Here is a 220,642-nt window from a genome sequence, read left to right as displayed (position 1 = left end):
GCAATGAAAAAGTTCCAGCAGTACGGAACACCCACCAACCACCTACCTAAGACAGCTTCTGAGCAAGATAGACTTTGCTGATATAGTGTGCGCTGTGTGTGTGTGTGTGTGTGTGTGTGTCCATGCCCAGCTGTGAGATGGACTTGGACAAGAACTCAGCGATCCACCTGTAAGCCTTGTCTCAGCATATTGTCTCCCAGTTTAAGTGGACGACCACACAATGATCAGCTATCCAGTCTTGGGTGTGGCCACAGGGACACTCTCCTAGGACCAGGCAGCTCCTGTCCTCCCAAGTACCCGGCTGCACTCCCTTCCCTTGTGTCTCTGCTTCTCACCTTACCTCTCAGGACTCTGTTCAAGCTGGGTCTAGGGTGGCCTCCAGTCTCCTCCTGTGCCCTTCCCTGGCAGCCTCATGCATAGTCCCAGGAGCCCGAGCCATTTGAGCAGAATGCTTGGCTAGTATGCACGAAGCCTGGGGTTTGATCCCCAGCACCATGTGAATTGGGCATGGGGGAGCATACCTATAGTCTCAGCACTCAGGAAGTGGGGGCAGGAGGACCAGAAGTTCAAGGTCATGGAGCTGGAAATGTGGCTGTGATTGAGCCATTGGACTGCAAAGCCAAAGGACCCAGGTTCACTTCCCCAGGACCCACATAAGCCAGATGTACAAGGTGGTGCATGCGTCTGCAGTTTGTTTACAGTGGCTAAGGACCTTGGCACACCCATCCTCTCCTTTCTCTCTTTGCCTCTTTCTATCTCTCTCCCAAATAAATTAAGTTTAAAAAAAAAAAGAAGTTCAAAGCCGGGTATGGTGGCACACACCTTTAATCCCAGCACTCGGGAGGCAGAGGTAGGAGGATCACCATGAGTTCGAGGCCACCCTGAGACTACAGAGTGAATTCCAGGTCAGTCTGGGCTAGAGTGAGACCTTACCTCAAAAAACAAGAATAGTTTATTTACTTGTAAACAGAGAGAGAGAAGAGGAGAGGGGAGGGAAGGGGAGGAAGAGAGAGAGGAAGAAAAGAGGGAAGAGAAGAGAAGGGAAGGGAAGGGAAGGGAAGGGAAGGAAGGGGAGGGGAGGGGAGGGGAAGGAAGGGGAGGGGAGGGGAAGGGAGGGAAGGGGAGGGGAGGGGAGGGAGGGGAAGGGGAGGGAAGGGAAGGGAAGGGAAAGGAAAAGAAGGGGAGACAGAGAGAATAGGCAGATCAGGGTTTCCAGCCCCTGTAACAAACTCCAATGCATGGGCAATATTGTACATCTGGCTTTACATGGATAATAAGAAACTGAACTCTGGCATTAGGCTTTTCAGGTAAGTGCTTTAATCACTGATCTATCTTTCCAGCCCTCTCCTTGTGCTATCTATGGCCTCAGGGACCTGAACTAAGTCATAGAGCTAACCTCCATTTCTCTCTGCCCTCCTGCCTTTCCTCTTATCCATTCTTCTTGCTGCAGCCATAAGTGCTTTTCTTTTTTTATTTGTGTGTGTGTGTGTGTGTGCACGCACACGCACGCGTGCACATGCACAGGTACACTTGGAGCAGGGGGTTGCACAAGCATTCATGTGCATGTGAAGGCCAGAAGACAATGTTGGATTTCCTTCTTCAGGGAGCTGTCCACCTTTTATTTATTTATTTATTTATTTATTTATTTATTTATTTATTTTCCCCTAAAGTAGGGGCTCACTCTAGCCCAGGCTGACCTGGAATTCACTATGTAGTCTCAGGGTGGCCTCCCAGTTCACAGTGATCCTCCTTCCTCCTGTGTTCTGGGATTAAAGGTGTGCGCCATCACACCTGGCTGTCCACCTTTCTTTGAGACAGGGTCTCTCACTGGCCTTGAATTGCGCAAGTGGGCTGCGCTGGTTGGCCAGCAAGCTCCAGGGATCCACCTGTCTCCACAGCTATCTGCCTCCCCCAGGCTGGGATTCCAGTGTGCATCTCTGTAGCAGACAGCTTCAGGTTTGTTGAGATGAAATTTCAGACCAGGCACAGTTATGGAGGAAGGGATATTTATTGAAGCTTACAGATCCAGGGGAAGTTCCATAGTAGCAGAAGAAGCTGGCCTCCCTTCACAGGACCAAGCAGAGAGAGAGAGAAGCACAAGCCAAAAAACCAAAAGCCACAGCACACTTCAGGAGCTCCAGCTAGGCACACTTTGCATATCTTTAGATTGAAATCTGAAACCCACCACCACACCTTAAGATCCACCCAGTGACACTGCCTCCAGCCAGGTGGCTGCAGATGCAAACTACAAACAAGTAAAAACTGAATATATTGGGGGCCATTTATTCAAACCACCACAATCACCATGCCTGACTTTAAAAAATAATAATTCAGGGCTGGAGAGATGGTTTAGCGGTTAAGCGCTTGCCTGTGAAGCCTAAGAACCCCGGTTTGAGGCTCGGTTCCCCAGGTCCTACGTTAGCCAGATGCACAAGGGGGCGCACGCGTCTGGAGTTCGTTTGCAGGGGCTGTAGGCCCTGGCACGCCCATTCTCTCTCTCTCCCTCTATCTGTCTTTCTCTCTGCGTCTGTCGCTCTCAAATACATGAAAAAAATAAAAAATAAAAAATTAATTAAAAAATAATAATTCAAAAAATAAAAAAGAGCCAGGTGTGGTGGCACATGCCTTTAATCCCAGCACTCGGGAGGCAGAGGTAGGAGGATCGGTGTGAGTTCAAGGCCACCCTGAGACACAGTGCATTCCAGATCAGCTTGGACTAGTGTGAGACCCTACCTCGAAAAACAAAAACAAACAAACAAACAAAAAAAGAACAAGAAGCCAGGTGTGGTGGCACACATCTTTAATCCCAGCACTCAGGAGGCAGAGGTAGGGGGATCACCGTGAGTTCAAGGTCACCCTGAGACGACATAGTGAATTCTAGGTCAGCATGAGCTAGAGTGAAACCCTACCTTGAAAAACAAACAAACAAAAAATTATTGACAACTTCCATAAGTATAGACAATAGACTATGATAATTCCCTCCTACCACCCCCAAATCCACCCTCTATCGAATCCCCTATTCTTTCCAATTACGTTCTTTCCATTTTAATGTCATCATCTTTTCCTCCTATTATGAAGGTCTAGTGTAGGTAGTGTCAGTCACTGGGAGGTCATGGATATCAAGTCCACTCTGTGTCTGGAAGACAGCATTGTAAACGGTCCTACTTTTCTCTGGCTCTTACATTTTTCAGCCACCTTTTTCTGCAATGGGCCCTGAGCTTCGGAGCGTGTGATGGGGTGTCTCACTCACTGCTGCACCCTCCACCGACACTTCTTCTCAGCACTCTGGTGAGTTTTGAGTCATCCCAGTGCTCATCACCATATGAAAAGAGAAGCTTCTCTGCCAAAAGTGAGAGTAGTTGGGCTGGAGAGATGGCCTAGTGGTTAAGGCACATGCCTGCGAAGCCTAGGACCCCTGGTCGATTCCCCAGGTCCCACGTAAGCCAGATGCACATGGTGGCGCATGCGTGTGGAGTTTGTTTGCAGTGGCTGGAGGCCCTGGAATGCCCTTTCTTACTCTCTCTCTCTCTCTCTCTGTCTCTAATAAATAATAAAAATTTTAAAATCTTAAATTTTATAAAAAAAGAAAGTGAGCCACCCTTAATCCCAGCACACTTGGGAGGCAGAGATAGGAAGATCGCTGTTAGTTCAAGGCCACCCTAAGACTACATAGTGAATTCCAGGTCAACCTGGGTTCGAGTGAAATCCTACCTCGAACCCCCCCCAAAAAAAAGGAAAGAAAAGAAAAGAAAGTGAGGGGCTGGAGGGATGGCTTAGTGGTTAAGGTGCTTGCCTGCAAAGCCAAAGGACCCAGGTTAGATTCCCCAGGACTCACATAAGCTAGATGTACAAGGTGGCACATGTGTTCGGAGTTTGTTTTCAGTGGCTGGAGGCCCTAGCATGCCCATTCTCATTCTCTCTCTCTCTCTCTCTCTCTCTCTCTCTCTCTCTCTCTCTCTGTGTGTGTGTGTGTCTGTCTGTCTGTCTCAAATAAATAAATAAATAAATAATTTTTTTAAAAAAATAAAGAAAAAAAAGTGAGCCATGTATGGTGGCACATACCTTTAACCCTAGCACTTGGGAGGCAGAGGTAAGAGGATCGCCATGAGTTCAAGGCTACCCTGAGACTACCAAGTGAATTTCAGGTCAGCCTGGGCTACAGCGAGACCCTCCCTTGAAAAAACAAAACAACAAAAAAAAAGTGACTTTGATGGGGGAAAGTAAAACACTAAGGGTCAGCAAGAAACTTGCTGTCCTCCTCTCATTGTCTGTACATGCACAGGCTGCTGTCACCCCCCGAACAAGAGTGGGGACAGGGAGCTACCCCCTGCTGTTGGCCCCTTTCTGATGCTGCTCTGGAACAACCTTGTTTTGGGGGTACTGAGAGCCATGCTCAGTCACCTGTCAGTCTTGGGTGTGCTTGTCAGATGAACTCGGAAGACGGTACCATCTTCATCACCTGGAGATCTTCCTAGAAGTGGACTCAGGCAATGGCGGGGGTGGCGGGTGGAAAACTTATCCTGTCCCCCACTCTGGTCTCAGCTCAGTCACACCTCAAGGTCATCGGGAAACTACCCTGAGGACTGGGACTGTCCACAGCTCCTGTGCCTCCTTGGAGGTACTCACCAGGGGTGACCTTTTACAGTGATGTCATCTGATTAGGCCTGTCTCCCTGAAGCATGGATGGGCCTGTTTCATCCACTTTGTGACCCTCTGCTCGGCAGTGTCTGGCACACTGGGGAAAATCAAAACCTTGTTCAAGGTTTGGTTCAAGGACCAGCCACTTGGACCTTGTAGGAAATACAGACTCCCCAGAAATCCCAACTCAGGAAATCCCCTCACACAATATATGGGGCAGACAAAGTGCTGGCCTGGGCTGTTTAGCGAATCCTATGGGGGGTGGTAATGTGAGGTGAAAGAGCTGATTTAAAGGGATACAGAGGGCCCCCGAAGATTAGTGATAGGACGTACCACCCTGCCTGAGACTGGAAGGACGGCAGGAGAAAGGGGGGTTCTCAGGGACTTCAGGGGTAGGCTGTTGAGCAGGGTGTCGTAGGCAGAGGGCACACAGCAGTGGCGCTGTGACTACTGAAGTGCAGCATGGGCTGCGACGTCTTCTTGGCTGTCTTCTCTGACGCTCTGTCTTCTGCATGTGCCAAACCTCCCTGGTGGCCTGCTGTGGGGGCTGCAGAGGTGGCTCCCTGTGCCAGCAGAGCTGGGGCACAGTAACGGCACAAACTGGCATCTGCAGGGCCCCCCCCCAATGTGTTGCTTCTTCCACCAACCCCCACTTGCCCCTGTAGTGTGTAGCCAGTGGGATCTCAGACCACAGTTGACCTGCAGACCCTTAAGTCTCCCGTCCCCAGCCCAGGGGCTCCTCTTAGACTGGTGGCCTGATCCCAGAGGGGGCAGTGGTGCCATCTCTTGGCCTGGCCGGCCTCGCTGTGGTCCCTGGAGCAGTCTAAAACCTCCTTCTTATGCTCATCGTGGCCTAATAATCCAGGGATGATCCCACTTAACAGCCGGCTCCCACACCTAGTCAGCGCAGCAGAAAGACTAGGGGCGAAGTGCCCGGGGTACCCACATCTCTGGCCCACAGCTCAGTGCTGAGGACAGTTGCTCTTCACACTTCTGCTACACGCCTGGCTGGAGGTGGGAAAAGCTTTCCAGGCCCCTTAACCTCAGGGGCGCAGCAGGGGCCAGGAAGCTGGGGGGGGGGGAATGAGGGGGCGGCCTGAGAGGGCTGAGGGCCTGGTGGAGGAGGGGGTGAGAGGCTAGCGTAGAGAGAGGGAGTGGGCTGTTCAGTCAACAGTGGGCCCGCAGCAGGCAGGGAACGTGCACTTTGGGGAAATGGAGTTAACCAGCCATCACAGACATTATCCACAAGGCCTCTATATTCTTTTTACTTAACAGACCTTCCAAGTCCCAGAATTCCTCTGTAAAAAAGTTCTGAAATCCTTGGCAAGAAAAACTGGTAGAGAAAACACAAGGGCAAGAGGCTCCTGGCCCCTGCTCATCTGCATTTCTGGCAACAGCACCCAGTATCTAGAGAAGGGGTCTCTGCCATCCAGCCTAGTCCAAGCAACAACACCCTAATGCTCTTCCAGTCCTCTTCTGGGGATCAACTTCCTTATCCTGGACATAGAATGGGATATCTGGTTACCTAGAGGCCCCTGGGAGTTTCCAGAGGAATATTAAATGTCTTCAAAGGCACCTGGCCAGCAGCTCACCTGGATTCTCCTTTACCTGGAATCTGGCAAACCCCAAAGGATGGGACCTCTCTCCCCATGGCCTTGGAGGAGGGGCTAGAAACAAAGAAACAGAGAAGTCGGGCTGGGGAGATGGCTTAGCGGTTAAGACCCTTGCCTGTGAAGCCCAAGGACCTATGTTTGATGTCTCTCCAGATTTCACATAAGCCAGACGCACAAAGGTGAGGCAAGCACAAGGTGGCACATGCCCACTAGGTGGCGCAAGCATCTGGAGTTCAGTTGCAATGTCTGAGGCCCTGGCACACCAACTCTCTCTCTTGCTCTCTGTAAAACAAGAAAAAAGAAAAGTCTATGGCTGTGGGCTGGAGAGATGGCTTAGTGGTTAAGGCATTTGTGTGCGAAGCCAAAGGGCCCAGGTTCAATTCCCCAGGACCCACATAAGCCAGATGCACAAGGGACACATGTGTCTGGAGTTAATTTGCAGTGGCTAGAGGCCCGGGCACACCCATTCTCTCTGTGTGTCTCTCTTCTCTCTATCTCGCTCCCTTCTTGCAAATAAATAAATAAGGGCTGGAGAGATGGCTTAGTGGTTAAGCACTTGCTTGTGAAGCCTAAGGACCCTGGTTCGAGGCTCAATTCCCCAGGTCCCATGTAAGCCAGACGCACAAGGTGTTGCATGTGTCTGGAGTTCGTTTGCAGTGGCTGGAGGCCCTGGTGCACCCATTCTCTCTCTCTTTCTTTCTCTCTCTCTCTCTCTGCCTCTTTCTCTCTTTGTGTGTTGCACTCAAATAAATAAATAAAAATAAACAAAATAAATAAATAAAATTTTAATTTTTTTAAAAAAAAAGTATATGGCTGCCTCATGCAATGGTACCTTTGCAGCTCTGTACCCTTCCCTGCCCCTGCCTAGAGATGCCACACCTTAGCCCAGTCTGCCCACAGAGCAAGCTGAATAATCCAAGTCCTGCCATTAGCCTGAGGCATTCAAAGTCTTTTTGCCCCCCCTGTAGCCTTCCCCTTCTCCCTGGGGCTCCCCGCAGCTTCATAGCCACCCTCCCTGTGTTTCCAGTGGGTCTGCTTGTAGAGCCCTGTGTTAGACTAAGGGGTTGGTTACACAGGGGAAAGCGGTGGCTCCTAGGAGAGGGAGAGAATGTGACATAGTGGGCAAAGCCTGTAAGCCTGTCCCCACGGAAGAAGGCCTCCGGCATTTCCTGACAGGGCTTTCTGGTCCAGGGCTCTGGCTCCCAGCACTCAGGACTGTCCCCATGGTGGCCCAGACCGGTTCATCTGTGTTGTCTCAGAGAGTCCAGTCTGGGTAAGGGAGCTCCAACATCACTCCCCAGACACAGAGTGAGATTAGTGTCTAATTTGGAAGGAGGGTGACAGTCATGTTCCAGAAAGGGAGTCTGTTCCTCCCTCAGCTGAGCATCCTATGGAGGGGGTCAAGTGAGAGAGGTGAGACAAAGAAATGAGAAAACAGCCCAGGTGTGGTAGCACACTCCTCTAATCCCAGCACTTGGGAGACAAGGGTAAGAGGATCCCTGTGAGTTCGTTCGAGACCACCCTGAGACTACATAGTGAATTCCAGATCATCCTGGGCTAGAACAAGACCCTACCTCAAAAAAAAAAAAAAAAAAAAAAACCTAGTAAAACAAAAGACAAAGTTTTATTTTTATTTTTTAGTTTATTTTTTTTAAGAGTCCGAGGTAATTGTCCTGGAAATGTCTCCCCTTTCTTTCTTTTACTTTTTGTTTCTTGTTTTTCTTTTTATTTATTTGAGAGTGACACACAGAAAGAAAGAGGCAGAGAGAGAGAGGGAGAGAGTGGGCGCACCAGGACTTCCAGCCACTGCAAATGAACTCCGGACGTGTGCGCCCCCTTGTGCATCTGGCTAACGTGGGTCCTGGGGAATCGAGCCTTGAGCCGGGGTCCTTAGGTTTCACAGGCAAGCGCTTAACTGCTAAGCCATCTCTCCAGCCCAAGACAAACTTTCAATTTGAAAATGACCATACATCCAAGAGAAGTGTGAGTGTGGCAAAACCTACCATGGAGGCTACCTATCAAAAGTGATTGTTTGCTGCTGAATTTAAAGAATGAAACTTACCTACTTCTTTGCTAACCAATCTATGTCATATGTTATTTAAAGATAGAGAGAGGCTGGGCATAGTGGCGCATGCCTTTAATCCCAGCCCTTGGGAGGCAGAGGTAGGAGGATCGCCATGAGTTTGAGGCCACCCTGAGACTCCATAGTGAATTCCAGGTCAGCCTGGGCTAGAGTGAAACCCTACCTCGAAAAACCAAAAAAAGAAAGAAAAAAAAAAGAGAGAGAGAGAGAGAGAGAGAGAGAGACAGAGAATGGGCAGAAATATCCTATGGATAATGGTGCACTGATAAACCATAGATTGCTATTAGAAAAATTTCAGTGCTAGGGATGGGATACCTTCCAGTGAGCTGTTGGCCAGGGAGGCCCTCAATACTCCCCAAACACTGCAGGCCATTGCTGAGGCTCTTGGTTGCCCAACAGAACTAGATGCAAGACCCTACTGCTGAAGATTCCACATGCTTGGGTTGCAGGTCACTGAGAAATCAAGCTGGAGCTGAGCTGGAAGCCTCTTCCCTGCTGACTGACTCACAGTCAGAATGCTTGAAAGAGCTATGCAGCCTGGAAGAGAACTCATCAATGGTATTGAACGGCAGTGGACCCTGCAAGTGTTAAGGCTGGCCAGCCAGGTCAAATGTGTCTACTGGTGCAATCGTGGCATGTCTGTTATGTTAACTGCTCTCTGATTGGAATGGAGGCCTGTTCCACAGGACGGAATACTTGCCTGGTACTGAAAACCTAGTCAAAAACCTATGACTCGGGCTGGAGAGATGGCTTAGCCGTTAAGGCGTTTGCCTGCAAAGCCAAAGGATCCTGGTTCTACTCTCCAGAACCCACATAAACCAGTAAGCCAGATGCACAAAGGTGTGCACGCATCTGGAGTTTATTTGCAGCGGCTGGAGGCCCTGGTGCACCCATTCTCTCTCTCTCTCTCCCGCTCTCCCTCTCTCTCTGTCAAATAATAAATAAATGAATATATATATATATATATTTAATTTTTTTAATTTATTTATTTATTTGAGAGCGACAGACACAGAGAGAAAGACAGATAGAGGGAGAGAGAGAGAATGGGCTCGCCAGGGCTTCCAGCCTCTGCAAACGAACTCCAGACGCGTGCGCCCCCTTGTGCACCTGGCTAACGTGGGACCTGGGAACCGAGCCTCGAACCGGGGTCCTTAGGCTTCACAGGCAAGCACTTAACCGCTAAGCCATCTCTCCAGCCCTAAATGAATATATATTTTAAAAACTATGACTGGACTCACTCTTTCCCTCTCTTCCTCTTTCTCCCTCCCTCAAATATATAAAAAAATGAATAAAATTTTTTTTTGAAAACAAAAAGAAGAGGGCTGGAGAGATGGGTTAGCGATTAAGGCATTTGCCTGCAAAGCCAAATAACCTCGGTTCCATTCCCCAGGACCCCCGTAAGCCAGATGCACAAGGTGGCACATGCGTCTGGAATTTGTTTATAGCAGCTGTAGGCCCTGGCGTGCCCATTCTCCCTCCCTCTCCTCTCTCTCTCTCTCTTTCATATATATATATATATATATATATATATATATATATATATATATATATATATGAAAATTTGAAAAAGAACTATGACTGGGAAGGTCATGAGCCCTAGGGGAGTAACAGCTGCTGTCATCTGGTTAAATGCATATATTGTGGCCCCAAACTGCCCTCTAAGCACGTTTTCTATGATTATGACCATATATCAATGTTACTCTCGCTTTTGGTTAGAGAACCTTCTCTTTCCAGATGGCAATGACCACTAGGGTGACTCAAAACTCACCAAAGTGCTGAGAAGTGATAGTGGAGTGTTCAGCACTAAGTGAGACATGTCTATCACACCTTCTAAGGCTCAGGGTCCATTGTGGAAGAGGTGACCAGAAGAACGTAAGAGCCAAAGGAAGGGTAGGATGGCATACGGTGTTGTCTTCCAGACACAAAAAGACCTTGACAGCCACGACCTCACAGTGCTTGACACAACCTGCACAAGACCTTCATAATAGCAGAAAACAAGGATGACCTCAGAATGGAAGAGAGGCTAATTGGAAACAAGAGATTCGACAGAGGGTGGATTCGGAAGGAGAAAATGGAGATGGTGGGTAGGAATTACAGTAGATTGTCTATACTTATGGAAGCTGTCAAAAATTTAAGAACATTTTTTTTTAATTTATTTGCAATTAGAGAGAGAAGAGAGACCAGCAGAGAGAATGGGCACATCAGGGCCTCTAGCCTTGCAAACAAACTCCAGATGCAAATACTCACTGTGCATGTGGCTTTATGTGGATGCTGGGGATAGAACCCTGGGTGTCATGCTTTGCAGGCAAGTGCCCCAATCACTGAGCTATCTCTCCGGCCCCAGTAAAAAGGTTTCTGCTTTTTAACAAAAGAATGAGAGGGCTGGAGAGATTGCCTAGTGGTTAAAGTGCTTGCCTACCAAGCCTAAGGACCTGGGTTCGATTCTCTAGTATTCATGCAGGCCAGATGCACAAGGTGGTGCATATGTCTAGAGTTTGTTTGCACTGGCTAGAGGCCCTGGTGGGCTATATTCTCTCTATTAATCTATCTACATTTCTCTCTCAAATAAATAAATAAATTTTAAAAAGAATAAACTTTGGGCTGGAGAGAAGACTTAGCAGTTAAGGTGCATGTCTATGCAGCCTAAGGACCCAGGTTCGATTCTCCAAGTCCCACGTAAGCCAGATGCACAAGGTAGCTCATGCGTCTGGAATTCATTTGCAGTGGCTAAAGGCTCTGGTGCAACTATTCCCCCCCACCACTTCTCTCTCTATCTCTAATAAACAAATAAAAACAAATCTTAAAAAATAAAATAAGAGGCTGGAGAGATGACTTAGTGGTTAAGCACTTGGCTGTGAAGCCTAAGGACCCCACCCAGTTCGAGGCTCAATTCCCCAGTACCCATGTAAGCCAGATGCACAAAGGGGTGCATGTATCTGGAGTTTGTTTGCAGTGGCTGGAGGCCCTGGCACGCCCATTCTCTATCTATCTGTCTTTCTCTCTGTGTCTGTCTCTCTTAAATAAATAAATAAAAATTAAAAAAAAATTTTAAAAATAAAATAAAATTCATTCAATGGAGCCTTTGTCAATGCCTTGTTGTACACAGAACAGTCTGGCAGATACAGAATGTCTTTACACCCCAGGATTGACTACTTTTGGTAACCCGCTGGAATAGTGAAAAAGCAATTTCCTTTCTCAGTATATTTCTGCTGGCCATTGCCAAGTATCCGAGTCATTCCCTACAATGTGGGGCATCTGCCTGAGGGGCAGAGGAAGAGAGGCCAACAACCACTTTGGTTTATGACAGCCCAGACCAATTTCTGATGGCTCAGTGAGCAATTATCAAAGACAAATGGAGCAGGATGCATGGAAATCTACAGGGAACCCCAGAGACTTCTCGGTGAGAATATTTTGGCATGTGCCCCTGATCGGTTTGACCTGTACCTCACCAGCTCTGGTCTATTTTAGCCTGGCATGAGTGGCATGGGAAGAGCTCTGAGTGGAAAATCTTCATTTACCTTTCCTTTGGATGTGACCATAGACATGTCAGCTTTGCAGCAAGATCCTGAAGCTTTAAGCAGTGCACCTACCCCACAGGGCCCAGCAACAGTCAGACTAACCCAGATTTGCCACCATCTGCAAGAAGGAACCTCACATCTCTGAGACTCCTTGCTCCTAGGTTCCTTGTCTCCCAGAATGAAGATACTGCCATGCACTGCACGATGTGACATTTTGGTCAACAAGCAATGGACCATCACAATAGTAGTCCCATAAGATTATACCACCAGAAGCCTGGCATGGTGGCGCACACCTTTAATCCCAAGACTAGGGAGGCAGAGGTAGGAGGATTGCTGTGGGTTTGAGGCCACCCTGAGACTCCACAGTGAATTCCAAGTCAGCCTGAGCTTGAGTGAGACCCTACCTTTGAAAAAAAAAAAAAGAAAAAAGATTACAGATTAACCACTGGGACCTCATGAAATTACAAACATTTTGTATGGCAAAGGACACCATGAATAAAGCAAAGAGGCAACCTACAGAATGGGAAAAAAAAATCTTTGCTAGCTATACATCTGATAGAGGATTAATATCTGGGATATACAAAGAACTCAAAAAATTAAATAATAAGAAATCAAACAAGCCAATTGAAAAATGGCCTATGGAACTAAATAGAGAGTTCTCAAAATAAGAAATACAAATGGCATATAAGCATCTAAAAAATCTTCTACATCCCTACTCATCAGGGAAATGCAGATTAAAATTACATTGAGATTCCATCTCACTCCTATCAGATTGGCCACCATCATGAAAACAAATGATCATATATGCTGGCAAGGATGCGGAAAAAGAGGAACTCTTCTACACTGTTGGTGGGAATGCAATCTGGTCTAGCCATTATGGAAATCAGTGTGGAGGTTCCTAAAACAGCTAAAGATTGATCTACCATATGACCCAGCTACAGCAGTCCTAGGCATATATCCTAAGGACTCATCTCATTTCCTTAGAGATACTTGCTCAACCATGTTTATTGCTGCTCAATTCACAATAGCTGGGAAATGGAACCAGCCTAGATGTCCCTCAACTGATGAGTGGATAATGAAGATTTGGCACATTTATACAATGGAGTTCTACTCAGCAATAAAGAAAAATGAAGTTATGAAATTTGTAGGAAAATGGGTGGATCTGGAAAGGATTATACTAAGTGAGGTAACCTAGGCCCTAAAGTCAAACGTTGCATGTTCTCTCTCATATGTGGATCCTAGCTACAGATGACTGGATTTCTGTGTGCATAGGAAGAAAACTCAATAGCAGAGGCCAGCAAACTAGAAAAGAGATATAAAGGGAAGAGAAAGGAAAGGGAAGAGGGTACTTAATAGGATTATATTGTATATATGTAAGTAGAAGAACAGATTAATGGAGGTGAAAAGGCCCAAGTAAGGTCAGGGAAAGAGATTAAGTAATGGAAAGGTGGAGGGAGAGCTAATCAATTTCTAAGAGGATATAAATAAATTATATGGAAACTTATTTTTTTGGACAATGGAACCCTCAGGAGCTGTAGATTGTTGCTAGAAATTTTTCAGTGCCAGGGATGGGATACCTCCCAGCGAGTTGTTGGCCAGGGAGGTCCCTGATGCCCCCAAAACATTATAGGCCACTGCTGAGGCCCTTGGTTTCCCACCAGGAATAATTGGTAAGACCCTATTGCTGAAGATTCCATATATTTGGGCTGCAAGGCCACTGAGAAATCCTGCTGGAACTGAGCTGATAACCTCTTCCATGTAGACCAGCTGACAGAAAGGTGAAAGAAGCAATTCTGCATGCAGTTCAATGGGAGAGAGAGAAATAACCAGTGAAGATACTCAACAGTGGACACTGCAAGCCTTATATTTGTCCAGCCAGGCCAAATGAGCCAATGGGTGCAGTAGTGGCATGTCTGTCATGGTGGAAACTAACTGCCCTCTAATTAGACTGGAGGCCTGCACCATGGGAGGGAATACATGCCTGGTACTGAAAACCTGTGACGGGGAGGTGTAACGCCTGCCGGTGTCTGGCTAAATACATATATTATGCTCACCAAACTGCTAGGTAAGGCATTCCTCTTAACATTCATTCTCATATTTTTTTTAATATTTTTTTAAATTTTTTATTTATTTATTTGAGAGCGTCAGACACAGAGAGAAAGACAGAGGGAGAGAGAGAGAATGGGCGCGCCAGGGCTTCCAGCCTCTGCAAACGAACTCCAGATGCGTGCGCCCCCTTGTGCATCTGGCTAACGTGGGACCTGGAGAACCGAGCCTCGAACCAGGGTCCTTAGGCTTCACAGGCAAGCGCTTAACCGCTAAGCCGTCTCTCCAGCCCCATTCTCATATTTTAATGCTAGTCTCCCTTTTGGGTTAGAGAAGCTTCTCTTTTCAGATGGCGATGACCTCTGGGATGACTCAAAAGGCACCATGGTGCTGAGAAGAAGTGACAGAGGAGTGCTCAGCACTAAGACATCTCTATCACACCCTCCAAGGCTCAGGGTCTGTTGCAGAAGAGGCGGCAGAAAGAAAAAGAGCCAGGGGCTGGCAAGATGGCTTAGCAGTTAAGGTGCTTGCTTAAAGCCTAAGGACCCAGGTTCGGTTCCCCAGGCCCCATGTAAGCCAGATGCACAAGGGGGCACATGTGTATGGAGTTCATTTGCAGTGGCTGGAGGCCCTGGCGTGCCCCTTCTGTTTTTCTCCCTCTGTCTCTCTCAAATAAATAAAAATAAAGTAAAAAATAAAATTAATTAATTAATTAAACACCGGGTATGGTAGCGCAAGCCTTGAATCCCAACACTCAGCAGAAGTAGGAGGATCACTATAAATTCGAGGCCACCCTGAGACTACATAGTTAATTCCAGGTCAGACTGGACCAGAGTGAGACCCTACCTCGAAAAAACAAAAAGAGAAGGGTGGAGTGAAAAGAGAAACCCCCTGAGGTTGTCTTCGGACCTCCACATGCGCATGTGCATGCAGACACACTTACACACATATGCGTGATGCATGCACATACAAGTAAATAATAATAGCCGGGCATGGTGGCGCACACCTTTAATCCCAGCACACAGGAGGCAGAGAGAGGAGGATCGTTGTTAGTTCGAGGCCAGCCTGAGACAACACAGTGAATTCCAGGTCAGCTTGTGCTAGAAAAAGACCCTACCTTAAAAAAAAAAAAAAAAATCCAATAATAATAATAATAATAGAAAAATAAAGTTAAAAATACTCCTGGGGGCTGGAGAGATGGCTTAGCCATTAAATGCTTGCCTGTAAAGCCTAAGGATCCCAGTTCAAGGCTCGATTCCCCAGGACCCATGTAAGCCAGATGCCCAAGGTGGCGCATGCGTCTGGAGTTTGTTTGCAGTGGTTGGAGGCCCTAATGCACCCATTCTCTCTCTCTCATTCTTTCTCTGTTGCTCTCAAAAAAAAAAAAAAAAAAATCCTGGGCTGGGTGTGGTGGTGCACACACCTAGAATTCCAAGGCTCAACAGCCTGTGGAGAAGGATGTCAAGTTAGAAGCCGGTCTGGGCTACACAGTGAGTCATGGTTTAAAAAAAACAAACAAACCAGAACCTGGCTGGGAGATGGCTCAGCAGTTCAAGCACCTTGCATATAAAGCCGCTGCGCAGATTCAATTCCCCAATACCCACGTGCACAAAGTGGCACATGCATCCGCAGTTTGCACACTCTGATTTTCCTCACAAGATCAGCCTGGTCCTGGGGGAGTCCTTCTGTCCCCACTCTGAGCCCTGGTGGCTGACTGAAAGCTTGCGTTTCCGCTGTTGGACATAATCCTTGCAGCCTGCGGAGCAGCCCTTGTCCTGATGTCCTGCAAGCAAGCGAGGGGCTGGGCAGCTAACGAGTGGGGGTGTGGGACAGGCATCAGAGAAAGACACTGAGCGACAACCGCGGGGTGTAGGGTGACTGCCCTTCTCCTTTGGACACGAAGGGGAAGAAGCCAAGAGCTGGGCGCCACTAATATCAGGCCGCAGACAGCGCAAGTCACAGCCCAGGCCTGTCCTCTGCTCTTCTCACGTTGAGAGGCCTGTGGTCCCCATTGGGAACCCTTGCTTTTACCTGGTCATCGGAAAGATTCCCAGAATCCCCCGTTCTGTAGGCAAAAAAACTTCTCAGCTTCTCCCCAAGGACCGGGAAGCCAAGATTTCACAGCAGAGTGAAGAGCAGCCCCTGGGCCACCCCTTTGTCAACAAGTGCTGCATGGGAAGGTGCATGCCCAGCAGGGGGCAGGGTCGAGTCACCTCAAAGGGACTAAAGCCTGACAGCTCAGGTCAGGGGAAGTGAATTCCTAGGCTGCTTTTGTAAATTTCACTTGTGTGAACTAATTGGCATAAACATATCCTTTAGAAATAAAAGTCTCCTGTGAAAGGGAGGTTCCTGACCCATCCCTCCAGTTTTAGAGCCTCACTTCCTGTGACTACTTTCAACTCTTCAGGTTCTCCGTGTTTATAAATAAAACTTTGGAGCCAGGCGTGGAGGCGCACGTCTTTAATCCCAGCACTCGGAAGGCAGAGGTAGAAGGATCGCCGTGAGTTCGAGGCCACCCTGAGACTCCATAGTGAATTCCAGGTCAGCCTGAGCTAGAGTGAAACCCTACCTCGATAAACCAAGATAAAAAATAAATAAATAGGGGCTGGAGAGATGGCTTAGTGGTTAAGCGCTTGCCTGTGAAGCCTAAGGACCCCGGTTCGAGGCTCAGTTCCCCAGGTCCCACGTTAGCCAGATGCACAAGGGGCGCACGCGTCTGGAGTTCGTTTGCAGTGGCTGGTAGCCCTGGCGCGCCCATTCTCTCTCTCTCTCTCTCTCTCTGCCTCGTTCTCTGTCTGTTGCTCTCAAATAAATAAATAAAAATAAACCAAAAAAAATTAAAAAAAAATAAATAAATAAATAAATAAATAAATAAATAAAACTTTGGGGCTGGAGAGCTGGCTTAGTGGTTAAGGCACTTGCCTGCAAAGCCAAAGGACCTCTGGATCTCAGTTCGATTCACCAGCACCTCTGTAAGCCAGATGCACAAGGTGACGCATGTATCTGGAGTTTGCAGTGGCATTTTCTTTCTCACACACTCTTCCTTTTTCCATCTATCAAATAAATAAATAAAAACAAAAAAAAAAGTTTTTTTTTTTGACCGGGCCTTTAATCCCAGCACTTGGGAGGCAAAGGTAGAAGGATCACTGTGAGTTTGAAGCCACCCTGAGGCTACATAGTGAATTCCAGGTCAGCCTGGGCTAGAGACCCTACCTCGAAAAAAAATTTTTTTAAGTTGTTGAAAAAAACAAAGAGTTGGGCATGGTAGCACAGGTCTCTAATCCCAGCACTCAGAGGCAGAGGAAGGAGGATCACAATGAGTTCAAGGCCACCCTGAGACTACATAGTGAAGGTCAGCCTGGGCTAGAGTGAGACCCTACCTCGTAAAAACCAAAAAATAAAAATAAAAAATAAATTAATAAAACCTTACTTGGAATTTATGGAGGGGGACTTTTCTTGTCAGCTAAATCCCCAAAGTAGTAACCAAGAAGGTTAGAGACCCCAATATTCTGCAAGGAATGTCACAAAGCTACTGCATAGCCAACCTTCTAGCGCCTCGGGGAAACCCAAATCTGCCTTTGGATCTTATCCTTCCAGCCCCACAATCCAAGGGGCCTTTGGGTGTTTCTCCTCCCATGGGTCTGGCGTCTGGCCTTGCATGTGAAATGAAGCCAATTCCTTGATACGTAGGCCCCCAGCTTGATCCACCAATTAGACTAGGTCAGTCAGTTCTGCATTACTATAATGCAATACCTGAGAAAGCTAAGTTTGTGAAAAGAAAATGTCCACTTGGTCTACAGTGCTGGAAGAGTTTGGTGCCTGCATCAACGTAGTTTTATCCAAGGGCCGCTGGCTGCAGACTCATGGGTGTGGGAGATCGTACATCAGCAAACAGGAAGTTAGAGAGACCAGGGTGCCACAGTCTCTACCAAGGGCATGCGGTCAATGCCCTAAGGACCTCACTTCCCAAAGGTTCTCTCACCAGACAGCCCTGCCACCCTGTGGGCTGTGCCCAGTCACAGTGGAACCCTTGGGGTTAAGCCACATCCAAACATGGTACATGCTGGAATGGCGTCAGATGGTAACTGAAGCTTTCCGCAGAAGCCACAACAGGCCCCACCGGGTAACGATTGTCTAGTCATCTCCTACTTCCTAAATGTATGGGCACAGTCGATGGCTTCGCTGAGGTGAGCTCTCCCTGACTTAAAGAACGAGTCCAGCCAGGCATGGTGGTGCACGCCTTTAGTCCCAGCACTTGGGAGACAGAGGTAGGAGGATCGCTGGGAGTTCAAGGCCACCCTGAGACTCCATAGTGAATTCCAGGTTAGCCTGGGATAGAGTGAGACCCTACCTTAAAAAACCAAAAAAAGAAAAGAAAAGAAAAGAAAAGAAAAGAAAAGAAAAGAAAAGAAAAGAAAAGAAAAGAAAAGAAAAGAAAAGAAAAGAACGAGTCCATCATAGAAAGAAAGCCCAAGCAGAGACCGCTGGGAGACCTTCCTGACTGAAGGAGGGGATAGAAGGAAGTCTATTCCTTGAGGTCTGAGTCCTTGCAGTTGCATCTGCTGTGTCTTCTGCCTTTGAATTTTCTTTTTTAAAAAAAGATTTTGGGGGCTGGAGAGATGGCTTAGCAGTTAAGGCACATGCCTGCAAAGCCCAAGGACCCAGGTTCGATTCTCCAGGTCCCACATAAGCCAGATGCACATGGTGGTGCATGCATCTGGAGTTCCTTTGCAGTGGCTAGAGGGCCTGGCACACCCATTCTCTCTCTCTCTCTCTCTCTCTCTCTCTTTTGCTTTCTCTCTGTGTCTAATAAATAAATAAGCAAATAAATAAATAAAATATTTTATTAGCCAGGTGTGGTGGTGTATGCCTTTAATCCCAGCACTTGGGAGAGAGAAATAGGAGGATGGCTATGAGTTCAAGTCCAGCCTGAGACTACAGAGTGAATTTCAGGTCAGCCTGGGATAGAGTAAGACCCTACCTCGAAAAAAAAAAATTGTTTTTTTTTCATTTATTTGAGAGCGAGAGAATGGGCACGCCAGGGCCTCTAGCCACTACAAACAAACGCCAGACGCATGCACCACCTTGTGCATCTGGTTTTATGTGGGTACTGGGGAAATGATTCATCACAAGCAAGCACCTTAATGGCTAAGCCAATTGTGCAGCCCTACCCTTGAGTTTTTATGCTAGCAGCTGCTCTCATGTAGCCTGAAGGGCAGATGAGGGCAAAGGAGGTGAGTCGGTGAGAATCCAGCAGAGACTAATGAAAAGGAACAGAACTGATGGTGCCCAGGGAGCCACATCGTCATTTTTTTTTTTTTTGGTCATTTTTATTTATTTATTTATTTGAGAGCGACAGACAGAGAGAGAAAGAGGGAGGGAGAGAGAGAGAGAATGGGTGCGCCAGGGCCTCCAGCCACTGCAAATGAATAACTCCAGATGTGTGCGCCCCCTGTGCATCTGGCTAACGTGGGTCCTGGGGAATCGAGCCTCAAACCGGGGTTCTTAGGCTTCACAGGCAAGCACTTAACCGCTAAGCCATCTCTCCAGCCCGTCCAGAGCATCTTTACAGCTCCGTGTGTGGAGCAGGAAGGAGAACTGGCCAGAGCAGAGATGGGGGAGACATTTCACAAGGAGAAAGACAGACAGCAGGAGGCAGGTCTTGCCAAGAAAGTAGCCTGTTCTGTGAATGGGAAAATGCCTTATACAACCCAAAACAAGAGAGCACATCATTCGACAGTCTGAATTGGGGTTGTAAAAATGGCCCAGTGGTGAAGGCGCCTGCACACAGAGCCTAATGACCAAGTTTGATTTCCCCAGTACACACAAACAGCCAGATGCACAAGGTGGCGCATGCATTTGGAGTTCATTTGCAACAACTAGAGTTCCTGACGCACCCGTTCTTTCTCTCTCCTTCCAAATAGATAATGAAAGGATGGAAAATTTTTTAAGTCTGAATTTTTCCAACTTTTGCTTATTGGGCAGAGGGCAGAGACATAAAAATTTCTGAAATGTAGAAAAGCTAGTTGTGTCTGGTTGTTTCTTATTTGTTTGCTTGTTTGTTTGGACATTTTTTTTTTTTTTTTTTGAAGTAGGGTCTCACTCTAGCTCAGGCTGACCTGGAATTCACTATGTAGTCTCAGGGTGGCCTTGAACTTATGGTGGTCCTCCTACCTTTGCCTCCCAAGTGCTGGGATTAAAGGCGTGCGCCACCACGACTGGCTTGTCTTTTTTTTTTTTTTTTTTTTTTTTTTGGAATTTTTGAGACAGAATCTAATGTGGTTCAGGCTGACATTGAATTTGATGCCTCTACCTGCCAAGAGTTGGGATTACAAACATGTACGACCACACCTTGTTTTACCCCATTTATTTAGTTACATATAAAACCACACAGTATTTCCATGAGTTTATGTTCTTTTCATTCCTCATTTTCTAGAATAATGTTATGTCTAAAATCTCTACATGGGGGCTGGAGAGATGGCTTAGCGGTTAAGCGCTTGCCTGTGAAGCCTAAGGACCTCGGTTCGAGGCTCGGTTCCCCAGGTCCCACTTTAGCCAGATGCACAAGGGGGCGCACGCGTCTGGAGTTCGTTTGCAGAAGCTGGAAGCCCTGGCGCGCCCATTCTCTCTCTCTCTCTCTGTCTTTCTCTCTGTGTCTGTAGCTCTCAAATAAATAAATAAATAATTTAAAAAAATGTTCTAACATCTGTAGTCAACTTCTATTAAAAAAAAAAATCTCTACATGGATCACAGACCTCAGTGTCCATTCCCCCAGTTCCCCACAGTGTCCTCTTGAGTCACTCAGTAGGTTTCTTAAACAATTTATTATTTAAAAAAAATATTGGGGAGCTGGGCGTGGTGGCACACACCTTTAATCCCAGCACTTGGGAGGCAGAGGTAGGAGGATTGCTGTGAGTTTGAGGTCACCCTGAGACTACATAGGGAATTCCAGGTCAGCTTGGACTAGAGTGAGACCCTACCTTGAAAAAAATAATAATAATAATGAGCTGGAGAGATAGCTTAGTGGTTAAGCTTTATTTATTAATTTATTTTATGAGAGAGAGAGAGAGAGAGAGAACAGGCATGCCCAAACCTCTAGCCACTGCAAATGAACTCCAGACACATGTGCCACCATGTGCATCTGGCTTATGTAGTTTTCGGGGAATCGAACCTGGGTCCTTAAGCTTCATAGGCATGCGCATTAACTGCTGGGCCATCTCACCAACCTCTGTCTCTCTCTGCCTCTTTCTCCCTTAAATAAATAAATAAAATGTTTATTTATTTATCTATTTGCATGCAACCCATTCAGCTTTATGCGGGTGGCTGGGGAATTGAATCCAAGCCAGCAGGCTTTACAAGAAAGCTCATTTAACTGTTGAGCCATAGATCCAGCCCCTTAAACAACTCATCCTGAAGGCTGGGGGTACAGCTCAGTGATAGCGCACTTGCCAAAATGTGTGAGGCCCTGGCTTTGATCCCCGACACATCAAACAACAACTATTTCTTGAGAGCCACGAGACCAACAGGCCCTGAGAAACCCAGTTCTCTACTTGCCACCCTAAAGGTCTCCAGGAACTAAGTTTCTAGATGATGCACTTCTTGGAGGTGGAAATGGGGACCCGCTGGAGCGCTCAGAGGAGGTGTGAGGCTGGTGCAGCACTGAGGGACTCCCAAAGCTCTGCTCACGGAAGGGTGGCAAAAGCAAACAGCCCTGACATTTGCCACACGGTCACAACAGATTAGGTTACAGACAAAGGATCTGGAAGGATTGCTTATGCTTATGTATTTTTAAAACCGGAGAGCAATCCTAGTCGATTAGAAGAAGAAAGAAAGAAAGGTGTGACTTGACTACTTGGGGACAATCATGGAAATTTGGCCACTGATTAAATATTCGATGTTAAAGGAACCGTTGCTTATTTTTCTTTTAATTTTTATTTATTTATTTATTTATTTATTTATTTGAGAGCGACAGACACAGAGAGAAAGACAGATAGAGGGAGAGAGAGAGAATGGGCGCGCCAGGGCTTCCAGCCTCTGCAAACGAACTCCAGATGCGTGCGCCCCCTTGTGCATCTGGCTAACGTGGGACCTGGGGAACCGAGCCTCGAACCGGGGTCCTTAGCCTTCACAGGCAAGCGCCCAACCGCTAAGCCATCTCTCCAGCCCCTTATTTTTTTTTTAAATGAGAAAACAGTATTGTGGTTATATTCAAAATTCTTCTCCAATAGATACATGAAAACTAGAGCTTTCTTTTTTTATTAATTTATTTTATTTGTTTGAGAGAGAGGGGCAGAAAGAGAGCAAGTGGGCGCACCAGGGCCTCCAGCCACTGCAAATGAACTCCAGACGCATGTGCCACCTTGTGCATTGGGCTTACGTGGGTCCTGGGGAGTCGAACCTGAGTCCTTTCCAGTGCAAGGGTGGGAAGGAGACCAAAAGTCACTTGTGTGTATGTGTGTGTGCATGCGTGTGTGCGTGTGCATGTGCATGTGTGTGTGATGAGAGAGCAAGTCGTGAGGAGCCATGATTGGCCACACTTGATAATTAAGTAGATGGTGAGTGCTTGGGGATTGTTAGATGATTAAATCACCTTACCTAATTGTAAATATGACATCCTCCACAGTAAAAAAATAAAATAAAACAATCAATTAAAATATTTGCCAATGTTTGCTGTTTAAACTGAGGTAAAATATCCTCCAAAGAGGCATTGTAAAAACTAGAGTATGGGGGATGGAGGGATAACTGAGTGGTTAAAGCGCTTGCCTGCAAAGCCAAAGGACCCAGGTTTGATTCCCCAAGATCCACGTTAGCCAGATGCACAAGGGGGCACATGTGTCTGGAGTTCATGTGCACTGGCTGGATGCCATGGTGTGCCCATTCTCTTTCTCTCCCCCTCTTTCTCTGCCAAATTAATAAATAAAATATTTTTTAAAAACCTAGAGTATGGGGTTGGAAAGATGGCTTAATGGTCAAGGCACTTGCCTGTGAAGCCTAAGGACCCAGGTTCGATTCCCCAGGTCCCATGTAAGCCACATGCACATGGTGACACACGCGTTTGGAGTTCATTTGCAGTGGCTGGAGGCCCTGGTGCACCCATTCTCACTCTGTCCTTCTCTTTGTCTCTAATAAATTAATAAAATAAATCTTTAAAAAACAAACACCTAGGGCTGGAGAGATGGCTTAGCGGTTAAGTGCTTGCTTCCGAAGCCTAAAGACCCTGGTTCGAGGCTCAATTCTCCAGGACCCACGTTAGCCAGATGCACAAGGGGGCGCATGCATCTGGAGTTCGTTTGCAGTGGCTGGAGGCCCTGGCGTGCCCATTCTCTCTCTCTCTCTCTTTATGTTTTCTCTCTCTGTTGCTCTCAAATAAGTAAATAAAAATAAAGAAAAAAAAACAAACAAACTAGAGTGTGAGTCCCTCTTGTCTGAAAATCAGTGACTCCCACTGCCGCCATCTGTGTTAACATGTAGCTACAGTCACACGGCAGGTGCGATTCACTCTACAGCGCTCCCCTCCTGAGCGGTCTCCCTTGACAGCCTATGCTATGCTGACCCATGGCTAGTCAGTTCGGAATGTCAAGCGACTTTCTACCAGGGCCCTCTGGTCTGTCTTGAGCTTTGGTCATTAATCAGGAAGCCATGAGTAAGCAATTTTGCTGGACAGTGGCCAACTTGCTGCTGCGACAGTTTGGCGTGCCATGGACATTGTCAGTGTAAGGAAGGAAAGGAAAACGTGTGTCAGTTGCCAGAGAGTCATTTATTGGGTACAAATATATTTGAGAAAACGGTGTCGGTCGTCTTTACTGGGGTAGCAAACAGCACCCCAGTCTCAGTGGCTTAGAACAAGACACATCCATGTTGGAGTCCACAGGTCAGTGTGGCGGCTGCCTAACTGTTGTCTTTTGTTTGTTTGTTTGTTTGTTTTTATGTATTTATTTGCGAGTGACAGAGAGAGAGAGAGAAAGAGTCAGAGAGAAAGAGAGAGAGAATGATGCGCAGGGCCTCCAGCCACTGCAAAACTCCACATGTGTGCGCCCCCTTGTGCATCTGGCTCACGTGGGTCCTGGATATAGAACTGGGGTCCTCAGGCTTCACAACCAATTGCCTTAACCACTAAGCCATTTCCCCCAGCCCCTGTGTCTTTTTGTTTTAATTTTTATTTTTCTTATTGACAACTTCTATACTTACAGACAATAAACCATGATAATTCCCTCCCCTCCCCCATTTTCCCCTTCACAACTCCGCTCTCCATCCTATCTCCTCCCTCTCTCCCTTAGTCTCTCTTTTATTTTGATGTCACCCTTTTTTTCTCCTATTAGGAGGGTCTTGTGAAGGTATTGCTAGGCACTGCGAGGTTATGGATATCGAGGCCAGTTTCTGTCTGGACAGTTGTATGTAAGGAGCGGCATCCTTCCTTGGGCTCTTACATTCTTCCTGCCACCTCTTCTGCAATGGACCCTGAGCCTTGGAGGGTGTGATAGAGATCTACGTCTTTTCATTGCAGAACTCCAGTGAAGGAGTAGCCCTCATCCAGGACTAGCCATATGGCAAAGGGAAACAAGCAAGGAAGAGTGGGGCCATTGGATCACTCTCAGTGCTTCTGGCCAGCTGAGGTAAACAGTGCTCCGCATTCCAGTAGCCAAAGCAGATTGAAGAACGAGACTCTCTGAGGGAGGACACTGCAGATTACACATGCAATCTCCTTACACAGAGACAGAGCAGATGGCTGCCATCAGTAATCCAATTACCCACACTTCCCAAGATGTTAACTACTGCTGCACTACACCATAAGCTTATTGCTGGTTTTCTTTTTCATTCCTGTAGTTCTCATTTTTATGGTGGTTTCTTTTGGTGGTTGTTGTTTTTGGTTTTGGTTTTGTTTTTTTGGTAACTCAATATCCATTCTACTGAGGTGAATCATAATACCTGGAGGCCTTTGCTTTGTCCATTACCTGGTCTGTAGTATGTTGGACAAATTTCCTGACATGGACATTGAGTCAATCTGTTCACTTGACTTATTTTTATTTTTTATTTTTTTGGTTTTTCGAGGTAGGGTCTCACTCTGGTCCAGGCTGACCTGGAATTAACTCTGTAGTCTCAGGGTGGCCTTGAACTCACAGCGATCCTCCTACCTCTGCCTCCCGAGTGCTGGGATTAAAGGCGTGCACCACCACACCCAGCTTTGACTTTTTTTTAAATGGGTTCAGATTACTTTAGTTCACTCTTATGTATTTGAGGCAGAACCTGAAGCACTTATAAGTGTTAATGAAACTATCTATATGACAGCTGAGCGTGGTGGCGCATGCCTTTAATCCCAGCACTCAGGAGGCAGAAGTAGGAGGATAGCCTTGAGTTCGAGGTCACCCTGAGACTCCATAGTGAATTCCAGGTCAGCCTGGGCTAGAGTGAGATCCTACCTCCGAGAAAAAGAAAAAAAGAAAAAGAAAGTATCTATATGAAAAGAGCTGACATGCACTGTCTATCCATAAAGACTTCTTCAATCCAAGTGATGTATTGTTAATATCACTAAAATCTTCAGTATAGGCGCCTGGAGAGATGGCTTAGCAGTTAAAGCTGCTTGCTTGCAAAGTCAGCCAGCCTGGATTCTATTCCCTAGTACCCACATAAAGCCAGGTGTAAAGAGTGATGCAAGCATCTGGAGTTTGTTTCCAGTGGCGAGAGACCCTGGCACGTGTGCAGGTGTGTGCACACAAGTACACAGGCATGCAAACAAAATGTTTAAACAATCCCAGTGTTGAGCTGGGAAGATGGCTCAGAGGTAAAGGTGCTTGCTTGCAAAGCTTGATGGCCTGGGTTCAAGTCCTCACTACCCACGTAAAGCCTGATGCACAAAGTGGCGTATGCATTCGGAGTTTGTTTGCAGTGGCAAAAGGCCTTGCCACGTGCTCCCTCTCTCTCTCTCTCTCTCTCTCTCTCTCTCTCTCTCTCTCTCTCTCTCTTCTCACAATAAATAACTAAAAGAAAAACATATTTTACAAGCTGGGCATGGTGGGACATGCCTTTAATCCCAGTACTCCAGGAGGCAGAGGTAGAAGGATCACTGTGAGTTCAAGGCCACCCTGAGAATACAGAGGAGTGAATTCCAGGTCAGCCTGGGCTAGAGTGAAACCCTACCTCGAAAAAAAAAAAAAGTTTTTTTACAGGGCTGTAGAGATGGCTTATCCGTTAAGGCACTTGCCTGCAAAACCAAAGAGCCCAGGTTTGATTCCCCAGGACCCACATAAAGCCAGATGCACCAGGTGGCAAATATGCCTGGAGTTCATTTGCAGTAGCTGGAGGCCCTGGTGTGCCCATTCTCTTTCTCTCTATTTGCCTCTTCCTCTCACTCTCCCTCATAAAGAAATAAAGAAATAAAATACTAAAAAAAAAAAAAAAAAAAAAAAAAAGCCAGGCATGGTGACACATGCCTTTAATCCTAGCACTTGGGAGGCAGAGGTAGGAGGATCACCATGAGTCTGAGGCCACCCTGAGACTACAGAGTGAATTGCAGGTTAGCCTAGGCTAGAGTGAGACCCCACCTTGGAAAAAAATAAAATTTCAGGGCTGGAAGGATAGCTTAGCAGTTAAGGCATTTGTCTGCAAAGCCAAAGGACCCAGGTTCAATCCCAGGACCCACGCAAGCCAGATGCACAAGGGGGCGTGTCTGGAGTTCATTTGCAGTGGCTGGAGCCCTGGCATGCCCATTCTCTCTCTCTCCCTCTCTTTCTCTCTGTTAAATAAAAAAAAAAAGAAAAAGAAAAAAACAATTTCAGTGTAACATAATGAAGATATCTTGTTTCATTTATATAGCATCTTGTTCTATAATTCACTTTTTTAAACAAAAGTAACAAATATTTGTTATAGAAGATTATAGAAATGCATGAAAAAGTCTGAAATAGACTTTTTAAAAATAGACTCATTTGACCCTACCACCCTGCTCCATAAAAATAATAATAATTTTTAGAGGCTGGAGAGATGGCTTAGTAGTTAAGGTTCACATGCCTGTGAAGCCTAAGGGTCCAGGTTCAATTCTCCAGGTCCCACATAAGCCAGGTGCACATGGGTAATACATCCATCTGGAGTTTATTTTCAGTGGCTGGAGGCCCTGGCGTGCCCATTTATTTATTTAAAGGCTGGAGAAATGGTTTAACGGCTAAGGTGTTTGCCTGCAAAGCCTAAGGAGTGGGTTTGATTTCCCCAGGACCCACATAAGCCAGGTGCACAAAGTGGCACATGCCTCTAGAGTTTGTTTGCAGTGGCTAGAGGCCCTGGGGCGTCCATTCTCTCTTTCTCTATATCTGCCTCTTCTTCTCTCTCTCTGTTAACTAAATAAATAAAATAAACAATTTTTTAAATTTATTTTTAAGTTATTTATTTAAAAGAGAGAGAGAAAAACGCATGTCCGCCAGGGTGCCAGGACCTCCAGCCCCTGCAAACGAACTCCAGATGCACGGGCCACCATGTGCATCTGGCTTATGTGGGCTATGGGGAATTAAAGCTTGGTCCTTAGACTTTGCAGGCAAACACCATAACATCTAAGCCATCTCTCCAGCCCTGATTTGTTTTGTTTTGTTTTGTTTGTTTTGTTTTTGTTTGTTTGAGGTAGGGTCTCACTCTAACCAAGTTGACCTGGAATTCACTATGGAGTCTCAGAGTGGCCTCCAACTCAGGGCGATTCTCCTACCTCTGCCTCCTGAGTGCTGGGATTAAAGATGTGCACCACCACAACTGGCTGTTTTTTTGATTGTTTGTTTGTTTTTGTATGTATTTTTGCTTATTTTTTTTGAGGCAAGGTCTCACTCTGTAGCCCAAGCTGGCCTTGAACTCATAGCAATCCTCCTACCCCAGCCTCCCAAAGGTTGGGATTAAAGAGTAAACCACCAGACCAGGGTTTTAAACTCTTCAGCAAGTGGCCCCCACTAGCAGGATGTGGGGTGTAGGGGCCTTTCAGGCAGCCTCAATACTGCTAGTCAGTGGCACTGAATAAATGTCCTTCTTTCTCTTAGGGCATATGTGAAACCTCTGGTCTGGTCCCTGCATGGTGACCAGCCTTGGACCAGCTCTGGGCTTCAATCACAGCCTGGGATTGCATCTGCTCATCTTGATCCGGGACTCAGCTCTCTTCATCTTAGGTACAGAACTGAACTGAACTGGCAGCAAAAATGTCTTTAGGAGACCAGATCGCCCCTGCGTCTCCATTGGATCCCTCTTTCATCAGCTACTCACTCCTGGTTTTTTGTTTTTTGTTTTTTTTTAGTTTTTCGAGGTCGGGTCTCACTCTGGCCCAGGCTGACCTGGAATTAACTATGCAGTCTCAGGGTGGCCTCGAACTCACGGCAATCCTCCTACCTCTGCCTCCCAAGTGCTGGGATTAAAGGCGTGCGCCACCACGCCCGGCTACTCCTGGTTTTTTCCACCCCACTGCTGCCCCCTACTTGGGCCCGAGAAATGACAGCATTTGGTGAGTTTGAAATATGCCCTGTAAGCACCTTTCCTCCATCCACAAGCCACTGAACACGGAAGTGGGGCCCTGTGGAATCTGTGGTCCAGCCCCAGTCACTTCCCCCTTCTGCTTGCTTCGTCTCCGGCTCTCTGCCTGCCAAGCTGCTCTCGCTTGCTGTGTTTATGTCATCCCTCCAACTTGGCACCGTTGCCCACTTGGGTTTATAGAAGTGTAGAGGGACTGAGTCCTGGGAAATGTTGATGGGATGGGATGGGCCGGGAGCCAATGCTCCCCGGGGAGGTGGTAGCTCAGTAACAAGGGTGAAATCGGGACGCGTTTCAAGTCACCGGCAGGAGGGGCCAGCTAGCAGGGAGAGAGGAGGCAGAGCAGCCAGGGGGAAGTTGTACTAATGGCTGTATCTCCTGCACCTTCACACAACCCCAGGGCCCTTGAAAAGAAACTGCTTTGAACAAGTGCCTTAGACAATCTGGGGCCCTGGGGTGGCCATCCTCCCCGTCACCAGAGCAGGCAGGTCAGTGGACTCCTGGGCAGGTTACAGAACCAGATGACTAGGCCACATCCCCAGAGACAGTGAGCCTGATGTGAGGGTCACCGTTGCCCCCTCTCCGGGAATCATACAAGTTCCAGCAAGAAGAGAACTTCAGGGCTGGAGAGATGGCTTAGCGGTTAAGGCGCTTGCCTGCAAAGCCAAAGGACCCAGGTTCGATTCCCCAGGACCCATGTAAGCCAGATGCACAAGGTGGAACATGCGTCTGGAGTTTGTTGACAAAGGCTAGTGGCCCTGGCACAGCCATTCTCTCTCTCCGTTTGCCTCTTTCCCTTTCTCTCTCTTTCTCAAATAAACTTTTTTAAAAAATAAAAAAGACGAAGACCTCAGGTAATAAAAAGTATTAACACTCTCTGTTCTGCTGCCTCCTGTTAAGGCCCTTCCAGGTGCCTCCAGGGTCCCTGTTGGAGGTCTTGCAAGTTTGGCCAGATTTGCCCTAAAATACCACTGAAATTAAGGCTTTTTTTAATTAAATATTTTAATTTTTTTGGTTTTTTGAGGTAGGGTCTCACTCTAGCCCAGGCTGACCTGGAATTCACTAAGGAGTCTCAAGGTGGCCTCGAACTCACAGCGATCCTCCTACCTCTGCCTTCCGAGTGCTGGGATTAAAGGCGTGCGCCACCACGCCCGGCTTAAATATTTTAATTTTTGAGAGAGAGAGAGAGAGAGGAAAAGGCAGAGAGACAGAATGGGCATGCCGGGACCTTCATCCTGCTGCAAACAAACTCCAGGTGCATGCGCCCCCTTGTGGCACATGTTCAACATTGCGTGCTTGCATCACTGCATCTGGCTATGTGGGACCTGGAGAGTTGAACATGAGTTACTAGGCTTCACAGGCAAGCGCCTTAACCGCTGAGCCATCTCTCAAGCCCAAAACCCTTTTTAAAATATTTGTATTTAGAGTCGAAGTGATAGCTCAGCAGTTAAAGTGTGGGGGTGAAAAAGCTAAGAACCTGAGTTCAGTTCCCTACTACCCACGTAAAGCTAGATCCACCAAGTGGCACATGTATCTGGGGTTCATTGGCAGGGGCTAGGGGTCCCCGCATGCCTATTCTCTCTCTGCATCTCTCTTTGTCTGTCTCTCTCTGCTTGCAAATAAATAAAATAAAATTTCAAAATACTTGTATTCCTATTATGCTGGGCATGGTAGCACATGCCTTTAATCCCAGCACTCGGAAGGCAGAGGTAGCAGGATTGCTCTGAGTTCAAGGCCAGCCTGAGACTACATAGTGAATTCCAGGACAGCCTGGGCTACAGCAAGACCCTATCTTGAAAAAAAAAAAAAAACAACCAACAAACAAAAAGGTACTTATACTTATTTATTTATTTGTGTGTGTGTGAGAGAGAGAATAAACGGGAGAGGGGCACCAGAACCTTCTACAACTGCAAATGAACTCCAGATGTATGTGCCACTTTGTGCGTCTGGCTTTGCTGGGGAATCAAACCCCAGGTCAGCAGGCTTTGCAAGCAAGCACCCTTAACATAACCCTGGACTAAAGGCTCCTAACATCCTTCAAAGCCAGGTCCCATGCCTTCTCTCTAGGGAGGCCTCCCAGACACCCTAGGTAATGCATTCCCAGGAGACCCTTCTGACTCCGTCCTCTGTTGTATCACGTGCACACAACACCCTCGTTTTTCATGAACCTTACCTCGTAAGATTATGTGTGTGTTTATGCTGCTGTCGTTCCAGCATGCACCAGGCCCTCTAAGGCTTCAGTCATGACTACAAACCTGGGGTTTGGTGGAAAGCAGAGCATTCGACAAAACCACCTGTATGGCTGCACAATATCACCCCTCTGCAGACCCCGGAATAGGAAGAAGGGGCTACTTCCAGGAAGAATTCTCTGAGCCGGGCATGGTGGCGCACAACTTTAATCCCAGCACTTGGAAGGCAGAGGTAGGAGGATCGCTGTGAGTTCAAGGCCACCCTGAGACTACAGAGTGAAATCCAGGTCAGTCTCAGGGTGGCTTAGAACTCACAACAATCCTCCTCCCTTTGCCCCCCAAGCGCTGGGATTAAAGGCGTGCACCACCGCGCCCGACTCCCGCGCATGTCCTTTAGCTGTAAGATCTCACTTATTCCTCACCATTTGCTGACACAGGTACTATTGTCACCCACATGTCATAGATAAAGATATTGAGGCACAATGCAGTTGGGCACCTCACGCACAGTTTCACAATCGATAATGGGCAGGCTGCATATGTAGGTATGTGCCATGGTGTGGATAGGAAGGCCGAGGGAAACAGGTGGTGGTGTCTGAGCTGAGTGCGCCCTGGAAGTGGGTTTTTGTCTTCTTCGGTTCAGTTTCTGAGACAGGGTCCTGCCATGGAGCCCATGCTTAGCCTCACGTTTGGACTTCAGTCCTTTTGCCTCGGCTTCCCAGCAGCTGGAATTACAGGCGTGCACCACCGCACTCAGCTGGCAAGCGCAGTGTGATAAACGGGAATGGGGACATGAGGGCAGGCCAGGGAGACAGCCTCCTGGACATCAGCAGCCAGCTTCCTGTGTCCCCCACATCGGCAAGGGAGCTGAGCCTACCTCTCGGCCACTTCATTCCCATGTTGGCCTTAGCTGAAGACGGTGGGAGGTGCGTAAGGGTGACCCATTAGTCGCCTCCAGCCCTTCCCATAGGTAAGTGTGATGAGGAAGGATCCTCCACAGGTAACCTTACTACAGCCATCCTGCCACTAGATGGCACTGCAGCACCTTAGGAAGGGGGCCAGGTCTCCGGGAAGCTACTGCATAAAGGGGCTCTGCCAAGAGGGGCTCCACTCCATTCTCTGGCTCTGCGCAAGCTTCCAGGCTCAAGTTACAAACAAGTACAAGAAGTAGTTTCTGTCCTCCAGGAGCCCACAGTGAACAAACGCTTGGATAACAAATTAATTGCTCCAATAATAGACATAATTAGTTGCTTCAATAGAAGGACAGGTTCCAACTGCAGGGCCCAAGGGAGGAGGCCAGCATTTGAGCCCTCCTCAGCCTGTTCTAGGACAGGATGTCTCTGATGGTGCCCACCTGGGCCCTGTGAGCTGGGCTGAGGTGGGGGTGAGGTGTGGGAGCGCTCCAGAGAGGTTGTGAGTGCAGAGTCCCTAAGAGGGTGGCCTCTGAGGACCTTCTGTCAACTTTCTACCTCAGCTGGCAGGAGGTTGGGCCTCTGTCCAGAGGCTTCCCCATGCCATCCCGGGGAAGTTCCTTGTCTCCATTAAAGTTCTTAGCTCAGGGGTGCAGCTCGGTGATAGAGTGCTTGCCTAACGGCATGAAGCCCTTGGACCCTTGGATTCAATTTCTAGCGCTGCTAGAAAAGTACTTAGCTGAGGGACAGAAAGAGGCTCCTGGTGTTAGCATAGTTCTTATTAAAAAATTAATTGCTTCAATTAATGTCAACTCCTAACACACACACACACACACACACACACACACACACACACACATACACAATGTCCTAATCCCCCAGAGAAAGAAGGAAAAATGGGGCCGGAGAGTTGATTTAGTGATTAAGGCGCATACCTGCAAAGCCTAAGGACCCAGGTTCAGTTCTCCAGGTCCCAAGTAAGCCAGATGCACATGGTGGCGCATGCATCTGGAGTTCATTTCCAGTGGCTAGAGGCCGTGGCGTGCCCATTTTCTCTTTCTCCCTCTCCCTCTCCCTCTCCCTCTCCCTCCCAATATCTCTCTCTCCCTCTCTAATAAATAAAAAAAGGTAAATCTTGCTGAGCATGGTGGCGCACGCCTTTAATCCCAGCACTCGGGAGGCAGAAGTAGGAGGATCGCCATGAGTTCAAGGCCACCCTGAGAATACAGAGTCAATTCCAGGTCAGCCTGGACTAGAGTGAAACCCTACCTCGAAAAAACTAAATAATAAGAATAAATAAATACATCTTTAAACTGGGCGTGGTGGTGCACACCTTTAATCCCAGGTAGAGGTAGGAGGATCAGACATACTCTGGTGGACTACGAGAGGTGGAGACCATGGGGGGACTGTCCTTTGATCACTCCAGGTTTGGACAAGGCACCACAGAAAGTTCACCAGCTTGGAACTTTCCACAGCTTTCATAATCTGTGATAGTTCTGGCTTTGCAGCAAACAGTTTAACACCTAAAAGATACATCTTCATGAAATACTGTAGATAGAACAAAGTCCAGGTCTTCATCAGGGCGTGGTGGCACACACTCAGAATTTGGAAGGCTAAGGCAGGAGGGTTACTTCAAATCTAAGGCACAAAATGGACTGAATGTCCTTGACCTAAAAAATTTGTTGTTTATTTATTTAGTTTTGAAGTAAGGTTTTACACTAGCTGAAGTGGACATTGCAAGCCTTATATTCGGCCAGCCAGGCCAAATGAGCCAATGGGTGCAATAGTGGCACGTCTAATTGGACTGGAGGCCCGCTCCATGGGAGGGAATACATCCCTGATACTGAAAACTTAAAACAGGGGTAGTCATGAGCCCTAGGAGTGTAACATCTGCTGATGTCTGGATAAGTGTATATACCATGCTTATCAAACTGCCCGTTAAGCATTTGTCTTAATGTTCATACCCTTATATTAATGCTACTCTCACTTTGGGTAGAGAATCTTCTCTTTTCAGATGGCAGTGACCTTGGGAGGACTCAGAAGGTATCATGGTGCTGGAAAGAAGTGACTGGAGTACTGAGTAATATCTCGATCACACCTTCCAAGGCTCAGGGTCTAATGCAGAAGAGGTGGCGGAAAGAATGTAAGAGCCAAAGGAAGGGTAGGACTCCTTACAACGTGCTCCCTCCAGAGATAAAATGGCCTGGATATCAATGACCTCACCGTGCCTGACACTACCTACACAAGACCACCATAAGAGGAGGAAAAGAGCATGACATCAAAATGAAAGAGACTGATTGAGATGAGGAGGGAACATGATGGAGAATGGAATTTCAAAGGGGAAAGTGGGGGGTGGAGGGTATTACCCTGGGATATTTTTTATAATCATGGAAAATTTTAATAAAATTTGAGAAAAAACTAACAAAAAAAATTTGTTGTTTAGTTATTTTTGAAGTAAGGTTTTTTTTTGTTGTTGTTGTTTCTCAAGGTAGGGTCTCACTCTGGTCCAGGCTGACCTGGAATTAACTATGCAGTCTCAGGGTGGCCTCGAACCTACAGTGATCTTCCTACCTCTGCCTCCTGAGTGTTGGGATTAAAGGCATGTGCCACCACGCCTGGCTCAGAAGTAAGGTTGAACTGGAATTGGCCATGTACTATCAGAGGGGCAGGAAATTCAAGACATTCCACTGTGCCTGGTAAATTTTTTTTCAGGGGGGTGGGTTTATGAGTAGGGTCCCACCCTAGCTCAGGCTGACCTGGAATTCACTATGTAGTGTCAGGGTAGCCTAGAACTCATGGTGATCCTCCTACATCTGCCTCCTGAGTTCTGGGATTAAAGGCACGTGCCACCACACCTGGCCTAAAGTTTTTTATTTTCTTATTTGCACATGTGTGTGTGTATGGGCACACACACCGGGGGTCTATTTCCTGCAAGTGGGTACCCATTTGGCTTTACATATTTGGCTGGGGAATTGCAACCCAGGAAGCAGATTCTGCAAGCAAATGTTGAGCTATCTCCCCAGCTTTATGTTTTTTGTTTGTTTGAAGTAGAATTTTACTCTAGCTCAGGCTGGCCCGGAACTCACAGCAATCCTCCTACCTAAACCTCCCAAGGGCTGGGGTTAAATAAAGGCGTGCACCAACACACCAGGTTCTGCTTTCATTTTGGGGGTTTTTGTTGTTGTTATTGTTGTATTTGCTGCTGCTGTTGTTCGAGGTAGGGTCTCACTCTAGCCCAGGCTGATCTGGAATTCACTATGGAGTCTCAAGGTGGACTCGAACTCATGGCAATCTTCCTACCTCTGCCTCCCATGTGCTGGGATTAAAGGTGTGCATCACATACCCAGCATTTTTGTCTTTCTTTTTCTTTTTTTTTTTTAATTTATTTATTTATTTGAGAGAGAGAGGCAGGTAGAGAGAAAGAATGAGTGTGCCAGGGCCTCTAGCCACAGCAAACGAACTCCAGATACATGTGCATCTGGCTTACGTGGGTCCTGAAGAACTGAATTTGGATCCTGAGGCTTCATAGGCAAGCACCATAATCGTTAAGCCATCTCTCCAGCCCATGTTTGTGGTTTTTGTTTTTAAGTCAAAATTGGCAAAAAAAAAAAAAATAGAGCAAAGAGACCTCATTGGAGATAAGTACTGGACCAGGAATTTTTTTTTTTTTTTTTCAAGGTAGGGTCTCACTCTAGCTCAGACTGACCTGAAATTCACTATGTGGTCTCAGGGTGGCCTCGAACTCACAGCGATCCTCCTAGCTCTACCTCCAGAGTGCTGGAATTACAGGTATGTGCCACCACACCCGGCCAGGAATTTTAGGAGAGATTAAATTTGCTAAAATTTAAAAATATTTTAGAGGCCAGGCATGGTGGTACACGCTTTTAATCCCAGCACTCAGGAAGCAGAGGTAGGAGGATAACCATGAGTTTGAGATCACCCTGAGACTACAATAGTAAAATCCAGGTCAGCTTGAAGTAGAGTGAGATCCTACCTCATACAAACAAACAAACAAAAAACATGGCCCAGTAGTTAAGGTCTTTGCCTACAAAGCCTAGGGACCTAGGTTCTGTTCCCCAGTACCCACGCAAATCGGATGCACAAGGAGGCACATGCATCTGGAGTTCATTTGCAGTGGCTGGAGGCCCTACCATGCCCATTCTCTATATCTGCCTCTCTCTCAACCTCTCTCTCTCAAATAAATAAATAACATACTTTAAATACCACTGTGCCACCTCTCCAGCCCCTAAAAATTATTTTTATTTTTATTTTTTTATTATTTTTTTATTTACTTATTTGAGAGTGACAGAGAGAAAGAGGCAAATAGAGAGAGAGAATGGGTGCGCCAGGGCCTCCAACCACTGCAGACGAACTCCAGATGTGTGCACCCCCTTGTGCATCTGGCTAACGTGGGTCCTGGGGAATTGAGCATCAAACCGGGGCCCTTCTCCAGGTCCCACATAAGCCAGATGCACGTGGTGGCACATGTGTCTGGAGTTTGTTTGCAGTGGCTGGAGGCCCAATCATGCCCATTCTCTCTTCTCCCTTCTCTCTGTCTCTAATAAATAAATAAGTAAATAAATAAATAAATAAATAAAAATCTTTAAGGAGCTAGGTGTGGTGGTACACATCTTTAATCTCAGCACTCTGGGAGGCAGAGGAGGTAGGAGGATCGCCATTAGTTCAAGGGCACCCTGAGACTACATACTGAATTCCAGGTCAGCCTGGGCTAGGGTGAGACCCTACTTTGAGAAAAACAAAAACAAAAATACAAAAAGAAAAAAATAAAATAAAAAATAAATCTTAAATAAAAAACTTTAAAATGGGGTTGGTTAGATGCTTAGCGGTTAAGATGCTTGCCTGTAAAGCCTAAGGATCCAGGCTCAATTCCCTAGTACCCACGTAAGCCAGGTACACATGGTAGAGAAAAATGTAGTATGAGATCCAAAGAAAGTAAATGTGAATCAACTGTGTGATATCTATAAGAGGGACTTTATAGATTCAAGTATTCAAAAAATTTAGATTGAAAATATGAAAATGGGAAAAGATATGCTCTATGAAAAGTTTTGATGGATCACTTTTTTTTTTTTTTGGTTTTTCAAGGTAAGGTCTCTCTCTAGCCCCGGCTGACCTAGAATTCACTCTGTAGTCTCAGGGTGGCCTCAAACTCATGGCGATCCTCCTACCTCTGCCTCTTGAGTGCTGGGATTAAAGGTGTGTGTCACCACGCCTGGTTTACTTTATATTTTGAGGTCAGTTTTCACGAAGTTCTCTTCTCTTTCCCCCTCCCTCCCCCTTCCTCTTCCTCAGTAAGATCACTTTATATAGCCCAGGCTAGCCTAGAGCTCACAGTTTTCCTGCCTCAGTGCTGAGGTTATGGGCATGCACCACCACGCCTGGCTTTCGCCAGAGATTCCAATGCTCCACCTACAATAATAGATACAACGGCTAGACAGACTCAACAGAGTAGTAGAGAATTAAAACTCTACGGGACAACAAAACCTAGATGGTATTTATAGAGCAGTCCATCTCAAATTAGAATGCGCAATCTCAAGTACACTTGGAATGCTTTTCAGCATAGACCATATGTTAGGCCTCAAAAAATTTAAATAATACAGATGCTTAAAATAATATAAAGCATGTTTTCTAACTACAATGGCATTAAATCAGAAGAAAATTCAAAATGTCACAAATACGTTGACATTCAACAATAGCCCAGTGAAACAAACAATTAATGACACTCTAAAAACACAGTAGGTCAAATCATGAGAGAAATTAGAAAATATTTTGAGGTAAATGAACCACAACACATCAAATCAATGAGTGCAGCTAGAGTAGAGAAATCCATGTTTTCTGTGTTTTTCCCCCACTTTGGTTTTTCTTCGTTTTGTTTTGTTTTGGTGGTGGTGGTGGTGTTTTTCAACATAGGTTTCACTCTAGCCTAGGCTCACCTGTATCTCACTCTTAGCCCCAGGCTGGCTTCAAACTCACAGTGATGCCCCTTCTTCTGCCTCTGAGCACTGGGATTAAAGGCATGCGCTACCACACTTTTGTTTTTCTGAGTCAGGGTCTCAGTATGTAGTCTATGCTAGCCTAGAATTTATGGTCCTTCTGCCTCCTCAAGATCACCATGCCAGCTTCTTAAAGTTTATCTTATTTTTTTTCAGCCTTTATGTTAATAACTGAGCAACCTACCTCAAGAACATGGAAAATGAAAAGCCAGGCATATTGTTTAACACGTTTAGTCCCAGCACTCAGGAGGCAGAGGTAGGAGGATTGCCAGGAGTTCAAGGCCACTCTGAGACTACGTAGTGAATTCCAGGTCTGCCTGGGCTCGAGTGAGCCCCTACCTCGAAAAAAAAGAAAACAAATTGAAAAACAAAACAAAGAATTCAACATCAATAGTCATTAGGAAATGCAAATCAAAATTAAAGTGAGAGCTGGAGATGGAGAAATGGCTCAATGATTACGGTGCTTGACTGCAGAGCCCAAGGACTCAATTTCCTAGTACCCATGTAAGCCAGATGCACAAGGCGGCACATGTGTCTGGAGTTCATCAGCAGTGGCTAGAGGCCCTGATGTACCCATTCTCTCTCTCTCTCAAATAAATAAATACATGAAATAAAAAACCAACAACAAAAACTAACCCACAAACAAAAAGACTGGCAAATGCTTGTGATCATGACCACATACCAAAGCATTCATTTATTTCTGGTAAGAAAGTAAAATGCTAAAACCGACTTCCGGTTAAGATGGCGGCGTAGGTACCACGCCAAAGCAGCCTGGGGGGGGGGGCAAGACCAAAAAAACTCAGCAAAATACACACTTTTAGTAAAAAGTGAGGTGTATAGGAAATTAAACCAGCAGCGGAGAAGTAGAAGAGATCCAGAGCATCCAGAGCCCGCACAGGCCGGCAAAAGCAGCCCCGGCAGCTCCTCCAACCGCAGCAAGTGCACCAGAAAGCCGCCAGACTCGGCTCCAGCCGCAGGACAAGCCAGGTGCGGGCGCTTCCCCTCACACCGCGCTCTCCGCAACTCAGGACACGTGAAGAGAGAGCGGCAGTGAGCAGCGGAGGAGCAGACCACGAGGTAGAAGAACACATGGAGCAGCGAGAGAACCAGAGCAGCCGCGGCTCCCTCCCCTCCCCCACCGCCTGAGCCCAGCTCCGGCGAACAGAGCAGCGGCCCAGGACCCGGCCACGCCAACTTGAGCCAACAGTGGGACCCAAGCAGGAGCAAAGTTCGACAGCAACATCAGTGGCTCCGGCACCGGTAACAGCAGCCCCAGCAGCAGCAGACCCAGCAGCAGCAGCTTCTGTGGGAGCAGCAGCAGTGGACACAGCAGTAGCAGCTTCAGCAGCAGTGGTGGCTCCAGCAGTGGCAGCTACAGCAGAAGCAGCAGCAGCGGTGGGTCCAGCAGCAGCAGCTTCAGCAGCAGTGGCTACAGACCCAGCAGCGGCAGCTTGAGCAGCAGTTCCAGCAGCAGGGGTGCTGATCTGCAGGGCCACACTTGCCAGGCCCGGTTTGCCCCACAAGAAAAGCCAGTGCCCAGCTCCAGAAATCAGAACAGCAGCCCAACGACCCAGGTAGCAACTTGACTGAGACCAAAATCATCCAAGGTAACTGGGATTGCACCAGGGAAGGGTCTCACTTGGTTGCAAGCTGACTTGGATCCCTCAACAGACCAGAAATCTTAACCACTTTGTTGATAGAGGATCTGGTCGTTATAATAACTACTCTTGCATACATACTCGGGGCTGTTTTTGATTGAATGTGTACAGTGTTTAGTTAAACTTTAGAATCTACCTGTATTTTATTCCACTCAGCCTGCTTGAATACTATAGCAGAAAGTAAAATGCTAAAACCAATTAGGTCAACAACCTAGCAGGTTACATATACATGTTGAATTAGATGTTTTCTTGGCAGTTGCATGCAAACCTTTGATGCTGAGCCTGCTGGCTGGCCTTTTCTCCCCTTTCTTTCTCTGCTTGGATGCTGGGCAGAATCCTAAGCATGTTTGACCTGGTACTTTGGGGCTGTTACACTTCTTTCTCAATAACTACCCTTTGCCTTATTTAAAAAACTAAAAATAAAAAGCTGGGCATGGTGGTGCACATCTTTAATCCCAGCACTCAGGAGGTAGAGGTAGAAGGATTGCCATGAGTTCAAGACCACCTGAGACTACGTAGTGAATTCCAGGTCAGCCTGGGCTGGAGTGATAGCCTATGTCAAAAAAAAAAAAAAAAGAAAGAAAGAAAGAAAGAAAGAAAGAAAGAAAGAAGAAAAAAGAAAAACTAGGGCTGGAGAGATAGCTCAGCAGCTAAGGCACTGGCTGCAAAGACTAACAATCCTGGTTTGATTCCCCAGTACCCACATGAAAGCCAGATGCACAAAGTGGCACATGCATCTGGAGTCCATTTGCAGCAGCTGGAGGCCCTAACACACCCATTCTCTCTGTCTTCTATCTTTCTCTGCTTATACGTAAATAAATAATGTTTTAAACAAGAAGCAGTACAACTTGTCTTTAAACATATAAAAATGTTCATTTTCACTCAAAAGACATGTAAATCTAAACCACACTGAGACCACCTATCAGGTGGGCAACGATTCGAAAAGCAACAACACACTGTGAGAGACGGGGAGAATGGCATGCTTAGGCATAGCTGGTTCTGGTGAAAAACGGTACCTTCTCATAGAAGAGAATTTGGCAATATCCAACAGAATGGCAAGTGCACATATGCTTTGGTCTAGTTATTCTACCTCTGAGATCATACGTGGCAGATATTCCTGCATATAGGCAAAATGAAGTCCTTTTAGTATAAAACTGCATTTTTTTCCCCCAGGTTGGGGAGATGGCTCTGTGATTAAAGGAATAAGTTTTGTGGTGGTTGGATTCAGGTGTCCCTCATAAACTGAGGTGTTCTGAATGCTAGGTTCCCAGCTAATGGGGATTTGGGAATTAACACCTCCTGGAGGGAGTGGATTGTTGGGGGAGGGCTTATGGGTGTTATAGCCAGTTTCCCTTTGCCAGTGTTTGGCACACTCTCCTGTTGCTATGGTCCACCTTATGTCTGCCAGGGGTGATGTCCACCCTCTACTCATGCCATTGTTTTCCTCTGCCATCATGGACCTTCCCCCTCAAACCTATCAGCCAAAATAAACCTCTTTTTCCCCACAAGATGCTCTTGGGTGGGTGATTTCTACCAGCAATGTGAACCTGACTGCAACAGTAAAGTGTTACCAAGGAGTGGGATTGCTGCTAGACACCTATCTGTGTGGCTTTGGCCTTTTGGAGCTGATTTTCAAGAGGAATGTGGAAGGATTTGAAACCTTGGCCTAAGAGATGCCTTGCAGTGCTGTAAGTACAGCTTGATGGACTATTCAGGTCAGAGTTGAAAGACCTGAATGCAGTAAGAACTATGGACTGTGAGTTTTGGCTTAGAAGGGTGAGAAAAAGCTTTGCCTAGAATGTGTGAGAGGCTTGCTGTTATGCCTGTGTCCTGAGAACTTGTGCAGGGTTACAGTGCATAGAAATGGACTGGTGTATGCAGAGGGACATGGCATAGAAATAAAATCTTTGTGCTGAAACTTCTGACTGTTCAGCTGCAGTTATATGAGATTACATCCTTTGAGATTGGGCCAGCTGACCTGCACTGGAGTAGTAGGAAGAATGTAAGCTCTTTTGAAGGGGTCTGAGTGCTCAAGAAGTGTCCTCTTTCTCAAAGTCTGCTTTTTCCCCTTGGATTAACCAATTGGTACACTACCTGGTATTGTGGAGTATAAGAAATGCAGGAAAGAGGGCTGGAGAGATGGCTTAGCGGTTAAGCGCTTACCTGTGAAGCCTAAGGACCCCAGTTCGAGGCTTGGTTCCCCAGGTCCCACGTTAGCCAGATGCACAAGGGGGCGCACGCATCTGGAGTTCGTTTGCAGAGGCTGGAAGCCCTGGCACGCCCATTCTCTCTCTCCCTCTATCTGTCTTTCTCTCTGTGTCTGTCGCTCTCAAATAAATAAATAAATAAAATTTAAAAAGAAAAAAAAAGAAATGCAGGAAAGAGAGGGTTTGTAACACAGTCTTGTGTTTTGGAAATGGCCATGGGCAGTGTGAACCAGGTTTGCTGGATGCCTACATGGAGACCCCATGGGGCCATGAGGATGAACTGTGGATTACAGTGGAGATGCCTGGACCATGAGATGGCTGCTAAGGATAGCTGCTGGCCCCGATGAAGTTTTCCAGGACTGTGAGTAGCCTAGCTGGAGGGGCGGAATTGGAATGCCAGAGACTTGTTACTGGTTCAAATTATTGGACTTGTAGACTTGTCACTGGCTAGAGTTGTTAGACTGGGAGCTAGAGAGTTTGATGTTTGCCCTGTTTAAATCTTGTATTGGTTGAATATGTCTTTGCTATGCCCAATGCCATCTATTGCAGTATGAATGTTTATTCTGTGCCATTATGGGTTTGGGGGGAGTTTTTTGTGTTTTGGTATTATGGCTCAGTTAAAAGACCTTGGATTATGGGAATATATGAACATCATCAGAACTGATAAAAACTATGGGGACTTTTAAAGTTGGATGAATGCATTGCATTTTATATCATGTATGATTATCAGTTTATAGGGGCCAGGGGCGGAATGTGGTGGTTTGATTCAGGTGTCCCCCATACACTTAGGTGTTCTAAATGCTAGGTTTCCTTTGGGAATTAACACCTCCTGGAGGGAGTGTATTCTTGGGGGCAGGCTTATGAGTGTTATAGCCAGCTTCCCCTTGCCACACTGTCCTGTTGCTATGGTCCACCTTATGTTGGCCATGGGGTAATGTCCACCCTCTGCTCATGCCATTATTTTCCCTGCCATCATGGAGCTTCCCCCTCAAGCTTGTAAGCCAAAATAAACCTCTTTTTTTTTTTTTCCTACAAACTGCTTTTGGTTGAGTGCTTTCTACCAGCAATGCAAATCCAAATGCAACACTCGCCTTCAAATGAATAATTAAAATAGTTTTAAAAAGCTACATTGAATTTGGGTATAGTGGATTACCCTTGTAATTTTAGCATTTGGGACGTGAAGGCAGGAGGATCAAGTGTTCAAGGCAGCCTCAGCAAACACAGTAAGTTGGAGACCAGCTTTGACATCTTGAGACCATCTCAAAAGCCATTAATTTGCTGGACATGGTGGTGTGCACACCCTTCATCCCCTCAGGAGGCTGAAGAAGGAGGGTCACTGTTAGTTCTAGGCCAGCCTGAGACTACACAATGGATTCCAGGTGAGCCTGGGCTAGAATGAGAGACTGCCTCAAAAACACAAAATAAATAAATAAGCAGTAACAATTTACATGGAGAGTCTATCTCAGCACAGTCATAATGGCTGTTGTGAAGAAAGCAAATGATAAGTTCTGGTGAGGATATGGAAGGAAAAGAACCTTTATGTACTGCTACTGGGATATAAACTAGTGCTGCTACTATGGAAATCAGTACGGAGAATCTTCAAACTAAAAATAGAACTACCATATGATCCAGTTATGCCATTCCTTGGAAAACACCCATAGAAGTATAAGTCAGCATGCTATAGAGACACTTGCATATACATGTTGATTTCTGCATTACTTACAATAGCCAAGATACCAAATCAGAGTAGATGCCCATAAACAGAAGAACGGATAAAGAAGAATGGCATTTTACTCAGCTGTAAAGAAGAAATTACGTCATTTGCAGGGAAATGGATGGGACTAGAAGTCATGTTACATGAAATAAACCAAACTCAGAAAGACAAATATTACATGGTCTCTCCTATGTGGAGATATACATGTAGAACTATGTACCAATCTTATTTAAAGGTAAGTCTAGCCGGGCATGGTGGTGCACACCTTTAATCCCAGCACCCAGGAGGTGGATCACTATGAGTTCAAGTCCACCCTGAGACTACATAGTGAATTCCAGGTCAGCCTGGGCTAGAGAACGAGATACCCTACCTTCAAAAAGAAAGAAAGAAAGAAAGAAAGAAAGAAAGAAAGAAAGAAAGAAAGAAAGAAAGAAAAGGAGGGAAGGAAGGAAGAGCTGGATTATGGTGGTACACACCTTTAAACCCAGCACTTGGGAGGAAGAAAAAGGAGGATCGCCATGAGTTCAAGGCCACCCTGTGACTACATAGTGAATTCCAGGTCAGCCTGGGCTAGAGTGAGACCCTACCTCCAAAAAAAAAAAAAAAAAAAAAAAGTAAATCTATATGAATATAAGATGTAAAAGTAGAATAAAAGACTGTGGAGGGAGGAAGGAATCTAAAGGGAGGTGGGAATGGGGAACAAGAAAGGTAGAAAAGGAAGGCAAATACTGTATGTTTTCTCTCATATGCAGAACTTAGATTCAAACGTGTGTGTATAAACTTATCTGTGGGGAGCTAGAGATGAGGGGGGAAGGTAGACAAGGAAAGGTAATGGGCTCTAAAATGAGCAAGACACACTGTTGTTCAGCTATCTTTAATCTCATCTTTAATCTCAGCACTTGGGAGGCTGGGATAAGAGGATCACTGTGAGTTCAAGGTCAGCCTGAGATTACATAGTAAATTCCAGGCCAGCCTGGGCTGGAGCGAGACCCTACCTTGAAACACAAACACACACACACACACACACACACCCCATAAAGAACCCCATAAATTTTGTATATTTAGTAAAATAATAATTTGGTATTTATTTATTTTGTTGTAAGGTCTCACTCTAGCCCAGGCTGCCCTGGTTCTCATCCTGTAGTCTCAGGCTGGCCTTGAATTTACAGTGATTGTCCTACCTTTGTCATCTGAGTGCTGGGATTAAAGGTGTGTGCCACCATGCCTGGTTAAAAAAATAATTTAAATAAAACAACAACATAAAATTAAAGGGGGCTGGAGAGATGGCTCAGCAGTTGGGGCACTTTCCTGCAATTCCTAATGACCTGGGTTCATTTTCCCAGTACCCATATAAAGCCAGATGTACAAGGAGGTACATGTATCCGGAGTGGCCCATATGTCCAGCAGGAGGCCCTAGAGAGCCCATTCTCCCTCTCTGTGTCTTTCAGCTTACAAATAAATAAATAGGTTTTTTTAAAAAAAAATTTTTTTTTGTTTATTTTATTTCTTTATTTGAAAGTGACAGAGAGAGAGAGAAGAAGAGGTAGATAGAGAGAATGGGCACACCAGGGCCTCCAGCCACTGCAAACGAACTCCAGACGTGAGAGCCCCTTTGTGTATCTGGTTAACATGGGTCCTGGATAATCGAGTCTCGAACCAGGGTCCTTAGGCTTCACAGGTTCACAGGCAAGTGCTTAACTTCTAAGCCATCTCTCCGGTCCTAAATAGCATTTTTTTAAATTCCATGTAGGGGTTGGAGAGATGGCTTAGTGGCTAAGGTGCTTGCCTACAAGGCCTAAGGACCCAGGTTCAGTTTTCCAGTAGCCACATCAGCCAAATGCACAAGGTGGCACCACATGTGTCTGGAGTTCGTTTGCAGTGGCTAGAGGCCATGGCGTGCCCATTCTCTCTCTGTCTCTGAAATAAATAAATAATTTAATTTTTTAAAAAACCTACATTATGAGCCGGGCGTGGTGGTGCACGCCTTTAATCCCAGCACTCAGGAGGCAGAGGTAGGAGGATCATCATGAGTTCGAGGCTATCCTGAGACTACATAGTTAATTCTAGGTCAGCCTGAACTAGAGTGAAACCCTACCTCAAAAAACAAAACAAAAAACAAACAAACACAAAAAACCCTACATTGTGATATAAATTTCAAAATGCCATATAGAACAGGATGAATATATGATAGGTGATATCCTGATAAATAACAGCATGTTCTCTCAATAGATATTAGTCAGTGTTCAAAGAGAAATCACTGGGCTGGAGAGATGGCTTAGCAGTTAAGGTGCTTGCCTGCAAAGCCAAAGGACCCAGGTTCAATTCCCTGGGACCAATGTAAAGCCAGACATACAAGGTGGCACAAGTGTCTGGAGCTCATTTGCAGTGGCTAGAGGCCCTGGCATACCCCCCCATCTCTGTCTCACTCTCACACAAATAAAATAAATAAATAAGATAAATCATTATGAAGTCTTTACTGAACTATTGGGGTTTAGAAAATGTTTCCCCGAAGTGAAACCCTCAGGAGGACCTTCAGGAACATGTCTTTCTCTGACCTTCTTCCACCCTCCTGTCTTTCATCCTCCATCCTCCCCAGGCCACCATGGGAACTAAAATACCTCTTCTTCAAGGCAGGTCATAGACACCAGAACTCTCCCACCCCATCTTTTTTCCCCAAAGCCAGCCATAAAACCTAAAAATAATGCTTTTAATTCCCCTCACTTTTCCATGTTAAAGCTTGTCATAAAGAAATTCTCTGGCCTACTTTGTTTGATAGTAGATCATAAAAGCTTTCCCCCTACTATTTCAGAGCAGATCCTGCCCCATGCCCAGAAGGAAGAAAGGGCAGCACAAAGAGACCACGATGAATCTGGAAAGATGGCCCTGGCTGGAGTCCCGCCCCTGCCCATGGTCTAATACAATTAGATTAATCATACTTCTACTCTGTTACCCCTACACCAGCAAACATGAGCATGAAAATGGTCCCTGACATGTCCAAAACATTACAGCCATTGTCAAGACCCTTGGTTTCCCACCAGGAATAGATGGTAAGACCCTATTGCTGAAGACTCCACAAACTTGGGCTGCAAGGCCGCTGAGAAATCCTGCTGGAACTGAGCTGATAACTTCCTCCATGTAGACCAGCTGACAGAAAGCTGGAAAGCCATTCTGCATGCAGTTCAATGGGAAACTGAGAAAACACCAGTGAAGATACTCAACAGTGGACACTGCAAGCCCTATATTTGGCCAGCCAGGCCAAATGAGCCAATGGGCGCAATAGTGGCATGTCTGTCATGGTGGAAACCAACTGCCCTCTAATTTGACTGGAGGCTTGCTCCATGGGAGGGAATACATCCCGATACTGCAAACTTGAAACAGGGATAGTCATGAGCCCTAGGGGTGTAACGTCTGCTGCTGTCTGGATAAGTGTATATACTGTGCTTATCAAACTGCCCAGTAAGCACTTCTCTTAATGTTCATACCCTTATGCTAATGCTACTTTCACTTTTGGTAGAGAATCTTCTCTTTTCAGATGGCAGTGACCTTGGGATGACTCAGAAGGCATCATGGTGCTGGGAAGAAGTGACCGGAGTGCTCAGTACTGTAATATCTCTATCACACCTTCCAAGGCTCAGGGTCTAATGCAGAAGAGGTGGCAGAAAGAATGTAAGAGCCAAAGGGAAGGGTAGGACTCCTTACACCGTGCTCCCTCCAGACATAAAATGGCCTGGATATCCATGACCTCACAATGCCTGACACTACCTACACAAGACCATCATAATGGGAGGAAAAGATCATGACATCAAAGTAAAAGAGGGACTGATTGAGATGGGGAGGGGATATGATGGAGAACAGAGTTTCAAAGGGGAAAGTGGGGGGATGGAGGGTATTACCATGGGATTTTTTTTATAATCATGGAAGTTGTTAATAAAAATTTGAAAATTAGCCGGGCATGGTGGCGCACGCCTTTAATCCCAGCATTTGGGAGGCCGAGGTAGGAAGATCTCCGTGAGTTCGAGGCCACCCTGAGACTCCATAGTGAATTCCAGGTCAGCCTGGGCTAGAGTGAAACCCTACCTCGAAAAACCACAAAAAAAAGAAAAAGAAAAGAAAATTGAAAATTAAATTAAATTTTAAAAAATGACCCCAGTCATAGAACTGTTCTGAGCACAGAGCTGGTTCAAGGTGGCAAGGCTGGGTGTGGACAACTGGAATTCTAGTGGACCACGTCAAGCAGGGGAGGATGCTGAGCTGAAGCTCAGGGGACAGAAGCAGAAGGTCATCTCCTGTGGCTCTCACGCTGCACATCCGAAGAGTGTAAAGATGGGTGGGTGGGCACTGCTCTGCCCCAGTGCGAGGTGTCCCTCCAGTAATATGATCCAGCGAAGGGGCGGTATCACTAATTGTTCGGGTATGTTAGATATGTTCATGGGCTGGGTTTTGAGATGGTTTTAACTTGCTCATAAATCTGTCTTTCACCGAATTAATTTGATAAGTTCATGGTAGTAACATTTTATTTGTGTAAAAAAAAAAAAACTTAGCTATCAGTCTGTCATGGTTTGTGCCTCGCAGTTGGTGGCTGATTAATTACACAAACAAGATGTAGATTCATTCTGCCTTATCATTTGCACTCAAAAGGGGGTAAACTACTGTTTCATGCAGTGGGATCATTCAGAGGAAGGAGCAGCCTGAAAGTCGTTGCTCTGATATAGAGTAATTTATAGCAGAACATAGCTTAATCATCACAGCGTTTGCATCTCCAATCTGAAAGGTCCCTGGTCATATAAAATCATAATACATTAAAACAAAAATTTGAGCCAGGCGTGGTGGCACATGCCTTTAATCCCTGCACTCAGGAGGCAGAAGTAGGGGGATCGCCACGAATCCAAGGCCACCCTGAGAATTCAGGGTGAATTCCAGGTCAGCCTAGACTAGAGTGAAACGGTACCTCGAAAGTGCTTGCCTGTGAAGCCTAAGGACCCATTTTTGACTCCTTCGACCCCATGAAAGCCAGACTCACAAGATGATGCATGCCCAAGGTCGCACATGTGCACAAGCTGGCACATGAGTCTGGGAGTTCGATTACAGTGGCTGGAGGCCCTGGCAAGCCAATTCTCACCCGCCGTCTCTCTGTCTTGCATAAAAATAGGTCAGTTTGGAAGAGGAATGGAATTGTTATGGTTTATTGTCTATAATTATGGACGTTGTCAACAATAACAAAATTAAATGGTTAAAAAAAGAAAAAGAAGGGCTGAAGAGATAGCTTAGCAGTTAAGGCATTTGCCTGCAAAGCCAAAGGACCTCAACTCGATTCCCCAGGACCCATGTAAGCCAGATGCACAAGGTGAATGTGTCTGGAGTTTGTTTGCAATGGCTGGTGGCCCTGATGTGCCCATTCTCTCTCTCTCTCTTGCTCTGTGTCTGCCTCTTTCTCTCTTGTACTCTCTCAAATGAATAAATAAAATTTAAAAAAAATTAAAAAGAAAGACCAGTTTGTTGGGCTTGCCTCAAAAAAAAAAAAAAAAGCAGAAAATACGGGCTGGAGATATGGCTCAGTGGTTAAGGCACTTGCCTGCAAAGCCTAATGACATGGGTTCAATTTCCCAGTACCCATGTAAAGTGCCGTGTGTGTCTAGAGTTCATTTGCAGCAACAGAGGCCCTGGTGTGCCCATTCTCCCTCCCTCTCTTTCTTTTTCTCCTTGCAAATAAATAAATAAAAATAAAAAACAAGAGCCGAGCATGGTGGCGCAAACCTTTGCTCCCAGCACTCGAGAGGCAGAGGTAGGAGGATTGCTGTGAGTTCAAGGTCACCCTGAGACCATATAGTGAATTCCAGGTCAGTCAGGGCTAGAGCAGACCCTACTTCAGAAAGACAAAAAAATTAAAAAATAAATAAAAATAGAAGGATCATCATGCGTTCAAGGCTAGTCTGGGACTACATAGTGAATTCCAGGTCAGCCTGAGCCAGTGTGAGACCCTCCCTTGAAAAACAAAATAATAATAGTAACAAATAAATAACAACCAGGATTGGAGAGATGGCTTAGTTGTTAAGGCTCTTGCCTGCAGAGCCTAAGGACTCAGGTTCGATTCCCCGGTACCCCTGTAAGCCAGATATACAAGGTGTAGCATGTGTTTGGAGTTTGTTTGCAGAGTCCCTGGCGTGCCCATTCTCTTTGTGTGTCTGTCTCTTTCTTTCTCCCTCTCCATGTCAAATAAATAAATAATATTAAAAAAAAAAAAAAGACAGGGAGCTGAATGTGTTGGAGGTCCCTTAAGGATGGCACACCTGGAGAGGATGTGGATGCTTCCCACCCCCCTTCTTTTTTTTTTTTTGTTTTTGTTTTTGTTTTTGTTGCTGTTGTTGTTTGAGGTAGGGTCTCACTCTAGCCCAGGCTGACCTAGAATTCACTATGTAGTCTCAGGGTGGCCTCGAACTCACAGCAGTCCTTCGACCTCTGCCTCCTGAGTGCTGGGATTAAAGGTGTGTGCCACCAGGCCCGGCTCCCACTTCTTATAACTGTCACTTAGTGTATCTTTTCACCTGTGTCTTCAATAATAGAGAGTAAATGTTTCCCTGTCTTCTGATAGGCAGAAGATGTGGAGGTCAGCCTTATGTCTGACATCTCAAGAGGGAGGGAAGGCTAGGGGATTCGACTCTCAACTTGCAGCTGAATTGAATTAAATTAGGGGATCCCAGTTTTAGAACCCCACTTTAGAACTTATTTCTTGCTTGGTATCTTATAGAAACCGTTCAGCCATTTGACACTATGTGTCGTAAGAGAAACAGATTGTAGTGTTTCCTGTATTTTCAGAGAAGAGGGTACGCTGAACTGAGGGTGTAGCTGAGTGACACAGCATTTGTTCAGTGTGTGTGTGCAAAGCCCTGGGGATGAACTTTATCAATAGAAAAGAAAACACAGCGTCCAATTTTCCAGGACTCTTGCACAAACCTATTTGAATAGAAATTACTACTTGTGGTGATAGTGGCTCAACAGGAATACCCTGAATCTTCCTGTTTCCTGGTGTCTTAATTAACCATTAGGGCTGGAGATGCGGCTCAGTGGTGGAGGGTTTGCCTAGCATGTGAGAGGCCCTGTCTTCAGTCCTCAGTACCACAGCATTGGTTAAGCTTGCCTTTCAGGCAAATGACAGAAATTCACTGAATAGTTTTTTTGTTTGCTTGATTTTGTTTTCGTTTTTGTTTGTTTTTTGAGGTAGGGTCTCACTCTAGCCCAGGCTGACCTGGAATTTACTGTGGAGTCTCATGGTGGCTTTGAACTCATTGCGATCCTCCTACCTCTGCCTCCTGGAGTGATGGGATTAAAAGTGTGTGCCACCATGCCCGGCTAGGTTTTATTTGTTTATTTATTTATTTGAGAGAGGGAAAGAGGCAGAGAGAGAGAGAGAGAGAGAGAGAGAATGGGCACACCAGGGCTTCCAGCTATTGCAAACAAACTCCAGATGCATGCGCCAACTTGTGCATCTGGCGTATGTGAGTCCTGGGGAATCGAACCAAGGTCCTTTGGCTTTGCAGGCAAGCGCCTTAACTGCTAGGCCATCTTTCTAACCCCAATGAATAGTTGTTAAATGATAGCATATGTAGATGCTTTTATTTCAATGCTAAGGATTAAACTTCAGGTTTAGTGTACATTTGGTAAGTGATCTATGTCGGATACATCTTTCCCCCTTTTCCTTGCTCTTTCTATTTCATAGATTTGAACAGGGTTAGAACCAAGGCCTACCAAGTGACTTCACTGGGCCAGGCAGTTTCCAAGCTTTTACCACTTTTTTTTTTTTTAATTATTGACAACTTCCATACTTACAGACAATCAACCATAACAACCTCCCCTCCTCTTTCCATTTTTTTTTGTGTGAACACTCTTGGCGCTGAGCACTTCTGTTCCCTTGGCATAGATTGGCTCTCTGCCCCTCTCCAGCCTTAGATCAGAGCTGCTGAGAAAGCCTGGGAAGGTTCTCTCCTCCTCTGGCTCCCCTTTGACCCAAGGGGAACCCCAGCATGAGGTGATGGGGAGGACGGGGCAGGTTAAGCAGCTCAGTTCCCTCTGCAGAGCCTCCTTCTCTGATCTCCGGTGAGCACCCCTAAAGGTCCCATTTCCTCACGCACGGTGAGTCCTCACACAGCCTCTCTGTCTCCGGGTTCTAAAAGCTGCTCCTCTCTCCAGCCCCCCACAGGCCCAGGGGAAGCGACAGTCCTACCTATTGTCCTTAGTTCTGAGTCCTACAGTGCCACACTGTCCCCGGTGGTTACTGTATACCGTCCCTCACCTTTGTTAATCGTCCCTTCATTACTCTCCTCAAATTACGCAATCGAGTGTGTCATCTGTTCTCTGCCAGAACCTGGCCGGTAGGATCCCTGGAGAGATAGGGAGTGACTCGTCCAGGCTTAAGCACTGGTAGGTGGCACAAGCAGGCTGGGGAAACAGGTCGGTCTACATTCAAAGCCTGCATTGCTACTGCTACTGCCAGGGCAGCCTGCAGGGGCTGAGATGGAGTCTCCTGGAGAAGCCAGTAAATTGGTTGGGACAACATCAGCCACTGAGTTCAGTTCTGACTGGGTGTGGTGAGCACACACGCCTTTAATCCCAGCACTCAGGAGGCAGATGTAGGAGGATCACTGTGAGTTCGAAGCCACCCTGAGGCTATATAGTGAATTCCAGGTCAACCTGAACTAGAGTAAGACCCGAACCTCAAAAAAAAAAAAAAAAAACGAAACAAGATGCCGGTTGTGGTGGCACACTCCTTTTAATCCCAGCACTAGGGGGGCAGAGGTGGGAGGATCACCATGAGTTCGAGACCACCCTGAGACTACATAGTGAATTCCAAGTCGGCCTGAGCTACAGTGAAGCTCTACCTCGAAAAAAAAAGAAAAAAAAAATAAGAAAAGAAAAGATGGCTTAGCAGTTAAGGCGCTTGCCTGTGTCTCCAGGTCCCACATAAGCCAGATATACAAGGTGTGGTACATGCATCTGGAGTTCATTTGCAGTGGCTAGAGGCCCTGGTGCTCCCATTCTCTCTCTCTCTCTCTAATAAATAAATGAATAAGAATAAATATTAAAAAGAAAACAAGCCATATGTGGTGGCACATGCCTTTAATATCCCAGCACTTGGGAGGCAGAGGTAGGAGGATCGCTGTGAGTTCAAGGCCCTGAGAATACATAGTGAATTCCAGGTCAGCCTGGGCTAGAGGAAGACCCTACCTTGAAAAAACAAACAAAAAATTCTTATGTTCCATGCCCTAGAACAAGCTGTGCCCAGGGGCCATTCTCACATCTGTGTTTCTTGAATTGGATGTGTACCTTACTATTATTACAGTCATGCTTCACAGATATTGCGAGCCTGCCCCCCCCCCCACAGCCCTGCTATCAAGTGAATGATAAACCAACTCATATGACTTTTTTTTTTTAAGTTTCCCAATGCACCAAGAAGTTGTTTACATTACACTGTCATTTATAAGTGTGCAAAAATGTAAAATACCTTAATCATCTGAGCTGCTGGAGAAAAATGACACCAACCGAATTGCTCAACAAAGGGTTGCCACAACCTTCGGTGTGTAAATAACACTATTTACAAAGTGCAATAAAACAAGGTATGCCTGTTTTCAGTTTGCTCTGAGCAAATAACTAGTGGTACGTACCATGCTGGTTTCTTGAAATGTGTCCACACATTCTTGAAGATTCTTCCTACCAGGAGTGAAACCCAGGCCTGATGTGGTAGTGCACGATCTATAATACCAGCCCTTGAGAGACTGAGGCAGGAGGATTGCTAGTTTGAGGCCAGCTTGGCCTACATAGTGAAATCGTGTCTCAAAAATTTAAAAAAAAAAAAGAGAGAGGGCTGGAGAGTTGGCTTAGCGGTTAAGGCGCTTGCCTACAAAGTCAAAGGACCTCTGTTCAATTCCCCAGGACCCACGTAATCCAGATGCCCAAGGTGGGGCATGCATCTGGAATTCATGTGCAGTGGATAGAAGCCCTGGCACACCCATTCTCTCTCTCTCCCTCTTTCTCTCTCTCAAATAAATAAATAAAGAGAGAGAGAGAGGGAGAGAGAATGGGTGCTCCAGGGCTTCCAGCCAATGCAAACAAAGTCCAGATGCATATGTAACCTTATGCATCTGGCTTACATGGTACTGTGGAATCGAGCCTGGGTCCTTTCGCTTTGCAGGTAAGCGCCTTAAGCACTAACCCATCTCTCCAGGCTTTAGGTGGGGATTTGGCAACTCAGTGGGAGTTCCCAACCAAGAACTGCCAAGCAGAACCCAAAGAATCCAATGATTGCTGCTGCTTTAAGTCACCAGGTTCTTCAGTACTATAATATGAGGTGGGGCATGGTATGCACACCTTTAATCCTAGCACCCATGAGGTAGAGGTAGGAGGATGGCTGTGAGTTCAAGGCCAGCCTGGAACTACAGATTAGCCTGGGCTAGAGTGAGATCTAAAAAGAAAGAATAGATGAGCTCTCATCTTTCTAGGAATGGTGGCCCCAATGATTCTTTTTGGTGTACCCACTTTTATTCCCTAATTTATTTAAGAATCTCCAAATAAGGGGGCTGGAGGGATGGCGGAACAGTTAAGGTACTTGCCTGCAAAGCCAAAGGACCCAGGTTCGACTCCCCAGGACCTATATAAGCCAGATGCACAAGGGGGCACACGCATCTGGAGGTTGTTTGCAGTGGCTGGAGGCTGTGGTGCACCCATTTTCTCTCTCTTTTTACCTGCCTATTCCTGTATCTCTCTCTCTCTCTCTTTCAAATAAATAAATAAAAATAAAAAATATTTAAAATATACAGATAGGACTGCAGAGATGGCTTAGCAGTTAAAGTACTTGCTGTCAAAGACAAAGGAACCCCGTTCAGTTCCCCAGGACACAACCAAATGCACAAGGGGATGCATGCATCTGGAGTTTTTTTGCAGTGGTTGGAGGCCCTGGTGTGCCCATTCTTTCTCTCTCTCCCTCCCTCCCTTTCTTTCTTTCATCCTCTCTCTCTCCCTGACTATTTTTCTTTCTTTCAAATAAATAAATAAAAATAAAAATAGCTGGGTGAGGTGGCACATACCTTTAATCCCAGCACTTGGGAGGCGGAGGTAGGAGGATTACAGTGAGTTCAAGGCCACCCTGAGACTACATAGTGAATTCCAGGTCAGCCTGGGCCAGAGTGAGGCTCTACCTCAAAAAACAAGAATAAATAAAATAATTAATTTAAAAAATTGGAATCTCCAATATTGGGCTGGAGAGATGGCTCAGTGATAAAGGTGCTTGCCTACAAAGCATAATGACCCTGATTCAATTCCCCATTATCCATGTTAAGCCAGATGCATAGTGACACATGCATCTGGAGTTCCTTTGTAGCTGCTGGAGGCCTTGGAATGCCTTTTCTTTCTTTCTGTCTATCTCTGCTTGTGAATAAATAAATAAAATCTGCAGCTACTGACTAGGGGGATAATTTAAGTCAATAAAGTGCTTGCTATGCAAGCATGAAGACCTAAGTTCATTCCCCTGGACTCATGTAAAAATTCCAGGCATGCTCCCTCGCTCTTTCTCTCTCTCTGTTTGTGTATGTGTGTGTGTCTGTCTGTCTGTCTGTATCTCTCTGCTTGCAAATAAATAAAATGTGTTTTAGAGACTGGGCACGCCAGGGCCACCAGCCACTGCAAATGAACTCCAGATGCATGTGCCCCCTTGTGCATCTGGCTGACGTGTGTCCTGGATAATCGAACTGGGATCCTTTGGCTTTGCAGGCAAGCGCCTAGCCACTGAGCCATCTCTTCAGCTCCTTTAAAATAAAAATTAAGGCTGAAGAGATGGCTCAGTGGTTAAGGCACTTGCCAATCCTGACGACCTGAGTTCAATTCCCCAGTACCCACATAAGCCGGATGCACAGAGCAGCACATGCATGTGAAGTTCATTTGCAGTGGCTGCAGGCCCTAGTGTGCCCATACTCTCTTGACACCCCACCAGAGTTTTCTTTTACACTTAGTAATATATTATTGACACCTCTCTAAGGGAGTAAACATGATCTGATAATCCGTTTTTTGGGCTATGGTGTGGGTGGGGCTGGATTTGAGACATTGTCTCTCACTGGCCTGGAACTTACCAATGAAGCTAGACTGGCTACTCAGCAAATCCTAGGGATCTGTCTGTCTTCACCCTCAAAACTGGGATTACAAACGCACACCACCAGGCCCAGCTTTATTTTCTTTAAAATGCAGATTCTGGGGATGAAACCCAGGTCATACTTACTGACAGAGATATGTCCCCAGCCCCAATAGCCTGTTGTTAAAAACAGCTTCATACTATTAATTTCCAGTGTTTCAGGGTTTCTCAAGTTAAGTATGTTACCAGAAAATATCCCCCAACCACTTCTCAATTCATTAATTTATACATTAATTTTCTCACTTGTTAAATTAAAAAAAATCTAGGGCTTGAGAGATGGTTTAGCTGTTAAGGTGCATGCCTGCAAAACCTAAGGACCCAGGCTCAATTCCCCAGTATGCACATAAGCCAGATGCATAGGGTGGTGCATGTGTCTGGAGTTCATTGACAGTGGCTAAAGGCCCTGACCTGCCCATTGTCTCTATCTCTCTGTCTCTGTCACGCTCTCTCTCATAAGTAAATAAAAATAAAAAATATTTAAAAAATTTTTGGCTGGGTGTGGTGGTGCATGCCTTTAATCCCAGCACTTGGGAGGCAGAGGTAGGAGGACTGCTGTGAGTTCGAGGCCATTCTGAGACTACAGAGTGAATTCCAGGTCAGCCTGGGCTAGAGTGAGACCCTACCTTGAACACCATAAAATACATATAAACAATAGACTCTCAGGGGAATGGAGAAAATCTGAACCTGATCATCTTTCCTTCTCGGGGAAGTTGAGGGTGATTTATTTTTTTTTTATTTTTTATTTTTTTAGCCTGGCTTTTTGAAGAGCACAGCCTGCGGACTTCCATGCTGTTCTGTTATCCAGGCTTCTGACTTGATTCTAACTAAATAAAATAGGGCAGGAATGATGAGATGTCATTTCCGGATCAGGTTGCAAAACACTGACCTTTACCTTCCTCTTTTACCTTCTGTGTTTGTTTACTTTTTCTTTTTCTTTGACCTTGAAATGGGGTCTCATGTAGCCCAGGCTGGCATCAAACTCACCCTGCGGCTGAGGCCAGTCTTGAACTCCTAATTCCCCTGCCTCCACCTTCCAAGTGCTAGAGTGACAGGCCTGAGCCACCATGCCTAGCTGTTTGTACACTTTGATGAAGCAAGCTGCTCTGTTGTAAAGTTCTAAATGGCAAGGAACTGAGTTATTTCTGTTTATTTATCTGTTTTTTTTTTTTTTTTTTTTGAGGTAGGATTTCACTCTAGCCCAGGCTGACCTGGAATTCACTCTGTAGTCTCAGGGTGGCTTTGAACGCATGGCAGTCCTCCAACCTCTGCCTCCCGAGTGCTGAGATTAATAAAAGCGTGTGCCACCATGCCTGGCTAAGAGTTATTTCTAAACAGTTCATAAGGAACCAAATTCTGGGTGGGGGCTGGAATATTGCTCAGTGGTTAAAAGTGCTTGCTTTAAAGCCGGGCATGGTAGTGCATGCCTTTAATCCCAGAACTCGGGAAGAGTTCGAGGCCACCCTGAGACTACAGAGTGAATTCCAGGTCAATCTGAGCTAAAGTGAGACCCTACCTCAAAAAAGAAAGAAAGAAAGAAAGAAAGAAAGAAAGAAAGAAAGAAAGAAAGAAAGAAAGAAAGAAGGAAAGAAAGAAAGAAAGAAAGAAAGAAAAAGGTGCTTGCTTAAAACCTGTCAGCCCCAGGCTCAATTCCCAAACTGCCCATGTAAGGCAGACAAAATAGTGGTGCAAACATCTGACGTTCCTTTGCAGAGGTTAGAGGCTGTGGCATGCATGCGCACGCGCGCACACACACACACACACACACACGCACACACACACACACGCACACACACACACGCACGCACGCACACAAAGGAAGAAAGAACCAGGTAAGCGAGCCTGAACATGGCTCCTTGCCCAAACCAAGCCTTGAGATGAGATCAGTCTGCCACCTTGTGAAAGACCCTGACACAAACTGGGCCCAGATTCCTAACCCATCCATGTGGTGAGATAGCAAGTACATGTTCTTCTAAACCCTTGGCATGGGGTAATCGGCCATGAATCCTGTGTAACCAATACAGCATCATTTTGGGATGGAATCTTGCAAGTTAATAGTTGGCGATGAAATAAGCAATTTTTAGGGTTACTTTTTTTTTTTTAACATTGTAACCTGGGACAGGTAAACTACTTTTTTAAATATATCTTATTTATTTATTTGACACAGAGAAAGAGGCGGAGAGAAAGAAAGAATGGGCATGCCAGGGCCTTCAGCCACTGTAAACGAACTCCAGATGCATGCGCCCCCTTGTGCATCTGGCTTACGTGGGTCCTGAAGAATCAAACCAGGATCCCGAAGAATCGAATCAGGATCTTTTGGCTTTGCAGACAAATACACTAAGCTATCTCTCCAGCCCCCTTCAGGGTCATTATTAATAAGGAATCACTGAGGGAAGGTCCTGGGGAAATAGTGGCTCCCATCAGGAAGTAGCATTGAGGGGCTGGAGAGATGGCTTAGAGGCTAAGGTGCTTGCCAGCAAGGCCAAAGGACTCAGATTCCATTCCTCAGGACCCACATAAAGCCAGATGCCCAAGGGGGCGCAAGCTCCCGGAGCTTGTTTGCAGTGGATGGAGGCCCTGGCGCACCCATTCTTTTTCTCCTCTCTATGCCTATTCCTTTCTCTCTCAAATAAATAACTAAAATATATTTTTGTAAAGTAGCATTGAGGAAATGAGCAATTCAAGTACAGTGGGCGACGTCATTGCTTTCATTGCTGCTGGACAATTTAAGGAAGGAGACAGATAAGCATGAGGTCACAGATTCTTTGTCCTCTTCCGTCCCCTGCCCCCGTTACCCATCGTTTCTCCGACCCTTGCATCTCTTCCTCACTTTCTGAAAAAGTATCCTATAGGCATTAGATGACACAGCAAACAAGGCCTGTGTCCATGCAGGGGAGGGAACAATGGAGGACAGGGTGGGATGTTGGAGCCCAAGTCGGTTCAGAGGGGCATTTAGGTTCGGAGGGCAACCTGGCTGGGAAAGTTGGGTGAAGAAGGGTCTAAACAGGACACTGACTCATAAGACAGTACCCTACCTTGAAAAACAAAAACAAAAAAGAAAAGAAATTACTTGAAAATGTAGTAGATCTAAACAACCTTTTACTATCATATATATATTTTTTTTTGGTGGGAAATATAGGTTTATTTTGGCTTACACGCTTGAGGGGAAGCTCCACAATGGCAGGGGGAAACAATGGCACAAGTAGAGGGTGGACATCAGCCCCTGGCTCTCATAAGGCAGACGACAGGAACAGGAGAGTGTGCCAAACACTGGCATGGGGAAACTGGCTATAACACCCATAAGCCCGCCCCAACATACACTGCCTCCAGGAGGCTTTAATTTCCAATTGCCATGATGTGTGGTTTTTTAAATTATTATTATTTTTATTAATAACTTTCATGATTACAAACAATATCCCATGGTAGTGCCTTTCCTCCCCCCCCACTCCACATTCCCCTTTGAAACTCCATTTTCCATCATATCCCCTCCCCCTCTCAATCAGTCGCTTTTATTTTGATGTCATGATCTTTTCCTCCTATTATGATGGTCTTGGGTAGGTAGTGTCAGGCACTGGATACATGATGTGTGTTTTTAAAATTAATAAACTTAGGCGGGCGTGGTGGTGCACGCCTTTAATCCCAGCACTCGGGAGGCAGAGGTAGGAGGATTGACATGAGTTCGAGGCCACCCTGAGACTCCATAGTGAATTCCAGGTCAGCCTGGTCTAGAGTGAGACCCTACCTCAAAAAACCAGAAAAACCAAAATAAAATTAAATTAAATTAATAAATTTATTTAATTTGTTTTTTTGAGGTAGGGTCTCACTCTGCTCCAGGCTGGCCTGGAATTAACTTAGTCTCAGGGTAGCCTTGAATGCAATCCTCCTACCTCTGCCTTCTGAGTGCTGGGATTAAAGGCGCACACCACCACGCCTGGCTCTATTTATTCATTTTATTTTGAGACAGAAAGAAAGGGAGAGAGAGGATGGGTGTGCCAGGGCCTCTAGCCACTACAAGCGAACTACAGATGCATGTGCCACCTTGTGCAACATGATGTGTTGTGAGACTAGAATTTAGAAAGAGCCCAGCAGGAATTGATTTTCTCTTCTGCAGTGCCTGGGTCTTAGCTGGCAGACTCAGTGGCCAACGGCTGAAGTCATCCACTGTAGTGGAGGCTATAGATCTTCCAGCATGACTTACTTCACTCTTCCCTGGAAAGTTGGCGTTGGAAAGTCACTCTCTTCCTGCACTGGTCTCTCCACCTGTGGCTCCCTCCATGGGACTGCTGAGTTTTCTCTCAGCACGGCAACTAGTGTCCCCTAGAATGGGTGATCCCAGGGGTAAGCGAGGAGGAGGTTATCCCCTCTGCAATCTAGCTACAAAGTCAGATAGCATCATTTCCATCATATTTTATTCATTTGAAGTGAGTCACTAAATCCAGCCCATGGTGAATAGGGGGAGTGGAATTAGATTGCACCCTTTTTGTAGATTGTTTCAGGACACTACAGCAAGCTGCCATGCAGAGGGTCAGCCTAGTATATGTTTTCAGAGCCCGCTCTACATGAAGAAAGTATCCATGTGGGAGAAACAGACTCACATAAGATTGTGAGCTCAACTGTGTGAAAATGGTGTCTGGGTCCCTAAGGGGGTGGCAGGAGATTGGAAGATGGGTTACCACGCAGTACTGAGCACATAAATAAATATATTAAGAATAATTGTTGGGCTGGAGAGAATGCTCAGCAGTTAAGGTGCTTGCCTGAAAAGCCTTACAACCTGAGTTAGACTCTCCAGTACCCACATAAGCCAGATGCACAAAGTGGCACGTGCGTCTGGACTTTGTTTGCAGTGGCTGGAGGCCCCAGCATGCCCATTCTCTCTCTCTCCCTCACTCTCTCACATAAATAAATAAATAAATATATATTTTTTAATTTTTATTCACTTATTTGAGAGTGACAGACACAGAAAGACAGATAGAGGGGGAGAGAGAGAATGGGCGCGCCAGGGCTTCCAGCCACTGCAAACGAACTCCAGACACGTGCGCCCCCTTGTGCATCTGGCTAACGTGGGACCTGGGGAACCGAGCCTCGAATCGGGGTCCTTAGGCTTCACAGGCAAGCGCTTAACCGCTGAGCCATCTCTCCAGCCCAATATATATATATTTTAAAGTTAAAAAATAGTAGCACAAGCATCTGGCATTCATTTGTAGTGGGAAGAGGCTCTGGTGTGCATATATACACATACACATACACACATGTGCGTATGTGTGCAAATGAATTCAAATTACAAAAAAAAAAAAGAGTCCAGGGTATCATATGCAATTAGTGCCAGCACTTGGGAGGCCAAGGTGGGAGGATTGCCAAGTGTTCAAGGCCAACCTAAGAATACATAGTGAATTCCAGGTCAGCCTGGGCTAGAGCGGAAACCCTACCTCAGGGGTAAAAAGAAAGAACCTTTAATCCCAGCACTCAGAAAGCACAGGTAGAAGGATCAATGTGAGTTTGGGACTACAGAGTGAGTCAGCCTGGACTAAAGAGAGACCCTAATTTGAAAAAAAAAAAATATTTGTTTAATATAGTAAAGCAAAATAACATAAATGAGTAGGGCTGGAGAAATGGCTTAGTGGTTAAGCGCTTGCCTGTGAAGCCTAAGGACCCTGGTTCGAGGCTCGATTCAATGCCAGGACCCACGTTAGCCAGATGCACAAAGTGGCACATGAGTCTGGAGTTCATTTTCAGTGGCAGGGGGCCCTGGCATGCCCATTCTCTCTCTCTCTATTTCTTTGCTTGCAGATAAATAAAAATATTTAAAGAAAAAAAGAAACCAAAACAAAGAATAAATTTGCAGAGCTGGGGTTATAGCTCAGTGTAGAGTACTTGCCTGTTAAGTGTATTGCAACTTAGATGGATAATGTTTGAATAGTGAGCCGTGTTTAAACCAAATTAGAATTAACTGGCAGCATTTGTAAATCAGGAGACTTCACAGGAAGATCTAGATGAATCGTTTCTTTGAAATATGAAAAGATCTGGCAGTCCTGGGTCCTCTCCCCCGTGGCTACAGTCAGCTGGGCAGAGCATCTGCTGTCTCTCTCAACAAGGAAGGCCTGAGCTTTCCCAGTTCCCCACAGGCCCCTCCACCCCTCCGCCACTGAGAAATAAAGCCCAGATTTGCTCATGACCGGCTCCTGCCTCTACAAGCCATATGGGCGATTTTGCCCTTATGTGGATGCTGGGAAGGCTGTATTCCTCTTTCCCAAAAGGAACTTTCTACATCAGGAGGATTAGATGTAGCAGCAGATAGGTGAGCTCTGAGACTCCAGTCTGCTGCACCCTTCCCTCAGTCCTCCTCCTTGCCATTTGCTAAATTATATGTCTTTTTGGGGGAGGATGGGGGTTCGAGGTAGGGTTTCACTCTACCCAGGCTGATCCGGAATTCACTACGTAGTCTCAGGGTGGCCTCAAACTCATAGCAATCCTCCTACCTCTGCCTCCCAAGTGCTGGGATTAAAGGCATGTGACATCATGCCCGGCTTATTTATTTTTGTTTAATTTTTTTATTATTGACAACTTCCATGATAATTCCCCACACACCCACTTTCCCCTTCACAACTCCACTCTGTCATATCCCCTCCCCCTCTCAATCAGTCTCTCTTTTATTTATTTATTTTATTATTTTATTTTTGTTGTTCAAGGTAGGGTCTTGCTATAGTTCAGGCTGACCTGGAATTCACTTTGTAGTCTCAGGGTGGCCTCGAACCCTTGGCAATCCTCCTACCTCTGCCTCCCAAATGCTGGGATTAAAGGCATGCACCACCATACCCAGTTTTTTCTTTTATTTTGAAGTCATCATCTTGTCCTATTATGATGATCTGGTATAGGTAGTGCCATGGATATCCAGGCCATTTTGTGTCTGGAAGAGTGCATTGTAAGGAGTCCTAGCTTTCCTTTGGCTCTTACATTCTTCCTGGCCCCTCTTCCACAAAAGACCCTGAGCCTTGGAAGGTGTGATAGAGATGTTTCAGTCCTGAGCACTCCTCTCTCACTTCTTAGTGCCATGGTGGCTTCTGAGACATCCCAGAGGTCACTGCCATCTGAAAGAGAACATTCTCTAACCAAAAGTGAGAGTAGCATTAATATATGGGTATGGACATTAAGAAAAGTGCTTACTAAGATGGACGTGGTGGTGCATGCCTTTAATCCCAGTACTTAGGAGGCAGAGGTAGGTGGATCACTGTGAGTTCAAGGCCACCCTGAGACTACGTAGTGAATTCCAGGTCAACCTGAGCTACAGTGAGACCCTATCTCAAAAAAATCAAAAACTAAAAAAAAAAAAGGAAAATAAAAATAAAAAGAAAGAAAGAAAGAGAGAAAGAAAAGTGCTTACTGAGCAGTTTGATGAGCATAATATATGCATTTAGCCAGATACCAGCAGGTCATATAACCCTAGGACTCAAGACTTCCCCAGACTTAGTTTTTCAGTATTAGGCATGTATTACCTCCCATGGAGTGGTCCCCCAGTCCAAGTAGAGAGCAGTTGGTTTCCCCCATAACAGACATGCCACTATTGCACCCACTGGCTCACTTGGCCTGGCTGGCCCTACTTAAGGCTTGCAGTGTCCTCTGTTGTTTATCTCCACAGATGACTTTTCTCTCTCCCATGGAACCGCATGCAGTGTGGCTTTTCCCAGCTTTCTGTCAGCTGGTCTACAAGGAGAAGGTTTTCAGCTTAGCTCCAACAAGATTTCTCAGTGACCTTGCAGCCCAAGCATGTGGTATCTTCAATAATTGGGTCATAGCATGCATTCCTGGTGGGAAACCAATGATGTTCATTGTTAATATGACTGGATTTAGAATCACGGAGGAGACACACCTCTGGGTATTTCTGTGAGGGTGTTTCCAGAGTCTTAACTGAGACACACTCTGAATGTGGGTGACACCATCTTGTGGGTTGAGGTCCTAGACTGAATACAAAGGGGAAAAGGAGAAAGTGGACTGCACACCACCATTCATCATTCTTTGCTCTCTGTGGGCAGACAGACACAGTGTAACCACCTAGATGCCCTTACAATGATAGATGCACACTCAAACTGTGAACCAAAATAAAACCTTCCTCCCTCAAGTTGCTTTTGTCAGGTATGCAGTCACAGTCATGACAAAAAGTAACTAATCCACCTCCTTCGGTTCCTCTTGGCTGTGATAGTGTCTCTTACCTTTTTAATTAATTAATTTTTTATTAACAATTTCCATAATTGTAAACAATATCCCATGGTAATTCCCTCACTCCCCTTCACTTTCCCCTTTGAAACCATATTCTCCATTATATCCCTTTCCCCTTTCAATCAGTCTCTCTTTTATGTTGATGTCATGATCTTTTCCTCCTCTTATGATGGTCTTGTGGAGGTAGTTCTGATCTTATTTTTTTAATATAATTTTTTTTTATGAGAGAGAGAGAGAGAGAATTGGTGTGCCAGGGCCTCCAGCCACTGCAATTGAACTCCAGACATGTGCACCACCTTGTGCACATGTGTGTCTGGTTTATGTGGGAACATGGTTCCTTAGGTAACTGTAGGCAACTGCCTTAACCACTAAGCCATCTCTCCAGTCCTTCTTTTTTTTTTTTTCAAATTTTATTTATTTATTAGAGAGAGAGAGAGAACGGGTATGCCAGAGCCTCTAGGCATAAATTCCAAATGAACTCCAGACATATGCATCACCTTATGCATCAGGCTTTATGTAGGTACTAGGGAATTGAACCTGGGTCCTTTTGGCTTTGCAGGCAAGCACCTTAACCACTAAACCATCTCTCCAGCCCTGCAGCCCTTCTTTTAAAATAAAAATTATTTATTTGCAAGCAGAGAGGGATAGAAAAGAGACAGAGCATGGGCGCCCCAGGGTCTCCAGCCACTGCAAATGAACTCCACATACATGAGCCATTTTGTGCATCTGGGTAGTAGAGAACTGAACTCAGGTCCTTAGGCTTTGCAGGCAAGTGCCTTAAATGCTGAGCCATCTCTCCAGCCCTATGTTTATTTTCTTACAAACAAGAGAGTGGCAGACAAAGAAAATGAGAGTTCCAGGGCCTCTAGCCACTGCAAGCAAACTTCAGATGCATGTGTCATTTTGTGTATCTGGCTTTACATATGTCCTGGGGAATCACACCCAGGTAAATAGGCAATTAAAAAATTAAGCAAGCACCTTAACCATTGAGCAATCTTTCCAGTCCTTCTTTGTTTTTTTAAAAACTATTTTTAATTTATTTGAGAGAGAGAGTATGATTGTTCTAAGGCGTTTTGCTGCTGAAAATGAACTCCAGACACATATGCCATGTTGTGAATCTGCCTTCACTTAGGCACTGGGGAGTTGAACCCCAGGCTAGTAGGCTTTTGTAGGCAAGCACCTTTGACCCATAGGGCCATCTCCCTATCTCTGACTTTCCTTGTTTTCATAACCATAAAAATTTTTTATTTCATTTTATTTTAATTTTTTCAAGGTAGGATCTTGCTCTAGTCCAGGCTGACCTGGAATTCACTATGTAGTCTCAGGGTGGACTTGAAGTAACAGCGATCCTCCTACCTCTGCCTCCCAAGTGCTAGGATTAAAGGCATATCCACTATTCCTGGCTCAGATTTTTTTTTTTTTCCCAGGGTAGATCTCACTCTAGCCCAGGATGACTTGAAACTCCCTCAGTAGTTCAGGCTGACCTTGAACTCATAACAATTCTCCTTTTTCTGCCTCCTGAGTGCTGGGATTAAAGGTGTGCCAGGCTCCTTTTTAAACTTTTTTTTCCTCTTAAATTTTTTTTTTTTTTTTTTTTTTTTTTTTAGCCAGGCATAGTGGCACATGCCTTTAATCCCAGCACTCGGGACACAGAGGTAAGAGGATCGCCGTGAGTTTGAGGCCACCCTCAGAGGACACAGTGAATTCCAGGTCAGCCTGAATTAGAGTGAGACCCTACTTAGAAAAACAAAAAACAAACAACCAAAAAAAAAAAATTTACTTATATATTTCAGAGAGAGAGAGAGAGAGAGAGAGAGAGAGAGAGAGAGAGAGAGAGAATTGGTGCATGAGGGCCTCTAGCCACTTTAAACAAACGAATTCCAGAAGCTTGCACCACCTTACCACCTTGTACATCTGGCTTTACATGGGCCACTAGGGAATCAAATCCCGGTCCTTAGGCTTTACAGGCAAGTGCCTTATAACCACTGAGCCACCCCTTCAGTCATATATATATATTTCACTGGAATTCACTATGTAGTCTCAGGATGGCCTTTAGCTCATGGGGATTCTCTTACTTCTGCTTCCCAAGTGCTGGGATTAAAAGCATGCGCCACCACGCCAGGCCAAAACATAGCAGATTAAAAAAAATGTTCTTTAAAGTAGGGCATGGTGGCACATGCCTTTAATCCCAGCACTAGGGAGGCAGAGGTAAGAGGATAACTGTGAGTTCAAGGCCACCCTGGAACTACACAGTGAATTTCAGGTCAGCCTGGGCTAGAGTGAGACCCTACCTCAAAAACTATAAAAAACAATCTGCTTAGATGTAAATTGAGTATATGCCTCCTTCTTTCTGCCTTTCCCCCACACATGAAAAGGCTCATATGTTGGAAGCTTGGTCCTACTGTGATAACATTGAGGTAGTGGAACGTTTAGGAAGTAGGGCCTACTGGGAGGTAGTTATTTCTTCAGGAATGCTTCCCTTGGAAGGATTTCATGTAATTATCTTTTTCTTGGTGGAGCTGTGAGTAGAACTCAGTTCCAGACCAGAAATGGACACAAGACCACCAGAATAAAATTTAAGAGTCTTTATTCAGGCCAGCAAGCATCTGTCTCCCCACAGCTAGATGCTGAGGAAAATATTAATAGCCTATCTCTACAGTGAATTTTTATTTTATTTTATTGTTTTGAGGTAGGGTCTTACTCTAGCTCCAGCTGACCTAGAGCTCACCATGTAGTCTCATGGTGGCCTTGAACTCATGGTGATCCTCCTACCTCTGCCTCCTGAGTGCAGGGATTAAAGGCATGCACCACCACACCCAGCTACAGTGAATCTTTAAAGGCAAAAACCACATTTCTGGGGCTGGAGAGATGGCTCAGTGGTTTAGGCATTTGCCTATAGAACCTGATGACCCAGGCTCAATTCTCCAGTACCCATATAAAGCCAGATGCAGAGGGTAGTACATGCATTTGGAGTTCATTTACAGTAGCTAGATGCCCTGGTGTGCACCTTCTCTCTATACCCCTTTCTTCTCTCTCTGCTTGCAAATAAATAAATAAATTTTTTTAAATATTAAAAAAAACCCACATTCCTGCCCTTCACTCTTCAGTTATCCCCTCCTCCCCCCTAATTAATTTTTGCAAGAGCAAGCACCAGATAAGGGTGAGACCAAACATCAGATGTTGGTATGCAGCATGTACTGGGGACCAGGTTGCCTTGACTTTAGGGAAAGACTGTATTATCAGATATCTTAGCTACTGTTCTGTGCTAATCTTTACTCTCCTATAGCTCTTGGAGAATGTCAAGACGGCAAGAATGTCAAGAGGTCTGTTGAGGTTGTTTTAGTGTGTAGTAAGGAAACACTCTATTCATCTGTCTACAGAATAATATAGGTCTTGCAGTTAATTTCCATGAAAACAGGTTGTTAAAAAAAGGGGAAGTGCTGGAGAGATGGGTTAGTGGCTTAGTGGTTGAGTCACTTGCCTGGGAAGCCTAAGGACCCAGGTTTGGTTCTCTAGTACCCACATAAGCCACATGCACAAAGTGATACGTGCATCTGGAGTTCATTTGCAGTAGCTAGAGGCCCTGGTGTGCCCATTCTTTATCTGCCTCTCTCTGATCAATTTTTTATTTATTTTGTTTTTTTGAGGTAGGGTTTCACTCTAGTCCCTTTCTAGTGTTGCAAAATGCTAGTTTCATCTTGTTTTTCCTGATGCAGTGTGGAATCACCTATTTCTCCTAGGCACCCTACCCCCCTTGACCAGCTCATGTGTTTGAACAGCTGGTCCCAGCCTGAAGGTACTGTTTTGGGAGATTGTGGACCCTTTATAGGAGGTGGGGCCTGGCTCGTAGGGGCAGACCAGCAGTGCTGGGCTGTAGCCTGGAGCGGCTATTGGTTTAGCTCTCTGCTTCATGGTCCTACCATAGCTCCTTATCTTTGGAGCCACTGTCATACTTTCCCTGCGTGATGCAGGGTACAACTGAAACTTTGAGGCAAAATAAATTACTTAAACTACTTTGAAGAAATTCGTGTGTGTGAGTATCGGGGCACATGTGCCATGACACGTTTGTGGAGGTCACATGACAACTTTCAGGCTCGCCTTTGCCATTCCACACTATTTGAAGCAGGGTTTCTCTTGATCTTGTTCTATTTGTTTATTTATCCATTTATTTATTTCTGCTGCGCTCACAGAGAGCTTCTGAGAAATTCTGTCTCTGCCTCCCATCTCACCGTCTGTGTGCTGAGATTGCTGAAGCAGGCCAGGGCTTCCCGCTTTTTTACTTGGGGTCTGAAGATCAGACTTGGGTACTGAAGCTTGAGCAGCATTTGGATAAAACCATCCCCCAGCCCCTTGAATGGCTTTTGTCAGGTAACCTGTCACAATCATGAAAAAAGTAACTAACACACTGAGGAATGGTATTAGAAACCAAGATCTGAGCACTAGATGTAAAATTCATTATTTTGCTAGGGTAAAAAGAAAGAAAAGCTGGGCATGGTCATGCACGTCTTTAATTGCAGCACTGAGGAGGCAGAGGTAGGAGGATTGCCATGACTTCGAGGCCTGCATGACACTCCATAGTGAATCCCAGGTCAGCCTGGGTTAGTGAGACCATACCTAGTAAAAAACAACAAAAGGCAGCTGGGCATGGTGGCACACACCTTTAATCCCAGCACTCGGGAGGCAGAGGTAGGAGGATCACTGTGAGTTCGAGGCCACCCTGAGACTACATAGTTAATTCCAGGTCAGCCTGGACCAGAGTGAGACCCTACCTTGAAAAAAAATAAGAAAGGCTCGAGATGAAGCTCAGTGTGTTTTGGATTTCATCACCAACACAAGACAAAGAAGGAAGAAAGAAGAAAGGTGGACTGGAGAAGCGGCACAGTGGTTAAGGTGCTTGTCTGCAAAGACCAGCAACCAGGGTTTGATTCCCCAGTACCCACATAAAGCCAGATGCCCAGTGGGGCATGCATCTGGAGTTCGTTTGCAGTGGCTGTAGACCCTGGAGCTCTGTCTCTCTCTGCTTGCAAATGAATAAAAACAAACATTAAAAAGAGGACAGATAAATAGAAAGAGGAAGAGAGAAAGAAACAGAGACTGGGTGTGTTGGTTCACACTGATAATCCCAGCAAATGGGAGGTGGAGGCAGGAAGATCAAAAGTTTGAGGTCTGGGCTGGGCAAATGGCTTAGCGGTTAAGATGTTTGCTTGTGAAGCTTAAGGACCCTGGTTCAATTCCCCAGGACCCATGGAAGCCAGATGCACAAGGGCAGGGCGTACACGTCTGGAGTTTGTTTGTAGTGGCTGGATGCCCTGGTGTGCCCATTCTCTCCCTCTGCCTCTTTCTTTCTCTCTCAAATAAATAACTAATTTTTTTAAAAAAAAAAAAAGTCTGGGCTGGAGAGACAGTTTAGAGGTTAAGGTATTTGCCTGCAAAGCCAAAAGACCCAGGTTCGACTCCCCAGGACCCATGTAAGCCAGATGCACAAGGAGGTATATGCATCTGGAGTTTGTTTGCAGCGGCTAGAGGCCCTGGTGCGCTCCCCCCTTCTCTCTCTCTCTACCTGCCTATTTCTGTATCTCTCTCTCAAGTAAATAAATAAATAAATAAAATATTTTAAAAATTTTTTGAGAATATCCAGGCATGGTGGTGCACGCCTTTAATCCCAGCTCTCGGGAGGCAGAATTAGGAGGATTGCCATGAGTTCGAGGCCACCCTGAGACTCTATAGTGATTTCCAGGTCAGCCTGGGCTAGAGTGAGACCCTACCTCAAAAAAACAAATAAATAAATAAATAAATAAAGTTTGTGGTCACTGGGCATGGTGGTACATGCCTTTGACCCCACCACTCTGGAGGCAGAGGTAGGAGGAGCGCTGTTGAGTTCAAGGCCACCCTGAAACTACAGAGTGAATTCTAGGTTGACCTGAGCTAGAGTGAGACCCTACCTTGAAAAACCAAAAAAAAAAAAAAAAAAAACATTTGAGGTCATCCTTGACTACATTGCAAATTTGACATTAGCCTAGGCTATAAAAAATAGTCTAAAAAAGAAAAAGAAAAAGCCAGGCATGATGGCACATACCTTTAATTCCAGCACTCAGGAGGCCAAGGTAAGAGGATTGCCATGAGTTTGAGGTCAGCCTGAGACTAGTGAATTCCAAGTCAGCCTGGGCTAAAGCAAGACTCTACCTTGAAATAAAACCAAACATGTGTGTGTGTGTGTGTATGCTTTTTTTTTTTTTTTTTTTTTTGAAGTAGGGTTTGACTCTACCCAGGCTGACCTGGAATTCACTATGTAGACTCAGGGTGGCCTCGAACTCATGGTGATCTTCCTACCTCTGCCTCCTGAGCACTGGGATTAAAGGTATGCATCAACATGACCAGTTCACCACTATTTTAACAGTGTCTTGATTTATGACTTCTTTTATTCTGTAACTATAAAAACTTCATGAAAGTGTTACCACACTGGAACATGTATTTGGGGCAAACTAAATCTGTGTTCCTGGGCTACAGTCACTATATTTGGCTCCAGTATAAACTCCTCTTTACTCACTTTGAGGTGAGAACTGCATTTGGCATCTACACTGCTCACCAGATATTAGCAGAGCCTTTAGTCCAAAGGTATTCTCCAGCCCTGTTGTTTGTCTTATGTAAGGCTTTTTTAAAAAACCGAATTGTCTTATTTATTTATTTAAGAAAGAAAGAGGGGCTGGAGAGATGGCTTAGCAGTTAAGCACTTGCCTGTGAAGCCTAAGGACCCCGGTTCAAGGCTCGATTCCCCAGGTCCCACGTTAGCCAGATGCACAAGGGGGAGCACGTGTCTGGAATTCATTTGCAGTGGCTAGAGGCCCTGATGCACACATTCTCTCTCTCTCTCTGACTCTTTCTCTCTCTCTCTGCCTCTTTCTCTCTCTCTGTCCATTGCTTTCAAATAAATAAATAAAAATAAACAAAAAAAATTAAGAAAAAAAAAAGGAATCCGGGCTTGGTGGCGCATGCCTTTAATCCCAGCACTTGGGAAGCGGAGGTAGGAGGATCATCCTGAGTTCAAGGCCACTCTGTGACTGCATAGTGAATTTCAGGTCCGCCTGAGCTAGAGTGAGACCCTACCTCAAAAAAAAAAAAAAAAAAAAAAAAGGAAAGAGAGAATGGGCACACCAGGGCTTCTGGCCACTGCAAACAAACTCCAGGCACATGTGCCATTTTGTGCATCTGGCTTTATATAGGTAGTGGGGAAGTGAACCAGGATCCCTTCAATTTGCTGGTGAGTGCCTTAACCACTAAGCCACCTCTCCAGGCCCCTTCTTTTTTCTTGCAGGTATGTGTAACATGATGTGGTATACGATGTGGTGGTGTGTGCCATGAAGTGACCTGTTCGCTCACCTGCAGCAGGGTGCACTCCCCTGGGTTCTCTGGCTTTGCAGGCAAATGCCTTATCAGCTAAGCCATCTCTCCAGTCCAACTTTCTTTTTTTCTGGAGCTATGACAATTCTCTTTTCTGCTCCTCACAGGAGGGTTACACATATGAGTGGCTACACTCAGCTGTTTATGTGGGTTCTGAGGTTCTCTCAGGTCTCTCCAGGCCCTCATGTTTGAACAGTGAGCACACTGAGCCGCTGAACCATCTCTCCTGCCCTATTAGGTTTTTGAGTCCTTTTATTATGTTTGGCTGGGCATGTTGACACACACCTTTAATCCCAGCATTTCAGAGGCAGAGGTAGGAGGAATTGCTGTGAGTTCGAGGCCAGGTTGGCTAGGTGGGGGAACAGTATACTGCTTCTTGGTCTGGCTAATTTTCTACTTGGGAGTAACTTCTCACCTTAATTACACGTATGATTTTCCTTTGGTCTCTGAATCCACCACGTGTGTATATCCCTAACACTCCAAATCTACCCCATGGGGCTTTCTCTAAAGCATCGGCCTGCTACCTGTGTAATCCCTCTTAACTCAGAGTAACCATGGTACTTCTCTTACTATTCATTTCTCATCTGAATTTCCTGGTGTCTGCGTTGATATTTTCCCTCTGCTATTCCTCCTTAAGACACCACCATTTGTCCCCTTAGCTTTCTTCTGTGGGCAAGCTCGAGGCAGAGGCGGTGTTTCCGCTGAATTCCCCTACATAAGCACCTAGGTTCTATCTCCCGTGTGCTTGTGGCTCTACCGGAGTCTTTCCGCATCATCCACACCCAGGAATTCTTTTTTAATTATTTTTATTTTTATTTATTTATTTGAGAGCAACAGACAGAGAAAGAGGCAGAGAGAGAGAGAGAGAATGGGCGCGCCAGGGCTTCCAGCCACTGCAAACGAACTCCAGATGCATGCACTCTCTTGTGCATCTGGCTAATGTGGGTCCTGGGGAACCGAGCTACGAACTGGGGTTCTTAGGCTTCACAGGCAAGCGCTTAACCGCTAAGCCATCTCTCCAGCCCCATACCCAGGAATTTTTGAATCCTAAAGTTGTTTTTTTTCTTTTTGGCTTTTCAAGGTAGGGTCTCACTCTAGCCCAGGCTAATCTGGAACTTACTATGTAGTCTCAGATGGGCCTCAAATTCAGTGATCCTCCTACCTCTGCTTCCTGAGCCTGCCCAGGCCTAGGCAAGGGAAAAATTCACCCACAGCTGGAAGTTCCCAAGTGATCAGAATGCCTGCCTTCCCCTTGCAAAAGTATTGATTTCTAGGGTGGTAAACTGTGTCCCGGCTGAGGTGAACCAGAGGGACAGCTGGTTGGTTAAGGCTAGGGGCTGTCTCAGGAAGAGGTTAGCCCTGTCACCAAGTTTGAAGGGCTGAACTTGATCAAGCAGTGTTTAAATCCTATGAAAAACTTTCCTCCCAAGAGGGGTCCTGATTGTGGAGAGTTCGAGGCTACCCTGAGACTACATAGTGAATTCCAGGTCAGCCTTAGCTTGGGCTAGAGCGAGACCCTACCTCAAACAATCATCAATAATAACACTTAAAAAACAAAACAAAACAAAAAACAGTGGGCATGATGGCCTTTAATCCCAGCACTTGAGAGGTAGAGGTAGGAGGACCCCTGTGAGTTTGGGGCCAGCCTGTGATACGGAGTGAGTTCCAGGTTAGATTGGGCTACAGTAAGACCCTACCATGAGATAAAGAAATAAAAAAGGAAAGAGAGACAAAGGAACAGACGGAGAGTGAGGAGCCGGACACCTGGTCAGCAATATCATGCAATCTATTCTGAGAATTTGCTGAGCTAAAGAATTGTGGAAAGGGTCAGAGAAGTGTGTCAGCAGTGGGGACAGGGAGACAAAACCAATGACAACAAAAGGCATTCCAAAGGACTTGAGAAGGCTCAAGGATTTGCTGGGGATGCTGGGAAGCCAATGACCTGTGACTGCAATAGATAGGAGGTGATGGAGAGCCCGGGAGTAAGGCGGCATTGCTATGTAGACACAAACACATTGCTAGCAAAAGTTCTGGGTAGCAAGCCGGGCGTAGTGGCGCACGCCTTTAATCCCATCACTCGGGAGGCAGAGATAGGAGGATTGCCAAAAGTTCAAGGTCACCCTGAGATGACAGAGTTAATTCCAGGTCAGCCTGGACCAGAGTGAGACCCTACCTCGAAAAACCAAAAAAAAAAAAAAATTCTGGGTAGCCACTGCTGGGAAAAACAGCAAAAAAGGAGCCAGCTGACAGGAGCAAGGAAGTGGGTTTGTCCAAGTGCGTTCAGTTGGAGTTTCTTCAAGCTGGGCCTAGATGGAGTTCATGACAGCCTGAAAGTGCAAAAACAAGCATTTGTGCATTTTTCTGCACACAGGGTTAACACAGCACATACATTTCTGGAAGGTCGTGACTATGATGCAGTCAAGGGACCCGCTGCGGTTTCTGGCCGCCGCAGATAACACTCAGGCTCCCTGGGATCACACCCTGCAGTTTATCAACTCTGGACTCAGGACTCAAGTGAGCTTCCTAGAACCCTTGTGGAAAGAGGAGCTGTTGTTATCTCACCTCACATTCCCTGTGCACCATACCCAGGGTGGCCTAGAACCGCAGGCAGTCTGAACCACAGAGATGGGTACATTAGCCTGGGTTTGAATGCAGACCTTGAATGGAGATGGTCATTCATTTATTCAACTAAGTAAAGGCCAAGGACAGTAGGGCCAAGTGGAACAGGGTGATTCCCGGACACTGCAAGAGAAGGCTAAAGCCAGGTGTGGTGGCGCACGCTTTTAATCCCAGCTGTCAGGAGGCAGAGGTAGGAAGATTGCTATGAGTTCAAGGCCACCCTGAGACTACATAGTGAATTCAAGGTCAGCCTGAGCTAGAGTGAGGTCCTACCTCTAACCCCCCCCCAAACAACAACAAAAAACAAACAAACAAAACAAAGCAAAAAGAAAGGAAACGGAAAGAAAGAGAACGATCTTTAAAAGACCACACTTTGTTCAGATTTTACAAAGGAGTGTGGCAAAGGGAAGGCTGGGAGGTCAGGGGAGATAAAGTGGGGAAAAAAAGAGGTAAATCAGGAGGAGCCCAAGAACCCACGCGTAGCTCAGGAGTCCATGTGACAAGACACGAATCTGAGGGGAAAAAAAAGCGTGGAAAGCAAAAAGGAAATAAAATTCAAGCTCTGGCCTTGTGGGGAGCTGGAGGAGATAAAGAACCCATGCAGAGAGTAAGTACTAGGGGGTCCCTCCCCTAGCCCAGGCCAAGCCCAGGGAAAAACTCACAAAACCCACCACAGCTGAAGTTCCCAAGTGCTTAGAGAGGGGGAGAGCCTGCCCCCCCAAAGGTATTTATAACCTTAGGGTGTTGTCTTTTGGCCCAGGTGAATCAGAGGGCCAGCTGGTGGGTCAAGACTACGGGCTGTCTCGGGAAGAGATTAGCTTAACTTGACAATGTTTAAATCCTATGAAAGACTTTTTTGCAATTAAGCAAGAGATAAAAACCTTCCAGGCCTTTTTAGCCTTCAGGGGTCCAGTCTCCCTAACTTTACCCGCCTCCAAGAGTCCAAGTGTTTTTCCCTCCACACCTGTAGGCAGGTACCGGGTGGCTGGGACTCTCCCAGGTGCCTTAGCGCACTGTCCTGCATCTCCGGTCAAGGCCAGGACTGTGCAGCCGAGCAGCCCGGTCCCTTAATCGGGTCAGGAAGTGGCCCGAGGTCACCGGCACTACAAAGGTGGCCCCAGGCTCCACCTTCTGTCTTGTAATGCAAGGTCTGGCCCCCGGTGCAAAGTAGAGCTCCCAGGGAGAAGCGACCTCTGGCACTGGATCCAGCCCATCTTAGGGCACTTTTATCTGAAATGTTAATGTTTTGAAGTTTTTTTCTCTTCTTTCCCCGCCTCCTCCTCCTCCAAGCCTCTTCTAGTAAACCGGCCCAAGCCTCCGTGAGATTAAAGGACAAACCGGTTTTGGCTCTGGCTGCAACTGGGTAAACATCTGTTGGGTCTAAGGGAGGCAGGTGTTCATGGGCCAACCTGAGTAAATTACTACACAATCCAAACCGCTTGCTTAAAAAAAAGTATTCATTTGTAGCCAGGCATGGTGGCGCTCGCCTTTAATCCCAGCACTCGGGAGGCAGAGGTAGGAGGATCACCATGAGTTCGAGACCACCCTGAGACTACGTAATGAATCCAAGGTCAGCCAGAGCTAGAGTGAGACCCTACCTTGAAAAACCAAAAAATAAAAAAAATTAAAAAAAATAAATTTATTCATTTGTGAGCAGAGAATGAGAGAAGGAATGGACACACCAGAGCATCTTGCCACTGCAAACGAACTCCAGATTCATGCACCACTTTGTGCACCTGGCTTTGTGTGGGTACTAGGGAATTGAACTCTGGCTGGCAGGTTTTGCAAGAAAATGCCTTTTAAGCACTGAGCCATCTCTCCAGCCTGACCTTCTCTTTTTCTTTCTTTTTTTTTTTTCCTTTCGGTTTTTGAGGTAGGGTTACACCTTGGTCCAGACTGACCTGGAATTCACTATGTAGTTTCAGGGTGGCCTCAAACTCACCTCTGCCTCTCCATTGGTGGCATTAGAGACGTCCACCACCACATCTACCTTGCGTTTTTAATGTCTTTCGTGCATGGATTCCATGAGCTGAAGTCTTCCCAGATCGCTGACCCTTATTTACACCCAGCCCCCCCCGCCCCACACACACACCCTTCAGGCTGAGTCCCTGCAGTTTGATGGGCTCCATGCAGCTCTGGAGGAATCCAGGTCGCAGGTGGAGGGAGGCAGTTAGTGGCTGCAGCGCTCAACAGAGCCAAACTCCAGCGCACCCAGGCCACAGGCGAGGGCCAGTCTGACCCCCGTGGGCTTGGATGGAAGCAACCACGCCCTGGAGAACAGAAGAGTGTCACAGCAAGTTAAAAAAAAAAAAGTGGTTTCTCTGTCCACATTCCATAGTTTGTCAAGTTACTGCCAAAATTATCAAGTGGGATTCCTTGCCTGGCTCAGCTGCTAGCGATAGCGATTGCACTCGAGGACACCTTGGGAGTGCTGACATTCGACGGGGAGCTGTTCCAGGCCTTTCGGTGGGACTGACCTGGGAGGAAAAGACGAAAGCCACTGGCTGAATGCTTTCTAGAAGGGTTCCAACACTTGCCCTATCCTGGGCTCTTGGAGCAAAAGTAAATCGGGGCATCATTCTTGGTTGGATACGGGGTCCATTTTCCAAGGGCCCTGGGGCTCCTTGGTGTTGAAGAGGGCTGGGTAAAGTCACTAGGCTTCATCCTGGTTCTGGAATGGTTCCAGGTTCCCTACAATTCTGCAGCTTCAGTGTCCTCTAATCCACCACATTTTCCAAGAAAGCACAGCCTCATGTCCCAAAAGCTTTTGCCTCAAGCTGAGAAAACCCAATAGAGGAATGATCATTTTTCAGCCTTCGGAGCCAACCATCATACATAATGAAGCAAGTCACACAAAGGACAGAATTCTTTCCCCCTCTCCCTGGAGAGGGTCCTCGGCTCTGAGACTCTGGAGGGCAGCTCAAACAACCCAAACTATGGGCCAGGCTGCAAGTGGATATACAGCCATGCAGGCGCATCGAGCGCTTCCACCATCCGAAGGCCGGAGCTGCCTGTGGGAAGAAACTCCAACCCAGTTATTCATAAACCTTCCTTGGACTCCCAGTTTCTCCCTTTTCTCTGCCCCAAGGACCAGTGGTGGGCCGCCTGGGTCCTCTAGGGGACACTGGGGAGTGAGAAAGGCCAGTGTCTGAGAAAGAAGATCCTTCCCTGTCACTATCACATCTAGGTGCTGTTGGAGGACTCAGTAGGCAAATGAGAAGGCTTTTAAATACAAGGTATTGTGGGCTCAAGTTCAAGGAGAGCCTGGCTGTGGACTGTCAGTTCCCCCGTCCTTGCTGCTCACTTATACATGATCTCCCAGCCAGGCATGCTGCCTACCATTCCTCACTCCTCTCTGAACTTGAACTTAAACTTTTCTTGGTGTGTGTGTGTTTGTTGTTTGGTTTTTTGAGGTAGGGCCTCGCTGTAGCCCAGGTTTATCTGGAATTCACTATGTACTCTTAGGGTGGCCTCAAACTCATGGTGATCCTCCTACTTCTGCCTCCCCAGTGCTGGGATTAAAGGTTTATGCCACCGCAACCCACAACCAGCCAGACATTTTCTTTCTTCCTTTCTTCCTTCTTCCCTCTGTCACTCCCTTCTTCCTTCCTTTCTTTCTTTCTTTTGGCAAACCCAACAGACTGCCACTTTTTTTTTAAAAATATTTTTTGTTCATTTTTTATTTAGTTATTTGAGAGCGACAGACACAGAGAGAAAGACAGATAGAGGGAGAGAGAGAATGGGCGCGCCAGGGCTTCCGGCCACTGCAAACGAACTCCAGATGTGTGCGCCCCCTTGTGCATCTGGCTAACGTGGGACCTGGGGAACCGAGCCTCGAACCGGGGTCCTTAGGCTTCACAGCGCTTAACCGCTAAGCCGTCTCTCCAGCCCCAGACTGCCACTTTTTAATGCAAGTGTGTGTGGCACACATCTTTAATCCCAACACTTGGGAGGCGGAGATAGGATGATCGCTGTGAGTTCAAGGCTACCCTGAGACTACATAGTGAATGCCAGCTCAGCCTGGTCTAGAGTGAGACCCTACCTTGAAAACTAAAACTAAAAATAAAATATTTTTTTTAAAAAGTGTGTGTGTGTGAGAGAGAGAGAGACAGAGAGAGAGAGAGAGAGAGAGAGAGAGAGAGGAAGAATTGGCACAAGAGAGAGAAAGAATTAGCACACCAGGGCCTCCAGCCACTGGAACCGAACTCCAGACATGTGTGCCCACTTGAGTGCATGCGTGACCTTGTGCACTTTGATACTGTGTGTCTGGCTTACATGGGACCTGGAAAGTTGAACATGAGTCTTAGGCTTTGCAGGCAAGCACTTTAACTGCTAAGCCATCTCTCAAGCCTTTTCTTTCAAATAGCACTGGGGCCTCAGTTCTAATCCTTATTACTCCTGCAGGTTTGAGCAAGCTTGAAAGGACCACAGAAGCACAGGATTTCTCCTATTGGCTTGAAATTCAGGGCCCAGGCCAACACAGGCTTCATGACTATGGCCTCTGGAGAAAGATCAACCTGATTTAAAACTTTGACTATTACTGGACATGGTGGTGCACGCCTTTAATCCCAGCCCTTAGGGGGCAGACATAGGAGGATCACCATGAGTTTGGGGCCACCCTGAGACTACATAGTGAATTAATTCCAGGCTAGCCTGAGCTAGAGTGAGACCCTTACTCAAAAAACCAAACAATAAATAATAATAATAATAGCCGGGTGTGGTGGCGCATGCCTTTAATCCCAGCACTCGGGAGGCAGAGGTAGGAGGATTGCCATGAGTTTGAGGCCACTTGAGACTACATAGTTAATTCCAGGTCAGCCTGGGCTAGAGTGAAACCCTACCTCGAAAAATCAAACAAACAAACAAAAATAATAATTAATAAATAAATAAAACAACTGGCTATCACCTGTTTGTTAACTTGCTGCGTGCCCTAGGTAAAGTATTCCTGAGGTTTCTGTCAGCGAAAGTGGTAGGAAAATATTCTAAGCTCTAAGATGACAAGACATGGTTGATGACAATGGAGGGAAATCCACATTGTGGTTAGCAAAGAGGTCTCAATAAACAGAGACCTTCTCCCGTGGTGAGAACAGAACAAGCGCACCTCGGAGCCCGCTGACCTCACGTGCTCTGCCGAAGTTCCACAACGTGAGGATAAAAGCTGTAATGCCGATTATTATTATTATTTTGTTGGTTTTTCGAGGTAGGGTTTCACTTGAGTCCAGGCTGACCTGGAATTCACTATGGAGTCTCAGGATAGTCTCAAAGTCATGGGGATCCCCCTACCTCTGCCTCCCGAGTGCTGGGATTAAAGATGTGCACCACCATGCCCAGCTCTTTATTTATTTTTATTTATTTATTTGAGAAAGTTAGAGAGATAGAGACAGAGAGAGAGAGAGAGAATGGGTGTGCCAGGGCCTCGAACCACTGCAAACAAATTCCAGACACATGTGCCACCTTGTGTATCTAGCTTACGTGGGTACTGGGGAATCAAACTGAGGTCCTTTGGTTTTGCAGGCAAGTGCCTTAACCACTAAGCCATCCTCCCAGCCCTTTAAAATTTTTTCCCAGTCTTTTATTTTTATTTATTTATTCATTTTTGTTTTTTGGAGATAGGGCCTCACTATAGCCCAGGCTGACCGGGAATTCACTATGTAGTCTCAGGGTGGCCTTGAACTCATGGCAATCCTCCTGCCTCTGCCTCCTGAGTGCTGGTCTTAAAGGTGTGTGCCACCACGCCCGGCTAGTCTCTCTTATTTTTTTTTTAAATATTTTTTAATTTTTTTTATTTATTTATTTGAGAGTGACAGACACAGAGAGAAAGACAGATAGAGGGAGAGAGACAGAATGGGTGCGCCAGGGCTTCCAGCCACTGCAAACGAACTCCAGACGCGTGCGCCCCCTTGTGCATCTGGCTAACGTGGGACCTGGGGAACCGAGCCTCGAACCGGGGTCCTTAGGCTTCACAGGCAAGTGCTTAACCACTAAGCCATCTCTCCAGCCCTACTCTCTCTTATTATTATTTTTTTTTTTTGATTTTTCGGGGTAGGGTCTCACTCTAGCCCAGGCTGACCTGGAATTCACTATGGAGTCTCAAGGTGGCCTAGAACTCACAGCAATCCTCCTACCTCTGCCTCCTGAGTGCTGGGATTAAAGGCATGCGCCACCACGCCCGGCTTAGTCTCTCTTATTTTGATGTCATCTTTTCCTCCTATTATGATGGTCTTGTGTAGGTAGTATCAGGCACTATAAGGTCATGAATATCTGGGCCCTTTTGTGTCTGGAAGAGTGCACTGAAAGGAGCCTTCTTTCTGCCAAGTCTTCCACAATGGACCCTGAGCCTTGGAAGTTGTGAGAGATGTTTCAGTGCTGAGCACTCTGTCACTTCTCGGCACTATGTTGCCTTTTGAATCATCCCAGAAGTCACTGCCATCTTAAAAGGGAATCTTCTTTAACCAAAAGTGAGCATACCATTAATATATGGGCCTGAACATTAAGGAAAGTTTTTATTGCTGGGTGTGGTGATGCATTCCTTTAATCTCAATGCTTGGAAGGCAGAGGTAGGAAGACCATCACAGTTCAGGTCAGCTCTGAGCTAGATCTGGACCCTACCTCAGAAAACAAAAACAAACTATATATATGTATGTATAGGACCAGGCATGGTGGCACACACTTTTAATCCCAGCACTTGGGAGGCGGAGGTAGGAGGACTGCTGTGAGTTCAAGGCCACCCTGAGACTACATAGCGAATTCCAGGTCAGCCTAGGCTACAGGAAAACCCTACTTCAAAAAAAAAAAAAAAAAAAAGTAATATGCTGTTCTTGTGATGCGTGCTTGAGACTGCCCAAGCACGTAGGAAAACCCTTTGGGGGCCGAGATCTTAAAAGTCAGCGTAGGGAAGTCATTGCTCTGTCATCATAATGCTGGATAACAAACCACTCCAAAATTCAGAGTCTTAACGTCATCGTTAGAGGTCATCATTTCTCAGGAGCCTACAAGGCTGTGTGCAGTTATGTGGGTCCCAAGTGGGCTCATGCACGCCCCAGAGTCACTGCAGGTCAGGTTCTGTGTAGATCATGGCTGGGCCCTGCTGCTGACTAGAATGGATGACTTCAGCTCTTTTCTATGTGGCTTTTTCATCCTCCAGCAAGCGAGCCCAGGCCTGTTCTCTTGGCACAGGCAGCAATCCAAAAGACAATGTGGAAGCTTTTAAGGTTTCTTAAGGCTCAAGCTTGAAATAAATCACTTTGCCATATTTCTTTTTTCTGACTAAGGCAACTTACAAGGTCAGCCCATATTATGAGTGGAGCTACAAAGTCACATTGCAAAATGTGTGACTACAAAGGGGAGGAAAAAAAAAAAAACAGACAATATTTGCTATTAATCTCCTATATTATGTGAAGAGTTTTCAGTTTCACCAGGAAGCCATGAGAAGTCTAAACTTAGGGTTGGGGATGACAACTCAGTGGTAGATTGCTTGCCTAACATACATAAGGTTCAGGGTTTCATTCACAGCACCGCAAATAATTTTTTTTTTATAAACTTTATATATGTTCAATGAAATACTCTTATATAAAAATGTTCCAGGTCAGCCTGGACCAGAGTGAGACCCTACCTCAAAAAATATATATATATATATTATATAATATATATGATATATATATTATATATATATATAAAATATATATATATATATATTTTATATATATATATAAAATATGTGTGTATAAATAAAAAAAAATTACAAAAATAGCTGGGCATGGTGGTACACACCTTTAATCCTCACTCTAACCCAGGCTGACTATGTAGTCTCAAGGTGGCTTTGAACTCATGGCAATCCTTCCACCTCTGCCTTCCGAGTGCTAGGATTAAATGCATGTGCCACCATGCCCAATGTGAAGAATATTTCTAAGTCAAAGGTTTTAGTGGATCTCTTGCAATTATTATTATTATTATTTTTCTTGCAATTATTTTAATTTTTATTTATTTAAAGATTTATTTATTTTTTTTTTAATTTTTTTGAGGTAGGGTCTCACTCTAGTCCCGGGTGACCTGGAATTCACCATGGAGTCTCAGGGTGGCCTCGAACTCACGGCAGTCCTCTTACCTCTGCCTCCTGAGTGCTGGGATTAAAGGCGTGCGCCACCATGCCCTGCTTAAAGATTTATTCTTCTTTATTTATTAGTGAAAGAGAGAGAGAGAGAGAGAGAGAGAGAATGGGCATGCCAGGGCTGCCAGCCACTGCAAACGAACTCCAGACATATGTGCTACCTTCTGCATCCAGCTCATGTGGGACCTGGAGAATTCAATCTGGGTCTTTTGGCTTTGCAGGAAAGCACCTTAACTGCTAAGCCACCTCTCCAGCTCTTCTTTTTTTTTTGGTTTTTGGTTTTTTATTTTGGGAGGTAGATTCTTGCTCTAGCCCAGGCTGACTTGGAATTCACTCAGGGTGACCTTGAACTCATGGTGATCCTCCTACCTTTGCCTTCCGAGTTCTAGGATTAAAGGTGTGTGCCACCATACCTGGCTACTTTTGCAGTTCTTTTTCTTTTTCTCTTTAAAATTTGTTTTGCAATTATTGATTAGTCAGACAAAAAAATTTAAAAGGCTACAGGAGCTGAATACAATTTGAAGTTCGATTTAATGCTGGTTCTGGGAATATAACAATGAACAAAGTCAATCACTTTGTCCCTCATAGGAGAAAACAGTTCACATGTGAGAGAAACATGACAAGTATTATGGAGAAAAACAACAGGGAAAGAAAATACAGGCTGCTAGGTGGAGGAGGGGGCGGGCTGGAAAGGCTGAGGGAACAAATCACATACACATCTGGAGAGGCTATAATGCAGAGAGCAGGCACAAAGGCCCTGAGGCAGAAACTGGTTGGACTCTTTCTTTTATGTGTATGTGTTTGAGGTGGGGCCTCGCTCTAGTCTAGGCTAACCTGAAACTCACTCTGTAGTCTTAGGGTGGTCCTGAACTCACAGCATTTCTCCTTTTGCTGCCTCCTGAGTGCTGGGATTAAAGGCCTGGGTGGCTAAATAAATGCCTGGGCTATTAGTGCCTAGGTTTTTGATCAGGTATCATACAACACTAGCAGTGTGGACTCCAGGAATAAACAGGGCTGTTTCTGGAGACAAGGGTAGGAAACAAGATCTCTTAAGAGGTTGCTGGATACCGATTCTTGTCAAATGACACACTCTAGGCAATTTCCTTTGCTTTGTCTTTTAACTATGTAGACAGCAGTTTATTCCCCATGAGATACTGCCATCTCCAGAGAGAACGTATTCCAATTATCCTGGAAAACAAGGTAATTGGGATTACAACAGTATTCATTTTCTCCATTCTCAGAAATGAAAACCTAGCCATCACAAGGTCAAAAGGTAACTCCAGAAAACATTCACCCTCCCCACTGGGGTAACCCTCACAATTCATGGAGCCACCAAGTTACCCGAAACTATTGTTAAAGTCATTTTCTATCAAGTTATAATTGTAGGGGCTGGGAGATGGCTCAGTGGTTATGGTAATTGCCTTCAAAACCTAACAACCCAAGTTCAGTTCCTCAATACCCACGTAAAGCCAGATGCACAAAGGGGTACATGCATCTCGAGTTTGTTTGCAGGAGCTAGAGGCTCTTCTGTGCCCATTCTCTATGTGTATCTATTTTTCTCTACTTGCAAATAAATAAATAAAGATTAAAAAAAAAGAGAGAGGGCTGGAGAGATGGCTTAGCGGTTAAGCGCTTGCCTGTGAAGCCTAAGGACCCCGGTTCGAGGCTCGGTTCCCCAGGTCCCACGTTAGCCAGATGCACAAGGGGGCGCACACGTCTGGAGTTCGTTTGCAGAGGCTGGAAGCCCTGGCGCGCCCATTCTCTCTCTCTCCCTCTACCTGTCTTTCTCTCTGTGTCTGTCTCTCTCAAAAAAAAAATATATATATATATATCAAAAAAAAAAAAAAAGAGAGCTGGGCGTGGTGGGAGGCAGAGGTAGGAGGATCGTCATGAGTTCAAGGCCACCCTGAGTCTATTGAGTGAATTCCAGGTCAGCTTGGGCTAGAGCAGAAAAAAACAAAACAAAAATAACAAAAAGGATATAATTGTACACACAAGATGGAAATAAATGGGTGCCTTCGGTCAATAGCCATTTCTTGAGAGTGTGTCAGGCACACTTTTTTTTTTAAATATTTTTTGTTCATTTTTTATTTATTTATTTGAGAGCAACAGACACAGAGAGAAAGACAGATAGAGGGAGAGAGAGAGAATGGGCGCGCCAGGGCTTCCAGCCTCTGCAAACGAACTCCAGATGCGTGCACCCCCTTGTGCATCTGGCTAACGTGGGACCTAGGGAACTGAGCCTCGAACCAGGGTCCATAGGCTTCACAGGCGAGCGCTTAACCGCTAAGCTATCTCTCCAGCCCTCAGGCACACTTTAAAAGGGATGTAGCAGAAGATTCCCCATGAGAGCAAAGATTCCTGTCCTCCAATCCTAGGGAAGACAAGCATGTAAGATAAGCATGCAAAGTTGGTTATGTTCTATGGAGAGACATGTGCCTTAGGAAAAAGAAAGCGGGGGCAGTGAATATCTGTAAGTTGGGTTGCTGAAACTAGGGTGTGATGCGGGTGGGGTGTGGCTCAGTGGTAGAACCTTTACCTGTCATTTGCTAGGCCCTGGATTCAAGCTCTAATACCACAAAAGAAAGAAGAAGGCTGACTGGGGAAGATTTATTAAAAATCTAGTGCCGGGCGTGGTGGTGCGCACCTTTAATCTTAGTACTTGGGAGGCAAAGGTAGGAGGACCACCTGAATTCGAGGCCACCCTGAGGTTAAATAGTGAATTCCAGGTCAGCCTGGACTAGAGTGAAACCCTACCTAGAAAAACAAAACAAAAAATAAAAATAAAAATAAAAATAAAAAAATAAAAATCTAAAGGAGGCAGAGATAGGATTGCTGTGAGACTACATAGTGAATTCCAGGTCAGCCTGGGCTAGGGTGAGACCCAGCCTGGAAAAAACCAACCAACCAACTAAACAAACAAACTTAAAGGAGGGCTGGAGAGATGGCAGGCACTTGCCTAAGAAGCCTAAGGACCCAGATTTGATTCCCCAACACCTACAAAGGCCAGATGCACAGGGTGGCACACAGGTGGAGACTGTTTGCAGTGGCTAGAGGCCCTAGTGTGCCCATTCTCTATCTTATTCAAATATATTATAATCTTTTAAATCTAGCGCTGGAGAGATAGCTTAGCAGACACTTGCCTGCAAAGACAAAGGACGCAGGTGTGATTCCCCAGGATCCAAGTAAGCCAGATGCACAGGGTGGCACATGCGTCTGGAGTTTGCAGTAGCATATCTGTTCTCTTTCTCTTTGCTTCTTTCTTTCCCCCTCAAATAAATAAACAGAAAATTAAAAAGAAAATTCTAAAGGAGCCAGGTGTGGTAGAACATGCCTTTAATTGTAGCACTCAAGAGATTGAGGTAGGAGGATCACCATGAGTTGGAGGCCACCCTGAGACAACATAGTGAATTCCAGGTTAGCATGGGCTAACACAAGACCCTACCTTGAAAAGCCAAACCAAACCAACCAACCAACTAACCAAACAAACAAAAAACTCAAAACCCTAAAGGAAGTGAAGGATGGGAGCAGGTTGGTCTGTGAGGAAAGCTGGGTCTAAGCAGAGGGGGCATTTATGCACATGCACCATAGGCCCGGCAATGTCAGGAGTGGACGCGGTGGGAAGGGAGGGGTGCTGTGAAGAGGGGGAAGGTCACACATCTTATAGGGCTTTATAACCCAACTGCTACAATGTTTCAAATACACAGTTTGTATTTTTCCCCACATCTCAAAACAAGGAAAACCGCTGCTTTGATAATCTCTGATTTTTTTGTTTTGAGGTAGGGTCTCACTCTAGCTCAGGCTAACCTGGAACTCACTATGTAGTCTCAGGGTGGCCTCCAACTCATTGTGATCCTCCTACCACTGCTTCCCGAGTGCTAGGATTAAAGACATGTACCACCAAGTTTGGCCCAATAATCTCTGATATGTAGCCACAATATATTTTACTATACATTTTCAGAAAAAAACCCACAAAAAAACAACCCAGTGGGGGTCTATTTTGCAACTCCAGTTCTGATACTTCTCATACAACTATAGACACAGCAGAAGAATGTCCTCTATTAGTTTTCTTTGCAGGAGACTATCAGCTATAAACCCAGTCAGGCGGAGCTCCCGGGGTCTTTCCTTAGGGAGCACACAGGAGGGCGGCTTGCATCATTGGAGGATACAAAGTTGCTCAGATCCAGGATTTCAGTTGATTTCACAAATGATACTTGGTGTGTGTGTGTTTTTTGCGGGGGTGCTAGACAACTGAGGGGAGATGGAGTTGATCATCTGAGGGAAGGGTCTAGGTGTTTGATGAGATTCATACAGCAAAAGGGACGGGACAAAGGCCAGCAGAGTGTGGCAGTTCACGCCTGCGATGCCAGTGCTTGGCAGGTAGAAGCAGGAGGATTAGGAGTTTAATGCTAGGCTTGGCGAGTGTGAGGCCAGCGTGGGCTATGTGAGACCCTGTCTCAAAAAGTACCAAATCAAGGGCTAGAAAGATGGCTCGCGGCGGGAGGTGCTTGCTTGCAACGTCTGCTGGCCTGGGTTCGAGTCCCCAGTATCCAAATAAAGCCGGACACACAAAGTGGCACATGCATCTGGTGTTTGTTTGCAGTGGCAGGAGGCCCTGGTGCACCCATTCTCTTTCTCATTGTCTCCTTCTTTGCTTGCAAGTTAAATAAATATAAATAAATCAAGCCAAAAGAAAACAAGGCACAGATATGGGTCAGGAATTAAGCAATACAACAGAAAGCTGCTGGCTTATGTGCCATCCATACCATTCTGCTGTAGCTCAGGACCATTGCAAGGAAATGGAAGCCCTTCACTGCACTTGCCACCTTCAGTAGAACAATAGTGGGAGAGTCCTCAGGGTCAAAGGAGGCTGCGCTCCATCTACAATAAGCGCTGGAGGTGGAAGCTCTCCGTCGCTCACTTCCTGTGGGGCACAGGAAGGCGAAGAGCCCTAGTCCAGCTCAATACCACTTCTCAAGTCATGTGCCATTTTATTCTCCTCCCTTCCAGGCCCAGGATGCTCCGATCCTGCTTCTTCAGTACCCTTAAGTGCAAGGACTACACTGGAGAGATTGCTTAGAGGTTAAGGTGCTTGCCTGAAAACCACAGGACCCCTGGTTCAATTCCCCAGTACCCACGCAAAGCCAGATCCACAAAGTGGCACATGCAGCTGGAGTCCGTTTACAGTGGCTAGAAGTCCTGGTGCACCTATTCTTATGTCTCTCGTCTTATCTCTCCCTGCTTGCAAATGTGTTATTTTAAAAAAAAAAAAAAGAATATCCGGGCTGGAGAGATGGCTTAGCGGTTAAGTGCTTGCCTGTGAAGCCTAAGGACCCCAGTTCGGGGCTCGGTTCCCCAGGTCCCACGTTAGCCAGATGCACAAGGGGGCGCACGCGTCTGGAGTTCGTTTGCAGAGGCTGGAAGCCCTGGAGCACCCATTCTCTCTCTCTCCCTCTATCTGTCTTTCTCTCTATGCCTGTCGCTCTCAAATAAATAAATAATGAACCAAAAAATTAAAAAAAAAGAATATCCAATAATTAATAATAAAGAAGTCAGATTCCCTCCTTAGTTACAATTATGTTTTTCAAAAACTACTTAAATTTGAGCCGGGCGTGGTGGCGCACACCTTTAATCCCAGCACTTGGGAGGCAGGGGTAGGAGGATCGCTGTGAGTTCGAGGTCACCCTGAGACTACATAGTAAAGTCCAGGTCAGCCTGGGCTAGAGCGAAACCCTACCTTGAAAAACAAACAAACAAAAAACAAAAAAATTACTTATTTGAGCTGGCCTTTAATCCCAGTACCTGGATGGCAGAGGTAGGAGGATCACCATAAATTCAAGGCCACCCTGAGACTACATAGTGAAGTCCAGGTCAGCCTGGGCTAGAGTGAGACCCTACCCTGAAAAAACAAAAATTATTTAACTGTAGATGTATGAACACCAGCTGTGTGCCACTTTCTGTGTCCGATTTATGTGGGTGGGTGGGGAATTGAACCGTCTGTGGCTTTGCAAGAATCAAGTGCCTTTAACCACTGAGCCATCTTTCCAGCTCCTAGTATCTCTTTTTTTTTTTTTTTTTTTTGGTTTTTTGAGGTAGGGTTTCACTCTGGCTCAGGCTGACCTGGAATTCACTATGTAGTCTCAGGGTGGCCTCAAACTCTCGGTGATCCTCCTACCTCTGCCTCCCAAGTGCTGGGATTAAAGGCGTGCGCCATCACGGCCGGCTTTTTTTTTTTTTTTTTTTTTAAAGTGGGGTCTTGCTCTAGACCAGGCTGACCTGGAACTCACTCTGTACTCTCAGGGTGGCCTTGAACTCATGTCAATCCTCCTACCTCTGCTTCCAAGTGCTGGGATTAAAGGTGTGCACCACCACGCCCCCAGCTCTGTATTTATTTATTTTGGTTTTACTCAACTGTATTTATTTTTATCTGAGAGATACAGAAATAAGCAAGTAGAGAGAGAATGGGCACACCAGGGCCTCCAGCCAAGATCTGCAAACGATCTCCAGATGCACGTGCCCTCTTGTGCATTTGGTTTACGTGGGTTCTGGGGAGTTAAGTTTGGGTGCTTTGGCTTTGCAAGCAAGTGCTTTAACAGCTAAGCCATCTCTCCAGGCCCCCCTTTTTTTATGTAGGGTCTCACTCTTGCCCATGCTGATCTGGTATTCACTATGCAGTCTCAGGGTGGCCTCAAACTCATGGTGACCCTCCTACCTCTGTGTGCTCTCTACCTGAGTACTGGGATTAAAAGCACGTGCCATCATGGCCCTTTTTTTTCTTTTTCTTTTTTTTTGAGGTAAGGTCTCACTCTAGCCCAGGATGACCTGGAATTCACTATGGAGTCTCAGGGTGGCCTTGAAAGCACCTACCTCTGCCTCCCAAGTGTTGGGAATAGAGGCGTGCGCCACTACGCCTGGCTTTTTTTTTTTGAGGTAGTATTTCACTGTGTAATCTAGGCTGGTTATAACTCCCTCAATCCTATTACCTCAACTAGAGTACTGGAATTACAGGTGTGTACCTCTTGCCTGGCTTTGTACTAGGCTCTTAAATTTCTTTCCCCTCCCCCACACAAACTATTAAAATTGTTGTCAAATGCTATGGGCATGCTATAAATCAGTGCTTGCTGAACTTTAATATGTGGACCAATTCCTGGGGGAATCCCACTGGAGCAGAGGTTCTTATTCCTGGAGCTCTAGGGTATGGATTATCTCTTCCAAACAGTCCCCAGGACTGGTTATGCTTCACTGCTGACTAGGGGTCATTCTTTTTTGTAGGAGGAAGTTAAAACAGCTGATTTCTATTACTTAACACAACTGTTACACAAAAGTTCTCAAAAGGGTTAAGGGTATGTCTTAGAACAATTAACCTTTCCCCTTTGGTTTCTTTAGCCTCCCAACCTGCCAAGTGCCCAGCACCCACAAGGCCAGGTCTGATCCCCTGGTCTTGGAAAGTTCACAACACCCTCCTCCTACAGGAAGAGCCTGCAACTGTTTCCCCATCTCTTTTGACTTTTTGATCTTACCTTTTCGTCTCTGATGATAATTACCCTTTAATTAGCACCCACCACTGTGTCATCTAAATAATTATACTAAGTGTAGCCAGCACCTCGGCCAGCCATCTTTTTTAAACAAGTATTTTATGTATTTATTTATTTATTTTTTGGTTTTTCAAGGTTGGGTCTCACTCTGGCTCACGCTGACCTGGAACTCACTATGGAGTCTCAGGGTGGCTTCGAACTCATTGCAGTCCTCTTACCTCTGTCTCCCGGGTGCTGGGATTAAAGGCGTGCACCACCATGTCTGGCTTGTATTTACTTATTTTTAATATATTTAATTTTTTATTTATTTGTGAGAGAAAGAGGCAGAGAGTGAGCATGGGCACGCCAGGGCCTCCAGCCACTGCAAAGGAACTCCAGACACACGCGTCACCTTGTACACCTGGCTTACATGGATCCTGAAGAGTAGAACAAGGATCCTTTGGCTTTGCAAGCAAACACCTTAACTGTTAAGCCACCTTTCCAGCCCATATTTATTTTGTTTTATTTGAGAGAAAGAGACAGAGAGAGACAGACAGAATGAGAATGAGCATGCCAGGGACTCTAGGCCCTGCAAATGAACTCCAGCTGTGCATTAGGATTTACGTAGGTCCTAGGGAACCAAACTCAGGTCATTAGGCTTTTCAGACAAGTGCCTTAACTGCTGAGCCATCATTCCACGTCCCCCCCCACTTTATTTTAAGCCAGGTGTGGTAGTGCATACTTTTAATCCCAGCACTTGGAGGCAGAGGTAGGAGGATCGAGGTGAGTTGGAGGCCACCCTGAGACTACAGAGTGAATTCCAAGTCAGCCTGGGCTAGAGCCAGAGTGAGACCCTACCTCAAAACAAAACACAATATATATATAATTTATTGAGGTCTTTTAGCTTCACAGGCAAATGCCTTAACAGCTAAGCCATCTCTCCAAACCCCTGGAATTCACAATGTAGTCTCACAGAGATCCTTCTATCTCTGCCTTCCAAGTGCTGGGATTAAAGGTGTGTGCCACCATGCCCTGGCTTTCACCAGCCATCTTTAAACAAAATGATTAAAAAAGGGGGGGGGGGCTGGAGAGATGGCTTAGCAGTTAATGCCGTTGCCTGCAAAGCTAATGGACCTTGGTTTGATTCCCCAGGACCAAAGTAAGCAGATGTACAAGGTGGCTCATGCATCTGGAGTTTCTTTGTAGTAGTTGGAGGCCCTGGCAAACCCATTCTCTCTGTTTGCCTCTTTCTCTCTCACGCACTCTCAAATAGTCATGTGCATGTTACCCACAGTGAAAGAACTGTTAACTTTCTTTTGTTTTTAAAAAAGAATATTTATTGATTTGTGTGTGTGTGTGAGAGAGAGAGAGGGAGGAAAAGAGGGAGGAGTAGGGATTGAATGGGCAGGCCAGGGCCTCCAGCCACCGCAAACAACTCCAGATTCATGCACCCCTTTGTGCATCTGTCTTATGTGGGTCCTGAAGAGTCTAACAGGCAAATGCCTTAACCACTAAGCCATCTGTCCAGCCCAGAATGGTTAACTTTTCTTCATATAAATTAAGGAAAAATTGAGAGAAAATACAATACTGGGAAAACTGTAAAAGTCAAATTTTGCAAGTTGTTATGCAAAAGAAAACAACCCAAGCATGCTAGAAATTTGAGTTGCTCTGCCATGCTAGGGATATGACCCAGAGAAGCAAGTTCTAGCACTTATTTCCTCCCGCCCACCAGCCTGGACTTTTTTTTTTTTTCTTTCTTCATTAGGAGTTATCCAAAGTATACTGGAGGGGAGCTTGAAACTTGTGGGGTATTCAAAGCAAATTATCCATGTGGAAGAAGAGGCGGTCTTTTCACCAAAAGCAATTAGTTTTCTAATTTCCCAGGTGGGTTTCTATTAACTTCCTACCAAACATCAGGGCTGTTGGAGTCTGATGAATATCGTGCACTTCTAGGAAAAACAGATCGCACTACTCTTCAGAAAGCTGTTTTCCCACTGAAATCTTAAAACATCATCATCAACAGAAAACTTTCCAATCCTGTCACTCAGATATTATACTGACACGGGGAAAAAAAAAATCTCTGTAGAGCGAAAAATTAAAAATACTTCCTTCCTGCCCTTGCTAGAGGTTACCACTAGTTCCTTTAGTTCATTTGAAAAAGAAAAACAAACAAACAAAAAAAAAGCAAAACAACAACAACAACAACAACAACAAAAATCCCCAAAAGACAGGAGCGGGTGGCACACGCCTTTACTCCCAGCACTTGGGAGGCAGAGGCAGGAGGATTGCAGAGAGTTCGAGGGCACCCTGAGACTACATAGTGAATTCCAGGTCAGCCTGAGCTAGAGTGAGACCCTACCTCGAAAACAAAATAAAACAAACAAACACACACACACACAAAAACCCCACAAAAGTTTTTGTTATGGGCAATTCCGGCATGATGAACGTATGTGTATGAATTCCGTAGCGTCAACAACGAAAAACACCCTGGCAGCTTACTTTATTTCCACTTTCTTCAGTTTTCACAGGAGTTTTCTAAAACGAAAAAAAAAAAAATCCAGACACCAGATCATTTTACATATCAACACTTTTGTATGTCTTTTTTAAAATTTCTTTAACGCCACATTACCGTTAGCATATCCAATCACTCCTTAATAACACGGAATAACCTGAGGGTCACTGGTGACCGGGGGGGGGGGGGTCCTAGAGTCCACAGTGGACCGATGAGCTGCAAGGTGCACAAGAAAACACGGGGCTGACGAGGGTCGGGGTCATGATCTTGGTGGAGGAGAGCCCGGCACACGATGCTTCCGGATCGGGTCGTAGTTACTAGTGCCGGGCTAGGCCCAGGTACCCGTCGGCGCGGATCGAGGGCGGCCTTACCCAAACTCCCATCCTCTCGGGTCTGGGCGGCGGCCCGGGCGGGCCTTGGCACAGCTGCACAACCACACCGTCCCCAGACACCGGCGTGTCCCTGGGGGGGAAACGATTGACACAGCTGCCTGCACTGCACACCCCCATTCCCTCCCTCCGGCTACCGCGCGCAGCAGCACCCGAGTCTTTTCGGCGAGGCTCCCCCGCACCCCTTCACCAATCCCCCCACCCCCACCCCGCCCTCGCAGCTAACCCAACTGGCTCACCTCCCGGCTGTTCGCCTCGCACGCGGGACTCTCCGCAGCCGGACGTCGCGCGCGACGGGAACTACAACTCCCGTCGTGCCTCGCGGCCGGGCCAATGACGGCCTCCGGCGCGTGCGGGGCGCGGCGCGGCGCCTGCGCGGCGGTTTGAGTAAGCAGTCTTGCGATTGGCTGCGGGGTTGGGCGGGCCGCGCGGGGCCTGTGGGAAAGCGGAGTGACGGAGCGAGCGGCTGTTGGAGGAAGGAGGAGGTTTTTTTTTTTTTTTTTTTTTTTTTTTTTAAAGGGGAGGGGTGGGGTGGGGGGGGTTGCCGGGAGCGCAAATGGCGTTGAGATGGTTCAGGGCCCTGTTCAAACTCCAGCGCTGACCATTCACCGGCGGAGACGACGGCGCAGGAGGCGGCGGCGGCGGCGACCCTAGCGGGGGCACGTAGTTAAGACTCGGGGGGTGGGGGGGGGAAAAACCCATCGGCAGCGACGGTCAGGGTTAAGGTTAGGCCCGCGCCCGGCCCGGCCGGCTGCGCTCGGAGGTTGGGGAAGGGAAGTTGCGGGGCCGCCTCTCCTCCTCCACTACCCCCCCTCGTTCTCTCTCTCTCTCTCTCTCTCCCTCCTCTCTCGCTCTCTACCGGGCTTCCTATTTACCGAAGCGGGAGTCGGCGGGTTGTGACGGTGACGGGAGCCTGTCGCCTCCGTGGGCGCACGGGTGGCTCGGCAGTGTTGTCCCGCGCGGGGCTCCCGCGCCAGCCCGCCCGCCCGCCCGTGTGGGCCGTTTGGGAAGCGGGAGAGGCGGAGGCGTCCCGAGGCCAGAGCACCCGCCCGGCGCCCAGGGTAAGTGAGGTCTCGGGGCGGCCGCCTAGGCCCGGGAGCGGGGCGAGCTCGGGCAAGGGTGGAGGACGACGGACGGACGGACGGACGAGGTGGCGGTGCGAGTCGGCTCGCTCACCTGGCCTCTCAGGAAGTTGGGCACAGAAGGACCCGAGGAACTCTTGTTTTATTTATTTATTTTTTTCCCCCTATCCCCTCCTTCCTCCTGTTTTTATTTTCCTTCTTTTGAGTTCTTTCTTTCCTTCTTCCCACCCCCCCCACCCCCCGCCCGGAGGCTCCTGGTTGAGACTTCTCCAAACCCCGGTGGCAGTTGGATTTTTTGACTCCGGAACCCTTGTCACCGCGGCCTGGCTCCGGGGAATTCGGTGGCACAGGCTTCCGGGGCCGGCGGTGGCGTGGGGGTGGCGGCGGCGGTGGTGGCGAGCGATAGATCCCTTTTCTCGGCCCAGTGGGGGTGGGGAGCAGGAAAGTTGCGTGAGTGTCCCAAGTCGCAGGGGGTTGTCTCCGAAACCACTGCCACCTGGCGCGCCCGCAGCCTGGCCCAGGGCTAGCATTTCGGCGTGGGTCTGTCTCCTGCCTCTCCCCCCCCCCCAAAATCGTCAGCCTTTCTTTCTCAATTTGAGACCCTGAAACACTTGGGGTGGGGGTGGGGTGTCCTGGAAGAGGCTATAGGTTTCTATGCCCTTCCCCACCTCCAACTTACCTAAACCACACTGTATTTTTCCTCCAAAGTCCACCAGGCTATAGGCCGAGGCTAAGACCCAAAGCCCGAATATACTTAGTCGTCAATCATTCTTACTTAAGGCCGTCTTTGGAGTTTGACGCCTGAGCAAGATATCCTACCTTTTTGAAATACACTCAAAATGTAGTGTCAAGTATGTATGCTCACTTTGAATTTGTATGTAATGCCAGCGCAGTAGCATGAGTATCTTTTTTTTTTTCCAAACGGTCGATATGGGAAAGGATGAAGACAAAAGTAAGGAATATTATGTAATGAATTCTCATGTACTCAGTTGAGTAGATTTAACAGTTAAATAGCTCGATCACATTTTTCTCATGGATACATTTCCTATTAATGTTAAGAAATCGTTCTGTCTTCAGTATTTTAGTATTTCATTTGTGAGACATGAACTTAAGCACAATTTTCTTATCACAACTCATTAGTATCAAACCTTCATCTGCAGACTTTTTCAACTTTCAACAGGGATTTTTCAACTGTGGTTTTAGGACCTTTTTTTATGGTGAGGTTTTCTGATGCTCGCCCAAAGGAGCTCAAGTTTAGGTTTTTGGTTTGGCCTTCAGTCAGCGTTTTTACATGATTACCCGCATGTGTATCCAAAACATTCCAGCTTTGATGGTATGTATGTAAATGTAGGCCTGCAGATTACAGCTTTATTTTCTTTAGTAGCTGCCCAGTATATTTAGTTTTGTTTATTAGTAGGCAGTACTTGACAAATAAAACAGTAAATCTTAGTGTTGAAATCTATGTCTCTTACCACCTATATGTATGATAACTAAATTATTACTATTTTCTTAAGTTTAATTTTTTTGTTTGTTTTTATTTATTCATTTGAGAGTAACAGGCAGAGATACAGAGAGCCAGAGAAAGAGAGAGAATGGGCATGCAAGGCCTCCAGCCACTGCAAATGAACTCCAGATGCATGCACCACCTTGTGCTTTCTGTGGGTCCTGGGCAGTTGAGCCTCGAACTGGGTTCCTTAGGTTTCACAAGCACACACTTAACTGCTAAGCCATTTCTCCAGCCCATATTTATTTATTTACTTATGCATTTTAGTTTTTTGAGGTAGGGTTTCACTCTAAAGCTATTTCAAGTTAGAATTGGCTTATCAGACACTGGGAGTGGGGGTAGTATGTGTTGAACTAAGTTGGACAGTGTTTAGTAAGAACTTAAGAATAAAGGAAAAATAGTAGATCAAGAACATTCAAAAGTATAGGTCAAATATTTCCATTGTTTCAAAGTGATGAAGATTTTTTTCATACTCATGAGTGATTACTCACCTTTTTCCTAGTTTACAAATTGATATTTCAGTTGTAATGGTCAAAGTACTATAACTTTTTTTTTTTTTTTTTTTTTTTTTTTGTTTTTCGAGGTAGGGTAGGCCGACCTGGGATTCACTATGTCTTCTCAGGGTGGCCTTGAACTCACAGCGATCCTCCTACCTCTGCCTCCCGAGTGCTGGGATTAAAGGCGTGTGTTAAAAAGTGTTTGACTGTGGATTTACTTGCATGGGAAATTTTTTTTTTACTTATTTATTTCATTAACAACTTCCATGATTATAGACAATAAACCATGGTAACCCCCAGCCCCATTTTCCCCTTTGAAACTCCACGCTCCATCATACTCCTTCTGTGTCTCAGTCTCTTATTTTGAGGTCATTATCTTTCCCCCCATTATGGTTTTGTGTAGGTAGTGTCAGGTGTTGTGAGGTCATGGATATCCAGGCCATTTGTGTGTGGAGAAGCACTTTGTAAGGAGTCCTACCCTTCCTTTGGCTCTTGCATTCTTTCCACCACCTCTTCCGCAGTGGACCCTGAGCCTTAGAAGGTGTGATAGAGATGTTGCAAGGAAGTTTTTTTTTTCTAGTATGTTATGTAGATAAATCTGGTGAATAGGTGTATCACTTAAAAATTGAAGATGCAAAAAGGCTGAATGATAATAAGTCAAGTGGTGTAACATGTGGGAGTTTTTCAACTCTTGAAAGTGTTACTCAGAATGTGAGCATGGCACTATAGGGGCAGGGAAGATAGAATAAGAATGGTTTCCTGTACTTGGGGAGATGACCACCTGAGGGGTATTTTTCAACTCACAGCTCAAATTACATTAGACCAAGAATCCAGAATCTTCAAGGTTTGGTTAAAGGCTGCAGGTTGTAATACATGAGAAAATAACACAGCTTTTCTGACATTTTTACCTTGTATAAGAGCTGTGAAATTTGAAGAACTAAATTGAAGTTAAGTGTTGAACATTTCTTTAGTTTTTCTTTTTTGGTTTTTTGAGGCAGGGTCTCATTCTGGTCCAGACTGACCTGGGATGCACTATGTAGTCTCAGGGTGGCCTTGAACTCTCAGCACTCCTACCTCTGCCTCCTGAGTGCTGGGATTAAAGGCGTGCGCCACCATTCCTGGCTAGTGTTGAACATTTCTGAGATCCTAAAAAATCTTAACATTTTGTGGTTAAAGATTTTTTATTTTGGTAATTACCCTATTTAGATTATTTTCTGGTAAAGTGTGTATGAGAATAGTAAATTTAATTCATTTGGAACCTAAAAGTTTTAAGTTGGTTTTGTAGATGGTAGTATGTTGGTTAGTTACTAAGCTTTTGTACTTTCTTAAGTTATATATGAATATTTAGTTGTAAAACATTGATGTAATGACACATATAGAATGGAAATGTGCCTCTGTATATCCCTCTTCATATGTACTTAATGTATTTATTTATTTATTTATTGGCTTTTCAAGGTAGGTTTTCACTGTAACTAAGGCTGACCTGGAATTCACTGTGTAGTCTCAGGGTGGCCTTGAACTCATGGCAGTCTTCCTACCTCTGCCTCCCAAGTGCTGGGATTAAAACTGTGCCACACTCCACTTTTATTACCTTTCTTAATTTTTTTTTTTTTTTTTTTTTTGTATTTCTAAGATAGGATCTCATTCTAGCCCAGGCTGACCTAAAACTCTAGTCTCAGGCTGGCCTCAAACAAAAAAAGTCATGCAAGGAAAAGTCCTAGGTTCTCTTTTTTTCTTCTTTAATGGAGATTGAATTTTTTTTTTAAATCTGAATTAGGCATGTCAGGGCCTCTTGCCACTGCCAACAAACTGTAGATGCATGTGCCATGTTTTATATATAGCTTTTACAACACACACGTACACACACACACACGTGTGTGTGTGTGTATATATATATATATATATATATATATATATATATGGCTTTATATGGTTACTGGAGAATTGAACCCAGGCCACCAGACTTTGCAAGCAAGTGTTTTTACCCCAAGTCCTAGGTTTTCATTCTTTTTGTTTGTTTTTTTGGTTCTTATATGTAGTTTTTAAAACTTGTTAAATGTTTATTATATATTTTCTTTATTTTTTTCCCCACAGGGAATATGAAACAGGTGTCAAAATGACATCCAGATTTGGCAAAACTTACAGTAGGAAAGGAGGCAATGGCAGTTCAAAATTTGATGAAGTTTTTTCCAACAAACGGACTACTCTTAGCACAAAATGGGGAGAAACCACATTTATGGCTAAATTGGGGCAGAAGAGGCCCAATTTCAAACCAGATATCCAAGAAATTCCGAAGAAAGCTAAAGTAGAAGAAGAAGATACTGGAGACCCTTTTGGTTTCGATAGTGATGATGAGTCTCTACCTGTTTCTTCAAAGAATTTAGGCCAGGGTAAGAGTTCCTCTTACTCAGAAGCAAGTGAAGCTGCTCAGCTGGAAGAAGTCACTTCTGTACTTGAAGCTAATAGCAAAATCAGTCCTGTGGTGGGAGAAGACAGCGTTGTTTCTGAGAGACACTTACTTTTGGAGGATACTTTGCTTGGAAAAGAAAAGAGCACAAACAGGATCCTAGAAGATGAGGCAAGCAAAAGTACCTGCACTAAATTAATGACTCTAGGTGAGTGTTCGTTTTATGATGAGCCAAGAGAGCTTTTTGCAAGTCTATTATATAAATGTTTGAATTCTGATACATATATGTATGTATGATACAACTTGAGTTGCCTTTCTGCATTTATTTAATTTTTGGTTTTTTTGAGGTAGGATCTCACTCTGGCTCGGGCTGACTGAGAACTTGCTGTGTAGACTTAGGCTGGCCTTGAACTCACAGGGATCCTTCTACCTCTTGCCTCTGCCTCCCAAGTGCTAGGATTAAAGGCATGCACCACCATGCCCAGCTCCTAGTACTGTATTATTATTATTTTTTAAGTTTTTCAAGGTAGGGTCTGGCTTTAGCCTAGACTGACTGGAATTCACTCTGTAATCTCAGGCTGGCCTCAAATTCACAATGATTCTCCTACCTCTGCCTCCTGAGTGCTGGGATTAAAGGTGTGTGCTACCATGTCTGGCTCTAGTACTGTAGTCTTAAAGGAAATATATTCTTTGGAGACTTCATACAAGGCACATTGAACAGTGTAATGGAGTGTAGCTTGCATAGTTTTACTAAAATTGTTGAGCTTTTTTTTTTTTAACTTTCTTCCCCTTGGATGAAAGGGTGGGTGAGCCAGCTGTTATTGTCATTCCCTTGATCCTCTGAGTTAATTCTGCTTTGTCTGTTGGTACTGCTTTGCCCACATTGCTCCTGAAGCATTGTTCTTAAGCGTAGATTAGGTTTTCATTTGAAAAACAGCATAAAACTGTTTCTAGGTCAACTCCTAAAATTTACTATAATAGAATTTTTATTTTTTGTTTGTTTTATTCAAGGTACGGTCTCACTCTAGCTCAGGCTGACTTGAAATTCACTGTGTACTGTCAGGGTGTCCTAGAATTCATGGTGATCTTTCTACTTCTGCCTCCCAAGTGCTGGGATTAAAGGTAGTCACCACCACACCTGGCCTGTAATAGAATTTTTGAGCTAAAATGAATTTTTACTTGGATCTCTTTACCTTATAGTTATAGCCCAAAGAGATGAATCTAAAATCAGGTAGTGACAAAAAATTGTTACAAGATTTACTTACTGTTTTTTTTTGTTTGTTTGTTTGTTTGCGGGGGGTGGGAGTGGGCTGGAGAGATTGCTCAGTAGTTAGGGCATTTGCCTGCAAAGCCCAGTGATCTGGGTTAGATTTCCCAGTACCCACGTAAAGCCAGATGCTCAAAATGGCTCATGCACTGGACACCCATTCTCTCTCTCTCTACCTGCAATAAATAATAAAGATTTATTCAGCCAGGAATGGTGGTGCATGCCTTTAATCCCAGCATGGCCTCCCTAATGCTGGGATTAAAAGGCGTGCACCACCTTTGAATAAAAGTTTATTCAAGTCTTTTGCCTACTTCTTAAACTAGTCATTTGTCTTTTTTTGTTGAGTTTTAAAAGTTCATTTTATAGTCTGGATACTTTTCCCTTACCAGATTCATTATATTCTCCCATTTTGGGTTGTCGTTTTGAATTTTCTTTTCTTTTTTTTTTTTTGGTTTTTCGAGGTAGGGTCTCACTCTAGCCCAGGCTGACCTGTAATTCACTATGGAGTTTCAGGGTGGCCTCAAACTCATGGCAATCCTCCTACCTCTGCCTCCCGAATGCTGGGATTAAAGGCATGCGCCCCCACGCCCGGCTTGACTTTTTGAATTTTCAAGGTAGGATCACATTCTAGCCTGACTGGCCTCTAACTCATAGTGATCCTCCTATCTGTGGCTCCCAAGTGCTGGGATTAAAGGTGTGTGCCCATGTGGGTGTGGTGGTACATGCTTTAATCCTAGCACTTGGGAGGTAGGATTGTCATGAGTTTGAGGCCTGGACTTGAGTTGGGGCCCTACTTCCCAAAAAACTTGAGATTCTTCATTTATTTCCAGTGTGTTGAGATCCTACTATTTGCCCAGTCCTGGGTTCAGCTCTGGGCTTGCTGTTCCCTTTGAGTTAAGCAGTGTTTTTACTGCCATTCCTAGCTGTTCCTAGATAGTTAACCTACACAGTGAGACAGGTGGGCTGAAGGAAGGAATAATGAAGCTGGGCAAGGGGTTAAAGTGGCCATGGCAGGCCCTAGGTACTGTTTTAAGAGAATGGGGTACCATATTAAAGGCAGGGACTCTGGTGGCAGAGGATACTAAAAAAGAATTATTAAAATGCAGGGCTTGGTGATATGTGCCTGTGATCGCAGCACTGGGAAAGCAAAGACCAGAAATGCCTGGGGATCACTGGCCTCCTGGTTTGGCTTATCAATGAGCTCTAGGTTCAGCTAGAGGACCCTGTCTCAAACAATCAGATGAAGAGAGACTGAGGCAGGACACCTGACTTTGAACACACACACAGTACATGCTCATCTACACATGTGTAGAAACATGCATACTTGCATGTATGCAAACCACATACACCAAACACAAAATAAGATGAATGTGGGCTGGAGAGATGGCTTAGTGATTAAAATGCTTGCCTGCAAAGTCAAAGGACCCAGGTTTGATTCTCCAGGACCCACATACAGTCAGATGCACAAGGTGATGCATGCTTCTGGGGTTGGTTTGCAGTGGTTAGAGGCCCTGTTGTGCTCATTCCCTCTGTCTGTCTCTTCCTCTGTTAAGTAAATAAATAAAAAGAAAAACCACATGCTTTAAAAAAAAATGACTGTTCAGATAAGGGGGCAGTCAGGAGCTTGGTAGTTACATACTCATAGAAAGCAGTTCTTATGTAGCTTTGTGGAGGGTATCTTCATATATTTCCAAGTTGCTATTGGAAGTTGGTTGGTGGGAACTGAAAAAACAATTTTCTGTAGACTGAAAGAATAGCTTCCTAGTCTAATATAGCTTAAGTTATAGTTCTGATATTGATAGTATAGACTATCAATCCAGTCTTTGTTGTAAAGGTTTTGTGAGGAGAAAATGTACACTAAAATACAGATAAATCCGGTGCTCAAAGACATCCTGGGCCAGGTATGGTGGTGCAATACTAGATGCTGAGGTGAGTTTGAGGCCAGTCTGAGACTACATAGTGATTTCCAGGTCAGCCTGGGCCAGAGCAAAACCTTACATTGAAAAAGCAACCAATCCCACCGTCCCCCAGGTAGAGTCTCGCTGTAGCCCAGGCTGACCTGGAACTCATTGTGTAGTCTCCGGGTGGCCTTGAACTCACAAACTCACAGAGATCCTCCTACCTCTGCCTCCCAAGTGCTGGGATTAAATGTGTGTACCACCACGCGCAGCTCCAAACACAAATTTTGTCTCTTTCTTCACAAACTTGCTGGGGCAGGAATAAATAGTATATATAGCACTGTGCACTAAGTTTTTTTTTTTTTTTTTAAATTTATTTTTAGTTTTTGAGAGAGATAGGCAGATGGGGGTGGGGTGGGGAGAAAATGGGCATACCAGGGCCCATAGCCTCTGTAAATGAACCCACCTTGTGCATCTGACTTACATAAGTCTTGGAGAATTGAACCTGGGTCTTTTGGCTTTGTAGGCAAGTGCCTTAACCACTAAGCCATCTCTGCAGCCCAAGTTTTTTTTTCTTCTTCTAAATATATTTTATTTATTTGTGTATTTGAGAGAGAGAGAATGAATATGGGTGTGCCAGGGCCTCTAGCCACTGCAAACTAGCTCCATGTTCATGTGCTCCTGCTTGCTTGCATGGGTACTGGGGAATTGAACCTTGGTCCTTAGGCTTTGCAGGCAAATGCCTTAACCACTAAGTCATCCCTCCAGCCCCCAAGAGAATTTCTTTTTTATATTTTATTTATCTGAGAGAGCAAGACTGAGAAAGAGGCAGATAGAGAATGGATGTGCCAGGTCCTCTAGTCAATGCAAAAGAACTCCAGATGTATATGCTACCTTCTGCATCTGGCATACATAGATACTGGAGAATCAAGCCTGAGTCCTTAGGCTTTACAGACAAGCGCTTTATCCAGTAAGCCATCTCTCCAGCCCATGTTTTTGTTTTTTGAGGTAGGGTCTTGCCCTAGCTCAGGCAGACCTGGAATTTACTATGTTGTCAGGGTGGCCTCAAGTTCATGGTGATCCTCCTGCCTCTGCCTCCCAAGTGCTGGGATTAATGGCATGCCTAGCTCTTGTGGTTTTTTTTGTTTTTGTTTTTTTCGAGGTAGAGTCTCACTGTAGCCCAGGCTGATTTGGAATTCACTATGTAGTCTCAGGGTGACCTCAAACTCACGGCGATCCTCCTACATCTGCTTCCTGAGTGGTGGGATTGGTATGTGCCACCATGCAAGGCTTTCTTTGAAACATTTTAGCATTTCTCCAGTCTCTGGTATATGCATGTAATTATCATGGTCTTTACTTTCTTTTAGAGCCTTGCAATTTTATTTAAGTTTTGGAACCCAAATTTATTTTTTCATTTTTATTTTATTTTATTTTATTTTTTTTGCCTTTTCAAGGTAGGGTTTTGCTCTAGCCCAGGGTGACCTATAATTCACTATGTAGACTCAGACTGGCTTTGAACTCATGGCAATCCACCTACTTCTGCTTCCTGCATGCGCCACTAGGCCTGGCTGAAAATTTTCATCTTTAAAAGGTACAGGTTGCCAGTCATGGTGGTGAATGCCTTTAATCCCAGCAGGAAGGAGACAGAAGTAGTAGGTCTCTGAGTTACGCTCCTACCTCTCCTCCTGAATGTTGGGATTAAAGGCATGAGCTACCATGCCTGGCTTAGAAAATTTATTTTTTTAAGTTATTTACTTGTATGAGAGAGAGAATATGGGCACATCAGTGCCTCCAGCCACTGCAGACCAACTCAAGAAGCATGTGCCACTTTGTACATCTGCTTGTATGGGGACTGGGGAATTAAACCTGAGTCCTTAGGCTTGGCGCAGGCAGTTGCTAAGCCTTCTCCAACCCCCAATTCCTTTATGTATTTATATTCAAAGAGAGAATGAGTGAGTGGTATGGGCATTCCAAGGCCTCCTGCCACTTCATACCAACTCCACATGCATGTGTCACTTTGTGCATCTGGTTTTACATGTACTGGGGAATTGAAATAAGCACTTTAACCCATAATGTCTTTAAAGATTTATTTATTTTTTTTTTACTTTTTTTTGTTTACTTTATTTATTTGAGAATGACAGAGAGAAAGAGGCAGAGATAGAGAGAGAGAATGGGCGCACCGGGCCTCCAGCCACTATAAATGAACTCCAGATGCATGCACCCCTTTGTGTATCTGGCTAACGTGGGTCCTGGGGAATCGAGCCTCGAACTGGGGTCCTTAGGCTTCACGGGCAAGCGCTAAACCGCCAAGCCATCTCTCCAGCCCTAAAGATTTATTTTTATTTATTTATTAGAGACCAACAGAGAGAATGGGCACACCAGGGCCTCAAGCCACTGAAAACAAACTCTAGACACTTGTGCCACCATGTGCACCTGGCTTATGTGGGACCTGGAGAATCCAACCTGGGTCCTTATGCTTGACAGGCATGCGCCTTAACCACTAAGCTAGCTCTCCAGCACTCCCGTAGTATCTTTAAAGTGGAATGTCTGCTCATTCACACCATTGTCCCCAACCCCGAGTTACATCTCACAGTGAAAAGAATCCAAGTGTGGGGGCTGGAGAAAAAAGGCTTAGTGGTTAAGGCTCTTGCCTGCAAAGCCTAAGGGACTCATGTTCGATTTCCAGGACCCACATAAGCCAGATGCACAAGGTGACGCATGTGTCTGGAGTATATGCGTCTGGAGTTTGTTTGCAGAGGCTAAAGGCCTTGGTGTGCCCATTCTCTCTGCCTTTCTGTTTTTTTTTTTTTTTTTTTCAAGGTAGGGTCTCATTATAGCCCAGGCTGACCTGGAATTCACTATGTAGTCTTAGGGTGGCCTCCTGTCTCTGCCTCCTGAGTGCTAAGATTAAAGGCATGCGCCACCAAGCCTGGCTCTACCTGCCTTTCTTTAATAAATAAATAAAAATATTTTTAAAAATCCTAGTGTTTAGACTGGCAGGAGATTCTAGTGTACCCATTCTTTGTTGCTCTCACTCTTGGAAATAACTAAAGGAAAAGAAATTCTAAGTACTTTTTTTTTTTTTTCCCCTCAAGGTAGGGTATCCGCTGGTTCAGGCTGGCCTGGAAATTACTGTGTAGTCCCAGGGTGGCCTTGAACTAACTCATAGTGATCCTTCTACCTCTTTCTCCTGAATGCTGGGATTATAGAGATGTGCCACCATGCTTGGCATCTTTTCTTTTTTGTTTTGTTGTTTCTGTTTGGAGGTAGGGCTTTGCTGTAGCCCAAACTTTACTTAAAATTTATGTGTGTTTGTGTGTGTGTGTGGTGGGGTCACCAGAGCCTCTTGCCAATGCAAACAGTTACCGGATGCATGCGCCACATTTTCTGTCTGGCTTTACATAGATGCTGGGAAATTGAACCCTAGGTTGGCAGGTTTTGCAAGCAAACACTTTTATTTTTTAGGTAGGGCCTCACTCTAATTCAGGATGATCTTGAATTCACTATGTAGTCTCAGAGTGGCCTAGAACTCATGGTGATCCTCCTACTTCTACCTCCCAAGTGCTGGGAATAAAGGCATGTACCATCACAACTGACTTTTTTTCTTTTTTAATATTTTTTGTTCATTTTTTATTTATTTATTTGAGAGTGACAGACACAGGGAGAAAGACAGATACAGGGAGAGAGAGAGGATGGGTGCGCCAGGGCTTCCAGCCAGTGCAAACGAACTCCAGACACATGCGCCCCTTGTGCATCTGGCTAACATGGGACCTGGGGAACCGAGCCTCGAACCGGGGTCCTTAGGCTTCATAGGCAAGCGCTTAACCGCTAAGCCATCTCTCTAGCCCCTGACTTTTTTTTTTTAAACAAGCAAACACTTTTAACTGCTTAGCCATCTACTCAGTCCTTTCTTTTTTTTAATGTTGGTTTTGTAGGTTTTTAATTGAATTTAATTATTTATTTATTTGACAGAAAAGGGGGGGGAGAGAGAGAGAAATGAGCATGCCAGGGCCTACAGCCACTGCAGACCAACTCCAGATGCATGTGCCCCCTTGCACATCTGGCTAGTGTGGGTCCTGGGGAATCGAACCTGGGTCCTTGGGCTTTTCAGGCAAACGCCTTAACTGCTAAGCCATCCCTCCAGCACCTCCCCTCCCCCCTTTTTTTTTCCTGAGGTATGGTCTCATTCTAGCCTTGGCTGACCTGGAATTCACTTGGTTGCCTCAGTAGTCTCAGGGTGGCCTTGAACTCAACAATGATCCTCCTACCTCTGCCTCCCAAGTGTTGGGATTAAAGGGATGTGCATCCACTCCTGGCTCTTTTAAGTATTTTTAAATGGGTAGTACTTTTGAAAATTGTGGCTGATTTGAAGAGGATATTCAGGGTGAGATCATGATTAAATAGAATGGTTGACATTTGTCACACCGATGCTTAATGGGTAAGGGAACCATTATCAACATTGTAAACTATGTGTTGGAACACCAGGAAAAGATGGTTTTTAAAATGTCCTAACCTTTTTTTTGTGTGTGTGTGTCTGTATTTGAGGTAGGGTTTTATTCTAGTTCAGGCTGACCTGGACTTCACTGTGTAGCCTCAGGGTGGCCTTAAAATCAAGGTGATCCTCCCACCTCTGCCTCCTGAGTGCTGGGATTAAAGGCATGCAAGTAGTGTACTCTAGATTATGTATGTCATTTTTTTTTTTCCAGCTCAGCTCCAGCAGGGTCTCTCAGTGAACTTGCAGCCCAAGTATGTGGAATCTTCAGCAGTAGGGTCTTACCATCTATTCCTGGTGGGAAACCAAGGGCTTCAGCTATGTCATTCATTTTATTTTATCTTATTTTTAAATTTTTTTGTTCTTATTTATTTATTTATTTGAGAGCGACAGACAGAGAAAGAGGCAGAGAGGGAGAGGGCATGCCAGGGCCTCCAGCCACTGCAAACAAACCCCAGACGTGTGTGCCTTTGTGGAGAATCAACCTCGAACCAGGGTCCTTAGGCTTCATAGGCAAGTGCTTAACCGCTAAGCCATTTCTCCAGTCCCATTTTATTTTATCTTATCTTATTTTATTTATTTGAGTGAGACAGAATATGTACCAGGACCCCCAGCCACTACAAACAAACTCCAGATGCATGCACTACCTTGTGTATCTGGCTTACGTGGGTCCTGGGGAACAAACCAAGGTCCTTTGGCTTTGCAGGCTGAGCCTTCTCTCCAGCCTTGTCATTCTTTTTAAAAGTTTTGTTATTTTCATTTATTTTATGAGAGAGAGGGAATGAATATGGGTGTGCCAGGCCATCTAGCCACTGTGGAATTAAACCTAGATTGTGAGGTTCTGCAGGCAAGTGCCTTAACCACTAAGCCATTTCTAGCCTCTTTCCTCCCCCCGTCTCTCTCTCTCTTTCTTCACTAAGCCTTCTCTCTAGCCTCATTCATTCATTCATTTATTAGTTCATTTATTTATTTATTTATTTTGGTTTTTCAAGATAGGGTTTCACTGTAGCACAGGCTGACCTGGAATTCACTGTTGTCTCAGGCTGGCCTTTAACTCACAGCTATCTTCCTACCTCTCCCTCCCTAGTGCTGGGATTAAAGGCATGCACTACCATGCTTGGCCTTTAAAAAAAATTTTTTTTTGTTCATTCTTATTTATTTGAGAGTGACAGACAGAGAAAGAGGCAGATAGAGAGAGAGAGAGAGAATGGGTGTGCCAGGGCTTTCAGCCCCTGCAAATGAACTCCAGATGTGTGCGCCCCCTTGTGCATCTGGCTAACGTGGGTCCTAGAGAATCGAGCTTGGAACTGGGGTCCTTAGGCTTCACAGGCAAGCGCTTAACCGCTAAGCCATCTCTCTAGACCATGCTTGGCCTTTCTAAAAATATATGTATTTTTATTTATTAGCAAGCAGAGAGAGAGAGAGAGAGAGAGAGAGAGAGGGAGGGAGGGGGGGGAGAGAAGAGAAGAGAAGAGAAGAGAAGAGAAGAGAAGAGAAGAGAAGAGAGACAGACACAGAGAGAATAGGTGCAACAGGGCCTGTAGCCACTGCCAACCAACTCCAGGTGCCTGTGCCCCTTGTGCATCTGGCTTATGTGGGTCCTGGGGAATTGAACCTGGGTCCTTTGGCTTCGTAGAAATGCCTTAACTGCTAAGCCATCTCTCCATCCCAGACCTTTTCTTTTTTAAAAAATACTTTTTTATTTGTTTGAGAGAGATGGGGAGGGAACGAGCCAAGACCCCCCAGCCACTGCAAACCAACTTCCGATGCATGTACTTGTGTATCTGGCTTGCGTGGATACTGTAGAATCTAACCTGGGTCCCTAGGATTCACAGGCAAGTGCCTTAACTGCTAAGCCATATCTGTAGCCCTCTTTATTTTTTGTTTGTATGTAATGTGGTAGTCAGTTATATTGAATGTGTTGTGCCCTTCCAGTCGGTGTCCCACCCACTTGCCTATGGTAGCCCAAATAGAAGGGCCCTTTGGCCTGTTCTCTTTTTTCTTTTTCCCCTTAGTCAGTGTCTTTCTCTAGCCCAGGCTGACCTGGAATGAGTCTCAGGCTGGCCTTGAACCTACCAATCCTTCTACTTTAGCCTTCTAAATGCTGGGACTAAAGGTATGCGCCACCATGCCTGGTCTGTTCACATTCTGAATCTCTACTGGTACCAGGTCTTGCTGTTTTTTGCATGTCGAGGCAATTAGTTCCCTGGTCTCTGCTCCCCTCTGTGGGACTGGTGTTAGGGGCATACCTGGCCATGCCTAGCTGTTTATGTGGGATCCCGAGGTTTAAGCCTTCATGCTTATACAGGAAATCCACTTAACCCCTGAGCCATTTCTCCAGCCCTGTCACAAATTCTTTAAAATCTAGCATCAAAGCTGGAGAGTTTAGTAGTTAAGGCGCTTGCCTGTGAACCCTACAGACCCAGATTTGCTTCCCTAGTACCCTCATAAGCCAGATGCACAAGGTGGTGCATGGGTCTGTAGTTGGTTCACAGTGGCTATTGGCCCTGGCACAACCATTCTCTGTCTGTCTCTTTCTCCCTGTCAAATAAATATTTTGTTCATTTTTTATTTATTTATTTGAGAGCGACAGACATAGGGAGAAAGACAGATAGAGGGAGAGAGAGAGAGAGAGAGAGAGAATGGGCGCACCAGGGCTTCCAGCCACTGCAAACGAACTCCAGACGCGTGCGCCTCCTTGTGCATCTGGCTAACGTGGGACCTGGGGAACCGAGCCTCGAACCGGGGTCCTTAGGCTTCACAGGCAAGCGCTTAACCGCTGAGCCATCTCTCTGGCCCCAAATAAATATTTTAAAATTTAGAATCCAGGGCTGAATGCATTAATGTGTTTTTATTCCTCCTATTCTTTTGCTTATCTATTTATTTATTTTGAGGCAGAGTCTATGTAGTCCCAGGCTGGCCTAGAACTCTCAGCAATTTTTCCCCCCAGGTAGGGTTTCACTATAGTCCAGGCTGACCACCTAGAATTCACTATGTAATCTCTGCCTCCCAATTAAAGGTTCTGTGCCACTACTCCGGGCTCACAGCAATCTGCCTACTTCAGCCTTCGGACTGCTGGATTAAAGGCATGCACCACCTTGCCTGGATTTTTGCCTTTTATGTGTAGTTATTTCCATTTTCCTTCTTTGTTAGCCTGGACTCTTGAAAAAAGTGTGCAAAGACTTATATTTCTGCTTGGCACACTTTTCTTTGCCAGCCAGCTGGGATTCAGTCTATATATCCTGCCAAATATTGAGATAACTATAGCATAGGCTCTTATTTGCATGACTGCTTTTGTAGCCAATAATTTTTTTTTTTTTCCATTTGCTTAAAGCTGTGTTGAGTATTTGTGTGAGCTTGAAGGATGGTATTAGGAAATTAAGAGCTCTGATTGTAGAGCTGAAGGTGATTTTCAGGAAAGGAAATAGAGTTTAAGTAGGCTAGAAACTTGTGATCTGAGATAAGAATGTCATGTACTCATTGGTTAAAGCATAGGTAATTAGTGAGAATTATTTTTTAAAAATCCTAAAAATAGAGTATCAGGGAGAGTCATTTGCCTTTAGATATTGAATATATTTCTTGTGTAGAATATATTTAAGTCATAACTCAAATTATCAGACTGTTTTTTTTCCCTTTATCTTGAGTCTCACTCTATCCAAGCCCTTTTATCATCTCTCCCCCCCCCCCCCCAGCTTTAGCTCAAGCGGACCTGGAATTCACTATGTAGTCTCAGGTTAGCCTCAAACCCACAGGGATCCTCCTACCTCTGCCTCATGAGTGCTGGGATTAAAGGCTTGTACCACCACACCTGGCCCTTTTTATCTTTTTAAAAAAATATTTTTATTTATATTTATTAGAGAGAGAAAGAGGCAGAGTGGGGGAGAGAGGGAGGGTGGGATAGAATGAGCATGCCAGGCCTTCTAGGCACTGCATGGAACTTAATCGCACCACCTTGTGCATTTGGCTTACAAAAGCACCTTAACTGCTAAGCCATCTTTCTAGCCCTTGACCTTTTAATTTTTATTATTTATTTGCAGAGAGACAGAGAGAGAGAGAGAGAGAGAGAGAGGGAGGGAGGGAGGGAGGAAATGAATATGAATAGTCATACCAGAGTCTCTTGCTACTGCAAACGAACTCCAGACACATGCACCACTTTGTGCATCTGGGTTTACGTGGATATTGAGGAATTGAACCTGGTCCATTAGACTTTTTAAGCAAGCACCTTCAACCACTGAGCAATTTCTCTAGTCTCCCACTTCCTACCCCCCCCACCCCAGGTAGGTTTCCACTTGAGTTCAGGTTGTCTTTGAACTCTTGGAGGTTCTCATACCTTAGTCTCTGAAGTGCTGGGATTAAAGATGTGAGTCACCATGCCTGGCTCAATTCACTTTTTTTAAAAAATATGTTTATTTATTTATTTGATATAGAGAAAGAGAATGGCATGCCAAGGCCTCCAGCCACTGCAAATGTACTCCAAATCCATGTGCCACCTTTGGTATCTGGCTTACGTGGGTCCTGGGGAATTGAACCTGGGCCCTTTGGCTTTGCAGGCAAGCGTGTTAGCCACTAAGTCATTCCTCCAACCCTCAATTTAGTTTTTTTTTTTTTTTTTTTTCAAGGTAGGGTCTCACTGTAGCCCAGGCTGACCTGGAATTCACTGTGGAGTCTCAGGGTGGCCTTGAACTCATGGCAATCCTCCTACCTCTGCCTCCCGAGTGCTGGGATTAAAGGTATGCACCACCACGCCTGGCTTTTTGTTCATTTTTATTTATTTATTTGAGAGTGACACACAGAGAATGGGCACACCAGAGCTTCCAGCCACTGCAAATAAACTCCAGATGTGTGTGGCCCCTTGTGCATCTAGCTAACATGTGTCCTGGGGAATCTAGCCTTGAACCAGGGTCCTTAGTCTTCACAGGCAAGTGATTAACTGCTAAGCCATCTCTCCAACTTTTTTTTTTTTTTTTTTTTTTTGTGGGAGGGTCTTACTCGGGTCCAGGCTGACCTGGAATTAACTATGTAGTTTCAAGGTGGCTTTGAACTTATAGCAATCCCAAGTGCTGGGATTAAAGGCATGTGCAGCCATGCCTGGCTACCAGCCCATATATTTAAAAAAAATTTTTATTTATTTATTTTCAATTTTTTTCTTCAAATTTTTATTAAAAACTTGCATGATTATAAAAAATACCCCATGGCAATACCCTCCCTCACCCTACTTTCCCCTTTGACACTATTCTCCATCATATTCCCTCCCCATCTCAGTCAGTCTCTTTTATTTTGACATCATGACCTTTTCTTCCTATTATGGTCTTGTGTAGGTAGTGTCAGGCATGGTGAGGTCATTGATATCCAGGCCATTTTGTGTCTGGGGGAGCACATTGTAAGGAGGCCTACCCTTCCTTTGGCTCTACGTTCTTTTCGCCACCTTTCCCGCAATGGACCCTGAGCCTTGGAAGGTGTGATAGAGATAATGCAGTGCTGAGCACTCCTGTCACTTCTTTCCAGCACCATGATGCCTTCTGAGTCATCCCAAAGTCACTGCCATCTGAAAAGAGAAGATTCTCTACCAAAAGTGAGAGTAGCATTAATATAAGCGTATGAACATTAAGAGAAGTGCTTACTGGGCAGTTGATAAACATAGAATATACATTTAGGCAGACAGCAGCAGACGTTACACCCTTAGGGCTCATGACTATACCCGTTTTAAGTTTTCAGTGGCATGTGCCACTTTGTGCATCTGGCTTAATATGGGTCCTGAGGAATTGACCTTGGGTCCTTAGGCTTCTTAGGCAATCGCCTTAATTGATAAGCCACCTCTCCAGCCCCTCCCCCCCTTTTTATTGGTTTCTTAAGGTAGGGTCTCACTCTAGCCCAGGCTGACATGGATTCACTATGTAGTCTCAGGGTGGCCTTGAACTCATGGCTATCTTACCTCTGCCTCCCTAGTGCTGGGATTAAAGGTGTGCAACACCATGCCTGGCTATTTATTTACTTTTTTGAGAGGGAGGGTAAGAATGGGTGTGCCTGGGCCCACCACGTGCATCTGGCTTACATGTGTTCTGGGGAATGGAACCTGGGTTGTTAGGTTTTGCAGATAAGTGCTTCAACCTCTAAGCCATCCCCCAGCCCTATTTCAACATTTTTATGTGAATGCTAGGGATTGAAATCTGGCCCTTAGGCTTGCCAGCTGAGCTATATCCCAGCCTTAAGTACAGTTTTCTCAAAAAAAAAAAAAGAAAAACTTTCTTTAAAAATTCTAAAATTAGTTTTGTTTACATATTTTTCCAGCATGTAATCTACAAATGCTGAGAGAATTAATCATAATACTAAACTATGTGCAATCACCATATTTTTTTTAATATGCATGTGTTCATTTGAGTGAATGTGGGTGTGGGTGCATCTGTGGAGGACAGAAGAAAACCTCAAATGTTGATCCTTGTCTTCCACCTTGTTTGAAGCAGTATCTCTCTTGATATTTTTCATTCCATAAACCAGGTTAGCTGTCTTGTGAGCTTCATTATTCTCTTGCCTCTGCCTCTGCCTCTGCCTCTTGTCTTGTGTTAGAAGCCCTGGGATTACAGACACCTGTGCTACATGTCTAACTTCACATGGGTTCTGGGATCAAAACTCAGGTTGTCAGGCTTGTACAGCAAGTACTGTTATAAACTATACCATCTCTTACTTGGAAAGGTAAAAAATTAGATATTTCTAATAAAATTTAAGATAGTAAAAATGTTTCCCAAGTATACAGTGAATAGCCAGGTTGAAATTTACAGGTTTTATTTTTATTTTTTGAGATAGGCCCTTTCTCTCCTTTTCTTCTTTTGTTTTTCAAGGTAGTGTCTTGCTGTATGTAGCCAGGCATACCTGGAATTCACTGTGTAATCTTAGCGTGGCCTTGAACTCATCAGATTCTCCTACCTCTACTTCCTAAGTGCTGGGATTGAAGGCATGTGCCACCATGCCAGGCTAGATTTACAGTTAATGTTTTTTTGTTTTTTTTAATAGGTAGGGTCTCACTCTAGCCCAGGCTGACCTTGAATTCACTCTGTATTCTCAGGGTGGCCTTGAACTCAAAGTTGTATGCCACCACAACATTTGGCTAGATTTACAGTTTTGTTTGATGTATATTAATAGCTACTGTAGTTAGCCACTTATGTACCAGAACAACAATTAAAACTTCTTTGAAGCTATGTGGCTTTTAGGACTAGAAAAAGTAGAAATATCTAGAAAAACTTAATCCTTTGGACAGATTTCTAGACAGAACTACCATGCCATTTGAGCAGTCCTATGCCAGGTAAATATATGCGTTGCTAGGAAGGCTTAGATAAATTATATCAAACTGATTTAAGTTCTACTACATTTATTTTTTAAATTTAGGCATAGTCACTTGAGAAGCCTAAATGTCATTCTTGATTCAATTTCTTTTTCTTTTTTTTTTTTTTAATATTTTTTGTTTATTTTTATTTTTTTATTTGAGAGCGGCAGAGAGAGAGAGAGAATGAGAATGGGCATGCCAGGGCCTCCAGCCATTGCAAAACAAACTCCAGATGCGTGCACCCCTTTGTGCATCTGGCTAACGTGGGCCTTGGGGAATGGAGCCTTGAACCGAGATCCTTAGGCTTCACAGGCAAGCGCTTAACTGCTAAGCCATCTCTCCAGCCCTCAATTTCCCTCCCTCCCTCCCTCCCTCCCTCCCTCCCTCCCTCCTCCCTCCCCCCTCCCTCCCCCCCCCCCCCCCCCCCCCCCCCCCCCCCCCCCTCCCTCCCTCCCTCCCTCCCTCCCTCCCTCCCTCCCTCCCTCCTTTCTTTCTTTCTTTCTTTCTTTCTTTCTAGTTTTGAGGAAGGCTGTCACTGTAGCCCAGGCTAAACTAGAATTCCCTATGTAGTCTCAGGCTGGCCTCATGGTGATCCTCCTACCTCTGCCTCCTGAGTGCTGGGGTTAAAGGCATGTGCCACCATACTTGGCTAATTTCTTTTGTTTAAAATATTTTATTTTTTGGTTGCTGGAGAGATTATAGTCATCTCTAGTGGTTAAAGTGCTTGTCTACAAAGCCAAGGGACCATCTCAGATAAATAAAAATAAAAAAAATATTTTATGTTGGGTCTGGAGAGATGGCTTAATGGTTAAGGTGTTTGCCTGCAAAGCCGAAGGATCCCAGTTCAACTCTCCATGGCCCACATAAGCCAGATGCACAAGGGGTTTTGTCTGGATTTTGTGTGCAGTGGCTGGAGGTCTTGGTGTGCCCATTCATTTTCTCTCTCTCTGTCTCTTTCTCTCTCTTCCTCTTTCTCTCTCTCAAATAAAATATAATAAAAATTATTTTTATTTATTTGAGAGAGAGAGGAAGTAGAGAAAGAATGAAAATGGGTTTACTAAAGCCTCCAGTAACCACATGGCCTCAAACTCAAGAATCCTCCTACCTCGGCCTCCTGAGTGCTGGGATTAAAGGTATGTGCCACCTCACCTGCTTTTTTAAACTTTAAAGAAATTATTTGTAAGCTGGGGTTGGTGGCGCATACCTTTAATTCCAGCACTCAAGGGTGAGGTAGGAGGATCGCTGTGAGTTCGATGCTATCCTGAGACTATGTAGCAAATTCCAGATCAGCCTGAGCTAGGGGGAGACCATACCTTGAAAAACTCAAAAACAAAACAAAATTATTTGCAAATGAGGCAGTGGGAGAAATAGGTGCACCAGGACCTCCAGCTGTCAAACAAACTGCAGATGCATATTCCACTTTGTGCATCTGACTTCACATGGGTACTGAGGAAACAAACCTGGGTCATTGGGCCTCAAGGCCATCCTGAGACTACATAGTGAATTCCAGGTCAGCCTGAGCTAGAGTGAGACCCTACCTTGACAAACCAAAAACAGAAAAGTTTGTATTGACAGTATTCCATACATAGTCACATACAACAGAACCCTCCCATCACCCTCTTCTGTTTGCCCCTTTCTTTTTTTAATTTTTTTAAATTTTTTTTTATGAAGCGAAGGACATTTATTTGAAGCTTACAGATTCAGAAGTTCCATAATGGCAGAAGAAGTTGGCCTGCTCTTACAGGAATAGGAGGGGTGGGGGTAGGGGAGGGAGGAGCCACACCACACAGCATACTTCAGGACGTCCAGGCACTTTGCATATCTTTAGATTGGAAATTCAAATCCATCACCACACCTTAGGGCTGGACCCTAAGATTCTCCCAGTGACACTTCCTCCAGCCAAGTAGCTGGAAAGTCAGGAAGTTTTAATAAACTTCTGAATCTATTGGGGGCATTTATTCAGACTACCACACCATATAAACCAGATGTACAAGGGTGTTTGCCCCTTTCTTATAGATGCTGCCTCTCCATTGAATTCCTTCTTTCCAGCTAGTCCTTCTGTATTTTTTTTTGGTAGGGTCATGTTCTAGCTCAGGCTGACTTTGAATTCACTATGTAGTCCTAGCCTTAATGCACAGTGATCCTCCCTCCTATCTCTTGAGTGCTGGGATTAAAGGTATGTGCCCGGCTCCTTTCTTTTTTTCTTTCTTCGAGGTGGGGTCTCACTCTAGCTCAGGCTGACTTGGAATTCACTATGTAGTCTCAAGGTGGCCTAGAACTCACTGCGATCCTCCTACCTCTGCATCCCAAGTGTTGGGATTAAAGATGTGCACCATCACACCCAGCAACATTTACTTACTTCTTTACTTTTTTAAAAAATATTTTTGGGGCTGGAGAGATGGCTTAGCAGTTAAGCGCTTGCCTGTGAAGCCTAAGGACCCCGGTTCGAGGCTCGCTTCCCCAGGTCCCACGTTAGCCAGTTGCACAAGGGGGTGCACGCATCTGGAGTTCGTTTGCAGTGGCTGGAAGCCCTGGTGCGCACATTCTCTCCCTCTCCCTCTGTCTTTCTCTCTGTGTCTGTCGCTCTCAAATAAATAAATAAAAAATGAACCAAAAAAAAGTATAAAAAATATTTTTGTATTTTTAAAAATTTATTTATTTGAGAGTGACAGAGAGAGAAAGAGGGAGAGAGAGAGAGAATGGGCACGCCAGGGCCTCCAGCCACTGCAAACTAACTCCAGATGCATGTGCCCCCTTGTGCATCTGGCTAATGTGGGTCCTGGGGAATCGAGCCTCTAACCAGGGTTCTTGTGCTTCACAGGCAAGTGCTTAACCGCTAAGCCATCTCTCCAGTCCTACTTATTTACTTTCTTATTTATTTATTTATTTATTATGTGTTTATTTGAGAATGACAGAGAGAGAAAGAGGCAGATTGAGAGAGAGAATGGGCACTCCAGGGCCTCCAGCCACTGCAAACAAACTCCAAACCATGCTCCCCCTTGTGCATGTATCTCACTTAAGTGGGTACTGAGGAATTGAGCCTTGAACCATGGTCCTTAGGCTTCACAGACAAGTGCTTAATCACTAAGCTATCTCTCCAGCCCCTGCAAAATTTTTAAAAAATTTTATTTATGTGAGCTGGGTGAGGTGGCACATGCCTTTAATTCCAGAGGTAGGAGGATCGCTGTAAGTTCAAGGCCACCCTGAGACTCCATAGTGAATTCCAGGTCAGGCTGAGCTAGAGTGAGACCTGACCTTGGAAAAGCAAAATAAATAAATAAATATTTTATTATTATTAGAGAGAGAGAGAGAGAGAGAGAGAGAGAGAAAGAATATGGGTGGGCCAGGGCTTCCAGCCAGTGCAAACTCAAGATAACATGAGTCACCTAGTACATCCGACTTATGTGGGTCCTGAAAAATCGAAGAGTTCCTTTGGCTTTGCAGGCAAGCATCTTAACTGCTGATCCCACTTTTTGTTTTTCGAGGTAGTGTGTCACGTTAGCTCAGGCTGACCTGGAATTCACTATGGAGTCTCATGGTGGCCTCCATCTCATGGTGACCCTCCTGCCTCTGCCTCCCAAGTGCTGGGATTAAAGGCATGGGCCCCAACACCCACCTCCACAATTTTTATGTATGTTCAAAATGTGTTTTGAACAGTTACCTGGGCTACTTTGTCTTATTTTCATAATGCTGCTGCAATATTTTTTGAAATTAGTGTAACAGCTTTTTTAAAAAAAATTTTTTAATTTGATTTATTTGAGAGAGATGGGGGGGGGGATCAGAAAGACAGAATGGTCATGCCAGGGCCTTTAGCTGCTGCAAAGACAAGAGCTGTCTTGTGTATTGCTTTCATGGATCCTGGGGAATCAAATCTGGCTTCTTTGGCTTTGCATGCAAACACCTCCACTGTTATGTCATACCTCCTGTTTCTAGTGTAACAGTTTTAAGAGACTTTGTTGCGCCTATAGGGGGATAGGTCTCTAGAATACATGAAAATAATATATACTGACAAGATAGGAGGAGAATGAGTGACTTGTAAACATTGATTTCTTTACAATTTGAAATTATTGCAATTATTTCAAGATTAGTTGATTCTGTATTACTTACTATCCAGATATCCTTATTTACTAATTTGTATATTAATGTCATTTATATTTTTATCCTGATGCATTTTCTCATTTCTATAGATAAAATGGAGAATTTTAGCGAAGAACATGAAAAAAATAGTCACCATTTTTACAAAAATGCTGAAGATAATACTAAGAAACCCAACACAGAAACCATAGTGGCTTCTGGATACAAAGGTGACGAGATTAAGGAAACAAATGATGTTTGGAACTCCCAGTTTGGGAGATCAGAATCTCCATCTGAAATTTCTCCCGTCAAAGGATCTGTAAGAACTGGTTTATATGAATGGGATAATGATTTTGAAGATATCAGATCAGAAGACTGTATTTTAAGTTTGGATAGTGATCCTCTTTTGGAGATGAAGGAAGAAGATTTTAAAAATCGATTGGAAAATCTAAATGAAGCCATTGATGAAGATATTGTACAAAGTGTTCTTAGGCCAAGTAACTGTAGGACGTACTGTAGGGCCAATAAAGCAAAATCCTCCCAAGGAACATCGAATTTTGATAAGCTGTTGGATGGCGCCAATCAGGCCTTAGCGAAAGCAAACAGTGAAGCAAGTAAAGATGGCCTGAATCAGGCAAAGAAAGGTGGTGTAAGTTGTGGGACCAGTTTTAGAGGGACACTTGGCCGGACTAGAGATTACACTGTTTTACATCCGTCTTGCTTGTCCGTTTGTAATGTTACCATACAGGATACTATGGAGCGCAGCATGGATGAGTTCACTGCATCCACTCCTGCAGATTTAGGAGAGGCAGGCCGTCTCAGAAAAAAGGCAGATATTGCAACTTCTAAGACCACTACTAGATATCGACCTAGTAATACTAAATCTAAAAAGGATGTTAAGCTTGAATTTTTTGGTTTTGAAGATCATGATGAGACAGGAGGTGATGAAGGAGGTTCTGGGAGTTCTAATTATAAAATTAAATATTTTGGCTTTGATGATCTCAGTGAAAGTGAAGATGATGAAGATGATGACTGTCAAGTGGAAAGAAAGACAAGTAAAAAAAGAACTAAAACAGCTCCATCACCCTCCTTGCAGCCTCCTCCTGAAAGCAATGAGAATTCCCAGGATGGTCAGTCTAGCACTAATAATGCAGGTAAGAATTTAAAAACTGTGCTCATGTGTGTGTGTATGAAATGTGTTTAGCAGCTTAGATTCTTTCCTAGGTACTCAATATTATATTAACGTTGTAATATAATTTCATTGTATTAACTTCTATTTAGAACCCACAGAGTACTTTATTCCAAAGTTCTAAATGTTTATAATTAGGTCCCAAATGTAGACTGGGAAGTCTTTCTTTGTGTTTTTCCTTTTGGATTAATTGTATTTTCGAGGTGGAGGTCTCAGTCTAGCTCAAGATGACATGAAACTCACTCAGTACTTCAGCTTGCCTCTGGCTCACAGGGATCCTCCTACCTCTGCCTCCTGAGTGCTAGGATTAAAGACATGTGCCACCATACCTGGTTTACTTAGGTTGTAGGTTTTTTAAATTTATTTTTGTTTAATTTATTGGAGAGAAACAGGCAAGTGTGTGTGTGTGTGTGTGTGTGTGTGTGTGTGAGAGAGAGAGAGAGAGAGAGAGAGAGAGAGAGAGAGAGAGAGAATATGAAAATGAATATGGGTGTGCCAGGGCCTCCAGCCACTGCTGACAAACTCCAGACCCATATGCCACATTGTGCATCTGGCTTACATGGGTCCTGAGAAATATATTTTTGGTCGTTTGGCTTTGCTGGCAAGTGCCTTAAACATTAAGCCATGTCTCCAGCCATTCCTTGTGTGTGTTTTAATAAAATTATTTGTTTTTATTTATTTAATAAAAAATGAGCATACCAGGCACTTTAACCACTGCAAATGAACTCTTCTTTTTAATTTTTTTATTAGAGAGAAAGAATTACGAAGATAGAAAGAGAGAATAGGTTTGCCAGGACCGCTAGCCTTTGCAAACGCACCATGTACATCTGGCTTATGTGGGCCCTGGGGAATCCAGCCTGGGTCCTTTGGCTTTGTAGGCAAGCATCTTAACCACTAAGCCATCTCTTCAGTCCAAATATTTTATTTTACTTATTTGCAAGCAGAGAGAAATAGAAGAGAGATAGAATGGGTGTGCCAGGACCTCTAGCCACTGTAAACTCTACAGGCATATACCACTTTGTGCATCTGGCTTTATGTGGGTACTGGAGAATTGAACCTGGGTTTTTAGGCTTTGCAGGAAAACACCTTAATAGCTGAGCCATCTCTTCATGCTCCCCTCCTGCTTTTTTTGTTTGTTTGTTTGTTTTCTGACCTGAAGTTGACTATGTAGTCTCAGGGTGGCTTTGAACTCACAGTGATCCTCCTACCTCTACCTTGTGAGTGCTGGGATTAAAACTGTGTGCCACCATGCCCTGCTGTCCATCCACTTTTAAACTTTTTTAAAAATTTACTTTTATTTATTGATTTGAGAGCAAAAAAAAAAAAAAGGAATGGGCATGCCAGGTCCTTTAGCCACTGCAAACGAACTCCAGATGCATGTGCCATTGTGTGCAGCTAGCTTATATGGGAACTGGGGAATTGAACTTGGATCCTTAGGCTTCTTTGCAGGCAAATGCCTTAACTGATAAGCCATGTCTTAAGCTCCTCTTTTAAACTTTTTTTTTTTTTTCCTTTTTGGTTTTTTGAGGTAGGGTTGCACTCTAGTCCAGTCTGACCTGGAATTGCCAGGCCTTCTTGCTACTGGAAATGAACTCCAGATGCATGCGCCATCTTGTGCATCTAGTATTATGTGGGTACTGGGGAATTGAACCTGGGTGCTTTGGCTTTGTCAGCAAGCGCCTTAATCACTAAGCCATCTCTCCAGCCCTAAAAAAATACTTTTATTAGAGAAAGAGTTGAAAGCAAAATGCGCCTCTTGCCACTAGAAATGAATGCCAGATACATGCTCTGCTTTGTGCGTTTGGATTTATGCAGAAATGGGACAATTGAACCAGGGTCAGCAGGCTTTACAAGCAAGGGCCTTTTAACCGATGAGCCATCTCCTAAGCCCCCTCATTTGTGTCTTAAATCAGTGATTAGTTCTTAAAACAAAACAAAACAAAAATAAACCTCCTTCTCTGTTTGGTTTTTGAGTGTCAAACCCAGTGCCTCACACATGCTGGACACATTAAGATGTGTCCTAGCTCAGCATATGAGAATATTTATTTATTTGCAAGCAGAAGAGAGACAGATAGAATGGGTGCGCCAAACAAAGCCTGTAGTCACTGCAAAGGAACTCCAAATGCATGCGTCCCTGTGCATCTGGCTTTTTGTGGGTGCTGAAGAACCGAAACCGGGTTGTTAGGCTTTGCAGATCTCTCCAGTTCTGATAGACCTGCAACTCACTCTAGTTTCAGGGTGGCCTCAAACTCATGGTGATCCTTCCACCTCTGCTTCCTGGTACCTGAATACTTTTTTTTTTTTTTTTTTTGGTTTTTCAAGGTAGAGTTTCACTCTAGCTCATGCTGACCTGGAATTGACTGTGGAGTCTCGGGGTGGCCTCGAACTCATGGTGATCCTCCTGCCTCTGCCTCCTGAGTGCTGGGATATTAGGCATGTGCCACCACGCCCAGCCAATTTTTTTTTTTTTTTTTTTTTTTAGAGGGAGAAACAAAGGTAAGATCCTGAGAGAGAATAAGTATGGGCATGCCAGGGCCACCTTGCTACTGTAAATGAACTCTAGATGCATGTGCCACTTTGTTCATCTAGCATTATGTAAGTACTGGGCTATTGAACCAGAGCCATTAGGCTTTGCAAGAACCTTTAGCCTCTGAGCATTCTCTCTAGCCCTAGAGAAAATTAAATTTAAATCTTTTGTAATTGGCTTAAAACTAATAATATTTAAGACATTCTCAAATCCTCTTAAATTGATTTCATAAGGTTGAGTAGAGCTAGGTAAGTACTAAAAAGTAAAAAGTTACTCAGGATTGTAGGCTCAGTGATGAAGTCTTCGAAGAGTTCTGTCTCTGTCGAAACAAATGAAACAGGTTAGTTCTATAATAAAGTCTTGACTTGACAAAGGCTTTGTGTAATGGATTCAGTATTGAGTGAGAAGAATATGTGAAGGCTTCTGGACTATAGTGTTTCTTAACCAAATGCAGCTTTCTTTGGTTGCTTTATTTGTTGAATAAAGCTTTTGTACTGTAAGGGTTATGGAAGTGGTGTCATTGTGGAGAATTAGAATAATTAAAAGTCTTTAATCCTAGCACTGGGAAGCTGAGGTAGGAGGATCCCTGTGAGTTTCAGGTCAGCCTGAGGTAGAACAAGACCCTATCTCAATAAGTAAATAAACAAATAAATAAATTTTAAAAATTACAGGACTAATAAAAGTGTTCACTAATCCTTATCATGCATGACACTACCTACTGCTTTGCTTTATTTGACCTAAAAATAGTTTTGCTTATTTGGAGTTGTGCATGTGGCATGTGCTGTACCCATGAGCTATACTGTTCAGCCCCAGGCTAGAGTCATTCTTGGTTTAAAAACTTAGATGAAAACAGGGGACTCAGCTGGGTGTGGTGGCACATGCCTTTAATCCCAGCACTTGGGAGGCAGTAGTAGGAGGATTGTCATGAGTTTGAAGTCACTGTGAGAGTACATAGTGAATTCCAGGTCAGCTTGGGCTACAGTGAGACCCTACCTCAAAAAAAGGTTGGGTGGACTCTCACCATTGACAAGAAGAGCTGGTTGGAGAGATAACTCAGTGGTTCAGGTGCTTGCCTGCAAAGCCTAACAGACCAGATTCATTCCCCAGTCCCATGTAAAGTCAGATGCTCAAGGTGGTGCATGCATCTGGAGTTCCTTTGCACAGCTAGAGGCCATGGTATGTTCATTTTCTCTGTTTCTGCTTACAAATAAATAATTAAAAAAAAATAAAAAAGAACAGCCAGGTGTGATGGTGCACACTTTTAATCCCAGCACCTGGGAGGCAGAGGTAGAGGATCAATGTGCATTCCAGGCCCCCCTGAGACTACACAGTGCATTCTATATAGCCTTGGTTAGAACAAGACCCTACCTTGGAAAAAAAAAAAGATATTGTTGGAATTTATCCAGTGTTGTCTTGAATCTTGAATCTCTTCTAGAGAACTAAAGCTTCAGAATTCTTAGGTACTGAGATCTGGTAGGTGATGGCTACTGTAGTTTGTTCCATGCTTTGGCTAACATGGGATAGCAGTTTTTCCAATTTGCAATTGAAAATCTTTGGGTAATAATAAAACTGCTTAAATTTTAAGATATAAAACTAGACTCATTCTTGGAAATAAATTTGACGCTATACCCAGGCTGACCTGGAATTCACTATGTAGTCTCAGGATGGCCTTGAACTCCTCTTATCTCTGCCTCCTGAGTGCTGGGATTAAAGGTGTACACCACCACACCTGCCTCTTTTTTTTTTTTTTCCCTCCAAGGTAGGGTTTCACTTTAGCTCAGGCTGACCTGGAATTCACTATGTGGCTAGTTCTATTTAAATTTTTTTGTTTTTTTCTTTTTATTTAAAAAAAAAAAATTAAACATTTGTTTGTTTGTTTTTGTTTTTTTGATGTAGGGTCTCACTCTGGCCAAAGCTGACCTAGAATTAACTATGTAGTCTCTGGGTGGCCTCATACTCGTGGTGATCCTTCCCCCTCTGCTCCCAAGTGCTGGGATTAAAGGTGTGTGCCACCATGCCCAGTTTAAATTTATTTTTAATAGACAGAGGGGGCTAGAATGGCTGTGACAGGGCCTGTACCCACTGTAAAAGAACTCCAGATGCATGTACCACCTTGAGCATCTGGCTTACATGCAACCTGGAGAATCAAACCTTAGTCCTCGGGCTTTGCTGGCAAGAGTCTTAACCACTAAGCCATCTCACCAGCCTGTTGTTTTTGGTTTTTCAAGGTAGGGTCTCTAGCTCAGGGTGACCTGGAATTTACTATGTAGTCTTAGGGCGGCCTCGAACTCTCTGCTTCCTGAGATTAAAGACACATGCACCACCACACTCAGCTATTTTTAAAAATTTAAAGAAATATTTATTTATTAGAGATAAAAAGGCAAATAGAGAATGGGTATATCAGGGCCTCCATCCAATGCAAATGAACTCCAGACACGTGCTACCTTTTACATCTTGCTTTTACATGGATATTGGGGAATCAAGCCTGCATCCTTTGGTCTTGCTGACAGGCACCTTAATTGCTGAGCCATCTCTCCAGTCAGATGTTTTTCCTTTTATTTATTTATTTGCAAGCAGAAATAGAAGAGTGACAGAGAATGGCCGCGGCAGGGCCCTCAGTAATTCTGGCTTACATGGGTGTTGGGGAATCAAATCTAGATCCTTTAGGTTTTCAGGCAAGTGCCTTAACCACTAAGTCATCTCTCCAGGTCAAAACCCTAATTTTTGCCAAAGATAGTTCTTTCTCTCTGTCTCTGCATATGTAATATGTATATACTTATATACTAAATACTAAAAATTATATGTACACATTTTGTAGTGTGTATATGTACATATTATAGAATACTTTTTTTGTAATTTATTTTGTTTGTTTAGACATTGTCTTGCTATCTAATTCAGGCTGGACTTAAACTTGGGATCCTCCTGATTTAGGTTCCCAAATGCTGGGATTATAGACCCATGCCACCACACCCGCAGATTTTTTTAGTCTTTATGGACAGCAGGTATTAAGAGCAAATCTAAAAAAAAAATTGGAGGTAGCTAACACTGAATGTTTTGTGTGTGTCTAAACTATACCATATCATTGTTAGTGTTTGTTGCTTTCTGGCACTTACATAACCTATGTACTTCAAAATTTTATTTTGGAAAATTTTAAATACAGTCATGGTGGCACATGTCTGTAATCTCACTCTCTTTAGCTGGCTAATGCAAAACAGTTAACACGAGTTTGAGGGTAGTCTGTACTACATGAGTTCCAGGCCAGCCCGGGCTATATATAGCATGACCTAGTCTTAAAAAATTTTTTTCTTGTAATTTATTTTGCCATTAACACAAACTAAAACCAGAGCATATATGTAGTGAACAGTTTTTTGAAGAGAGGATGAAACTGGCTTTACTTTGTCAACTCTTTGGTGCTTTTATTCCCTTATCTTTTTCTTCCACAGTAATGTTAATGGAAAAATGTCTTAGGTTTCTGCTAGCTAACTTGAAGTATTAGAAAGCTAGTTAGTTTTGATTGCCATTTCAGAAAACTTGGATTTTACAGAGGACATACCTGGTGTGCCTGAAAGTGTGAAGAAGCCCATAAATAAACAAGGAGATAAATCAAAGGAAAATACCAGAAAGATTTTTAGTGGCCCCAAACGGGTAAGTAAAGCACTATCATGATTTTTATTATTTACTTATTATTGAAGGGCTCAATCCTTAATTTTTAAAAATGGAATGTTACTAGAAAGCATCATGGCAATGTCTTTCAAAGAGTATCTGTTTTAAAAAAGGATTGTAACTATTTTTAGAAAATTGTAGTAAAATATACATAATACTTATTACCCAAGTTACAAGTAAGGGGCAGTAAGTGCTTCCACAGCTGTAGAATTTTGGTTGTTTACGCATATGACTGAGTGCTGGCAGGGATCTGGGGCTTCTCGCTGCCCTTCTCCCTCAAAAGGGCAACATACACTGCTAACCCTGGAAAAGATCAAAGTTCAAAGTACGTTTTCTACTGAATGCCAGTTGCTTTCACATTATTCTAAAGTTGAAAATGGTTGTCAAAGACCTTCTGTGTATCTGTTTTGAATCCCTGTTTTCAGGTGAGTTTTTTTGTTGTTGTTGATACATACTTAAGAGTCAAATTTCTGGGTCATATGATAGTCTTAATAGTAACTGCCAAACTCTTTTGCACAGTGGCTATGGCATTTTATACTCCCATCAGCAATGCAATTGGGATCCATTTTCTCCATATCATTGCTTAGCATTTGTAAGAGATATCTAATTTTTTTTTTTTTTTTGAGGTAGTGTCTCTCTAGCTCAGGCTGACCTTGAATTTGTAATCTCAAAAAGACCTTGAACTCACAGCCATACTCCTACCTCTTCCTCCCAGGTGCTAAGATTAAAGGTGTTCACCACCATGCTTGGCTTTATAAAAGCTATCTTAATGGATAAGAAATGGTTATAGTTTTTATTTACATTTCTGTTATGCCTAATTTTTTTCATATGGTTATTGGTTACTTGTGTGTATGTATGTATGTATGTGTATTTATGTATATGTGTGTGTATATATATTTACTTATTTTTATGTTTTTTGGAGGTAGGGTCTTGCTCTAGCCCAGGCTGACCTGGAATTCACTATGGTGTCTCAGGGTGGCCTCGAATTCAAGGTGATCCTCCTGCCTCTGCCTCCCAAGTGCTGGGATTAAAGGCGTGTGCCACCACGCCCAGCTTGACCTGGAATTCTCTATGTAGTCTCAGGGTGGACTCAAAACTTCTGCCAATGAGTGCTGGGATTAAAGGTGTGTGCCACCACGTTCAGCCTTATGCCCATTTTTATTTGGGTTATTGAGTTCTTTTATTCATTATCTTATTAAGTTGCAGGAGTTCTTTATAACATATACTGTGACAAATTACAAACAAAATGTCTGGTTCTGTGGGTTTTTTTTTTTTACGTTCTTATTTCTTTTAAGAGATTATTTGTTTGTTTGTTTGGGTTTTTCGAGGTAGGGTCTCATTCTAGTCCAGGCTACCCTGGAATTAACTCTGTAGTCTCAGGGTGGCCTCGAACTCATGGCGATCCTCCTACCTCTGCCTCCCTTCTGCCTCCTGAGTGCTGGGATTAAAGGTGTGCGCTACCACGCCTGGTTTAAGAGATTATTTGTGTGTGTGTGTGTTCCAGGTATTCTTGGTGCAAAGGAATATTAGACACCTGTGCATATGGCTTTATGTGGGTACTTGGGAATTAAATGTAGTCTGGCAGGCTTTGTAAGCAAGTACCTTTAACTGCTGAGCTTAACGCTGCTTTTTTTCCATTTTATTTTTTTATGTTAAAACCAAGGGATCACTGCTAATTCTAGTGTCCATGTACCTTTTCAAAACTTTTTTTTTCCCCCATGCTGGCACATGCCTTTATATTGTTTTAAGTTTGAGGCCAGCCTGAAATTCAAAGTGGGTTTCAGTTCAGTGTGGGTTATAGTGAGACCCTGTCTCAAAGAAAAAAAAGGTGCTGACAACTTTTAACTCTTAACTTTCAATAACAGAACACTAATGAGGTAATGAGGCGTGGCATTGGTGGTATAGTGGTGAGCATAGCTACCTTCCAAACCACTAACAAGCTATTTAAGTAAAAGAATTAGTCTTGGGCTGGAGAGATGGCTTAGTGGTTAAGGCACTTGACTGGAAAGCTTAAGAACCCAGGTTCAACTCCATATAAGCCAGATGCACAAAGTGTCACATACATCTGGAGTTTGTTGGCAGTGACTGGAGGCCCAGATGTGAGCATTCTCTATATGCTTCTTTCTCTCCCTGCCTCCTTCCCTCTCTCTCATAAAACAAATAAAACACACACACACACACACACACACACACACACACACACACACATGCACAGTCTAAATACCTGTGCTGGATAATATTAAATGACTTTATGAGTCAAAACCTGTAAATACAAAATTCTGGGAAGACAGGTCGATGGTTAAAAACACCGCCTTGCAAAGCCTGTTTGCCTGGGTTCAGTTTCCTAGTACCTACATAAAGCTAAATATAAAAAGTGGTACTTGTGTCTGGACTTGGTTTCTAGTGAAAAGAGGCCCTAATGTACCAACATTCAGTCAGTCTCTCCCTCTCTCAAATAACAATATTTTTAGCTGGCCATAATGATGCACACCTTTAATCCCAGCACTTAGGAGATAGAGGCAGGAGGATCACTATGAGTTGAAGGTCAGACAGACTACAGAGTGAATTCTGGGTCAGCCTGGGTGAGTATGACACCTTACCTTGAAAAAGAAAAATTTTTCTTTTCTTTCCCTCTCTCTCTCTCTCTTTCTCTCTTTTTGAAGATAGGTCTCAGCTGGTCTACAGGGAGAAGGTTTTCAGCTCAGCTCCCACTTGATTTGTCAGTGATCTTGCAGCACAGGCATCAGGAGTCTTCAGCAATAGGTTCTTACCATCTATTTTGGTGGGAAACCAAGAGTCTTGGCAATTGCTTGTATTGTTTGGGGCCATCAGTGACCTCCCTGGCCAACATCTTACTGGAAGGTATCCCATCCCTTGCACTTTAAATTTTCTGGTAACAACAGTCTATGGCTTCTGGGTGTGCCATACTTCAAAAAAGTAGGCATATGGCTTATTTGCAACATCTTGAATTTAAAAAAATATATATTTATTTGAGAAAGAGAGTTTGAGAGACTGTGACAGAAAGAGAGAAAGAATGGGTGCACCAGAGCCTTCAGCCCATGCAAACTAACTACAGATGCATGTGCCACCCTGTGCATCTGGCTTATGTGGGTCCTGGGGAATTGATTGAACTTGGGCCATTTGGCTTTGCAAGCAAGTGCCTTAAACGCTCTGTAATATAGCTTAATGTCAGTATGGTGTTACCACCAGCCTTTTTTGTTGTGCAAAATTGTTTTGGCTATTTGATTTTCTTTTTGTATTTCCAAATGAATTATGGGATTGTCTTTTTTATTTCCATGAAGAATGTCATTGGCATTTGGATTGCATTAAATGTGCCAATTGCTGTAGGTTTATCATAAATAGTCTTTATTATGTTAAGAAATGTTCCTTCTATTTCCAGTCTCTAGGAATTTTATCATGAAGGGATGTTGGATTTTGTCAAATGCTTTTTCTGGATTTAAGGAGATGATCCTGTGATTTCCCCCCTTCAGTCCATTTATATAGTGTATTGCATTTATCGATTTGCGCATGTTGAACCATCCATCCCTTCATTTTTGTGATAAAGCTTACTTGGTCAGGGTGGCTGATCTTTCTAATACATTCTTTTTTTTTTTAAATTTTTTATTTATTTATTTGAGAGCGACAGACACAGAAAGACAGATAGAGGGAGAGAGAGAATGGGCGCGCCAGGGCTTCCAGCCTCTGCAAACGAACTCCAGACACGTGCGCCCCCTTGTGCATCTGGCTAACGTGGGACCTGGGGAACTGAGCCTCGAACCGGGGTCCTTAGGCTTCACAGGCAAGCGCTTAACCGCTCAGCCATCTCTCCAGCCCATACATTCTTGTATTCTGTTTGCCAGTATGTTGTTGAGAGTTTTTGCATCTATGTTCATGAGGGATATTGGTTTGTACTTTTCCTTTTTTGTTCTGTCTTTGACTAGTTTTGGTATCAGGGTGATGCTGGCCTCATCAAAGGCGTTTCATAGAAAAGTTTGAGAAGCATTGGTAATAATTAGTTCTTCCACAAAGGTCTGGTAAAATTCACTAGTGAATCCATCTGGGTCTGGACATTTTTTGGTATCTGTGATAATGGTGCCTTTTTCAATCTCTAATTTTATTAATTTGTGTCTCTTCTCTCATTTTTTTTTTTTTTTAGTTAGATTTGCTAAGGGTTTATCAGTCCTGTTTATCCTTTCAGAGAACCAACTCTTTTCACGATTTTTTTTTTTGTATCCTTTTTTTTTGGTTGATTCTATGTCATTGATTTCTGCCCTAATCTTTATTTCTTCCCAGTACTGACTTTCTTAGTTTTTCGAGGTAGGATCTCACTCTAGCCCAGGCTGACCTGGAATTCACTAGGTAGTCTCACAGTGGCCTTGAACTCACAGTGATCCTCCTACCTTTGCCTCCCGATTGCTGGGACTAAAGGCATGAACCACCATACCCAGCTTCAGGTACTGACTTTTGGTTTGCCTTGTTCTTCTTTTTCCAAGGCCTAAGGTAAAAAAGTTGTTTACTTGTGACCTTCCTAATCTTTTTTTTTAAATATATTTTTATTTATTTATAAGAGATAGAGAGGGAAGAGACAGAGATTGGGTGCATCAGGGCCTCCAGATGTATGTGCCACCTTGTACATATGAGTTTACATGGATCCTGGAGAATTGAACTGGGATTCATTGGATTTGTGAGGACCCCAGTTTGATTCCTCAAGACCCACGTAAACCAGATACACAAGGGGGCTCATGCATCTGCAGTTTGTTTGCAGTGGCTAGAGGCCGTGGTGTGCCCATTCTGTCTTTCTCTCTGCGTCTTCCTCCCTCCCTCCCCCTCTGTATTTCGCAAACAAATAAATAAAATATTTTTTGAAAAGTTTGTGTTAAATGAGTGATGTGCTGTTATTTTGATGGGCTTCCCTTTGTAAGTGACTTGCTTTTTCTAACTGCTTTCAATATATATTCTTTGCTTTGCATGTTTAGTAGTTTAATTATAATATGGTGAGGAGAGGATTTTTCCAGGTTTTGTCTGTTTGGTGTTCTAAAAGATTCCTATATCTGCAATGGCATCTCTTTCCCAATCTGGGGAAAATTTTTTTTCCTTGAATTATGTTACACCTTTGGAGTGAAATTGTTCTCTTTTTACTATACCCTGAATTCTTACATTTTGTTTTGTTTTTTTCATGTTAGGGTCTCATTGTAGCCCAGGCTGACCTGTAATTCACCATGGAGTCTCAGAGTGGCCTCCAACTCACGGCGATCCTCCTATCTGCCTCCCAAGTGCTGGGATTAAAGGCATGCGCCACCATGCCCAATTTGTTTTATCATTTTATACTATCCTGAGACCTTGAAATTTCCATTCATACCTTCCTATTAATTTGTCTTTCTCTTTGTTTGAGTGTATTAGATCTGCTGCTTTTGATAGTCTTTCCTTCATCCATTATATTGGTGAGACTTTCTACAGAGTTTTTTTTATTTTGACTTACTATATTTTCATTTCTAGTATTTCTGATTGGTTTTTCTTTAGTATTTTTGTTTCCTTAAGCCTGTCTTGTATTGACCTCCATATTTCATTAAGTTGGTTTCCTGTGTTTTCCTCTAGGAGATCCCCCCTCTCCCAGGTAGGTTCTCATTCTGACTCAAGCTGACCTGGAATTCACTATGTAGTCTCAGGGTGGCCTTGAACTCTCAGTGACTCTCCTAAGTGCTGGAATTAAAGGTGTGTGCCACCATACCTGGCTTAGGAATTATTTTTTAATTCCTTAGATTTCATTGAACATTGTAATAATTACTCATTTGAAATCTTTATCAGGCATTTTATCTATGTCAAGCTCACTGTAGAAAATTTATGATGGATTTATGATTTTTAAAAATATTTTATTTTTATTTATTTATTTGAGAGAAGGGAAAGAGGCAGAGTGAGAGAGACAATGGGCAAGCCAGGGCTTCCAGCCACTGCAAATGAGCTCCAACATATGATCCACCTTGTGCATCTGGCTTATGTGGGTACTGAGCAATCAAACTGAGGTCCTTTGGCTTTCAGGCAAGTGCGTTAATCGCTAAGCTCCATCTCTCCAGCCTGGATTTATAATTTTTTTGTTTTGTTTTATTTTATTTTTTGGTTTTCTGAGGTCGGGTTTCACTGTAACTCAGGCTGACCTGGAATTCACTATGAATCTCAGGTGGCCTTGAACTCATGGCAGTCCTACTATCTCTGCCTCCCAAGTGCTGGGAATAAAGATGTGTGCCACCATACCTGGCCCCTATTTTATTTATTTATATATATGTATATATATATTTTTCAAAAATTTTTTATTAACTTCCATGATTATAAAAAATATTCCATGGTAATACCTTTCCTCCCTCCACTCCCCCCCTTTTTTAGTTGATGTAGGGGCTCACTCTGGCCCAGGCTGACCTGGAATTCACAAAGGAGTCTCAGGGTAGCCTTGAACTCACAGTGATCCTCCTACCTCTGCCTCCCAAGTACTGGGATTAAAGGCGTGCACCACCACGTCAGGTGACTTTCCCCTTTGAAACTCCATTCTCCTTCATATCCCCTCCCCATCTCAGTCAGTCTCTTTTATTTTGATGTCATGATCTTTTCCTCCTTGTGTAGGTAGTGTCAGGCACTCTGAGGTCATGGATCCTCTCAGCCATTTTGTGTCTGAGGGGAGCACATTGTAAGGAGTCCTGCCCTTTCTTTGGCTCTACGTTCTTTCCGCCACCTCTTCCACAATAAACCCTGAGCCTTGGAAGTTGCGATAGAGGTATTGTAGTGCTGAGCACTCCTGTCACTTCTTTCTAGCACCATGATGCCTTCTGAGTCATCCCAAGGTCACTGCCATCTGAAAAGAGAAGATTCTCAACCAAAAGTGAGAATAGCATTAATATAAGGGTATGAACATGAAGAGAAGTGCTTACTGGGCATTTGATAAGCATAGTATATACATTTAGTCAGACACCAGCAGACATTACACCCCTAGGGCTCATGACTACCCCTGTAAGTTCTCAGTATCAGGGATGTATTCCCTGCCATGGAGTGGGCCTCCAGTCCAATTAATGGGCAGTTGGTTTTCACCATGACATATGTGCCTCTGTTGCACCTATTGGCTCATTTGGCCTGGCTGTCCAAATACAGGGTTTGCACTGTCCACTGTTGAATATCTTCACTGGTGATTTCTCTCTCTCCCCCATTGAACTTCATGCAGAATGGTTTCTTTCAGCTTTCTGTCAGCTGTTCTATATGGAGGAGGTTATCTGCTCAGTTCCAGCAGGAATTCTCAGTGGCCTTGCACCCCAAGTATGTGGAGTCTTTACCTGTAGGGTCTTAACCATCTATTCCTGGCGGGAAACCAAGGGCCTCAGCAATGGCTTATAATGTTTTGGGGGCATCAGGAACTTCCCTGGCCATCAACTCACTGGAAGTTATTCATTCCCTGGCACTGACAATTTTCTTGTAACAATTTATAGCTTCTGAATGTTCCATTGCCCAAAAAAGTAGGCTTCCATATGACTTACTTATACCTGATTTATAATTTTTGATTCAACTTTGTTATCTTGATTTTTTTTTGTATTATATTTTAGAGATTTTTTGCATCTTGGGTTAATTATTTTATAAGTTTATTTTTATTCACAACTTCCATAATTGTAGACAATAACCCATGGTAATTCCTTCCCTCCCTACACTTTCCCCTTTGAAACTTTATTCTCCATCATATCTCATCCCCTTCTCAGTCAGTCTCTTCTTATTTTGATGTCATGATCTTTTCCTGAGTCCCTCTTTACTGTGGGCTGAGCTAGGGTGGCTAGGATGGTGGGTCTGCTGCTCTGACCACCTGTACTGGATGCTGTGTAGCTGATCTCTTTCCCAGGTCTCCAGTGGTTGGGGGCACTGGTGGTTAGGGGAGGAGAAGTTGTGGCATTTGCCTGAAGTTGTATCAGAGCTGAATGGCTGGCTCCCATGATCTTCTGCTTCACAAACAGCTCAGCTGGTTCCTGCTGTCTTTTTCAGGTTTCTTGACGCTGGAAGGAGGCTGGTGTGATCTGAAAATACCCTCATATAGCTTCTCCTGTGGCTCAGGTGGAGCCTGGTGGCCATGTGCACCCACATCACAGCTGGAGTTGCTTCTGCCTGTTTTTGTGGTCTCTGGAAGCTCTGGGTCTTTGCTCCTTTCCTGCAAACATTAATAGTTTCTTATGCACTCCACATTTTTGCCATTTTTCTGTTTATTTCCTCCCCAGGATGCCTTTGCTGTGGCTACTATGCTGAAAACTTACCTGGAAGTCCTTCTATTTTTAAAATATTTTAATTTTATGTATTTATTTGAGAGAGAGAAATAGGCAGGAAAAGAGAAAGAAAAAGAATGGTTGCGGGGGGGGGGGGCGGCTGAGAAAATGGGTGCCCCAGGGCCTCCAGCCACTGCAAATGAACTCCAGATGTGTGCATCCCTTTGTGCATCTGGCTCACGTGGGTTCGGGGAATCAAATCTGGGTTCTTTGGCTTTGCAGGCAAGAACCTTATATGCGAAGCCATCTCTCCAAGCCCCTGGAATTCCTTCTTGATTTCTTCTTTGACCATTCATCATTTATTAGTGTTTTCTTCAATGTCCATGATTTTTGTGTGTGCTCTATAGCTTTACTTTCTTCCTTTTTGGTTTTGCAAGGTAGCGTCTCACTCTAGCTCAGGCTGACCTGGAATTCACTATGTAGTCTCTGAGTGGCCTTGAACTCAGGTGATCCTTCTACCTCAGCCTCTCAAGTGCAGAGATTAAAGGCTTTTACTACTGTGCCCAGCTCTGTAACTTTTCTTGCTATTGATTTGTAGCTTAATCCCATTGTGATTAGATAGAGTGCAAAGAATTAATTTTCCCTCGTTTGTTAAGATTTGCTTTGTGTCCTGATACATAGTGTATTTTTGAGAATGCTCCATGTGCTTCTGAGAAGACTGTGCATTCTGCAGCATTTGGACGGAGTGTTTTGTAGATAGCTGTTAGGTCTGTTTGTTCTATGACATCATTTACTCCAGATGTCTCTATTTTTTGCCACGATGACCTATCAATTGATGAGAGTGGGCCATCAAGTCACCCATTACTTTTATACTTGGTGTTATCTTTGACCTTAATTCTAAAACCTGTGTGTGTTGAGTAATTCTGATGGGCTTGCCTATATATGTGACTTGATGTTACTCTCTTAACTGCTTTCAATATGTTTTCTTTGGTTTGTGTGTTTTGTAGTTTAATTGTAATATGGCAGTGAGAGGTTCTTTACTAATTTTGTCCAGTTGGCATTCTAAAGGCTTCTTGTATCTGTATTGGCATAATTTTCCCTACTGGGGATAAATTTTCTTCTATGAACTTATTGAAAATACATACTATGCCTTGGAATGAAATTCTTCTCCTATGCCCTGAATTCCTATGGTTGATCTCATCATAGTGTCCCAAATGTCTTGATCTCATTCATGTCTTCCTATGGTTTTTCTCTTTTTTGGACTGTATTAGGTCTGTCACCTGGTCTTCTAGTTTACATATTCTGTCCTCTCCTACATAGTTTCTACATAATTTTCTATTTGACTTATTCCATTTTGCCTTTCTAGAATATCTAATTGTTGTTTCTTGGGGGTTGGTTCTTTGTCAGGCATTTTATAAAAAAATCTATATCAGTCTCACTTGAGGCAATTTCATATGGAATTACAATTTTGGTTCAATTGTATTGTCTTAATTTTTTTTTGTGTAGAGATTTTTGCATCTTGAGTTAGCTTGATGCTTTGGTTTTCTAATTATCTGTGTTCCTCTTAGGCATATGTAATCCGACTTTATATATCTTCTGGGTAGGAGTTTAAGGTGCTAAATGTGTCTCTTATATTACCCTTTGGAGTAACAGCAGAAGTGACTGTAGGTGTTGAGTTTGCCTGCTGTGCAAGTATTATAATAGGCTGGGTAGAGCAAATTACTGGCAACTTCTAACATTCAACTGAGCAATATACACCTTCAATAAAACCCAGCACAGAATATTAATGTAAGAGTGGGTATTAAAACAAACAGGTAATCTAATAAAGCCAAAGTCCCTAAGGGTATTTGTTGCCCCACACCCTTAATCTTGTCAAGTGGGAGGCTAAAATTTCTGGTCTTGAAATGGGTTCTAGGTCAGCCTGGGACCAAGTGAGATGACAAAGGCCTATAAATGAAGAACTGTCTAAGGCAACAATAGTCAGCACCAATATACAGCTTATTTGAGGGTGGTAAAGACAACCAAGAATACATCCATCATATCTAACATATAACCAGCCCTTACATGTAAGGTGAGATATGGTTTTGTGTAAGCAGACGCTGGGATGTCTTCCATTCTCACCTATGCTGAGTGCCCACCTTGATCTTTTTCTGTTGTGCTACTGACTGTTAGGTTGCTTGCATCGCTGGATCTGGTATTCTGGTCAGCTGTGCTGGCTGCTGGGTGTGGAGGTAGGGGAGATGGCTCTCCTGTGGTGTGGGGTACTGATGGTTGGGGGATGGGATGCTGTGCAGGATGCCTAGAGTTGCTCAGCCGGTCCCTGCTGTCTTCCCTTTTGGGTTTCTTGTGTATGCAAGGAGGCTGGTGTTAGTGGCAAGCCCCTTCTTGTGGTTTCTGCTCCTGGGTCTTTCCTGCTTCTTTGCTGTGGCTGATAGTTCCTTATACATCTTTATTTTCAGGAGAAGAGTGTATTTTTCTGCTTATTTCTCTCTCTCAACTGCTCTGGCGTAGCTACTAAGTAGCCATGTTACTTGGAAGTCTCAATTCTTTCATTTATTTATGAGAGAGAGAGAGAGAGAGAGAGAGAGAGAGAGAGAGAGAGAGGGGGGGGGGAATATGGTGTGCCACACCAGGTCCTCCAGCTGCTGCAAATGAACTGCAGATGCATGTGCCACTTTGTGCATCTGGCTTTAGTGGATACTAGGGAATTGAATCTGGCGCAATAGGCTTTTTTGTAGGCAAGCACCTTAACCATTGAACCATCTCACGGCCTCCTTTTTTTTTGGTTAGCTTGCAGACTTTGGGGCAGGCATGTCTGGGTCTCTTACTCTTGCAAATGAATAACTGATACACTTGCCACTTTTCCTGTCTAGGTGCTGGGGAAATGAGCACAGGTCAGCAGGCTTGCAAGCAAGCACTGTTAGCTGCTGAACCATTTCTTCATCCTCCCTTTTTATTTTGATGTCTTCCACTCCCCCCTTTCATTTTGAAATACCAGTGGATCCAATATTGTGTTAGTCTAGTGTAGGAAATGACAGTGCTGTAAGTTGAATGCAGTGGTCATTTCATGTGCTAAGGACCGTGTTCTATTTATTTATTTTTAAAGTTTTTGTTTATTTATTTATTTATTTGAAAGTGACAAGCAGAGAGAGAAAGAGACAGATAGAGAGAATGGGCGTGCCAGGGCCTCCAGCTACTGCAAACAAACTTCAGACGCATGCGCCCCCTTGTGCATCTGGTTAATGTGGGTCCTGGGGAATGGAGCCTTGAACCAGGGTCCTTAGGCTTCACAGGCAAGTGCTTAACCACTAAGCCACCTCTCCAGCCTGGTTCACACTTTATTATGAAAAATTCAAATATGCAGCAAATATGAAAGAGCAGTGCAGTAAATACTCACCTATAGCATTATGCTATAATAGTCTCTGTCATCTTCCTCCCTTCTACTTATCTTTATATACAGTATATTACTATAATATATAGTAAGTATATACTATCCTATATGATAGTAAGTTATATGTAGCATGTGTTTTATTTTATTTAACTTATTTATTTTGGTTTTTCTTTTTTTTTTATTTTAATTTTATTTATTTATTTGAGAGCGACAGACACAGAGAGAAAGACAGGTAGAGGGAGAGAGAGAGAATGGGCGCGCCAGGGCTTCCAGCCTCTGCAAACGAACTCCAGATGCGTGCGCCCCCTTGTGCATCTGGCTAACGTGGGACCTGGGGAACCGAGCCTCGAACCGGGGTCCTTAGGCTTCACAGGCAAGCGCTTACCCGCTAAGCCATCTCTCCAGCCCTATTTTGGTTTTTCAAGGTAGGGTCTCACTGTATCCCAGGCTGACCTGGAACTCACTCTGTAGTTTCAGGGTGGTCTCAAACTCTTGGCGATCCTCCTACCTCTGCCTCCTGAGTGCTGGGATTAAAGACATGTGTCACCACGCCCGGCTCATATATTATACATACATACATGTGTGTGTGTGTGTGTGTGTGTGTGTGTGTATACACATACATACATACATATATATATATAATTATTTTTTTTTTTTTGAGTAGGGTCTCTCTGTAGCTCAGGATTACCTGGAACTTTCTCTGTAGTCCCAGGCTAACCTCAAAGTCACAGCAGTCCTCCCTCTGAAGTGCTAGGATTAAAAACATGTGCCAGCCACCATGCTCAGCCCCCCCCCCTTTTTTTTTTTTTAATTCATGTGTATGTCAGTTCTCAAAAAAAATCAAATGAATATGGCTGGGTAGATGGCTCAACTGTTAAAGTTATTGCTTGCAAAGCCTGGTACCTGGGTTCAATTTTCTGGTTACCAGCTAAAGTCGGATGCACAAAGTAGCACACTCATTTGGAGTTTGTTTACAGCTGTAAGAGGCCTTGGCAGGTCCATTCTCATTCTATCTTCTCTCCCCTCTTCTCTCCTCCTGCCTGCAAATAAACAAAACTAATGAAGAATTCAAGTGTATAGAAACAATAATAGTTATAAGAGGTAGGGAGGCAGAAGAAATAAGGTATTGACACAAAAGTTGCAGTTAATTCGGGTATGGTGGCACATGCCTTAATAATTTCCAGGTCAATTTACAGCTATAGTGAGGCCCTACCTTGAAAAACAAAAAATGCACATTTAAGCAGGATTAGTGAGTCTAAAATTGATTGTACAGCAAGAGGAGCATAATTAGTATTGTAATGTGTATTGAAAATTTCCTAAGACAATAGGTTGGCTTTCTTACCACACACCACCGGTAATTATGATGCTGGGAAGAAAGCTTAGCTTGTCATGAGCTCGCCTTAGAACCATAAAGGGCCTTAGTGTGATTTCCCAGTACTTTAGTGAAATGCCCAGCATGGTGGCACATCTGTAATCCCAGGGCCTCAGAGGCTGAAATAGGTGGGTTCCTAGAGTTCTCTGGCTTGGTAGTCTTATCATTACTAGTGAGTTCCAAGCCAAAGAGACTCTGTCTCAGAAAGAGGTAGCTGGTAGCCAGGTGTGGTGGCACACACCTTTAATCCCAGCACTTGGAAGGCAGAGGTAGGTGGATCGCTGTGAGTTCGAGGCCAGCCCTGAGTCTACATAGTGAATTGAATTACAGGTCAGCCTGAGCTAGAGTTAAACTCTACCTTGAAAAACCAAAATAAAATAAAATAAAAGGTAGGTGGAGGAATAAAACCTGAAATTGTCTTCTGGCTCCATAATGTATACCTATGCACACCCAAACGTGTATACAAGTGCACAATGAATTAAAAGGGTAATTCTGAAAGGGCTGAATAAATTTGTTAACATGCTGTATTCACTTCACCATACATTTTTTTTATACTCCCTAAATGCATACAACAGGACTAAATTATTTGGGACCAAAGAGTTGACTGACTCAGCAGTTAAAGGCACTTGTTTGCAAACCCTGGCAGCCCTGATTCACTTATCTAGTACCCATGTAAAGTGGGACTGAAAAGGGGGTGTAGGTGTCTGGTGGTGTTTGCAGTAGCCAACAGAACCATGTGTACTCATACTTTTCTTTGTTTTGTTTTGTTTTTGGGGGGTAGGGTGTCGCTCTTGCTCATGGTGAGCTGGAATTCACTATGTAGTCTCAGGGTGGCCTCAAACTCATAGCAATCTTCCTTGGCCTCCTGAGTACTGGGATTAAAGGCATGTGCTACCATACCTGGCCCATTTTTTAAATTACTACTTTTTAAAAAATTTTTATTTATTTATTTGAGAGCGTCAGACACAGAGAGAAAGACAGATAGAGGGAGAGAGAATGGGTGCTCCAGTGCTTCCAGCCTCTGCAAACGAACTCCAGATGCGTGCGCCCCCTTGTGCATCTGGCTAACGTGGGACCTGGGGAACCGAGGCTCGAACCGGGGTCCTTAGGCTTCACAGGCAAGCGCTTAACCACTAAGCCATCTCTCCAGCCCATTACTTTTTTTTTATTAGCAACTTCAATGATTATAAACAATATCCCATGGTAATTCCCTCTGTCCCCCCCACTTTCCCTTTTGAAACTCCATTCTCCGTCTATCCCCTCCTCCTCTTACGATAGTCTTGTGTAGGTAGTGTCAGGCACGGTGAGGTCATCGATATCCAGGCCATTTTGTGTCTGGAGGAGCCCATTGTCAGGAGTCCTACCCTTCCTTTGGCTCTTACATTCTTTCCACCACCTGTTCTGCCATGGACCCTGAGCCTTGGAAGCTGTAATAGAGACATTGCAGTGCTGAGCACTCCTGTCACTTCTTCCCAGCACCATAATGCCTTCTGAGTCATCCCAAGGTCACTGCCATTTAAAAAAGAGAAGGTTCTCTACCAAAAGTGAGTAGCATTAATATATGGGTATGAACATTAAGAGAAATGCTTACTGGGCAGTTTGATGAGCATAGTATATACATTTAGGCAGACAGCAGCAGATGTTACACCCCTAGGGCTCATGACTACCCCGTGTTAGGTTTTCAGTATTAGGGATGTATTCCCTCCCATGGAGTGGGCCTCTAGTCCAAGCAGTTGGTTTCCATCATGACAGATGTTGCCACTATTGCACCCGTTGGCTCATTTGGCCTGGCTGGCCTAATATAAGGCTTGCAGTGTCCACTGTTGAGTGTGTTCATTGGTGATTTTTCTTCTCCCATTGAGTTGCATACAGAATGGCTTCTTCCAGCTTTCTGTCAGCTGGTCTACCTGGAGGAGGTTATCAGCTCAGTTCCAGCAGGATTTGTCAGTGGCCTTGTAGCTCTACATCTGTAATAACATCAGACAAGAAAGAGGCTGAGAGGCAAGAGGCTTACTAGTAGGCAGAGGCTAACCTGGACAAAGACCCCTTCTAAAAATTTAAAAATATTGTTGAGGCAATTCTTTTGCATTTTGCTTATATTACTTCAATAATCACTTGAGTTAATGTAGTTTTATTTGTCTTTAAATCTTTACTGTTTTAATCATTTAAGAAAGAGGCAGAGAAAATTTGAATGAATATGGGCACATCAGGGTCTCCAGCTCTGCAAACAAATTCTAGACACATGCACCATCTTATGCTTCTTAAGCTTATGGCTTTTGTGAGTACTAGGGATCAAACCTGGGTCTTTAGGTTTTGTGGACATGCTTTTTCACTGCTAAGCCATCTTTCCAGTTCCTCCTCCCCTTTTAAATTTGTTTTTGTTTTGTTTTTTTGTTTTTTCAAGGTAGTGTCTCACTCTAGCCCAGGCTGACCTGGAATTCACTCTGTAGTCTCAGGGTGGCCCTGAACTCATGGCGATCCTCCTTCCTCTGCCTCCCGAGTGCTGGGATTAAAGGCGTGCGCCACCACGGCAGGCTCCCTATTTTAATTGTGAGCTTTGTTTTTGTTTTTGTAGTGCTGGGGATCTAACTGACAGCTTCATGCATCCTAGGCAAGTGTTATATCACTAAGCTGCATGTCCAGCCCTGTGTTCAGTTTTTAAAATGAGTTTCAAACTTAATTTTGTCTTTTCCTATCTGTTAAAATTAGTTTAAAAGTCAGCATTGTACATGGACTTGACCTGATTTTGATGGGATTTGTCTGGCCTACACTAAATCAGGTCATGGCAACTGAGTCAGCAGCAGACCTATTTACTATTGATGAGGTTACTCTGAAAGCGTCATTAAAATTAAGGAAATTATTGCAGATTAAAAAAATATTTTTATTTGTTAGAGAGAGAATATGCATATGGGTGTGCCAGGGCCTGTACTGTACATGAAATCCAAATGCATGCACCACTTTGTGCATCTGGCTTTACATGGGTACTGGGGATTAAACCTGGCTCCAAGGCTTTATCGGCAATCACCATAACTGCTCTTCAGCCCCTATTGCAGATTTTTTTTTTTTTTTTTTAAGATGGCTTCTCGCTCTAGCTCAGGCTGACCTGGAATTCACTCTGTAGTCTCAGGGTGGCCTTGAACTCACTGTGGTCTTCCTACCTCTGCGACCTGAGTGCCAGAAGTAAAGGTGTGCACCACCACGCCTGGCTTCCTGTTGCAAATTTTTACTACCCTAAACTTGCCATTTTAATCCCAGTACTTGGGAGGCAGAGGTAGGAGGATCAATGTGAGTTTGAGGCTACCCTGAGACTACAGAGTGAACTTCAGGTCAGCCTGGGCCAGAGCAAGACCCTGCCTCAAAAAGCCAAAATAAATAAATAAATCCCAAAAGGCTATAGGATTGAATTCACTTGAAAGATGTAATATAGGCAAAGTTTTGCTTTAACACAGTAGTTGGATTATTTTATTCCTTCAATGTATATTTTTGTCAGGAAGCACCTTTAACCACTGAGCCGTCTTCCTAGCCGGAAATACTGAGCTTTTTGTTTGAGAAACTAATAGTAACAAAAAGCCCAGTTCTCCAAGGAATTTTTCTACAGGTTACCTCTTAAATACTCAAGGGAGACCGGGGTCGAAGAGGGTCCTAGATAATTGTGTGTAGGAAATGTTCTCAGCAGATGTCCTTGTCTCTGCTATAAGAGAAATTCTCTTATATAGCACTTAGCTGATAGGCCAATGGGAGTATCTGGGTTTTCTGGAATTATTTCTCTAATTGTGTTAGGTGTATAGTCACTGGGACCATATTCCTTTTTTTGTTTGTTTGTTTTTTGAGGTAGGGTTGGTTTCACTAGTCCAGGCTGACCTAGAATTTACTATGTAGTCTCAGGCTGGCCTTGAACTCACTGTGATCCTCCTACCTCAGCCTCCCTAGTGCTGGGATTAGGCATGTGTCACCATGCCTGGCTTTACATTTCCATTTTAAAAGCATATTTTAAAGTTTTTTTTTTTAAATTTATTTGGCTGAGAAAGAGGGAGAGAGAGAGAGAATGGGCGCACCAGGGCTTTCAGCCACTGCAAGCGAACTCCAGATGCATGCGTCCCTTGTGCATTTGTCTAACATGGGTTCTGGGGAATAGAACCTGGATCCTTAGGCTTTGCAGGCAAACGTCTTAACCACTAAGCCTTCCCTGTAGCCCAAGCATATTCTTTATTTATAAGAGAGAGTGCTGGAGAGATTGCATAGTGGTTAAGGCATTTGCTGGCAAAGCCAAAGGACCCAGATTTGATTCCCTAGTACCCATCTAAAGTCAGATGCACAAAGAGGTGCATATGTCTTTAGTTTGTTTCCAGTGGCTAGATGCCCTGGTCTACTGGTTTTTCCTCTCTCTAATAAATAAATTTAAAGTGTTTTTTTTTAATTTTTATTTATTTATTTATTTATTTGAGAGCGACAGACACAGAGAGAAAGACAGATAGAGGGAGAGAGAGAATGGGCGCGCCAGGGCTTCCAGCCTCTGCAAACGAAATCCAGACGTGTGCGCCCCCTTGTGCTTCTGGCTAACGTGGGACCTGGGGAACCGAGTCTCAAACCGGGGTCCTTAGGCTTCACAGGCAAGCGCTTAACTGCTAAGCCATCTCTCCAGCCTGTAAAGTGTTTTTAAAAAGAGAGACTGTGTGTTGTATAGGGGTACATTAAAGCCTCACGCCATTGCAAACCAACTCCAGATGCATGCACCACTTTGTGCATCTGGCCTTATGTTGGTACTAGGGAATTGAACCTGGGCTGTCAGGCTTTGCAAGAAAGCATCTTCAACCTTCTGTGCCAGCTCTCCAGCCTCTAGAGTTTTCTTTTCTTCCTACTAGAATTTCTCATTGTAAACATTATTGACATTTTGTACAAACTGATTCTTGGTCCTGTGACTGGGAAGATTATTTAGCAGTGTTCTTGGCCTCTGTTCACTAAATGCCAGGAGCATCCTTTTTTTTTTATTTTTTAAATGAGGGAGAATGAGAGAGATTGATTTGGCATGACATGGCCTCCAGCCACTGTAATCAAACTGCAGGCACGTGTGCCACCTTGCGCTCTTGCGTCACTTTGTGCCTCTGCTTTACTTGGGACCTGGAGAGTCAAACATGGCTCCTTAGGCTTCACAGGCAAGCATGCTAACTGCTAAGTCATCTTGCCAGCTCTCTAGGAGCATATTTTTCTTCAGTTGGTATTACTGAAAACATTTTCATACATTGTCATATGTGCCCTGAAGTTGGAATGTACCCTATCAATTCTTTATATTGTATGTGTATGTGAGAGAAAGACTTGAAGAGTAACTTTAGTCATGATGCCCATTACTCTTCAATACCTTGTTTTTTTTTCACTTTTTGTAAAAACAAAAACATTCTCCTGTTTATCCACAAAATACTCATCAAAACCAGGAAGTTCACACTGATAAAATTAGATTCCATTTAAATTTCACCAATCATTCTAGGTAAAAGTCCTTTATGTAGCAAATCAAAACTATATCATCCTAAACAAGACCATGGTCCAATGCAGAGTCATGTGTTTTTAGTCCTCAGAAGTTGCTGTTCTCTTTCAGTCTACTTAAAAACATATTCCTGGGAGTAGGAGAGGTAGCTCAGCAGTTCAGACACTTGCTTACAAAGCCTGACGGCCCGGGTTCAGTTCCCCAGTGTTCACGTAAAGCCAGATATACAAAGTGCTACATGCATCTAGTTGATTGAGGTTATTTCTATTCGTTTCCTCAACCTTAGAACTGTTGCCTGTACACACAAAATGTACCTGTTCTTAGTTATTCTTTGTATATTTAGAATCACAAGTTCACACTAATAACTTCCACTTCTGGTTCAACACCATGCTTTATTTTACCCTTCTCACTTTCTATATTTTACTTCTCTTTGCTTCCAGTTAGAAATCTAGTTGTGGAAAAAAAAAAAAGTCAGCTGGGTGTGGTGGCATATGTCTTTAATCCCAGGACTCTGGGTGGGAAAAATTCTTTTTGTTAAAAATATAGATGCATATAAATTAAAATATTTTAAAAATATATATAAGAGCAATTGGATTTGAACATACTTGAACTTAAGTATCTTCCTAAGTTAGGTTTTAGTGATTGATCCTTTTGCATTTATGCTTTTGTTCATGAGCTGTTAGCTTGTTTCTTATTTCTGACTTCAGGGGCTGGATAGATGGATCAGCAGGTAAAGGGACTTGCTTATAAAGCCTGCTGATCTGGGATTTATTCCCCAGTATCTGCATAAAACCAGGTATTTACACAAAGGGATTACTTTATTTAATTGGCTGGGGGGATTTTGAGGTAGGGTCTCACTCTAGTTTAGGCTGACCTGGAATTCACTATGTAGTCTCAGGTTGGCCTCCAACTCACAGTGATCATCCTACTCTGCCTCCCGTGCTGGGTTTAAAGGCATGTGCCACCACACCCGATTTTGTGATTTCTGACTACAGTTTCCCCACCTTGGATTATTTGTAGTTGTTATATATGTGCTGGTAGATACTTACTGCTTTCTGCCTGTTCTGTGGTCTTTACACATTCAGTTGCTCTCTTCTTGCCTGTTTCTAAGGCGATTTTTTTTTTTTTTTTTTTGTATAATCACCTTAAGTGCTTAAATGTCCTATTTCACCTGGGATGTTGGCCATGTTGTTTTGCAGCTAAGGCTGTGGTCATTGAGAAAATTAACGTAAAGTAAGTTGTGATCTTAATTCTTATATATTTCTACCACTTTAATCATTTCACTGAAGTTTAATGCTGGGCCCATATGGCCCTATCTTTTGTCTCATTTGCTAAGGAACATTCTGGACTTAAATTTTTCTTCCCTTCTGTCATTCAATATGACACTGGATAGTAAGCTTCTGGGCAACTGGATTAAAATTTATTTCTCATTTTATATAAAAAAGATCATGATTATATACTTGTTTGTATTAGAACATTGCAGTAGTATAAACTTGCAATTTTAAGGTTGAATCTAGCTTTGTATTTTATGAACTCATTTTTCATAAAATGAATTTATGTAGGTTATCCACTGAAAAACAACCTTACATATGCGGAGACTTTAAAGGACAAGTACTCCCACATCTCACCCAAGAACAAATGTTCCTTCCACACAGTTCTTGCTTAAGCAGTTAGACTTCACACTCAAGATACAATTTACTTACTTGTTTTTCATTAGATGGATTTAGTTTTGTTTGGATTTTAGGTAACATCCATTGCAACTTGTAGGTTGATGGTTCACAGAGTTGTTAAGTGAGTTCTGACTGAGTCTGAGTATAGAAGGGAATTGGATTTAATTTATTTTTGTTTTGTTTTTGAGGTAGGGTCTCTAGTACAGGCTGACCTGGATTTCACTATGTACTGTCAGGGTGGCCTCGAACTCTTTGTGATCCTCCTACCTCTCTGCCTCCTAAAGGCTGCGATTAAAGGTGTGCACCACCATGTCTGGCTTAATTGGCTTTTCTTCATCTTCATGCTTATCTTTATTTGGTATAGTACCTGATCAGAGATATTAAAAGGAATAAAAAAGAATATCTTGGGCAGAAGAGATAGCATAACAATTAAGGCACTTTCCTGCAAAGTGCAGACCCCAAGTTTGTTTCCCCAGGACCCAGGTAAGCTAGATGTACAAGGTGGCAAATTCATCTGGAATTTGTTTACAATGGCTGGAGGTCTTGGTGAGCCCATTCTCTTATCTCCTTATCAAATAAATAAAAATAAGAAGCAAATAAATCTTTGAAAGCCTGGCTAGAGTGTTTTATTTCTGAGTTTTAAGTGGTTTAGTGGATTTTCTTAATGTGTTCCAAGTCAAAAACATCATTTTCCTTTTTTTTTATTTTGCCAGATAGACTTTCTTTTTTTCTTGTTGTTTTTTTTTTTTTCACTTTTTTTTTACTTTTTTATTTTTAAATTTTTAAATTTTATTAACATTTTCCATGATTATAAAAAATATCCCATGGTAATATCTTCCCCTCCCCCCCCCCAGTTTCCCCTTTGAAATTCTGTTCTCCATCATATTACCTCCCCATCTCAATCATTCTACTTACATATATACAATACCAACCTCTTAAGTACACTCCTCCCTTCTTTTCTCTTCCCTTTGTATCTCCTTTTTAATTTACTGGCCTCTGCTACTAAGTATTTTCCTTCTCACACAGAAGCCCAATCATCTGTAGCTAGGATCCACATATGAGGGAGAACATATGGCGCTTGGATTTCTGGGCCTGGGTTACCTCACTTAGTATAATCCTTTCCAGATCCACCCAGTTTTCTGCAGATTTCGTAACTTCATTTTTCTTTACCACTGAGTAGAACTCCATTGTATAAATGTGCCATATCTTCATTATCCACTCATCAGTTGAGGGACATCTAGGCTGGTTCCATTTCCCAGCTATTATAAATTGAGCAGAAATAACCCTTGTTGAACACATACTTCTAAGGAAATGAGATGAGTCCTTCGGATATATGCCTAGGAGTGCTATAGCTGGGTCATATGGTAAATCAATCTAGCTGTTTTAGGACCCTCCACACTGATTTCCACAATGGCTGGACCAGATTGCATTCCCACCAGCAGTGTATGATCATTTGTTTTCATAATGGTAGCCAATCTGACAGGAGTGAGATGGAATCTCAATGTAGTTTTAATCTGCATTTCCCTGATGACTAGTGACGTAGAACATTTTTTTAGATGCTTATATGCCATTTGTATTTCTTCCTTTGAGAATGTTCTATTTAGCTCCATAGCCCATTTTTTGATTGGCTTGTTTGATTGCTTATTATTTAACTTTTTGAGTTCTTTGTATATCCTAGATATTAATCCTCTATAAGATGTATAGCTGGCGAAGACTTTTTTCCCATTCTGTAGGTTGCTTCTTTGCTTTATTCACAATGTCCTTTGCAGTGCAAAATCTTTGTCATTTAATGAGGTCCCAATGGTTTTATTGCCTGAGCAATTGGGGTTGTATTCAGAAAGTCTTTGCCAAGACCAGTATGTTGAAGGGTTTCCTCTACTTTTTCCTCTAGCCGTTTTAGAGTTTCAGGCCTGATGTTAAGGTCTTTAATCCATTTGTACTTAATTCTTGTGCATGGAGGGGGAGAAGGATGTATTTTCATCCTTCTACAGATACATATCCAGTTTTCCCAACACCATTTGCTGAAGAGGCTGTCTTTTCTCCAATGAGTATTTTTGGCATTTTTATCAAATATCAGGTGGCTATATAGCTACCTGGACTTATATCTGGGTCCTCTATTCTGTTCCATTGATCTACATGTCTGCTTTTGTGCCAGTACCATGCTGTTTTTGTTACTATGGCTCTGTAGTATAGGTTAAAATCAGGTATGGTGATACCACCAGCCTTATTTTTGTTACTCAGTAGTATTTTAGATATTTGAGGTTTTTTTGTGATTCCAAATGAATTTTTGGATTGTTTTTTCTATTTCCATGAAGAATGCCTTTGTAATTTGGATGGGGATTGCATTAAATGTGTAGATTGTTTTTGGTAAGATTGCCATTTTCACAATCCAATCCAGGAACAAGGATGTTTCTCCACTTCCTAGTGTCTTCTGCAATTTCTTGCTTGAGTGTTTTAAAGTTCTCATTGTAGAGATTCTTTACTTCCTTGGTTAGGGTTATTCCAAGGTACTTTATTATTATTTTTTTGATGCAATTGTGAATGGGAGTGATTCTCTGATTTCATTCTCTGAGTGTTTGTTGTTAGCATATATGGAGGCTACTGATTTCTGTGGATTTATTTTGTATCCTGCTACAGGGCTGTAGTTTTTTTGTTTTGTTTTGTTTTGTTTTTATTTATTTAGGAGCGATGGGGGGGGGGTCGGTGCGCCAGAGTCTCCAGCCACTGCATACGAACTCCAGATGCATGCATCACCTTGTGCATCTGGTTTACGTGGGTTCTGGAGACTCAAGCCTCGAACCGACGTCCTAGGCTTCACAGGCAAGTGCTTAACCGCTAAGCATCTCTCCAGCCCTCGTTTTCCTTTTGTTGGAATAGTACTTGAATACTAAACAAGGCATTTAAGTCATGTTATATAAATAATAAAGTAAGAAAAGTAAAATAAATTTTCTTTACATAATCTAATCTTTTTTCTATAATATTTTACTCTAGAAAGAGTTTAATGAGGAATTAAAGTATTAATTAGTTCTTTAGTTCAAGTGCTTTTAAATTTTATTTATGGTTTTTTTGTGGTAGGGTTTTGCTCTAGCCCACGCTGAACTGGAATTCACTTTGTAGTCTCAGGGTGACCTTGAACTAACAGCAATCTTCCTATATCTGCCTCCCAGGTGCTGGGATTAAAGGCGTGTGGTACTACGCCTGACTAAAAGGTTTAAAAAGATTTTTTTTTATTAATTTTTTATTTAAGAGAGAGAAGAGGCAGGTAGAAAGACCTAATGGGTGTTCCAGGGCCTCTCGCCACTGCAAGTGAACTCCCAGACGCCTGTGCCACCTTGTTCATCTGGCATTATGTGGTTACTGAGGAATTGAACTGGGGTCCTTATGCTTTGCAGGCAAGCGCCTTAACTACTAAGCTGTGTTTCTAGTTCCTAAGGTTTTAAAGTAAGAAAAATATCACTGTAACTTATTTCCTAGAAGAACGAAGCTAGAAATGATGATTAGGAGCTTGAGAGCAGGGCTACATTTGATGTTAGCATGGGACAGGGTTTTTGTGGGAGACGTTCCCCCTCCATTAAGATGTTCATTGTTTGAAACTTAATTTGTTTTCCATTATGTATTTTTTGTTAAAATCTTTATTATTATTATTATTATTTATTAAGGAATGTATGGAGCCATTTCTCGTTTTTTGTTTGTTTTTTTGAGGTAGGGTCTTGCTGTAGCCCAGGCTGACCTGGAATTCACTAGTAGTCTCAGGGTGGCCTTGAACTCACAGCAGTCCTCCTACCTCTGCCTCCCGAGTGCTGGGATTAAATGCGTGCGCCACCATGCCCGGCCATTTTATTTTATTTTTTTTTAATTATAAGAGAAAGATAGATATAATGGTGTGCCAGGGTCTTCAGCTACTGCAAATGAACTCCAGATGCATGTGCCACCTTTTTTTGCACCTGGCTTACAAGGGATCTGGAGAGTCTTACATGAGTCCTTGTGCTTCAAGGTAAGCAGCTTCACTGCTAAGTCATCTCTCCAGCTCCCTGAAAACATTTTAAAAAATCTAAATATGTCTAAAATCTGAAATGCTTCTGATTGCCGATACATTTTGGATGAGAAATAGACACTCAATATATTAACAATAGCAACAAAAATAATTTTTTAAATGCTAATTAGAATATAATACTGAGTTTTTTTTAATTTAAAAATTTTTTATTCATTTTAGAGAGGGAGAGAAAGCAAGAGAGTGGGTACACTAGAGGCTTCTGCCACTTCCAGTGAACTCCAGACACATGCCCAACTTGTGCATCTGGCTTATGTGTTGGTCTTGGGTAATTGAACCTGGGTCCTTTGGCAGTTGCCTTAACCACTAAGCCATTTCTCTCTCTCTGTCTTATTTATTTATTTATGGTTTTTAGATGTAGCGTTTTCCTCTATCCCAGGCTGACTTGAATTCACTATGTAGTCTCAGGGTAGCCTGAAATACTTTTAAAAACAACAAAAATAGAATAATTTATTTACAAACAGACTGACAGTGGTCGAGCCAGGGCCTTTAACAACTGCAAATGGAACTTCAGATGCTCGTGCAGATCGTCTTAGGCATCTGGTGGACATGATTACGTGGCTCACGGCAGTCCTGCCGTAGCCTTTCAAGAGCCGTGCTTGTGCGCCACCATGCTTGTCTTTCTCTGTGCCTCAGTTCTGCTTATACATCATTGGCACCTACGTGAGCATTAAGCGATGGTAAAATCTTGCTATGCATATACATATGCATTTAAAGGAAACCAAAGGATTGGGGAGAATAGATATTTCCTCACTATAAGTGTTTTCTCTCAAGATGCCTCTAGCTTTTCTTGGTGGTGGTGGCGGCGGCGGCACTGGCAGCTAGCACTGCTCTACCATTAAGTGGCATTTGCAGTCCCTTAGTGTGTGTTCCCACGCCCCCCAAAGTAGAGTCTCACTCTAGCCAGGCTGACCTGGAATTCACTATGGAGTCTCAGGGCGGCCTTGAACTCACAGCGATCCTTCTACCTCTCCCTCCCAAGTGCTGTGATTAAAGGCATGTGCCACCGCACCTGGCCCTTTAATGGTATTTTTTTCCCAAATATTTAAAAAATTTAATTTATTATTTTTTTATTGACAACTTCCATAATTATAGACAATAACCCATGGTAATCCCCCCCTCTTCCCCTTTGAAACTCCCGTAGTGGTATTTTTAGTTGCAAAACTGTATTTGACCATGACTTTTTCTTGTATGTTTTATAATTATTGAAAAATAGGCAGATACATTTTTTTCCCCAAAGTACTCCAGGTATTGAATTATATGTTGGTACATTTTTTGTTGTTATTTGGTGTTTGTGGTTTTTTTTTTGAGTGGGGCAGAGCCTCACTCTACCCCAAGCTGACCTGGAACTCACTTTGTAGCTCAGGCTAGTCTTGAACTCTCAGTGATCCTCCTGTCTCAGTCAATCTAGTGCTGGGTATAAAGGTATAAGCCACTGTACCTAGCTATACAGGGTTGTTACAGAGGCTAGTCTCAGTCATGCTATTTTCTGTGACATGTGGTCACTCTTTAAGAAATTTTATTAACCGGTTATGTCTTTGAAATTATACTTTTTTTTAAATTTTTTCTAGGTAGGGTCTCACTCTGGCTCAGGCTGACCTGGAATTCACTATGTAGTCTCAGGGTGGCCTCGAACCCTCGGAGATCCTCCTACCTCTGCCTCCCGAGTGCTGGGATTAAAGGCGTGCACCACAACGCCCGGCTGAAATTATACTTAAAACAGCTAAGTAGTATGAATTGTTTTCATGTCGGTAGTTACTAGTTTTCTTCATAAAATAAATAGCAAAAAGGCATTACCACTTGTAGAACCAGGCAGAGAAGAGAGCTGTCCCAGCTCTATTTCTTCCCCTTAGTTGTGGGTGAGATTCTGCACATAGTCTTTTGTATTACATGTTATAATATCAGTTGGTAGTATAGACATGGTAGAATTCAGTTGAAAAATTTCTTTAATATTGTGTTAAGTTCTTAATACTCAGAGTATTTAGCATATAGAGTTCATTTTTTGGGCTTAGGACGGTTTTAAGGTATGATTATACTTACAGGGAAGTTTAAAAAAGTTAAAAGATAATCTACTCTGTGAAAACCTTCTTTATAATTTCCTTTCCAAAATGAATTTCAAAACAAATGAGCCCTGAAAAAAATTAAATCTTTTTTTTCTTTTTAAAATTTTATTTATTCATTTCAGAGAGAGAGAGAGAGAGAGAGACAGAGACAGAAAGAGGATGGGTGTACCAGGGCCTCCAGCCACTGCAGAGGAACTCTAGACGCATGTGCTACCTTGTGCATCTGGCTTATGTGGGTACTGGAGATTTAAACTTGGGTCCTTAAGCTTCCCAGGAAAGTGCCTTAACGGCTAAGCCATCTCTCCAGCACCTCTTTTTTTTTTTTTTTTTTTTGTAAGATAGGATCTTGTTCTAGCCCAGGTTGACCTGGAATTCTCACCATGCAATGTCAGGGTGGCCTCAAATTAACAGCAATCCTCCTACCGCTGCCTCTCAAGTGTTGGGTTTAAAGGTGTGTGCCACCATGGAACTTCTGTGTTCAGGAAATCATTGTGGATAATGCTTGATGAATTCTATCCAGCTTACTATTTTTGTCCTCACATTACAGTGTTGTTTAAAACTTAAATTTGTTCCCGTTTTTTAAAGTCATGGTATAAAAACAGTTACTGAAATTTGCTTTTCATTTTTAGAAGCCAACTTGAAAAGAATAACAAAATATTATGGTTTTTCTTTTTTTAAATTTTGCTTTTCAGGAAGAAACTCTTCTTAACATTTATAACAGCTGGGCAGAGGCAGAGATAGGAGGGTCACTGTGAGTTCTAGGCCACCTTGAGACTCCATAGTGAATTCCAGGTCAGCCTGGGCTAGAGCCAGACCCTATCATGGAAAAAAAAAAAAAGAGATTTCTAATTGTAATTCAGCATGCCAATCTGTCTGTTATCCAGTCTTATTTAAAATTAACTTTTATTAATTTTTATAGAAACTAGATTATTTTAGGAATAAATACCTCTTAGTTTTATTTTATTTATCTGCAAGTAGAGACACACAAAGAGAAAGAGAAAATGGGCATGCCAGGGTCTCTAGCCACTACATATAAACTCCAGATGCATGCGCCACCTTGTGTATCTGGCTTACCTGGTTCCTTTGACTTAGCAGGCAAACTCCTTAATGCTAAGCCATCTCTCTTACTCAAGTAATCATATCCCCCCCCCCAAGGTAGGATCGTGCTCTCTCTCAGGTTGACCTGGAATTAGTGTCTGACTGGCCTCAAATTTACAGCCGTCCTTCTACTTAAGCCTTCTGAGTGCTGGGATTAAAGGCGTGTGCCAGCATGTTTGGCAGAAACCCTTTTTATGTCCCATAAGATCATTATCTGCACTCATTCTTTCTCAGTTTTTGGTTTTTTTCAAGGTAGGGTATAGCTGACAGCTTCTGGTTGGCTGAGATGAACTTCCAGACCTAGCACAGTTATGCAGGAAGGGATTTATTGATGTTTATAACTTCAGAGGAACCTGGCCTGCCTTCACCAGACCAAGCAGAGAGAGGGAAGCACAAGTCAAAAGCCGCACGGCACACTTCAGGAACTCCAGCTAGGCACACTTTACCTATCTTTAGATGTAAATCTCAAACCCACCACATCTTCAGATCCACCCAGTGATACCACCTCCAGCCAGGTGCTGCAGATGCAGATTATAAACTAATAAAACACTGAATATATTGGGGGCCATGTATTCGAACTGCCACATAGGGTCTTACACTAGGCTGACCTGGAACTAGTTCTAGGCTGGCCTTTGAACCCTCAGTGATCCTTCTACCTCTGTTTTCCAAGTGTTTGTTAGTAAAGGCATGTACCACCACACCTAGTAAGTTCAGCTCCCCACCCTCCCAGGTATGGTCTTGCTTCAGCCCAAAATGACCTGGCATTCACTCTGTAGTCTCAGGCTGGCCTCAAACTCACAACATTTCTCCTACCTCTGCTTCCCAAGTGCTGGGACTAAAGGCATATGCCACTGTACCCTACTGAATGATTCCTTCTTAAAAATAAGTAAAATGATGGAATTTTGAAATTCCCTATATTCCTGCCCACCTTTAAAAAAATATTTATTATTTATTTGAGAGAGAGAATGGGTGCACCAGGGCTTCTATCAACTGCAGATGAACTCTAGACGCATGCTCCACCTTGTGCATCTGGCTTACATGGGTACTGGGGAATCAAACCTGAGTCTTTAGGTTTAGCGGGCAACATCTTAACTGCCTTGCTATCTGTTCAGCCCTCCATTCCTGTTTTATTACAGGGCTGGGTTTGGAACCCAAGGTCTCAGCATGCCAGGCAATTCTCTGCCACTGAGCAGAAAATTAATACCCCCAGTCCAAGATACCTATTTGTACCAAAAACTGTACCCATACTCTGGGGTGTGACTGTTTGAGGTGCTAGAGGTTGTTCAACTAGCAGGAACACAGATCATATAGCTACCATTCACGTTGAACATAGAGTAAGAGAGCTGCCAGGCTTGGTGCTACCTGCTTTTTTTGGTCCCTGCAGAGGAGGCAGAGGTAAGAGGATGTGAGTTCAAGGCCAGCCTGAGACTATAATGAATTCCAGGTCAGCCTAAGCTAAAGTGAGACCCTACCTCAAAAAACAGAAACAATAATGAAAAATTAACTATGGATTTTAGTTTATAGGTTCTGTTACTCTTTTAGTTCTTGAGGTTCTAGTGTTAAAACGGAAAGCTTTCTTTTACAATTTTAAAAAAGTTGATTTGGAAACATAATGTGAATTTAATTCAAGGCAAGTTACACCTTTATCCCACACTAGTTGCACATTTATACACTTTGCTACAGAATTCATGAACTAAGTTGCTACTTTGATACTTAGTTAGGCCCTACTGTGTCATATGATGGGGGTGTGTGTGTGTATGTGCTATATATGTGATATATACATATATACATACACACACACACACACACATAATTGCCTTCTGAAAATTTGTAGAATTTTGATTCATGTGGCTTCAGTGGATTTATTTAAATGAGCATAGACCTTGTCTATTATTTATTTATTTATTTATTTATTTATTTATTTATTTATTTATTTATTTATTTTTGTGGTAGGGTTTCCCTCTAGCCCAGGCTGACCTGGAATTCACTATGTGGTCTCAGGGTAGCCTCGAACTCACAGTGATCCTCCTATCTCTGCCTCCTGAGTGCTGGTATTAAAGGCGTATGCCACCATGCCTGGCTGTCATAATTTTTAAAAAATTCCTATTGTTGAAAAATAAAGGAGCACAATTTACTACTGAGAGGATAGAGTTTTACTAAAGAGTACATTGAATTAAATACTTGGAATACTAAATTAACATTAGATTTATAAGAGGTTTATTTTTAAGTGCTTTGTTTTTCTGGTTAGTTAATTGCACAGTGCAGTGATCTGTGGCCGCATAACACAGTAATTATTTATATTTGTCATAGGCATGTGAATAATTTTTTCCTGCAGTATCCGTATACATTTAAGTTATTGTGTATGATTTTTATGTTAGCCGAGACTTTCATATAGGATACAAAGTTAGATGGATATAGTTGATTTTTTTTTTTTTTCTTATTTCTCTAGTCACCTACAAAAGCTGTGTATAATGCCAGGCATTGGAACCACCCAGACTCAGAAGAACTACCTGGACCACCAGTAGTTAAACCTCAGAATGTCACAGTAAGTGAACTGTGCTTATTTATTTTGCATTCTTCAATAAGTTATAATTAACTAGATATTGCTATTTTAATTCATTATTTGTATGACTTCTCTAACAGTTTAATTTTATCTTCTACACTGTAGTTTAGTAGTTTATTTTATTTACTGAAAAACTGAGGATTGTGGGTAAGATAGCAGAGCTTCTCATGCTTGCAGGGTTGTAATTGAAAGCCCTACAAAATAAAACTTTTTGGGCTGGAAAGATGGCTTAGTGGTTAAGGCATTTACCTTCTAAGCCTGAGAACCCAGATTTGATTACCTCAGTACCCATGTAAGCCAGATGCACAAGATGGCATATGCATCTGGAGTTTGTTTGCAATAGTTAGAGGCCCTGGCATGCCCATTCTCCCTCTTTCTCCTCCCCTTTGTCCTAAGTAAATAAATAAATAATAAATAAAAGTTTTTGAAGGAGGATTATGAGCTTGAAGCCAGCAGGGTTTACATAGTAAGACCCTATCTCAAAAAACTTCAAACTAGGAAAAAAGAATCCTAAACTTAAGCTTTTACTTATGATTCATATTTCATAGAACTTGTATTATTTAGGGCTTAAGAGTGAATTATTCTCTCTTTCGGTTTTCCAAGGTAGGGTCTCAATGTAGCTCAGGCTGTCCTGGAATTCAGTAGGTAGTCTCAGGATGGCCTCGAAGTAAAAGTGATCCTCCTACCTCTGCCTCTCCTGAGTGCTGGGATTAAAGGTGTGCTCCACCACATGCCTGGCTATCAAATTATTCTTTATTTGCATGTGCAATTACTATTGACTTTTTAAAAAAAAATTTTGTTGTTGTTGATTTTTATTTGAGAGTGACAGAGAGAGACAGACAGACAATTAGATAGAGAGAGAATTGCTGCACCAGGGCTTCTAGCCACTGCATTCGAACTCTAGACGCCAGCGCCCCCTTGTGCGTCTGGGTCATGTGGCTCCTAGGGAATCGAGCCTCGAACCAGGGTCCTTAGGCTTCACAGGCAAGTGCTTAAATGCTAAGCCATCTCTCCAGCCCTGACCTTTTTTTCAGAGAAGTACTTGGTTTTATTGATTTCTTATTTTTTTTAATTTGAATTTTATTTTATTTTATTTTATTTTTTTTTGATTTTTCAAGGTGGAGTTTCACTGTAGCTCAGACTGACCTGGAATTCAGTATGTAGAGCAAGGGTGGCCTTGAACTCATGGCAGTCCTCCTACTTCTGTATTTCAAGTGCTGTGATATAAGGCGTGTGCCACCACACCTGGCTATTGATTTAATTTTGATGCCAGGAAACTCAGTTTTTGTTTGTTTGTTTTGCTTATGGTGTGTGTATGTGGTGTGTACACTTGTGTGCACAATGCTTGTGCATGCAGAGGTCAGAGGAGAACATTGGTTGTCTTCCTGGATCATTGATCTATCAATTTCCTTGCAGAACTTTCTGACATCAGAAACTTTTTGTAAGCCCCAGAAATTCTCAGAACTAAGAGGCCTCTCATTGTGTGTGGCAAATGCTCGTACCACTAAGTCCTCTCTTCTGTCCCAGTATTGACTCTTAGGAGCTGTATTGTGAAGCTGGTCATGGTGGTATCCTTCTTAATTTCTGCGCTTTGTTTCGGTAGACAGTTCACCATTGCCAGCCAGGGCTACCAAGCAAGTCCTCTCCAAAGTTCGTTGTTGTAAATAACATTCTATAAGGATCTTTAAGTGACTTTCATTGCTTAAATTACTTTTTTGAGAACTATTTTGTGCATTACAGTGATGCTTTTCATTCTAAAACACACTTGAAAAAATATTCTCTCTGGGTGTGGTGATACATGCCTGTAATCTGAGCACGGAGGAGGTTTAGGTCTCAAATTCAAGTCCTATTTGGTCTACCTAGCAAGACCCAGTCTCAGCAAGCCCCTTCCTCTTAAAATGCCCTTTTCAGAAGACTTGATAGTATTATACATTAAAACTACTAGGTTAAGAAAAGTATCATTCATGGAGAACCACCAAAGAATGAATTTTGTGTGATGTATGTGCATTCACGTATGTTTGTGGGAACATATTTGTTTGTGTCTGTGTGTGTACATGTGGGGGCTATAAGTTGAAGCTGGGCTTTTTTTTAAAAAAGAAAACTTATGTATTTGAGAGAGAGAGAGGCAGGTGAGGTGGTGGGTGGAGATAATGGGTGCAGGTGCATCAGGGTCTCTAGCCACTGGAAACAAATTCCAGATGCATGTGCCACCTTGTGCATCTGGCTTTATGTGGATACTGGGGAATCAAAACCTGGGTTCTTAGGCTTTGCAAGCAAGTCCCTTAACTGCTAAGCCATCTCTCCAGTCAGGTATCTTTCTTGATCACAGGGTTTCAATTGAGCTCAGGACTCGCCAATTTGGCTATTGTATCTAGCCAGCTTGCCCTGGGGTCCTCTGCTTCCCAAGTGCTAGAATTACAGGTGGGCTACCACACTTACCTGGCATTTATGTGGGTGCTGGAAGTCCAAAGGCAGGTCTTTACGCTGCACGCACTTGCACTAAGGCATCTTTCCAGCTCCAGGAATGAGTTCTTAATAGAAAAAAAAAAAGAATAGAGGTGTTTGTGTGTATGTGTGTGTGCACACACATGCATGAGTATAAGTATGCATGTGTGTTGCTAGAAATTGAACCCAGGGCCTTATGCATATGCAAGTGCCCACCCACCCTTAGTTGAGGATAGAATTACTTCTGAAACATAGTGTGTATAGTTATTTATCTTAAGTTGGTTATATTGAGACTATTTGGTAGATAGTATAGAATCGCCATCGTTTGTACTAATGCATGCCATGCTCTTGTTATGACTACTTGTTTCTGTCCCAGACTGTGCTTTTAAGATATCCTTTGGCTGTTGTGTTTTTTTCTGTCCCATTCTTGGCTGTTTATCAGTGCTACTTATGCATGCAGTTGTGTTTTTTTATTCATTGAATGGTCCTTGAAATAAATAAGCTGTATGAAGTGCAAAGTTTAAAAAGACTAGAAGTAATTCCAGAGTGGTTCATTTGTATGTAAAACATACTTAATTTATCCATTAGTGCATGGAATTTACGAGTATCTCTTAAAACCTTTCAGCGGCCTCCCTTCTCCCCCTTAAAAAAGAAAACTTTATTTACTTTTTTAAAAGCTAAATTTGTCACATAGACGAGTTGTTACTTTTAAATATTTATTTAGAGCAACTAATTCAATACCTTTATCAATAGGTGAGGCTGTCTTCAAAGGAACCAAATCAAAAAGATGATGGAGTTTTTAAGGCTCCTGCACCACCACTCAAAGTGATAAAAACTGTGACAATACCTACTCAGCCCTACCAAGATATAGTTACTGCACTGAAATGCAGAAAAGAAGACAAAGAAGTAAGCAGCCATATATAGTTGTACTGCATGTGGATAGATTTTTTTTTTGTTTAACATTTTGTTATCTTGAACAAATAACACTACATTGATTTTTTTTTTTTGAACCACAAACTTATCTAGTCCTACCAGTGCCAATGTTGAACAAACATTTTTGTTGTCTTCTACTGATTGATTATATGTATTTTTACATAAAAAGCAGTGAGCCTGTACATGTAAATATGCTAATTTGTAGTTACAAAAGAGTTGGACTTACTTTTTTCTTCACAGTTATATACTGTTGTTCAACATGTGAAGCACTTCAATGATGTGGTGGAATTTGGTGAAAATCAAGAGTTCACCGATGACATTGAATATTTGTTAAGTGGCTTAAAGAGCACTCAGCCTCTAAACACACGTTGCCTTAGGTAAGATTTTAGTTTTGCATTTTTTATGATAAACTTGCTATGTCAGTAATGTTTTTCAGTGGGGTTTTACCAAAAAATGCCAGGTATTTTTTACTTTGTATTAGTGAGCTTGCAATAATGTCACAATGTGATCAGTTTCTATTTAAAGACTAGGTTCTACATAATGAAGGAAAAGCTGAGTGAGCATTGCTTTTTTTTTTCTCCCCCTCAAGGTAAGGTCTCACTCTGGCCCAGGCTGACTTGGAATTAACTCTGTAATCTCAGGGTGGCCTTGAACTCATGGTGATCCTCCTACCTGTGCCTTCCAAGTGCTGGGATTAAAGGTGTGTGCCACCACGCCCAGTGAGCTTTGCCTTTTTAGTAGTATAGGCTTCATGTCAGTTCCTAAATGCTCAGGAGAATAAGTAGTGTGCTAAAGTATTTTGTAAATTAGCCAGGCATGGTGGCACATACCTTTAATCTTAGCAGTTGGGTAGGCAGAAGTAAGAGGATCTTTGTGAGTTCCAGGTTTTCCTGGGCTAGAATGAGACCCTAAGGGGGTGAGTGAGAATCTTGTAAATTTATATAGCTGGGCCTGGTGGTACGTGACTTTAATCCCAGCACTGCAGAGGCTGAAGTAGGAGGATTGCTTTGAGTTTGAGGCCAACATGGCATTACAGAGTGAGTTTGAGGTCAGCCTGGACAAGAGTGAGACTTTGCCTCTTGTATTTTTTTTTTAATCTCAAAATTTCAGACATCAAGATTAATTTAAGCAGTGATGTCGTTCATCTCATATTTTTATTTTATTTGTTTTTTAAATATTTTTGTTGTTGTGGGGTTTTTTGTTGTTGTTATTGTTTGTTTTTCTAGGTAGGATTTCACTCTAGTTTAGGCTGACCTGGAATTCATTATGTAATCTCAGGGTGGCTTTGAACTCTCAGTGATTCTCCTACCTCTGCCTCCCGAGTGCTGGGATTAAAGGCGTGTGCCACCACACCCAGCTAAAATCTTTTTTTTTTTTTTTTTTTTTTTGGTTTTCAAGGTAGGGTTTCACTCTAGCCCACGCTGACCTGGAATTCATTATGTAGCTTGAACTCACGGCAACCCTTCTTTCTCTGCCTCCCGAGTGCTGGAATTAAAAGGGTATGCCACCACATCCGGCTAAAAAATTCTTTTTATTTGAGGGGGCCAGATAGAGAATGGGTTGCCAGGTCCTCTAGCCATTGCAAACGAACTTGAGACACATGCGCCACCTTATACTTCTGGCTTTGCATGTATACTGGGGAATTGAACCTCGGTCCTTGGACTTTGCAGGCAAGTGTCTTAACCTCTAAGTCCGAAGTTGAGTATCTTGACTAGTGATTTGGGTTACCCATTAAAATATAACTTACAGTTTTAATGTAACAGAAGCCTTATGAAAGATAGCAGGATTTTTTTGGTGTTGAGGATAGTGGTAATATAAGGTAGATAGAATGTGCATGCCAGGGCCTCTAGCCACTGCAGACGAAATCCTGACACATGTGCCACCTGTACATCTGGCTTATGTGGGTACTGGGGAATTGAACCCAAGTCCTTATGCTTTGCAGGCAAGTGCCTTTACTGCTAAGCTATCACTCTAGTCTAGTACTTTTTTTAAAATTCCATTCATTTAATTTTTAAGCAGAGAGGAGACTGTAGACAGAATGGGTGTGTCAGGGCCTCTAGCTACTGCAAAGGAACTTCAGATATATGTGCCACTTTGTACTTCTGTCTTTATGTGGGGACTGGAGAATTGAACCCAAGTGGCTGGGTTTTCTAAGCATAGGCCTTAACCCTTGAGCCATCACTCAAGTCCAGATTTAGTATATTTTTATTAATTTGGTTTGTCAATGGATTTTATATTGTATCTGTCTGGTCAATACTTTAATAGTTTGGTCACCCTTCCTGTTTGCTTGTTTGGTCTATGTAAATTAAAACTTAGTGCAGTAGTAATTTTTAACTGCCCTAACGTAGTCTGTTTCCCTTTAGTGTTATTAGCTTGGCTACTAAATGTGCCATGCCCAGTTTTCGAATGCACCTGAGAGCACATGGAATGGTTGCAATGGTCTTTAAAACCTTGGATGATTCCCAGCACCATCAGGTATTTTTATATTTCTGAGGTTGAGAAGCATTATTGATACGTTAATCTAATCTATTTTGACTGTCAAAAATACCTTAATTGAATATTCATATAAATGAGTCCTGAAGATTAGATTTATTTGATGAATATAATAAAATTTTAATGCCACAAGGTTTTGCTTCATAAATAACTTTATTTTGTCTCAAGACACTTTTCTTTATTTTTTTGTTCTTATCTGTTCCATTAAAATCTTAACTTGAACGGGTTGTGCTGGTGCACACCTTTAATTCCAGTTCTCATGAGGCAGAGTTAGGAAGGTTGCAGTGAGTTTCAGGCCATCCTAAGATTCCATAGTGACTTTTCAGCCTGGGCTAGAAACCCTTCTTCGGGGGAAGAAAAATTAGAAAAGAAGCCAGTTGTAATCTCATTACTCAGAAAGCTGAAGTAAAGTAGGAGGATTGCCATTGAGTTCTAGAGCCAGACCTTACCTAGAAAAACAAAACAAAAAAATTAGAAAATATTGCCTTCATTGTAAGATTATTAGAAGTGTTATTTTGACATGGCTTTATATTATTAAAGGAAATTATATTCCAAGTACAGATTAGGTAGCAGTATTAATACTCTTCTAAAATCAAAAGTTAAGCATTCAATTGAGCATTCTCTGTTACTAGGTTGTACCAGATACAGAATAATGAAAGAGAAGAGTTAGGAACTAAAAAGTAGTTCACCTTGTTGCCCAGTTAAGCATGGACTTCAGACATAATTTCTCATTTCTATTATGGCTTTTATTTTGGCATTCTAATTTACAAAGATAATTTGCTTTGAAACACTTAATCTGTTATAGACTCAACTGTTAAAATATACGCAATGTAAGATATCATTCAGTCATCCTTTGGTGTCTGGGGTGGGGGTGGAGACTGGTTCTAAGGCTATATGATGTAGTATTTGCATAACCCATATATTCATGCATTATAATTTCTAGATTACTTAGTATATGTATTGCAGTTGTAAATGCATTTAAGTAGTTCTTACACTTTCTTGTTTAGGGCATAATGACAGTAGTACATATTTAGTACCAGCACAGTTCTTTTTATAATAACACCTTTGGTCAATTACTTGAATTTATGGATGTAAAATACATTCATAGGCAGTTGACCTACCAAACACTGACTGTATTAACAATCTAAAATATATAACTTGTATAGGCTGGAAAGATGGCTCAGGTTAAAGGCATTCGCTTGCAAAGCCTGATGGGCCAGGCTTTAAATCTCCAGCACCCACATAAAGCAAGCTGCAGAAAGTGGCACAAACATCTGGCCTTTGTAGCAGCAAGAGATCCTGGGATACCATAAACACACACATATACACAAATAAATAAAATTTATTCTTTTAGTATTTATATGCTATGGTAAATGTGATAACCACTTGTTTAGCATGATTTTGAGAGCACATACTACTATTGGTTTAGAAAAAGGTTGCTAGAGTCAGCCAAACTTTTTTTTTTTTTTTTTTTAAAGAAAATGATCCAGGTATACTTGTGGCAGCACCCTATATCCTGATGCAAACTCATCTATCTGTTGTTTTGCAGAGAAAATGTTTTGCTTTTTATACAGATTTCAACACATTTATGCCATCTTTAATAACTAAAGTTGGACTCTTAATGTTATAAAAAATATCAAAGGTATCTTGTAGGTTTATCTCTGTCTGTCTGCTCTGTCTCATATATATATGAATCTGAAAAATAAGGGCTGGGGAGCTTGCTCATTGGTTAAGGGCACCTACAAAGGGTGCCTGCCTGGGTTTGATTTCCCAGTACCCTTGTAAAGCTATATGCAAAAGTGGCACAGATGTTTGGAGTGTATTTCCAGTACATGGACACACAATTGCAAATAAATAGAAAATTAAAAAAAATCTTTAAGCTTTTAAGTTAGCAAAACTGTCCTAAGAAATAGTTAATTGAGCTTATCTTCTAGGTGGGACTACTTTGTGGTACAGGTTTGCAGAAAGAAAAATTTAATGAATTGGAACTTTGTCTAATATAAACATGTTTTCCTAGAAAATTTTGGAAGATCACCAAAAAAACATTTTTAAGGTCTCCAACAAAACAGCAGTAGGAATTTTAGCTTGTAAATAAGTATCAATAATATTTTTTTGAAGGTATCCACAATAGTGCTCATGAAATACTCCTATTTTGTTTTATTATTATTTTTTTTGTCGAAGAATCTCTCTCTCTGTACAGCTGCTCTGATGTACATACTGAGTAGAGATCGTTTGAACATGGATCTTGACAGAGCTAGCCTAGATCTAATGATTCGACTTTTGGAACTGGAACAAGATGCTTCTTCAGCTAAACTACTGAATGAAAAAGACATGAACAAAATTAAAGAAAAAATCCGAAGACTCTGTGAAACTGTACACAATAAGCATCTTGATCTAGAGAATATAACGGTGAGTTCCTTCCCTCTTTTCATTATAAGTAAGTCCTTCCTAAAATCTCTATACTAGCTTATCTGTATTTAAACTTTTTCTTTTCTTCCCTTTGCAGTAGTAAGTAGATACAAATTTTCTGTTAAATTTTGCTGTTGATTTCTTTTCCCCTTCTCTGTATTTCAGATCTTAACAATTTGAATTCTTACTCTCTCTGAATTTCAGAAATAAAAGTTGGGAAGATTTTGAAGGGGTATTTTCTTCTTTCTTTTTTCCTTTTAAAAAAATTTTTTTCAAGGTAGCGTTTTACTCTGGTCCATGCTGGCTTGGAATTCACTCTGTAGTCTCAGAGTGACCTTGCACTCACAGTGATCCTCCTGTGTGTACCCCCAGTGCTGAGATTAAAGCCATGTGTCACCACGCCCAGCATTAAGGGCTGTTTTCAGTGAGCAAGCATTGCTTATTCTCAGAATGTCTGACTAACTTCTTGATTTCTGCCCCTGAAGACTATCAAGGGAAGTACCTTATCCCTTGTCCTACCTGGAGCATGCCCCCCCTTCATTGTACAGTATTTAGCCTCATTCTGAGCACAACTCTCCATATTTAAGAATACTTATTACTTTTCCTTATTTCTGGTTCTACTTTTCTGGCTTTTTTATTTATAAACTCAACAATATTTTAATAGTTACTAGGCCAGCTCAAGATAATCATCCTGTGGCTTGAAAAAAATATAAGATCATTTGTTATATAATCTGGTTTCAAATAGAAAAAAAAAATTTCTCCCTATTGCCTATTTAACTGAAGACTGCAGTATTTGTCACAAAAATATACAGAACATATTATGTTAGTCACCGTGATTAAGGGCCATGCTGTATTAATGGGGATGGAAGTAATGGGTTCATGTATTTGTGGTAGTGGGTGAGGAGGAAAAGGAGAGCAAGTTGACTTTAAAAGCTTAAGGTTCAAAACTCCCTTATGCCCAGCTGTAGAGCACTTGCAAAGATTGGTGACCCAGTTTTGATTCCCCAGTATCATGTAAGGCCAGATGCCCACAGTGGTACGTGTGTCTGGAGGTCATATACAACAGGGTGCCCTGCTTTGTGTGTGTGTGAGCATGCATGTGCGCACGCGCAAATACACACACACAATCTCTCATAAAGAAATGCTTTTTAAAAACACATGTGCTCTGTACTTGATACTTAATATAACAGGAAATAGCTGTTGTGCTTAGATGCCACATCAATGAAGCAGTCATGTCACCATACAATCTATATACCTTTTGGTTGACTTTTTGTTTGTGAGAGGGCTGTTCCTGGGGGATGTATACTCTCTTTAAAATATTTTATTTACTTATTTGAGAGAGAGAGAGAGATTGGAAGAGGCAGAGAGAAAGAGAGAATGGGTATGCCAGGGCCTCTGGCCACTGCAAACAAATTCCACATGCATGTGCACCCTTGTGCATCTGGCTTATGTGGGTCCTGGGGAATCGAACTGGGCTTCTCAGGCAAACACCTTAGATGCTAAGCCATTTCCCCAGCCCCTGTGTACTGTCTTTAAAACTTACTTGGGGCTGGCAAGATGGCTCAGCTGCCAAACGTGCTTGTACCACCACATCTGGCTGTTGTGATTTTCCGGAGGAGGGGTTGCTTTTGATATAGGCTCTCACTCTACCTCAGGCTGAGCTGGAATTCACTATGTAGTCTCAGGGTGGCCTTGGACTTTTACAGATCCTCCTTCCTCTGCCTCCTAAGTGCTGGGATTAAAGTTATGCACCACCATGCCATGTCTCCCTGTTTGTGTTTTTTAAGTCTTTGTTTTAAATTTTTATTTATTTCAAGTTAAGATAGTATGTGGAATTAGGACATGCCAGAATTAATTCCAGACACATTGGCCCTTTTTGTGCATTGGGACACTGGGGGATCAAACCTGGACTGTTAGGCTTTGCACGTAAGCACCCTTAACTGCTAAGAAGCATCTGTCCAGTCCCTACAGCTTTGGGATTTTTGTTTTGTTTTGTTTTTCATGGTAAGGTCTCTCTCTAACTGGCTGACATGGAATAAGTCTCAGGCTGGCCTGAAAATACTTCCTCTGTTTCCTCAGTGCTGAGATTAAAGCTATGTGCCACTACATCCGGCAGAGAGAGGGGCAGAGAAAGGGAGGTAATTATGGGCGTGCCAGGGTCTTCAGCCACTCAGACAAACTCCAGATCCATGTTTCACTTTGTGCATCTGGCTGTACATGGGTACTTGGGAATTGAACCCAGGCCATCAGGCTTTATAAGAAAATGCCTTTAAGCCGGTCGTGGTGATGCACACCTTTAATTCCAGCACTTGGGAGGCAAAGATAGGAGGATCACTGTGAGTTTGAGGTCAGTCTGGGCTGGAGTGAGACCGTACCTTGGAAAAAAAAAAAAAGCCTTTAGTCACTGAGGCAGCTCTCTATCCCTAAAAGAAGAGGTGTTTTTTTTTTTTTGTTGTTGTTGTTTTGTTTTTTTTGGTTTTTTTTTTTTGGTTTTTCGAGGTAGTGTCTCTCTCTAGCCCAAGTTGACCTGGAATTCACTATGGAGTCTCAGGGTGGCCTCGAACTCACTCACTCACAGCAATCCTCCTACCTCAGCCTCCCGAGTGCTGGGATTAAAGGCGTGTGTCACCACACCCGGCTAAAAGAGTTTTGAACCTACGTTACTATATCCTTCTTACATAAAGAATGCTGTGGTTCATAAGCTTACATACCTGAGCCAGATTAAAATTGGTCATTAAGAGCGTGACCTGTGGTCCTTCTGGGCTCCCGCCCCTGGGAGGCCACGCTCACGGTTGTGTCGAGGTCCTTCTCCCCTCGCACGGTGCAGAGGACGGGGCAGCCCCTCCTCGTCCACTTGCGCATCAGTATTTTCATGGATACGAATGTAAAATATATAAATATATAAACCTGCGCTTTAACAACAGTAATACAACCTTTGGATTAGTTATGTGTATAGATAATTAAATTCTTCCTATAAAAGTTAAAAAAAATTGGTCATTAAATTACTATTTGAGGGACCTACAGTAAGAAAGGAGGAGAACAGTCAGATGTTTTTATAGTATTTAGTTCTAGTTACCTATTTGTCACATTGGGCAAAAGTTACTTTATTGTTTTGTTTTGTTCCCTCTAACTCAGGCAGATCTGGAACTCATACAAGTCGTGGTAATCCTTCTATCTCAGTCTCCCAAGTGGTGGGGATTAAAGGCATGAGCCACCATACCCAGTGTTTTTAAAGAATATATTAAAATGTTCTAGATCCCTCTTCTAAATTTATAATAGCATTTTCACTGGTAAAATGTGTGTAGTATTTTTTAAATAATTTGTATTCTGTATCAAATATGCCAGAATATAAATTTGCATATTTTAAAATGTTTGGAAAGAAAATAAGTGTGTCGTATTAAAATTCTTACATGAAGAATCAGACTACAATTTTTTGGGAAGTGGCTGTATGTTTCCTAAAAGAAAATATGCCAGGCGTGGTGGCTCACACCCTTTTCCCAGCACTCAGGAGGCAGAGGTAGGAGGATTACCGTGAGTTTTAGGCCACCCTGAGACTACATAGTGAATTCTAGGTCAGCCTCAGCTGGAGGAAACCCTACCTTGAAAAACCAAAACAAAAGAGAGGAAGGAAGGAAGGAAAGAAAGGGAGAAATGTAAACACTAGTTAGAGTCAAATAAGAAAAGTTAAAGCCTAGTTGTAACTGTGATTCTTATTTGTGTTCCCTCTATTGATGGTTCTGTCACATTAAGGATTCTGTATAGTACACTTCTTGTTGTGTCCATGAGAAGTAAACAAGCTGCTAAATAATTGTAATAAGAAGTGTAAGACTGGCCAGTCTGCTCACTTAAATGAACAAAATAGAACATAAGAACCTTTGCATAAGAAAAGACAAAGAACAGTAAGAAAAAAAACAATCCAATGATGCACCGAGGACTCAAAGAAGAAATTTTTGTTTGTTTGTTTGTTTTTTGTTTTTTCGAGGTAGGGTCTGGCCCAGGCTGACCTGGAATTCACTATGGAGTCTCAGGGTGGCCTCGAACTCACGGCAATCCTCCTTCCTCTGCCTCCCGAGTGCTGGGATTAAAGGCGTGCGCCACCACGCCCGGCTATCAAAGAAGAAATTAAAAAAAAACAACTTTATTTTGCCAGGCATGGTGGTGCACGCCTTTAATCCTAGTACTCAGGAGGCAGAAGTAGGAGGAGCACCATGAGTTCGAGGCCACCCTGAGATTACATAGTGAATTCCAGGTCAGCCTGGGCCAGGGTGAGACCCTACCTTGAAAAAGAAACAAAACACACACACACACACACACACACACACACACACACACACACACACACAATTTTACTTAAGAGCGAGAATTAGGCTCACTAAGGCCTCTAGCCACTGCAAACAAACTCATGCACCACCTTGTGCATCTGACTTATGTGGCTACTGGGGAGCCAAACCTCAGTTCTTAAGGCTTCTCAGGCAAGCTCCTTAATTGCTGAACCATCTCTCCATTCCCATCCAAAAGAAATGATTAATATGTGGGAAAATGTTTGTCTTTACTGTAATCATTATATACAAACGAAAGCATTTGCTACCACTTTGTATCCTTAAGCTGTTTAAAGTGACTGTTGGTTTTGAATATTCAAGGCAGCTGACAACCCCTCACTTTTCTCATGTAAGTTTTACTTATGATTTACAGTTAAAACTGTAAACTTTGATTCAATAATGCTACATTTGGACCTCTACTAACAGTACCTTTAACAAAAGAAAACAAACCAGGGCTGGAGAGATCACTCTGCAGTTAAAGGCACTTGTTTACAAAGCCTTCTGGTCTGGGTTCAATTCTTCAGAACCCACACAGAGCCAGATGCACAGAGTAGGGTATGCATCCACAGTTTATTTGTAGTGGCAGAAAGACACTACATACTAAGTAGCAATTAAGACTAGCATTTCTAAAGTGGCCATGGTGGTGCATGCCTTTAATCCCAGCACTCAGGAGGCAGAGGTAGGAGGATTGCCATGAGTTCATGGCCACTCTGAGACTATAGTGAATTCCAAGTCAGCCTGGGTTGGAGTGAGACCCTGCTTCAGGGGTAGGGGAGGAAGCTAACATTTCTAGTCTGATAAAATTACAATCTAAAATTTAAAATATATTTATTTGAGAGAATGAAAGATGCAGAGAGGGAGAGAATGGGTGTGCCGGGCCTCTAGCCTCTGCAAACTTAACTCCAGATGCATGCGCTCCCTTGTACATCTCTTATGTGGGTCCTGGAAAATTGAACTGGAATCCTTTGGCTTTGCAGGCAGACGCCTTAACCGCTAAGCCATCTCTCCAACCTAGCAATCTAATTTTAACCTGTAAAAGCACCTACTGTTTTATTTAAAAAACACCCTAAGTACTGTGCATTTATTTTTATTAAAATGTGTTTAAAAAATTATTGCTTCAGAATTCTTGCTAAGTATACGTATTCATAAATTACATTTTTTATTGTTTAGACTGGTCATTTAGCTATGGAGACATTGTTGTCCCTTACTTCCAAACGAGCAGGAGATTGGTTTAAAGAAGAACTCCGGCTTTTGGGTGGTCTGGATCATATTGTAGATAAAGGTATGACTATATATATGTATGAAATTTTCTTTAAATATTTTATTTATATTTATTTTATTAACAACTTCCATGATTATAAACAATAACCCATGGTAATGTCCTCCCTCCCCTTTGCCCACTTTCCCCTTGAAACTCTGTTCTCCATCATATCCCCCTCCCCAATCAGTCTCTCTTTTATTTTGATATCATGATCCTTTCCTCCTTTTTTTTTTTTTTTTTTTTTTTTTTTTTTTTTTTTTTGGTTTTTTCGAGGTAGGGTCTCGCTCTGGTCCAGACTGACCTGGAATTAGCTCTGTCATCTCAGGGTGGCCTTGAACTCATGGCAGTCCTCCTACCTCTGCCTCCCGAGTGCTGGGATTAAAGGTGTGCACTACCACGTCCAGCATGATCCTTTCCTCCTTTTATGATGGTCTTGTGTAGGTAGTGTCAGGCACTGTGAGGTCAGGGATATCCAGGCCATTTTGTGTCTGGGGTAGCAAGTTGTAAGGAATCCTACCCTTCCTTTGGCTCTCACATTCTTTCTGCCTCCTCTTCCGCAATAGACCCTGATGTATGAACTTTTTATATATTTAAAACCTGAAAGGACCTGACATTGTGTGCACCTTTAATCCCAGTACTTGAGAAGCAGAGGTAGGAGGATCATCATGAGTTTAAGGCCATTTTGGGACTACAGAATAAGTGTCAGGTTAGAGTGATATCCTGCCTTGAAAAGAAATGTTTATATATTTTAGAAATAATTGTATCAATTTGAAACAGTAGTGTCCTGTAGATATCTAACTTTTGAAGTTGAAGTCATTAAATATTAGGAGAATATACAGATATCATAGATTTTACAATTGCACAGTGTCAACTATAATAACGTTCCAAGAATTCCATCATATCCAAAGCATGTGTACAGATGAGATTTGATGTTAGCCAAGGAGTAAGTATTGCAACTATAAGAAATAGTAACTTGTGTCTTTTTCTTTTTACCTAGTAAAAGAATGTGTGGATCACTTAAGTAGAGATGAGGATGAAGAGAAACTAGTAGCCTCATTATGGGGAGCAGAGAGATGTTTACGGGTTTTAGAAAGTGTAAGTATGAACAGCTACTTGGGGAAAATTGCTCACTTTTATGATTGTATGTATAACAACCAAATATTTTATATATTTCTGGAGGTTTATCTGTGTTAACTCATTAACATTGCATGTATTCATTTAGCAACCAGTTATTAATAAACAGTTGAAATGAACAGTTTATTGTTTTGAGGTTATATGTCTTGCTGGGCATGATGGTCCATGCCTGCTGTCCTAGTACTTTGGAGGCTAATACAGGAGAACTGAGTTAAAGGAACAGCCCCAGCTCCACCGTGAGTCTGTCTCAGTGAAAACAGGGGAGGTTCAGGTATTGCTCCTAATGAAATGGTGCTTCTGATGTATTCTGCTTCCACTGAAGTAAGTACATTAACTTATTTGTAGAAAACAATTACACAAAGTTGGGATTTTGTTTTAGTATTTTGCTTGTCTCACTCTTTTCTAATCCAGGGTCTCACTCTTTCTAATCCAGGCTGACCTGGAATTTACTGTGTAGCTTCAGGCTATCCTAACCTCTTTTAGCCTCCTGATGGCTGAAAATAAAGATGAGCATTATAATGCTGAACTTCGTTTAGTTCCACTTCCCCCACCACATCGCATCCCCAAAGTAGGGTCTCTAGTCTAGGCTGACCTCGCAGTCACAGTGATCCTCCTACCTCTGCTTCCCTGAGTACTGGAATTAAAGGTGTGCACCACTATGCCTGGCTTTGGTTCAGATTGTAGGCAAAATTTTACATGTAGGTGAAAATGATACAGTTGAATTACAGTAAGTATATATTTTGTTTTTTGGCTTTTATGTATAACTTAATTTAATTTAGTACAGATTTCAATTTTTTTATTGTATTGACAATGTCCATAATTATAGACAATAAACCATAATTACCTCCCCTCCCCCACTTTCACCTTCATAAATCTGTTCTCCATCATATTCCCTCTCCCTCAATTAGTGTCTCTCCCTCTCTCTCTCTCTCTCTCTCTCTCTCTCTCTCTCTCTCTCTCTCTCTCTCTCTCTCTCTTTTTTGAGGCAGGTTCTCTAGCCCACACTGACCTGGAATTCACTAGGTAGTCTCAGGGTGGCCTCCAGTGGTCCTCCTACCTTTGCCTCCCGAGTACTAGGATTAAAGCATGCCAAATTTGTCTCTTTTATTTTGTAGATTAGATTGTTGTTGTTGTTTTGAGGTAGGGTCTCACTGTAGTTCAGGCTGACCTGGAATTCATTATGTCGTCTCAGGGTGGCCTTGAACTATGGAGTTACTTCTCAGATTAGAGCTTCTTAAACTTTTTTTTTTTATCATTCAGCAACCATTTTTTGCCTAAGGAATTTTCATATGGTCCCAGGTATATTGGTATATATATAGACATATATCCGTGTATAGATGGATAAAATAAGTAAACAATTCAAACCCTTAACCCATTAATATTATAACAAATTATTATATTAAAATTTTTTTCAATTTATTTACTTTGAGAGGTTGAGGGAGGCAGATAAGAGAGAATGAACGCACCAGGGCCTCCAGCCACTGCAAAGGAACTCCAGACGCTTGTGCCAACTTGTGCGTCTGGCTTGTGTGGGGACTGACGGAGGCTTTACAGGCAAGCTCCTTAACTGCTAAACCATCTCTCCAGCACAAGAAGTTTGCTTAAAAACAATTGCTGGGCTTGTTGGTGCATGCCTTTCATCCCAGCATTTGCCTTTAATCCCAGCACTAGGGAGGCAGAGGTAGGAGGATTTCTGAGAGTTCAAGGCCACCCTGAGACTACATAGTGAATTCCAGGTCAGCCTGGGCTAGAGTGAGACCCTACCTCAGAAAACAAATAAACAAAAACCCCCAATTATGTCATATGTGTATGCACACACACACACACACCATACACGTGTGTGTGCGCGCGTAATTTTGCTGTTAATGATGAAACCAACTTGCATAATAATGAAATGTATATTTTAAATAATGAATGAAGTCCTGGATGGGTATTTGATACTGCTGGGTACAAAGTGTCCTTTGTTTTTCACTAGCCTGGTATTTCAGTTTATAAATACCCATGCCAAGAACACTGATAAATGCATAGCACAAAATGACAAATGTGTATTTAGGACCATTTCAGAATTTTTTTTTTTTTTTTTGGTTTTTCAAGGTAGGTAATCCTCCTATCTCTACCTCCCGAGTTCTGGGATTAAAGGCATGCGCCACCACGCCCGGCTATTTCAGAAATTTTTGAAAGTCTTATCCGAATCCCAAGACAGACATAATTTTATTATATTTATAAAACTTAAACCTACATCTAGAACAGTCTAGCAAAGTACACCCCATAGATAAGCTAATTTGGTTTTTATCTTCTGAGGAATGATTATAGGAAGTATTATAAGCAGTTTTTGTTTAATAATTAGATGACTTTTAGTTTTTTGAAGTAGGGTCTGGCTGTAGCCCAGGCTGGTCTGGAATTTACTCTGTGTAGTCTCAGAGTGGCCTTGAATGCAGTGATCCTCCTACCTCTGCTTGCCAAGTGCTAGGATTAAAAGCATGTGCCATCACACCTGGCTAGATGACCTTTATATGAAAAATTTTTTATTTACTTCTTCATTTCATAGAGGGAGAGACACACAGAGAATGTGTGTACTAGGGCCTCCAGCCACTGTAAACAACCTCCAGACACATACCTCACCTTGTGTATCTGGTTTATATGGGTACTGGTGAATTGAACCTGGGTGCTTAGGTTTCACAGGCAAGTGCCTTAACCACAAAGCCGTGTCTCCAGCCCATAAATGACGTTTATTTATTTATGTATTTATTTATTTGCCAGCAGAGAGAAAGAGAAGACAGAGAGAAAGAGAGAGAGAACGGGTATGGCAGGGCCTCTAGCCACTACAAACAAACTCCAGATGCATATGCCCCTTGTGCATCTGGCTTACATGGGTCCTGGGGAATTGAACCTGGGTCCTTTGGCTTCACAGACAAATGCCTTAACCGCTAAGTCATTTCTCTAGCCCTTTTAATAAATATGTATTTTATTTATTTGAGAGAAAGAGGGAGGGAGGGGGAGAGAGAGAGAATGGGCATATCAGGGCCTCAAGCCACTGCAAATGAACTCCAGATGCATGTGTCTCCTGTGCATCTGGCTTACATGGGTCCTTGAGAATCGAACCAGGATCCTTTGGCTTTGCAGGCAGATGCTTTAACCGCTAAGCCATCTCTCCAGCCCCGTAGATGACTTTTTTATTTTTATTTGAGAGAGAAAGAGAATGGGTGCGCCGGGGTCTTCAGCCACTGTGAATGAACTCCAGACATGCACCATCTGGTGCAGCTGGCTTATATATAAATCCTGGGGAATCGAACCTTTGGTTTAGCAGGCAAGCACCTTAACCACCAAGCCATCTCTCCAGCCCTAGATGACCTTTTTGTTTATGGAGGTGGGATCTCACTCTAGCCCAGGCTGACCTGGAATTCACTGTGTAGTCTTAGGATGGCTTCAAGCTCACAGTAATCCTCCTACCTCTACCTCCCAAATGCTGGGATTAAAAGCGTGTTCCACCACACCTGTCTTTAGATGACTTTATAGCAACATAAACTGTATAGTGTAAAACACTGCAATTTATAACGTCATTAATCTTTATTGAGATGACTTCCAAGTATTATGTGACATGAGGGCCGGTGTGGGGTGAAATGCTTATATTGTGTTTAGAACCAAGCTATAGTGAATGAACTTGCAGGAAGTGGCAGATAAGCATGGATTTCTCACATGTTTGATTTTGAGTTAATTTTTTGTTTCTGGTACATTCAGAAACGTTTCAAGAGCCGGGCGTGGTGGCGCACGCCTTTAATCCCAGCACTCGGGAGGCAGAGGTAGGAGGATCACCGAGAGTTCGAGGCCACCCTGAGAGTACATAGTGAATTCCAGGTCAGCCTGAGCCAGAGTGAGACCCTACCTCAAAAAAAAAAAAAAAAAGAAAAAAGAAAAGAAACGTTTCACTGTTAATTATTAGTTTTCACAGTTCCCACTCTGTGTGATCACAAGCCACTTTTAAAGAACCTGGGTCTTAGATGACAAGTTCTGTCCTCCACCCCACTTCATTGTATTTACACCAGATAAAGTGTGGCTTTTTTTTTCTTTTTTAAAATAATTTTAGGAAGGCATGGTGGTATACACCTTTAATCCCAGCATTCAGAAGGCAGAGGTGGAAGGAACATTTTGAGTTTGAGGCTAGTCTGGGACCACACAGTGTGTTCCAGATCAGCCTAGGCTAGAGTAAGACCCTACCTTGACAAAAACAAAATAAATAAATAAATTTTTAAAATTTATTTGTGAAAAGAAAGAGAATGGGTTTACCAGGGCCTGTTGTCACAACGAATTCCATATAGATGCACCACTTTTTGCACTTGCCTTTATGGGGGTGTACTGGGGAATTGAACCTAGGCCATTAGGCTTTGCAAGCAAGAACCTTAACCACAGAGCAATCTGTCTAGCCCCATTTAAATAGATAATCTTATGCTATAATCATTTATGTTTTCCCTTTTAGGTAACAGTGCATAATCCAGAAAATCAAAGCTACTTGATAGCATATAAAGATTCACAGCTCATTATTTCATCAGCTAAGTAAGTATTTATAACATCTCAAATTATTTATTTAAAATACTTGTGTTAACCAGAAAAAAAAAGAAGGTTGTGTTCTCTTCATAAAAAGTTCAGTCTATGAGTTACATAAATTATTATACATTCTATTCTAGGGCAAAAGTTAGAGTACTATAGAATCTTGAGCCAAAATGCCTTGGGGTGGATTTGAACTCCCTCCCCTCTCCCCCAAGTAATGTCTCACTCCAGCCTAGGCAGACCTGGAATTCACTCTGTAGTCTGGTGGCCTCAAACTCATGGCAGTCCTCTACCTGTGCCTCCCAAGTGCTGGGATTAAAGGTGTGTGCCACCATGCCCAACAGATTGGAACTTTTTAATTTACCTTAGAGAAGTCATTCAACTGTTTTAAGTTCTTTGCAACAAAGGCAAGCATTGTGTCTAGCTATATCTGGTGGTTGTAAGAATAACAGTGTTTGATATATGTTAATATATGATGAAAAATGTATAAGTAAAGCACTTTTAAGTGATTTAAGGTGTATGTACAATAAGTTTTATTTATTTTTAATTAATTAATTAATTACTATTGATTTCTGGAGGTAGGGTCTCACTGTAGCTCAGGCTGACCTGGAATTCACTATGTAGTCTCAGGGTGGCCTTGAACTCTTGGTGATCCTCCTACCTCTGCCTTCCAAGTGCTGGTATTAAAGGCGTGTTCCAACAGGCCCAGCAAGTTCAGCTCTTTTAAATGTAAAGCCTAGTAGAGCAGTGCTTAGCATATAGTGAGCACTAAGTATTCTGTTTGAAGTGGATTTACAGTGATCTACCTCTGCCTCCAGAGTGCTGGGATTAAAGTTGTGTACCACCACACCTACCTTCCCTCCTAGTTTTTGATATCTCTGTTCTATTTCTCTAGCTTTTATCCTAGCCAGCTCATAATACCACAGGGGCTTAACTTTCTCCAAATGTGGGCTTATGTAATCTTTAATAATAATTCTGACTCCTCATTGTCTTTGACTATATGTACAATTTCCATATAAAAGGAAAGATTACAGTAGTTTGAATAATCCAGTTTATATGTGTTTTTAACAGTGATTTTGGAGAATTTGAAACTTAGACAAACATAGATGAAATAGTGTTGTACACTAATCCCTGTTGTACACACTATTTAGTGTGAATAATTAATAACCAGGTCCAATCTTGTTTCCATATGTAAGCTCATCCTTTCTTCATTTCATTTTTTAAACATTTATTATTTTAGAGAGAGAAAGAGAGAGAATGGGTGTACCAGATGCATGCTCCCCCTTATGCACATGTGTGACATTATGCTCTTCTGTCACTATATGTCTGGCTTAAGTGGGACCTGGATATTCGAACATGAGTTCTTAGGCTTCGCTGGCAGGAGCCTTAAAGTGCTAAGCCATCTCTCTAGCCCTCCTTCGTGTTTTTTTTTTTTTTTAAAGGTTTTATTTTTATTTATTTATTAGTGACAGAGAGTGAGAATGGCCACACCAGGGCCCCAGCCACTGCAAACGAACTCCAGACTCATGCACCACCATGTGCATCTGGCCTATGTGAGACTCGAACCGGGGTCCTAAGGCTTTGCAGGCATGTACCTTAACTGCTAAACCATCTCTCCAGCCCCCTCCTTTTAAAAAAAAAAAATTTTATTATTTACGGTTTCCCAAGGTAGGGTTTCACTCTAGCTCAGACTGACCTGGAATTCACTATGTAGTCTCAGGGTGGCCTCAAACTCTTGGTGATCCTCTATCTCTGCCTCCCAAGTGCTGGGATTAAAGGCATGCACCACTATACCCGGCTCTTTTTTATGTTTTTAATTATATTTATTTATTTGCAAGGGGAAGGAGGGAGGGAAGGATGGAGTAGACACACCAAGGCCTCCAACCACTGTAAATGAACTCCAGATGCACATGCCATTGTGATCTGGCATTACATAGGTACTGGGGAATAAATAGAACTTGTGTCATGGAGCTTTGCAGGCAAATACCTTAACCACTGACTGAATCATCTCTCCAGTCCCCATTTATCCTTCCTATGGTGTGTATATAGTGTGTCTGCGTGATGTGATGTGAGTATATATGCTCGTGTGTGGCCATGGGCTTGTGCACAGATGTGTGGATGACAAACATTGATCGAAGTAAGGAGTCTTTACTCTCACTGTCCGCCTTATTTTGAGAGTGGTTCTCTTACCAGACCCAGAACTTACTGATTCAGCTAGAGAAGCTAGCTAGCCCTGGGGATCATCCTGTTTCCACCCTCCCAGAGCTGGGATTACAGGCAGGCACCACCATTCCCAGCATTTTATGTGGGCATTGAGGATCTGAACTCAGGACCTAGTACATGGGCAGCAGGCTGTTTACTAATTAAGCTATCTCGCCCCAGTACCTTATGATTTTTTTAATTAAAAATAAAAAAATTTCATTTATTAGAGAGAGAAAGAAGCAGATAAAAAGAAAGAGTGGGCTCATCAGGGCTTCCAGCTGCTGCAAACACCAGACATGTTCCACCTTGTGCATCTGGCTTATATGGTTCCTGGGAAATTGAACCTGGGTCCTTTGACTTTGCAGGCAAGCACATAAGCTGCTGAGCCATCTCTCCAGCCCTACTATATTATTTTGAAGAGCACCCAAAGGTTTTGTCTTACCTAGTTCCAGTTTTGTCTTGTTTTTGTAAATTTTATTATAACTTTTTAAGTTTTTGTTTTAATTTTTATTTATTTGATTTGAGGCAGGGAGATAGAATGAGAACTAATACAGATGGATCCATATATCTATACACATATACACATATATACCTATATATATACTACCTTTGTATCATATGTGTGTGTGTGTGTGTGTGTACACACCTTTACCAAGAGTTTTCTTGAGTTTTGTCATCTTTTTTCTGTTGTTATTGTTTTGTTTTTTGCTTTTCAAGTTGGGGTCTTGCTCAAGAGTGACAGAGAGAAAGAGGCAAAGAGAGAGAGGGAGAGAGAATGGGCGCGCCAGGGCTTCCAGCCACTGCAAACAAACTCCAGACACCTGTGCCCCCTTGTGCATCTGGCTAATGTGGGTCTTGGGGAACCGAGCCTCGAACCGGGGTCCTTAGGCTTCACAGGCAAGCGCTTAACCACTAAGCCATCTCTCCAGCCATTTTTCTCAATTTTTATTAACTTCTTCCATGATTATAAAAAATATCCCATGGTAATACCCTCCCCCCTGCCCACTTTCCCCTTTGAAATTCCATTCTCCATCACATCCCCTCCCCATCTCAGTCAGTCTCTTATTTTGATGTCATGATCTTTTCCTCCCCTTATGATGGTCTTGTGTAGGTAGTGTCAGGCACTGTGAGGTCGTGGATATCCAGGCCATTTTATGTCTGGAGGGAGCACTGTGAATTCTAGGCAATCCTGAGACTACATAGTGAATTCCAGGTCAGCCTGGTCTAGATCAAGACCATACCTTGAAAAATCTTAAATAAATAAATAAATAAATAAATCTGAGAATGGAGAGATTTCTTAGTAGTTAAAGGTGCTTGCTTGCAAAGCCCATTGGCCCAGGTTCAGTTTTGATTCCCTAGTCCCAACATAAAGACAGATGCACATGGCTGCACATGCATCTGGATTTCCTTTTCAGTGGCTAGGGTGCCTGGCATGCCTTTCTCTTTCTCAAATACATAATTATGAGAAACAAAGTTTAAGAGCATTCCAAAGAATACTGTGCCATGTTTTTTGGTTAGTGTTCTGTGGGTTCCTGTGTCCTCTGGGCTATCCATGGTCCTCCCCGAAGGCGCACAGGCAACTGAAGCTGAGAGAAAAACACTCCCAGGTGATAGTTGAACACTTCTCTGTTTATTGTCTGAGAAATGGGTTTATAAGCATCTGAGGCTGAGGTGGAGGACCCTAAGAGGATTGGATTTACCAAGTTCATCTCGGATGTCTAATTAGCATACGGGGACAGTCATTCTAGTTCATAGGCAATGGCAGGGGAGGTATCAGGTGATCTAGGGTCTCAGGGGGGGATGGGCTGTGAGAAGGCTGATAAGGAGTTTCCTAGGCAACTGGGCAAAGGTTACAGGGCTATGGGCAGAGCCTAAATTCAGGTGTGCTGGACTTGGAGAGGGTGTGGCCTCTGGTAGCCTAAGGGGTCCTTAGCCATGCCTGGCAGCTCAGACCCCTCTCCTGAAGGCTCCAGCCTGTGCCTGGCAGTGCCCAACAGTGTTCCAGCAGTGCCTCTCTCTTAGTAAACTTGAACACTTCAGCTCCCATTTAAGCACTTTCGGGTTTTTCGAGGCAGGGTCTCCCTGTAGCCCAAGCTGATCTGAATGAAATGCACTATGTAGTCTCAGGATTGCCTAGAACTCTCAATGATCCTACTACCTCTGCTTCCAAGTGCTGGGATTAAAGACGTGCACTGCACACCCCACTCACTTTTTTTTTTAAAGGTAGGACCTCACTGTAGTCCAAACTGACCTGGAATTCACTCTGTTGTTCTTCCCACCTCTGGGAGGTCCCATTGTGGTATGAGCCACCATGCCCAGTTTGTAAACATCTTTAATCCCAGCACTGGCAAGGCAGAGTTAGGAGGATTGCCATGAATTGAAGACCAGCCTGAGACCACATAGTGAATTCCAGGTCAGGCTAGGCTAGAGCAAGGCCATACCTGGGAGTGGGGGTGGGGGGTTTTTGAGTGCTTGGTATGGTGGCCCATGCCTTTAATCCCAATTTAGGTAGGAGGATTGCTTTGAGTTTGAGGTTAGCCTCGGACTACAGAGGGAGTTCCTTGACTAGAGTGAGACCCTACCTTGAGTGGGGAAAAAAATAAACAGATGATTTTTTACGTGACTATTGTTACTGTTCCCATGGAATGTCTATAAGTGGTATGGTATTGAGGAAATACACTTTGGGAAATGCTCTTCTGGTTTTTGGTAGACATCTTCCCTCTGAGTGCCATATTCTCCTCCTCCTCTTCTCTTCTTCTTGCAAGCAGGACCTGGATTGCACCTTTGTCAGGCTTTCAAAAAATTAAAGACTTAGTGATTTAAATATAGTTGTCAGAAATCCTAGATGTATTGCTGTTGTGTGTGGAATCTAATGGGCCCTTGGATGCAACTCAGGTCTTTGTATGGCTGCCAGGTGACATGTTAGTTTGAATGACTCCTAACTAAAAAGTAGTGATTTGGAGCTGAAGAGATGGCTCAGCGGTTAAGGTGTTTGCCTGAAAAACCTAACAACCCTAGTTCTATTCCCCAGTGGCCACACACACACAAAGTGTCGCATGCATTTGGAGTCCACTTCCAATGGCTGTGGGCACTGGTGTGCCCATTTTCTTTCTCTCTTGCAAGTAAGTAAATAAATAATGATTTGCCCTAATGCATGTCAAATATTAAGTACTCACCTGCTAAGAAAGCATTTTTTTTTTCCTTTTTGTATTTATATTTGCAAGGAAAGAGAGAGAGAGAGAGAGAGAGAGAGATCGAGAACATGGGCACACCAGGCCCTCTAGCCACTGCCAGCAAACTCCAGGCATATATGCCACTTTGTGCATCTGGCTTTACGTGATTACGTGAGAATCAAATTTGGGGTGTTAGGTTTTGCAGGCAAACGCCTCAACCACTCAGCCCTCTCTCCAGCCCAAGAAAACATTAACTTTCTAATGGGAAAAATACCTAAAATAGATTGAGGAATGCCCAGTAATAGTTCTTTTTTTTGCGGGGTGGGGGGTTATTTCTTTGGTAGTGGTGATTAGATTTGAGTCAGAATCTTACTCTCTTGTCCTTAAAATTCCAAGCTAAATTAAAGCATTGCTTCTGCCTCAGCCTCTCTAGTAGTTGGGAATAGAGTTGTGCACCATTCTGTTTAATGTGGTATGTTTTAACTTCCTTAGACAAAAACTTAAATTATCAAGGTTATCAGAATAAAACATGGGGGCTGGAGAGATGGCTTAGTGGTTAAAGCGTCTGCCTGTGAAGCCAAAGGACCCAGGTTTGATTCCCCAGGACCCACATAAGCCAAATGCACAAGAGGCACCTGCATCTAGAGTTTGTAATGGCTAGAGGCCCTGTTGTGCCCATTCTCTCACTCTCTGTCTCTCTCTCTCTGTCTGTCTCTCTCTCTCTCTCTCAGCAAATAAATAAATAATATTTAAAAATAAAATAAAATTTGGAAGCCAGGTTTGTTGGTGCACACCTTTAATCCCAGCACTCAGGAGGCAGATGTAAAAGGATTCCTGTGAATTCTAGGTCAGGCTGAGCTAGAGTGAGATCCTACCTTGAAAAACCTAAATAAATAAGATTTGGAGCTTGAGAGATGGCTTAGTGCTTAAGGCACTTTTGCCTGCAAAGTCTAAGAACCCAGGTTCGATTCCCCAGTACCCACGTAAGCCAGATGCACAAGGTGGTGCATTGGAGTTTGTTTGCCGTGGCTAGAGGCCCTGCATGCCCATTCTGTCTGTCTGTCTGTCTTTCTTTCTCTTAAACAAAGAATAAAGATAAAATACAATTTAATTTCTAATATATCAGGCATACTTGGTATGTTCTTAGACAGTTAAAATTCAAGGCCACCCTGAGACTACATAGTGAATTCCAGATCAGCCTGGGTTAGAGCCAGACCCTACCTTGAAAAGCAAATAAACAAAAAAAGGCGGAAGGGGCTGAAGGGATGGCTTAGCAGATAAGGTTTGCCTGCAGAGCCAAAGGACCCAGGTTTGATTCCCTAGGACCCATGTTAGCTAGATGCACAAGTTGGTGCACACATTTGGAGTTCTACTGCAGTGGCTGGAGGCCCTAGCGCTCGCTCTCTCTCTCTCCTTCCCTCCCTTCCTTCCTCCTTCCCTCTCTCTGTCAAATATATAAAAATAAAATCATGAAAGTTGTTCTATGACCTCCAACACAACACACCGTGGTACACACATACCTCTATTCATACACATGAATACATGTCCACACTTCTAACATAGAAACAAATCTGGCAGCTTTTAGGCCTCAGTAAATAAAAATTCGGTTTTATAACTTTTATTATTTACCATAATAGTGTACACTTTATTTTCTCTTAAGAGCATTACAGCATTGTGAAGAACTGATTCAGCAGTACAACCGAGCCGAGAACAGCATATGCATAGCTGACAATAAACCTTTGCCTTACCAAAATGTAACTAATCATGTGGGCAAAGCAGTGGAGGACTGCATGAGGGCTATCATTGGGGTGTTGCTCAATTTAACTAATGATAATGGTAAGTAATTATTTTTTTTTTAATTTTAAATGTATTACAACAGGTTATATACACTATTGTCCCCTCCAACTCATTACCCTGGGGTCCCTTCCTTAGTGGTGTTATGGCAGTGTGGAATCATGATGGCCTAGTCTGTCCCTATGGGATAGAGGGGACTATGCCTCAGGGCATTCCTACACACTCTGTGGCTCTTACAATCTTTTTTCTTTTTAATTGTCAAACTTAATTTTATTATTTTATTTACTTTGAGAGAGAGATAAAGAGAGAATGTGTGCACCAGGGCCTCCAGCTACTACAAATGAACTCCTGTGTATGCACTACCTTGTACATCTGGCATATGTGGGTCTTAGGGAATCAAACCTGGGTCTTCAGGCTTTGCAGGCAAGTACCTTCATTGCTAAGCCATCTCTCCAGCCCTTTTACAGTCTTTTTGCCCCCTCTTCCACAGGGTTCTCTTAGCCATGGTAGGCCTATTGGCAGTCCTTTGTAGTGTTGAGTTCTTAGTAGCCTCTAGATGTGGAAGTAATATTTTCTTATTGAAAAAAATATACTACACATAGAAACAAAGTTATTTTCTTTTGTTTTCTTCCCCATTTTGTAACATTTTTTTTTTTTGGTTGGTTTTTTTTTTTTGGCCGGGGGGGGCACTTTTTGTGGTAGGGTCTTGTTCTAGCCCAGGCTGACCTGGAATTCATTATGTAGTCTTAGGGTGGCCATGAACTCATGGCACTCTTTCTACCTCTGCCTCCTGAGTGTTGGGATTAAAGGCATGTACCACTATGCCCAGGTTTTTAACTTTTTTTGTTGTTGTTGTTGTTTTGAGGTAGGGTTTCACTCTAGCTCAGGCTGACCTGGAATTCACTATGTAGTTTCAGGGTGGCCTCGAACTCACGGTGATCCTCCTACCTCTGTCTCCCGAGTGCTGGGATTAAAGGTGTGCGCCACCATGCCCAGCTTAACTTTTTTTTTTTAATTGACAACTTCCATAATTATAGACAAGTGACCATGATAATTCCCTCCCTTCCCCCACTTACTTTTTTTTTACCCTGGGGTTTTTTTGTGGTGGGGGAGGTAGGGTTTTACTCTAGCCCAGGCTGACCTGGAATTTACCATGTCTCAGGGTGGCTAACCCTCAAGCTTTGAGGACCCTCTGTCTGACCCCTAGCATTGGGATTATGTGTGTGTACTTCTACACCCACCACTTTATTTATACAGCTTTTGGTAGTGCAAACTCAGGTCTTCATACTTGTATCAGCATGCACTTTACCCTTTGAACCATTTTCCCAGGCCCATGCTATTTTAACTTAATGTTTGTTTTAACAGTTATATATGATGGCATATGCCTGTAATCCCAGAACTCCAAAGGCAGAGGCAGGAGAATTGCTGTGAATTTATGGTCAGCCTGTGCTACATGGAAAGTACCAAGCAGGGACTACCAAGTGAGATCTTGTCACAAAAACAAAAACAGAGCTGGAGGGATGGCTCAGTGGTTAAGGCACTTGCATGCAAAGCCAAAGGACCCAGATTTGATTCCCTAGGACCCACATGGTGGATGCTCTAATGTACCCATTCTCATTCTCCGCCTCCTCCTGCCTCCTGCTCTCTCACAAATAAATAAAAATTTAAAAAAAAAAAAGGATGTGGCCTAGGTAGGACAATCCCTGTGAGTTTGAGGCCAACCTGAGACTGTATAGTGAATTCCTGGAGCTAGACCCAACATAGAAAAACAAAGTATTTTTATATGACTGTTACTGTCACTGGGAAGAGTCAGTAATACTTTTCCTGTTTGTATCCTTATTTCAGAGTGGGGCAGCACCAAAACAGGAGAACAGGATGGCCTCATAGGCACAGCAATGAACTGTGTGCTTCAGGTTCCAAAGTACCTACCTCAGGAGCAAAGATTTGATATTCGAGTGCTGGTGAGTTGCAGTGATACTTTCAGAAGTGTATTTAAATAGGTGATGAGACTTAATCTTAATTTAGGTTTAAGAATCAATTGCTTAATATACTCTGACCTTTTAAAAAAATTTTTTTGTTTATTTGAGAGAGGGAGAGAGAAAGATGTAAAGTATAAAACTAAACTTAAAATGGTTTACTTACATACTCACTCTTATGTAGTCCCTGCACTTGGGAAGCTGAGGGAGGAGGTTTGCTATAAGTTCAAGTCCAACCTAAGCTACAAAATGATACCTCCCTCCTACTCCTACCAACAAATAGAATTATTTGGGAAGACCAGTAACTTAACATACTAGTTTTTAATAATTTTGCTAGTGGAAAAATACTACTAAATTTTTTATCCTCCAGTAAAAAGTATGTATGCTGTGTGCATTTGTTTGAAGTTCTCATCTATAACAATATATATCTTTGACTATTTTATAGGGCTTGGGTCTACTTATAAACCTGGTGGAATATAGTGCTCGGAATCGACACTGTCTTGTCAACATGGAAACATCCTGCTCTTTTGATTCCTCCTTCTGCAGTGGGGAAGGAGGTGATGATTTAAGGATAGCTGGACAAGTCCATGCTGTTCAGGCTTTAGTGCAGGTAAACTACTAAAAAATCTGCAGTTGGATCTGTCTCGTCCCTGTGTTGATTGCACCTTAAAAAAAAAATTGCGAGCAGAGGAGAGGAATAGAGGAATGAAGAACGGGCGTGCCAGGACCTATTGTCACTACACAGGAACTCCAGATGAATGCACCACTTTGAGCATCCAGCTTTATGTTGGTACTGGAAAATTGAACCCAGACTATTTTCAAGCAAGCATCTCTTAACTACTGAATCATCTCTCCAGTCCCACACTTTAAAAACAGAAAGAAAAACAATAATAATAATTAAAAAAAAAAAAAAAAACCTTTAAAATCAAGAGCCAGGTGTGATGGTGCATACCTTTAATCCAAGCACTCAAGAGACAGAAGTATTGCCATGAGTTTGAGGCCACCCTGAGACTACATAGTGAATTCCAGGTCAGCCTGAGCTATAGTGAGACAAAACAAACATTATTTTCAGACTGGAGAGGTGGCTTAGTGGTTAAAGGTGCTCATTTACAAAGTCTTATCAGTCAGGGTTTGTTTCCTCAGTACCCACGTAAAGGCAGATGCACAAAGTGTATATGCATCTGCACTTTGTTTGCAATGGCAAGAGGCCTTGAAGGCTCCCTCCCATTCATATTCTTTCGTTCTCTAATAAATAAGAGTATTAAAGAACAATTCTTTCTAAACAAGAACTCCGGATATATGTAATTGCTAGTGTATGGATAGAATTATGGGATATTTTCAGATTTGGCCAATTGAATGTTATTTGTAGTTTGATTAGAGCCTCACTACTGCATAAACCATATGTGCTCTGGATTCAGTCTCCAGCACCACATAAACTAAGCATGGTAGAATCTGAAAATTCAAGAGGTAGAGGCATGCAATTTAGAAGTTTGAGGTCATCCTTGGCTTCATAGCAAGTGTTAGGCCAGCCTGGGATGATACATAGATCCTGCCTTGAGAAAATAGAAAAGGAGCATTATTGATCAAAGACTGGCAGTCCACTTTCACTCCTTTTTATATAATTCTTCTAGCATTTACATATAGGTTTCATCTGTGTCCAAGACTCTGAACCGCCAAAGACATGGAAGTCATTAATTACCTGTTCCTTAGACAGTATAGTAAGTGGCAGTATGACTAAATATGGGAAATACTAGAATGAGACTTTCTTTTTCTCAATTTGTATTAACATTTTCCATGATTATAAAATGTATTCTTTTTTCTTTTCTCTATCTCTTATTTATTTATTTGTTTTTTTTTGTTGTTGTTGTTGTTTTTTTTTTGAGGTAGGGTTTCACTCTGGCTCAGGCTGACCTGGAATTTGTACTCTGAGAGTGGCCTTGAACTCACGGTGATCCTCCTACCTCAGCCTCCCAAGTACTGGGATTAAAGGCGTTTGCCACCATGCCCAGCTATTTCTTTGAGTAGTTTTAGATCTTATTTTCCATTTTCCTGACTTATTCTTCTCCGTTTTCTATAATTCAATGTTCTTTACAGGTAAGAAATAATCTGTAGGAATTTTTCCTGGGATTCAGGCTTCAGTTTTGAATTACTAAAATTTTAGTGTTTAGATACTTAAAACAAATTGAGGAATTCAATACGAAATTGTGTTATTTTACAGTAAGTTGGACATGCAGGCTCAAGACTGCCTATAATTCTAGCACTTAGGAAGCTGAGGTAGGTTTGTGGCCAGCCTTTGTTACAGAGTGTTTTGAGACTTGGGGTGGGGTTGGGGGCTGGAGAGATGGCTCAGTGGTTAAGGCACTTGCCTGCAATGCGTAATGTCCTGAGTTAGATTCCCCAGAACCCATGTAAAAACAGATGTACAAAGTGGTGCATGCATCCTGAGTTTGTTTGCAGTGGTCCTGACACACCCATTCTCTGTCTTGTAAATAAATACACAAACTATTTTTTAAAAAGAAAAGAAAACCCCAAGCAATAAACAGCAATTGATACTTGTAGACTAGTTTTGCTCTTTAGGGATCATTTAAAGGATTCATTTATTCATTTTGGGGATTTTGTGGGGGAGGGTTGGTTTTTTAAAATATATTTTATTTATTTATTTATTTGAGAGAAAAAGAGACAGAGTGAGAGAGGAAGAGAGTGGGCACATGTGCCCCTTTGTCCATATGGCTTAATGTGGGTCCTTGTGGAATTGAACCAGGATCCTTTGGCTTTGCAGGCAAATACCTTAACCACGAAGCCATCTCTTCAGTCCCTTGTTTTTGTTTTTTGAGGTAGGGTCTCATAGCCCAGGCTGACCTGGAATTCACTATGTAGTGTCAGGGTGGCCTTAAACTTGTAGCGATCCTCCTGCTTCTGTCTCCTGAGTGCTGAGATTAAAGGTGTGTGCCACCACACCCAGCCAGAAATTTTTTATATATTTTACTTGCATTTACTTATGAGAGAATGACAGAGACAGTAAGAACTCTCTTCTTTTGCTTTCCTTTTTTTTTTTTTTTTTTTTTTTTTTGGTTTTTCGAGGTAGGGTCTTACTCCAGCCCAGGCTGACCTGGAATTCACTATGGAGTCTCAGGGTGGCCTCACGGCAATCCTCCTACCTCTGCCTCCCAAGTGCTTGGATTAAAGGCGTGCGCCACCACACCCGGCTCTCGTTTTTTGTTTTCCAATGTAGGGTCTCACTCTAGCCTAGGCTGACCTGATATTTACTATGTAGTCTCAAACTCACAGTGATCCTATCTGTGCCTCCCAAGTGCTGCGATTAAAGGCATGCTTCAAACTCAGGGCAATCCTCCTACCTCTGCCTCCCGAGTGCTAGGATTAAAAGCGTGCGCCACCATGCCCAGCTTCTTTAATAATTTTTAATCAACTTGGGAAGTTTTTATTCTAGATTGTGGTTGTGTTCTGTTACTCTTTCACTGTTCTGCTGCCTTACACACAGGATTGGAAAATAGCTTATAATTCAAATCATGTTCACATTTATATCTTTTTGGAAAATTAGGGAGTGGTGGTGCTGAGATCTAGTACTGCAGTGTCTGGCTTTTTTTTTTTATGTAGGTATAGGGATCCAAACTCAAGTCCTTATATTAAAATATATAAAAATGTCATTTGTAGTAATTTTTATACGTTCAAAGATAGTAGAGCTTATGGATATAGCCACAGATACGTGCTATGATTTTTACCTAGGTGAAATCTTTCTATTGTATATAATTAGTATGTAATATTTTAGTTGGTTTTATTTTTTCTAGGTAAGGTCTCACTCTAGCCGTTACTAACCTGGAACTCAGTCTGTAGCCCCAGGTCTGCCTCAAAACTCATGGTGATAATCCTGCCTCAGCAGGACCAGTTTTGCCTTTATGAGCTTTCTTATATCAGCACACACACTGCATTTCAATCTTTGTAATGAGTGCAATCCTATACTGATACGCTGTCATTGCTTTGTGGGTTTTTTTGTTTGCTTTTTTAAATATGTCATTCTTGTGCAGGGGCCATGTTAAACTTCACTGTATCGTTCCAATTTTAGTATATGTGCTGCCAAAGCGAGCACTTGTGTTCTGTTTTTCAAAGTAGGGTCTTTCTCTAGCCCAGACTGACCCAGAATTTACTCTATAGTTCCAGGCTGGCCTTGAACTCACAGCAGTCCTCCTATCTCTGCTTCCCAAGTGCTGGGATCAAAGGTGTGTGCCATTATGCCTAACTCGTCTAGGCTTTAAAAATTTTTTTTTAACTTGTAGGGTTTTTTTTTTTTTATTTCTTTCTCAGTTTAGTATTCTCCAAATCAGGGAAAAGTATTAAGGCTTTCATTTTAGAAACAGTACATGAATTGTTAATGGATTACTCAAATGAATCCCAAATACATTTTTAAAAATAGGCCTCCCAGCCGGGCCTGGTACCGCACTCACGCCTTCAATCCCAGCACTGGGGAGGCAGAGATAGGTGGGTTACCAGGAGTTCAAGGCTACCCTGAGACTACATGGTGAATTTCAGATCAGCCTAAGCTACCATGAAACTCTACCTCCAAAAAAAAAAAAAAAAATCAGGCCTCCCTCTTACTTACAGCAAAATATTTGGCTATGCGCAAGTTGGTAGATGATTTAAAAAAAAATTTTAATGGTTTTCCAAAAAATTTTTATCAGCTGTTCCTTGAGCGAGAGCGAGCAGCCCAGTTGGCAGAAAGTAAAACAGATGAATTGATCAAAGATGCTCCCACCACTCAGCATGATAAGAGTGGAGAGTGGCAAGAAACAAGTGGAGAAATACAGTGGGTGTCAACTGAAAAAGGTGATGGTACAGAAGAGAAACATAAGAAGGAGGAAGATGATGAAGAACTTGACCTCAATAAAGGTACGTCTCTTTTGAGTGGTATATTCATGAATAGTGTTCCCTTGTTTTTTTTATTTTTTATTTATTTGAAAGCGACAGACAGAGAAAGAGGCAGATAGAGAGACAGAAAGAATGGGCATGCCAGGGCCTCTGGCCACTGCAAACTCCAGACACGTGTGCCATCTGGCTACCGTAGGTCCTGGAGAATCAAGCCTCAAACCGGGGTCCTTAGGCTTCACAGGCAAGTGCTTAACCACTAAGCCATCTCTCCAGCCCCCCTTGGTTGTTTTTTTTTTTTTTTTTTTTTTTTTTGGTCTTCAGAACATTTTTTTTTTTAATTTTTATTTATTTATTTGAGAGCGACAGACACAGAGAGAAAGACAGAGAGGGGGAGAGAGAGAATGGGCGCGCCAGGGCTTCCAGCCTCTGCAAACGAACTCCAGACGTGTGCGCCCCCTTGTGCATCTGGCTAACGTGGGACCTGGGGAACCAAGCCTCGAACCGGGGTCCTTAGGCTTCACAGGCAAGCGCTTAACCGCTAAGCCATCTCTCCAGCCCGTTCAGAACATTTTAATTCACATATTATTATAATCTATTACTTTAAATTCTTTCTAGTTCAATACAGATAAGCTTTGATAGTTCAGTAGTTACAGTACTTCATAGCAAAGAGGATGTTGCGTCAGCGGCAAACATGCTGGAAATGGGAGCTATGTAGCCACTCAAGCCACTTCTTTTTAGGGACCTCTCCTTTACTTATCTGCAAATAATAGCCTCTTTGCTGGGTGTGGTGGAGCACGTCTTTAATCTCAGTACTAGGGAGTCAGAGGTAGGAGGATTGCTGGGAGTTCAAGGCAACCCTGAGACTACATAGTGAATTCCAGGCAGTATGGGCTAGAGTGAGACCTTACCTCAGAAAAAGCAAACATACAAACAGAACCAGAGTGGCTGCTTACCTAGGTATAATAGTGCTGCCTATAATTCCAGTATTTGAGAAGCTGAAGCTGGAGGATCTAGGGTTGGGGGCCAGCTTAAATTACATAGGGAAAACCTTTTTTTTTTTTTTTTTTTTTTTTTTTTTTAAAAAAGAAGCCAGGCATGGTGGCGCACGCCTTTAATCCCAACACTTGGGAGGCAGAGGTAGGAGGATCTCCGTGAGTTCGAGGTCACCCTAAGACTCCATAGTGAATTCCAGGTCAGCCTGGGCTAGAGTGAGACCCTACCTCAACAAACAAAAACAACCCTCCCCCCCCAAAAAAAAGGAATAAATGGCTTCTCTATTTATTTTTGTTGTTCGAGGTAGGGTCTCACTTTAGCTCAGACTGACCTGGAATTTACCATGTAGTCATCCTACCTCTGCCTCCCAAGTGGTGGGATTAAAGGCTTGCACCACCACACCCAGCTATTTTTCATATTTTATTTATTTATTTGAGAGAGAGAAGGAGGCAGATAGAGAATGGGTATGTCAGGACTTCCAGCCGCTGCATTTAAACTCCAGACACATGCACCACCTTGTGCATCTGGTTACGTGGGTCCTGGGGAGTTGAACCTAGGTCTTTTGGCTTTGCAGGCCAGTGCCTTAACCACTATGCCATCTCTCCAACCCATTAATCTCTTTATTTTTTTTAGACCCTCATCTTCCTATATTAAATGTTACTAGTTCTGATACTGTAAAAAAGTCTGCTTCTAAGAATCGAAGCTAGCCAGCTAGTCTTAATTATGCAAGTTTCAGGCCATTGAGAAATCTTGTCTAAAAATGGTGTAGATTGCACCTGAGGAAAGAGAGAGAGATGAAGCTATTATGTTTGTAATAATCTATGTTACTTTAAGACCTCTCTAGTTCAATTCAGATAACCTTTTATAGCTTAATACATATTGTAATGATAATGTTTATTGTTTGAGTTTCTTTATAGAAAATACATTCTTAGCTGGGTATGGTGGCACATGCCTTTAATCCTAGTACTCAGGAGGCAGAGGTAGGAGGATTGCCGTGAGTTCAAGGACACCCTGAGACTACATAGTGAATTCCAGGTCAGCCTGAGCTAGTGTGAGGCCCTACCTTGAAAAACCCGACCAAAAAAAAAGAAAGTACATTCTCATTGGCTGGCATCACTTCATTTCCTCCTCTCTGATCTACTTAATGTCTCCATGGATTTGCCTGTTTTAGATATTTCATATAAGAGAATCATACTATATGTGACCTCCCAACTGCTGACCTTAAAGGTGTGTGTTTATACAAGTCTTTTGCCCACTTCTTAAACTACTTGTAAGGTAAGATCTCACTCTAGCCCAGGCTGGCCTTGAACTCATAGAGGTCCTCCTATCTCTGCTTCACAAGTGCAGGGATTAAAGGCATGTGCCATCATGCCCAGCTGGGTTGCCTCTTTACTTTGTTTGTTGGTACTTGTTAAGAATCAAAGCTTTGCCAAGCACAGTGGCAGACACTTTTAATCCCAGCACTTACTTGGGAGGCAGAGGTGGTAGGATTGTTGTGAGTTCAAGGCTACTCTGAGACTACATAGTGAATTCCAGGTCAGCCTAGGCTAGAGTGAAACCCTACCTCAAGAACAAAAAAATGAATCAAAGCTTTGACTAAGTACGTTTTTAAAAGGTGTAGATTGCACCTGAGGAATGATTTTAGTTCTTACATTTGAGTATTAATTTAGGGTATCCAGTTGTACGAAAATCATTTGTTAATGTTTAACAATTTTTGAGACAATAAAAGAATAGCTGATGTTTTGAGGTTTGTATTAATTGATTTATTACAATTTTTTATTCAAACATTATCAGCCCTTCAACATGCTGGCAAACATATGGAGGATTGCATCGTGGCCTCCTACACAGCTCTACTTCTTGGGTGTCTCTGCCAGGAAAGTCCAGTAAGTAAATAGTTCAGAGATGTTTTTATGTATCTTTGGAAGATGACCGTATATCAGCTTCATACCATTAACTAATGACACTATGTTTTTCCCCTCATTCATATGCGCCTTATTTCAGAAAAGATTTTTGTTCATTACAGGATTATTTAAACATTTTTTTCCCTTATAGAATAAAAATGGCAAGAATAACCTTTTGGGCCAGAAGGATGGCTCAGCAGTTAAGGCACTTGCTTGCAGATCCTAACAACCTGAGTTATTCTACAGGCACACATGCCTACAAGCATTAAAAAAAAAAAAAAAAGAAGAAGCCGGGCATGGTGGCGCATGCCTTTAATCCCAGCACTTGTGATGCAGAGGTAGGAGGATTACTGTGAGTTCGAGGCCACCATAAGACTACATAGTCAATTCCAGGTCATCGTGGATCAGAGTGAAACCCTACCTCGAAAAACAAAACAACAAAAAAAAGCTGAGTGTGGTGGTGCACACCTTTAATCCCAACACTGGGGAGGAAGAGGTAGGAAGGAGGATCGTTGTGAGGCTGAGGCCACACTGAGACATAGTGAATTCCAGCCAGCTTGGGCAAGAGTGAGACAGTACTTGGAAAAAAACAAAACAAGAATATGCATGAGCCAGCATGGTGGCACACTCTGAAAGCAGAGGTAGGTGGATTGCCAGAGTTTGAGGCCACTCAGACTAATTCCAGGTCAGCTTGGTCTAAAGTGAGACCTACCTCAAAAAAAAAAATTTTTTTTTTTTTAAATTTTTAAACAAAACAGGCTGGAGAGATGGCCTAGCAGTTAAGGCATTTATCTGTGAAGCCAAAGGACCCAGGTTCTATTCCCCAGTGTCCACATAAGCCAGATGCACAAGCAGCTGAAGGCCCTGGTCATTCATTCTCTCTGTCTCTCTCATAAATTAAAAAAATAAAATAAAATAAAAACAATATAATGAGAGTGCCTTTAATCTTACAACACAGAAAATTTTACATACGTGAAATTAAGTTAACAATAAAGATAGTATTTAATATTACAGACTTTGAAATATTCATGAAACTTTTCAAGACACATTTCAAAGTAAGAGAACATTAAAGCTAATAAGTTCTTATTGAATGAATTTGTTCTGTTACAGTTCTTTTGGTTAAGTAAAAGAACTGTGCAAGGCTTGAATTCTAGAATTTTGGATTGAGGACAGAGTTAGGATGATCACTGTGAGCTCCAAGGCTGTGGCTATAGACTTGAGTTTCAGGTCGGTCAAGACAAGAGTGAGATCCCACCTGGAGGGCTGGGTAATGGAAGGGACAGTATAAAACCTGTTCTCAGTTAACTTAAACAAGTCTAATTTGAACTATTTTAATGCCTCAGGGGTGTCACTAGTAATTCAGATAATTTCTCTTGAAACTACTGTCCTGGGCACCCTGTTTTGACCTTGTTTAAAAGCACTCATGGCAATAAGCTGACTATATCTAAGGTGTTCTCTAGTGAAACAATGTCCAGCAGCAGTTGGTACCTCTTGTTTCCATTTTTCTTTCTTTGTTTTTTAGCTTGTGTGTATATAATGTGTGTGCTATATGCACATGTATGAGCCCTTATATAGTGCCTTGTGAGCTTGCCTGTGGCATTGCGGTGTGGTGTGGTGGTAAGCTGTTGGTAGCTATAGTCTCTTATTTTAATTGGAGCTTGCTGCTTCTTGAGTACCTTATCAATTCCCTGGTCTGCTTCCTTTTGCGGTGCTGGGGTTACAGGTACTCGTGACTGACTATACCAGGTTATTTATTTGGGTTTTGAAGATTCAGACTTGGTAGGTTTCAACCCCTCATGCTTGCACAGGAAGTGAACTTAACCATTGAGCATCTCTACAGCCTTCACTGCTTCCTTTTCCTTTTTTTGTTTGTTTTGTTTTGTTTTTCAAGGTAGGGGCTCACTCTGTCCTCCTACCTCTGCCTCCCAAGTGCTAGGACTAAAGGCCTACGTCACCATGCATGGCTACACTGCTTCCTTTGTAAGATAATTATGTCCCTCTACCCTTAGATTCCCAGTATATTGACCGGCATTGGGTCACATGCTTTTTTCTGAACCTGTCACAGGTTAGGAAAATAGGATTACTCTTAGTACTTAAGATCATTGAAATTTATTTGTGAGAATACAAGTGCCTTATAACTAGGCCATCACAGAAATAGAAGGTTATGTTTATTGGACATTGTTCTGCCATGGGCAAAACAAGTAAGAATAGTGAAATGTGGGGCACAGGTGCACGTGCAGTGTCAGTGGTAAAGCCAGATTTTTTTTTTTTAAATTTTTTATTTATTTATTTGAGAGCGACAGACACAGAGAGAAAGGCAGATAGAGGGAGAGAGAGAGAGAGAATGGGCGAACCAGGGCTTCCAGCCTCTGCAAACGAACTCCAGATGCGTGCGCCCCCTTGTGCATCTGGCTAACGTGGGACCTGGGGAACCGAGCCTCGAACCGGGGTCCTTAGGCTTCACAGGCGAGCGCTTAACCGCTAAGCCATCTCTCCAGCCCTAAAGCCAGATTTTAAATGGGAAATATTAAGCTGGGTGTGGTGGCGCACGCCTTTAGTCCCAGCACTTGGGTGGCACTGGTAGGAGGATCACCGTGAGTTGGAGGCCAGCCTGACACTACATAGTATATTCCAGGTCTGCCTGAGCTAGAGTGAGACCTTACCTTGTACCCCACCCCCCACCCCAATAAATGGGAGGTATTTTCCCTAGGGGCAATGGCCATTTTGGGGGGGGGGAAGAGTGAATGTTAAAGAATGATTTCATTTGACAAGGGACTTGGGCTAGTTCTTTTGCAGGTGTCCAACTACCACCCACATTTCTCTTTTTGCCATGGAATTCTCTGTTGCCCTTTTTCTCTACTTCCTCCCTTTTTTAAAAAAAATAAAACTCTTTTAAATTTTTTTCATTTATTTATTTGAGAGAGAAGGAGAAAGAGGCAGAAAGAGAATGGGCACACCAGCACCTCCAGACACATACACCCCTTGTGCATCTGGATTACATGGGTCCTGGGAAATTGCACCTGGGACCTTTGGCTTTGCAGGCAAGTGCATTAACTGCTAAGCCATCTCTCTAGCTGCCCCTCCCCCCCCTTTTTAATGAGAGAGTGAGAATTGGTGGCAAGACCTTCAGCCACTGCAGCCAAACTCCAGACTCATGCACTGTCGTGTATGTGCTATCTTGTATGCTTGCATCACCTGTGTGGCTGTCTTATGTGGGATCAGGAGAGTCGAACATGGTTCCTTAGGCTTTGTAAGCGCCTTAACTGCTAAGCCATCTCTCCAGTCCCCCCCCCCCTTTTTTTTCTACTTTCTGCCTATGCATTTGTCTCAGGTGCTTGCTTTACTTTCTTATCAGACTTGTCCCTTTCTTCCATATTATTGCCAATCTAAATGCACCCCACTCCTCCTGTGGCTCCCAAGCAATGTTTGCAACATAGAAACCAAAGATCCCCTAGTGAAATGGATTGGTGATTTAAGGTAGACTGAGACATAATCTTGTTCTGTAGCTCAGACTGGCCTCATGTTTCTCTTGTCTGAGCCTCCTAAGTACTGGGACTTATAGGTGTGCTTCATTGTGCTCCCCTAAAGCCAGAGTTACTGATCATGGTTCTGAGGGTCCAGAACGAGCTTTATCCTCTTTCCTGTAGCTTCTGTAGCTCAGCTGTTTTTCTTACTTCCAGTAACAAGATTTAAGAGCAAATGAGAAACACAGAACACATAAAGGGAAAGAAGCAGCATTTACATTTAATTTTCTTTTTTTTTTTCTTTCTTCCTTTTTTCCCAAGGTTTGGGCCTCACTCTAGCTCAGGCTGTACTGGAATTCACTATATGTCCAGTAGTCTCAGGCTGGCCTCAAATTCTTGGGCATCCTTCTACCTCTGTCTCTCAAGAGTTGGGATTAAAGGCATGTGCCACCATACCTGGTTTAAATTTAGTTTAAGTGTTCCATTTTGCATATACCATAAAGTTAGTCTATATAAATAATGGCTCTTGAAATTGTATATTATATGTGATTGATCATAGGTCATCTTTCCTTGTTAATTAGCATTTGTACTTGTCTCTTCTTTTAGTTTTTAAAGATGAGGTCTCACTCTATCCCAGGCTGACCTGGAATTCACTATGTAGTCTCAGAGTGGCCTCAAACTCATCTTTCTTCCTATGCCTCCTGAGTGCTGGGAACAAAGGTGTGCACCACCACGCCCAGCTGGGCTGTGGAGAGTCAAACCTGAGTCCTTAGGCTTTGTAGGCAAACACTTTTGCCACTAAGCCATCTCTCCAGCCCAACAAGGTTGACAATATTGTAGATTCATAGAGTCCCAGATATGTTTGTTGCCTTGAACATCAATGCAGTTAGAAAACTAACAGTGCCACATATAAAGTAAATTGGTTTGCCCAATGTGGAAGTAGAAGAGAGTGCCAAAAAAGCATGTAGTCATGTGAGTAAGTATAGCCTGTGATCCATGGCAGCATGTTCAGCAGCCCAAGAGAATTTGTCTCATTTTTTTGTTGTCCACTGTGACCACCAGTTTGTACCTGGTACATTGCAGTGGTCTGTCTCCTTGGTGCTCTTATAGCTCCTTTCTTATCCCATTGCTGAGAACCTGCACAATGCCACAGGTCTAACATCCTCCAGAGCTCCTGCTCATTCTGTACCTCCTGTCTGTCTGTCTGTCTTATCTGGACTTGTCATCAGAAAGAATGATGGTTTTGTTCATTGCTCTAAGAACCAAGACTTAAAAATGCGTCTCCAATTCTCTGATCTAACTTCCCTCTTGGTACTTAGTAAATTTCTCAAATAGTTCATGCTATATCATTCCTTTCTTTCTGTACCTCTGTGCTGTTTAAAATAATTTTTAGAATATTTATTTATTTGAGAGAAGGAAAGAGAGTGGGCATTCCAGGGCCTTTAGCCACTGCAAACAAACTCCAGACACATGTGCCACCCTGTACATTTGGCTTACGTGGGTATTGAACCTAGGTCCTTAGACTCCACAGGCAAAGTCCTTAACCATTAAGCCATCTCTCCAGCCTGTAAAATAAATGTTTTAATCCCAGTGGTCTCACTTAGCTGCCCCCCCCCTTATTTGTTTGTTTTTCTCTCAGGGTGGCTTTGTTTTCATAGCAATCCTTTTACCTCTGCCGAGTGCTGGGATTAAAGGCATGCGCCACCATGCCCATCTTTTTTTGGATTTAGGGTTTCACTGTAGTCCAAGCTGACCTGGAATTCACTATGTCCTCTCAAGGTGGCATTAAAACTCATGGCTAGTATTAAAGGGTTGGGGTGGGTGAGAGAATGAGCACATTAGGGCTTCTACCTGCTTCAAATGAACTCCATGTACATATGCAACTTTGTACATCTGCCTTTATGTGGGTACTGGAGAATCAAACTCTGGTCGTTAGGCTTTTTAGGCAAGCGCTTTAAGCACCAAGTCATCTGTTTATCCCTAGAATAGGTTTTTGCTGTTGTTTGACAGCTTCCATAATTATAGACCATAAATCATTATAATTCCTTCCCTTACCCACTTTCCCCTTCACAAATCCACTCTCTCCATCATATATTCTCCCTCTCTCAGTCTCTCTCTCTTTTTTTGTTTTTTTGAGGAAGGGTCTCACACTCTAGCCCAGACTGACCTGTAATTCACTATGTATCTTAGGATTGCCTCAAACTCACGTCAGTCCTCCTACCTGTGCCTCCCAAGTGCTCGAATGAAAGGCATGTGTGATACCTGGCTCTTTTATTTTGATATCATCTTTTCCTCCTATTATGAGGGTAGTGCTAGGCACCATGAGGTCGGGAATATGGAGGCCGATTTCTGTCTGGACAGTTGCATTGTAAGCAGTCCTACCTTTCCTTTGGCTCTTAAATTCTTTCTGTCCTTTTGTCTACATTGGACCTTGAGCCTTGGAAGAAGATACATGAGATGTTTCAGTGCCCAATACTTCTCAGCACTGTGATGCTTTTTGGGTCATCCCAGTGGTCACCACCGTCTGAAAAAAAGAAGCTTCTCTAACCAAAAGTGAGAATAGCATTAATATATGGGTATAAACATTAAGAAAAGTGCTTATAGGGCATTTTGGTGGCCATAATACATGCACTTAGCCAGATAGCAGCAGGCGTTACACTCCTAGGGCTTATGACTTCCTCCACCATAGGCTTTTGATTAAGTTTTCAGTACCAGGCATGTATTTCCTCCCATGGAGCAGGCCTCCAGTCCAATTAGATAGAGGTCAATTTCCCCCATAACTGACATGCCACTGTTGGTATTGTTTTGTTATTTAGCCTGGTTTGCCAAACTTAAGGCTTGCAGTGTCCACTGTTTTCACCACTTACACCTTCTCTCTCCCATAGGGCTGCATACAGTGCAGCTTTTTCCAACTGTCAACTATAGTCTACAGGTTTTCAGCTCAGCCCCAGTTTGATTTCTCAATGACCAGCAGCCCAAGCATGTGGAGTCTTCAGCAGTAGGGTCTTACCATGTATTTCTGGTGGGAAATCAAGAGCCTTGGCAATGGCCCATAATGTTTGGGGGCATCAGGGAGCTCCTTGGCCAATAGTTCACCAGAATGTATCCTATCTCTGGCACTAAAAATTTTCTAACAACAGTCTATGGCTTCTGTTTGTTTATTTATTTGAGAGTAACAGACAGAGAAAGAGGAAGAGAGAGAGAGAGGGAGAGAGAGAGAGAGAAATGGGCACGCCAGGGCTTCCAGCCACTGCAAGCGAACTCCAGATGCGTGCGCCCCCTTGTGCATCTGGATAACATGGGTCCTGGGGAATCGAGCCTCGAACTGGGGTTCTTTGGCTTCACAGACAAGCGCTTAACTGCTAAGCCATCTCTCTAGCCCAGTCTATGGCTTCTGGAGGTACCATTATCTAAAAATGTAGGATTTTATATGGCTTATTTCTAACATCTTGAAGTTTTGTTAATCATCCCTTCACCCTCTGTTACTTAGTTTCTTCCCATGACCCTAGAATAGTTTTAAGGCAGACCATTTAGTGCATCCTTGTGACAGGTTGTTTTATATATACTTTGGGTGTTGCTTGCTAATTATGAAGGCAAACACCTTAATTTCCTTTCCTGGCATTGGCTCAGAATATTATCACATGTGTTTTTAAGAATCTAATTAAGGGATGAAGAGATCATGTAGCCATTTAAGGTGCTTGCCTATGAAGCCTAAGGATTCATGTTGGACTCTCCAGGTCCCACATAAACCAGACACACAAGGTGATGCAAGTGTGCAAGGTCACACGCACACAAGATGGCACATGTGTCTGGAATTTGACTTAAGTGGCTGGAGCCCTTGCCATGCCAATTCATTTCCCCAGCTCCCCCCCCCCAATTAAAAATAACAAAAAGATTTTTAAAAATATTAATTGGCCTGGAGAGATGGCTTGGCAGTTAAGGCGCTTGCCTGCAAAGCCTAAGGACCCATGTTCACCTGTCTAGATCCCACCTTAGCCAGATACACAAAGGTGAGGCAAGTGCAAGGTCACATGCCCACTAGGTGGCACAAGTGCCCGGAGTTTGATTGCAGTGGCTGAGGCCCTAGCATACCAATCCTTGCCCTTCCTCTTTTTCTTTCTCAAAATAAATTTTAAAAAAGAAAGAAAAGATCAAAAATCTAATTATTGCCTTGTGTAGTTCACTTTTGGGCATATGAATTTTTCTTTGATCTGGTTGTTTTATTAGTAGTTTTGTGAATACATTTTCTTTTCCTTCCTTCCCTTTGTTCCTTCCTTCCTTCCCTCTTTTCGTTTTTTTTCTTGTTTGTCAAAGTAAGGTGTTCACTCTAGCGTAGGCTGACCTGCAGTTCACTCTAAAGTGTCAGGGTGGCCTCAAACTCACAGTGATCCTCCTACTTCTGCCTGCCGAGTGCTCTGATTAAACTCAGGTTCCACCATGCCCAGCTAAATCTCAGGTGTACCTTTCACCTCTTTCCTCACATATCCTGAGACATCTAACAGTCAGTTTTCAGCCCTGTCTCTCTTAATCTCCAGAAGTAGACATGCTCATAAATGCTTCTTTGTAGCCTTTGCCTGCTTTGTCTCCCCTTTCTGTCTGAGCGTGGAGGAGTGACCCATGCTGCACAGAGCGCAGATACCTGAACTGTGGGAGGGTCCTGCAGGTTTGCCACAAGATGTGTGCAAGGTCTGACACTGCCTGAGCTACAGTCCTGTTTTCTGCCAACTGACCAACGTTCTTTTGATGCTTCTCCAGATCAATGTAACCACCGTGCGGGAATACCTGCCAGAAGGAGACTTCTCTATAATGACAGAGATGCTTAAAAAATTCCTAAGCTTCATGAATCTTACCGTAAGTAGATTTTATTGCAGTGTTGTAGTTTATGTGGGGTTTGTTGTCATCGTTGTTGATGTTTGTTATGTTATAAAGACAGACTGTCCCTCGCAACCCTGGCTAGTTACGTGGTTGTGAACTTAAGTGTAATATATTGACAGAAATAAAACTGCTATGACCATAGTGTATTGGGCTTTTCTTCACTGTAACACTACCATAAACAATTTGAAAGAAGAAAGAAATATTCTCATTTATATTTTCAGAAGTTTTCTTTTTCTTTATTTTTTTTGAGGTAGGGTCTTGCTCTTGCACAGGCTGACCTGAAGCTTTCATCTATCACAGTATCACAGCAGAATGGGTTGGAGTAGAAGAAAACTACCCTGTAGAGGCCAGAAAGTAGAGAATGCCAATGTTAGCTGGTTTTCTTCTTTAAAAAAATATTTTTATTATACTTTATTACTTATTTATTATTTATTACTATTTATTGCTATTAATTGATTTGAGAGAGAGAGAAAGAAGAATGGGCTTGCCAGGGCCTCTAGCCACTGCACACAGACTCCAAAATCATATACCACCTTGTGCAATGGCTTTATGTGGGTACAGGGGAATCAAATCTGGATCCTTAGACTTCGCAGGCAAGTGCCTTAACAGCTAAGCCATCTCTCCAGCCCTAGCTGGCTTTCTTCTTTTTCCTCTTCCATTCCAATCCAATCAGGCTTACCCTGTGCCACCCATACTTAAGTTGAGTGCTTAATACAATTCCCCTCTTTAGGAAGTGGTCTCATAGGGAATACCCAGAGGTGTGGTTTACTAATATTCTGGGCACTTCTTATTCCAGTAAAGTTGACAGAATTAACCGTTACGTCATATTGATTATTAGAGAAGAAAAGGATTGGGGGGGGTGGTTTTTCGAGGTAGGGTCTCTCTCTAGCCCAGGCTGACCTAGAATTCACTATGTGGTCTCAGGGTGGCCTCGAACTCAAGGTGATCCTCCTACCTCTGCCTCCTGAGTGCTGGGGTTAAAGGTGTGAACCAACACACCTGGCTCAATTTAGTAATTTTTTGAGAGATAAACTTTGATTTAATTCTTTTGGCAAATACTACATTACTCCCCTCCCTTTTCCCTTTCAGTGTGCTGTTGGAACCACAGGCCAGAAGTCTATCTCTAGAGTGATTGAATATTTGGAACATTGCTAGCTGCTTTACCTTTGCTTCAGGTGCTTGGTAATGCTGGAGCTATCCTTAGACAAAGAAAAGTTCTACAAGAAGTCACTGAAGATATACCAAGAACATTCATCAGTATCATTCATGTTTGGATTTTTTTTAAGACCACCTGATTTCTTCGTTATGCATTCTGCATTTGCTAAACGACAGTTACTACATCAATCTGCAACTATCAAAAATGAGGGAAAAGGTTCAGGCTGTTAACAATTCAATGCAGTATTTGAATACACTTACTTGGCAGAGTCTATACACTCCCCTTGTTTTCTTGCTTTATTCTGGGCAAGATTTAAGGGGGAAATTTGTGCTGCTGTTAGTGCAACTGCTGTGTATGTTGAGCCACTGTTGTCATGCCAGCCAGGTGCAAAGGCAGCTTAGCTACTGAGGTATTGAATGTTCTGAGGACATTCTAGACAACAGCTCAGTTCCTTTTTCAGGCTCATTTGCTTTTGCTTTTTTTGTTGAATGATTCCAATCGTAAATAAAGCTTTTAATAATTTTGTGAAATTTTTTTGTTGTTGTTCCCTGAACTACTGTCTATATTTAAAATTAGATGGAATCCAAAGACACAAGGGATTAATAGTATATTTTTTTATTCCTGATTAGGTTTGGGTGTTGAACTATTTTTCACTTTTGAAACCATGACCATATTCAACATTATAACCATGATGTGTCATAGCTATAGGCACAAGAAAACATATAGCAGTTTGAAGGAATATTATATATAAGATGATGTGCCCTGTTAAAAGAATTAAGCAAAAATAGACAAAACCCAGGGTAGTTTACACTTAATACTAGGGAGGCTCTTGAAACATTGTGAAGTTTTGAGGGGGGAATCTCTAGATATATTTTCTAATGTTCAATACAACAAATATAAAAGCAAGCTAGAACACCAATGTGGAGTTCATGTTCCCAGATAGCGTGTGTATTCTTCTGTAGAGTGACAGGATCAATTGCATAAGCGCAAAGCCTTAAAATTGCTGGTGTAGAGAAGACCTTTTTTTCATTCAGATTCTTTGTTCGTAGAACAGTTGTTTAGAAAACAGTTGTGGAACACATAGAACATGATTTATAGATTTAATTTCACAACTTTTCAAATATTTCTTGTATTGTTCCAACCACTGCTAATATTTTTTCCCTTTTTTTTAATCAGTTGAGCCTGAGGGCAGGCTTTCCAGAAATGTTTCATTAATAATTTTAATTAGCTTTCTGGTAGTTACATCATGTTTCTTCATTGGATTTGTAAAACTTGAAGCCATAAAAATATTAGTTTGGTGTGTATTGGGGAAAATAGCTAAAAGTCTAATTTTTACCCTTTTAGACTTTGTTATTTCCTTGTATAAAGTTACAAACCGGGGCTCTTGTATCAGTGCCAGCTGTAATGTTTTTAATGCAGTGGCTGCCTTCTATTGTCTTCCTATTTTTGATAATGCAGATTGTTGGGAAATCTATAAGGAAGTAACTGACTCCAGGCAATTTTTTTTCTTCTACCCACCCAGACCTCTACCCATCACCCTTTCAGAACACAGTATGCCAGTGTACTGTGGGAAAGATTGAGATTGTATTTGCCCTGCGAATAAAACTAATTTAGGAAAGTTTTTAAAGTATATTGTTAAATTATATCCACAAATTAGTTAGATATATTTTGTGTAGTTATTTTAAAATACATTGGTATTTATTAATCATTGCATTTGGGGAAATGAACAGAGGTTTTGGTGAATTTGAGTTGTGGAGGATGGTAAAGAATAGTAAACATTTGGATGAGAGATCAATCAGGGCGAACTACATTTTTCTGTTACACTGGTGATCATTTGAGAATTGATTTACCTCAGTGTTTAACAGTTTTGTTTTGTTCTTAAAATAACTAATTGTCAAGCACTGATAGATATGCAGAGTTTGGTGAGGTGGGAGCGGTAGGAAGATACCACCTCACCTACTGCAGTGCATTTGTGTGTTTTTAACCCTCAGAGAACTCTCATTTTAGGGTACTTGAGGCTGACTTGCAAATTAACTAAAGTTTTAAGGTAACCTTTTTTTCCATTGTAAATATTTCTGTAAATACTACCAATTGGAAACTAGAACATTAGAGTACTTTTCTGAATCCAATCCTATTTTTATTTTATACAGTATTTCTCAGCTGTGATCTTTGGAGCAAAAGCCAACGGCAGGAAAAAAATAGTTTGTACCAGTTTCATGAAGTATGTCTTTGGGTTTTTGTAAATAATTTTAATTCAAATAAAATTGCTACTTTAAATACATATGGTGTCTTTAACATCAGTCTATTGACCTGTTTTGGAGAAAGAAGACTCAGCTAAACTTGATATAGCCAACACACACACGTCATTTGAGGAATTGTCTGCTTACCATAAACATTTATCCAACTTCTGTTAAGTATTTTATTGCTACTTAAATCTCATCTGAATAAGATATAAACAGTAACTTAGGCTAATTAGGAATAATAGTTTTCTGGGTGCATGGGTAAGTCCTTAGCATACTTCAACTATCATTTTTGCTTCTCTGAATGTGAGCAAAGATATCTTAGCTTTTGAGGTTTTTCAAATTTCTTGTCATCTTTTAAAAATCTCCTGCATTTATACCTCAAATCTTTCCATGCTGGTTTTAGAGTTAAAAAAAAAAAAAGTCATGCTAGGACCCACATAAGCCAGATGCATAAGGTGACGCATATGTCTGGAGTTTGCAGTGGCTGAAGGTCCTAGTGTACCCATTCTCTCTCTGTCTCCCACCACCACCACACATACACAAATAAATAAATTTTGTTTGTAAACAACTAAGCTGGGCATGGTGGTGCACACCTTTAATCCTATCCTAGCACTCTAAAGGCACAAGTGGAAGGATCACTGAGTTTGAGGCTACTCTGAGACTAGTGAATTCCAGGTCACCCTGGGCTAGTGCATCTTGCAGTACCTCAGGGGGAAAAAAAAATCACAAAAACACCAGATTGCAGGAACTCCTGAAGTTCCCATCTACTCTCACTAATGCACAGAGTAAGGCTGGCATAAGGCTCTGGATCTAAAAAGATTTAAAATCACAAATGTGGATTTATTTTTAAGTTTTTCAAGGTAGGGTCTCACTCTAGCCCAGACTGACCTGGAATTCACTATGTAGTCTCAGGGTGCCCTTGAGCTCATGGTGATCCTCCTACCTCTGCCTCCCAAGTGCTGAGATTAAAGGCGTGTGCCACCATGCCCTGCTTACAAATGTGAATTTTGGATCCTAGTCATGCCTGTTATTGTGAGCAAATTCTTGATACTTCAGTTACCCCCTTTCATTAACCAAAAAATGGGAAGTAGCAGCGGGCTGTGGTGGCACATGCTCTTAATCACAGCACTGGGGAGGCACACCAGGGCCTCCAGCCACTGCAAACTCCAGATGCATGTGCCCCAAGATTGATTTCTGTCAAATTTATGTGATTTGGGCTGGAGAGATGGCTTAGTGGTTAAGGTGTTTGCCTGAGAGGCCTAAGGTCCAAGATTTGATTCCCCAGTACCCACATAAGCCAGATGCACAATGTCACATGCATCTGGAGTTCGTTTGTGGTGGCTAGAGGTCCCGGTGCACCCATTCTTTTTTAAAATGATATGGTGATTTGAATGTGAAGTGCTCCAATAGGCTCATGGGTTTGAACACTTGATCCCCAGCAAAGTGGTGATGTTTAGGAAGGTTGTGGAACTTTTAGGAGGTGGAGCCTTGCTGGAGTAAATGTGTTACAGGGCAGGTCTTGAGGTGCTATATTCTAGGTCTGCTTGCTTTTCTCTTTCCCTGCTTCCTGACTCGTGAATGTGACCTCAACTTATCTTACCAACATATCTTCCCTGCCATGACATTTCCCATCAAAACTGGTGGCACATGCCTTTAATCCCAGCACTGAAGAAGCCAAGGTAGGAGGGTTGCTGTGAGTTTGAGGCCATCCTGAGACTACATAGTGAATTTCAGGTCATCCTGGGCTACAGCAAGACCCTACCTAAAAAAAAAAACAAAACCTAAAAACCTAAGCTGAGGGGCTGGAGAGGTTTGGTTGTTCAAGGAACTTGCTTGAAAAGCCTGATGGCCAGGATTCAAAAGTGGCACCCATGTCTCTCTCAAAAAAAAAAATTTTTTTTTTAAACCTGTAAACTGCCAGGCATTGTGGCTCATGCCTTTAATCCCAGCAGTTGGGATGCAGAGGTAGGATTGCTGAGAGTTCAAGACCACCCTGAGACTACATGGTGAAATCTAGGTCAGCCTGGGCTAAAGCAAGACCCTACCTCAAAAAAAAAGAACAAAAAACCTAAGCTGAGTTAAATCCTATTCCTTCTATTAACTGCTTTGTTAAGATATTTTGTTTCTGCAATGTGTATATTTGTTTGTTTTTTGGGGGGGGATTCAAGGTAGGGTCTCACTCTAGCCCAGGCTGACCTGGAATTCACTATGGAGTCTGAGGGTGGCCTCAAATACAGAGATCCTCCTACCTCTGCCTCCCAAGTGCTGGGATTAAAGGTGTGCGTCACCACTCCCAGCTGGCTTTTTAACAAAATCTAACCAACCTCTTTATGATGAAAGACATGAAGAGACTAGCAATAGAAAGAACATGTCTATACATAATGAAGGCTAGATATACAATCCTATAGCTATAATGTACTAAAGGGGGGAAAATTCAAAGTGTTCCCACTAACCTCCAAACAAGACGGGTGTCCAGCTTCTCCAGTCTTATTCAGTATAGCTTTCAGTTGTACTGTGTTAAAATGTGTCCTTTTAAAAGTTGTTGTTTGAGTTGCTGATTTAAGTTTTTAAGTACAAAAAGGGCTAGAGCGATCGATGGCTGAGCAGTTAAGGTGCTCGCCTGTAAAGCCTAAGGACCCATGTTCAGTTCCCCAGTGTCTACATAAGCCAGATGCAAATAGTGACACATGCTTCTGGAGTTGGCAGCAGCTGGAGGCCCTAGCCCGCCCCCCCCCCCTCTCTCTCTCTCTCTCTCTCTCTCTCTCTCTGTCTCTCTCGCAAATAAATTAATATTTATTTATTTATTTATTTATTTATTTGAGAGTGACAGACACAGATAGAAAGACAGATAGAGGGAGAGAGAGAATGGGCACGCCAGGGCTTCCAGCTTCTGCAAACGAACTCCAGACGCGTGCGCCCCCTTGTGCATCAGGCTAACGTGGGACCTGGGGAACCGAGCCTCGAACCGGGGTCCTTAGGCTTCGCAGGCAAGCGCTTAACCGCTAAGCCATCTCTCCAGCCCTAAATTAATATTTTTTAAAAGCCCACTTCCTGTAGTGATAAACAAGGACATCTGTCTCATGAGATGCAAATCTGCTTTGTCTTCAGTAAATGGAAAATTTACATGTATACTACAGAATTGTGATAAGCCAATTCTCTGTCCATGTGTGTGTGTCCATCCACGTGTGTAGGAGTGTTTGTATGTGTGCAGGTGCACGTGCTTGTGTGAATGCATGTGTGTGGTGTATGTGTGCGCATGGAGGCCAGAGGATAAGCTCAAGTGTCATTCCTTAGGTTCACCATCTACTGCATTTTTGTTTGTTGGTTGGTTTGTTTTTTGTTTTTCAAGGTAGGGTCTTGCTTTAGCCCAGGCTCACCTGGAATTCACTATGTAGTCTCAGGATGGCCTCAAACTCACAATACTCCTACCTCAGCTTCCCGAGTGCTGGGATTAAAGGCTTGCACCACCAAGCCTGGCATCTACTTCTTTTTGATACAAGTTCTCTCAGCCCAGAGCTTACAAATTCAGCTAGACTGGCTGGCCAGCAAGCCCAGGGATCTGCCTCTCCAACACTGGAATGACAGGGGCCTAGCATCCACATCTTGCTTTATGTTTTATTTATTTAGTTAGTTAAGAGAGACAAAGAGGCAGATAGAAAGGGAGAATGGACACACCAGGGCTTCTAGCCACTGCAAACGAACTCTAGACACATACGCCACCTTGTACATCTGACGTTACATGGGTACTGGGGAATGGAACTCTGAACCTTAGGCTCTGCAGGCTAGGGTTTTAGCTGTTGAGCCATCTCTTCAGTCCCTAACTTTTTTGTTGTTGCTGTTTAAGTATTTTATTTATTTATTTGAAAGACAGAGAGAGAAAATAGATGCACCAGGGCCTCTAGCCACTGCAAATGAACTCCAGACATATGTGCCACCTTATGCATCTGGCTAACGTGGGTCCTGGGGAATAGAGCCTTGAACCGGGGTCCTTAGGCTTCACAGGCAAGTGTTTAACTGCTAAACCATCTGTCCAGCCCTGGAGCAGTCAACTTTGAGATGACATAGTGGGCTATAGAGAGTTCCTCAGTTGGGGAAAGGTGAAGAAGGGAAAAGAACTCCTTGTTCTTTATGTTAGCCATTCCACATAGCCAGGGTGTGAGACCAGAACAGTGACCAGGTGTCCTGAGAGATAAGGGGGCAGGAAACCTAGACCTGGGCCATTGTTAGGCAAGGAAGGGATGATGGCTGGGTGCTTCCTTGAGGAATGTGAATGACCCACTTCCATGTGTCTCTATCACCCTCCTGCTGTGACTCCATTTTGTCCTGACCTAACAGTTAAGTGCTTCTCTTGAAAGAATGAAGACCTGAATCAAATGAACAGATTTTTTTTTTTATTTTTTTTAAGTAAAAAATGAGCCGGCAGTATAGGTCAGTGGTAGAGAGCTTGCAAAGTACATGCCTGAGGTTCTTAACTTCATCCCAGCCCTCCATCACCACCAGAACAAACCAACCAACAGAAATCTAAACCAAACCAAAAACACCCAGTCGGAGGGGTCAAGTGAGTGTCAGCTGGGACAGGCTCTGTGGTGGAAACCACATCCCCAGCTCCAGCTCCCGACTGTGAATCCGTTTTGAAAGTGTCTAACTTCCCACATGATCGGTCATGTGAAGCTTCAAGTAATACTTGGTGACTAAATTAAAATCATAAAAAATAAGCTTGCAGGATCACAGTACTGTCTTACATAGCACCCCATGGAATATAAAATCATATAACCAAGTGTTTCTGAAGTGTATGTTTCTTCTCCACCCTTTTCTGTTTTAAGTTGGTGTCATTGAAGGTAAAAATTTAAGAATGGTTTTCATAAAAATAGCCTGCCTGTACTGAACATTTGAGATATATATATATTGGCTAGGCCTTGTCAAAACCACATCCTGCATTTAACCCTTAAATCATTGAGTAGTTTCAAAATGGCAAGCATGGATTGTTGTACAATCTACCATGTCCAAACAGAAATAGTTTAGGCAGACTAATATTAAATATGCTTCTCTTGAGGGGTTTAGTAGTGACATAGCAAAATAATGTACAAGATAAACTAAAATGAAATAAAATAACCATCTCACCAAAACACCTATCATTGTTCTAACTGCTGCCTGATTTTGCCTCTTCATTATAGGGTGCTATTTCAGAAGATAGTTCAATATGAATTGCTAATTTAATGAGCATGTCTTTATTTCCCCACCCCCCTCACTCCAACCACAGGCTCTCCCAGAATGGCTCAGGCTGGTTTTGAACTCACTAGCCCAGGCTGGCCTTGAAGTCATGCTCCTCCTGCCTCAATATCCAAAGTGTTAGGATTACAGGTGTGTCTGTACCATTCAGGCACTTCCAGAAGAGCTTAGGTTTCAGTACTAGGGGCCCAGGTCTATGCTTGAAGAGTTCTTAAAGTGGAAGCAAGCTGACTGTGGCCATGATTTTCAAGGCAGCATGCAGTTAAAACAAACAGGCTTACTTTGAACCTTGTCTGGAAGTGAGAATCTGTCACCCATCAGATTAATACAGTGTCATTTGTGTAAATGACATTTGTGTCCCAGGCAAATTGACTTGGTAACGTGACACAACGTGCTAGAGGCGAGTCATAGGTGTGTAAGCAGATCCTTGTGTCATAGCAAAATGAACAACTGGACTATGGCGATGGCTCGATGATTAAAGAAGCTTTTTTTGTGAAGTTTGCCCACCCAAATTCAACCCCCCAAGCCACCTTACATAACGCTGGACACAAAAAGTGGCAGAAGTGTCCTGTGTTCATTTGCAGTGCCAAGAGGCTTTGGAGTACCCATGAACACACACGCACACATGTGCACAAATACATAAATAAATCAAACTGGGACAAATGAAAAATAAACCTCTCAGTGCTAGGAGAGGACAGCCCAGAAGGGCCTGTTGTAGTTGAGGATGAAGTGAGGGTTAGGGACAGGATTAGCTTTCTGAAGGGCTGAGCCACTCCAGTCGCTCCAGTGGAAGCCGAAGTCTGTTGAGTACTTCCTTGCTGTCAGGTATGGTAAATGAGGGTGCACACCCAGTGTACAGCCATGGGAACTGAGGTCTGCAGAAGTCAAGGGTCACAGCTGGCAAAGGTTCAGCCAAGACCTTTCTTCCTCTTCTGATTCTCCAGGTGCCGAGTGACTCTACTAAAAAGCTAGACTCCTAATCTAGTAGAAAGAAAATAAATTATCTTTAGCCCAGCCTCAGTTTGCTAACCATAAAATAGACAATATCCCTGTACATTTCCTTAAGCATAAATTCTTTTTTTGGGAGATGGGGTTCAAGGTACAATCTTACTCTAGACCTGGAACTCACTATGTAGTCTCTGGGTGACCTCAGGCTCAAGGCGATCCTCCTACCTCTGCCTCCCAAGTGCTGGCATTAAAGGCGTGTGCCACCATGCCCGGCTGTCTTTTTGGTTTATGCAGGTAGGGTCTTGCTCTAGCCCAGGCTGACCTGTAATTCACTATGTAGTCTCAGGGTACCCTCGAACTCATGGAGATCTTCCTTTATTTTATTTATTTATTTATTTATGAGAGAGAGAGAGAAAGAATGGGCACGGCAGGGCCTCCAACTGCTGCAAATGAACCACAGACACATGTGCCACCTTGTGCATCTGGCTCACATAGGTTCTGGAGAATCAAGCCTGGGTCCTTAGGCTTTGCAGGCAAACACCTTAACTGCTAAGCTATCTCTTCAGCCCTGAAATACTTTTATTTATTTGTAAGCAGAGAGAAAGAGAGAATGAATGAGAATGGACATGCCAGGGCTTCTAGCCACTGCAAACAAACTCCAGATACATGTGCCACTTTGTGCATATAGTTTTACATGGGTACTGAGGAATAGAACCCAGGTCATTAGACTTTGCAGGCAAGTGTCTTAACTGCTGGTCCATCTCTCCAATTCACCCCCCTTTTAAAGCAGGCCAGGGTGGCCTCAAACTTATAGTGATCCTTCTGCCTCAGCCTCCCCAGAGTGCTGGGATTAAAGATATAAGTTACAATGTCCAGTTGAAAGCTTTATAAGTGGTTAGTGGAAAAGGAAGGAATGAGTTAAGCCAACATTATGAAGTGGCATTGTTCAAATAGGAGCTGCAGTGGTTTGATTCAGGTGTTCCCCATAAACTTAGGTGTTCTGAATGCTAGGTTCCCAGCTGATGGAGATTTGAGAATTAATGCCTCCTGGAGGCAGTGTATTGTTGGGGGTGGGCTTATGGGTGTTAAACCCAGTGTCCCCTTGCCAGTGTTTGGCACACTCTTCTGTTGCATTTGCCCACTTTATGTTAGCCAGGAGTTGATGTCCCTCCTCTGCTCATGCCATAGTTTTCTCCTGCCATTGTGGAGCTTCCCCTTGAGTCTGTAAGCCAAAATAAACCCTTTTTCCCCCCCACAAGCTGCTTTTGGTAGAGTGATTTCTGCCAGCAATGTGAACCTCACTGCAACAGTAAAGTTGGTACTGAGGAGAGGTGCATTTTCTGTTAACACTGCATGGCTTTGGCCTTTTGGAGCTTATTTTCAAAAGGAATGTCCAAGGATTTGAAATCTTGGCCTAAGGGACACCATGCAGTGCTATAAGTACAGCTTGATGGACTATTCTGGTCAGAGTTGAAAGACCTGAATGCAGTAAGAACTATGGACTGTGAGATTTGGCTTATGAGAGTGAGAAAGAGCTTTGCTTGGACTGGGCTAGAAGCAGTTTGTGTGAGAGGCTTGCTGTTATGCCCATGTCCTGAGAATTTGTGCAGGGTTGCATTGCGTAGAAATGGACTGGTATGTGCAGAGGGATATGGTACAGAAAGAAATATTTGGGTCAAAACTTCTGCCCGTTCAGCTGCAATTGTATGAGAGATTACAACCGTTGAGATTGGGCCAGCTGACTTGCATTGGAACAACAGAAAGAATGCAGTCTTTTGGAGGGGCCTGAATGCTGAAGGAGTGCCCTGTTCTTCAAAATCTTCTTATTCCTCCCACTGGATTAACAAATTGGCACCCCCACCTGGGATGGTGGAGTATGAGAAATGCAGGAAAGAGAAGGCCATTGAATTTGCAACACAGTCTTGTGTTTTGGAAATGGCCATTGTGCAGAGTGCAGCAAGCCTGCATGGAGAGCCGGTGGAGGCATGAAAATGGACCGGGGGTTGCAGTGGAGACCCAGTGGAGATGCAGGGACTCACGATGGCTGCTAAGGAAAGCTGTCAGCCCCAGATGAAGTTATCCGGTATTGTGAGTAGCCTGGCTGGAGGGGTAGTATTAGAACTCCAGAGACTTGTTGCTGGTTAGAACTATCAGACTTGGAGATTTGTCACTGGTTAGAGTTGTTGGACTTGGAGCTATAGAGTTTGATGTTTGCCCTGTTTAACTCTTGTATTGGTTGAATATTTCTTTGCTATGCCCAATTCCATCTTTTTCAGTGTGAGTGTTTATTCTGTGCCATTATGGATTTTGGGGGGATTTTTTGGTGTTATGGCTCAGTTAAAAGATCTTGGACTATGGTAATGTTTGAGCATCATTAGGATTGATAAAAATTATGGGGACTTTAAAAGATATTTTATTTACTTATTTCTTTGAGAGAGAGACAGAGGAAGAGGCACAGAGAAAGGGAGAATGGGCCTCCAGCCACTGCAAATGAATTCCAGATTCATGTGCACCCCCCCCCCTTGTGCATCTGGCTTACGTGGGTCCTGGGGAATTAAACCAAGGTCCTTTGGCATTGTAGACAGGTGCCTTAACCACTAAACCATCTCTTCAGCTCACCATACCACATTTAACAAGGCTCCACATCACAAATTCCCACCAACTGGGAAACCAACCATTTACAACATATAAGTTTATGGGGAACACCTAATTCAAATATTTTATTATTTATTTTATTTGAGAGAGAGAAAGAGAGGGAGGGAGGGAGAGAGAAAAAGGAAGATAGAGAGAGAATAGGCATGTCAGGGCCTCCAGCAACTGAAAACAAATTCCAGATGCATGCGCCACCTTGTGCATCTGGCTTATGCGGGTCCTGGGGAATTGAACCTGGGTCCTTTGACTTTGCAGGCAATCACTTTAACCTCTAAGCCATCTCTCCATCCTAGAACACCAAATTCAAACCACCACAGTAACTCAGACAGAGCATGTGCTTAGCATGCCCAAGAGCCTGGGCTCAATTTACAACACACACACACACACACACACACACACACACCTAATAATCATTTCCCTTTTTCCTGAGAATTGAGGTGCGGTTAGATAGATTGAAATGGGGCATTAGGGGTTCTGGCATAGAGTCATTGAACCCCAAACCCTAGGTTCATGTATACTTTTAACCAAAGAATTGGGTAAAATAAGACAGAAGGATAGTTATTAAATTATTATATCTTTTGAAGGAAGTGTAGAACCAAGGGAAGGAAAATTAGTACACTCATGTGCTCTGAGAACCCACATGGTGGGTCTGGAAGAACCATAAAAAGAGAGTCAGAATGGAAAGTAAAGAAAGGGCAAAGAGGGCTGGAGAGATGGCTTAGCGGTTAAGCACTTGCCTGTGAAGCCTAAGGACCCTGGTTCGAGGCTCAGTTTCCCAGGTCCCATGTTAGCCAGATGCACAAGGGGGCGCACGCGTCTGGAGTTCGTTTGCAGAGGCTGGAAGCCCTGGCGCGCCCATTCTCTCTCTCTCCCTCTATGTGTCTTTCTCTCTGTGTCTGTAGCTCTCAAATAAATAAATAAAAACTGAACAAAAAATATTTAAAAAAAAGAAAGGGCAAAGAGTTCCTGCCATGTGGAGGGCATGAGGAGGCAAAGAGCCCATGTGGGAGGAGTTAGGGGGGTGTCCCCTCGTCTTTGGGCTGAGACAAGGGGGAGACTCACCAGAACCTGGAGGTTCAGGAATGATGACCCGGTTGCCAAGAGAACTTGCTTTCCCCTGGTAAATGTATTTATAACCTGATGGTGGTGGGCCCTGCCTTCCTGCTCAAGTGAGCCAGAGACAGTGGATTGCTCTGGACTAGGGGCTGTCTCAGGAAGAGGCCAGTCATGATGTCAAATCCTGGGGGCTGAAATTGACCAACCACCATGTTAGGATTACCTCCTAGGAAAGAAGACCTCCCTCCCAGTAGGGTTCCAGGTTGTTTGTGGAAAAGCAGATCGAGGGAAGAGAGAAGAAGTCAGGTCATACTTTGATCTCTAGCAAAGTGGAGGTTGCAAGGGTGCTTTCAAGCGCCCAGTCACCCTCACTGCCTAACAAAGCTACCTGATCCTCTCTCAAGATGACAGCCATAATCACAGGGCCCATCCCGGGAGAATAAGCCATGCTCACTGGATGCTTCCCAGGCGACTGACCCACATAAGCATGAGCAACCGGAGGACCATTGTTTTGAGCCATTGTGGTTCGGTGTGCTTTGTTACACAGCTGGAACTGCTCAAGACACTTCCCAAACTGGAAGGATCTGTCCACTCCTAGGCGTCACTGAATCCAAGTTTGTTAGACTCACGAGACAGAGGATGTCCACGGGGGAAAGAAACAGAGAGGCTGAGCAGGTGTTGAGGGAAACCAAGTCAATATGAAGGGGAAGATCAGTCCTGTGTGTGAAGAGGCAGAGTTTGTGAATAAACAAATGAATTCATAAGGCAGCAGTGGTTTCCTATCCTCCTATGTCCAGTCCACCAGAAGGTGCGTTCCTCACTCTCCTCTGGGGTCGTGGCTTTCTTGTTTATCCCATGAGCCATTTTATGCCGTGCTTTTCACCCAATGCAAGAGGCTTTTTCTAGGGAAAAATGTTAAGGTGAGACAGATAAAGGGGGGTCCCCACCTCTCCCTCACTTCACCCATGTTAAGCACCTCTTCTAGTAAGCGGTAAGTACCGTTAAAACATTGGCACATCAGGGCTGGAGAGATGGCTTAGTGGTTAAGGCCCATGCCTGTAAAGCCCAAGGACCCAGGTTCAATTCTCCAGGTCCCACGTAACCAGATGCACATGGTGGCCTTGGTGGTTTGATTCAGGTGTCTCCCATAAACCTAGTTGTTCTGGATGGTAGGTTCCCCAGCTGATAGCAACTGGAAATTAACGGTTCCTGGAGGCAGTGTATTGTTGGGGCGGGTTTATGGGTGTTACAGCCAGTTTCCCTATGCAAGTGTTTGGCACACTCTCCTGTTGCTGTTGTCCACCTGATGTTGGCCAGGAGATGATGTCCACCTTCTGCTCATGCCATCGTTTTCCCCTGTCATTGTGGAGCTTCCCCTTGAGTCTGTAAGCTAAAATAAACCTTTTTTTCCCAGAAGCTGCTCTTGGTTGGGTGGTCTCTACCAGCAATGTGGACCTGACTGTAACGGTGGCACATGCATCCGGAGTTCGTTTGCAGTGGCTAGAGGCCCTGGCATGCCCATTCTCATTCTCATTCTCTCCCCCCCCCACTTTTTTTTTTCTCTCTCTCTCTCTCTGTCAGCATGTGGTCTCCTTCTCTCTATCTCTAACAAATATGGCATAGTGGCTCACACCTTTAATCTCAGCCCTCGGGAGGCAGAGGTAGGAGGATCGCCGTGAGTTCAAAGCCACCCTGAGACTACATAGTGAATTCCAGGTCAGCCTGAGCTAAAGTGAAATCCTACCTCGAAAAAAATAAAATAAAATAATAAAATCTTTTTAAAAATAAAAGCATTTGTAAATCAGTCAAAATCATACCTAGTGTTAATGACAAGCTCTCCACGTTTATGTGGCAAACACTCCTGACTTCCTTTTCCTGTATGTAGACCAGACACTGAGGGGATGGGGCATTTCAGCTCCGGTAATTGGCACCTGCTGGACTCTGCCTTGCTGCCCTGGCTGCCTTGAGCAAAAGCACTTCAGGTAAACCGTGGTCCCGACTACCCTAACGGTGAGTAAGAGGAGACTGGCTAGGCAGCTAGCTCGGGGCCCAGAGAGTCCGCGCTCATGCTCTGTGCCCTTGGCTGCAGTTTAGTTACTTCTTGGCAGCAGTTCAGTCTTTTTCCCTCGCCTTGGGAATGTAGCAGCTAAAGTGAACGTTAGCGTTAACACAGTGAAGTTGGAAACACTGGGAAAGAAAAACAAGAGGGCTTGCAGATAGATATGAGATGGCCAAGGTGACCAGATAAAGAGAAGGACAGGGCTGGCGGGGTGCGGCGGGCGGGGGGGGGGGACAACAAAGCCAGTTGTGACAGGCTCCAGCTGGTCCCCAGGGAGCCTCCCTCCTTGATCTCTGCCCTTGGCATTGTTTGCTTCTCTCTTGCAAAGCTTGCCGGTAGGTGCTGAACCTACCTCGTCCCAGTCACAAAGAACATGACCAGTTTCCTGATGGGAAAGGAGACACATGGACACTTTGTGGAGAATCTGTGACTGGACCAGAACTTCACTTGTCTATGTCTTTGTCCAGTCATTTTATTTTAGAGTTATTATTATTATTGTTTTTTGAGGTAGGGTTTCACTCTAAACCAGGCTGACCTGAATGAAATTCACTATGGAGTCTCACGGTGGCCTCGAACTCACAGCGATCCTCCTACCTCTGCCATCCAAGTGCTGGGATTAAAGTCGTGCGCCACCACGCCTGGCTCCACTTATTTTAAACTCAACTTATTTCTCTATCCAGAAAACCCTATATATCCCAAGACAAGGAAAGTTATTGGCAACTGTGGTGGTGTGAATCAGATGTCCCCCATAAACTCATGTGTTTCGAATACTTGGTCCCCCAGCTGATGGCAACTTGGGAGGAGGAGCCTTGTGAGGAAATGTGTTGCTGGGTTGTTGGGGGGGGGATCGGCCTTGATGGTCTATTAGCCCCCTAACTTGCTGGTGTTAGCTCGGCTTGCTCTCTTGCTGCGGTCTTCCCCCGGCTGTGGCAGAGGTGATGTCCAGCTGCTGCTCTTGCCGTCCACCCCCGCCCCTGCCATCATGAACCTTCCCCTGAGACTGTAAACCAAAGTAGATAGTTCCTTCCACCAGCGGCGTTTGCTTCGTCCCAGCAACACGAAAGTAACTACAGTGGCTTCTCACTTCAGGGACCCTCTTTGTGGCAGACAACTTTTTACTTTTGCTTTTTTCACCTTTTTTTTTTTGTTTGTTTGTTTTTCGAGGCAGGGTCTCACTTTAGCTCAGGCTGACCTGGAATTCACTATGTTGTCTAAGGGTGGCCTCGAACTCACGGCGATCCTCCTACCTCTGCCTCCCGAGTGCTGGGATTAAAGGTGTGCACCACCACGCCTGGCTGCTTTTTTTTTTTTTTTTTTCTTTTCACTTTTTAATGAGTAGCCTGTTCAGGGTTCCTCTCTGCAGGTGCACAGAGCTTTTTACTTTTGTTTCTTTCCCTTCTCAACAAACTTAACACATAAAAAGTAAGCTTTCTTTCTCTGTGTAATAATGTTTCTCCTTAAGGGCTGGAGACAAGGTTCAGGGGATATTGCAGAAGAGAGGGTGGACAATTGTAAAAGCCACAGGGTGGGAAGAAGTATGGAGAGGCACTGCCCCCCACCACAATGACTGACTGCTGCTCTCACGACTCATAACCTCATGGTGAATAGCAGCAACCCCACTGAGGAGGGCCCTCAGTAGAATGGGGGTAGGGAGGAGGGGACTGGGTCCAACAGATGATTTGTTCATACCACAAAGTTTTTAATTTTTTAAAAATTTTTATTAGCATTTTCCATGATTATAAAAAAAATCCCATGGTAATTCCCTCCCCCCCCACACTTTCCCCTTTGAAATTCCATTCTCCATCATGTTACCTTCCCATCTCAATCATTGTACTTACATATATACAATATCAACCTATTAAGTACCCTCCTCCCTTCCTTTCTCTTCCCTTTATGTCTCCTTTTTAACTTACTGGCTTCTGCTACTAAGTATTGTCATTCTCACGCAGAAGCCCAATCATCTGTAGCTAGGATCCACATATGAGAGAGAACATGTGGCGCTTGGATTTCTGGGCCTGGGTTACCTCACTTAGTATAATCCTTTCCAGGTCCATCCATTTTTCTGCAAATTTTATAACTTCATTTTTCTTTACCGCTGAGTAGAACTCCATTGTATAAATGTGCCACATCTTCATTATCCACTCATCAGTTGAGGGATATCTAGGTTGGTTCCATTTCCCAGCTATTATAAATTGAGCAGCAATAAACATGGTTGAGCATGTACTTCTAAGGAAATGAGATGAGTCCTTTGGATATATGCCTAGGAGTGCTATAGCTGGGTCATATGGTAGATCAATCTTTAGCTGTTTTAGGAACCTCTACACTGATTTCCACAATGGCTGGACCAGATTGCATTCCCACCAGCAGTGTAGAAGGGTTCCTCTTTTTCCACATCCCCGCCAACATTTATGATCATTTGTTTTCATGATGGTGGCCAATCTGACAGGAGTGAGATGGAATCTCAATGTAGTTTTAATCTGCATTTCCCTGATGACTAGTGATGTAGAACATTTTTTAGATGCTTATATGCCATTAAGTTTTTAATTAATAAAATTAATTTTATTTTGTTTTGTTTTTCGAAGAAGGGTTTCACTCTAGTCCAGGCTGACCTGGAATTCACTCTATGTTCTCAGGGTGGCCTTGAACTTACGGCGATCCTCCTACCTTTGCCTCCCAAGTGCTGGGATTAAAGGCTTGTGCCACCATGCCCGGCTTTTTTTTTTTTTTTTTTAAGTTTTAGCTAACATGAATATATCTACTATGCTGTGAATGTGTACTCTCTAATTTTTGTGTTGGCAGGTGTGGGGCCCAATAGCTGTTTTTTAAAATATATATTTTTTATTTTTACTCATTTATTTGAGATGAGAGAGACAGAGAGAGGCAGATAGAGAGACAGGAAGAGAGAACAGGCATGCCAGGGCCTCTAGCTGCTATAAACAAACTCTAGATGCATCTGGCTTACCTGGGTCCTGGGGAATAGGACCTGGGTCCTTTGGCTTTGCAGGCTAGTGCCTCAACCACTAAGCCATCTTTCCAGCCCCCAATGGGTGTGTTTTGATCAGGAGGGCTCTGCCTTTATGAGTAGATTAGCGTCCCTATATAAAAATAAGGCTTGGGTGTTTTTTTGCCTGCAAAGCCAAAGGGTCCGGGTTCCATTCCCTAGGACCCACATTAGCCAGATGCACAAGGGGGCGCATGCATCTGGAGTTTGTTTGCAGTGGCTGGAGGCCCTGGGGCGCCCATTACCTCTTTCTCTTCTCTCTCTCTCTCTCTCTCTGTCAAATGAATAAATAAATAAAATTGCAAAAAAGGCTTGCTGGAGTGGGTAGGCCCCACTCCTTTTGTACCAAGGGGCCGCAGTATTTCTCCTCTGCAGAGGGCCCAGCAACAGGGCGCCCTCTGGGACTGGAGAACAAGCCTACCGCTGCCAGGATCTTCCCTGGGAAAGGCTTGAGCGTGGGCAGGTGCCCATAGTTGTTGGGAGTCCCTCCAGGATGAATGCCTTTTCCTGTTTTTCCGGTTTATCTTGCTATTTAATTTCATAAATAATACATAAAAAAATTCCCTTTTGGGGGACCAGATGCTAGGGATGAACCAGGGCTTTGCACATACTAAGCAAGCTACCTTTAAGTTATATCTTCAGCCCTAGATTCCTTCCCTGAATTAAAATTAAAAGCATAGTTATTATTCCCCTTGAGTATCATTCCCCCCCCCCCCCCCCCCCCCGTGGAATCTGTTACACTTCCCACAGTAACTTCATAACCATTGGTTTTTTTTTTTTTTTTTTTTTGATTAAGGTTACAGAAGTGAAGTTTTGTTCTGTTTTATTTTACTTTGTTACAGGATCACAGAGGGGGCTGAGGAGCCCCGGGGTCCACAGAGGGGGAGGAGGAGTGCCGAGGTGGCTTAGCAGTTAAGGCGCTTGCCCAAGAGGCCTAAGACTCAGGTTCAATTCCCCAGTTAACAACTAAGCCAGGTGCACAAACTGGCACATGCATCTGGAGTTTGTTTGCAGTGGCTGGAGGCCCTGGCACTCCCATTCTCTCTATCTGCTCCCTCCCTCCCCCTCTCTCTCTCTCTTTGGTTTTTCCCTCCCCTTTGTCACCAATAAATAAATAAATAAATAAAAATACTTAAAAAATAAAAATCAAGCATGCTGCTGGTGAGATGGCTCACTCATTAAAGGTATTGTTTTCAAAGCCTGCCCTCAGCCCAGGTTCAATTCCTAGCTCTCAGGTAGAGGCAGACACAAAGTGCACATGCATCTGTTTTTTGTTTGTTTGGTTTTGGTTTTTCAAGATAGGGTCTCTCTCTAGCAGCAGAAAGATACCCTACCTAGCATGCAAATAAATAAGTAGTTTTTTTTTTTTTTTTTAAGTTAGTGGCTCGCTCTAGCTCAGGCTGACCTGGAATTCACTATGTAGTCTCATGATGGCCTCAAACTCATTCCCATCCTCCTACCTCTGCCTCCCAAGTGATGGGATTAAAGGCATGGGCCACCAGGCCTGGCCTACTTTTTATTTTTATTTTATTTATTTATTTATTTAATTTGAGAGTGACAGAGAGAGAAAGAGGCAGAGGGGGGAGAGAGAGAGAGAGAGAGAATGGGCAAAGAAAGAGAGTGAATGAGAGAGAGAAATAAATAAATAAATAAATTAGGGCTGGTGAGATGGCTTAGCAGTTAAGGAGCTTGCCTGCAAAGCCAAAGGACCCAGGTTCAACTCCCCAGGACCCACATAAGCCAGATGCACAAGGGAGCACATGCATCTGGAGTTAAATTAGATCTATAACTCTTGCCCTGCACTAAAAATCAATTCAAATTGAATCAAACACCTTTTTTTTTTTTTTTTCAAGATAGTTCTAGGTTAGGCTAACCTGGAATTTACTGTGTAGTTTCAGGGTCAGGATAGCCTTGAACTCACAGCGAACCTCCCTACCTCTGCCTCCTGAGTGCTGGCTCTTTTTAATTTTATTTATTATTATTATTTTATTTATTTACTTATGGGGGGGGGAGGCAGATATATAGAGAGAAAGAATGGGAGTGCCAGAACCATAGCCACTGCAAACGAACTTCAGATGCATGCGCCACTTTTGCATCTGTATTTATGTGGGTACTGGGGGATCGAATCTGGGTCCTTTGGCTCCGCAGGCAAGCACCTTAACCGCTAAGCCATTACTTGGCCCATAACAAGGAAATTCTTATTGAGAAAATAATGGTGTAGTGGTATACACCAGTAATCCCAGTACTTGGGAGGTGGAAGCAGGAAGATGGCCAGGTTGAGCTACAGAGCAGGACCCTATCTCCAATAAAAAATAAAATAAAATAAAATAAAATAAAATAAAATAAAATAAAATAAAAAACAAAGGTACTTCTAGGGGCTGGAGAGATGGTTTAGCAGATGGTTTGGTGGTGCACGGGGACGCAAGCATCTGGAGTTTGTTTGCAGTGGCTAAAGGCCCTGGCACACCCATTCTTCCTCTGTCTCCTCTCTCTCTCTCTGCTTGCAAATAAATAAAATAAATTAAAGAAATAATAAAGTGTTAGGCTTAGAGAGATGGTCCAGCAGTTAAGGTGCTTGCCTGCAAAGCCTAATGACCTGGGTTTGATTCCTCAGTATCCACGTGAAAGCCAGATACATAAAGTGTTGCATGTATCTGGAGTTTGTTTGCAGCTCTAGAGGCCCTGACGTGCCCACATTCTCTCTCCTCACTCACTCACTCTCTCTCTGCCTCTTTTTCTCTCTCAAATAAATAAACAAACAATAAACAAAGGTACTTCTAGGGCTGGAGAGAATGGCTCAGTGGTTGTGGTGGTTTGATTCAGGTCTTCCCCATAAACTTAGGTGTTCTGAATGCTAGGTCCCCAGCTGATGGAGATTTGGGAATTAACGGCTGATGGAGGCAGCATATTGTTGGAGGAGAGCTTATGGGTATTATAGCCAGTCCCTTTGCCAATGTTTGGCACACTCTCCTGTTCCTTTTGTCCACCTGATGTTGGTGAGGAGGTGATGTCCTGCCATCATGGAGCTTCCCCTCAAGTCCGTAAGCCAAAATAAACTCCCCGCCCCCCACAAGCTGCTCTTGGTTGGGTGATTTCTGCCAGTAATGTGAACCTGACTGTAGCAGCGGTCAAGATGGTAGTCTGCAAAGCCTAATGACCCACGTTTGATTCCCCAGTATCCACGTCAAGCTGGAGTCCTTTGGTGGGGCTAGAGGCTCAGCTGTGCTCATTTTCTTTCTCTCTCTACTTATAAAGATTATATATATATATATATATATATATATATATATATTTTTTTTTTTTTTTTTTTTTTTTTTTTTTGAGGTAGGGAGGGCCTCACTCTGGTCCAGGCTGACCTGGGATTCATTATGTAGTCTCTGCGATCCTCTTACCTCTGCCTCCCGAGTGCTGGCATTAAAGGCATGCGCCACTACACTCGGCCAAATAAAAAAAAATTTTTAAAGGTACTTGCACACACTCAAAAGATTTGCAAAGCTCAAAAAGTGTGGTGACCCTGGATGTCCATGACCTTGCAATGCCTGACGCCACGTACACAAGACCACCACAATAGGAGGAAAAGATGCTGGTATCAAAATAAAAGAGAGACTGATTGAGATGGGGAGGGAATATGATGGAGAGTGGAGTTGCAAAGGGAAAGGGTGAGGGGTAGGAATTACCATGG

General features: G+C 43.4%; 2 protein-coding genes and 1 non-coding gene across 5 annotated transcripts; 1 reads left to right on the top strand and 2 right to left on the bottom strand.

Moving 5' to 3' along the window:
* Positions 1-82,117: 82,117 nt before the first annotated feature.
* Positions 82,118-92,693, bottom strand: LOC123455837 (RNA-binding protein 42-like). Its single transcript, XM_045137771.1, has 5 exons — positions 92,594-92,693; positions 92,231-92,426; positions 91,974-92,064; positions 91,590-91,625; positions 82,118-82,764 (listed from the first exon to the last, which is right to left on the bottom strand). Exons 1-5 carry the CDS (start codon positions 92,691-92,693, stop codon positions 82,714-82,716), a joined length of 474 nt encoding a protein of 157 aa, XP_044993706.1. The 3' UTR covers positions 82,118-82,713.
* Wapl (WAPL cohesin release factor) lies at positions 92,537-202,053 on the top strand. Of its 3 annotated transcripts, none has more exons than XM_045137340.1 (19): positions 92,537-92,650; positions 97,169-97,689; positions 116,644-117,684; positions 123,791-123,891; positions 153,705-153,800; positions 157,017-157,169; positions 157,437-157,573; positions 159,560-159,671; positions 161,871-162,098; positions 167,588-167,699; positions 168,676-168,773; positions 173,287-173,363; positions 180,393-180,568; positions 182,372-182,487; positions 182,948-183,112; positions 187,197-187,404; positions 190,171-190,259; positions 198,497-198,592; positions 199,706-202,053. In XM_045137340.1, exons 2-19 carry the CDS (start codon positions 97,191-97,193, stop codon positions 199,769-199,771), a joined length of 3,570 nt encoding a protein of 1,189 aa, XP_044993275.1. In that variant the 5' UTR covers positions 92,537-92,650; positions 97,169-97,190; the 3' UTR covers positions 199,772-202,053. The 3 variants fall into 3 exon arrangements, with proteins under 3 accessions (XP_044993275.1, XP_044993273.1, XP_044993274.1); XM_045137338.1 differs by having other exon boundaries at positions 123,773-123,891; XM_045137339.1 differs by lacking the exon at positions 92,537-92,650 and adding an exon at positions 92,976-93,052 and having other exon boundaries at positions 123,773-123,891.
* Positions 186,501-186,607, bottom strand: LOC123455858. The gene has a single exon (XR_006634173.1). It is a non-coding gene; the product is annotated as a U6 spliceosomal RNA (small nuclear RNA).
* Positions 202,054-220,642: the final 18,589 nt, after the last annotated feature.

Source organism: Jaculus jaculus, chromosome 18 (genome assembly GCF_020740685.1).
Source record: "Jaculus jaculus isolate mJacJac1 chromosome 18, mJacJac1.mat.Y.cur, whole genome shotgun sequence".
NCBI lineage: Eukaryota > Metazoa > Chordata > Mammalia > Rodentia > Dipodidae > Jaculus > Jaculus jaculus.
Note: the sequence above shows the minus strand (reverse complement) of the source record. Positions and strands in the feature narration are given on the sequence as shown.

What these genes read in the sequence shown, in the direction of transcription:
- LOC123455837 (XM_045137771.1), bottom strand. Translation starts at nt 92,693, where the DNA reads ATGGGTTTTTCCCCCCCCCACCCCCCGAGTCTTAACTACGTGCCCCCG. An exon ending in GTCGTCTCCGCCGGTGAATG is followed by an intron (nt 92,427 to 92,593) that starts GTCAGCGCTGGA and finishes GCTTTCCCACAG; the next exon opens with GCCCCGCGCGGCCCGCCCAA. An exon ending in CTGAAGAAAGTGGAAATAAA is followed by an intron (nt 82,765 to 91,589) that starts GTAAGCTGCCAG and finishes CTTGTTTTCCAG; the next exon opens with GATAATTGGAATACGTTCTC.
- Wapl (XM_045137338.1), top strand. Translation starts at nt 97,191, where the DNA reads ATGACATCCAGATTTGGCAAAACTTACAGTAGGAAAGGAGGCAATGGC. An exon ending in GTTTACGGGTTTTAGAAAGT is followed by an intron (nt 168,774 to 173,286) that starts GTAAGTATGAAC and finishes TTTCCCTTTTAG; the next exon opens with GTAACAGTGCATAATCCAGA. An exon ending in AGAACTTGACCTCAATAAAG is followed by an intron (nt 187,405 to 190,170) that starts GTACGTCTCTTT and finishes AAACATTATCAG; the next exon opens with CCCTTCAACATGCTGGCAAA.